Source organism: Salvelinus alpinus, chromosome 28 (genome assembly GCF_045679555.1).
Source record: "Salvelinus alpinus chromosome 28, SLU_Salpinus.1, whole genome shotgun sequence".
Classification (NCBI taxonomy): Eukaryota; Metazoa; Chordata; class Actinopteri; order Salmoniformes; family Salmonidae; genus Salvelinus; species Salvelinus alpinus.
In genome coordinates, this window is record NC_092113.1 from 21,290,186 (window position 1) to 21,578,543 (window position 288,358).

General features: G+C 42.5%; 7 protein-coding genes, 2 long non-coding RNA genes and 1 pseudogene across 14 annotated transcripts; 5 read left to right on the top strand and 5 right to left on the bottom strand.

Annotated features, from left to right (window-relative positions):
- Positions 1-12,906: 12,906 nt before the first annotated feature.
- Positions 12,907-17,956, bottom strand: LOC139557401 (myb/SANT-like DNA-binding domain-containing protein 4). Of its 2 annotated transcripts, XM_071372172.1 has the most exons (12): positions 16,529-17,956; positions 16,157-16,227; positions 15,893-16,069; positions 15,741-15,802; positions 15,572-15,658; positions 15,443-15,484; positions 15,201-15,374; positions 15,086-15,121; positions 14,433-14,987; positions 14,248-14,363; positions 14,040-14,151; positions 12,907-13,945 (listed from the first exon to the last, which is right to left on the bottom strand). In XM_071372172.1, exons 1-8 carry the CDS (start codon positions 16,684-16,686, stop codon positions 15,086-15,088), a joined length of 807 nt encoding a protein of 268 aa, XP_071228273.1. In that variant the 5' UTR covers positions 16,687-17,956; the 3' UTR covers positions 12,907-13,945; positions 14,040-14,151; positions 14,248-14,363; positions 14,433-14,987. The 2 variants fall into 2 exon arrangements, with proteins under 2 accessions (XP_071228273.1, XP_071228272.1); XM_071372171.1 differs by lacking the exon at positions 14,248-14,363.
- Positions 17,957-24,221: 6,265 nt separating this feature from the next.
- On the bottom strand, positions 24,222-83,249 carry LOC139557402 (uncharacterized). Its single transcript, XR_011671387.1, has 5 exons — positions 83,024-83,249; positions 37,214-37,364; positions 31,629-31,693; positions 25,518-25,596; positions 24,222-25,169 (listed from the first exon to the last, which is right to left on the bottom strand). It is a non-coding gene; the product is annotated as an uncharacterized lncRNA (long non-coding RNA).
- Positions 64,719-76,490, top strand: LOC139557404 (uncharacterized). The gene is made up of 3 exons (XR_011671389.1): positions 64,719-65,215; positions 75,368-75,427; positions 75,542-76,490. It is a non-coding gene; the product is annotated as an uncharacterized lncRNA (long non-coding RNA).
- Positions 83,250-89,505: 6,256 nt separating the features above from the next.
- On the top strand, positions 89,506-93,384 carry LOC139557400 (DNA fragmentation factor subunit beta-like). Of its 2 annotated transcripts, none has more exons than XM_071372170.1 (7): positions 89,506-89,682; positions 89,831-89,957; positions 90,969-91,154; positions 91,309-91,388; positions 91,569-91,742; positions 91,944-92,044; positions 92,202-93,384. In XM_071372170.1, the coding sequence occupies exons 1-7, from the start codon at positions 89,521-89,523 to the stop codon at positions 92,404-92,406; spliced, it is 1,035 nt and encodes a 344-aa protein (XP_071228271.1). In that variant the 5' UTR covers positions 89,506-89,520; the 3' UTR covers positions 92,407-93,384. The 2 variants fall into 2 exon arrangements, with proteins under 2 accessions (XP_071228271.1, XP_071228270.1); XM_071372169.1 differs by having other exon boundaries at positions 89,516-89,682; positions 92,187-93,384.
- Positions 93,385-96,177: 2,793 nt separating this feature from the next.
- Positions 96,178-97,773, bottom strand: LOC139557408 (UPF0688 protein C1orf174-like). The gene is made up of 3 exons (XM_071372179.1): positions 97,558-97,773; positions 97,096-97,467; positions 96,178-96,978 (listed from the first exon to the last, which is right to left on the bottom strand). The coding sequence occupies exons 1-3, from the start codon at positions 97,588-97,590 to the stop codon at positions 96,838-96,840; spliced, it is 546 nt and encodes a 181-aa protein (XP_071228280.1). The 5' UTR covers positions 97,591-97,773; the 3' UTR covers positions 96,178-96,837.
- A 257-nt stretch (positions 97,774-98,030) lies between these two features.
- On the top strand, positions 98,031-102,322 carry LOC139557407 (UDP-GlcNAc:betaGal beta-1,3-N-acetylglucosaminyltransferase 7-like). The gene has a single exon (XM_071372178.1). It carries the CDS (start codon positions 100,572-100,574, stop codon positions 101,817-101,819), a length of 1,248 nt encoding a protein of 415 aa, XP_071228279.1. The 5' UTR covers positions 98,031-100,571; the 3' UTR covers positions 101,820-102,322.
- Positions 102,323-102,475: 153 nt separating this feature from the next.
- On the bottom strand, positions 102,476-140,225 carry cep104 (centrosomal protein 104). 4 transcript variants are annotated; one of them, XM_071372173.1, is made up of 22 exons: positions 140,116-140,225; positions 139,386-139,512; positions 138,621-138,794; positions 138,075-138,213; positions 137,877-137,939; positions 136,444-136,520; positions 132,861-133,029; positions 131,414-131,569; positions 129,379-129,615; positions 128,260-128,472; positions 127,951-128,118; positions 125,604-125,777; positions 123,496-123,672; positions 119,742-119,942; positions 119,202-119,297; positions 118,827-118,905; positions 118,530-118,605; positions 118,152-118,260; positions 117,801-117,939; positions 115,159-115,226; positions 106,663-106,750; positions 102,476-104,255 (listed from the first exon to the last, which is right to left on the bottom strand). In XM_071372173.1, exons 2-22 carry the CDS (start codon positions 139,496-139,498, stop codon positions 104,110-104,112), a joined length of 2,862 nt encoding a protein of 953 aa, XP_071228274.1. In that variant the 5' UTR covers positions 139,499-139,512; positions 140,116-140,225; the 3' UTR covers positions 102,476-104,109. The 4 variants fall into 4 exon arrangements, with proteins under 4 accessions (XP_071228274.1, XP_071228275.1, XP_071228276.1 ...); XM_071372174.1 differs by lacking the exon at positions 137,877-137,939; XM_071372175.1 differs by lacking the exons at positions 102,476-104,255; positions 106,663-106,750 and adding an exon at positions 107,088-110,698.
- A 68-nt stretch (positions 140,226-140,293) lies between these two features.
- Positions 140,294-151,524, top strand: LOC139557406 (leucine-rich repeat-containing protein 47-like). The gene is made up of 7 exons (XM_071372177.1): positions 140,294-141,031; positions 141,316-141,798; positions 142,583-142,699; positions 143,678-143,793; positions 148,623-148,725; positions 149,464-149,553; positions 150,790-151,524. The coding sequence occupies exons 1-7, from the start codon at positions 140,468-140,470 to the stop codon at positions 151,009-151,011; spliced, it is 1,695 nt and encodes a 564-aa protein (XP_071228278.1). The 5' UTR covers positions 140,294-140,467; the 3' UTR covers positions 151,012-151,524.
- A 2,292-nt stretch (positions 151,525-153,816) lies between these two features.
- Positions 153,817-155,369, bottom strand: smim1 (small integral membrane protein 1). Its single transcript, XM_071372180.1, has 3 exons — positions 155,284-155,369; positions 154,802-154,948; positions 153,817-154,470 (listed from the first exon to the last, which is right to left on the bottom strand). Exons 2-3 carry the CDS (start codon positions 154,897-154,899, stop codon positions 154,347-154,349), a joined length of 222 nt encoding a protein of 73 aa, XP_071228281.1. The 5' UTR covers positions 154,900-154,948; positions 155,284-155,369; the 3' UTR covers positions 153,817-154,346.
- A 10,709-nt stretch (positions 155,370-166,078) lies between these two features.
- LOC139556854 (mitotic spindle assembly checkpoint protein MAD2B-like) lies at positions 166,079-177,684 on the top strand (annotated as a pseudogene).
- Positions 177,685-288,358: the final 110,674 nt, after the last annotated feature.

The window sequence follows — 288,358 nt, forward strand, 5'->3', positions numbered from 1 at the left end:
ACCCATTTGCGACCAAGCTTTAACTTCCTGACTGATGTCTTCAGTTGCTTCAATATATCCACATAATTTTCCTGCCTCATGATGCCATCCATTTTGTGAAGTGCACCAGTCCCTCCTGCAGCAAAGCACCCCCACAACATGATGCTGCCACCCCCGTGCTTCACGGTTGGGATGGTGTTCTTCGGCTTGCAAGCCTCCCCCTTTTTCCTCCAAACATAACGATGGTCATTATGGCCAAACAGTTCTATTTTTGTTGCATCAGACCAGAGGACATTTCTCAAAAAAGCATGACCTTTGTCCCCTTGTGCAGTTGCAAACCTTAGTCTGGCGTTTCTAAAGCCATGATATCATTTTCTGGAATTTTACAAGCTGTTTAAAAGCACAGTCAACTTACTGTATGTAAACTTCTGACCCACTGGAATTGTGATACAGTGAATTATAAGTGAAATAATCTGCCTGTAAACAATTGTTGGAAAATTGACTTGTGTCATGCATACAGTAGATGTATTAACCAACTTACCAAAACTATAGTTTGTTAACAAGGAATTTGTGGAGTGGTTAAAAAACAAGTTTTAATGACTCCAACCTAAGTGTATGTCAACTTCCGACTTCAACTGTACATGCCCTTATATCAGCCATCAGTCAAAAAGAGGGTGTTTTGTCCGGGTCCTGATATCTACTCCAGCATAAATCCTAGTCATTAGCATCAGATCATTGGGGTAGGTGCATGTCAGACCCCTTCCCTTCCTCCACATTTTGTTACATTAAAGCCTTATTCTAAAATTGATCAAATAAAGGTTTTCCTAATCAATCTACCCATAAGGACAAAGCGAATGCAGGATTTTAGACATTTTTGCAAATGTATAAAAAATAAATAAGTAAAACAGAGATACCTAATTTACATAAGTATTCAGACCCGTTGCTATTGAGCACAGGTGCGCATCCTGTTTTCATTGATCATCCTTGAGATGTTTCTACAACTTGATTGGAGTCCACCTGTGGTAAATTCAATTGATTGGACATGATTTGGAAAGCCACACCTGCCTTTAAAAGGTCCCACAGTTGTCAGATCAAAATCCAAGCCGTGAGGTCGGAGGAATTGTCTTTAGAGCTCCGAGACAGGATTATGCAGATTGAAGATCCCCAAGAACAAAGTGGCCTCCATTCTTAAATGGAAGTTTGAAACCACCAAGATTCTTCCTATCTCATTTCATTACTGTCTGAATAAAATGTCAAACAAACTAAAAAATGTTTTAAAAAACGTTTCATCCCCCAAAAATAGCAAAGTAACAAAGTTATTTTTTTTTTGAGTGTTCATTTAATGTCCAAACAATTCTGAATACACCTGACCTGTGGTTCAAATGATTAAAATTCACCCTGGTCATAGGCCTAAGCTGCGGGAAATTGTGCTTGTTCTACGAGGCAGTGAAATTCACACAGAAAATCTCACTCCAAGCTTTCTATTGAAATCCCGAAAAATGTCAAATCTATTATCTTCACAAAAAAGTTTAAAAAAAAAAAGTTTTTAAAAAGCTAGCCGACAAGCTAGCATTAGCCAGCTGGCTATACATTTACAGTGGCTAGCGAAAGTATTCACCCCCTTGGCATTTTTCCTATTTTGCTTCCTTACAACCTGGAATTAAAATAGATTTTTGGGGGGTTGTATCATTTGATTTACACAACATGCCTACCACTTTGAAGATGCAAAATATTTTTGGGGTGAAACAAACAAGATAAAAAAAATTGAGAACTTGAGCGTGCATAACTATTCACCCTCCCAAAGATAATACTTTGTAGAGCCATCGTTTGCAGCAACTACAGCTGCAAGTCTCTTGGGTATGTCTCTATAGGCTTGGCACATCTAGCCACTGGGATTTTTGCCCATTCTTCAAGGCAAAACTGCTCCAGCTCCTTCAAGTTGGATGGGTTCCGCTGGTGTACCGCAATCTTAAAGTCATACAACAGATTCTCAATTGGATTGAGGTCTGGGCTTTGACTAGGCCATTCCAAGACATAAATGTTTCCCCTTAAAACACTCAAGTGTTGCTTTAACAGTATGCTTAGGGTCATTGTCCTGCTGGAAGGTGAACCTCCGTCCCAGTCTCAAATCTCTGGAAGACTGAAACAGGTTTCCCTCATGAATTTCCCTGTATTTAGCGCCATCCATCATTCCTTCAATTCTGACCAGTTTTCCAGTCCCTGCCGATGAAAAACATCCCCAAGCATGATGCTGCCACCACCATGCTTCATTGTGGGGATGGTGTTCTCGTGATGATGAGAGGTGTTGGGTTTGCAACAGACATAGCGTTTTCCTTTATGGCCAAAAAGCTCAATTTTTGTCTCATCTGACCAGAGTACATTCTTCCATATGTTTGGGGAGTCTCCCACATGCCTTTTGGCGAACACCAAACGTGTTTGCTTATTATTTTCTTTAAGCAATGGTTTTTTTCTGGCCACTCTTCCATAAAGCTTAGCTCTGTAGAGTGTACGGCTTAAAGTGGTCCTATGGACAGATACTCCAATCTCCGCTGTGGAGTTTTGCAGCTACTTCAGGGTTATCTTTGTTCTCTTGCTGACTAATGCTCTCCTTGCCTGGTCTGTGAGTTTTGGTGGTGGTCCTCTCTTGTCAGGTTTGTTGTGGTGCCATATTCTTTCAATTTTTTAATAATGGATTTAAATGGTGCTCAGTGGGATGTTCAAAGTTTTTGATATTTTTTATAACCCAACCCTGATCTGTACTTCTCCACAACTTTGTCCCTGACCTGTTAGGAGAGCTCCTTGATCTTCATGGTGCTGCTTGCTTGGTGGTGCCCCTTGCTTAGTGGTGTTGCAGACTCTGGGGCCTTTCAGAACAGGTGTTTATATACTGAGATCATGTAACAGATCATGTGACACTTAAATAAAGTCCACCTGTTTGCAATCTAACTAATTATGTGACTTCTGAAGGTAATTGGTTGCACCAGATCTTATTTAGGGGCTTCATAGCAAAGGGGGTGAATACATATGCACAAACCACTTTTCCGTTTTTCATTTTTTATAATTTTTTGAAACGAGTTATTGTTTTCCATTTCACTTCATCAATTTGGACTATTTTGTGTATGTTCAATACATGAAATAAAAATAAAAATCTATTTAAATTACAGGTTGTAATGCACCAAAAAAGGAAAAATGTCAAGGGGGATGAACACTTTTGCAAGGCACTGTAGCTTGCTATAGCTATGGGCATTTGACATTTGTAATTTGGGTTGTTTAATCTTTTAACGACTCCTGAGCAAACCAGCAAACTAGGCTGTCATCTTGTGAAACCCAGTGAATGTAAAAAATCTTGTTCTTTATTGTAGTAAGGGTAACGTTAGCGACTGAAGATATTTGTCATGCAATGGAGCTGAAGTAACTTAGCTAACTCTTTTCTATATTAAAGACTGGTTAGCTGACAACGGTTAATCATTAATCCACAAGAAATTGCAGAAAATTACTGAGTTTAGGAAATGCGATGAGTGAATATCAAACTACTATTATGGAATGAAAGTCCTGTTTCAGTATTACTCCACATTGAACCACATCCAGAGGATTTGTAGATGATGGGCACATTGTAGTTTTCCTGTTTTCATATGGTAAGTACGTATTTGTTGCAGGAGATATACGGTAGCAGTCAAAAGTTTGGACACACCAACTCATTACACGGTTTTTCTTTATTTTTACTATTTTCTACATTGTAGAATAATAGTGAAGACATCAAAACTATGAAATAACACATATGGAATCACATAGTAACCAAAAAAGTGTTAAACAAATCAAAATATATTTTATATTTCAAATCAAACTGTATTTGTCACATGCGCCGAATACATGTGTAGACCGTACTGTGAAATGCTTCCTTACAAGCCCTTAACCAACAGTGCAGTTCAAGAAAGAGTTAAGAAAATATTTACCAAATAAACTAATAAATTAAAGTAAAAAATAATAAATAATAATATTTGAGATTCTTTAAAGTAGCCACCCTGTGCCTTGATGCCGGCTTTTCACACTCTTGGCATTCAACCAGCTTCATGAGGTAGTCACCTGGAATGCATTTCAATTAACAGGTGTGTCTTGTTAAAAGTACATTTGTGGAATTTCCCTCCTTCTTAATGTGTTTGAGCCAATCACTTGTGTTGTGACAAGGTAGGGGTGGTATACAGAATATAGCCCTATTTGGTAAAAGACCATGTCCATATTATCGCAAGAACAGGTCAAATAAGCAAAGAGAAATGACAGTCCATCATTACTTAAAGGCATGAAGGTTAGTCAATACGGAAAATGTTAAGAACTTTGAAAGTTTCTTCAAATGCAGTCGCAAAAACCATCAAGCGCTAAGATGAAACTGGCTTTCATGAGGACCGCCACAGGAAAGGAAGACCCAGAGTTACCTCTGCTGCAGAGGATAAGTTCATTGGAGTTACCAGCCTCAGAAATTGCAGCCCAAATAAATGCTTCACAGAGTTTAAGTAACAGACACATCTCAACATCAACTGTTCAGGGGAGACTGCGTGAATCAGGCCTTCAAGGTCGAACTGTTGCAAAGAAACCACTACCAAAGGTCACCAATAATAAGAAGAGACTTGCTTCGGCCAAGAAACACGAGCAATAGACATTATACCGGTGGAAATCTGTCCTTTAGTCTGATGAGTCCAAATTTTAGATTTTTGGTTCCAACCGCTCAAGTTTTTTTGTGAGACGCAGCGTAGGTGAACGGATTATCTCTGCATGTGTAGTTCCCACCATGAAGCATAGTGGAGGTGGTGTGATGGTGCTTTGCTGGTGACACTGTCAGTGATTTATTTAGAATTCAAGGCACACATAACCAGCATGGCTACCACAGCATTCTGCAGCGATACGCCATCCCATCTGGTTTGCGCTTAGTGGGACTGTCATTTGTTTTCAACAGGACAATGACCCAACACACCTCCAGGCTGTGTAAAGGCTATTTGACCAAGGAGAGTGATAGAGTGCTGCATCAGATGACCTGGCCTCCACAATCACCCAACCTCAACCCAATTGAGATGGTTTGGGATGAGTTGGATTGCAGAGTGAAGGAAAAGCAGCCAAAAAGTGCTCAGCATATGTGGGAACTCCTTCAAGACTGTTGGAAAAGCATTCCAGGTGAAGCTGGTTGAGAGAATGCCAAGAGTGTGCAAAGCTGTCATCAAGGCAAAGGGTGGCTACTTTGAAGAATCCAAAATCTATTTTGATTCGTTTAACACTTTTTTGGTTACTACATGATTCCATATGTTACTACATGATTCCATATTATTTTTGAAAGATTATCTTTCAGTACTAATCTTGGAGATATAGCTCCCTCACACCGAGGTGACTCATTCTTCCCATCATTAGCATGCCGTTGTCATACGCCCACTCCTCTGCTCCTTAACACATTTTAACTGGCACATCGCTTCCGCTGATGAATCACATTGCCCTGCTGGTGAAAACGCAGCCCACGATTCACTACCAGAAAATATCACAAGTCGAACCAATATAGACGGCTTATAAAATTCCCCAATTTTTTGTTGTTGCCCCCTTCTCATTTTTGTTCCACAGGAGAGGATACTGCTTTGGTTAGGGTGGTTGAGGTTTCAGAGGAGACCAGGGCTGCATCTAAAATGGCACCCTATTCCCTAATATAGTGCACTACTTTTGACCAAGGCCCATAGGGTTACAGGTCACTTGAGATTGAAATGTCAGGGAAGGCTGTCTAACAAAAGACTCCAACTCGACCAGACACTAAATCACTGCCAGGAGGACATTAACATAAGGAAATATTTCAGGAGGAGGTAATGTCTATTGATCACACTCCTGGACAGGAGGGTTCTGTCGATGGCGCCCACCCACGCCAATTCCCTGATGCCCATTTGTTTTGACAGTTAAAGTTAGACAACACGCGCTAGAAGATGATTAAAAGATCACCATTATTGATTTGAGTATTCTTGCATTATAGTTGTTGATACAGCATGTTGAGTCTGGACACCTCCAGTGCTAACCCCAGCTCATTATTAGAAGGTTATTGGAAGGTTCAGATGTTTCCTGGAACACTCAGGTCTTTCTTTTTGTATCTTTTAAATAAATCATTGCTCATGTTGAGCAAAACAAATTTCCTTTTGGGGCAAATAAAGGTTTCAATCATCATCGTAGAACCACAATCAAATCATAAGCTGTAGATAGGCTAGGTACAGAGACTCTGTATGGGGGCAGCAGGTAGCCTAGCAGTAAGAGAAGCGGGCCAACAATGGGATAGTTTCCAGTTCAAAACCGAGCTCCGACTGGAAAAATCTGGTGCGGAGTGAGCCGGAAAACGGACGGTTGCTGGTATCATTCCCTGCCGTTGAGCCCTTGAGCAAGGCACTTAACCCTTATAATTGCTCTGGGGACGCTGCACTCCGGCAGACCACATGCTTCAAACCCCTAGGGTGTGTGTGTGTCTAGGGGGGTTGGGTTTTAAGCATTAAGATATAGTACGTTTCCAGTCTCTCCAAGTTAATGAAGAATAAAGTAATCTTCTTATTCGAGAGAGGGAGAGAGGCTTTAAAAATGCGGTAGGCCTACTTTATCCAATCACACTGCTCGTTCTATGATCTGCTTTGGTGGTTGTAATTATTATGGATAGCAAGAGTCGGTTGGCGTATGTAGAGACATACCCTAACCCGCCCAAGCATTCTCAGTGCGATTTTTCAGAGTAATGTTTTCCTTTTGGGGTTTTTCTTTGGCACATAAACGGCAGGGGCAGTCCTATATTGATTGCGTTTGCTTTTTTGTGTGTGGGGGGGGGGGGGGGGTGAAAACTGCTTTGCTTCTCTCAATTGATGAGATTTGCCTTAGGGCATGCTGTTTTGCCTGCGGCACAGTGTTTGTCCTCTAGCTCCTTTTTCTCCCTCTCCCCTTTGGTCCTTTGATCCCTCACCAAGACATATGATACAAGCATAATGGGTCCTGACTGAAAGTGAGTCTGATTCATTGCTCTAGGTTTAGGAGTTCTGCTGGATGTGAGAGCATCCAGGGGGAGATTGGGCAAATAATGTTTCAGTGTCCCCAAGCCTGGGGTCTTTGTTTAGAAGTACCAAATAAAGATAGCACTTTGACCGACTCTCTACCCTACCTTATTAAAAAGGGTTGTAAGAGCCACAAAGTTATAGCTCAAGCTTCAGAAGGCACAAAATAAAATAGCTTGTCAAAATAGCAGTTAGGTAAGTGTTGGCATTCTCATTGCACTACAATAAAGCCATGACATCTAGCTACAGAAGACCTTCTAAAAAACAGATCCACAAGGCCTTTATACTGTATGTTGCATTCTCAATATTGTGTTGGTCTCGATACAATGTGTTTTGGAACTGTAAAGTGAGACATTTTGGAAAGAGAAAACAAAGAGAATCTCTTCCTTCACATCCACCGTTCTCTTTATCTCCTTTGTCTGTCTTTCACCCCTCTACCCCTCCCTCTTCCAACTGCAACTGAGCACTTGAGGCTGATGCAGCACGTAAGGTGTCAGCATCACATCCCAGCTTGATGATAACAATCTAGCACTAGCAGGAGTCACACACTCATACTTACGTACGTATGCAACTTTCAGTAATTAAAGTCTGCCGTCACCTTCAATACTGCATAGTAGCAACATTCCTTAAGACGACACACCGCGAAGAGCGAAAAGCCCCACAACAGAACACACACAGAAGAAGTCAATCTGGCTGTTTGAACAAAATCCACATTACCCAGTTGTGAAGACCCGCAAAGAGACAAAAAAGTGTAATGCTGAGGGAAGAGAAAAAAATATATATAAATAAAAAGGGATTCATTTCATCACAACACTGGTGTTGACTCACAAAAGCCAAAGGAAGTATTTTCCACTGGCAGTCTTCCATTTGAGTACTTCAGCCTCTTCTACTCTACCAGAGATGTGTTTCTCATAGTTTTGTTTCAAAGTGAGCTAGGCCCAGTGTGTGTAGCTTGTTAGACGCCGGAGGATTTTTAATGAAGACATTGTTCTGTTGGTAATCATGTTAAAGGCCACCCGGATCGCAATTGATTGTCCAATCAATCTATAAATGATGCACGCTCCCCTGTCCAATGACATCCTTATTAAAATCCTTCGAGCGACAACCATCGTTAGCGTGCTTCCTAGGAGATGTCAATGAGAAATCCATGTACCGGTGGGTCTTTTGTTTGGCTTGTTCTGTACAGTGCTTTTCGATGACAGATTGATGCAGAGACTTTTTAAATACCTGAGGGAAATGTTTGAGCTGATCAATTTAAGAGTACATGCTTTGACTCTTCATTTCCCTCATTGTATTCACGTTCACAGGTTGAAACCGTACTGACTGGACACTTCAGAGGCATTTATGAAGTGGAAAAGCTCGACCTAAAATTCTACTTTAATGGCTCGGCATAATTATCTCTAATTTCTAAAGGATTCACACGTCTATGTCCTAGCTTTTGTAGTCCATAAATGTGACTTGATTCAGGAAACTAGGCGTATGTTGCGTGTCACTACTTCACAGGAGAGGCATTTGAACATAAGCATAAATGTTTTATCAAAATGTGTTTTTGTTTTGTAGAATGCCTTCTGGAACATGTTAACTTTCATGGGCCTTAATAACAAACTTGTATGCCATCTGTAAATATGAATACAATTATTAAATTACGAGCCTAGTTGGTTTAGCCACGGAAAAAGACGCAAACCTTCCCGCTACCGTGATTGGCTGAGTTAATGGATGGGCTGGACATGCAGAGAGATGAGTTTGGATTGGTCTGCAGCATGGGTCGGTTTATAACATGAGCTGCTCAACTATGTGTAGATAATCCTTTCTAATGCGCCGTTTTTGAAAGATATCACAAAGAACTGCAGAAGTGTTGCTAATGCTCTCCACTTTCTGGAGGACGATCGTACCATGCTGACTCTCTCGGACTCTGAAAATTGAGGAAATCCCTGAACCAGACTTTGTAGACTCTTCTGAAACGGCGATCAACAGTGTTGTCATCACAGAAGAAGTTGACTGAGTTTTGAAATCTGTGGAAAACCTGTTGGAAGCAGAGTATGACAGCTAAGGAGATGGAGAAAATTCTGGCGTTTGATTGCAAATATGCGGAGGGAGTTGAAAAGAGAACATACAGAAGGCTGTTGTATAAAACACTTGTCTCTGGATTACATCATCAAACTAAGAGAAACCATGGCATCCGTGACAGAGGGGGAGAAGCGTTCATCCATGTATACGGGTAAGAGAGTCTAGCTAGCTACACTTTGAGATATTATGTTTCAAATTTGGTCAGAAAGTTGTTTCATTGCAAGTTAAAGCGTACTGTTAGCTAGCTAGCTGACTCTAGCTGTATGGCTCGCTAGCTAACGCTACGTGTGTGTAGTAATATTATTTGCCTAATGTTAGCTAGCTATCTAACATTTAACCTAACTGGTTAGCTTTACCAACCTGCAGATTCATGCATGGTAGTAATGTTATGAGTTGGGATTATAGTTCATTGTTTAGCTGGCTAGCTAGCTACATCTAAACAAAAGACTCCACAATACAAGTAACCATTTCACTGTACCGTTTACCTTCTGTATCCTGTGCATGTGACAAATAAACTTTGATTTTATATGAATAGTGTGTGTTAACCAGAGATGGTAATGTGAATAAGAACATGACATGCACCAAAGACAAATTAGTATGTCCAGTAAAGTTAGGGCAACAGAGAGTGTCCAAGTTCTAAAAATCTCCAGTAGAATGCCCTGCTTTAATTTCATCACACTCACAACCGTAAGCTATTTTATGCAATTAGCTCTCCATTAACTTGTAAATAATGATCTTGTTGTGAGTTTATTTTCCTGTAATAATTAACACAAATGTCCTAGTTAAGACATTGTCAGCTGTGATATGTTCATTATTTGAACTGGCTAGCGAAATCACAGCCATCATTTTTTTTGCTTATAGTTTTTCATAATAAGAACAACAAGTTTGATGTCGGACGACAATAGAATGTTCATGATGTCACTGTGACAACTGTCTACAGGCATGTCAATAGACGTAGTATGAACCAGCCTTTAGTCTTGAAATCTTTGGTTGTTCAGTACACTACTATACTCACTCTGTTTAGCACATGGCCTCACATGTGAATCCTTAAAAATATGGGTGGGGCTAAGGCTTAAGAGGGTGTGAACGATGCTGAATGGGTGTAGACAAAGAAGAGCGCTCCAGTAGGTGTACCAAAACATTCAAGGGCCATTTTCTCTAAAGTAGGGTTACAAGTTTATCAACTTTCAAAGCAAAATTACTTTCCCATTGTTCCTCCGGGGAGGCAGCGTAGCCTAGTGGTTAGAGCGTTGGACTAGTAACCGAAAGGTTGCAAGATCAAATCCCTGAGCTGACAAGGTACAAATCTGTCATTCTGCCCCTGAACAAGGCAGTTAACCCACTGTTCCTAGGCCATCATTGAAAATAAGAATTTGTTCTTAACTGACTTGCCTAGTTAAATAAAGGTAAAATAAAAAAATGTAGCGTATGATAACATTTTCTGAGTCTCTAATTTATCCAATGTAAAAAAAAACACAGTTTCTAATTTTGCCACATAAGACCGAATCGAGCGGATCATAAATTCCCCTAAACTGTAATTTCAATGTTCACACCAATGACAATGTCTGTGTCAAAGTTAAGTATGAGAAAGCTCAGATGAAAGAGTAAATGACCACCTATCAAACACATACTGTACCTTTATGCCAATGAATCCCAATTATCAACAAATGCCTTTGGTGTTACAATACCAAAAGGCATCTGACACTGTTCTCAAAATACAAAAAAATTCACAACGCTATATTGCTTCGAGGGCGTACCACAAAGCCTGTTAACCACAAGCACAAAAGTCAATGGCCAAGACCCTACGGTGAACCCTTTGACAAAACATAATGGCTAGACATGCGATATCTGTCACACCCTGATCTGTTTCACCTGTCTTGTGATTGTCTCCACCCCCTCCAGGTGTCTCTTATTTTCCCTAGTGTGTATATATATCCCTGTGTTTCCTGTCTCTCTGTGCCAGTTCGTCTCATATGCTTTTCAAGTCAACCAGCATTTTTCCCGTACTCCTGCTTCTATTCTCTTTTGCTAGTCCTCCTGGTTTTTGACCCTTGTCTGTTTCTGGACTCCGTACCCACCTGCCTGACCATTCTGCCTACCCTGACCTCGAGCCTGCCTGCCACTCTGTACCTCCTGGACTCTGAACTGGTTTTGACCTTTTGCCTGTCCACGACCATTCTCTTGCCTACCCCTTTTGGATTGTTTAATAAATATCAAGACTCAAACCACATGCCTCCCATGTCTGCATCTGGGTCTCGCCTTGTGCCCTTATAACATCAGAACTGCATGTGGCTCAATAGGCTCCATCAGGGTTTCAGTGGCGGGGTAAGCGGCAGTACTGAACACTGGGACAGAGATAAAGGGACTGACAGCATGATATCAGTTCTCATCCCCATCCACTGGCACATGTCAGTCAGAACAGATAGATAGGACCTGCACAACTGCACTGGGCAAATAATTCAGAGCGCTTGAGCGTTTGTACCAAGTCTTAAAGGGCGGAAATTTAAGGTATTGTCAAACTGTGCAGTTATTAACTGATATATCTTGATATAGTGATTCCTATGTTGAATATGTAAAGATATTTTGCTGGTCTGTTGTTCGTAACCAGACGCCACACTTGACGCATTTATAAAATATGAAAGTTACTAATAAGCATGCACCCATTAAGAAAATTACTATAAAACTGCTAAATCCCTGTGGATTGATGAGGAATTTAAACATTTTATGGTTGAGAGGGAAGAAGCAAAAGGAATGGCAAATACGTCTAGCTGCACAGCCGATTGGCAAACGTACTGTAAATTGCGAAATCATGTGACTAAACAAAAAACGGTACTATGAAACAAAGATAGATGATACTAAAAATCCTTTGAGCACCCTAAATTATATTTTGGGCAGAAAGGCGAACTCGGCTCCATCTTTAATTTAATCAGATAGAAAATCACACAACATGAATCAACTGTTCATTACCAAGATTAGCAAATATAGGCATAACATGCCAGCAACAAACGCAAACCCTACACATCAAAGTATAGCTGCCCAAATTATGAAAGACAACCATTGTAATTTTGAATTGTGTAAAGTGAGTGTGGAAGAGGTGAACAAATTATTGTTGACTATCAATAATGACAAACCACCTGGTACTGACAACTTGGAACATTTCTGAGGATGGTAGCAGACTATATTTGCCATCTCTTCAATCTAGGTCTACAGGAAAGTGTGAGCACTCAGACCTGGAGGGAAGCAAAAGTAATTATGCTCCCCAAGAATAGCAAAGCACCCATTACTGGTTCAAACAGTGGACCAATCAGCCTGCTACAGACCCATAGTAAACTTTTGGAAAAAATTGTGTTTGACCAGGGGCCTGTTGCACAAAACTAGGATAAGGGATTAAGCCAGGATATCTTGGTGATCCTGGCTCAATTGATCCGTAATCCGGTTGCACTAAAGATGGATAGGGGGCAGGAGGATATGTTATGGTATAAATTACCATGGAGATTTATTCTGTGGAGCTAGCCTGCTCCAGACCAGGCTAAATTCCAGGATCTATTTAATCTCATCCCTAATGTCAGTCAGCAGTCACCACAAATGGAAACCAATAGTTATTTCACTGCTCACTATACATTGTTATCACATATAACTAGACCCACTGTTATTATTTAAACGTTTGTGATCATTAATTTCAATGATTTGGGATAAAAAATGATTTTTAGATGATGTTGCTATCATTAGATAATTTACAGTTTCCCATAGACTATAAGGCTATATATAAAATGATAGAATATTAGGGCCACAGAGGGGAAAAAAACACAAGTCATAATATTGTAACCAGTTGTTTTAAAGGAGGACAGTTGTTAAAATGACAGATGTGGGGCATTTCGTGAAATTGTACTTCAGTATGGTTTCATAAACAAAGACATGCTGATGTGCCAGAATATTAAGTATCACATTGTCATAAGTATCAAAACTGTAAAAACAATATGTAGCTTTTCTGCAGAAAGAACCAGCCTCATAAATTTATGACTTTATCCTTTTTCTTCAGTGTGGCCCTAGTACTCTGTCATATAAACAAATACACATTCCATATGAATATAAAAACACAATGTGTAACATTATGTTCCTTTATTGAATAAGGACAAAACAAAGCAGGTAAACCATCAGCTCCTTTCGAAACTGAAGTCACAGTGACTCTACAAGATGGAAAGCACAGAATCCAAGCATATTATACAAAATGATACATACACATTCAAAGGTCTGTATATAACACACCCTGCATGTCTGCACACTAAAATAAATGCAGGACAAATCCATACACATCAACTGAACAGACAAATGAATGGATGCAGTAGCCTCCCTGCAGCCTTGTATTACACACAGTATACCGCACAAACATCATAAGAGGCCAAATTCGTCAAAAAACGAACCCAAAAAAAACCAAATTCCTCTGCCACCGCAGGACATATTTAACCAAAATTGAAAGCACACATACTAACTAAAATAATTCAACACATATTGGTCCCTCAGCAGCCGACCACTGTCGTCATCAGGGAAGATTGCCGGATTGTCCCAGTCCATGGCTGGTGGCACTCTGGGGGCCCTCTCCTTCCTCAGGCAGGCCACATTGTGGAGGACAGCACAAGCCACAGTAATATCACATGCCCTAACAGGGCTGACCCTTAATTTGTGAAGGCAGTGAAAGCGTGCCTTCAGGAGGCCAAAGGTCATTTCAACTCTGGCCCTGGTCCTGGCATGGGCATGGTTGTAGGCCTGCTGTGCTTCCTGGGGGTCTGTGAAAGGTGTCAGGAGAAAAGGCTGGCAGCCATACCCCCTGTCTCCCAGCAACACACCAGAGAATTCACCTGTCAACACAAAATCTCATCATTACTACCTCATAAACACAGTGATATTCTTGACACAGCCATGATGGTTATAAATAGGGGTTGTGTGGCTTACCTTGTGATAGGCACTGATAGATTTCAGAGGCCCGAAAGATTCTGGAGTCATGGACTGAGCCAGGCCATTTTGCCACAACATTGCTGATCACACAGTCAGCATTGCAGACCATCTGAAATCATAAGATGAGGAATATTACACCAATCAATGCACATCACTGGCAATGCAGAGTGTTCGTCAATGGACAATATCAAAAAGTTATGTTCACCTGAACATTAATGCTGTGAAAGGATTTCCTATTCACAAAATCGGCCTCATGGGCACCTGAGGGGGCTTTTATCCTTATGTGTGTGCAGTCCACTGCACCAATGACATTGGGGAAACCTGTCACACAAAGTAATGAGTATCCTACTATGTGTTAACAGTTGTCCTGTAATTTGTAGATCCTCTTACCTGCAATCCTATAGAACTCCTCTTTGATGTCACAGAGTCTTCTGTGGCCAGGGAAGGAGATGAAGACATCTGCTAATGCTTTGATAGCCAGACACACACTCCTTATTGTGCGGCAAATTGTGGCCTTGTTCAGCTGTTCTGCATCCCCCACTGAGTACAGGAAGGCTCCACTAGCAAAAAAGCGCTAGGCCACACAAACCATTTGCTCCACACTCAGTGCATGGCTCCGTGCAGTGCGGTGCTTAATCCTGGGACCCAGTAGTCTGCATAGATACCTGATGCCATCTGCAGAAAACCTGTATCTTTCATATAGATGGTCATCAGGGAAGGCCAGTGGGTCCAACCGGTCCCTGAAGACCCTTTCTCGCCTGAAGGCTCTCCTCAGCACAAGTGCTTCTTCATCCACCACATCTCGCACGAATGGGCATGCCATTGTCAGAGCAGAAAGGAACACACAATTTTGGGCCTTCATATAGGCTAGTGGCCACACCTGGTGCTGGGGGGGTGGGCAAAAGAGGGCGATGCCTTATAACGATGACTTGGTTGTACTGATTGCTGGGAAAATAAAAAAAACCTTAGAAAGATGCCACCGTCCTGTGTGCTCACAATAAGAGCTCATATGTCATGGCTCACTTGACTTTACGAGAATATACCTAATTTTTATTTTGAGCTGTGTCATCTTCTTGGAGCTGGGGGAGGAAAGAAAAATAATGATTAATACATTTGTGTTACAGTTAGCATACAGTGTACATTGAAGGCATATCTCACCTCCCTCTCAAGTTTTTTTATTTCAAGGTCCAGTTTCCTAATTGTCCTCTTTTTTATTTCGGACTCCAGTGCAAGATTTTCCATCTTTTTCTTCTTGTACTGAATGTCTATGTCTGCCAGTTCTATTTGGCGCCGGAGGTGGTTGCCATACAACTTTCTGATAGCTTGTGAGCTCTGTGAACACAATACAATTAGCGCAGCTGGAATTTGGCAGGATGTGGTGTCCTTTTATTAATACGCACTATGTTGCCAGGCTGGTTTTCCCACTGTATAGCATCTGGGTCCTGTAAAAGAAATTAGATTTTTTGATTTTGATGAGGACTCCTCACCATTGTAGAGTAAATAGTACTTTCACAGTCTTAACATGATACCTCATGCCTTCTGGAATTCAGAGAGATGGTCTCCTCCTCATCATCGTCTCCATCATGTGCTGTTGCTGCTGCACTGGGGCCTTCACCCTATCACATTTAATCGGATTCATATTGAAGCTAGTAGACAAGACATGCCAGGCCTACAGTATGCCTTTGATGGAGTACTCACTGGATCAGCATCGTCTGGTGCTTGTGCTGGTGGCTCTAACAGGAACACAGTGCTGCCAGACACTGCAAGGCAATAGGTAAACCAAAGTCAGACAGTCCAAATTGATTCAATATGAATGCGGTTGTATCCCATGTAGAGATGGAAGGACATACCTTGAATGAAGCGGGTGGCATCTTGGGAGGAACCTATGCTCGTCTCTTTCCCCCCAGGGATCCCCTCTAAGACGGGCCTGCCTTTATTTAGCTCCAAGGCCATGTCCTCTGCTGGGGTAAGGTCAGCCTTTGGTGACCCACCACCCGTGCCTTGTCTGTGGGTATTCTTTTTCACTGCTAAAACAGTACAGACAATGTGTGAGCAGGCACCTTCTGGGTACAATATATGCTTGTGCTTTGTTAAATATTAGTCAGGGACCATACCATTCTGCAGAATGTTCTTGTATTTGATTTTGACCTGCTGCCATGTCCGTTTTGGCCCGTTCATGTTTAATCTACACACACACACACACACACACACACACACACACACATTTAATGGAGTCACACTGCAAAAAATTACTTGGTATTTTTGTCTTGTTTTCAGTAAAAATATCAAAAAATGTATCATAGCTTTATACAGTGTGATGGAGTTACTTTACACAATTTCACTCATATCTGCAGTGCATTTCAATTAAAAATTTAACCGTTTCATAATTACAGTACAACTGCATTTTTGGAGATGTGAATTAAATATTTGAATTGTAATTGTGATGTTTCAGCGGAGCGGTGAGTGTGTAATTGTGCACTACTTACGCATTCAGGCGGTCTGCAATACTTTGCCACGCTTTTTCTCTTTGCTTTATCACTGTGGCGGTGTTGCCTTTCTTCTTAATTATATCTTTTACCTCCTCGTATGCCTCCATGAGGATTTGTGCTTCCGACGGGGAAAAGTACGCGGCTCTAGTTGCCATGGTAAATCAGTTAATCTGTGATCTGTGGCGGGGTCTATTTGAGTGAGCCGTGAGCGCGCACCTATCCAGGATTGGTTTCACCTGGCTTAATGAATCCGTGTCTGCTCATCCTGGCTTGGTCTTTGTGCAACCAATTAAGCCTGGACGCACATGTTTTGGCTTCATTGAGCTCAGCTGAGTCATTTATCCCGGATGTCTTAATTCTACTTTTGTGCAACAGGCCCCAGATATAATGCTATTTCACAGTAAACAAATTAACAACTGACTTTTAGCATGCTTATAGGGAAGGGCACTCAACATGGTTTATCACACCTGGGCTACTGCCAGGTTATAATGATCAAGTGCCACAAAGAAGGACAACATTTTCAGTTGACCCTTAAATGTACACTACCGTTCAAAAGTTTGGGATCACTTATAAATGTCCTTGTTTTCGAAAGAAAAGCAAAAAAAAATGTCCATTAAAATAACATCAAACTGATCAGAAATACAGTGTAGACGTTAATGTTGTAAATGACTATTGCAGCTGGAAACAGATTATTTTTTACGGAATATCTACATAGGCGTACAGAGGCCCATTATCAGCAACCATCACTCCTGTGTTCCAATGGCACGTTATGTTAGCTAATCCAAGTTTGTTATTTTAAAAGGCTAATTGATCATTAGAAAACCCTTTTGCAATTATGTTAGCACAGCTGAAAACTGTTGTGCTAATTAAAGAAGCAATAAAACTGGCCTTTAGACAACAGTACCATTTAAACAAAATGGACATCAAAAACAATACGAAAAATAAATGAAAATGGAAAGAAAAGGAAAAACCAGTAACACGGTGTAATGCAATAGTGAAAATGCATGTTTCTTTTGCGTCTTATAGCCTATGCATGAAGTTGTCAATACGAAAATGTGACAATCCTCGCCAATCTGAAATTTTGTATACTAGACTAATAGGTAGAGGTAATAACTTGAATAATAATTATGAAATGCTACTGATATTAAGTGGTAATAGTGAAGTTCCGGAGAAAATACATGTTTCTTTTGAGACTGATATGTGTCAACCCGATAATATGAATGCCTGATCATCCATCAAAATCACAAACTAAAGCTGAGTGGGAACTCATTTTGTTTGTAATTACATTTGACAGAGAGTGGAATTGCCACGAAGTAGCTTTTATTGGTCATGTGACCTGACAACAAAAAACTGGGCCTTGACCAGATCAGGTCATTAGCATTAAGCAGATAATTTAGTTACAAGTCAGAAAAACTAAATTCTCTGAAACAATCATTACCTACAAATGGTGCCTGTGTGAGTGAGCAGCATTATTTCTGCTAGGATCACGTGGTGTGTTCTTATCGTGTTGGCAATCCGTGTTGATGAGCTACAGCAGCTGGCTCACAAACTTCACCAGGGAGTGATGCAGAGAGATGGACAGCCTGTCCAGGAAGCATGTGAGGCTCTTCAACACATGGGGCTTCAACAGAGAATCTCCTAGAGGTAAGTACACTATTTATACAAAAGTATGTGGACACCCCTTCAAATTAGTGGATTCAGCCATTTCAGCCACACCCGTGGCTGACAGGTGTATAACATCGAGCACACCGCCATGTGATCTCCATAGACAAACATTGGCAGTAGAATGGCCTTACTGAAGAGCTCAGTGACTTTCAAGGTGACACCATCATAGGATGCCACGTTTCCAACAAGTCAGTTCATCCCATTTCTGCCCTGCTAGAGCTGCCCCGGTCAACTGTAAGTGCTGTTATTGTGAAATGGAAACATCTAGGAGCAACAACGTCTCAATCGCAAAGTGGTAGGTCACACAAGCTCACAGAACGGGACCGCCGAGTGCTGAAGCGCAATAACTGTTGGTCGGGTGGTGTACACGAAATGGGTTTCCATGGCCGAGCAACCACACAAGATCACCTTGCGCAATGCCAAGCGTCGGCTGGAGTGGTTTAAAGCTCGCCACCATTGAACTCTGGAGCAGTGAAAACGTGTTCTCTGGAGTGATAAATCCCGCTTCACCATCTGGCAGTCCGACTGACGAATCTGGGTTTGGCGGATGCCAGGAGAACTCTACCTACCCCAATGCATAGTGCCAATTGTAAAGTTGCCCGACCTCACTAACGCTCTTGTGGCTGAATGGAAGCAAGTCCCCCCAGCAATGTTCCAACATCTAGTGGAAGAAGAGTGGAGGCTGTTATATCAGCATAGGGGGGACCAACTCCATATTAATGCCCATGATTTTGTAAAGAGATGTTCGACGAGCAGGTGTCCACATTCTTTTGGTCATATAGTGTAGCGTTGGTGAATCAAGAATAACACTCAGTCTCTATTTGAATCTGTTTTAATCATGTTTAATCATGTTCTATTAGCCAGAGCTGACTTTCTGTTAAATTAAGTCAGTGTCGGTCCTCATACTCATGTTCACAAAATTGATGTTTGGGGTTTATATGATACTTGGTTTATTCTCGGTTTGAAGGACTCCAGTGCTAGGATATCTGCACCGTTTAACAGGTGCACATACAGTACAACTTGATAAGACAGAGCATGCCCTGGTGTCCTATGTGTAAAAGATAGTGTGGACCCACAACTCCATTCTTTGTAATGTGTTTCTAAAGAGTTTACTTTAATACAGGTAGCTGTGTATGCATCACAGCCACAGCTGAATCGCTTGCCCATCGATTGAGTCAAGCCAACAGTTGCTTCTGAACTATTTATGAAGTAGGCACTGGTCCTCAGGCCAAAGATCCCACAACATAGGTTCTGCCTGAAATGTGGATCCATATTGGGTGTAAAACACTAGCTATTTCAAAAGGTATGCCGGACAATGGATGAGCTGTGATTGTCAGGGAAGCTGCCTGCCGCCGTGTAATACAGCAATCACCTCTTTCAATCACTGACAATCACCTCTTTCTGACTCTGTCAGATACCAAATCACGGGTGATTATACTCGTCTCCAGTACAAAGCGGGATATTGCAGGGGGATGGGGGATTCTAAACTACCCAAAACCTTCCACTGACTCGGCCCCACACTGTCAAGTGTCATTACTGTACATGCTTTCATAAACGCAGTTTTAAGCAACATTTCAACTTGAGGATGAGTCCCAAAACTGCGTGTTGACAGGGAGAGCCTCCTTGAGAATGCCACTGAAGACAAATCACTACCTAAATTACAAAAGATGAAGTGAGAAATGCTGTCGCTAAATCATCACGCTGCAAAATATAGTGGAGCATACATTACATGACCAAAAGTATGTGGACACCTGCTCATCGAAAATCGCATTACAAAATCATGGGCATTAATATGGAGTTGGTCCCTCCTTTGCTGCTATAACAGCCTCCATTCTTCTGGGAAGGTTTTCCACTAAATGTTGGAACATTCCTACGGGGACTTGTTTGCATACAGCCTTTAGAGCATTAGTGAGGTCGGGCACTGATGTTGGGCGATTAGCCCTGGCTCCCCGTCGGCGTTCCAATTCATCCCAAAGGTGTTCGATGGGGTTGAAGTCAGGACTCTGAAGGCCAGTCAAGTTCTTCCACACCGATCTCGACAAACCATTTCTATATGGACTTAGCTTTGTGCACAGGGGCATTGTCATGCTGAAACAGGAAAGGGACTTCCCAAAATTGTTGCCACAAAGTTGGAATCCCAGAATCATCTTGAATATCATTGTATGCTGTAGCGTTAAGACTTACCTTCACTGGAACTAAGGGGCCTAGCCCAAACCATGTACAACAGCCCAATACCCTTATTCAGCCTCCAACAAACTTTACAGTTGGCACTATGCATTGGGGCAGGTAGCATTCTCCTGGTATCTGCCAAACCCAGATTTGTCTGTTGGACTGCCAGTTGGTGAAGTGTGATTCATCACTCCAGAAAACGCATTTCCACTGCTCCAGAGTCCAATGGTGGCGAACTTTACACCACTCCAGCATTGCGCATGTTGATTTTAGGCTGTGTGCGGCAGCTCGGCAATGGAAACCCATTTCATTTTTATTTATTTAATACATGTTTTATTTCACCTTTATTTAACCAGGTAGGCTACTTGAGAACAAGTTCTCATTTACAACTGCGACCTGGCCAAGATAAAGCAAAGCAGTGCAACACAAACAACAAAGCAGTGCAACATAAACAAGCCCTTAACCAACAGTGCAGTTCAAGAAGAGTTAAGAAAATGTTTACCAAATAAACGAGAACATTTTTTATTAAAAGTAACACAATAACGAGGCTATATACAGGGGGTACCCGTACCGGGTCAGTGTGCAGGGGTACAGGTTAGAGGTAATTTGTACATGTATTTTTTTAATTTCACCAGGTAGGCTAGTTGAGAACAAGTTCTCATTTACAACTGCGACCTGGCCAATATAAAGCAAAGCAGTGCGACACAAACAACACAGAGTTACACATGGAATAAACAAACATACAGTCAATAATAAAATAGAAAAAGTCTATATACAGTGTATGCAAATGAGGTAGGATAAGGCAGGTAAGGCAATAAATAGGCCATATTGGTGAAATAATTACAATATAGCAATTAAACACTGGAGTGATAGATGTGCAGAAGATGAGTGTGCAAGTAGAGATACTGGGGTGCAAAGGAGCAAAATAAATAACAGTATGAGGATGAGGTAGTTGGATGGGCTATTTACAGATGGGCTACGTACAGGTGCAGTGATCTGTGAGCTGCTCTGACAGCTGGTGCTTAAAGCTAGTGAGGGAGATATGAGTCTCCAGCTTCAGGGATTTATGCAGTTCATTCCAGTCATTGGCAGCATAAAACTGGAAGGAAAGGCAGCCAAAGGAGGAATTGGCTTTGGGGGTGACCAGTGAAATAAACCTGCTGGAGCGCGTGCTAGGGGTGGGTGCTGTTATGGTGACCAGCGAGCTGCGATAAGCCGGGGCTTTACCTAGCAAAGACTTATAGATGACCTGGAGCCAGTGGGTTTGGCGACGAATATGAAGCAAGGGCCAGCCAACGAGAGCATACAGGTCGCGTATATATGGGGCTTTGGTGACAAAACGGATGCCACTGTGATAGACTGCATCCAATTTGCTGAGTATAGTGTTGATGCTATTTTGTAAATGACATTGCCGAAGTCAAGGATCAGTTGGATAGTCAGTTTTACGAGGGTATGTTTGGCAGCATGAGTGAAGAATGCTTTGTTGCAAAATAGTAAGCTGATTCTAGATTTCATTTTGGATTGGAGATGCTTAATGTGAGTCTGGAAGGAGAGTTTACAGTCTAACCAGACACCTAGACATTTGTCAACATATTCTAAGTCAGAACCGTCCAGAGTAGTGATGCTGGGTGTGGGCAGCAATTGGTTGAAGAGAATGCATTTAGTTTTACTTGCATTCAAGAGCAGTTGGAGGCCACGGAAGGAGAGTTGTATGGCATTGAAGCTCGTCTGGAGGTTAGTTAACACAGTGTCCAAAGAAGGGCCAGAAGTAAGTATACAGAATGGTGTCGTCTGCGTAAAGGTGGATCAGAGAATCACCAGCAGCAAGAGCGACATCCTTGATGTATACAGAGAAAAGAGTCGGCCCGAGGATTGAACCCTGTGGCACCCCCATAGAGACTGCACAGAGGTCCGGACAATAGGCCCTCCAATTTGACACACTGAACTCTGTCTGAGAAGTAGTTGGTGAACCAGGCGAGGCAGTCATTTGAGAAACCAAGGCTGTTGAGTCTGCCGATAAGAATGTGGTGATTGACAGTCGAAAGCCTTGGCCAGGTCGATGAATACAGCTGCACAGTATTGTCTCTTACGATGACGGTTATGATATCTTTTAGGACCTTGAGCATGGCTGAAGTGCACCCATGACCAGCTCGGAAACCAGATTGCATTGTGGAGAGGTACAATATGAAAGTGACAGAGAACGGGACATACAGTAGTTGGACAAAGGGCCGCCTTGTACAAATAACATCAATGTTAACTCTAAGAGGGAAACACTGGCCTGCGGTTTCCACTGTAGTCCCACCTGTAGGGGAGGGCGTAACCCCGGGGATGTTCTCTTCCCCAGACACCTTGTTCTGGGGGAAGAGGTGCATGGCAGGTTCCAGAGCAGGGTGAAGATTCAAACTGCACACCAAATGAGTTTCATTGATTGCGGGCAACAGCTGTCTCTCTGCACAACATAACACACAACACAGTGTTTCAATGAATATTTTTATCGCAAACACTTTCATATTACAGGCAATGTCACAGGAGGAACTAATGTTCCGCCACTCTAGAGGTGAATATATGATTCCTATCATCTTTATGGGGGACATAGAGTATTGCCTGTCACTCCTCACAAACAACTGTCACCCGTCCTGCAGGTGTTAAATAGGCTGCCGTTCCAGCCAGCAACAAGGAGCACGGCGCTTCGAAAAAGCGACACCGACACTTCCATTTCTCAATATTCTATTTGGTTGCTGAGGTGCATGCTCCATTACGTTGGGGGGCTGTTTGCAGGAGAACTTGGGCGTGCGAAATGACAGTTCGTTGCCATGGACAAGGGCTCCCTCATCACCGGAGTGGAGGAGAGAGGAGCGCTGAGCGGCAGACGAGGAAACGGCTCTGTGATGCGAGGGACAGGTTGACACGTGTATCCTTCAAACCCACCTTCCAATGAAAAACACAGCCCCATGATGCTTTTCATCAACACGCAGTCTAAGGTGTTGAGCAACAACCTGAGAAAGGCAGCACAGTGAATTTGATGGGTTCTATGTGTTCAGTAGTACATCCCAGGCTTGTGCCGTGGCGTGCATGGTGATCGCTCACTCTGACAGCTCTGATAATTACATCTTCAACGGAGACAGTGACGATCATTAATAGAAGCTCCATTCACACACAGTGTCTGCCTCTTTATCAGGTTGACAGTGAAGATGTTTTTGGGGAGTGTCTTCCAGTACTACATTTGGAGAAGTTGAGAGGGTTAACTGATGGTTGGTTTTTATTCAGTTCAATAATCAAATGGGGGGGGGGGGGGGTGACCTCCATGGCATCGTACATTTAAAATGATCACCATGTCACGTCACTCCCCTGAGTGGTATGTTTGATTAGGCCAAATCAAACCTGCTATTCAGTTGTTTCTGCAGTGTCATTGTTGTGCATTGTGCATGTACGTTCCATTGAAGCCGCAGCTAAACTTGCGGCACACCCCTTTCAGAGCACAGCACCGCTTTCTTGGAAAACTGACTCTTGCTGTAGTAGTTTAAAAAATGTGGAGGGGTAAAAATGTAACATTCAAAGCAACTAGCTAGCTGAACACAGATGTGCGCCTAGGTGGTGAGATCTGGGTAATGTTTTTTTGATATTTTTCATAATACATCACGCTTGCCTCTCTGATGCAGCACACGGATTAGGGAATCCAGAAATTCTTCAAGCAGACATCTTGGTACCTTAGTGTCAGGTGCGCAAACTTGGCAGGAGATGAAGCGGAGGTACAAATTTAAAAGGTAGCTCAGCAGCATCAGAGGGCTGGTGAATTTCCAACGGTGACGGGGAAGAGACCGATGGAGATGAATAACAAATGGACTGCATGTGAAAAGAGGGGCAAAGTCAGTTTTATGGGCAAAGTCAGAAACAGGTTGGTATCTGAAAAGCAAAGGTGCATTGATTCAGGCTATTCAAAATGAAAAATTCAATAGCAGATTCCAGTAGAGTAGCAATAACGTCTCAACTAAATACTTTCAGTACAGTCATTAAAGCTAGATAAATAAAAGCTAGATAAATATTTGAAATTTCAAACCTTTAAATGGCACATTGAACTCTGAATCAATTGAGTTTCCTTAAAGATGACAACAAGCTAAAACACAAGGCACTTTCAAATTTTAACTTGAAAGTGGATTTCAACACAGTAATGTGAACATAATGTAGTCTCACAGCACCAAGAAGCACTGTGCCATCTGGTTGTTTCCCCATCTCTCCGAGTAGGCCCAAGAGCAGCCCATTCTCCCCTCTCTCTCTCTCTCTTTCCGTCTCTGCCTCCCTCCTCCACACACTCTAGTACCCTCATGGTCAATCCGGAAGTGGTTAGGTGAGCCAAGAAGTAACCCCATCTCCCCCTCTCTTTCCTTATCTCTCTGCCTCCCTCCATGATTCCCCCACCCCCAGAGGTCAGTCAAGGAGAGGAGCTTCAGCAGGCTCCAAAACGACCAAATATCATCCCGCCCCCCTTGTCCCCTCTCTTGTTTCCCCCAGGTGGCTCCAGCAAAGGGGCTTAGGTGGCGGTACGCAGTGGCGGCTGGCCGGGGCTGGGCAGGAGAACATAGACAGAAGAGGCTGGCAAACAGGGCAGCACAGAGGCTCCCTTTCCTACCACAGTCGCCGTACTCCTTCCTTCTGGCACCAAGTAACCCCCACCCACCGGCACTCTCCCTGGCATGCTGGGCACACACACGTGCATGCACGCAGACGCACACACGATTTGATAGAATGACTGGAAAGGCCCCAGGTGTAGAATGTGCACTCCTGACCCCTGTGTGTCCGTCTGTCTCTATGGGGTGAGAAGATGATTAGAGAGGAGTGAGGCTAGAGTGAGGAGTACACACTAGAGGAGGAGGGAGAGGTATACTGAGGTCATTGGACTCAAAATCCTGGCTCCGTGAAAAATAAATACCACATATTATGCCACAAGAAACAAATGTTGCTGCAAATCCTCTTTTGAGCGCTCTTTTTCAGCATATCGAAGTTAACAATACTTTGCTTTAATTGTGCTCTTCCAATGAACAGCAGATGAAGCTCTGCCTCAAGAGAACAGGACAATACACATTTTTTTGGCCTTCGGCTCAAGAAAAAAGGCTGTATTGTTAAAATGAATAGGGCAGTGGTATTCAACTCTTACCCTACGAGGTCCGAAGTCTGCTGGTTTGCTGTTCTAGCTGATAATGAATTGCACCCATCTGGTATCCCAAAATCACTCCCTGATTAGAGGGAAAGAATGAAAAAAAAGCAGTGGAACTGGCTTTGAGGTCCAAAGTTGAGTTCAGCAAGCCATAATATCTACCATCTCAGATTGTTCTGCAATAATTTCTGTATTTAGAAACCGATAAGATAAGCGTTCCGGAAACTCTGAGAACTTAAGCTAATTGATTACACCCTATCCCTTTAAAAATGAATCACTGAATAGCAGGAACAGCACAATCTAGTGGTCAGAACCTGGTAATATCAGGATGTAGGATGGGACATATACCCAACGTCTTCTCTGAATGGGGGGGGGGAAACTAAGAATACATTACATAGGATGAAGAAACAATACTCAGAGCCGCAGCTCCATACTACTTGTCAAACAGAACAGATACAATATACTTGTTGGGGTGGGATGGCATGGAGTGTAGGGGGTCTGTGGATGACTTTTCACCACTTCTTTGGATTCCTCATGTCTTATTCATTGTTAGAAAAAGTTTAGTCCTAATCAGATGTTAGGTTATATAAATTAAAATGGCCAAATTGGGTGCAATCAATTAGCTTCATTTCTCAGAGATCAAATTATATTCCAACAAAATAATGTTGCAGGAATGCTAATGTTAGCTGTTTCTAACAACATAACCGATTTCAGAACAATCTGAGATGGTGGGTGTTGAAATCCTCTTTCTTGTGCTTTTTGAGGTGGAACGACCTTAAGGCTTGCTTTGTTTGGTCTTGTTATCCCATACAGCAAGGTAAACAGCAGTCTTAATTCGCAGCACACAGAATGTGTGTGTGTTGTCACCGTGTGTGTGTGAGGACAACATTGACGGTAAGAAGAGAGCAGCTTGAACATGGAAGTACTAGTCGTTGACATGAAAACAAAAAAAGGCATCCTACAGACACTCTTAATAATACAATGTACATAGGAGTCCATTTGAGAGAGAGGCCTTTCCAATATTCATGTTACAAAATAGCCAACACGGCTACTTGGACTATTATGTTGTAATTCAAACATTAGCAATTCTACTGTGCAACTCTTTGCATACATACAGTTGAAGTCGGAAGTTTACATACACCTTAGCCAAATACATTTCAAATCAGTTTTTCACAATTCCTGAAATTTAATCCTAGTACAAATTCCCTGTCTTACGTCAGTTAGGATCACCACTTTATTTTAAGAATGAGAAATGTCAGAAAATTAGTAGAGAATGATTTATTTCAGCTTTTATTTCTTTCATCACAATCCCAGTGGGTCAGAAGTTTATATACACTCAATTAGTATTTGGTAGCATTGCCTTTAAATTGTTTAACTTGGGTCAAACATTTCGGGTAGCCTTCCACAATAAGTTGGGTGAATTTTGGCCCATTCCTCCTGACAAAGTTGGTGTAACTGAAACAGGTTTGTAGGCCTCCTTGCTCGTACACAGTTTTCAGTTCTGCCCACAAATGTTCTATAGGATTGAGGTCAGGGCTTTGTGATGGCCTATGCTTCCCTCCAGTCCCTCGACTTCTTGGCACTGACGGAAACATGGATTACCACAGATAACACTGCTACTCCTACCGCTCTCTCCTCGTCTGCCCACGTGTTCTCGCACACCCCGAGAGCTTCTGGTCAGCGGGGTGGTGGCACTGGGATCCTCATCTCCCCCAAGTGGACATTCTCTCTTTCTCCCCTGACCCATCTGTCTATCGCCTCCTTTGAATTCCATGCTGTCACAGTTACCAGCCCTTTCAAGCTTAACATCCTTATCATTTATCGCCCCCCAGGTTCCCTTGGAGAGTTCATCAATGAGCTTGACGCCTTGATAAGCTCCTTTCCTGAGGATGGCTCACCTCTCACAGTTCTGGGTGACTTTAACCTCCCCACGTCTACCTTTGACTCATTCCTCTCTGCCTCCTTCTTTCCACTCCTCTCCTCTTTTGACCTCACCCTCTCACCTTCCCCCCCTACTCACAAGGCAGGCAATACGCTTGACCTCATCTTTACTAGATGCTGTTCTTCCACTAATCTCATTGCAACTCCCCTCCAAGTCTCCGACCACTACCTTGTATCCTTTTCCCTCTCGCTCTCATCTAACACTTCCCACACTGCCCCTACTCGGATGGTATCGCGCCGTCCCAACCTTCGCTCTCTCTCCCCCGCTACTCTCTCCTCTTCCATCCTATCATCTCTTCCCTCTGCTCAAACCTTCTCCAACCTATCTCCTGATTCTGCCTCCTCAACCCTCCTCTCCTCCCTTTCTGCATCCTTTGACTCTCTATGTCCCCTATCCTCCAGGCCGGCTCGGTCCTCCCCTCCTGCTCCGTGGCTCGACGACTCATTGCGAGCTCACAGAACAGGGCTCCGGGCAGCCGAGCGGAAATGGAGGAAAACTCGCCTCCCTGCGGACCTGGCATCCTTTCACTCCCTCCTCTCTACATTCTCCTCTTCTGTCTCTGCTGCTAAAGCCACTTTCTACCACTCTAAATTCCAAGCATCTGCCTCTAACCCTAGGAAGCTCTTTGCCACCTTCTCCTCCCTCCTGAATCCTCCTCCCCCTCCCCCCCTCCTCCCTCTCTGCGGATGACTTCATCAACCATTTCGAAAAGAAGGTCGACGACATCCGATCCTCGTTTGCTAAGTCAAACGACACCGCTGGTTCTGCTCACACTGCCCTACCCTGTGCTTTGACCTCTTTCTCCCCTCTCTCTCCAGATGAAATCTCGCGTCTTGTGACGGCCGGCCGCCCAACAACCTGCCCGCTTGACCCTATCCCCTCCTCTCTTCTCCAGACCATTTCCGGAGACCTTCTCCCCTACCTCACCTCGCTCATCAACTCATCCTTGACCGCTGGCTACGTCCCTTCCGCCTTCAAGAGAGCGAGAGTTGCACCCCTTCTGAAAAAACCTACACTCGATCCCTCTGATGTCAACAACTACAGACCAGTATCCCTTCTTTCTTTTCTCTCCAAAACTCTTGAACGTGCCGTCCTTGGCCAGCTCTCCTGCTATCTCTCTCAGAATGACCTTCTTGATCCAAATCAGTCAGGTTTCAAGACTAGTCATTCAACTGAGACTGCTCTTCTCTGTGTCACGGAGGCGCTCCGCACTGCTAAAGCTAACTCTCTCTCCTCTGCTCTCATCCTTCTAGACCTATCGGCTGCCTTTGATACTGTGAACCATCAGATCCTCCTCTCCACCCTCTCCGAGTTGGGCATCTCCGGCGCGGCCCACGCTTGGATTGCGTCCTACCTGACAGGTCGCTCCTACCAGGTGGCGTGGCGAGAATCTGTCTCCGCACCACGTGCTCTCACCACTGGTGTCCCCCAGGGCTCTGTTCTAGGCCCTCTCCTATTCTCGCTATACACCAAGTCACTTGGCTCTGTCATATCCTCACATGGCCTCTCCTATCATTGCTATGCAGACGACACACAATTAATCTTCTCCTTTCCCTCTTCTGATAACCAGGTGGCGAATCGCATCTCTGCATGTCTGGCAGACATATCAGTGTGGATGACGGATCACCACCTCAAGCTGAACCTCGGCAAGACGGAGCTGCTCTTCCTCCCGGGGAAGGACTGCCCGTTCCATGATCTTGCCATCACGCTTGACAACTCCGTTGTGTCCTCCTCCCAGAGCGCTAAGAACCTTGGCGTGATCCTGGACAACACCCTGTCGTTCTCAACCAACATCAAGGCGGTGACCCGTTCCTGTAGGTTCATGCTCTACAACATTCGCAGAGTACGACCCTGCCTCACACAGGAAGCGGCGCAGGTCCTAATCCAGGCACTTGTCATCTCCCGTCTGGATTACTGCAACTCGCTGTTGGCTGGGCTCCCTGCCTGTGCAATTAAACCCCTACAACTCATCCAGAACGCCGCAGCCCGTCTGGTGTTCAACCTTCCCAAGTTCTCTCACGTCACCCCGCTCCTCCGCTCTCTCCACTGGCTTCCAGTTGAAGCTCGCATCCGCTACAAGACTATGGTGCTTGCCTACGGAGCTGTGAGGGGAACGGCACCTCCGTACCTTCAGGCTCTGATCAGGCCCTACACCCAAACAAGGGCACTGCGTTCATCCACCTCTGGCCTACTCGCCTCCCTACCTCTGAGGAAGTACAGCTCCCGCTCAGCCCAGTCAAAACTGTTCGCTGCTCTGGCACCCCAATGGTGGAACAAACTCCCCCACGACGCCAGGTCAGCGGAATCAATCACCACCTTCCGGAGACACCTGAAACCCCACCTCTTTAAGGAATACCTAGGATAGGATAAAGTAATCCTTCTAACCCCCCCCCCCTTAGAGTTAGATGCACTATTGTAAAGTGGTTGTTCCACTGGACATCATAAGGTGAATGCACCAACTTGTAAGTCGCTCTTGATAAGAGCGTCTGCTAAATGACTTAAATGTAAATGTAATGGCCACTCCATGCCTTGACTTTGTTGTCCTTAAGCCATTTTGCCACAACTTTGGGTCATTGTCCATTTGGAAGACCCATTTGCGACCAAGCTTTAACTTCCTGACTGATGTCTTCAGTTGCTTCAATATATCCACATAATTTTCCTCCCGCATGATGCCATCTATTTTGTGAAGTGCACTAGTCCCTCCTGCAGCAAAGCACCCCCACAACATGATGCTGCCACCCCCGTCTTTCACGGTTGAGATGGTGTTCTTCGGCTTGCAAGCGTCCCCCTTTTTTCTCCAAACATAACGATGGTCATTATGGCCAAACAGTTCTATTTTTGATTCATCAGACCAGAAGACATTTCTCCAAAAAGTACGATCTTTGTCCCCATGTGCGGTTGCAAACAGTAGTCTGGCGTTTTATGGCGGTTTTGGAGCAGTGGCTTCTTCCTTGCTGAGTGGCCTTTCAGGATATGTCGATATAGGACTAATTTTACTGTGGATATAGATACTTTTGTACTTGTTTTTTGTATTTTTTTTCTTTAGGTCTTGGCTGATTTCTTTAGATTTTCCCATGATGTCAAGCAAAGAGGCACTGAGTTTGAAGGTAGGCCTTGAAATACATCCACAGGTACACCTCCAATTGACTCAAATTATGTCAATTAGCCTATCAGAAGCTTCTAAAGCCATGACATCATTTTCAGGATTTTTTCAAGCTGTTTAAAGGCACAGTCAACTTACTGTATGTAAACTTCTGACCCACTGGAAATGTCATACAGTGAATTATAAGTGAAATAATCTGTCTGTAAACAATTGTTGGAAAAATTACTTATGTCATGCTCAAAGTAGATATCCTAACCGACTTGCCAAAACTATAGTCTGTTAACAAGAAAATTGTGGAGAGTTTTAATGACTCCAACCTAAGTGTATTTAAACCAAATAGCCTATTTCATGCCACAGGCTGCTGTAAGTATATTGTATAACGTGGAAGATCAGCATCTTCTTTTTTGATACGGTCTACTCCACCCAGTGGAATGAAATGTTAACACAATTACATACCTCAAATCTGAATGTGGTAGGCCTATTCTAACATGGTTCCTATGTAATTTGGTTAAAACACACACTAAAGTAGTATTCACTCTATTCAAATTGGCTGAGATGGTTGTGGCACACTAGACTTAATAAATATGATACATGTAATCAGACAGTGGCACCACCTCTCCCAATTAAAATATCCCTGGGATTTAGCATGCTTTGTCATTGGCACTCGGGTGTTGATACTGTATCTCTTTATTAAACACTCAAAACAAAACACGTCGTAATTAGATTCAACAAAAGGGCGGCCCACTCCACTTGGATTAGTGTGTCTACAAGGGTTCCTTAGAGACTCAATGTTGACATCTGCCAGTTGAATTGAATTTCAAAGCGGACTGCAGCGTTTATGAGGTTTATGAGTAAGATCTTGCCTAGTTGTTCGCCTGTCTGTGTATCTAAGTTAGGATGTGTCTCAAATGGCACCCTACTCCCTTCATAGTGCACTATAGAGCCCATCAAATGTAGTGCACTATGAAGGGAATGGGGTGCCATTTGGGGTTCAGACTTAATGGTTGTTAAAGCTGAATATTGACAGTGGTGTACTGGTGTAAGAGGGCATATGAAAGACACTTACGCTTGCTAGGATCCTTCGGCAGTAGATGGAGCAGGGTCCTGGGTGTTCCATGGTACAAACTTAGCCTAGGAACAAAGGAAACGACGGTGAGAATCAATCAAGACAAGTTGTTTAGGGAGTGACTCATAATAGACACAAATGCACATGAAACATTTGTGAAATACTGTATTAGAACTACTAATAATTTCAAATTTTCTGAGAAAAGTTTGTGTCTAACTTTTTTCATCAATTGAGAGCTGTCAGCTTTATCTGTGTTCTGTGGCCGTTTGGTGACTATGACTGTCTCACATTAAAAGGTGCTTTTCTTGCTGTAAGTTCAAGGTAGGTGCAGGAGGCAAGAGCATTGGAAAGTTCAAATCATTTGAACTTGGAGCCCCCAAAGACTCTTGCCATGTGCCACTGTTATAAATGGAACTCTTCAGAGCCTCTACGCGCCTCCTCCTCCATGGGAAAAACAATGGCTGGCCCAATGCAGTTTTTGCAAATGTAATGTGAAACCCCCTACTAGGCTAATAGAGGTACACATTCACAATAATAATAGGTTTTAAAGTATTATACATGTTGGTTTTAAGTGTTACACAACATTCAATAGACCTATTTCTGAAAAGAGAAATAACACCGGGTTTTCTCTATTCCAAAACAGTTATATTATTCCTTCCCTCAACGAGTTGGGGTCTTGATTCAGTATCAATTCATGAAGCAAAGATTTTTCTATTGTTGAATTGAAATTTCAATTTATCCTCCTTTGTGTGCTAAATTGATGGTGAATTGACCTCAACCCCTAGATGTATTCCACATTTTGTTGTGTTAAAAAATCTCACCCATCTACACACAATACTAAGGATGAGTATTAGGGCCAAGTGGTACTTGGATAACATTTTTTTGCAGGATGGTACTTTAAAAAAGTGGCAATATTTCAAGAATAAAGAGGCAATATTTTGAGAATAAGAGGCAGGATTTTGAGAATAAAGAGGCAATATTTTGAGAATAAACTAAAAATGTTGAGAATAAAGTCGCCATTTTGAGAATAAAGTCAGTTATATTTCAAGATTAAGGTATGGGATTTGGTTAATTGCATGTCTCCCTGGCTGCCTGTTGCTATGCGAGCCACCGATGAAATACCTGAGTTAGATGACTGGTGAAACTATAGTTAGTAACAAGGAAATCCTTGCTCTTTTAGCACATAATAATCATATTATTATAATTATTAGGACCTGGAAGAGGTTGTGCCACATATTATTTTCAGAAGGAACTGTGCATTCAGTGCAGTGCATTCAGACCCCTCGACTTTTCCACATTTAGTTACGTTACAGCCTTATTCTAAAATGTATAAAATACTTTTTCCCCCTCATCCAACTACACACAATACCCCATAATGACAAAGCAAAACAGGTTTGCAAATGTAATTAAAATAAAAAACAGAAATGTACATAAGAATTCAGGCCATTTTCTTTAAGACTCGAAATTGAGCTCAGGTGCGCTTCCTGTTTCCATTGATCATCCTTGAGATGTTTCTACAACTTGATTGGAGTCCACCTCTGGTAAATTCAATTGATTGGACATGATTTGGAAAGGAACACACCTGTTTATATAAGGTCCCACAGTTGACAGTACATGTCAGAGCAAAAACCAAGCCATGAGGTCGAAGGAATTGTCCGTAGAGCTCAGAGACAGGATTGTGTCGAGGCACAGATCTGGGGAACTGTACCAGCATTGAAGGTCCCCAAAGAACACAGCGGCCTCCATCATTCTTAAATGGAAGAAGTTTAGAACCACCAAGACTCTTCCTAAAGCTGGCTGCCTGGCCAAACTGAGCAATTGGGGGAGAAGGGCCTTGGTCAGAAGAGGTGACCAAGAACCCGAAACAATATTCTCTGGTCTGATGAAACCAATATTGAACTCTCTGGCCTGAATGCAAGTAGTCACGTTTGAAGGAAACCTGGCCCCATTCCTATGGTGAAGAACGGTGGTGGCAGCATCATGCTGTGGGGTGGTTTTTCAGCGGCAGAAACTAGGAGACTAGTCAGGATCGAGGGAAAGATTAACCGACCAGGGTGAAGGTTCACCTTCCAACAGGACAACGACCCTAAGCCCACAGCCAAGACAATGCAGGAATGGCTTCAGGACAAGTCTCTGAATATTCTTTAGTGGCCCAGCCAGAGCCCAGACATGAACCCGATTGAACATCTCTGTAGAGACCTGAAAATAGCTGTGCAGCGATGCTCCCCATTCTACCTGACAGAGCTTGAGAAGATCTGCAGAGAAGAATGGGAGAAACTGCCCAAATGCAGTTGTGCCAAGCTTGTAGCGTCATACCCAAGAAGACTCGAGGCTATAAGGCTGCCATAGGTGCTTCAACAAAGTACTGAGTAAAGGGTCGGGATACTTATGTAAATGTAGAATTTCATGTTTATTTTTATAAATGTGCAAACAATTCTAAAAACCTGTTTTTGCTTTGTCATTTGAGGGGGAAAAAACAAATTAATCAATTTTAGAATAAGGCTGTAACGTATCAAAATGTGGAAAAAGTCAAGGGGTCTAAATACTTTCCGAATGCACTGTAGGTAGAGATAAGAGGGTTGTGTGTGTGGGGGGGCAGGGGTAAAAACAAATGACCATCAATCTAATACATTCGTTCAAACAGGCGTCACTGCGCACTCATGCTTATCAATCGAATGATCTAATTACTCGCACACAGTTTCCCCTTAGTAATTTCAGGACTATAGACATACAGTCTTCTAACGGCCATGGTGCATTATGAGCACAAACCAAAAAACGTTATTGTCACTGAATGAGAAGAGAACTGGGGCTGAGTCCCCGTCAGTCTGCCCTCCAAATTCGCTACAACGTTCTGCTGCATAGCCTAGGTGAACATCTCGCAAAAGATCTGTGCATAATGGCAACTTTTAATTACCTTATCCGTGGTGCTTTAGTAAGGGTAGTATTTCCCCCATATGACAACTATCCTTCTAACAACTATAAGCTCTGCGACCAGCTTTCACGTCAGTCTCACGTCAGAATTAGACCTTCAAAATGTGATGTTTGAGAAACATGGATGAACTTGTTCCAATCGATGGACGTCGAATACTGACTTGTATCACAGGTGACATGGCTGGGCTAGTAGGCTACTCAATAAAACTAATTATCTTGGGATGCTGGAGGCTATGCATGTGCATGTCCCATGTCAAGCTGCTCTCCAAATACACTACAACACCGCTATGTTGCAGCCCATTATAAACCTATAGCTGCCCACTAGATTGAGTAACCTAACCTGTAGGCTAATCATACGTTACAGTGGGCAAGCTAAAGTAAATTATAAGCCTATCCAATGGCTGCGGGAGGACTGAATAATGAAGCAGGGGTTTTACGCAAACATGTCTGTGGGAGGAGAGGCAACTCAAGGACCACTCCTGCATGCGCAAAGCAGCTCATCTGAGGCGCTGTTTGAATATATCCATGGATGGAATCGCCCTTTCTTTAAATAATCATTAATCTAAAGATACAGTAGGCCTATTAGATAAATGATAGGCTATAAAAAAAAAAAAACGCTGATCTGACATGACTTGGTTGGTAGCCTAGTGTAATATCTCCTTTCACTATCCATCTATCAGTGATGGCTTCAAGGATGGGAGGAATGAAGGATGCATAGGTTATCCCAAAACAGTCAGGGGCATCGTCTCTGTTATTGTAAAGTCTGCTTCCAACTCACACTCTCAAACACATAGATCCCCTCAACGGAGCTCATCTCTAGATCCCAATCACCTGAATTCTGATCACCTGTTCACACACCTGCATGTCATTATCACACACTATTTACTTCAGTTCCTTGCACCCCATCATTGTGAGGTATTGTTTGTTTTGTGACACACTTCTATTCGGAGCTCTGTTTTTCCCGTAATTTAATCCTCCCATGTATGATAATTTTTGCCTGCCTCACTAACGACACCTTTTGCCTATTCCCTGCTTGTACTTTAGCCTATTGGATTTCCTGTTATCAACCTATTGCCTGATCTCCCGGATGACATTACTAGCCTTTTCCCTGTCTGTACTGTTGCCTTTTTGGACCCCAGGTGTATGACCTTCTGCCTGCCCCTGGACCCAGCTACCTGCCTCCTCCTGTGGTCCTTTACAAATAAACACCTGCTGCGCCCTGCGCTTGAAACCAGCTCTCTGTCTCCCATCGTGTTCATTACAGGTATGCGTCTCAGCTATACGGCTAACTCAGGTTACCACTTGTTCACCATAGAGTCTAGTGGCTAGACCTGTTAGGTTATAATAATGGACCGTAAATTGCTGTCTCAGACAGGACTTTAACCAAACCCCTGCCCCCTGGCTTTACAAGGTCCATGACAGGGGTTTGGGTGCAGCCCAAGAGCCCGACAGGGACTCGCTATCCGTCTCCATGCAATCCGTGATTTGCATTCACAAGATAATAAGCGTAGGCCTATGAAGTTACTTCATTGGAATAAAACACCATGCCATTACGCACAAATTTGTAAGTTAACCTTTCGTTTTGACATATAGGCTGCTGGACTAGTGGTTACAATCTAAGATACAATGCAAGGTGTTGGCATATGCAGGGGATTGAGGATAACATTGTAGCAAATTCGAAAGGCACCATAACACGCACCATGGTTTGTTCATTCTCTAAATATTGCTACTATTCTCGACATTGCCACTATTTTAAAGTACTATCCATGAAAATCCAAGTACCACCACCCATCGCTGTTTTTTTTAATTTTTCTATTCACTTGGCTCTAATACTCTTCTGTACAATACCCTATAAAGACAAAGTGAAAACATGTTTTTAGAAAAATGTTAATGAATACTGGAAATGAAATTCAGAAGTATTCACACCCCAGAGTCAATACTTTGAAGAAGCACCTTTGGCAGCGCTTACAGCTGTGAGTCTTTCTGGGTAAGTCTCTAAGAGCTTTCACACTTGGATTGTGCAAATTTGCCAGTTATTCCTTACAAAATTCTTCAAGCTCCATCAAATTGGTTGTTGATCATTGCTAGACAACAATTTTCAGGTCATGCCGTAGATTTTCAAGTACATTTAAGTCAAAACTGGTCTTTGCGGTTGAATCTGTGTTTCGACATTCACTGCTAGACTGAGGGATCTTACATATAATTAATTGTATATGTGTACGGTATCATGCTAAACACTATTATTGCAAAAAGACCATACAATTTGTGACTTGTTACGCAAAGTTTTACTCCTGAATTTATTTAGGCTTGCTATAACAAAGGGGTTGAATACTTATTAACTCAAGACATTTAATCGCTCCATTTGTAATTAATTTGTAAAAATATAATTCCCCTTTTTTGATTATGGAGTACTGTGTGTAGGCCAGTGACCAAAAATATAAATGTAATTAAATTCAGGCTGTAACACAACAAAATGTGGAAAAAGTCAAGGGGTCTGAATACTTTTAAGTAATAATCTATGAAAAGTTAATAATTAATAATCTATGAAAATTAATAATCTATGAAAATCCATCACATGGCTCTTGATGGGAAAACTGTAATTAAGGTGTGTGTTGTGTATCAGGACAGGGCCAATCACCTTCTGTCCCCCTCACCTGCCTGAGGTTCTGTCCTGCTGAGAAGAGGTGCAGGATGGCTTAGCAGCACCCCAGTGCATGCTGGGAGCCATCTGCCCTGGGCTGTAACTCCACCAGCTCCACCACAGCCACCACGATGGGCAGAAAGAGAGTTGTGGAAGTACACCACCTGCAATTGAACACACACACACACACACACACAGGACAATGAGTGAGTGAGAAGACTAAATGTGTGTGTGCCAAGATCATTAGTATTAGTAGGAGTAGGGTGTGAAAAGAAAACAGATTGGGTTTTAAACAATTGATCATGAACTACTACACCACCTGCAAAGGACACAAGATACTAAGACAGAGTAACAGTGAGCAGAGTGAGTGTTCATCTCAAAGCCAATTGAATGACTTTGACACAATAAGATACAGTTGCACCTTCATACCACATTAGACAAGCAGTATACAAATATACAGGTAATATTCACCATTTGCAAAGCCACACATGGTAGCCTATGTGCATTTCTTTAGATGTTGAACGTGAGAAACTAGCCCACACATTTATGATATATTGGTCCTGTAAGCACAGCCAAGCCATTTGTTGGTAACGTCCCCTCCCTCCCAACATTTTTTTTATTTTTATTGAGCGAAAGTTAACAAGAAGCACTTTGAAATACAGAGGCAATTTCTGATGGCACCCGTGTCTCTGCCTGTTCATTTTTACTCTGTTGGCTGTTCCGAGTAGGAGAAGGTGTTTTCAAATTCAAAACCACAGGGGCATCGCATTTTAGCCACAATCTTTTATCATCTGCATTTCGTGCACGACATGTTTTAACTCTAAATCACATCCTGGAAGTTTCTCAAATACCGCTACATGTAAATGGAGAGAAATGGGAGACAGAGCCTCTGCTGTCCCTTTTCTGAGTGCCATGTGTGTGTGTACTGTATGTGTGTGTGTACTGTATGTGTGTGTGTACTGTATGTGTGTGTGTACTGTATGTGTGTGCGAGGCTGCCTTGGCCATTCAAAGACGATAGCATCAAGTTCATTGAGCCTCGCAGTTTGAAAATCCCCACTTGGTACATGATTCATCATTACCACATTATGCACTCGACCTTGTCAAGAACAATTCAATGAGACAGAAAGTGATGGGTGACAATGTCTTAGAATTCTGCATGGCTGACTGAATTACTATGGAGAAATCCAATACTGAACACCATGGAAGAGTCTGATTAGAAATGATAATGGACAGAAAATTAGTTTTGGGGGTACATTAATTGATATTTTTCAAATAGTAATCTTGGCTTGTTTTAGAATGGCCATCGTGCATATGCATATGTGCATTGAAAGCACAGGGAAATGTGTTGGCAAACACAAATAACGGCTTGGCTTAGGAAATGAAATACCTCCTCCAAAAATGCATTTCATTCAATATTCACAGATTGAAAACTTTCCTTCCAATTGTTTTTATTAAAAAAACATATTACCTTAACTCCCAAATCAAAGGCTTATTTTAAAGTGAACTTAATTTGAACCGCTCGGCATTGAATAAAGAGTTATAGGAATCAATTTTTTCTATCATGGTTCACCCACATTTACTCCCCTGCGATATTGATTTGCATTGTTTAGAGACGCTGACCCTTGTCTCCAGGCTATCCGCAATGGACGTTGTTCAGAACATGTATTTCTAATTCAAAGACAGAGTCCTCCTTTGAATAGAGCTTCTCTTTGATTCTCCTCCAAATTGATTCCCTTCCAATTCCTCTAAAATCAACTGCTCTTATCCAAATATCCTTTCTCAATTTGCAGGGATTCCAAATCCTGGAGGACTGAGTGTTTAACAAGAACATGCAAACTCTGAACATGATTAAGGTCTTAAAACAAAGGTATGAAGCCAACTCAAAACCAAAGACTTTGACTGTCCCCTTCAAACAAAAAGGCACAGTTTCCTGTTCTGACTAGGTGGAATACAGCTACAACCGGGACTTATTCGTAGCAGGTTAGGACAACTTACGCAGCAGGTTAGGATAATTAATGTAGCAGGTTAGGAGAATTAGGTTAAGGTTAGGAAAGGGGTTAGGGTTAGCTAAAATGCTTTCCTAACATGCTACGAAAAGTATCTTCCAGTCATAGCTTTACTCCATCTAGTCACAACCACAGTTTCCCAATCCCAACGTCATCAGTCATTTGTTGGAATCTTCTTCACTCCCTCACTGATATCTGCAGGCTCTTCTTGTCAGGGGCACGCCACACGCCCACCCTCAAATAGCAGATGCTGACACTTGAATGACATTCTAATTCACTTCAGCGACACTTAAAATCACGATCATTGTCTACGCAACAAACAGGGGCAGCGCATTGCAAATAGGCCTACTAGTACAGCGCAGTCACGTACTGAGAACCTTGCAGAAAAGCTGTTTGACATCTTGCTCTTTCCTGTCGCCACGGGAGTGTAAGGATGTCAATGAGAAAACAGCTTGCGCGCCGGCAATGCCAGGGATAACACATGCTTTACCTAATGAGAGGGTATTCTCAAGCAACTTAGTCAACAAACCATTAATCGTGTGTCAAAGGGGTAAATATTCCTGTGAATTTGACAAAGGCAAAAAGAGCTGTAATGGGGCTACATTAAAACATCATCCAGGATATAGCTCTATAGCCCAGACAGCACCAGCAGTAGCACCAGCAGCACCCTGTCAGTGTCAGCAGATAGGGGATTATAGTCAGCCGCTGTGCTGAGGGTGACAGATAAATTAACAAGGCCCTATGTGCGAGAGGGGGTCTGTTATACAACAATGAGCACACATCATTGAGGCTCGCCACGTTAAAACAACCCGGTGCTTTTTACTGTTGTGTGGGACAATTTTATATGATGTCTGCCATCATTGTTAATGTGCAGTGTTTGGAGAGAATAAATTCCAGAACAACATGGCTGGGTAGGATTAGACTCATCGTGTCTCCGGGTGAGCCCTAAACTACAGCTTCTACTGTACGTGAGCCTAACTCAAAATCATCACCTGCACATTTCCAGTAGGACTTTGGGGTATTTACTCATTCAATTGGTATATATGTCTTATCCCCTTGGTATTATTGTTCAGAATGTTATTGGTATTATAATACCTTATATTCCCCAATGCTTTCCTAAGCTGTCCAACTCATACTAAATAGGGCTGGGAATTGCCAGGGACCTCACAGTACGATATTAAATCACGATACTTAGGTGCTGATATGATATATATTTCGCCATTCTCATGATTCTATATGTATTGCGGTTCAATACTGTGATTTTATTGCAATTCAATGTTCCAAACATATTGCTCACCATATGTCTGCTGCAGAGAGACAAGAGAGAGCCGTGAGAAAGTTTTCAGTCATGAAAATAAAAGTGATGAAAACAAAATTGGCTCCCTATTTAAAAAGATGGAGAAAAAACACAAGTTTGTGCAGGTATAACAAATTAGAGCAAAAATAATATTGCGATATTGTCAAAACAATATTATAAAAAATAATATCCCGATATGTAACTATCAATTTCCCGTTACTAATACCAAACACACATATCGTAGGCTAACTGGCTAATTTGGTGATGGGCTCGGAAAAGATTTTGTCAAGATGAACCACTGAACTCACAAGTTCACCAGGGTCATATTCATTAGGGTAAGCAACGGCAAAACAAAAAAAAATTATTGGACAAGTTCAGGTAGTCCCTCCCTGTTTCAGTCTATTCTGTTTGGTGCCTGAATAAATACCTCCCAGGCTGAACACTTGGAGGACTAAAGTCATAGTAAAAATACAATAAACTGTCTTTTAGCATGGAGGGCTCTTTATAAGGAAACTCTAACTGACAGAGGCTTGTCATCAAACCCAAGAGATTCCGAGAGAGAGTGAGAGACAGGTAGTGAGCTCATGGGCTCCTGAGTTGTTCTGCAAAAAGATAGAATTAGAGTTGGATAAATGTATACACTTCCATTTTTTCGCAAGGACTTAAGCAGGATACTAATCTCAACATCAAAACCTTCAATCCAAATCAAAATTCCATACCTAACACGTTGATTTTTGACAAAATTACCAGAATGGACTATTACTACCAAGTACTATCAAGAAAAAACTTCTAACAAACCAAAACCTACAGAGGAAACACAGCGGAACCTGGAAATACCATCCAACACAAAACTGAGTGAGTAATGTTCAGTCTAAACCTACTTCTGAAGCCAAAAAGTAAAATACAATAATCTCTAGGTAATTTTGTTATATAAAGGTTAATAAATACGGCTACTAAGCTACCTAGCTGCTAGGACAGAACTGACCTGGCTGCAACTTCAATTACCACTGAAGTGTGAAGTGAGAGGTGTGAAAACTCTTGAGCCTAACAATGGCAGGAGAGTTTCAGACCCCCCACCCAAATGCAGAGGCCTTTGAAGCCCCCATGGCTTATCCCTGTGCAGAGGACATTACAATACAGTACCCCATGGATAAAAAACAACAATAACACTGCACTGAAGTAGTACCAAAAAAAGCTCCTCATGGACAATCTAGAGACACTATTTGCTGACTGCTACAAAGAGGGGAACGTAAGCAAATTAATTTTCCACACAGACCATCCCCTGGCATGGCACAGTGCTATAAGAGCACACTACCCCTGTGTCAAGAGAGAGGCTATTGGCACAGGGTGGAAACTCAGAACACTAGACATTGAGGTAACTGAAACAACCTCTGTCAATGTCTGAGGTGCAGGGCATCCTCATGCAGTTCCAGCAGGACTTTGACGGGATCAAAGAGAGCACAGCAGGACTCACTCATCCTGAGTGAGTCTGACCACACCTCTTCAAACTGTCCTGCAGACGAGGATGGTCACCACCCCCAGCACTGAACACACCCAGGTCCCATAACTGCACTGCTTCTCCATCATTGAGAGTGATAAATTCACAGAGCTGGAGAGAGACATGGTGGAGCTCAGAGAATTAGTCCACACAATCCAGACAGAACAAACCCACAAAACAGACCAGCACAACACCCCCCCCCCCCCACAACAAGACACGGAGGGTAGAAGGTGGTGATGGACGTCTGTCAGAGAGAGCTGGCTGCTCTACGGACTGAGGTGAGAGAACTTATAGAGGCACACATGGCACTGAAGGAGGAGGTGAGAAAGCTGACATGTAACAAAGAGCAGAACACTCCCCCAGAGAAGCCAGCAGAACAGCCCACCTCAGACTCGGACCACAACCTCAACACCACAATGGGACAGACAACACTACCAACCCAACAGACCCCAACCCCTCCTAACAGACCCCTGTCAGCTCCCGTGATAGCCCTCTTGACAACCCCCACACATCCACTGTGTCACGATCGTCGTATGGAATGGACCAAGGCGCAGCGTGGTATGCGTACATTCTCTTTTAATGAATGAACACTGAACAAAAAACAACAAAATCAACGAACGAAACGTGAACCTATACAAATAGTGCTGACACGCAACTAAACATAGACAAGATCCCACACAAATGAGGAAAATGGCTACCTAAATATGATCCCCAATCAGAGACAACGATAAACAGCTGCCTCTGATTGGGAACCATATCAGGCCACCATAGAAATACAAAACACCTAGATGACCCACCCAAGTCACTATCACGCCCCAACCAACACAGAATAAACAGCTTACTATGGTCAGTGCGTGACAGTACCCCTCCCCCAAAGGTGCGGACTCTGACCGCAAAACCTGACTCAATAGGGGAGGGTTCGGGTGGGCATCTATGATGGATGACACAGGGCGTCGGGGGCGGCCGGACCGTGGATCGTCGCCGGAGGGTCCGGACCGTGGATCGTCGCCGGAGGCTCCGGACCGTGGATCGTCGCCGGAGGCTCTGGATTGAGAACCCCTGCTGTAGGCTCCGGACCGCCGACCGTCGCCGGAGGCTCCGAACCGCCGACCGTCTCCGGAGACTCCGGACCGCCGACCGTCGCCGGAGACTCCGGACCGGGAACCACTAATGGAGGCTCCGGACTGCGGCCCGTCTCGGCCCGTCTCAGGAGGCTCCGGACTGCGACCCGTCTCAGGAGGCTCCGGACTGCGGCCCGTCTCAGGAGGCTCCGGACTGCGGCCCGTCTCAGGAGGCTCCGGACTGCGGCCCGTCTCAGGAGGCTCCGGACTGCGGCCCGTCTCAGGAGGCTCCGGACTGCGGCCCGTCTCAGGAGGCTCCGGACTGCGGCCCGTCTCAGGAGGCTCCGGACTGCGGCCCGTCTCAGGAGGCTCCGGACCAGACTTTTGCAAGGACCCTGAAGGATGTCACCTTCAACCGTAGCTCCTGCACCTCACACAGGAGCAACAGACACCAGCGAGACACCCTCCCAGACCTGCAAGACCCCCTCCTGAAGGACCTGCACCGAGAAAACCCACGCCAAGAGGACCGACACCCAGACCACAGCATCACCAGCCACACCCCAACCAGCTCAGACCACCACAAGCAAACCCTGGCCACACCCTATATAGGCCTCCCCATATTAGATCTCTGCTCCTTCTGCCCACACCATGCCCCCCGCCCCTGCTGCAAGGACCTCAACATGACAGCAGGACATATACCCAGGCCATGAGCAGAGCAACAGGCCCAATCCCCACTATTACACCCATCAAGCCCCATCCTGCAACCTAAGAGGTGTGTAACAGATGCTCAACATGCTCTGCTCAAACCTACTGTGGTGGTCCAGGCCTAAACCACACTAGACACTATGGAACACAAAGCTTTTACTATCTCATCCTGGAATATACAAGGTCTGAGGTCATCTAACTTTGACCTAAAGAGAAGGAACCCAGAATTCATCAAAGAGACTCCAGGGGTATGCTAATTTGGAATAGAGCAGACCTATCCCATTATTAAATTAGTCAAAACAGGAACATTTTACATCTGGCTGGAGATTAATAAGGAAATTATCTCAACAGAGAAAAATGTCCTGATGTGTGCTACCTTTATCCCCCCAATAGAATCCCCATACTTTAACGATGACAGCTTCTCCATCCTAGAGGAGGAGATCAACAATGTCCAGGCCCAGGGACTGTGACGACCTAAATGCCAGAACTGAACAAGAACCTGACATCTCCTGTAGACTACTTTATCGCTGACCTCAACCCAGAGTCGCTTAGAGCATTCACAGTCAGTCCACTGACACCCCTATCAGATCACAGCCAAATGACACTACTTGAACAGAGCTATGCATCAAAGCCAAAGGAACTGAATAATATTAAGAAATGCTATTGATGGAAGGAAAGTAGTGTGGAAATCTGCCAAAAAACAATTAGGCAACAAATTCAATCCCTTCTAGACTATTTTCTGGACAAAAGGTTTCATTGTAATAGTGAAGGTGTAAACTTGGCAGTAGAAAACCTAAACAGTATATTTGACCTCTCAGCTTCCCTATCAATTCAAAAATGTCAAGCAGACAACCTAAGAAAATTAACAATGACAAGTGGTTTGATGAAGAATGCAAAAACCTAAGAAATAAATTGAAAAACCTGTCCAACCAAAAACATAGAAACCCAGAAAACCTGAGCCTACGCCTTCACTATGGTGAATCACTAAAATACAGAAATACACTACGGAGAAAGAAGGAACAGCACGTCAGAAATCAGCTCAATGTAATGAATCCATAGAGTCTAACCAATAAACAAACAACAACACTAAGAGTTATCTATCCAAAACGGAGATGTATGGATAAACCACTTCTCCAATCTTTCTGGCTCTATAACAAAGAACAAAACAGCAAAAACATATACATGATCAAATACAAATCTTATAGTCAATTATTAAAGACCCACTGGATTCTGAAATTACATTGAATGAACTACAGGACAAAATTCAAACCCTCCAACCCAAAAAAGTGGGGTTGATGCTATCCTAAATTAAAATGTAAAATATAGACCACAAATTCCAATTGGCTATAGTTAAACTCTTCAACATCATCCTCATCTCTGGCATATTCTCCAATATTTGGAACCAAGGACTGATGACCGCAATCCACAAAAGTGGAGACAAATGTTACCCCAATAACTACAGTGGGATATGTGTCAACAGCAACCTTGGCAAAATCCTCTGCATTATCATTAACAGCAGACTCATACATTTCCTCAGCCGGGAAACAATGTACTGAGCAAATGTCAAATTGGCCTTTCACCAAATTACCGCACGACAGACCACGTATTCACCCTGCACACCCCAATTGACAAACAAACCAAAACAAAGGCAAAGTCTTCTCATGCTTTGATTTCAATTTAACTCAATTTGGCACGGGGGCCTGCTATACAAATTGATGGAAAGTGGTGTTGGGGGGAAAACATACGACATTATAAAATCCATGTACACAAACAAAAAGTGTGCGGTTAAAATTGGCAAAAAACACATCTTTCCACAGGGCTGGGGAGTGAGACAGGGATGCAGCTTAAGCCCCACCTTCTTCAACATAGATATCAGCGAAATGGCGAGGGCACTAGAACAGTGTGCAGCACGGAGCCTCACCCTACTAGAATCTGAAGTCAAATATCTACTGTTTGCTTATGATCTGGTGCTTCTGTCCACAACCAAGGGGGTGCAACAGCAGCACCGAGATCTTCTGCACAGATTCTGTCAGACCTGGGCCTTGATAGTAAATCTCAGTAAAACCAAAATAATGATGTTCCAAAAAAGGTCCAGTTGTCAGGTCTATGAATACAAATTCCAGCTAGACACCATTGCCCTAGAGCATACAAAAAAATACATACCTCGGCCTAAACATCAGCACCACAGGTAGCTTCCACAAAGCTGTGAACGATCTGCGTGACAAGGCAAGAAGAGCCTTCTATGCCAACAAAAGGAACATGAAATTCAACATACTAATTAGGATCTGTCAAAAAATACTTGAATCAGTTATAGAACTCATTGCCCTTTATGTTTGTGAGGTCTGGGGTCCGCTCACCAACCAATAATTCACAAAATGGGACAAACACCAAATTGAGACTACACTCAAAGCACTAAATAATGCATGCAGAGCAGAATTAGGCCGATACCCGTTAATTATAAAAATCCAGAAAAGAACAATTCATTTTTTTGTGTGCTCTAGGGCAATGGTGTCTAGGTGGACCGTTGTTGTAAGAATCGGACCAAAATGCAGCGTGGTTTTGGGATTCATCATCTATATTACGTGAACCGGCAAAAAACAGTAAAGAACAAAACGAACGTGAAGCTATGCAGTGCTCAAGGCAACTATACACAAACAAGATCCCAAAACCAACAGGTGGGAAAAAGCTGCCTAAGTATGATCCCCAATCAGAGACAACGATAGACAGCTGCCTCTGATTGGGAACCGTACCAGGGCAACCTAGAAATAAAGAAACTAGAATGCCCACCCTAGTCACACCCCGACCTAACCCAAAATAGAGAATAAAGGATCTCTAAGGTCAGGACGTGACAACCTGGCTCTCAAGAGAAGACAGGCTATGTGAACACTGCCCACAAAATGAGGTGGAAACTGAGCTGCACTTCCTAACCTCCTGCCAAATGTATGACCATATTAGAGACAAAAATTTCCCTCAGGTTACACAGACCCACAAAGATTTTTTGGTTGAAAAAAACAGATTTTGATAAACTCCCATATCTATTGGATGAAATACCACAGTGTGCAATCACAGTAGCAAGATGTATGACATGTTGCCACAAGGGCAACCAGTGAAGAACAAACACCATTGTAAATACAACTTATATTTATGTTTATTTTCTCTTTTGTACTTTAACTATTTGCACATTGTTACAACACTGTATATAGACATACTATGACATTTGAAATGTCTTTATTCTTTCGGAACTTTGGTGAGTGTAATGTTTACTCTTAATTTTTTGTTCATTTCACTTTTGTTTATTATCTATTTCACTTGCTTTGTTATGTTTACCATGCCAATAAAGCCCCGTATATTGAAATTTTATTCAAATCAAACTTAATTTGTGACATGCGCCGAAAACAACAAGTGTAGACCTTACCGTGAAATGCTTAATTACAAGCCCTTAACCAACTTAAGAAAATATTTACCAAATAAAGTAAAGTAAAAAATTATTAAAAGTAACACATAAGCATAACAATAAGAGGCTATATACAGGGGGTACCCGTACTGAGTTAGTGTGCGGGGGTACAGTTTAGAGGTTATTTGTACATGTATTTTTTTTATATCACCTTTATTTAACCAGGTAGGCTAGTTGAGAACAAGTTCTCATTTACAACTGCGACCTGGCCAAGATAAAGCAAAGCAGTGTGTCACGCCCTGACCATAGAGAGCCCTCCGTTCTCTAAGGTGTTTAGGTCAGAGAGTGACTAGGGGGTGTTCTAGTCATTTATTTTCTATGTGGCTGGTTTGTATGGTTCCCAATTAGAGGCAGCTGGTAATCATTGCCTCTAATTGGGGATCATATTTAGGAAGCCATTTTTCCCACCTGTGTTTGTGGGATATTGCTTTGTGTTGTGCATGTTGCACCACTTATGTCATTGGTTCGTTGCGTGTTTATTGTTTTTGTAGAAGTTTCACTCTAATAAAATATGTGGAACCCAACTCACGCTGCGCCTTGGTCTGACCTTTTTCACGAGCGTGACAGAATATCCCACCAAGAAAGGACCAAGCAGTGTGCGGTGGAGGATAAATTGAGTTGGACCTGGGAGGAGATAATCGGAGGGCACGAGACCCTTCCTTGGCGGGAGTCGCCAAGGAGCATAGGGGGACAACGACAACGCCGGGGACCGCGGCCACAGAAACCCAAAGATTTTTTTTGGGGGGGGGGGGCATGAGGGGTGGTCGGTCGGGCCGAGGGGAGTGCCAGAGCCCGCCTGGGAGTCGATGGAACAATGTGAGGAAGGATACCGGAGAGAGGGGTTAGCTAGGAGTAAGCTGCAGGCGGGCTGAAGAGTCATCAGTCCGGGGCCATCTGTGCCGGCTCCACGCACCAGGCCTCCAGTCCCGCTACATGACAGGAGCCTTCCTCTGCGCCAGTGCCCAGTCCAGGCACGACGTCCAGTCCCACTCCAAGGCAGGAGCCTTCCTCTGCGCCAATGCCCAATCCAGGCACGGTGTCCAGTCCCGCTCCATGGCAGGAGCCTTCCTCTGCACCGGGGCCCAGTCTGGGCACAGCGTTCAACCCAGCTCCAAGGCCGGAACCTTCCCCTGAACCGGTGCCCAGTCCGGGCACGGCGTCCAACCCAGCTCCATGGCCGGAGTTCTCCTCAGCGCCGGTGCCCAGTCCAGGCGCGGCGTCCAACCCAGCTCCATGGCTGGAGCCTTCCGCTGCGCCGGTGCCAGCTCCAGGGCCGGATCCGTGGGCGGGGGCTACGACCCGCACCGGAGCCGACACCGACACTAGTCACTAGTCACAACAAACATACAGTCAATAATACAGTAGAAAGTCTATATACAGTGTGTGCAAATGAGGTAGGATAAGGGAGGTAAGGCAATAAATAAACCATAGTGACGAAATAATTGTAACGATTGTCTGTGGTGGAAGAAGGATCGGACCAAAGCGCAGCGTGGTACGTTTCCATATTTATTGGAATACTTTTTCAATACGAACAAAAACAATAAACAGACGAAAACCAACGAAGCTACAGTCCTGAACTAGTGAACATAAAACACATGAACGCACGAACAGGAACAATCACCCACAAACCAATAGTGAAAACAGGCAACCTAAATATGGTTCCAAATCAGAGACAACGTAAAACACCTGCCTCTGATTGAGAACCATATCAGGCCAATAAGACAAACCTAACATAGAACATAGACTATACCCACCCAGCTCACGTCCTGACCAACTAAATAAAGACAAAACAAAGGAAATAAGGTCAGGAACGTGACAATAATTACAATATAGCAATTAAACACTGGAGTGATAGATGTGCAGAAGATGAGTGTTCAAGTAGAGATACTGTGGTGCAAAGGAGCAAAATAAATAACAGTATGAGGATGAGGTAGTTGGATGGGCTATTTACAGATGGGCTATGTGCAGGCGCAGTGATCTGTGAGCTGCTGTGACAGCTGGTGCTTAAAGCTAGTGAGGGAGATATGAGTCTCCAGCTTCAGTGATTTTTGCAGTTCATTCCAGTCATTGGCAGCAGAGCACTGGAAGGAAAGGCGGCCAAAGGAGGAATTGGCTTTGGGGGTGACCGGTGAAATATACCTGCTGGACCGTGTGCTACGGGTGGGTGCTGCTACGGTGACCAGTGAGCTGAGATAAGGCGGGCTTTACCTAGCAAAGACTTATAGATAACCTGGAGCCAGTGGGTTTGGCGACAAATTTGAAGCGAGGGCCAGCCAACGAGAGCATATACAGTGGGGAGAACAAGTATTTGATACACTGACAATTTTGCAGGTTTTCCTACTTACAAAGCATGTAGAGGTCTGTCATTTTTATCATAGGTACACTTCAACTGTGAGAGACGGAATCTAAAACAAAAATCCTGAAAATCACATTGTATGATTTTTAAGTAATTAATTTGCATTTTATTGCATGACATAAGTATTTGATACATCAGAAAAGCAGAACTTAAAATTTGGCACAGAAACCTTTGTTTGCAATTACAGAGATCATACGTTTCCTGTAGTTCTTGACCAGGTTTGCACACACTGCAACAGGGATTTTGGCCCACTCCTCCATACAGACCTTCTCCGGATCCTTCAGGTTTCGGGGCTGTCGCTGGGCAATACGGACTTTCAGCTCCCTCCAAAGATTTTCTATTGGGTTCAGGTCTGGAGACTGGCTAGGCCACTCCAGGACCTTGAGATGCTTCTTACGGAGCCACTCCTTAGTTGCCCTGGCTGTGTGTTTCGGGTCGTTGTCATGCTGGAAGACCCAGCCACGACCCATCTTCAATGCTCTTACTGAGGGAAGGAGGTTGTTGGCCAAGATCTCGCGATACATGGCCCCATCCATCCTCCCCTCAATACGGTGCAGTTGTCCTGTCCCCTTTGCAGAAAAGCATCCCCAAAGAATGATGTTTCCACCTCCATGCTTCACGGTTGGGATGGTGTTCTTGGGGTTGTACTCATCCTTCTTCTTCCTCCAAACACGGCGAGTGGAGTTTAGACCAAAAAGCTCTATTTTTGTCTCATCAGACCACATGACCTTCTCCCATTCCTCCTCTGGATCATCCAGATGGTCATTGGCAAACTTCAGACGGGCCTGGACATGCGCTGGCTTGAGCAGGGGTACCTTGCGTGCGCTGCAGGATTTTAATCCATGACGGCGTAGTGTGTTACTAATGGTTTTCTTTGAGACTGTGGTCCCAGTTCTCTTCAGGTCATTGACCAGGTCCTGCCGTGTAGTTCTGGGCTGATCCCTCACCTTCCTCATGATCATTGATGCCCCACGAGGTGAGATCTTGCATGGAGCCCCAGACCGAGGGTGATTGACCGTCATCTTGAACTTCTTCCATTTTCTAATAATTGCGCCAACAGTTGTTGCCTTTTCACCAAGCTGCTTGCCTATTGTCCTGTAGCCCATCCCAGCCTTGTGCAGGTCTACACTTTTATCTCTGATGTCCTTATACAGCTCTCTGGTCTTGGCCATTGTGGAGAGGTTGGAGTCTGTTTGATTGAGTGTGTGGACAGGTGTCTTTTATACAGGTAACGAGTTCAAACAGGTGCAGTTAATACAGGTAATGAGTGGAGAACAGGAGGGCTTCTTAAAGAAAAACTAACAGGTCTGTGAGAGCCGGAATTCTTACTGGTTGGTAGGTGATCAAATACTTATGTCATGCAATAAAATGCAAATTAATTACTTAAAAATCATACAATGTGATTTTCTGGATTTTTGTTTTAGATTCCGTCTTCCACAGTTGAAGTGTACCTATGATAAGAATTACAGACCTCTACATGCTTTGTAAGTAGGAAAACCTGCAAAATTGGCAGTGTATCAAATACTTGTTCTCCCCACTGTAGGTCGCAGTGGTGGGTAGTATATGGGGCTTTGGTGACAAAACGGATGGCACAGTGATGGACTGCATCCAATTTGCTGAGTAGAGTGTTGGAGGATATTTTGTAAATTATATCACCGAAGTCAAGGATTGGTAGGATAGTCCGTTTTACGAGGGTATGTTTGGCAGCATGAGTGAAGGATGCTTTGTTGCGAAATAGGAAGCCGATTCTAGATTTGGTGGTCTTCTTGAAACATGTAGGTATTACAGACTCAGTCAGGGAGAGGTTGAAAATGTCAGTGAAGACACTTGCCAGTTGGTCCGCGCATGCTTTGAGTAAACGTCCTGGTAATCTGTCTGGCCCAGCGGCTTTGTGAATGTTGACCTGTTTAAAGGTCTTGCTCACATCGGCTACCGAGATCATTATCACACAGTACTCCAGAACAGCTGGTGCTCTCGTGCATGCTTCAGTGTTGCTTTCCTCGAAGCGAGCATAAAAAGGCATTTAGCTCGTCTGGTAGGGTCGCGTCACTGGGCAGGTCGCGTCTGAGTTTTTCTTCGTAGCCCGTAATAGTTTTCAAGCCCTGCCACATCCGACGAGCATCAGAGCCAGTGTGGTAGGATTCAATCTTAATCCTGTATTGACAGGATGTAGCGTAGCATCCGCGCCATCTGACTACTTCCGTATTGAGTGAGTCACTGGGACTTCCTGCTTTAGTTTCTGCTTGTAAGCAGGAACCAGGAGGATATAATTATGGTCAGCTTTGCCAAATGGAGGGCAGGGGAGATCTTTATATGCATCTCTGTGTGTGGAGCAAAGGTGGTCTAGACTTTTTTTCCCTCTGGTTGCACATGTGACGTGCTGGTAAAAATTATGTTAACTGATTTAAGTTTGCCTGCATTAAAGTCCCCGGCCACTAGGAGTGTCGCTTCTGGATGAGCATTTTCTTGTTTGCTTATGGCCTTAGAGTTATTTGAGTGCACTCGGTGCCAGCATTGGTCTGTGGTGGTAAATAGATTGCTACGAATAATATAGATGAGAACTCTCTTGGTAGATAGTATGGTCTACAGTTTATCATAAGGTACAGGCGAGCAATACCTCGAGATGTTTTTAATATTAGACATCGCACACCAGCTGTTATTGACAAAAAGACACACACCCCCACCCATCGTCTTAACAGACGTAGCTTCTCTGTTCTGCCGGTGCATTGAAAATCCCTCCAGCTCTATATTGTCCGTGTCGTCATTCAGCCACGACTCGGTGAAACATAGGATATTACAGTTGTTAATGGTAGGATAATCATAAGTCATCCATTTTATTTTCCAATGAGTGCATGTTAGCAAGTAGAATTGATGGCAATGGAGCTTACTCGCTCGCCTACGGATTCTCAAAAGGCAGCCTGATCTGCGTCCTCTTTTCTTCACACAAATGACGTGGATCTGGGCCTATTCCCGGGAGAGCAGTATATCTTTCTCGTCGGACTCGTTAAAGGAAAAAGCTTCTTCCAGTCCGTGGTGAGTAATCCCAGTTCTGATGTCCAGAAGTTATTTTATCATAAGAGACGGTAGCACAATTGATTACGGGAATGTAAAATGTCAGCCATCCTCTTCGGCACCATTTTTTCAACAAAAAAGAGAGAGAGAGAAAGAGAACGAGAGAGAGAAAGGCGAGCAGAGGGCATTTACATATGCAGGACACGGAGAGACAGGCACTGGCAACACGAGAGTCAGCTACCTGAGCGTTATACAATAGCGGAGCCGGCTCAATGAGCAGGGCAGGAATCATCTGTTCATCTGGACCTAACATGTACACATGCTGCCCTTTGAACACACAGCACTAAAACACGTCTATGTAACCTGAATGAGCAAGTGAGCTACGAGAGAATGGTTGAATATGCGAGAGCTGGGTCGTATTCATTAGGCAATAAACGGAAGCAAATGGACTGAAACATGGAGGGACTACCTGAATCTGTCTAATAAGAAATGCTTGTTTTTTTCTGTTGCGAAAAGTTTTGCTACGATGCACCCTAATGAATACAACTGAAACGGCATACTGTTCTATAATATTCACTTGCTCCTTAAGTCAACCTCCTGCCACGTGACTGAGCCAATGACTTCTTGTTAAAAGGGAATAACTTAAAACAACAAACACGTCGCTTGGTGCATGACATTTTGTGAAGCTAAGCGCATGCTTTCAGGCAGATGCTCAGTTGTACTGTTTTAATACTGTTTTTTGGCAGCACAGAGGATGCGTTTGGGGGGGGGGAGATAAATCATTTGACAGGCATATAACCAGTGGGTATGTCAGAGCGCCAAATCCTCTTCATGTGAAATTCTCAGACTGTCTTTATCACACAATACATTTCAAATCAAATTATATTTGGCACATGCTTTGTAAACAACAGGTGTAGACTAACAGTGAAATGCTTACTTACGGGTCCTTCCCAACAATGCAGAGTGAAATAAAATAGAGAAATAATATTAAAGTAAAACATGTAACAATAAAATGTATAATAAATACAGTATGTATGTACAGTACCAGTCAAAAGTTTGGACAAACCTTTAGTTTCACTATTTTCTACATTGTAGAATAATAATAAAGATATCAAAACTATGAAATAACTCATATGGAATCATTTAAAAAATAGTTTATATTTGAGTTCTTCAAAGTAGCCACCCTTTGCCTTGATGATGCACACGCTTGGCATTCTCTCAACCAGCTTCACCTGGAATGCTTATCCAACAATCTTGAAGGAGTTCCCACATATGCTGAGCACTTGTTGACTGCTTTACTTTCAGTCTTAGGTTCAACTCATCCCAAACCGTCTCAATTGGGTTGAGGTCGGGTGATTGTAGAGGCCAAGTCATCTGATGCAGCACTCCATCACTCTCCTTGGTCAAATAGCCTTTACACAGCCTGAAGTGTGTTTTTGGGTCATTGTCCTGTTGAAAAACAAATCATAGTCCCACTAAGTGCAAACTAGATGGGATGGCGTATCGCTGCAGAATGCTGTGGTAGCCATGCTGGTTAAGTGTGCCTTGAACTCTAAATAAATCACTGACAGTGTCACCAGCAAAGCACCCCCACAACATCACACCTCCTCTTCCATGCTTCACAGTAAGAACCACACATGCAGAGATAATCCGTTCACCTACTCTGCTTCTCACAAAGACACAGCGGTTGGAACCAAAAATCTAAAATTTGGACTCATCAGACCAAAGGACAGATTTCCATTGCTTGTGTTTAGTGTCCATTGCTTGTGTTTCTTGGCCGAAGCAAGTCCCTTCTTCTCATTGGTGTCCTTTACTAGTGGTTTCTTTGCAGCAATTCAACCATGAAGGCCCGATTCATGGCGTTTCCTCTGAACAGTTGATGTTGAGATGTGTCTGTTACTTGAACTCTGCGAAGTATTTATTTGGGCTGCAATTTCTGAGGCTGGTAACTCTAATGAACGTATCCTCTGCAGCAGAGGTAACTCTGGGTTTTCCTTTCCTGTGGCGGTCCTCATGAGAACCAGTTTCATCATAGCGCTTGATGGTTTTAGCAACTGCACTTGAAGAAACTTACAAAGTTCTTGAAATGTTCCGGATTGACTGACCTTCATGTCTTAAAGTAATGGTGGACTGCCGTTTCTCTTCCCTTATTCGAGCTGTTCTTTCCATAATATGGACTTGGTCTTTTACCAAATTGGGCTATCTTCTGAACACCACCCTTACCTTGTCACAACACAAGCGATTGGCTCAAACTCAAACTCAAAGAAATTCCAAAAATGTACTTTAAACAAGGCACACCTGTTAATTGAAATGCATTCCAGGTGACTACCTCATAAAGCTGGTTGAGAGAATGCCAAGAGTGTGCAAAGCTGTCATCAAGGCAAAGGGTGGCTACTTTGAAGAATCTCAAATATATTTTGATTTGTTTAACACTTTTGGTTACTACATGATTCCATGTGTTATTTCATAGATTTGATGTCTTCACTATTATTCCACAATTATTCTACAATGTATATATACACTAAAGTTCAAAAGTTTGGGGTCACTTAGAAATGTCCTTGTTTTCCATGAAAACATACATGAAATGAGTTTCAAAATGAATAGGAAATATAGTTAAGACGTTGACAAAGGTCATAAATAATGATTTTTAATTGAAATAATAATTGTGTCCTTCAAACTTTGCTTCGTCAAAGAATCCTCCATTTGCAGCAATTACAGCCTTGCAGACCTTTGGCATTCTAGTTGTCAATTTGTTGAGGTAATCTGACGACATTTCACCCCATGCTTCCCGAAGCACCTCCCACAAGTTGGATTGGCTCCCACAACAGCTCAATAGGGTTGAGATCCAGTGACAGTGCTGGCCACTCCGTTATAGACAGAATACCAGCTGACTGCTTCATCACTAAATAGTTCTTGCATAGCTTGGAGCTGTTCTTTGGGTCATTGTCCTGTTGTAGGAGGAAATTGGCTCCAATTAAGCACCGTCCACAGGGTATGAAATGGTGTTGCAAAATGGAGTGAAAGCCTTCCTTCTTCAAGATCTATTTTACCCTGTACAAATCTCCCACTTTACCACCACCAAAGCACCCCAAGACCATCACATTGCCTCCACCATGCTTGACAGACGGTGTCAAGCACTCCTCTAGCATTTTTTCATTTTTTCTGCATCTCACGAATGTTCTTCTTTGTGATCCAAACACCTCAAACTTAGATCCGTCTGTCCATAACACCTTTTTCAATCTTCCTCTGTCCAGTGTCTGTGTTCTTTTGCCCATCTTAATCTTTTATTTTTATTGGCCAGTCTGAGATATGGCTTTTTCTTTGCAACTCTGTCTACAAGGCCAGCATCCCAGAGTCGCCTCTTCACTGTTGACGTTGGGACTAGTGTTTTGCGGGTACTATTTAATGAAGCTGCCAGTTGAGGACTTGTGAGGCGTCTGTTTCTCAAATTAGACACTAATGTACCTGTCCTCTTGCTCAGTTGTGCACCCGGGCCTCCCACTCCTCTTTCTATTCCGGTTAGAGCCAGTTTGCGCTGTTCTGTGAAGGGAGTAGTACACAGCGTTGTACGAGATCTTCAGTTTCTTGGCAAAAGATCTTGGCAATGTCTCGCATGGAATAGCCTTCATTTCTCAGAACAAGAATAGACTGACAAGTTTCAGAAGAAAGTTATTTGTTTCTGGCCATTTTGAGCCTGTAATCGAACCCACAAATGCTCCAGATACTCAACTAGTCTAAAGGCCAGTTTTATTGCTTCTTTAACCTTTTCACAGGTGAGTTCCAAATATCTCTAAAGGTCGCCCCTGCGTGAGTTGTTTGATGCATGCATGTGATGTCAAAATGCACTCACTTTTCAAAATTGTGATTATTATGCAACAGGACAGTTAACGCTGCCTGCTAATTATCTATAGGCTGTTTCAACTTGTCAATTTTAAATTATTTGTGTAGAGTTTAGAAGAGTGAGGTGGAAAGGTGAAGAGAAGGAAAGGAAGACGAGTGAAGAAAAGAGGAGGAGAAAGATTTGAGGAGAAGAAAAAGTTAAGCGAGTAAGAAGAGTGACACAAGGAGAGTGAAGAACAGACAGAGGAGATAAAGACTCTTTCCAAGAAACGGAAATGCACTTTTTATGAAAAACATGAGAGAATTTACATTTATACGCTCAGGTCAAGACGATTGAATTGTTCACTGCACCCTTTGTAATTCCTCTCTTTCAATTGGCAGCCGGAGAAGAATGGCAGTGGTAGAACATCAGCAGACGAAAAAGCATAAAGCCTCTCTGATTGCCCATGTTGGTGTGCCCTCTGTCACCACATTCTTCAAGAAGGTAGAGCCTTCCCAAGAAGAATATGGTTTAGCTCTGCAGGAGGGTGTCTTTGCATACGTGTGACACAATCATAGTTACAGATCTATGGACTGCACAGTACAACTGACACGGAAGCTTTGTGAGCCAAAGTTTACATGTGCTAGAACAAAATGTGAAGCCATAGTGAGTAACGTGTTAGCAACATGGGCAACTACTGGTAATACAGGACCTAGACCAGGTTGAATGTGTGTCCCTGTCCATTGATGCGTCCAATCATGGACATGTAAAGCTGCTGCCAATAGTAGTCAGATATGTAAGATATATGATGGCAGCACATCTGTGGAAACAAAACTGCTTGATTTTGTTGAAATGAATGGAGAAACAGCAGAGGAAATTGCAGCTGAGGTCCTGGTGGTCATCTAAAAATGTAACCTGGAAAACATTCTCTGCCGACAACAAATACCAACTTTGGAGGACTGAATAGGCTGGGGAGGGTCAATGTCCATACCAAAGTTAAAAATGCTCTGCAGCGGGAGTTGATTGGCTTAGGTTGTCCTGCCCACATCATTCATAACACGGCCAGAACAGCTTTTGATATGATGTTGAGTACCTGCTCACATCATTCATAACACGGCCAGAACAGCGTTGGATATGATGTTGAGTACCTGCTCACATCATTCATAACACGGCCAGAACAGCGTTGGATATGATGTTGAGTACCTGCTCACATCATTCATAACACGGCCAGAACAGCGTTGGATATGATGTTGAGTACCTGCTCACATCATTCATAACACGGCCAGAACAGCGTTGGATATGATGTTGAGTACCTGCTCACATCATTCATAACACGGCCAGAACAGCGTTGGATATGATGTTGAGTACCTGCTCACATCATTCATAACACGACCAGAACAGCGTTGGATATGATGTTGAGTACCTGCCCACATCATTCATAACACGGCCAGAACAGCGTTGGATATGATGTTGAGTACCTGCTCACATCATTCATAACACGGCCAGAACAGCGTTGGATATGATGTTGAGTACCTGCCCACAAAGATATTTGGATATGTTCATATTTTCACCATCAGAGTAGAAAGACTGAAGGGCTTTTGTGAAAATCATTCTTCACTATGGCTGTGAACTACTTGCAAGCATGGGGAAAGCACACAGATAATTTAAAAGATTTACATGGTCTCCTTTTAAAAAGGCAACCTCTGCGTGAAGAGATCCAGAAGGCAGCAGGCACACTGCAGGAAAAATGCCCCAATGTGACCATCAATGAGGATGCATTGTGTGACAAGGTTACTGGCCTGCAAGAGTTCCTAAAGGGGGATCGCTTGAAGAATGGAAAACATCTGAGACACCGCTTAGTCAGAGATGGAGCACGGTGGTTACCCACTTCAAAGAGAATGACATCCCACACACTAACCTGGCTAGATTAGCATCTGTTGTCATGTGCTTACCTGGAAGTAATGCACCAGTCGAGAGTGTTCTCCCAAATTAATGATCTATGGACAGCAGCAAGAAATAGGTTCACTGTTCCTACCATCAAGGCCATGCTTATTGTGAAGATAAACTTCAACCTCCCCTGCCAGGAGTTCATGGAGAAGCTGGCCAAAGACAGAGCAATCCTGAAGAAGATACATTCTTCTGAGAAATATACAGATTAGGTTGGTATAAGTCTATTATGTAGTTACCAATCTCATCAGCATCTTATTTCTTTATTATGTTAAGTATTTCACATATACTATTGTCTGTTTTTTTCAATTTTGCTCATGTTCTCTTCTGCTCTTATTTTACCAGGACCACTGAATGGCTGTTCAGATCGGACAGTTCTGTCTTGTCTGTATTGTTTCTGTAATATAGTTGTTTTCTCTGTATCACAGTGTGCCTGTTAGACTAAATACATGACAACTGGAATTGTCCCCCTTTTTTATTTCATAGATAATATAACATTGGCTATTTTAATTATATATTGACCACCGAACTGGAAAAGTCCCCGGTTTTCATTTCAGAAATCTGGTCACCTTAGTATACATGTATGTATGGAGCATCATCTATTTACAGTTTTATTCATGTTTTCAATTACTGGTGACAAAAAATGCATTCCGAGTATTGCATATATTGTAATGGACACCTATGATGTGTGTAAAATACTTTTTGGAAAGTTGCACTAATTATAATTAGCTAAGCTATCTGCCAGCTATGTGTGGCGCCATGTTTGTTGACATTATACAATGCATTCTGGGTGTCATGTAATCTGCCAGACCAAATATGTTATAATGAGATGAAGGAATGGTTCACTCATCTTTCGGGTAAACTTCCGGGAAGTGGATGATCGTAGACGACACACCCCCTTCAACATGCATACTATAAACAGACCAAACTCATCTTGTCTCTTATTATCTTTGGTTGATGCGGAAAAAAGAAGCATGGCGGCGCGCACAAACTGATTACTTTCGATTGTTTTACTCAATGATTTTGATCAATGGCGAGCGCACCAGTGATGTGATTAATTATAAATAGTAATTGCTATTAGCTAATTCATATTGTAGTTTGTCAGCCTAGGACAAATGTAGCCTACATCTTTCCGGATTGGATGATTGTGTTATACTGTAGCTGTAGCTACTCTAAAAATAAACTGCTCACATTCTGGACATAACTTTGTAAGGACTTTGTTTGTGCAAAATGTTTCTTAAAAAAAAAAACTGTGGCCAGCTCAAATGCTGATTGTTGCATCATGAGTCGAAACTGGACATTCTAAATACGCATTCTAATCACACCGGTTTGATCATACACCACAGGCACCACTGTAGAATGATCACACCCTTGTATTGGTATGTGTGAAAAGGTTAATCAGCACAACAGTTTTCAACTGTGCTAACAACCGCAAAAGGGTTTCCTAATGATCAATTAGCCATTTAAAATTATAAACTTGGATTAGCTAACATAACGTGCCATTGGAACACAGGAGTGATGGTTGCTGATAATGGGCCTCTGTACGCCTATGTAGATATTCCGTAAAACATATCATCCATTTCAGCTACAATAGTCATTTACAAAATTAACAATGTCTACACTGTATTTGATCAACTAGATGTTATTTTAGAAATGGACAAAAAAATAGCTTTTCTTTCAAAAACAAGGACATTTCTAAGTGACCCCAAAGTTTGAACGGTAGTGTGTGTGTATATATCTCCTTGTTTTTTTATTAGGGGGTAACGATAACTTTGCTATATACAAAATGGGTACCAGTACCGAGTTGATGTGCAGGGTTACGAGGTAATTGATGTAGATATGTACATGTAACTAGGAATAAAGTGAGAGATAGTAGAGTATGCGATTAGTCAAAAAAGTGTTGGTTTCATGTTTTATGAGCTGAAATAAAAGTTCCCAAAAATGTTCCGTACACAAAAACAAGCTTATATCTAAAATGTTGTGCAGAAATGTGTTAACTTCCCTGTTAGTGCGCATTTCTCCTTTGCCAAGATAATCAATAAAATCGATTAAACAGCATGATCATTACACAGGTGCACCTGTTGTGCTGGGAACAATAAAAGGCCACTCTAAAATGTGCAGTTTTGTCACACAACACAATGCAACAGATGTCTCAAGTTGATGCAATTGGCATGCCAACTGCAGGAATATCCACCAGAGCTGTTGCCAGATGATTTAATGTTAATTTCCCTACCAACGTTGTTTATGAGAATTTGGCTGCACGCCAAAGTATACAATTCCTGGAAGCTGAAAATGTTCTTCCATGGCCTGCATACTCACCAGACATGTCACCCATTTGAGCATGTTTGGGATGCTCTGGATCGACGTGTACGACACCGTGTTCCAGTTCCCGCCAATATCCAGCAACTTTGCACAGCCATTGAAGAGGAGTGGGACAGTATTCCACAGGACACAATCAACAGCCTGATCAACTTTATGCGAAGGAGATGTGTTGCGCTGCATGAGGCAAATGGTGGTCACACCAGATATTGACTGGTTCTCTTATCCACGCCCATACCTTTTTTAAGGTATCTGTGACCAACAGATACTTTAAATTCCCAGTCATGTGAAATACAGAGTTGGGCCTAATTCATTTATTTAAATTGACTGATTTCCTTACTGTAACTCAGTAGAATTTTTGAAAGTATTGTATGTTGCGTTTATAATTTTGTTCAGTATATTTTGCAGTCTTATGGCTTGGGTGTAGAAGCTGTTCAGGGTCCTTTTGGTTCCAAACTTGGTGCATTGGTACCGCTTGCTGTGCGGTAGCATAGAGAAGTCTATTGCTTGAATGGGTGGAGTCTTTGACAATTTTTAGGCCTTACATCTGACACCGCCTGATATAGAGGTCCTGGCTGGCGGGGAGCTTGGCCCCATTGATGTGCTGGGTCGTAGAGGTCAGATACCAAGCAGTTACCATACCAAGCAGTGATGCAGTCAGTCATGATGCTGTCAATGGTTCAGCTATATAACTTTGAGGATTTGAGGGCTCATACCAAATCTTTTCAGCCTCCTGATGGGGAAGAGGTGTTGTCGTACCCTCTTCACGACTGTGTTGGTGTGTTTGGATCATGATAGATCCTTAGTGGACAACAGGGAACTTGAATCTCTCGACTCGCTCCACTACACCCAATGGATGTGAAATGTGGGCATGCTCCATTTCCTATAGTCCACGATTAGCTCCTTTGTCTTGCTGACATTGAGGGAGAGGTTGTTGTCCTGGCACCACCCTACCCGGTCTCTGACCTCTTCCCTATAGGTTGTCTCATTGTCATTGGTGATCAGGCATACCCCCATCGTGTTGTTGGCAAACTTAATGATGATGTTGGAGTCTTGCACGGCCACGCAGTCATAGGTGAACAGGGAGTACAGGAGGGGACTAAGCACTCATCCCCAGGGGCCCCCAGTGTTGAGGGTCAGCGTGGCAGATGGGTTGCTGCCTACCCTCACCACCTGGGGGCGTCCCATCAGAAAGTCCAGGATCCAGTTGAATCTGTTTAAAGGTCTTTCTCACATCGGCTATGGAGAGCGTAATCACATCCGGAACAGCTGATGCTCTCATGCATGGTTGAGTGTTGCTTGCCTCCAAGCGAGCATAGCAGGCATTTAGCTTGTCTGGTAGGCTTGCGTCACTGGGTAGCTCGCAAATGGGTTTCCCTCTGTAATCCCTGATAATTTGCAAGCACTGCCACATCCAACGAGCATCAGAGCCGGTATAATAGGATTTGATCTTAGTCCTGTATTGATACTTTGCCTGTTTAACCCTAGAGAGGTATGTGGGATGCTAACGTCCCACTTGGCCAAAAGCCAGTAAAAATGCAGCGCGCCAAATTCAAATAAATTACTATAAAAATCTATCTTTCATGAAATCACACATGAAAGACACCAAATTAAAGCTACACATGTTGTGAATCCAGCCAACATGTCTGATTTCAAAAAGGATTTACGGCGAAAGCACACCAAACGATTATGTTAGGTCGGTACATAGCCACAGAAAAACACAGCCATTTTCCCAGTCAAAGATAGGAGTCACAAAAGCAGAAAGAGATAAAATTAATCACTAACCTTTGATGATCTTCATCAGATGACACTTATAGGACATCATGTTACACAATACATGTATGTTTTGTTCGATAATGTGCATATTTATATCCACAAATCTCGGTTTACATTGGCGCCATGTTCAGAAATGCCTCCAAAATACCTGTAGAAATTGCAGAGAGCCAATATTTCTGTCAAATAACAGAAATACTCATCATAAACTTTGATGAAAGATACATGTTTTACATAGAATTAAAGATACACTTGTTCTTAATGCAACCGCTGTGTCAGATCTAAAAAAAACTTTACGGAAAAAGCAAACCATGCAATAATCTGAGACGGCGCTCAGATATAAAAAACATTTCTCCGCCATGTTGGAGTCAACAGAAATACGAAATTACATAATAAATATTCCCTTACCTTTGATGATCTTCATCAGAATGCACTCCCAGGAATCCTAGTTCCACAATAAATTGTTTTGTTCGATAATGTCCATTAATTATGTCCAAGTAGCTACTTTTGCTAGCACGTTTAGTACACATGTCCAAACGCTCGCGCAGGTCCAAGCAGGTCCAAGCGAACGTCAGACAAACTTCAAAAAGTTATATTACAGGTCAAATAAACTGGTCAAACTAAGTAGAGAATCAATCTTCAGGATGTTGTTATCATAAATATTCAATAACGTTCCAACCGGAGAATTCCTTTGTGTCTACAGAAGTAATGGAACGCAAGGCGATATCATGTGGAATGCGCGTGACCAGTAACTGGCTCTCTGCCAGACCACTGACTGAAACACCTCCCATCCGGCCCCACATCACAGTAGAGGCTTCATTCAACGTTCTACAGACTGTTGACATCTAGTGGAAGGAGTAGGAAGTGCAAACAGATCCATATCTTACTGGGATTTGAATAGGCGATGATTTGAAAATCGACCAGCCTCAGAATTTGGATTTTTTCTCAGGTTGCCTGCCTGCCATATGAGTTCTGTTATACTCATAGACATCTTTCAAACAGTTTTAGAAACTTCAGAGTGTTTTCTATCAAATAGTAATAATAAAATGCATATATTAGCATCTGGGAGAGTAGGAGGCAGTTCACTCTGAGTACGCTATTCATCCAAAGTGAAAATGCTGCCCCCTATCCTAGAGAAGTTAATGGTTCGTCAGAGGGTGTAGTGGGATTTCTTATAATTGTCTGGGTTAGTGTCCCGCTACTTGAAAGCGACAGCTCTAGCCTTTAGCTCAATGCGGATGTTGCCTGTAATCCATGGCTTCTGGTTGGGATATTACGTACGGTCACTGTGGGGACGTCGTCGTCGATGCACTTATTAATGAAAACAATGACTGATGTGGTAAACTCCTTATGCCATCGGATGAGTTCCGGGAACATATTACAGTCTGTGCTAGCAAAACTGTAGCTTAGCATTCTCTTCATTGGACCACTTCTGTATTGAGCGTGTGACTGGTACTTCCTGTTTGAGTTTTTGTTGTAAGCAGGAATCAATGGCATAGAGTTATGGTCAGATTTGCCAAATGGAGGGAGAGCTTTGTATGAGTCTGTGTGTGGAACAAAGGTGATCTAGTTTTTTTCATCTCTTGTTGCACAGGTGACATGCTGATAGACATTAGGTAACACGGATTTCAGTTTTCTTTATTACAATCACCAGCCACTAGGAGTGCCGCCTCTGGATGAGCATTTTCTTGTTTGCTTATGGCTCTATACAGCTCATTGAGTGCGGTCTTAGTGCCAGCATCAGTTTGTGGTGTTAAATAGACAGCTACTAAAAATAAACAGGGAAAACTCTAATTGGTAAATAGTATGTTCTACAGCTTATCATGAGGTATTCTAACTCAGTCAAGGAATTTAGTTTTAATTTCTCAAATATTTTTTCTTTTGCTCTTCAATTTCTTTGTGCTCGCGGTAAAAAAGCTCAGCGTAGAGCCCTGTGCTGTAAAATTTGCTTATTTTAGTTTGGGAGAGCGTGAGGGTTCTTCAAAGGAAACACATAGATGCATGCAAAACACAAACCACGCACACACTTCCTCATCTTTGAGATGCCACAATATGAGAAAAATGGGGGAAAAGTGACTTTAATCTTTGTTTCATGCTTTGCTTGAGGAGACATCCTAGCTGTCCACACAGTCTGACAAATGAATGACATTACATAAGAAAATCATGACCAAAAATGCATCCACAGTGTTCTGTCCAACAAAACAATGAGGTATTCATGAATTTTCGGTTTGAATGAAGACTACACATTGGACAAGCATTCATGTGCCAAACTCCCAGTCCATTGCATATACAGTATCAGCAATTAACTCTAAACCTGTCTTATAAACATACCACTATGGAGAAAAACATGCCTGCGTATATGGTAGGCCTAGGCCTATATGTTGTTATACCAACTGAAGTAACCTAGTAAAGTACTCCCAAACAGCAGAGTTCTCTTCACCTGTGCCTCTGATATCGTCTCTGTCCGTCATTCCCTGACAAGAACCAGGCCTTTAAACGCCTGCAGCTCTGTCACAATGAAACAGGATCTCATGCCTTATTCACGTTACATCCGAGCAGTTCATTGTGTTGCGCCGGATGTCATTCATTTCAATAGGGACTGTACGGAAAGTTCAAGGCTCCTTTGCGAAATGGGTGGCGCAAACTTTGCGTTGTCTTCAGTGCGCTTCAGTGCAGACCGTCTGTCAATAGAACAGAAAGTTAGCAAACTACTGAACATGATTAAAAACGTGGTTTTCACCTATGGCTTTATGGGATTCCTATAAGTGAGTAGTATTTTAATAGTAATGTTAAATAATACACATTGACTGTTAAGCCAATTGTATTATGACTGTTGCCTCTCGTTTTAGTTTGTGATGGTAATGATTTTGTTTTTTTATTTTTTATGTTAATTATTAGGTGGAGGTTACTAGCTACAGTATCTTCAACCTAGCCTAGCTTTTAGCAAGCTAGCTGCTCTGTAAGCTATTTTGATATGCTAGAATTTAGAGAAACAAGTTGAGGAAAAAATAACTAAGCATGTTTCATTATCACCTGAAACAATATGTTTCTCCTATCTTGAATGAAAACGTCATATTTTGCAATCTCCCAAAATAAAAAAAACTGACGAGAGACTAGGCTCTCCTCCATCTTGTCTTGCGTTGTGAAACCCTATGCTCGTTCTCCCTCAATTTTCAGTCTTTTTTTTTATCCCCACACACAGAGCAGACCCCTGGGAGAGCTAATAGCAGAGTTATGGGTCAAGCACATAGCAGCGTGTGTGTGTGTGCGCACGCACGTACTGTATGTGTCAGTGAGAGTGGGGGAGTGAAAGAGACACCTCATCTCTGTCCTAGCTGCTCTGGTCTGGTGGTGGTGGCAGAGTCTGAAATGCTCTCAATGGTCACACAGCGGTAGATTACCGAGAACACAGCTGGAGTGTGTAAAGCCTTTAAGGAGCAGCTGCTCCACAAGATGTTTACTCCCACAGGAGCTGAAATATTGATCGCTCCCAGCCAGACAAAGCACAGGACTGAGCCAGCTCCATGTATAATTGAAGTAGGATTTCCAAGCATGGCTGTCAAAAAGGGAGTTACCCGGCGAAACCCAAAGCCCCACCAGTTCCCTTTTTCTATGTATAATTGTGTATGCAATTGAAGTTGACGAGAAGTTGGGAAGTGAGGAATTTGGATTGTTTTCGACCACTGGTTGCATTAGTTTTTTTTATCTACACTGAAGAAGAATATAAACTCAACATGTAAAGATGTTGGTTCCATGTTTCATGAGCTGAAATAAAAGATCCCAGAAACGTTCCATTTGCACAAAATGCTTATTTCTCTCAAATTTCATGCACACATTTGTTTACATCCCTGTTAGTGAGCATGTCTCCTTTACCAAGTTAATCCATCCACCGGACAGGTTTGGCAAAACGAGAAACTGATTAAAGAGGATGATCGTTACACAGGTGCACCTTGTGCTGGGGACAATAAAAGGCCACTCTAAAATGTGATATTTTGGCACACAACACAATGCCACTTTTATTTCAGCTCATGAAACATGGAACCAACATCTTTACATGTTGAGTTTATATTCTTCTTCAGTGTAGATTAAAAAAAACTAATGCAACCAGTGGTCGAAAACAATCCAAATTCCTTTTTGATGCAAGTTTTGAAGATTTTGATGCAATTATGCTGAATGCAGGAATGTCCACCAGAGCTGTTGCCAGATAATGTAATGTTAATTTCTCTACCATAAGCCGCCACATCCGGCTTCTTCACCTGCGGGATCGTCTGAGACCAGCAACCCGTACAGCTGATGAAACTCTGGGTTTGCACAACCGAAGAATTTCTGCACAAACTGTCAAAAAACGTCTCAGGGAAGCTCATCTGTGTGCTCGTCATCCTCACCAGGGTCTTGACCTGACTGCAGTTTGGAGTCGTAACAGACTTCAGTGTGCAAATGCTCACCTTCGATGGCCACTGGAATGCTGGAGAAGTGTGCTCTTCACGGATGAATCCCGGTTTTAACTGTACAGGGCAGATGGCGGTGTATGGCAATGTGTGGCCGAGCAGTTTGCTGATGTTAACGTTGTGAATAGTGTCCCATGGTGGTGCTGGGGTTGGGCAGGCATAAACTACGGACAACGAACACAATTGCATTTTATCGATGGCAATTTGAATGCACAGCGATACCGTGACAAGATCCTGAGGCCCATTGTCGTGCCATTCATCTGCCGCCATCACTTCATGTTTCACCATGATAATGCATGGCCCCATGTCGCAAGGATCTGTACACCATTCCTGTAAGCTGAAAATGTTCTTCCATGGCCTGCATACTCACCAGACATGTCACCCATTGAGCATTTGGGATGCCCTGGATCGATGTGTACGATAGCATGTTCCAGTTCCTGCCAATCCAGCAACTTCGCACAGCCATCGAAGATGAGTGGGACAACATTCCACAGGCCACAATCAAAAGCCCGATCAACTCTATTCTAAGGAGATGTGTCGCGCTGCATGAGGCAAATGGTGGTCACACCAGATACTGACTGGTTTTCTGATACCTTAAAAAAAAAAGTAGGGGTGTATCTGTGACCAACTGATGCATATTTGTATTCCCAGTTATGAGAAATCCATAGGGCCTAATGAATTTATTTCAATTGACTGATTTCCTTATATGAACTGTAACTCAGTAAAATCTTTGAAATTGTTGCATGTTACGTTTATATTTTTGTTCAGTGTATTTTGGTCTTGGGGAAAAGTTTAGTCACTGTTGAAAACAGGACAAAAATGTGATGTCTAACATTGCCACACATTTGCTATTCTAGGCTAAGCGCAGGGAGGATTTCTCCTTTTGAAACCACTGTGCTCTTTAGAGAGCGCATATGCAAAAACAAAATTGCTCTACTCACGGATGTTCAAATGTTTTCCCAGTAGTGACTTACTGCCTTTCAATAAGTTCCATTTAGAAGCTACGTAATGGTGTGCGTGTTCAGAACAAAAATGCCTTACCTGTATCACTCACACATAAAGTACCAAGTGCATCAACAAACCTGGGCATGCTTTTGGAAAGAGATGGCACCATAGGTTCTTATTAACGGTGTAACAAAATGGAGTGATCAGAATGAGAGCATGAACTACAGAGCAGAGCTACATACTTCCACCTCCATGAGGCTAGCTCTCTCCTCAGGCCACCTATGGCACAACAGAGCCATCTACTGACCAAAACTGGCATTGCCTCAAACTCACAGCGAGGGTGGAGAATGAGAGAACTATTACTATCACCAACACAACTTAAAATGTCAAGTTTGACCAATAAGCTCAACAGGTACTATTAATGAGGCCTACTGACAGAGAATGAGTGGAGCTGGTTGACATTATTGGAACACTTGAGGAACCAGGTGACATCCCGTATTGCTGAGAAAGTAGAAGTAGTGAAGGGGACAACTTCCAGCTTCATTCCAAAACTATTCCAATTTCCAAAATTCCTTAATTTTGCTAAACAAAACTTTAAGAGACTAAAAGAGGTGCTATATTTATCATTTTTATAATTCCGACTAACAAAATACACAGAACCAAAGCCTCATGGTTAAAACATTAACCTGCAATCTGTTGTATTCTTCTATTTGATTTGTTTTTATAAGGACAATGTTTCGAACCACAATAGGTCTTTGTCAGCAACTGGAAAATGTCACTGGATGTGGACATACTATGCCTAAAGAACACAGCAAGGTTTTGAATTTGAAATATAGCTTATTGAAAAAATATACACCAAGGATACAAAACATTAAGAACACCTGCTCTTTCCATGACACAGCTTTCACCTGGATTCACCTGGTCATTCTATGATCCTTTATTGATGTCACTTGTTAAATCCACTTCAAATCAGTGTAGATGAAAGGAAGGACACGGGTTAAAGAATGATTTTTAAGCCTTGAGATAATTGAGACATGGATTGTGTATGTGTGCCATTCAGAGGGTGAATGGGCAAGGCAAAATATTGAATTGTCTTTGAACGAGGTATGGTAGTAAGAGCCAGGTGCACTAGTTTGTCAAGAACTGCAACGCTGTTGGGTTTTTCATGCAGAACAGTTTTCCATGTGTATCAAGAATGGTCCACCACCCAAAGGACATCTAGCCAACTTGACACAACTATGGGAAGCATTGGAGTCAACAAGGGCCAGCATCCCTGTGGAACGCATTCGACACCTTGTAGAGTCCATGCCCCAATGAATTTAGGCTGTTGCAAATTCAATTGTAGGCCTGCCGAACAATATAGTATTTTATGATAGCATTCAACACAACATTATTTCTGTTTTCTCTGCTCATGAATGGGCAATAGCCTACATTTCAAATCTAAACAAAATATAGCTGCGTGAAGCAATGAAAAGGGCTCACAGGTTGACAGAAAGGAAAACATTTGTTGGATAACAAAGCAAGTACTCTATCATGTAGGAACTACGTTCCTTTATGTGCAATCAGTGAAAGCACTACCATGTTGATTTAAATATCAGTTGGTACACTTAGGGCTGTGGCAGGCATTCAACTTTGTCAGCCTGATTGTCAAGCATATAACTGTCGGTCTCACGGTAATTGAGCGTTAATTAACATAAACACATTTAGTATCTCCTTGCTTCCATGCATAGCCTACAAGCCACTGATAAAGACCTTTTGAACATCTACATTAAAAAGTGTAATAAATCCATGTAACATAGCCTACACCATCACAATAAATCCATTATTTATTTTAGACCGGTCTAAAGAAACATGATATGATGAAAATGTAGTCCATTTCAGAAGAACAGAATAGCTGTTATGCCCTGATCTGGCTATGCCATATGGCTGTGGGCTACACTAGTTCATCTAGCAGACAAGATTTGCTTAGACTTCCGTGGCATTATTTTTTAGTATGAAGAATATAATTGAACATAGCTGGATAAAATACAAAGGATATTTTCTCCAAACGATTTGACGGAGTGTGCACATGCGGCTATTACATTTACATTTAAGTCATTTAGCAGACGCTCTTATCCAGAGCGACTTACAAATTGGAAAGTTCATACATATACATATACATATTCTGTGTTGAGTGGCTAATAAAGAAACAAGTACTTCTATATGCTTAATCTGGAGTTACATACAAGTTTTGGGCTATATGTTTAGATTTTTTTATACCTTCTAAGGCTGCATGATACAACTAATGATGATTTTTTTTTTTTAAGTCGCATGAAAGGCATGAGCTCTGCTTTGTTTTTTTTACGCAGGCTGTACACACTTCATGAGTCTCTCATTCACAATTTGACAAGCACTTGATAATACCTCGAATTTCCCAGCTGCATCCCCTTTGTGTGGCCGTAATTCCCCCTAAAACAAATCCATGCCTTTTGCGGCCAGTGCCCTTGGGCTGAATATAATCATTATAATTCCCTTCTCCCGGCTGCGTGCCAAAGCACCCTTCACTCACATGGCTCTCCGTCACGTGATCAGGTCTTTCTCACAGGCTACAGATGAAGACATACACATTGGGGACGCAACTGTGTACGTCCTTATCCAATTCCGAGGTGCATATTGAAGATATTGGAAGAACTGTCCACATTTACTTTTCGTCAGCCAACAAGATGGGTAGGCCTAACGAACAGCAAAAGCACTAGCCTTTGCCAATCTACTATCCCCCATAGTACAAACGTTGACCTATTCTATTTTGTACCAGAAATAAATATTCCAAACATAGTCTGGGACAGTTGTGGGATGCGATAGATCCCAAATTAATACAACCACTAGCATAAAAAACGTGTTTTAAGCAATTAGCCTGACGCAGCAGATGAGAACGTTTAGCTTAAAATGTTCAATCTTCACATTATAAGCTCAGCAATGTGCACACGGCAGTAGGCTGGCTATAAGCGCAAATGTTACATTAGCAGGAAAACACCATTCTCAAAAGTGCCCACAAATGTGATTATGTATACAATGCTTTAATTATAAAAGGTGCATTTTTTATGGTGAAAATTATTTTCACAAACTTGGAACTCACGCGCGCTGCGTATATATACCACTTAGACTCTACACCCGTTGTAAAGTGAATTAATGTGCTTCACTTTAAGAAGTTATTTGGCCACTTTAGTTGTGATACAAACCTTATCAAAACATATAGGCCTATGGGCTAGGCTACATGAAGTGTGCGACTATGATTTGAAAACAAATGGAGAAAAACATTTTGCACTAAAAAAGCATGCGCCTTTCTTTCCTTAAACTGGGCATCATTCACAAGTGATAATATATAATTCACAAGCTAATATTGTCACCCATCACACGATTCTTGATTTAATCTTGTCTTTACATATACTAAATATTATTTGTGTGAAATTTGTTTTGATTTAGAATGGACCATTATCATACACCTGTATCGAAACGGGCAGCGGAAAAAATACATGTTATCAATGTACTTAAATTGCGAATGGACACTTTTCCCATGGTTCATTTTCATGCCAGCCTGGTAGGGTATACTCCTCTTGTAACAATGTGCTCTTTGGGCTAGATGTGCCTCAAGTGACCCACCTTGACAACATCCGGTGAAATTACAGAAATTGTAATAGTAAACATTCATGAAAATACAAGTGTCATACATCATTTTAAAGCGTAATTGTTTGTTAATCCAGCCGCGTTGTCAGATTTCAAAAAGGCTTTACGGCGAAAGCACACCATGCGATTATCTGAGGACAGCGCCCCGCATACAAAAGCATAAAAACCTTTTCCAACCAAGCAGATGCATCGCAAAAGTCAGAAATAGCGATAAAATAAATCCCTTACCTTTGAAGATCTGGTTGCAATCACAAGGGTCCCAGTTACATAACAAATAGTCATTTTGTTTGATAAAGTCCTTCTTTATATCCCAAAAAAGTATGTTTTTATTTGGCGCGCTTCATTCAATAATCCAAGTTTCCTCTCATTCAAAATGCATACAAAGTTAATCCCAAATATTACCAATAAACTTGGTCCAAACATGTCAAACAATGTTCCTAATCAATCCCCAGGTACCCTAATATGTAAATAAACCATACAATTTAAGATGGAAAATAGTATATTCAATACCGGAGATAAATAACCAAGTGCGCGCCCTCACCCGAGCGCGTCAAACATTTTCTGACCAAGCAGATGCATCACGAAAGTCAGAAATAGCGCTAAAATAAATCACTTACCTTTGAAGATCTTCATCTTTTTGCAATCCCAAGGCTCCCAGTTACACAATGAATGGTCGTTTTGTTTGATAAAGTCCTTCTTTATATCCCAAAAATGTCTGTTTTATTTGGCGCGTTTGATTCAGAAATACACCTGTTCAATACACCTAGATTCCTACAAAGGAATCTAAAAAGTTACCTTTAAACTTGGTCCAAACATTTCAAACAATGTTTCTAATCCAACCTCAGGTACCCTAATATGTAAATAATCGATCAAATTTAAGACAGAATAAACTGTATTCAATACCGGAGAAAAACAACAAGGAGCACTCATTCACGCACACCAAAAGACTAGAGTGCTTCTGAGTGACACTTTGAAAGAATACGAATACTTCTTCACATCTTCATACTTCTCCACAGCCCCCACCTCCGGGTTAGATTTTCTCAGGTTTTCGCCTGCAGAATCAGTTTTGTTATACTCACAGACAATATTTTGACAGTTTTGGAAACTTTGGAGTGTTTTCTATCCTAATCTGTAAATTATATGCATATTCTACGATCTGGACCTGAGAAATAATCCGTTTACCTTGGGAACGTTATTAAAAAAATATTTTTACAAATCTGACCCCTAGCGTCAAGAGGTTAAAGTTGGTGGTTACTACTGGTTTCAGATTGTGAGGGAAACTGTCTGCCATGTTTGGTGTTTTGTTAAGGGTTCGGAGTGACGTCACGCATCCAAGAAGCCTCGCCCAATCATTTTGCGACATGATATGCGATAACCATACATCCCTAAGAAATATAAAAAAGAGAGAGAGAGGACTGAAAAGGCAGGCACATGGATTTTATGTTTTGGTGCAGTGGGGAAGCCTTGGGGTTCTCTCTGAGCCCCAGGAAGAGTAGCTAAAGAGTAGCTGCTGCTTTTTCAACAGTGAATGGGGATCCTAATAAAATACAAAAAAGCTTTGCTGTGAACCCCTAATAAAAGTAAATACAGCAATAAAAGCCGTTTAAAAGTTGGGTTTTTCTGTCATTAAAAGTTCTACCTGTGAAGGAGTAAATTATGTGTCCATAAACATGAACATCCTCATTGTCATGATGTCAATGCCTCAATTCTACGGAGAGAGAAAGAGAGAGACAGGGAGAGTGTGAGTGAGTGAGTGAGAGAGAAGACTTAATAGGAGCCTTTTCTTTCTGCCTTAATCACTTTGATTGTTTGTGAGTCATTCTCTTTGCCCGATATTAAAACCAATCCATCGGGACCTATGCAATTTCACTGAGCTCCCCCGCTGCTCGGCTAGAATCCCTGAGACTTTATTTGGAGATCAAACAGCAACTTGCCACTCATAAACACCAACATGAATGCAATGCATCGGCCCAAATCAAATCAAAAATGGATATGCCTCTTGCAGCCTGACAGAAACCAGACCGTAGTCACTTAATAATCCTGATAAGATATATGATGTGTTACGACCGCCTGGGGCTGATGGGATCTGAAATATGGAATTAATGAAGGCCTACAGTATGCGTCTGTGAATGCAGTATTTCTGCTGCTCAATGGTGTTTGTGAACAACAGCCGTGGCAGGTAGCTTAGCGGTTAAGAGCGTTGGACCAGTAAGCATAAGGTCGCTGGTTCAAATCCCGGAGCTGACTAGGTGAGAAATAGGTCGATGTGCCCTTGAGCAAGGCACTTAACCCAAGTTGCTCTGGATAAGAGCGTCTGCTAAGTGACTAAAATATAACAGGCATGGGGTTAATTAAATTGTATTCAGTCAATTCAGGATTATTTGAAAAATACCTTAACTGAAAATGGCCATTTAATTTGAGCACAAATCCTAAATTGACTGCGTTACTGGAATTGACCCCAACCTTTGAAGAAATCTATTTACTCACTTTTATTTTTATTAAGCAGCTGACAAATTCTTAGTGCTCAAACAACATTCTTAATAGCTTGTCCTCGGAGGGGTCTAATGTGAAATGCATAATGGCATATTGCATCAAAACAATATTGGCCAATAGCTACTTAGCGACTGAGCCCATTTAACAGCTAATTGAGTGTCAGCTCTCCCTTGAACAAATTCCTTATAACTAGTCTAAAGACTGCTGACCAATGGAAGCCTTCTTAAGAATGGACTTCCATTTCCTCCATTTCCAAATATTATTGGCCTAGCCCGTGCCCCTATAGATCTCTATTTTCGGCTGGCGTTAAGGCGCGGGTGTCAATGCACATTCGTTGGGAATTTTGATCTGATAAAGGGGAATGTACACTTTATGAAGTAAATCTAAGCAAAGAGATGTATTCAATCCACTAATACTAAAAACATGTGCATTTAACGTAAAAACATCTCTATATTTAGTATTTTGATCGCCGACAAGGTTTATTTGAGCTACGGTCAGCGCCATTTTAAATTGCCATAGTAACGACTGACGCCAGTGCGTCACTGGCAGGCATCAGCAAATTGTCTGTGGTATTGAGTTTTGCGCGGAGAGTGAATGAAGAGAGTGAGGTTAGGGGCGGACAACGAAGATGGTAACAGCAAGTTGTAATTCAAACATGAACTGTATAGCGCCAGGCTGTATGAATTGGCTCCAAAAAAATCCCTCTGTAAACTACCATCGGCTTCCCAAGGACCTACAACTTTAGAAGAAGTGGCTCCATGTCCTGAAGAGGAAGGACGTGCCAGCTTGACCTAGCAGGATCTGCAGACAGCACTTCGCGGAGGTAGACTTCGCAATGAAGGGCACTTTCGATGCGGAAACCGGGAGTTTCCGAATGGAAAGGAGTCATAGGCCTACGTTGAAGCCCTCTGCTTGCGCCTCCATTTGAAATTTAGGGTTATGGTGTAGGGGTTACCGACCGACCATCATGAACATCACTGATTTGAGTCAAGCAAAAGCAACTGAATGGAGGAGGCGACACGAGTAAATGCAATGGAGCCTGAGGTAACGTTAAACGGTCATGACTGAGCCTCTTAAAGAAGAAGTTACAGATCTGTGAGCCAGAAATCTTGCTTGTTTGTAGGTGACCAAATACTTATTTTCCACCATAATTTGCAAATAAATTCATTAAAAATCCTACAATGTGATTTTCTGGATTTCTTTTTCTCATTTTGTCTGTCATAGTTGAAGTGTACCTATGATGAAAATTACAGGCCTCTCTCATCTTTTTAAGTGGGAGAACTTGCACAATTGGTGGCTGACTAAATACTTTTTTGCCCCACTGTATTTGGGTTGAGTTGTCTTAACAAAACATTTTTTTGTTTTCAGGATGTTATCTTCATCCCTGAAAACGTTTTCATCCTGGAGGAGACTGTGCTGGAGGCAGAGGTGGTACATGCAAATCCATGTTATTTCTAAGGCTATTGTTTATTTCAAGTATATGCAGTGATTCTTGAATATTACTACAGCCTAATAGATGCCTTAATTGTTTTCTACCAACAGGAAAGAACAGTTAGTACAGCATGCCAAACTGACTCCTGGGTGCCAGTGTTCCCATGCTGCGGTGGAGAAGACGTCCACCAGGACCATCACTAAATAGCTCAGGGCCCAGCTAGATTGCGCTCACAACCATCAGTATACAACCGGGTCCTGCCCCTATACGCCACAGATGGAGCTGACGGAGAGCGAGATCAGTGAAGACCATAACTCGCTGTATGAACCTGAGAGCTCAGAATCACAATCATCCTAGAGCGAGCCAAGATATACTATCGATCACTTTGGGGGAGCAGGATGGTGTTCTGAAAATGGAGAAAGAGCAGGCCATTCAACAGCGAATTCAAAGATACACCCATCCATAAAGGGAATCGGAGTGGAATTGTTTTAACGCAGATTTTTTTTAACCCGTTTCAATAGATGTGCTACCTTGTCCCGGTTCTGCTGTTTCGATTTTCTCTCTCTCAACCTATGAATGCTCAGCTACGAAAAGACAACTGACATTTGCTCCTGAGGTGTTGAACTGTTGCACCCTCTATAACCACTGTGGTTATTATTTTGATGTAAAAGGGGCTTTTGTAAAATACATTTGATTGATTGTTTGCTGTGCTGGATGTTGTGTATTCACTAACTCTCTGAGTGATGGGCCATTTTTATAGTGTCTAACATATGTGTGTATTTAATCTCCATCTTAACTTTTAAAGTGGCAATCAGCAGTAGAAACAAAGTGTCTCCCTGCTCCTCTTTCAGTAAAAAGCTGAGGGATGGGGCTGGAGAAATGTAACCACTCTCAAATTCATAGACGGAGCGATAGATGCAATGACTGACCATCCATGAAATCAAAATTGTAATCATGTTTATATGATCTATTTCCACTACCATCTACCCAGTTCACTTTGGATAAAGGCGTCTGCTAAATGGCATATATTATTAAAGTCTACTTTGACTCTGCCAACTAGCTACCCAGTGGAGTTACCATTCCTTTCCAATAGATGGCAGCCAAAGCTAGTTCAAGTCACTACTCTAGCACAGGGACATGGGATTAGTGCTCACAGAAAGTAGTTTCATTTTTTATTGAACCTTTATTTAACTGGGCAAGTCAGTTAAGAACAAATGCTTATTTACAGTGACGGCCTACACCGGCCAAACCCGGACGACGCTGGGCCAATTGTGCGCTGCCCTATGGGACTCCCAATCACGGCCATCTGGTTACGCTTGAACCTGTTGTTATACTGGACAAGCTAACTAATACTTTTTTTTACATAAGGCTCAGGCATTATGTCTATGTCTTAGGCTAGATTTACTAAATTAACTGGTTTTATTCAAACTTTTATTCAATGCCTTTGCTTCTGGCTATGCGCGCCTTGGAATAAACGACACACGCAGAGGATGAGACGCCGTACACCTCGTCCAATTCTCCCTTGTACCCATAGGGTGAACTGGTGATAAACTGCCAGCCTGAATGCTCTGCAAACAAAATCATGAGAAAAGTTAGTCTGATACCTAAACCAAATCACAATGTATTTATAATGACCACGTTTGAATGAGATTTCATGAATCATGATGCTGTCTGCGATTCCAACTCTGGTCGTCTAATCTAAAAGGTGAATGTGTTACCAACGCGCCAAACAGCGCTGATGATAAACATCGTTATAGGACATATATATATAAAATTACAGGATACATAGAGATAATATATATATATAAATAAACATAGCAAAAAAAGAAACTCATCCTCTCATTGTCAACTGCATTATTTTCAACAAACTTAACATGTGTAAATATTTGTATGAACATACAAAACAAGATTCAACAACAGACATAAACTGAACAAGTTCCACTGACATGTTACTAACAGAAATAGAATAATGTGTCCTTGAACAAAGAGGGGGTCAAAATCAAAAGTAACAGTCAGTATCTGATGTGGCCACCAGCTGACTTAAGTACTGCAGTGCGTCTCCTCCTCATGGACTGCACCAGATTTGCCAGTTCTTGCTGTGAGATGTTACCCCACTCTTCCACCAAGGCACCTGCAAGTTCCCGGACATTTCTGGGGGGTGGCCCTAGCCCTCACCCTCCGATCCAACAGGTCCCAGACGTGCTCAATGGAATTGAGATCCGGGCTCTTCGCTGGCCATGGCAGAACACTGACATTCCTGTCTTGCAGGAAATCACACACAGAACGAGCAGTATGGCTGGTGGCATTGTCATGCTGGAGGGTCATGTCAGGATGAGCCTGCAGGAAGGGTACCACATGAGGGAGGAGGATGTCTTCCCTGTAATGCACAGCGTTGAGATTGCCTGCAATGACAACAAGCTCAGTCCGATGATGCTGTGACACACCGCCCCAGACAATGACTGACCCTCCACCTCCAAATCGATCCCGCTCCAGAGTACAGGCCTCGGTGTAACACTCATTCCTTCGACGATAAACATGAATCCGACCATCACCCCTGGTGAGACAAAACCGTGACTCGTCAGTGAAGAGCACTTTTGCCAATCCTGTCTCGTCCAGCGACGGTGGGTTTGTGCCCATAGGCGACGTTGTTGCCGGTGATGTCTGGTGAGGACCTGCCTTACAACAGGACTACAAGCCCTCAGTCCAGCCTCTCTCAGCCAGTCTGAGCACTGATGGAGGGATTGTGTGTTCCTGGTGTAACTTGGGCAGTTGTTGTTGCCATCCTGTACCTGCCCCACAGGTGTGATGTTCAGATGTACCGATCCTGTGCAGGTGTTGTTACACGTGGTCTGCCACTGCGAGGACGATCAGCTGTCCGTCCTGTCTACCTGTAGCGCTGTCTTAGGCTTCTCACAGTACGGACATTGCAATTTATTGCCCTTGCCACATCTGCGGTCCTCATGCCTCCTGGCAGCATGCCTAAGGCACGTTCATGCAGATGAGCAGGGACCCTGAGCATCTTTCTTTTTATGTTTTTCAGAGTCAGTAGAAAGGCCTCTTTAGTGTCCTAAGTTTTCATAACTGTGACCTTAATTGCCTACCGTCTGTAAGCGTCTTAACAACCTTTCCACAGGTGCATGTTCATTATTTGTTTATGGTTCATAGAAAAAGCATGGGAAACAATGAAGATCCGTGAAGTTATTTGTATTTTTACTAATTATCTTTGAAAGACAGGGTCCTGAAAAAGGGACATTTCTTTTTTTGCTGAGTTTATATAGAGCACCTACCCACTACTGATATTAACAAACAATTTATAATCAAGCTAAATTTCACAAATGATTTAACTGGAATATCAGCTGCTGACTGGTCGAGTAACCACTTCTGCCAGGAAATCCTTCATAAGGATTAGTGACACTAAATACATCGCCATCCAGACAGACTGACAGGAACCTCTGACTGGATATAATACAGCCATCATTCGCTGGGATTTTGTGCTGTATCGCCACCATCTCTCTACAACATACTCATACTCTAGCTAGCCATTACTTGGCAGCATCCCCACTCACACCAGTTTGTGGTTGCAGTCCAAAAACTTAAAACACACACCCTACATCCTCTGCCCTCAAATTAAGTGGACACTTCTGATGACGTGTCATGACGTCTGACGAGTATACACTTGAAGGGCAAGGGAGGGAATGATTTTTAAAATGGACCGCCCTTGCCCGGAAATTCATCATTCATTCATCCCGCGATGATTGTGTTTTCAGCCACCAGCACCTCGTGGGTGCTTTATATGCGCTACAGTCAATTATGATTGCATGTCTACTTATATTAACTATATAATTGAGGAGAGGCCAAGATGGCGGCTTGAACAGACGCTTTTTTACAGAGTTCCGCACCAAACTTCAGAAAGATTGTGAGAAAAAAAACAAGTTTACAGTCATTACTATTACTGTCTTTATTTGTTCAAGATATAAGAACTTTCCTGTGACTGGAATAATAATTGGATAATTTATTTTGACATGTCCATGCGAAGTCGTGACAAATAAAGGAAGAAGCTAGCTGTTCTATTGCTAATCAACAAGAGAGAAACGTGCTTACAGACAACTGCCATAACAACGCTTGCCCTATGGATAATATCATGCTTTCGAATGCTGTTGAAGATGACGAGATCCCCTCTTTACCGGTTACTCTGTGCAAACCTCCACCCTCCAAAAAACCCAACATGAACTCTGACATCGTGGCTACCTTCTCCTTAATCATCAACTCCAGGTCTGACGCCATTGAGAAAATGGTAGGCATGAACACCATGGTTATCGAAGGCTTGAAAAAGACTGGACTTTGCATGTGGTGAAATCAAGGATGTGAAAACGAGAGTGGCAAAAGTTGAAAAAAGTGTGGAAAAGGTGGAAAAGAATAACAATGTCTACCATAGACGTCTCACTGATCTGGAACAATACACAAGAAGAACCTGAGACTGTACGGCGTGCCAGAGGTGGAGAATGAAGATGTGCGACGAGAGGCTATCCGCATCTGCCAAGAAGTTATGCCTGCAGAGATGAACAAAGTTGGTGATACCATTAACGTTGCGCATCGCCTCAGCAAGAAGCAACAGCAAAACGATTCAAAACCAAGAGGTATCATCATCCTCTTCACTGCCAGATTCTACAGGGATGCTGTCTGGAAAGCTGCTAGGAAGAACGCCTTCCTTCAGAGCCATGGTATACGTTTCGCCGAGCATCTCAGCCCGGAGGACATAGAAAGAAGGAACAAGTTGTGGCCAACGATCAAGAAAGCACGAAATAAGGGAAAGGCTGCTTACTTCGTCGGAGGACGAGGCTTCATCAACATTTCAGAAATCCATATTCCTCCCTTGTATCTCACCCGAAGGAACAGATTGATGGTTTCAGCCATGGTATTCTCATTTTCCTTGTACTGATTAACGTTACCTAACAAGCATCAGGTGACTATTTTTCAGAATACTCAGGTACCTCAATGTATTAGTTTGTTCTTGTATGACCAGACCAGAAGGCCTATTATGTTTACAAACTTACGAAGAAGACTGGAAGTTGTATTTACTGTTTTAAAGGGCATACAGGTCTGCTCTGACTTTACACGGTTATTGTTCCATTTAGTTATTAATACTTATTTCCAAGTGAAAAAGGTCTTAGGAACCTGTATATGTAAAACATTTTTTATTCTATTTTTTTTATGATCACTTAAAATAGTAGGTACCCTTTTATTTAAATTATTATTTTGTATTTTATTTCTCAGAATAGTTCTTACACTAGTCTCTCTTACTACAGAAAACCCTTGGTTTAGTCTTAACATAATTTTCTGTTCAGTTGAATTTCAAAAGCCGGATAACAACTAGCTCAGAGTTTATGGTATAAGCTATTTTAACTTTAAGTTGACTTAAATGGTGCAGATCTCGGTTCCTTATCGTTTACGTTCACTGCTCCTACGTCTTTGACTCATCCTACAGTTTATACTTTCATGTAATCTTTGTGGTTTTGTCTTTGTAGTTTATCTTAATGCTAGGGGGTTACAAAACAATGTGAAGCGCAAGGCCTTGTTTTTATTTGCTAAACAACTTCGAAAAGATTTTTGCTTTTTTCAAAAGTCTCACTCAATTTCTGCTAATGCCAACTTCTGGAGGTCACGGTGGGGCAACGATATTTGGCTTTCCCATGGATCTGAATGCTCCGCTGGTATCACTACAATGAAAAATACCTTTGGTGGTAATATTCTACACTCGGAAGGTGACCCTTTTGGTCACTTTATTTGTCTTGTGATCAGTTACAATGACATTACGCTCATTACTGTAAACTTCTACGGGTACAACACCAAACATGAGAATGATGAGTTGCTTGAATCTATAGAGAAACATATACTTCATTGGTTATCTAAATTTCCCAATTCGTTATTATTGATAGGAGGGGACTTTAACATTACTATAGATAATTCAACTGATAGATGCCCCCCAGGTAGACCAACCAATCAGAATTTGGGTTTAATACTTTTTATGGAAAAGTTTGATCTTACTGATATATGGAGAGAGCGTTTTCTGGCCGACAGATCATTCACTTGGAGTAACAAAACAGGTTCCAGACAGTCCAGAATAGATTTTTGGCTAATATCCAAATGTATTGATAGTGTGTTACTACAAATATCTGTACTACTCCCCTCACAGACCATAGGGCCATTTACATTGATATCAAAATATTTACCCCTGATACCAACCTTGGTAGAGCATCCTACTGGAAGCTAAATAGCTCGTTATTAAATAATGATATAGTTAAGATTGAGGTTAAAGATCAGCTTTCACACTTTTGGGATGGCTTGTGAAGAAAAATCTTATTGCAAGAATAGGGAGCTCTTTAAATTTGAGGTGTCTAAATACCTTAGAAAATATGGTAGTAATCTTGCTAAGACCAGAAGAGCTGAGGAGGAAAGGGTGATCATTAAGATAACTTTCTGGATAATATATATATATAGAGATTCAATAAACTGGATAATATATATAGATTAAAAGCAGAAAGAGCCTTTATTAGATCTAGGAAAAAAAGGATTGAGGAGGGAGAACAGAATTCATCCTATTTCTTTAGACTTGAGAAATTTCACTCTACAAATAACACTATCCATAAATTAAACGTTGATGGTGTTATTACAGATGACCAGAAATGAATCGCTAAATACTGTAGCAATTTTTACAGGAAATGGTATAGCTCTACGTACTGTCAGGAATCCACAGATATGTTTTTTGACTCACTGAATAATGTTCACTCTGTCAGTGATACAGAATCTAAACAGTGTGATGAACCCATCAAAGTTGAAGAGTTGCATCTTTTTTTGGCATTGTATTAATGTAAGGAAACTGTACCTACGATAGAAATAAGATGACACAATTGTATGTAATTAACATTAATTTCATTCACAAATGTAAATTTACAAACAAAACACCACATTTTCTTACATCACAAAAATACATTTTACTATATTTGAAGACAATTAAATACTCCACTAACAAAAAAGCTGTTAGAATTATAATTGTATGTATGTCCCTTAAGGTTATTGTGTAATGTGATATTGTACCCCCTAGCCCAATTGTCCTTTGTATATTATTTATATATTCCTGTGTTCCCACATGTGTACTTCCTGTATTGATTTGTTGATGATAAAAAATAAATACAAAAAACTACATATATATTTTTTTACCTTTATTTAACTAGGCAAGTCAGAGCAAAATATTATTTTCAATGACAGCCTAGGAATAGCCTTGCTCAGGGACAGAAAGGCAGATTTTTACCTTGTCAGCTCAGGGATTTGATCTTGCAACCTTTTGGTTACTAGTCCAACGCTCTAACTAGGCTACCTGCCACCCATATAGTTATTAATATACGCCTACTGTATGATAGCTAGCAAATGAATTAGCTAACTAACTTTAGCCTGCCTAGCTGCAACTTCTGAAGAAGGAACATTTTTAATTTCTACAATTTCCAAAAGTTAACCAGACAAAAAACATCATTACTTTACGAGACGTTTGTACCGCCATGTGCATCAGTAGCAACCTTTTTAACCTTTTTACTTACACTTGTATGTTGACTTCTCCATTGGTGTTGTTTGTAAGTTTTGGCTGACTTTTCTTAGCGGATGTACAATCGTCGTGAATTGAACTGTGGGGAGTTTCAGGCCCCGGAGTGAACATAATTCTACACTCACAAACTCGACTAAAAACGAGGGCTGAGGGGCTTATGTTGTAAACTTCCCTTGCTTGGTTAATCATTTGGACCGCCCGCCAAGATGGTGACGGGGATTCCCCCAAGGGCATAACGCGAGGGTGTGTCTTTTGAGTTGAACTGAACGAAGTTATTCTTCTATGATATCATGGTCCGCAAACAAATGTTTAAAGTGCATGCCGCCACCTACTGTGTTGGAATGTACTATCAACCATGATCTGCCAAATTCTGTACTACCATGAAAATAAAATTCAAAACCAAATAAATCCTTAATTTCTACCACACCAAAGAAACTCCCTAACCTCATTAAGCTTTATGTACATCATGCTGAAACACTCCACCCTTGAGTCGTATTGATAACCTTACCAATAAAAGCTATGAAGTCAACTTAATTAATTATCAAAGTGTCCATTGACACCACACATTCATGAACACAATATTTCTTAAGGCCTCGAAACCATGCCAGACCCGACAGTAGGTCCACTTACTACAGGTACATCCATGTAAGTTTAATCAGTCGGCACTGTAGATCAACCAATCTGTTTTACTGCCTCAGAAAATGACTGTGTTCGTGCTAACGTTTTCTTCTTTAAGGTTTTATGGCAGATTACATCTAGTGGTGTATTGCCACCACCTACGGGGTTGTTCATGCAAAAAAAAATATGTTTCGAATTTAAGTGTTTTTAAATATGATGTAGTTTGTTGATTAAAAATGACCAACCAAACATATAAAAAATGTTGATATAATTATTTAAAAATAATAATAATACAGCCGTTGTCGGGTTATGCATAAAGTAGGCAATTTGAGTAACGGGAGTACCCTACGGCTGTACCAAAGATGTTTTATATCTAACTCAAGATAGACCAGAGCCTGTCATTTCCAAAGGGAGCAAATTAATCATAGTGGGCAGAAAAAGCAAGGAGGTGGACAGAGCCAAGCACACGCTAGTGAGATCCTATTGGCGCGTTCATACTCTGTGAGTGCGCGTGTGCAATAACTCAATTTGCCCTTGCGCTTCTTCTAAATAACGCTTCTTTTTTTTTACTTTGGCAAAGGGTAAAGTCTATAAAACGTAGTCCACTCTGTTTGCTACAGATTTTAGTTTTGGAAACAGAAAAACTGTATGGATATCAAATGTTTAATCGATAAGAAAATTAGCAGTGTGTCGACCAAATATCATCTCACTCCATCTTCTCACACTGCCGGCCACCTGACTTCCTCTCATCACCATATTTGATAGTGAGTGGAAACGCAAACCGGATGCTTCAAATTTATACATCCGGTAAAATATCTGGCTCATTGTTCAATCTGTGGCTGTACCCTACTCGGTGGCGTGGTCACGTTAAACCTTGTAACACCATTATTGATATAATGTTAATATTTGAAGATTGCCAAAAGAACAGTCTCTTTGGAAAATGAAAGGAGTGACAGAGAGTGGAATGTAATAGCTGAACAGAGACGGCAACCAGGCTACTTTTTATCTGCATCTGCCTCAGGATATTTTAAGCAGCCGTGACAGTTTATAATTTAGAAGTCAACTGTGTGCACGTGCTGTTCTGAAACACTAGATGGCAGTATATTGCACACTGCCCACAAAACGAGGTGGAAACTGAGCTGCACTTCCTAACCTCCTGCCAAATGTATGGCCATATTAGAGACACATATTTCCTTCAGATTACACCAGACCCACAAAGATTTCGAAAACAAATCCAATGTTGAGAAATTCCCGTATCTATAAGGTGAAATACCACAGTGTGCCATATTTGTGACTTGTTGCCACAGGACAAGGGCAACCAGTGAAGAACAAACACCAATGTAAATACAACCCATATTTAGTTTTTAAACTTTGTTTCCATTGAACATGCCATACAAATAAAGGCATTTCAATTAATTATATGAAGAGTGCCTTGGTCCTCCTTTCGTTTTGATGACCAATTTAACCCTTTAACCAAAGAGCACCTTCTGTCTACCAAAATGTACTATCGTACAGTCGTGGCAAAAAGTTTTGAGAATGACACAAATATTAATTTCCACAAAGTTTGCTGCTTCAGTGTCTTTAGATATTTTTGTCAGATGTTACTATGGAATACTGAAGTATAATTACAAACATTTCATAAGTGTCACAGGCTTTTATTGACAATTACATGAAGTTGATGCAAAGAGTCAATATTTGCAGTGTTGACCCTTCTTTTTCAAGACCTCTGCAATCCGCCCTGGCATGCTGTCAATTAACTTCTGGGCCACAACCTGACTGATGGCAGCCCATTCTTGCATAATCAATACTTGGAGTTTGTCAGAATTTGTGGGCTTTTGTTTGTCCGCCCGCCTCTTGAGGATTGACCACAAGTTCTCAATGGGATTAAGGTCTGGGGAGTTTCCTGGCCATGGACCCAAAATATCGATGTTTTGTTCCCCGATCCACATAGTTATCACTTTTGCCTTATGGCAAGGTGCTCCATCATGCTGGAAAAGGCATTGTTTGTCACCAAACTGTTCCTGGATGGTTGGGAGAAGTTGCTTTCGGAGGATGTGTTGGTACCATTCTTTATTCATGGCTGTGTTCTTAGGCAAAATTGTGAGTGAGCCCACTCCCCTGGCTGAGAAGCAACACCACACATGAATGGTCTCAGGATGCTTTACTGTTGGCATGACACAGGACTGATGGTAGCGCTCACCTTGTCTTCTCCGGACAAGCTTTTTTCCGGATGCCCCAAACAATCGGAAAGGGGATTCATCAGAGAAAATTACTTTACCCCAGTCCTCAACAGTCCAATCCCTGTACCTTTTGCAGAATATCAGTCTGTCCCTGATGTTTTTCCTGGCGAGAAGGGGCTTCTTTGCTGCCCTTCTTGAGACCAGGCCATCCTCCAAAAGTCTTCGCCTCACTGTGCGTGCAGATGCACTCACACCTGCCTGCTGCCATTCCTGAGCAAGCTCTGTACTGGTGGTGTCCCAATCCCGCAGCTGAATCAACTTTAGGAGACGGTCCTGGCGCTTGCTGGACTTTCTTGGGCGCCCTGAAGCCTTCTTCACAACAATTGAACAGCTCTCCTTGAAGTTCTGGATGATCCGATAAATGGTTGATTTAGGTGCAATCTTACTGGCAGCAATATCCTTGCCTGTGAAGCCCTTTTTGTGCAAAGCAATGATGACGGCACGTGTTTCCTTGCAGGTAACCATGGTTGACAGAGAAAGAACACGGATTCCAAGCACCACCCTCCTTTTGAAGCTTCCAGTCTGTTATTCGAACTCAATCAGCATGACAGAGTGATCTCCAGCCTTGTCCTTGTCAACACTCACACCTGTGTTAACGAGAGAATCACTGACATGGTGTCAGCTGGTCCTTTTGTGGCAGGGCTGAAATGCAGTGGAAATGTTTTTTGGGGATTCAGTTCATTTGCATGGCAAAGAGGGACTTTGCAATTAATTGCAATTCATCTGATCACTCTTCATAACATTCTGGAGTATATGCAAATTGCCATCATACAAACTGAGGCAGCAGACTTTGTGAAAATAATATTTTTGTCATTCTCAAAACTTTTGGCCACGACTGTATACCTTAGCAGCGCTTCCCTTCCTTCTTTTTTCTACAACCATATTTGTTTTTTTATTTTCCCTTTTGTACTTTAGCTATTTGTACATCGTTATAGCACTGTACGTAGCCATAATATGACATTTCAAATGTCTCTATTCCTTTGAAACTTTTGTGAGTGTAATGTTGACTGATCATTTTTGATTGTTTGTTTATTTCACTTTTGTTTATTATCTATTTAACTTACTTTGGCAATGTAAACATACACTACATGAACAAATGTAAGTGGACACCTGCTCGTTGAACATTTCATTCCAAATTCATGGGCATTAAAATTTAGTTTGTCCCCCCCTTTGCTGCTATAAAAGCCACCACTCTTTTGGGAAGGCTTTCCACAAGATGTTGGAATTGCTGTGGGTACTTGCTTCCATTCAGCCACAAAAGCAATTGTGAGGTCGGCCACTAATGTTGGGCGATTAGGCCTGGCTCGCAGTCGGCATTCCAATTCATCCCAAAGGTGTTCGATGGGGTTGAGGTCAGGGCTCTGTGCAGGCCAGTCATGTTCTTCCACACCGATCTCGACAAACCATTTCTATATGGACTTCGCTTTGTGCACAGGAGCATTGTCATTCTGAAACAAGAAAGGGCCTTCCCCAAACTGGTGCCACAAAGTTGGAAGCACAGAATCGTCTAGAATGTTATTGTACTCTATGCTGTAGTGTGTCCTTTCTTTGCATGTTTGGACAATGGTCTTCATAGAAGAAAAGGCACAATACACAAGCATTTTGCTACACCCGAAATAACATCTGCTAAACACGTGTATGTGACCAATACAATTTGATTTGATTTGCCTTGACTGGAACTACGAGGTCTAGCCCGAACCATGAAAAATAGCCACAAACCATTATTCCTCCTCCACCAAACTTTACAGTTGGCACTATTCATTGGGCAGGTAGCGTTCTCCTGGCATCCGCCAAACAGATTTGTCTGTCGGACTGCCAGATGGTAAACCTTGATTCATAAATCCAGAGAATGTGTTTCCACTTTTCAGAGTCCAATGGCGACAAGCTTTACACCACTCCAGCCGGCGATTGGCAATGGTGATTTTAGGCTTGTGTGCAGCTGCTCGGCAATGGAAACACATTTCATGAAGCTCCCGACGAACAGTTATTGTGCTGATGTTGCTTCCAGAGGCAGTTTGTGCTACGCACTCAGCGGTCCCGTTCTATGAGCTTGTGTGGCCTATCACTTTGCAGCTGAGCTGTTGTTGCTCCTAGATGTTTACACTTCACAATAAAAGCACTTACAGTTGACCATGGCAGCTCTAGCAGGGCAGAAATTTGACGAACTGACTTGTTGGAAAGGTGGCATGCTATGACGGTGCCACATTGAAAGTCACTGAGTTCTTCAGTAAGGCCATTCTACTGCCAATGTTTGTCTATGGAGATTGCATGGCTGTGTGCTCAATTTTATACACCTGTCAGCAATGGGTGTTGCTGAAATAGCCGAATCCACTCATTTGAAGGGGTATCCCCATACTTTTGTATAAATGGTGTATGTTTCTAATGCTAATAAAGCTTTTGAATTGAAAATTGCATAAGAGACGAATGTTCTGAATGGACAACAGTAGTATCAAAAACTGGAACAAAAAGGAAATTGTCTAAAATTAGAGTGGAATATATGTGTGTGAATCATAATGAATCGCATCTTGTTGAGATGCGTTTGTTGAGTAAGGATGCATATGTGGGAAATCCATTTGAGGTGTCGAAAATGGTGAAGAATGCGCTTGGAAAAGTGGAGTCTGTCAGAGTGACCAGGAGTGGTGTTATTGTGATTAAATGTATTTCTGAAGAGAAGAGGAAGATTGCAGTGGGGCTCAGAAGAATCCGGACAACAGAAGTTTTGTGTTTTGAACTTCGGAGTAGAGCACCGGTCAACGGAGTCATCTCAGAGGTGACAACAGATGTTCAGGTTGAATACATGAAGAGAATTCCTGGTGTGATTGGTGCCTGGCGTCTGACCGCTGGGTGAATGGGGGAAAATAAGTAAGTCTGTTGGTCCTGTTGTTTTTTGATAAAGATTAAATACCTACGCATGTGAAGCTTGGTTATGTAAGATAAGCCGTAAGAGCTTTCGTCCCCAAACCACTGTAGTGTAAGACTTGTAAACGATTTGGCCATCTTTCAAGTGTGTGCAGACGAACAAAGTATACTGAAGAACGGTGTGTAGAAGGACGACGGTGTTGCAATTGTGGTGGGGATCAGGATCCTGAGTTCCTGAAGTGCCCTTTAAGGGTGAAGGAGATTGAGATGGCAAAAGTTAGAGCTGTCAATCGAATATCCTATGCAGAGGCGATTAAAAGAATTGAGAAAACATGTGATGCTAGTGAAGAAATGGTAGTGGATACACCACAGCCTGTAGTAAATGTTTTCTGCCAGACAAAAGATACCCTGCGTGTTAAAAGGGTGGATTTTGTTGCGTTCATTGCCACAGTTATAAACTATACACCACAAGTCTCAAAGAAGAAACTGGACATTATTGTGGCTGCGGCAGAAAAGTTTTCAGGACTTAAGGATTTTTCATCTGAAGACTTGCAACGGGTACTGGTGCCGGAAGACCCACCCTCCCAGGCTCCTCTGTGTAGTGACCAGATCGGTATAATTTTTTAAATGATGGTAATTTGTTACGTTTTTTGGGGAATCCTGTTTCCATCCGGAAATCACATTAAATTGTGTGATCGCCAATATACCATAGAAGAAGATTATTGGATAATTTTACATCCTGTCCAGTAGTTGGCAGTATGAGTCCTTTCTTTGCATGTTTTTGCACAATGGTCTTCATAGAAGAAAAGGCGCGATGTTTGGACTTTTCAGAAAAAACAAACTTGTCAAAATAAGAAGTCTGAATGAAACTACAAAATATGGGGTGGCTGCAACAAGTCTGAAAGAGCTTCTCAAAAAGGGGAGTAAACTTCTACAGGTACGATTTCGCCCAGTAGTTTAGCAATATTTAGCACATTCTACTGCTACCAGACCGAAACAGCAGGTCTAGATCTGCAATAAGGAAATGGCGATAGTGACAGTTACATTGTTCTTTTGTTGAAATTATGTGAATCCTTTTCTTATAGGTTCCACTCGTCGGTTCGCATATTTGCTTGTATGAAGATGGAACAGAATTGTCAGAGGACTATTTCCGAAGTCTTCCAGACAATGCTGAACTTGTCCTTCTTGCCATGGATGAGAGATGGAGCGGATGTGAGTTAAACATTGTAACTGACTGTAAAAAAAAAACTGTTAAAACAAACAGTTGTTTGTTAGTTGTTTCCAACTAACCACCTCAGACTTGGTTGCATGCACATTAATATAATGATGAGACCTACTTTATGTAGCTGTGCATGGTAAATATATGATAACAATACTAATTTAAATATGCACTTTTTCAAATACTTTATGTAGGCAAATAATTTAGTTAATTGATTTGAAAAGGATGGATTAGCCATGCTTTCACTTGTAGGAAGAGCAGTTAACCACACTCACTAATGTGTAGCTTAACTTTACCTGCCAGTGATGCCTGGTCTCATAGACTAGACGTAACATAGTAAATGTAAATCCGGGGTACCCAAATAAGTATGATATGTTTGGTATGGTTGCATAAGACAGAAGGTTACTTAAGCAAAAAGTAGGGTGGATAACGCGAACATCTAGCAACCTAAAGGTTGCGTGTTTGAACCTCATCATGGACAGCTTTAGCAACTTTGCGACTACCTTCTACTTTACAATTATTTAGCATGTTAGCTAACCCTTCCCCAAACCCAGTGTTTCCCAGACTTGGTCCTGGGAAACACTGCCCTAACCTTAACCCTTTAACCTAACTACTCATCTTGATTCTAACCCCTAACCTAGCTAACGTTAGCCACTTAGCCAATGTTAGCAACAACAAATTGGAATTAGAAACATATTGTACGAATTGCAATTTGTTACATACAGTATTAATATGAATTTTAATTCGTAACGTATCATACGAAATGGATGATGGACATCCACAAATTAATACATACCATAAGAAACGCAACATATCATACTAATTGGAGTGTTCCAGATTTACATTTACTATGTTACGTCTACCTCAGAGTCCAGGTTGGCCAGTTAGGCTGTCTGGGCTTCAAACCCAGTTGGTCACATTGGTGCCATGGCTTAGATGTGTAGCTAACAAAAGTTGTTCTGTGAATCAATTTAAATAACAGGTATGATTTGTTATTATTCCAGTTGTCTGTGACATAGGCCGGTTGCTGGACACCGACAGGAACTCAGATCTTCTGATTGATGCGGCTAAGGGGCTTCTCTCTGACGAGCGGTCTCCAAAGAGACGCAAACTCCTGGGGGAACTGCTGCTGCATTTGAAGGACAGCTCTGAGACTGAAAACAGAGAAGACGATGAAGACTGGTTCCAAGGTAAAAAGTCCTCTATCTTGAGATGGAAATAAATCCTGCAGGAAACAATGTGATAGCCTAAAGCAAGATGGAGCAAAGTATAAGACACTTTTTATATTTAGCTGAAACAAACTGTGCCTTTTAAAGTTGCACTCTTCCATTTCTGTGCTTTCAGGAATTGATGTCAGATTTAAGACCAAATCGGCCTACATGAAGTACAACTGTGAGAGCAGGATTCGTGGATACATGAAGGAGGTAAAACTGTATTACTGATGCTTTGGTTTGACACTAAAATTGGTTGGGACTGTCAAGAAGTGATCCTCAAGGAGTACCTCATTATAACAAATCTACTCCAAATTGTTATCTGCCCTTCTATTTCCTGAGGGGAAATAATATACTTACTCATGACTGATTTTATAGTTTGCTTATTCACAGGTGGATAGTTATGCTCAAACAATCCAAAAGCCTAAACTCAAGGCTGAATACAAGAAGAGTGCAGAGTCCTTGGTGATGCAGCTGAAGTCTGACAAGTACAATGGCTGCTACTTCAACAGGACAGAGAAGGAACTCAATCGACTATGCACCAAGGATGGATGGTTCTCCTGTCAGGTAACATTTATGAACCTGAAAGTGGCTAGTAATGCAGGATTTGACTAATAAAGCATAAACACAACATAATTAATTATGTGATGTACAATAGTAAGTCATGATGGAGATGTGAATGGTTACCAACAGTACCAGATCATGTTTGGCTCCATAGCATCCTGTCTTATAGCCTGTGTCCTTCCCCCATCCCTCTCCCTTCCTCAGGGTGCATTTGACCAGGATGAATGCATTTCCCTCCACTCCATCAACCCCTATGGCAACCGAGAGAGCAGGATTCTCTTTAGCACCTGGAACTTGGACCACAGGTGGGTTTAGTGAATAACGGTTATTAATATCATTCAGAATGTCAGGCTCACAATCGTGTTTGAAACAGTATTACAAAAAAGCTTGCTTAATTATCAATTGGAATGTTATGTATGTCCTGTCGGTTATGGATCAAATCTGTAGAAATCTCTGTCCCAGGATTGAGAAGAAGAGGACGGTCATTCCTGCCCTGGTGGAAGCACTGCAGAACCGCAAGAGCAGCAACATAAACCTGGACTATTTTTATAAACTGCTGTTCACTCGGGAGAATCTAAAGCTGGTGCATATTGTATGCCACAAGAAAAGTGCCCATGACTTGCTGTGTGATAAAAGAAACATGTACAAATGGGGCAAACGAAAATGATTATAAAGGGAAAACGCTTTTTACATTTCAGGGCAGATGCTTTTTGTAGTGTTTGTTGGTTATTCTTAAGCGGATAAAGTACAAGACTTATGACTACTGGTAAATTGAACTAAATGTAATTCTGGGCAGGGAACATTGTTTTCTGCTGCTCTCAGAACAGCTGATTTGTTGATCATTTTGTGCTAGTGATATTAAAAAGCACTCAATTATGAGCCACTGATTGGGTAGTAGTCAATGGGCCAATCCCAAATCGTCCCCTTATCCCTGTGCATTCAGTGCGATTCAATGCTTGCTACATTGTGTGACGGTTTGTACTGAAAGACACGTGTCCCCAAAATGGTGCTCACCATGCTTCAACAGCCTTTGAGGTAAATGTGTGCCCGTTTGGTGGTTGTGGCCTGATCAATATGGATGTGACTATTTAAAATTTGAAACACGTGAAGCACACACCGTACAATCTTCTTCTGGACCGCCATAATCGCACTGTTCTTCAACTGGTCGTTCACTACCTTTTTCCGTTGAATTTAAAATGCAAAACACTGTTTTGTTGTACTGAAGGCCCCCCCTCTCCTATCAGATGTCAAGGTGGAGCTATTACCAGATTGATTACCCCTGTCAAATCCATTTTTTATTTTACCTTTATTTAACAAGGCAAGTCAGTTAAGAACAAATTATTATTTTCAATGACGGCCTAGGAACAGTGGGTTAACTGCCTTGTTCAGGGGCAGAATGACAGATTTGTACCTTGTCAGCTCAGGGATCTTGCAACCTTTCGGTTACTAGTCCAACACTCTAACCACTAGGCTACCCTGCCACCCCAATGCATAGAGAATGATTTGTTTGGACATTTTCATATATATATATATAATACTTTTAATGTGTTCTCAGATTATATTTGGATGTATAACGTGTATTCTAATTTCATTACTGTTTCCACGATATTTGTGTGGGGGGAAACCAATAAAGTATTGAAAGAGAGTTGTCTCAGGTTTGACTATATTGTTTTGGAGTCACGCAGATTTTATTACAGCAGAGCTGTTTACGGCCATAAGCAAACAGGAAGACGCTCATCCAGAGGCGGCGCTCCTAGAGGCCGGGGACTTTAATGCAGGGAAATTTAAATCGATTTTGCAAATCTGACCGTAATTATATCCTCCTGATTCCTGCTTACAATCAAAAACTAAAGCAGGAAGCACCAGTGACTCGGTCAATAAGAAAGTGGTCAGATGAAGCGGATGCTAAACTACAGGACTGTTTTCCTAGCACAGACTGGAATATGTTCCGGGATTCTTTCGATAGCATTGAGTACACCACATTAGTCACTGGCTTCATCAGTAAGTGCATCGATGACTTCGTCCCCACAGTGACCGTACGTACATACCCCAACCAGAAGCCATGGATTACAGGCATCATCCGCACTGAGCTAAAGGACTCTGACCCGGAAGCTTGTAAGAGCAAAGCTTCAATACAGGACAAAGATTGAATCGTACTACACCGGCTCCGACACTCGTCGGATGTGGCAGGACTTGCAAACTATTACAGAGTACAAAGGGAAGCACAGCCGCGAGCTGCCCAGTGACACGAGCATACCAGGCGAGCTAAATTACTTCTATGCCCACTTCGAGGTAAGTAACACTGAAACATGCATGAGAGCATCAGCTGTTCCGGACGACTGTGTGATCACGCTCTCTGTAAGAACACTAAAATATCATGCCTAATTGAATACCAACCCATAGCACTCACGTCTGTAGCCATAAAGTGCTTTGAAAGGCTGGCCATGGCTCACATCAACACCATTATCCCAGAAACCCTAGACCCACTCCAATTTGCATACCACCCCAACAGATCCACAGATGATGCAATCTCTGTTGCACTCAACACTGCCCTTTCCCATCTGGACAAAAGGAACACCTATTTGAGAATGCTATTCATTGACTGCAGCTCAGCATTCAACACCATAGTGCCCTCAAAGCTCATCACTAAGCTAAGGACCCTGGGACTAAACACCTCCCTCTGCAACTGGATCCTGGACTACCTGACGGGCCGCCCCCAGGTGGTAAAGGTAGGTAACAACACATCCGCCTCGCTGATCCTCAACACGGGTTGCCCCTCAGGGGTGCATGCTCAGTCCCCTCCTGTACTCCCTGTTCACCCATGACTGCATGGCCAGGCAAAACTCCAACACCATCATCAAGTTTGCAGATGACAACAGTGGTAGGCTTGATCACCGACAACGATGACACAGCCTAAGGGAGGAGGTCAGAGACCTGGCCGTGTGGTGCCAGGACAACCTCTCCCTCATCATGATGAAGACAAAGGAGATGATGGTGGACTACAGGAAAAGGAAGACCGAGCACACCCCCATTCTCATTGACAGGGGCTGTAGTGGAGCAGGTTGATATCCACATCACCAACAAACTATCATGGTCCAAACACACTAAGACAGTCATGAAGAGGGCACAACAAAACCCATTCCCCATCAGGAGATTGAAAAGATTCGGCATGGGTCATCAGATCAATAGGTTCTGCAGCTGCACCATCGAGAGCGTCTTGACTGGTTGCATCACTGCCTGGTATGGCAACTGCTCGGCCTCCGACTGGAAGGCACTACAGAGGGTAGTGGATATGGCCCAGTACATCACTGGGGCCAAGCTTTCTGCCATCCAGGACCTCTATACCAGGCGGTGTCATTGGAAGGCCCTAAAAATTGTCCGACTCCAGCCACCCTAGTCATACTGTTCTCTCTGCCACTGCACGGAAAGCTGTAACAGAGCGCCAAGTCTAGGCCCAAAAGGCTTCTACACCCAAGCCATAAGACTCCTGAACAGCTAATCAAAGGGCTACCCAGACCCCTCTTTTACCTCGACTAACTGTTGCCCTCGCACATTGACTCTGTACCGGTACCCCCTGTATATAGCCTCGCTATTGTTATTTTACTGCTGCTGTTTAATTATTTGTAACTTATATTTTCTATTTAACACTTATTTTTCTTAAAACTTCTCAAAGCATTGTTGGTAAGTAAGCGTTTCACTAAGGTCTACATCTGTTTTATTTGGCGCATTTGACAAATAAAATTTTATTTGAGATCTGATTGCAGCTCCATCAGATAATTATGTGATAAAGTTATGCTTTCATTTGGGCAAGTGTAAATGTGTTGGTACAGACACGGGTCATTGAAAATTCTAAAAAGTTTACTTGCTCCTTGTATTGGCATTGTAACATTACCTATGTTTAACTTCTACAGTGATTTTTATTGTCGACATTTACAAAGTTGCCATTGAAAATATACTTAACAAAAATATAAAAAACATGCAAAAATTTCAAAGATTTTACTGAGTAACAGTTCATATAAGGAAATCAGTCAATTGAAATAAATTCATGTCTAGTCACATGACTGGGCAGGTGTGCAGCCATGCCTACCCACTGGGGAGCCAGGCCCAGCCAATCAGAATGAGTTTCCATTACCCGTTTAGGCAAATTGCACTCATAAACAGGCAACAAGCCTTTATTCTCTCCCACCTATCGGTTTCATGTCTCAGGTAGTCCGAGAACGCCAGAATGGATATAATGCAATAATTGACTAATATTGTGCCAACGTTTCACCACAGTCCGTGCCACTGAAACTTCGCTCCTGCAGATCAGAAATAATTAAATGGTGAAACTTGCCAGCCAACCAATTGAAGAAATTGATTTTGCAAGCAGTAGGCATTTAGAATTAAATGTAGCTTATAGTTACATGATGACATCACTTTCCCCATGAACCTTCCAAAGTATTCTGCAATCATTTATTCGAAAAACACAATTTCCATCATCATTTGTCACAAAGAAAGTTTGAAGGAAAATCACACCTGTCGAACAGATAGAAATGTTGTAATTTATATGACTTATAAATGTATATCATATATAGAATTTATAAATGTCTTCAGAAAGTGTTTCCTATTTCTGCCGTTTCCATTACACATCCCCATTTTTTGTCGCTACATTGCTTTTGTCTAATAAACCCAGGTCAATGGAAACCTGCCTAAAGACTACAAGATTTATATGTTTCATTCATTCAGTCGTGCTACTACATAGCAATATAAAAACGCCAAATAAAAAGATATTACTGTGCATACATACTGACAAGGCAACCAGTAACTTACTAAAAGACACATTCAATAAAAATATAACGAGTGCTTACCCTGTACCAATTAAACAATATATACACACTATAGGTCCTGATAATTGAAAAGCAAGAAGTTACTTTGTTAGTGCAAATAGCTTTTAAAATATCAATACAAATTAAAAAACTTTGGGGTACATGCTGGCAAAAAGTTAACTTGATACCCTCGTTCCATTGAACAAATCCACTTTCCCAGGCTCGTCTGCCATTAGGCTAGTAAAAGGAGATTTTAATCCATCCCATTGATAGGATTTAGTTACTTCTATAAACTAAGTGCCACCTATGTCCTCTTGCTGCATGTCTGTGTATCCCTCTTCTTCTTCTTCACTGTCCTCTTTGGCGTAGTACTGTTGTCTCCGGTGCTCCCTCCTGCTGAAGTTCGAGGAGGCTGCAGATCTCTGTGGACAATCCTACAAGGCAAATGGAAATAACACTATTTGAAATTAGGCCACATACTCCAAACATCAGACCAGTATTTCACCCATCACACCAAGCACATTGGACTTCTTATAAAAATCTCCTCTCACCTGTACAACTTCCATGTTTCCAAAGAACTTTTCCACAGGAAGAACCTGGTTACTGTCATCATCAAGGAAGATACTCTTGTCAATCACAACACCCTCTTCAGTTTCGTCACCCTCCATATTCTCTGGTAACACATTTGTTCTGCGGTAATTCAACTCAAATCTCAGACCGTTCTCTTTACCCTCCCACAATTCATCCATGTCTGGTGGTGCGCCACACCGTGTCTTTTCATCCCATTTATAACCGTCACAGATGAGCCTCTCAGAAGTAGTTGTTGACTCCCTACAACCGCCAACCATACAGTCATTCAGGGGAATTTCGGTTTTTGAGTCTTCCATTTTCGTTTTTTTAACATCCATCTTCTTCACTGAACTCTATGAAGGCAAAACAGATTATTACAAATACTAAAAGGCTTCTATAACACTGATGGACCAGCCATAATTTAACATGTAACGTAAACTCACCCCATTCTGTACAAATGTGCATAACCGCGACATTCAAACGAGGCTGCAATGAAAACGAATGGGACTGTAGTGACTGTGTTGGCATCAAAATCCGGGGTGTGAACTACGTTTCGATTCAGCGTTGATTGACATGGTAATGGCCTAACAGTATTGGAGAAAAAATGAAAAAAACTGACCCCTCTGATGCTGTACGTTACATCGTGACGTGTGACTACGTAACGTCCAGCGCGCATTTGCAACTCATTTTGTGCCTTACAGGCTCTTTCCACCAGGGGTAGCCCTTCTCTCGAAGATAAAAATCATGCTGAACCATATACACTTGTAAGAAAACGTCATTATTTTTGTCTAAATTAATATAATTATTGCTAATATTAAACTAATATTTCATGACTATGGTGCCAATTGCATTTTATTGCACGTCATTACTGCGAGCCATCATGACTCAAAACCCGGAACAGCTGCAGTTCACTTGTGAGGCTAACGATAGCGCAGCCCTAAACCCCTCTTCAAATAGGTATGTGATAAGACATTACATAAACTCTTTACGTTTTATTTACATTTTAAAGTTGATTAGTTGGACAAATCGGGTGAAAAAAAACTTTTCACACAACATATTACCCCCTTTCAAGATCACTTCGTGGCATTGGCTCCCCACCCGCCATTTGTAAAAAGACGCGACGGAGCTCATTGCCTTGTTGATTTATGCAGAGATGGGCATCATGAAGGTCTCGTCATTAATTTAGTTGGAAAGGGGAGAACTTGTGCTTTACAATGGTATTTATATTACAGTTGATCTGGAAGTATTACGTTTAATGGGCGCAAAAATAAGGTCAATAAGGTCAATTGTACGGACCAAGGCGATGTACAAAAGTGAGTGAGTTTACGTTATCTAAACCGAGAACTAAAAACAACATTCACCTTATCTGAACTCTTCACCTTGAGGTTTAGGTCGCTTGAGGCAACAGCGCACTTCTCCTTTCACAGCTTCAAGTTGCTAACTCGACATCTGAAATGAGTTTACACATTTTGTTAATCAACATGGTTGCAGACATTAACTAGCTAAGTAACTAACACTTCTTAGCTGGCTACCGTAACCAACAGATAGTTAGCTAGCTAACTACTGCCCCGCTAGCTAACAGACTACCATTAGTTAGTCGATGAAAGAAGGACTAAACAGGATTCCCAAAGACAAACAATTAAATCGCTTGCTAGGTAGAATTTTGTTTTGTTAGGTAGGACAATTTAATCGCTAGCTAAATACTGTTAAATAGTATATATTGTGGGAGGCTAACTAGCTAACGTTTGCTAGCTACTAACTCGGACAAACTCACCTGTTTCATCCTCATTTTCGGAAGTTAGCTACATGTCAGTCACTGGATTGCAATCTTGTTAACAGTCGCTTTTGCACAAATTTCTGTGGACGTAGCTAGCCAATTCAACCAAAAGAAATGTCGTTCTAAATACAGGTCGTCAGCAAACGGTAAAATCGTCGTGATAAAAAGACACCGTGTTGTTTTCTAATCCGAGTGGTGAATCGAGACAGCGTTCGAATTCTGAAAAATATAGCTACGTCTAGAAGTCACGTGCAGTTCAATCAGAGGTCGAGTTCTCTTTGATGTTGATTGATCAAGAAACAATTGATTCCTTGTGCCAGTCAATGGTGCCTACTAGCTACTGTTGGCCTTTGTTATTTCGACTAAAACTTGAGTGTCGTGTCTTACTGCACTAAATACATGTTTATACAGGGCATAAATAAGGTCGTTGTTTGAGGTGGAAAAACACGACACATTTGACAATTTCCAAAACCGACACACGGGGGTGGTAAAAGCTTGTAATGTATTTCCTCACACAGCCCCAAGGCACCGGTTTCCCCTTTAATCTGTGCTTGGGCGTCTAGAGTTACGCTGATTTTGTCCCTGTGGATCTCTCTTTGTGTGTATGTGTGTGATAAATATATTTTTGTGTTAATGGGTGATTGCTGCAAAACAAATGTACCCTATAATTTATAATTACGTTTTCTGAAGCTACGTTGATGGTAGCTAAGGGACTTAAGTTTAGTTCCTTAGCTACGTTGATGGGCAATTGTATGTAGGCTGTGATATTATAATGCATATAATAATGCACAATAACCTATTATATAATACAGTATTATTATCATTATAATACGACAATACACTGTATTGCTTGATGGCTGATAAATAAATAGCAGGTGCAATCAAATGGACAATATAGCCTCAGCCTTAGTTTTTCAAGTAGTTTATGCCATTAGATATCTAATTTAAAGCCTAAAAGATGAGTGAGCCAACCGGAGACGCAGTCTAGTGAGCCACCTGTGATGTGAAATAAGAAAACTGCATATTGTCACAGATAGGTGAATTGGGGAGAGGAGAAAAAACCCAGTAAGCAAAATAATGTTGAAAATACGTATTTTTCTGACGTCGAAGTTAGGTTAATTTTAGGTTATGAATGAAAGTTCAAAATACATATTTTCTGGAACGGACGAAATCTGAACCAAATATAGACATCTATGATTGGTTCGGACCGGATCAAAAATCAACAACCCGTGGCTGGTCCAGGCCACACCAAAAACATACCAAACAAAGAAGGCCGGTCTGGGCAGGACCCCCCAAAAATATGTACAAAAGAAGTCGGTCCATGCTTAGTGGGAACTGAGTAAGGGGAGAAGCTTGTAGGCAACAGTCACTTTTCAAGACCAGTCCACAATCTCATCGAACAAGTTTTTTTAGTATGATATAGCAGAGATGACTTTCCAAGAAATATAGATTCGTCTTTTTGTACGCTAAAGGAATAGCATGGTGGCGTCCAGCTACCTACTTTCAAGGTAGCTGGTCACGGGACAGTGAATAGACTCACTAAGATGTAGCCAAACTGTAATTTATGCGCAGCTTTCAATTTTTCAAAATTGACACTAATGAATGATGAGATGCTTTAACAATAGGGGTACCTATTCAATTTAAGGATTTCTTATTCATTACACGTTTTGCGCCATAGATATGGATCTTTTTTTCAGGAGAAAGAGGGCATTGAAAACTCTCCTGAGCTTGTCTCTAGTTTTTGCGTCTTTATTGATGATCCAAAAGTTCAAGCTTGTGGATAACAGCATCAAGGATGATATGGAGGTTAAACGCATGGAAGACGCTGGTTGGTGTGGACCTGAGTGTGATTTCTACAAAGGAAAAGGCCTATTGAAAAGCAGTTTGGGAAACTACTCGCCGCCTGTTCTTGGTGATGATTTGGATGCGCCACGGGTGAAGGTGTCCAACGCTACTCTGGCTACTTGGGATGTACACGTTATGAACTGCAGTGAAGATTCAGCCGTGAGGAAAAATGATTGGTTTCGACGTTTGGATCCGAGGTTCCACCAATTTGTGTTACACAGACATTGTCGGTATTTCCCAATGTTAATAAATCACCCGGATAAATGCAGGAATGGAGACGTGCACTTGCTCATGGTTGTAAAATCCGTTATAGAGCAGCATGATAGGCGAGAGGCCGTGCGGAATACATGGGGTAGGGAACAGGCAATTGATGGTAAGAGAATAAAAACGCTGTTTCTTCTAGGAAGCCCTACAAATGGTAAAGACACGAAAAACCTTCAAAAGTTGATTGAGTATGAGGACATTATATATGGAGACATTCTTCAATGGGATTTTATGGACACATTTTTCAACCTCACCTTGAAAGAGGTGAATTTTCTGAAATGGTTTGATATTCACTGCTCCAGTGCCAAGTTTATATTCAAAGGGGATGACGACGTTTTCGTGAATACAAAGAACTTACTGGAACTTATTAGTTTCAAGACTGAGGACCGCAAAGTGCTGAACTTATTTGTTGGGGACACCATATCCAAAGCCATCCCCATCAGAAACCATCAAAGTAAATACTACATCCCCAAAGAGCTGTTTGACAAACCGTACCCACCTTATGTTGGTGGTGGTGGGTTTTTAATGTCCTCACAATTAGCTCAGAGACTGTTTGTGGTTTCGGAGGACTTGGAGCTCTATCCCATTGATGATGTGTTTTTGGGAATGTGCCTCCAGAAGCTACACTTGACTCCAGAGATGCACATAGGTTTCAGGACATTTGGCATCATGAAACGCAGAGTGAGTCCAATGAACAGAGAACCTTGCTTTTTCAAAAACCTCATCGTAGTCCATAAATTGAGTACTCAGGAGCTATTCAGGATGTGGAGTGTAGTGGAAAATAAGGAGCTGGTTTGTGCCAAAAACACTGCACCATGATTGTCAAGCTAAAGTCCAGTGTGACAAAGGTTATGCAACAAATATTGTTAAATTGTTAATTGTAATATGTGTATGTAGGCCTAGTAGGACACACTGATGTCACTAAAATATCCAACTAAGAAAGACAATGTGAAAAGAATGATATTCTTTCATTCTCACTGACCTGTTTAATGTTTCACTTTTGTAATGTTTATTGTAATGTCAATAGGTAGGAAAACAAAATTAGTAAGTGTACATGACTTATGTCTATACAAAATTAACCACTTTTTCAGCAAACTGTAAATATATGGCAGCATTTAACACTGAAAAGCTTTTTTCATGCCAGTTTAGTGCCTTTGATTTTTGAGATTAGGGATGTTTTAGTAACTAAAAAGGACACATAAAAATATAATTTAGTAAATGTTTGCCATAGATTCTAGAACAAATATTTAATGATATTTTAAGTCACAACTAGTTTTTGTGTTGATGTTTAACAGATTCATTAAATATGTATTGTTATATCAGTGTTTTAATGTGGCTGAGTGCTGGGTAAGAGTTGAGGGCTTCTGGGTGGATAACAGATACTGTAATTGTTGGTGTAAAATATTGCAACAGGTGTCTTTGAAATACATATTTGGCATCTCAAACTCACCAGAGTAAGAGACAACAGCACTGTATAGATTCATTTAACTTTATTTAATCAAACATAGATGTTTCAATCTCTGCACAAAATGTTTGTAAATCAAATATGTACAGTCAATACTGATTGATATGTACTGAAAATCCACAAGGAAAATATACATCAGTGGAGGCTGCTGAGAGGAGGACGGCTCGTAATAATGACTGCAACGGGGCAAATGGAATGGCATCAAATACATGTAAAACATGTGTTTGATGTATTTGATATCATTCCACTGATTCCGCTCCATCCATTACCACGAGCCTGTCCTCCCAAATTAAGCTTCCACCAGCCTCCTGTGATATACACCTATGTCATTTCCTAAATATGAAAAAGCTGAAAGAGACAAAAATATTGGGATGTAAGAAAATGTCAAATTGTCCTATAATTTGATCAAGATTGGTAACTCAAGGCAAAGGACCAGCAGATAACAATGAAACACACCATATAACATATGAAGCAGTAAAATAGTATTGTCTGCTAAGTGGACACTTTATATTAGTTCCAGTCCACATTGTACTGGTGTAGGGTGTACCTTGGAGATAATTATAACTTGTAGATTTAGGTCAAGATTCACACATTTGGTATAAAATCCCGCTGATTTAGGCTACCTATACAAAATACAATAGCACGTTAACTAACATATGGGAAAAAAATGCAACCCTATAAAAGGGTGCATCTTACCCTATCTAGAAAGTATTACAGTGAACTAAGTGCCTAAGATGTTTCATCAAGTGGGACCATTCTCAAATCTTAGATATTTGGGAAAATTACCACTAACGTACATTACTCCTAAAGAAAAAAGAGAAGGTTTGCTCTCATTTATTTTCTATTTCAATTAGCAATTAAGAATTCCTATTTTACCTGAAATGACTTTTTGGCTAGGCCAAATATCTGTGCTTAGTGTTGATTGTCTAAACACTCAAAATATAAAAACACAGATTGAGACAATAAATAGTGTGACAATGTGAAAAGCATGATAAATTCCATTGGCAAGCAAAAGGTGCTATATAATAACTATGTAGGGAAATTAATTACAGTAAGAAACAAATACACACATTTACACAACTACTGTATCAATGTAAAACATATTTGATTCGATTACAAGCCACACAGAGAGACATAAAGAGAAATGTAAACAGATGCCTTGCATAAAGCTTGTTGTAAAGCTACACTCAGGCTGTTATTGGATTTGGAGTAATCAATAAACAGCTTAGTATTATTACTATATTATAATAACTTAGTATGTAGTATACTAATATATAATATATTGCAATATCATTCAGTATCCCTCCCTTTTGATTTTAGCCAGATTTTGGTCCCTGTTCTGACGGACTCAGTTGCAAGGGAAATTAATCCAGTCCTCCCTAGTCAGGGTGTCAACATGAAACTGTAGCCCAAAACGGACAAATTTTCTTCCCTCATTTCCTCTCCCATTGGTGTAAGGCGACTACATAGGTTGGGATAAAGCCATATGATTGAAACCTATCATGTCATTTTAGATCAGTGATTGTAAAGGAAGGTATTTTATACTGTTGGGACGGTACCATGGTTCTTCCTCATTCCAAGCATTTGGACAATCTAGGGTGCTCTTGTGTGAGAAGACTGGGGCAGGGACGGTTGGGTGTGGGTTCACCGTTTGACTGGGGTGAGGCGGCTGGTGTGGGTTCGGCTGGCTCTGGGTGCCAAGGCCGGAATCCTGCTCCCTTTGCCCATTGCCCTGCCCCTACTTCCCACTGACCACACCTGCTTAAGCTTAGCCACACTGCCAGGCTTCCCTGAACACAGGAGAAAAAGAAGAGAATGACTTCCTCCACCATTAGGAAGTACTGAGTGTTATTCTAAAATACTTTTTTCCCCCCTCAACCACACGCACACATGGGCACATGCACACACACACAAAATACCCCATAATGACAAATTGAAAACAGGTTTGTAGAAATGTTTGTAAATTTTATAAAAATAAAACAGAAATATCTTATTTAATGTAGTATTCAGACCCCTTGCTATGAAACTCGAAATTGAGCTCAGGTGCATCCTGTTTTAATTGATCATCCTTGAGATGTTTCTACAACTTAGAGTCCACCTGTGGTAAATACAATTGATTGGACGTGATTTGGAAAGAAAACACCTGTCTAATTAAGGTTCCACAGTTGACAGTGCATGTCAGAGCAAAAACCAAGCCATGAGTTCGAAGGAATTATCCGTAGAGCGCCGAGACAGGATTGTGTCGAGGCACAGATCTGGGGAAGGGTACCAAAAAGATTCTGCAGCATTGAAGGTCCCCAAGAATACAGTGGCCTACATCATTCTTAAATGGAAGAAGTTTGGAACCACCAAGACTCTTCCTCGAGTTGGCCGCTTGGCCAAACTGAGCAATCGGGGTGAGAAGGGATGGTCACTGACAGAGTTCCTCTGTTGAAATGGTTGTCCTTCTGGAAGGTTCTCCCATCTCTGCAGCACTCCACCAATCAGGCCTTTATGGTAGAGTGGTCAGACAGAAGCCACTCCTCAGTAAAAGGCACATGACAGCCCGCTTGGAGTTTGCAAAAAGGCACCTAAAGGACTCTCAGACTATGAGAAACATGATTCTCTGGTCTGATGAAACCAAGATTGAACTCTTTGTCCTGAATGCCAAGTGTCTCATCTGGAGGAAACTTGGCATCATCCTTACGGTGAAGCATGGTGGTGGCAGCATCATGCTGTGGGGATGTTTTTCAGCGGCAGGGACTGGGAGAATAGTCAGGATCGAGGAAAAGATGAACAGAGCAAAGTACAGAGAGATCCTTGATGAAAACCTACTCCAGAGAGCTCAGGACCTCATACTGGGGCAAAGGTTCACCTTCCAACAGGACAACGGCCCTAAGCACACCCCCAAGACAACGCCGGAGTGGCTTCGGGACAAGTCTCTGAATGTCCTTGAGTGGCCCAGCCAGAGCCCGGACTTGAACTCGATCAAACATCTCTGGAGAGACCTGAAAATAGCTGTGCAGCGATGCTCCCCGTCCAACCTGACAGAGCTTGAGGATCTGCAGAGAAGAATGGGAGAAACTCCCCAAATACAGGTTTGCCAAGGTTGTAGCGTCATACCCAAGAAGACTTGAGGTTGTAATTGCTGCCAAAAGGTGCTACAACAAAGTACTGAGTAAAGGGTCTGAATACATTGTTTTATACATTTGCAAACATTTCTGAAAACCTGTTTTTGTTTTTGTCATTATGGGGTATTGTGTGTAGATTGAGGGGAAAAAATTAACCAATTTTAGAATAAGGCTGTAACGTAACAAAATGTGGAAAAAGTCAAGGGGTCTGAACACTTTCCGAATGCACTGTAGGTCTAAAAAGGGCCTAAAATGGCCAATTGTCATCATGATTTAAAAAATAAAAAGTGATACAAAATGTAAAAGCATGCCAAACATCTTTCCTCCCAATGAAGTTTCTATGTGATAATTGCCAGAACAATCTGATAGCCAAATTATTTTCAGTCTGGAATTGCCTTGTGTGTACTGTATACAGGTAAACTGCAAGGCAAGAAGGTTGTACAGTGTTTGAATGCTGTGTGTGTGTGTGTGTGTGTACACGTTTGCAGAATGTGCATCACAGGAGATTGGTGGCACCTTAAATGGGTAGGACAGGCTCCTGGTAATGGCTGGAGTGTAATAGTATAAAATACAGCAAACGTTTGATGCCATTCCATTTACTCCATTCCAGTCATTATTATGAACCGTCCTCCCCTCAGCAGCCTCCACTGACGGGCATGCATGTATGCGCACACAAAGGACAGAGGAAAAAACATGAAAGTTCCTGTGATGGCAAAGGTCAGGAAAGGACAAATTCAAACAAAAAATAAACTTTCAGTGAAAGGATATAAACAGACAATTCGTAACCAATGACCTATCACTTGAGCACATACTGTACTGATCATTCACATGCACTCATTGGTTTTGCATTTTGAAAGCATTACTGCCTTTTTCAGTTTTTTATGAATTCACAAGAATGCAAAACACATTATTTACTATACAACAAATTGACATTTCAATGCACCTCTCGGCATGAGACTGGAACACAGCTCTATATTTGACCAATATGCAGCATGGGCCCTTTCCATGGGTCTAACACTACCCCCCCAGGCTTGGGTGGAAGAGCGGGGGGGGAGAGAGGTGTTAAGTGGGTGTATGAATGACTTACCTTGTGCCAGCTGGGCTCTCTGCAATACCGCAGTCCTCCGTGAGTTCTGTTTACAGCCCTCTCGGCCCATGAGGTGAGCCTTCCAGGCCTGGAGGACAAAGAGCAAGTCAGTCTGCTGCTGCCCTATAAAATTGACTCTCTCCCTCTTACTCCATGCATGCCTTTGCTCTGCAGCAGCACTGTGGGCCGGTGTCAGAGCCTGGCTAATGGCCGACTTGGCTCCAACACAGGGGCTTTTCATCTGGCACACCAGGCAAGGGTTTGGGCCGCTACTGAGAGTTTTTCTTGTCGAAGGTAAGAAGGAGAAGTGTGAGGGAGAATGAATGCGGCAGCGCTGCTTGAGGGCTTCCTGAAAATGTGCATCCTCAGTTCATCTTAAGAAGGACACTGCATGTGTTTTTATGAATTTAAAAAAGGCAAGGCAGTTAAGAACACATTTTTATTTACAATGACGGCCTACCAAAAGGCAAAAGGCCTCCTGCGGGGATGGGGGATTAAAAATAAAAATGTAGGACAAAACATACATCACAACAAGAGAGACCCCACAACACTACATAAAGAGAGACCTATGGCAGCAACACATGACAACAATACAGTAGCAACACAGCATGGCAGCAGCACAAAGCATGATACAAACATTATTTGGCACAGACAACAGCTCCAAAGTCGCTGAAAGACATTTTCAATCTTTGCCTGACTGTCAGACACACAAACAGGTTCCGGATGTTATATACAGAAGAGTCACACACTGTCAAATTTCCCCAAAAAGGAGGCTTAGTGTCGACATGCATTGACAATGCAGCTCAAGTAGAGCATTTACATTCTATTGTAATATTTCTATTTACAGTGGCAAGAAAAAGTATGTGAACTCTGCATAATTCGGTCATGAAATTTGATCTGATCTTCCTCTAGGTCACAACAATAGACAAACAAAGTCTGCTTAAACTAATAACACAAGAAAACGTATAATTTTATGTCTTTATTGAACACACAGTGTAAACATTTACAGTGCAGAGTGGGAAAAATGTGAACCCTTGGATTTAATAACTGGTTGACCCTCCTTTGGCAGCAATAACCTCAACAAAACGTTTTCTGTATATGCAGATCAGACCTGCACAACAGTCAGGAGGAATTTTGGACCATTCCTCTTTACAAAACTGTTTCAGTTCAGCAATATTCTTGGGATGTCTGGTGTGAACTGTTCTCTTGAGTTCATGCCACAACATCTCAAATCGGGTTGAGGTCAGGACTTCTGTTGAAGCCATTCTGTTGTTGATTTACTTCTGTGTTTTGGGTCGTTGTCCTGTTGCATCACCCAACTTCTGTTGAGCTTAAATAGGCGGACAGATAGTCTTACATTCTCCTGCAAAATGTCTTGATAAACTTGGGAATTCATTTTTCCGTCGATGATAGCAAGCTGTCCAGGCCCTTAGAGAGCAAAGCAGCCCCAAACCATGATGCTCCCTCCACCATAATTTACAGTTAGAATGAGGTTTTGATGTTGGTGTGCTGTGCCTTCTTTTCTCCACACATAGTGTTGTGTGTTCCTTCTAAACAACTAAACTTTAGTTTCATCTGTCCACAAAATATTTTGCCAGTAGTGCTGAGTAACATCCAGGTGCACTTTTGCAAATTTCAGACGTGCAGCAATGTTTTTTTTGGACTGCAGTGCCTTCTTCCATGGTGTCCTATGAACACCATTCTCGTTTAGTGTTTTATGTATCGTAGACTCGTCAACAGAGATGTTAGCATGTTCCAGAGATTTCTGTAAGTCTTTAGTTGTCACTCTAGGATTCTTCTTAACCTCATTGAGCATACTGCGAGGTGCTCTTGCAGTCATCTTTGCAGGACGGCCACTCCTAGGAAGAGTAGCAACAGTGCTGAACTTTCTCCATTTATAGACAATTTGGCTTACCATGGACTGATGAACATCAAGGCTTTTAGAGATACTTTTGTAACCCTTTCCAGCTTTATGCAAGTCAGCAATTCTTAGTCTTAGGTCTTCTGAGATCTCTTTTGTTCGAGGCATGGTTCACATCAGGCAATGCCTCAGATCAAATTTGATGACCAATTTATACAGAAATCCAGGTAATTCCAAAGGGTTCACATACTTTTTCTTGCCACTGTATAATACTCATCATCCTTAAAAGAGCAGGGCTGTTCAATTCCGGTCCTGGAGGTTTTTGTTTCTACCTGGTAGTTAATTGCACTTACCTGGTATCCCAGTTTTGAATTAGTCCCTTATTAGAAGGAGAGGATGAAAACCAGAAGTGTTTCGGCCCTCCAGGATTGATACTTAACAGCCCTGATAAAGAACATATTTCTTACTATTTAAAAGGGGCAATCTGCCATTGCTATATACATTTTGTAACTTTTAATATCATGATATATACTCAGGCCCATAATTATTTGCACCCTTGATAAAGATGAGCAAAAACGACCAAAATAAATAATACAAATACTGAGCTATATTGTATGCTCCAAATGTTGGAAATTACATTATTTTATACTAAGACGGCCATTGCAAAATGTTGATTTTGTGGTAAATTAATTTATTTGTGGCTTTTGATTAGTGCATAGGGTTATTGTCTTTCTGGAAGATCCACTTGCGGCCAAGTGTCAGCCTCCTGGCAGAGGCAACCAGGTTTTTGGCTAAAATGTCCTGGTCCTCGGTAAAGTCCAGTGGAAGCAAAATAGCCCCATAACATCATAACAACACCATATTTTACCATAGGTATGAGGTACCTTTCTGCATATGCTTCAGTTCTTCAAACCCTCCACTGGTGTGGTGGCCAAATATCTCTATTTGCATGTCATCTGACCATACCACCTCCTAGAGTTTGATAAACATTTACATTTTAGTCATTTAGCAGACACTCTTATCCAGAATGATTTACAGTTCGTGCATTCATATAGCTAGGTGGAACAACTACATAACACAGTCATAGCAAGTACATTTTTCCTCAATAGGGGGCTATCAGAAAAGTCAAGTGTGAGTGAGAAAAAAGTCAAGTGTGAATGTTAGTTCACCAAAGACAATTGGGGGATAATTTGAATAAGAGGTAGGGTTTCAAATGTTCAAATGAGAAGCTTGGACTGGGCTGAGCGGGAGCGGCCTTCCCGTAGGGGTGGGAGAGCCAAGAGACCAGAGGTGGCAGAACGGAGTGCTCAGGTTGGGGTGTAGGGTTTGAGCATAGCTTGAAAGTAGGGAAGGGCAGTTCCTCTTGCTACTCCGTAGGCAAGTACCATGGTCTTGTAGTGGCTGCGAGCTTCGACTGGAAGCCAGTGGAGTGTTCGGGGAGCAGGGTGACATGGGAGAAATTGGGAAGGTTGAACACCATGCGGGCTGCAATGTTCTGGATAAGATGTAGGTGTTTGATGACACAAGCGTGAAGCCCAGCCAACAGAGTTGCAGTAGTCCAGATGGGAGATGACAAGTGCCTGGAATAGGACCTGCGCCGCTTCCTGTGTGAGGTGGGGTTGTACTCTACAGATGTTGTAGCATGAACCTGCAGGACAGAGTCACTGCTTTGATGTTTGCAGAGAACGACAGGGTGTCCAGAGTCACGCCAAGGGTCACCAGGAGGGAGAAACCATGGAGTTGTCAACCGTGATGGAGAGGTCTTGGAGCGGGCCGACCTTCCCCGGGAGGAAGAGCAGCGCCATCCTGTTGAGTTTGAGCTGGTGGACCGACATCCAAGCTGAGATATCTGCCAGGCAGGCAGAGATGCGTGTCGCCACCTGGGTGTCAGAAGGGGGGAAAGGAGAAAAGTAGTTGAGTGTCATCCGCATAGCAATTATAGGAGACCATGTGAGGATGTGACGGAGCTGAACGACTTGGTGTATAGAGAGAAGAGGGCGTAGAACTGAGCCCCGGGGGACACCAGTAGTGAGAGTAAGTGGTGCTGACACAGATCCTCTCCACGTCGCCAGGTAGGATGCAATCCAAGAGTGTGCAGACCCTGAGACGATCACAGCCCAAAGAGGGTGGAGAGGAGGGTCTGATGGTTCACGGTGTTGATGACAGCGGATAGATCTAGGAGGATGAGAACAGAGGAGAGAGTGTCAGCTTTGGCAGTGTGGAGAGCCTCCGTGACACAGAGAAGAGCAGTCTCGGTTAAGTGACCCGTCTTGAAGCCTGACTGGTTAGGGTTAAGAAGATCATTCTGAGAGAGATAGCAAGAGAGTTGGTCAGAAACAGCACGCTCAAATGTCTAATTTTTGACGTGAGAGGAGTCGAGTGAGGGAGGAGGGGAGTGAAGAATGGGAGAAGGTCTTCAGAGCTGGTCTGGAGAAGGGGATGGGGTTAGGCAGGCAGGTTGTCGAGTGGCCTGACCACACTAGTCGCTGGATTTCATCTGGAGAGAGGGGAGAAAGAGGTCAAGGCGGAGGGTAGTTCTGTGTGAGTGGGACCAGTGGACTCAATAAGCTGAGTGAATGAGGAGTGGATGTCGTTAACCTTTTTTTCTCCAAAGTGGTTGACAAAGTCTTCCGCAGAGAGGGAGAATGTGGAAAAACAGTTTCATAGGGTTAGAGGCCGAAGCTTGACATTTAGAGTGACAGAAAATGGCTTTAGCAGCAGATACAGAGGAAGAGAAAGTAGAGAGGTGGGAGTGCTACCCGCAGACCTAAACAGCATTGGCACTTGGATTGGAACCGGTGCTATGGTCAGATGACATGAAAATAGACCTCTTTGGCCACGCACACTAGTGGTGGGTAAGGCATTGAAAAACAGAAGCATAAGCAGAAAAGTTATCATTGAGTACAGAGCAGAAGACGAATTTACAATGTTCGCTGTAACATATGGACAATAAAGTTGAATAGTATTGTATTGTAACGTGTCAGCCTTGTTTTGAGCCATTTCATCAGAAGGATGAAAGGTTTGAGGTGGTTAGAGGTTTGAGGTGCTGCCAGTGTTTATTTTGCCCCGTGGACACAAGAGCATTTCATTACTTTAGTCAGGGATGGGCAACTCCAGTCCTCGGGGGCCTGGATTGGTGACACACTTTTGCCCCAGCCCCAGTTAACACACCGGACTCCAATAATCAACTAATCATGGTTTTCAGTTTAATCAAGTGTGTTAGCTTTAAGGCTGGGGGAAAGGTGCGACAAAAATCAGGCCCCAGAGTACTGGAGTTGCCCCTCCCTGACTTAAGTGGCCAGGCAACATGGAAAGCCCAAGTATCAAACGATGGAATTAAGTAAAGGAAGAAGATGCTTTGCCGTGAGCTAAGCTGTATGATTGATTAGGGAAAAAAAGACAAATGAACATCGGAGAAAGAAACTGAAAGGCGATTACATTTTTAACCGCTAATTTTTTTCCCCAAAATGTCATGCCCAAAAGAAATCATAATGCAAGAAAAGTTGTCACATTTTATTTTCCTTTGGATTAACAACATTTATCTTTTGAAGTGAGGGCTTTGGAGTCCACTGTGACATCTACTTTGTGCATGACACAAGTAACTTTTCCAACAATTGTTTACAGACAGAGTATTTCACTTATAATTCACTGTATCACAATTCCAGTGGGTCAGAAGTTTACATACACTAAATTGACTGTGCCTTTAATTAACTTCTTATGGCTGCAATCTCGTTACCGGGATCGATATGACAACAGCCAGTGAAAGTGCAGGGCGTCAAATTCAAACAACAGAAATCTCATAATTAAAATTCCTCAAATATACATGTATCTTATACCATTTTAAAGGTAATCTTGTTGTTAATCCCACCAAAGTGTCCGATTTCAAATAGGCTTTTCAGCGAAAGCACCACAAACGATTATGTTAGGTCACCACCAACTCACAGAAAAATTCAGCCATTTTTCCAGCCAAAGAGAGGAGTCACAAAAAGCACAAATAGAGATAAAATGAACTAGCCTTTGATGATCTTCATCAGATGACACTCATAGGACTTCATGTTACACAATACATATATGTCTTGTTCGATTAAGTTCATATTTATATCCAAAAACATCCGTTTACATTGGCGCCATGTTCAGAAATGCCTCCAAAATATCCGGAGAAATTGTAGAGAGCCACGTCAAATAACAGAAATACTCATCATAAACTTTGATGAAAGATACATGTTTTACATAGAATTAAAGATACACTTGTTCTAAATGCAACCGCTGTGTCAGATTTCAAAAAGCTTTACGGCAAAACGCAATATTCAATAATCTGAAAACAGCGTTCAGCCACAAAAGCAAGCCATACAGATACCCGCCAAATTGTGCAGTCAACAAAACTCATAAAAAACATTATAAATCTCTCCTTACCTTTGCTGATCTTCGTGGGAATGCACTCCCAGGACTCCCACAAGAAATGTTCATTTTTTTCCCGGTAATGTCCATCATTTATGTCCAAATAGCTATTTTTGTAGCGTGTTTGGTAAACAAATCCAACGTCAGGGAAGCGCGTTCACTAAAACCTGACGAAATGTCAAAAAGTTCCGTAACAGTCCGTAGAAACATGTCAAACGATGTATTGAATCAATCTTTAGAATGTTTTTAACATAAATCTTGAATAACGTTCCAACCGGAGAATTGCATTGACTTCAGATGAGCGATGGAACAGAGCTCCCTCTCATGTGAACGCGCATGGTCAAAGAATGGTCAGGTCATGGCAGACCTGACTAATTCCCCTCTCATTCGGCCCCCCTTCACAGTAGAGGCATCAGACAAGGTTCTACAGACTGTTGACATCTAGTGGAAGCAAACTCATCCATATCTCGCTGTGATTTCAATGGGATCTTGGTTGAAAATCGACCAGCCTCAGAATTTCCACTTCCTGTTTGGATTTCTTCTCAGGTTTTTGCCTACCATATGAGTTCTGTTATACTCACAGACATAATTCAAACAGTTTTAGAAACTTCAGAGTGTTTTCTAACCAATACTAATAATAATATGCATATATTATCAACTATGACTGAGGAGCAGGCCGTTTACTCTGGGCACCTCTGTGCACCTTTCATCCAAGCTACTCAATACTGCCCCTGCAGCCATAAGAAGTTAAACAGCTTTGAAAATTCCCGAACATTATGTCATGGCTTTAGAAGCTTCTGATAGGCTAATTGACATCATTTGAGTCAATTGGAGGTGTACCTGTGGATGTATTTCAAGGCCTACCTTCAAACTCAGTGCTTCTTTGCTTGACATTTTGGGAAAATCAAAAGAAATCAGCCAAGGCCTAAGAAAGAAAAATTGTAGACCTCCACAAGTCTGGTTCATCCTTGGGAGCAATTTCCAAATGCCTGAAGGTACCACGTTCATCTGTACAAACAATAATACGCAAGTATAAACACCATAGGACCACGCAGCCGTCATACCGCTCAGGAAGGAGACGCATTCTGTCTCCTAGAGATGAACGTACTTTGGTGCGATAAGTGCAAATCAATCCCAGAACAACAGCAAAGGACCTTGTGAAGATGCTGGAGGAAACAGGTACAAAATGATCTATAGTTCCACAGTAAAGCGAGTCCTATATTGACATAACCTGAAAGGCCACTCAGCAAGGAAGAAGCCACTGCTCCAAAACTGCCATTAAAAACGCCAGACTACGGTTTGCAACTGCACATGGGGACAAAGATCGTACTTTTTGGAGAAATGTCCTCTGGTCTGATGGAACAAAAATAGAACTGTTTGGCCATAATGACCATCGTTATGTTTGGAGGAAAAAGGGGGCGGCTTGCAAGCCGAAGAACACCATCCCAACCGTGGAGCACGGGGTGGCAGCATCATGTTGGGGGGTGCTTTGCTGCAAGAGGGACTGGTGCACTTCACAAAATAGATGGTTTCATGAGAAAGGAAAATGATGTGGATATATTGAAGCAACATTGCGCCAACAGTTGTCGCCTTCTCACCAAGCTGCTTGCCTATTGTCCTGTAGCCCATCCCAGCCTTGTGCAGGTCTACAATTTTATCCCTGATGTCCTTACACAGCTCTCTGGTCTTGGCCATTGTGGAGAGGTTGGAGTCTGTTTGATTGAGTGTGTGGACAGGTGTCTTTTATACAGGTAACGAGTTCAAACAGGTGCAGTTAATACAGGTAATGAGTGGAGAACAAGAGGGCTTCTTAAAGAAAAACTAACAGGTCTGTGAGAGCCGGAATTCTTACTGGTTGGTAGGTGATCAAATACTTATGGCATGCAATAAAATGCAAATGAATTACTTAAAAATCATACAATGTGATTTTCTGGATTTTTGTTTTAGATTCCGTCTCTCACAGTTGAAGTGTACCTATGATAAAAATTACAGACCTCTAGATGCTTTGTAAGTAGGAAAACCTGCAAAATCGGCAGTGTATCAAATACTTGTTCTCCCCACTGTATACATATATTTTTTTACTGTTTGAACTTAGTCATCCCCAAAAAATGCATAGGTGGCCCTTCCAAATGCTTAGGTGGCCCGAGTCTGACAGTGACTGGCTACAGTGAGAAGGACCAAGGCCAGTATTTGCGGTCCTTTATTATATAATCTGTGGGAGTGCAACAGAAGCTCACCTCTTCTCCGGACATGAAGTTGTTGTGACACAAAGGACAGTGGTTGGAGCCTTTGACTGAGCCAGGAGCTGAAAACAAAGAGAAACATGAGTAGCACAGCCCTGCACAGAACCCCAAAATGCCCACAGAAAATGACATCACCAGTGGCATGTATTCATGAATGCCAAGAGAAGCCAGGCTTCCCCCCAAAAATGGACCAATAATTTAGTTTAAAACTATTTCTCTTTCATCTCTGTGTTTTTATAATTTCCCTTCAATTCGCAATTGACTGTACCTATCTCACCGGAGAAATCTTCAGAGCGAGGGAAACAGCGCCCCTCGCATGTATCTAATGCTGTCTGAACAAAAAGAGTATGACATGTTGCTGCTGTAGCATTTGATTGATTGTTCCCAGTGAGCATAAAAAGTATAAAATAATTACCCAATCAGTGTTGAGCTGAGCGCAACTGTGGGTGGTCCTTGCACACCAAAACACCCCCCAAAGGGAGGCCAGTTTGGATTTGGCATCACACCAAATCCAAATCACATCAAAAGTGAAATTGTCCAACATTATTTCCTTTCTGCATCTGCTTGTGATGTGTTGATGTTCTGAATTAGTTATCTGTGTCATTCCTACAATGCGGTGCCTTTTCTGTCCCCAGGAAATATAATTTTGTAGGGTAAAATGTGGATTGCAAAAGGCTTTAAATATAAAAGGTCATGTGTTATTTACCTTAAAAACACAAAAATATGGATCTTGAAAGAGAATTTTATGCATTTTGAAAACTTTTTTTTTCAGTGGACATAGGCATTTTTGACATGTCCTCGGGTGTTATTCATCAACTTCTACGAGAAATAGAAGCCATAAAATAATAATACATTTAATATCTTTCTTCATTACTTTATAACTTTTTTTCATGATTGTATTTATTATTATTGTATTTAACATTGTGTGTCCCTGATATCACTTTCCACCCTGTTAGTTTGCAGTAATAGTCCTTTAAGAAAACAGCCCCTTCCCACAATGACATCATGTTCATGAAGTGTCATCATTTGTTTGGTGGGAAACCAATGGTGCAAAGCTAAATAAATATAAACACTTGGTTTTATCTATTTTTCCATATTTCATTATGTTAGTCTGTCTCACTCCTACATTGCCACAATGATAACATTTCTAAATGTTAAAATCTTCAAGTGTTTACCATTATTCTAACCTTAACTCACAGAGCTATGGCTAAATTAGGCTCCAAATGTTCACCCTGTTAGGTTCCACCCTGTTAGGATTATTCTCTCTAGCTTGTGCTTGGCTCTGCCCACCTCCTTGCTTCTTCTGCCCACTATGACTCATTTGTTCCCATTGTAAAAGACAGGCTGTGGTCTTGGGTTAGTTATACAAATCTTTGTTTGCAGTTTGCAATGTTTGCTTTGTCTCGGATTTATATTCACTTATAGATGGGTTAGCTGCCAATGTCACGAAAACAATGCACACGCTTCAATGAGGCAGAAGTCTGTGTGTTGTTGTGATTCTGGATGGCCAGATAGCTAGCAACAATGACAAGAAGCTACCATGTGGGGAATCATAGATGGCTTGTTTCAGCTCACTGTATCTTGTTATTGATACCACGTCTTGTTTTGAGGTGTTTTGACTGATGTCACGTTTATGCTAATATGGATCAAATCTCAAAACTGTAACAATGTATTTGGGATACAACAAGTGCTCATTGTGCAAATGTATTTATGTTTTCAATAAACAGACACGAAATATAGTTTACATGTTGTCAACAATCTAAGCCAACCCAGTCTGTTTTGCCCCATAGTTGCACATACGCGGCGGTTTTGTTGCTAAACAACCAACCAGTCTATACATTTCCATACTCACCAAGAATTACATTTGGTAGTTCATTTCAGCAGAGACGGTGGCTTTTAGTATAGTTTTTAATCTTTACAAACCGGACAAAACGTATAGACGGGTTGGTTGTTTAGCTAAAACAAGCCACCTACGATTCCCCACATGGCAGCTTCGTGTCATTGTTGGTAGCTGTCTGACCATTCAGAGTCATTACACCACACGGACCTCTGCTTAAAAATACAATAAAATGAAAGTATTAGAACAGTTACGACGATTATTTTATTCATGATCCTTATCCATAATCATTGGTTACACGGTTATACATTTACCATGCTAGCCCTAATAATAACACTGCCATGGTATTGTTTTACAAAAATGTTTTGTAAAACATTTTATTCAGCACTATTCAAGCTATAGATTAAACTGATTGGCCACATTTTGGTTGAGCGCCAATGTATATACTCCATGCAGTGATGTTACCGCTCAGTGATAATGTTTCCTTTCTATCAGTCATTTACACAAGTACTGTTTTAATGAGCTTACTTGACAACCCAACTGTTAAGAGCCCCTGAGGGTTAATGGACAGACATGAATGAAAGAGTAGATGAGTGTATATAGTAACAAGCACAAAATACTCAATATCTTTGGCTGTGTTGGATTCTTGTAAGGATATACTTGCTTACAAAGACTAAAAGAAGGGATCAAGTGTTTGGCAAGGTTAGCAGAGTTAGCAGTTAGCAGGGTAAGAAGTTAGCACATTTAGCTATTAGCAAAGTTAGCAGTTTGCTAGTGCTAGAGGAACGTTGAGACTTACGGTTGCAGGCAGGGCTCTGGGTGTGGTGGGTGAGCTCGTCAGTGGACACGGCCTCTGAGCAGCGAGGGCACTGACTGAACCTGGCCCTGTTCTCACACTCCCCCAACAGGTGCTCTGTGAGGCTGGCTATCTCAACCACCTGAGAGAGACAGCGTAAGTCACAAAAACACACTGGTCTCCAACACAAGGACACACAAAACCACACTTCAATGTGTCTATGCACTACACGGTCATATCCTTACTCCACCCAAAGCTCCTGCTGGTTCCCCACCCTATGGTCCTTCCGCAATGGGTCATTTAGATTTTTTTTTATAGGAGTTACTTGAAGTGGCTCTACTGGCCTTTGGGTACCTGTCTACATTGGTCACAGCAATGCAACATAGGACAGTGCTTCCAGTAGTGCAGGTCCAATCCATCCTCAGTGAAGGACTCATCTTTTTCACCGCAGAATATACAGAGGCTGAAACACATTGAGAATATACACACCGACCGAAACACATTGAGAATATACACAGGCTGAAACCAATTCAGAATATACATACGCTATAACATTAAGAATACACAGACTGAAACACATTATGAATAAATACAGGCTGGAAAATCAAATTCAAAGGCATTCCATGTTGCCAATTAAGTGTTTTCCACTCTTTTATGTGTTAGACAATTTTTCACAGCATTTCAGTCAGCTTCGTAGATTCCTTTCTGATTTTGCTGGGCATCAACACTCACTTGTCCAAGTTGTTGACAATTGAAGACTGGTTATCTCCTGCATCTTCCGGGTTGCTTTGGGGTGCAGTTTTGACACCTGGAAAGCAACAGGGATTTTTCACCTGTCACTACAAACTAGAGGGACAGTGTATTGTAGTCCCTAAAATAATGCCTCAAAGTGGTGCAACCAGCATTCCACCGTAAAAACAAAAACGTGAACCACAATGGGTTTGGCCAAAACCTTTTGTGGCATTTGAGGTGGGTTTATCAAAATCAGTATACGTGTGAACAGTGGTTGAGGATAGGGTTCATACAGACCTGTTTTTACAACTTTAACAGCCTCTTTCTTCTGTCCTTTGGTATTTCCCTTCTCGTTTTCCACTTTGGAATTGCCCTTCTAAAAAAACAAACAGCAAATCAACATCTTGCAGAGATATAGTACATACAGTCTAAAAAGTGTTGTAAAACCATATACCTGTGCTTATATCCATACCAATGGTACATATGATTAAGTGTCTTTTGGAAATAATCAATACCATAGAGACTATTACGTGTGTGTTCTATTTACTTCAGTGGTCTATACTGTGGACATACAGTACAGTGGAATGAGTGCACAACAAGGAGGAGTGACACAGACACGCTGGCCTGTTGAATGAAATTAGGTAATAGTGCAGTGATGACAGCTCCACCTACACTGATCTCATTCAAGGCAGCCAGCTGCTCCCGAAGACTACGGATCTCCTCCTTCTCCTTCTCCCCCTCCTGCTGTGCGCCTCCCTTCTTTGACGTCTGAAACAAAATTAAAGGAGTCTAGTGACACACTTAATGCCATGGTACTGTATAAGTCTCTCTCTCACAAACTCATTCCTTTTCTCCTCTCCCTCTGTCGTTCTTCTTCTCCTCTATCGCTCTTCCTCTCCCTCTCTCTGTGTTTGCCCATGCTTCTCTAACAACCCAGTCATGTCTGGAAGCCTTCCAGACAGACTCTACTGCAATGATGACGATGTGTCCTTAACTTACCCAAGGAGACACTGCCAGAATTTTAGCAGTGGAACATTACTCAATAGTAGCACGGTCATTACTTAATGGGACTAATGGGGTGAGAGAACACAAGTGACAAAAAAGAAGCAGCTCGTCACCCATCCCAAACAACTGTGAGAACTTGTTCAGAATCACAGCGTGTCCAACGTTAAGTCATGACTCATTCAAACACACAGATGGGCCGAGCCTTGCCTGGGACTCCACCGGCCGCCCATCGATCCTGGCGAAGCCGTCAAATATGTTTTTATAGAGGACGTTCTTGCGAGTGGCGGGATCGTTGGCCGGGAGGTAGCTGAGGATGGCGGTTTTGTGCAGGCGGTACATAGCCAGGATGATGAGCACGACCATCTCTCTCACCTCTGACGCGCTGTGCTGCAGCGCACCTGTACAGAACTGACACAGAGGCACAGAGGTGATGAACAAGAGAGAACAAGAGCTTTTAGAAAGCTGAAACGGAAACAAAAAGACTGGTTTACCAGAGACAGATTAAGTCTAATCCTGGACAAAAAAACTCCTGCTTAATGGAGAATCTCCATTGAAAGTGCTTTTTAGTCCAGAACAAGGCTTCATTTGTAGTCTGGGAAACCATCTATAAGAGCCTTAACAGAAATTAAACAAAAACAAAGAGGATACAGTGGAAGACTAAAAAAGCTACAACATACTGAGTTTAGCATGATGTACCTGTACAGAGGATGAAATACAAAAGGAGGTTGCATGTCCAAAAAGAAGCAAGCATGCTAGCACCACTCAGATAGTGAATGAAACTACAATGTATAAATTACAGTTATTTTGACTGAATGAAAAAGCCTGCATATGTAATTGATATGTAGAAATTCTACAGATTTCATTGAAACATGATACTAATCAATGCTTGTTTAAACCAACAGTCATTCTATTACGATAGTCTGGTGAGAATGATAGCTCAATAGCCGTCATAGCATATCGGATAGAGAACATTCAGAGAGAGCATTTACCTCAAAAGGTAAACTGTGTACAAAGGGCACCTATACTCTCCCTGAGTCAATGGGCTGGGGACAGGCAGCCATTATTCTATGTTGTCTCTCTCTGCTTCTCATTTTAATTACAGGAAATTCAATCACCTCTTTGCTCCGGCTCCCGGCCTATCTCCCAGGTAACCGGAGGGGAAAGGGAGAAATGTATCAGTCCTCGGACCAGGGGGAAATAACCCGGCTGACCCTGCACTGAGCAAAGAGCAACCTAGCAGGGTTCTCCAAAGGATTTTTTTAACAAGGTGGTGCTACTGACTACTGCCGGGAGGGAGGCCTCAGAGATTTTTGCGTTTTTTAACACCTGTAACTGCCATTTCATGCAATCTAGATAAAAAAAATTGCCTTATTTGATAACTAATCTCTTACATTCTTTGGAGAAACCTGCCTAGGTGCAGGCTCGTTATACTCACTAAAGAGAATGGGGAAATGGTGGGCTCAATTACCATCAAATTCAGGGTTCGTACCAATCTGGTCAATGTGGCAAGCATTACACTAGGAAGTTATGCTATAGGCTACTATCTTAAAACAAATATATTTGAGCCAGACACAACAACAGGTGCACAATCCAGACCTCTTCAGGTTTGTTCCTACGTGTTATAGACTCTATTTTTATAGATTCTACAGTAGTCCCAAGCGGCCCTGCCGTGCCCATCAGTCTGTCCGCTGTAAGAGGGGAGAGGGAGCCCGAGGAGGAAGGTGTGAAACTCAAGCAGTACGACTCAGTTGCATAAACCCCCATTGTTCAGTGAGACGACACAGGCCTGAGGATGGACATGAAGCCATCATCTCACAACAGCAATCAGGTGTGTTGACAAAACTGGAAAACAGGGTCTGGGAATTCACGTTTATGACCGTGAGACCGATTTTCATATAACACCTCACTGACTGACCCCACAGGGTTTACATATGATGTGTTTTTAGGCCAAGTGGTGCGCCAAGACTCCTGAAGGGCTGTCAATGAACACCAACAGTTTTCAACTGAAACCAATTCCAGTCTTAGGCAGTGAGCAAGCATTATAGGGAAATGCCCTCCCACTATTGCCTCCGAATGCAACGCTTACCCCAAAAGTTTTCAGCAAACATTGAAAGGAGCTGACATAAAGCAGTTGGTGCATGTGCTAGCTGTCTGCAAGCACGCACAAACAAACATGCAAACACAGGCCACCGAGGAGTGTACCGTCTTGGGCTCTTCAACTTGAGGGACTCCGGTGCAGAATTTAACAATTTGCTCTCGCCTACCATAAAGCCAGCAGTGAAGCATAGGCCGGCCAAAAGAAGTCTGACGTCAACTAGAGAGGACAGACAATCACACTGCCCACTTTGTCAACACTTGGATAGTTGACACATAGATACTAGGTCACTGTTGGAAGTGAAGAGACAGAGACACAGAGAGAGAGAAAGAGAGAGACAGACACAGAGAGAGAGATGCAGAGAGAGAGAAAGACAGAGACACAGAGAGAGAGAGAGAGAGACACAGAGACAGAGAGAGAGAATACATCAAAGACTTTGCTAATCGTTTTCCCCAGGAAACGAGGTGACAGGCCGCTGACCCAACTGCAGAATCTCGATAGTGGGGAGAAATCTCAAAGACCAGATTACCTGCTGAACTTTGCCACACAGACAAATGCGTGGGACAATGTTGACCATCCTAGCAGCCGGGTCTGTCTTCTTCCCAGGCCTGTTATTGGTCTCTAAACAATGCATCAAGTATTGTACATCCCTGCACTGAGGTGGAACGAAGGGAATAAGGCCTACTCACTCAGAAGACCTGGCTCCTGGATTCCTACCAAACATAGCTATACTAAATATGAAAAAAGAGAGGGAAAATAAAATGTGATACAGTAACCTTTGATGCATGCAAGAAAGAAGATAATGAACATGTTGTCTCATTAACATTTGTCTATATCATGGCTCTCCAACCATTTTCCTGGAGAGCTACCCTCCTGTAGGTTTTCGCTCCCACCACAGTTCTAACTAACCTGATTTAGCTTATCAACGAGCTAATTATTAGAACCAGGTCCACTAGATTAGGGTTGGAGTGAAAATCTACAGGACAGTAGCTCTCCAAAAACAGGATTGGAGAGCCCTGGTCTATATGGAGAAAACATAAACTATTCCCTATGTTCATTGGGTACTGCTTCTTGCATTTCAAGCAATGTATGCCGCAATATGCTTGTTATTTATTTATTGTTTATTTATTTGGTGGTTTAATTTGTGGAACACATATTTATGCATATGTGCGTATGCTTCTGAGCCTTATGTGAAGGCTATATTGTATATCATAGCTAAAATATGATCTTCTGTTCTGAGAGAGAGAGAGAGTTGGGGTGTGCTGTGGCATTCACCAATGACAGCATGCCCCCAGCTGACCAGAGGTGACTAACGCCTATTTGAGTTGAGTGAATTAGGATGACTGATTCAAAACACGGACATCATCTATCTGGCCATCCTCTCTCATCCTTCAATTCCACTGATCAACTTATGATATAGAACTGCATAGAAATGGACAACAGTCAAGATAAGTGGAGGCCTAAAGTCTATCTTTACTCTAGAGTGTGTTGATTGACTTCTGGGCGTCTTCATTCACTGCTTCTCAAGAGCCTGGATAGTGGAACTACAGATTCTTCTTCCCATCTATGCCTGAGCCCAGAAACGTGTGACAGCAAGTGGCACTAGGGTGACGACAATGCTCAAAAGCCTGCAGAAATGTGCCAGAGTCTGGTGTAGTGGTAGTGTTGCTGACTCTAGACCACACATGGGTTCAAAACCCGCCCTGCAACTTTCTATTCTGTCTCTCCATGTAATTCTGAATGATACAATAAATAAACAAATATGACAGGGGAGTGGACATCCACTGTTCTTAAAAAAAAGCCTGCACACACTGCAACCCTCCAGGAGTGGGAGTAAAAAAAATCATGGTTGCCTTAAGTGTTTACCTTCATGACGTTGTCCAGAGTGAAGCCTGAGTTGTCTGTACCCAGTTCTCCCAGCAGCTTCTCCAGTAGCTCAGCCCTGCTCAGGGCCTGCCGTGTGGGGATGTTGGATTTAATGGGCTTCACCAGCTCCCCAGGGACCAACTGCAGGGCCTGCACCTCTTTAAACAGGGCCATATCCTGCACAGGAGCGAGAGGAAGAGGCAAGGCAGCCATTTTGAAACCAGGAGGTAGTAGTGGAGAAGCAGTAATGCTGGAGAGGGAGCTACGACCAGGAATTTCAAGATTTAATAAAGCCCAGAATGGGTGCTCAGTCCTTGGAGATGACAGAAGTGAATATAAAAAGGTTCAGGATGACCCTTCAAATCATGTTTCATGCTGAAAAACATCCCCCAAAAATTCTCTATACAAACATGATATTGATACATTAACATTTTCTAGAATGCAGACCTTAGGCACAACAATTGCACCATAGAAAAGTACTGGAGTTAATTAAAATAACCTAACTCATCAATATACTTTTTAAAAAGACAGCTTATCGTCTATCCAGATATGTAGGAACACCATCAATTTGTGCACCATCTAAAGTGCATATGCTTAAATCATAAGTGTAATTTTTATGTTGGCAAAGCCCATTCATGAAAAGCTACAGTACAAGCTTGTTCTCTATTTGCTAATATCTTTAAAAGGTGCATAGTCAAGAGCCTTTAAAGAAACATTGTGCTAAAGTTCTATAATGTGTAAAGGGCCTTTAAAGGTCATTGCATGCTAACCTACAGTACCCTACCAATGTTTTGCTCACAAGAATGTTCTGGGAAAGTGAGATGAATGCATAATGAATAAGGACGTATTATTGCTCCTAGAATGGACCAGAAGACCCTTTCATGCTATGTGTATTTTTATGGTACTACTAAAAATGTAAAGTTTAATTTGTGTGTCCATTGTTGTTTATATAGACCAAGGCCAATAATGTTTTGCGCGCACACACACACACACACACACACACACACACACACACACACACACACACACACACACACACACACACACACACACACACACACACACACACACACACACACACACACACACACACACACACACACACACACACACACACACACACACACACACACACACACAGTCCCTCGGTTTCTCTGTAGGGCCCCAACATTTCTAGTACAACATGGGGCTTGTTGGAGAGTTTGAAATCAGCTGCAACAACTCTAGCTCTTCATCCAAACAGAGCTACAGTAAATGTTAGCTACATGTCTAAACGTCGGGCGCGGGCCTCGATGGCATGCAGTCAATGAGACGTTTGTAATGGAATGGTGATGTATTGTACAGCAATATTCTCTAATTAATCTCATCCACAACTACCAACATGTAGTTCCCACCTGTGTGATCGGCAGCAGACATTTTGTGGCCAAACGCCTGCCACACAATGGCCTGCTATCACAGTGTAGGTTAGGAACGTACTACAATAGCAATATAGGCCTAGCAAGAAATCAGGTCTGCAAATGAAGGGGACCAGGTTGGGAATTTGGACAGAGCACGATAAGTGCATCCATGGAGCAGCAACCCACCTGGCTGAAGTCCTCAATGATGCTGCCCATGCTAAAATAGGCTTTGTGGCAAAGGTGGGCATGCGGCCCGCAGCTCCCCTTTTGGATGCCCTCGGATCAATCACCCCCTCCGGGGTCTCAACTTACTGTTGCGAGTTAGTACAGTAAAATGTTCTTGTGCATCAGCAGTTTTTCTATTTGTATGTTAGTCACTGATAGTCAGTCAATTACCCCATGTCAGCTAACATTTTTTAGATTGCTAAGTTAGTTTAGCAGCCAGCTCATTGATTTTGTTAGTCAGTCTCACTCAGATATAATTTTAAAAACTGCAAACATTCCTGTGTAGTATTGCATGAAATTTACTATAAAACTTTAAAAATGTATCTCCGTTGTCAAGAGGGGGGCCGCTAAAATGTTTTGCTAGAGGGGGGGGGGTGTATGTGGGTACACAGACCCGCGAGCAACTGTGGCCCCTCATGAGGAGTTCAGATTTTTCTGGCCCCCACCCCCATTAAAGTTGCCCATCCCTGATCTAACTCTACCCACCTGGATGAAAGCTGTGGCCATGGCCCGTAGTCTGGTGGCCGAGTCCCCGGTCCTGGAGAGTAGGTTGGGCCAGGTCTGCTCCACGCAGTGGACCACCTCGGCTCTACCCAGGGCCTGGCCTGGGATCAGCTGGGTCAGCAGCAGCCGCAGCAGCTTCAGAGATGCCTGGAACACCTACAACACACACATACATTAGAAGTAACCAAAAAGTAATCTCATTACAACATTCTGTAATGTCCTATTAAACATGGTTACTTACTCTAGTTTTATTTTTGTTTGTATAACATTAGTCAACTCAGCAGCTGAGTGTCCTCCCTGAGATTAGAAGTTTTGGGGGTTGGAAACCCGGTGGACACAATGCCTCAGGACCATCTTTCTCATTGCAGGACAAGTCAGGGAAAGTGGTTGCAACTTACAAGGCCAGCATTGTCACCAATTCTCTCTAATATTTTTTTAAGGAGAGACCTCTAGCAGCGAGCAGTGGGAATGTGAGTGGGACTGGGACAGCATTGTTGAGGGGGTAGAATGTGTGTGTATATAGCACTCAGAGAGCCTGTGACAGGAATAAACATATCTGGCCTTCATGTGTGTCTGTGTGTGTCACTGCTAACAAATTATCCATTTTCAATTCAATTTACACAGCCTAAAGCTTTCCAATTAACAACAAAACCTTACACATTCCAGTGGTGTCTATTCATGGGTGCCAAGATAAGCCAGGCGTCCCACCCAAAAAAAGACATAAAATAATGCATCTTCTTTTGATTTTCCCATGATGTCAAGCAAAGAGGCACTGAGTTTGAAGGTAGGCCTTGAGATACATCCACAGGTACACCTCCAAGTGACTCAAATTATGTCAATTAGCCTAACAGAAGCTTCTAAAGCCATGACATCGTTTTCTGGAATTTTCCAAGCTGTTTAAAGGCACAGTCAACTTAGTGTATGTAAACTTCTGACCCACTGGAATTGTGATACAGTGAATTATAAGTGAAATAATCTGTCTGTAAACAATTGTTGGAAAAATGACTTGTGTCATGCACAAAGTAGATGTCCTAACCGACTTGCCAAAACTATAGTTTGTTAACAAGAAAATTGTGGAGTGGTTGAAAAACTGGTTTTAATGACTCCAACCTAAGTGTATGTAAACTTCCGACTTCAACTGTATATATATATATATGTTTTAATTTAACCTTTATTTAACTAGGCAAGTCAGTTAAAAACGAATTCTTATTTTACAATGATGTCATACCCCGGCCAAACCCTTCCCTAACACGGATGATGCTGGGCCAAGTGTGCACCGCCCTATGGGACTCCCGATCACGGCCGGTTGTGATACAGCCCGGGATCGAACCAGAGTCTGTAGTGTGCACTGAGATGCAGTGCCTTAGACCACTGCGCCACTCGGGAGCCTCCAAAAATATCACAGTGTCAACGCATATGAACTAACAGGTTAGAGCAAACAACGCAATTATTACAACTCATAGGTTGTAGTATACCTTTCTTTTCTGGCTTGGCTTACCCAGTGATTTTACCCACGCACCGCTACTGCCTTCAAAACATGGACAATGCCTTTCACTTAATCAGTCTATATTACGCTGATCGTATAGACTTAAGGGAAAAACCCTGTGAACTTGTTCATCAAACACAGGGAGAAAAGTGTCACAAATAACATCATCCCATGTTAATTAAATAATGCCTAAACAAGGAAGTCCACAAATAAGAGCATGGTTCGAACACAAAAATAGACAAACATTTATAAAAAATGTCCCCGCTGCCTGCTGTGTAGGCTAAGCCCAAAAATGTATATATTTATTTCTGAAGTTGTCTATTTTTGTGTGCAAACCACCCTCTAAAACTGCATGACCAATATTTACTCTGTTCACAAACTTCTCAGTGCACATAGACTTCTCTGTTCATTACAACACACTACTGTGAAACGGTACCATATCACTTCCCCCAGTGCAGGTTTCCCAAGCGTGGGTTAGATTGAATGTTGGCCTACTTAAATCAGCCCCAGGCAACAAGAGTGGTTAGTCATTGTGGCATAAGGCATGTAGCTAGCTCTTTTTATGTTCTACATGTTGTTTGTAACTTCAATCTGGGACAAGTGTGGTTAAAGGCACTAAAAGGTAAACATGTTAACCTACTGTTCTGAGTAATAAAGAACACAACCCCCAAAAGATCCCCTGGCATCACAAATAGGGAGTGCATGTGTCCAAAATGACACCCTATTCCCTATATAGTGCACTACTTTTGACTAGGTTCCATTGGGATCTGGTCAAAAGTAGTGCACTATATAGGGAATACGATACCATTTGGGACACACAATGCGATTCCATTTAAAACTCACAGATGATACTTTATCCTTGAGGGCCTTCTTGACCAGAAACACTGCTGCCCTCATCATGTTCCTCAATTTCTCCTTGGGCGTCCCGGACGATACTTCCGTCAGCTTCTTGTAGACAGCCAGCAGGGCTTCTTCCCGGTAGGACCAAGTTTTTGAATAAGCTCCAGCCACCTAGGGTGGATGAGAGGATTAGAAAGTCAAACTGTCCAGAGGATGACTGACTGACTATGAGAGATACATCATGTAAAGTCTGGGTTTTTCCTGTGTATGTGTGTGTGTGTATGCATACATGCTTGTGTGTATTTATCTCACCAGTCCGTCTCCGTACACCTCGATAGGGAAACTGGCCTCTCTCTGGGCACTCTCTGTCAGGGGCTCAGGCTCCCCAGTCACACCAGGGCTACAGGGGATGATGGTGGCCAGGGGAGAGGGGGGGAGACTGGACTCCTCAGGGTGGCTCTGAGGCATCTCCCCCTTTCTCTGCAAGGCAGGTAGGGGTCTCTCGTCATAAGGCAGGGCGGTGACCTGTGCATACAGTCATTCAATGGGAGATCAATGGGACATCAAACTATTGTTTAATTATTGTGGTTAGATCATGTTTCTATATAGATCAATTCACTTCTTTAAGATAACCTCACATGACGCTAATATTACTTTGCTTGCAGCAACACTAATTGAGGATTGAAATAAACAAAAGTTACCTGTTGGGGTGGTTAAGAGTTTGGACTTGATGAGTGAAGATTTAAGCAGGTTTACATTTCTTACACCCAGATATCGCAAGTGTTGAGATACACTGAAATGTTCAGTGTTCAAGAGAAAAATACCATGTAACCAACCAAACAGACCGAGCTAGACAGACTGGTGAAAAGATTGATTGATCAGATTATCTACTAAAACAAATGTTGCTTTCATTGACTTTGCTATCGTTGTATGTATAATGAGTTTTAGAACCCAGGTATAATATCTAATCCAAGTTTAACTGCCAGCCAACTGGCACAATACTCCTGTAAAAGGCCAAAAGCAGGGCCTTCCAGCCAGGTTGGCTCGTGCTAAAGTCACTCAACTGTTTCACACTTTTAAACTGAACCTGTCTGCAGTCACACTGGTGAGTAAACCATATAACATCTTGGTCATAATCTCACATTGAGTGTTTCAAACACCCCTGCAGATTATAAGGAGGGGCTCAGTGTGTTTCTTGTCGCGACATTGTGGCTATAACTCTTCTTCAATAACTTTTGGGGTTTGGTATAACATGGGAAAAAGGAAAAAGTTGTGAATAGCATAAGAAAACTTCAACTATAACTGGGCATCAATCAGAGCTTTTTAACTTGTCAGGTTAGTCTTTGCTAGCCTTGAAATCCAAACAGAATCATGCTTCGTTTCACAAGTGAAACAATAATGCTACATTCAGTGATTCAGTGTGGGACTCACGTCTATCCTGGGCACTGCTGGGTAGGAGCGTGGTGTCGGAGGGAGGGAGCGCAGCAGGGTTTGGGGGGGACTGACAGGTTTGGGGGGTAAAGGATCCACAGTCTCCGTGATCACAGGTTCCTGGTTTCTCCTCCTCCTCGTTTCCGTGACAACCCTCATCTTGTGTCCTACTTGGTGGCGGCGTGGGGAAGGCACATCGGGAGAGTCCTCGGATGGTGACTCTGTCATCTCCCTTATCTAAAGTCAACATGAGGAGAGAAGAGGGAGGGCTTTCCTCGTCAAACTGCTTGGCTTTGCAAAGTTGGTGGGTGTCAAGGTTGAAAGATGACCAAATGTCATTTAATGCAAGATGATGGAAGATGGGATATATGGGGAACCTAGCGTTTAAGCACAATGGGCCAGTAATCGAAAGGTCACTGGTTCAAATCCCCGAGTAGACTAGGTGAAAAATCTGTCGATGTGCCCTTCAGCAAGGCAGTTAACCGTAATTGCTCTTGTAAGATGCTCTGGATAAGAGTGTCTGCTAAAATGACAAAAAATATGAATATTTGTAGACATGCTAGTTAATTTGGTTACAAAATAATAAAAAGACCATTAATTACCATAGTGCAGTGGTTTACAACCTGTTTCTTTTTTTTGTGAAAAATAATAACAGTTGGGACTATAATGATGTTGTAAGCAATTTTACATTACTTTTCACAATGCAAATTGTATAACAAACATAATAGGCCTTTAAGCTGTTACATTCACTGATAAAATAGACAAAAATTGACCGCTAAGATAGATATTTTATGTTAAAAAAATATGTGACTCTGCGAATGGTGGACCTCAATAGCCTTTGACTGGTGGTCCCCGGATAGGAAAAGTTTGGGTACCGCTGCCATAGTGAACGAACTTGTAATGTATTTTTCCATTATAAGGTCATGTTTTCAGTTGATATGTTGTCACATCACTGTTTTTATGCTGTTTTAAAAAACCCAATGAATATTGTTAAATGAGGGCATTAAGATACACTACATGACGAAAAGTATTTGGACACCTGCTTGTCAAATATCTCAATCCGAAATCATGGGCATGAATATGGAGTTGGTCCCACCTTTGCTGCTATAACAGACTCCACTCTACTGGAGGCTTTCCACTAGATGTTGGAACATTGCTGCGGGGACCTGCTTCTACAAGAGCTTTAGTGAGGTCGGACATTGATGTTGGATGATTAGGCCTGGCTCGCAGTCGGTGTTTCAATTTATCCCAAAGGTGTTCGATGGGGTTGAGGTCAGGGCTCTGTGCAGGCCAGTCAAGTTCTTCCACACCGATCTCAACAAACCATTTCTGTATGGACCTCACTTTGTGCACAGGGGCATTGTTATGCTGAAACAGGAAAGGGTCTTCCCCAAACTATTCCCACAAAGTTGGAAGCACAGAATCGTCTAAAATGTCATTGTATGCTGTAGCATTAAGATTTCCCTTCACTAAAACTAAGGGGCCTAGCCCAAACCATAAAAAACAGTCCTAGACCCTTATTCCTCCTCCACCAAACTTTACAGTTGGCACCAGGAATTCAGACAGGTAGTGTTCTCCTGGCATCCGCCAAAACCAGATTCATCCATCGGACTGCCAGATGATGAAGCGTGATTCATCACTCCAGAGAACGCGTTTCCACTGCTCCAGAGTCCAATGACAGCGAGCATTACACCACGCCAGCCGACGCTTGGCATTGCGCATGGTGATCTTAAGCTTGTGGAAGAGGCAGTTTGGAACTCGGTAGTGCGTGTTGCAACCGAGGACAGACTATTTTTAACGAACTGACTTGTTGGAAAGGTGGCATCCTATGACGGTGCCACGTTGAAAATCACTGAGCTCTTCAGTAAGGCCATTCTACTGCCAATGTTTGTCTATGGAGATTGCATGTCTGTGTGCTCAATTTTATATACCTGTCAGCAACGGGTATGGGGTGTCCACATACTTTTGTATTTATAGTGTACATTTCCAGTCACAACAATTCAAATGACTGAAGAAGCCACATTGAGCCACTCACCATGCCCATGTCCAGTAGGTTGTGGACCTCTAGTTGATGGTACACCGTCATCCTGTACTCCTCCATTTGCTCCTTCTTCTTCTTGGCTGTGTCATAGTCCTCCTTTTCTATGGCACAGCATTTCTCCACGTCATATCGGCCCAGACGTTCTCCTACCTAGCCCACAGTCACACAGGGGGATAGAAGGAAGAAAGAGGAGATAGGATGGAGAAAGAGAAACAGTATGTTTTTTTGAATGGACAACTAAAAAGCCTAGATGTTGGAAGGAAGTGGCAAACTATCTATTATTGTTCAACATGACTGCATAAAAGAAATGTTGAGCAAATTCTCCTTAAATTGTGGTTAGTATGCAACGGGGCATTGCCATGCCCACATGGCATCATGGTATTCCATGGACGGAATCGTTAACATTTACGAACTGGATATTTTACCGTTGTCAATATCCAAAATGGTACCCTAATCACTTTATAGTGCACTACTTATGACCAGGGCCCATGGGGAAGTAGTGCAGTACATAGGGAATAGGGTGCCACTTAGGACGGAGACCAGAGGTTCCAGTTCAATGCATCATTTTACAGGGAAATTCCATAGAACTGAGCAAGCTTGCTAGTCCGGTGCCAGGTAACACAGATATATAAGTCTATGGGTAACACAGCATTAGCTACTGATGTAAAATACAATTAGTAGTTGATATATTTGAAGTATGTGACAATATTCAACCTTTATTTAACTAGGCAAGCCAGTTAAGAACAAATTCTTATTTACAATGACGGCCTACCCCGGCCAAACCCGGACAACGCTGGGCCAATTGTGTGCCGCCCTATGGGACTCCCAATCACAGCCGGATGTGATTCAGCCTGGATTCGAACCAGGGACTCTAGTGACGCCTCTTGCATTGAGATGCAGTGTCTTAGACCGCTGCGCCACTCGGGAGCACAATATGAAGTAATTGCCTTTTCTATCAATCCTACATTGGTGTGAGTTATGTCCTCAAGAGGCTATGGTGGAAGAGTTTCGGTTTGACCACCTTGGCAACAGCAGCGCATGCAATTCTAATTGGCCAAGGGGAGAAGGGGATTGGAATTGGGTTTGGGAAGTTCTTTGGCTGAATTCACTCACAAGATGTGATATGGAGTATACCTTATGTGTCCACTTGTAATGCAAAGATAACATATCTGTGTACTGTTTCAATGTCAAACTTCTTGCTTGTGATTCTAACAACACTTTTTCCCCTACCCCTAAGCACTTCATGTAGATGGATAGGTAGGTACTGTATAAGCAATATGGCACTCCACCTTATCCTCTGATAGGCTAGGTAGAATTTCCGTCATATTACTTATATCTAACTATGCAATACATCTTTTCAGATCTACACAAGGGCCAAGGGGGGGGGGGGCAGGCTATTGAGTATTTTGTTCAATTTTCACACAGAAGACCCTAGAAGTACCTTCTGCAGGTCAGCGACAGCCTGCTTGAGTGTTTTGGCAAACTCGTATCTCTCCTGACGGACCATTTCCTGCTTCTTGTCATCCAGCAGGCGGATGATGTGGGCTACCTCGGGGTCCTGGTACATGTCAAAAGCCAGGTCATCCAGAGGAGAGATGGACTCACACTTACTGAAAAAAACAATGGGATAGAGCCACTTTTAATGCAGAGACCAGAGCTTAATTTCACACTTTTAGATAACAATGTACCCCAATTAGGTATTCAAAATGTTATCTGAAAGTGAGTGATTAGTTAAACACATTCTTTACATTTGTTGAGTCACAACACGACTCCCAAATATCATCAGTATTGTTAAAAAAATATGATTTTTAACATCTATGGCAGGAAGCCGTTTTTCTTTTGCTTTTGCCAGAGGAACTCTGCCTAGAAGGCCAGCATCCCGGAGTCGCTTCTTCACTGATGACGTTGAGACTGGTGTTTTGCGGGTACTATTTAATGAAGCTGCCAGTTGAGGACTTGTGAGGCGTCAGTTTCTCAAACCAGACACTCTAATGTACTTGTCCTCTCGCTCAGTTGTGCACCGGGGCCTCCCACTCCTCTTTCTATTCTTGTTAGAGCCAGTTTGCGCTGTTCTCTGAAGGGAGTAGTACACAGCTTTGTACCAGATCTTCAGTTTCTTGGTCATTTCTCACATGGAATAGCCTTCATTTCTCAGAACAAGAATAGAGTGACGTCTAATGTTCTTTGTTTCTGGCCATTTTGAGCCTGTAATCGAACCCACAAATGCTGATGCTCCAGATACTCAACTAGTCTAAAGAAGGCCAGTTTTATTGCTTCTTTAATCAGCGCCACAGTTTTCAGCTGTGCTAACATAATTGCAAAATTGTTTTCTAATGCCATTGGTTGCTGATAATGGGCCTCTGTACGCCTATGTAGATATTCCATAAAAAATATGCCGTTTCCAGCTACAATAGTAATTTACAACATTAACAATATCTACACTGTATTTCTGATCAATTTGATGTTATTTTAATGGACAAAAAAATGTGCTTTTCTTTCAAAAACAAAGTCACCCCAAACTTTTGAACGGTAGTGTACATACACACACTACTGCTCAAAAGTTTTAGAACACCTTCTCATTAAAGGATTTTTCTTAATTTTTACTATTTTCTACATTGTAGAATAATAGTGAAGACATCAAAACTATGATATAACACAAATGGAATCATGTAGTAACCAAAAAAACGAATCAAAATATATTTGAGATTTTTCAAATAGCCACCCTTTGCCTTGATGACAGCTTTACACACTCTTGGCATTATCTGAATGAGTTCCCACATATGCTGAGCACTTGTTGGCTGGTTTTCCTTCACCTACACCGCGTATCACAAAGAAACGGCGGTTGGAACCAAATTTCCACCGGTCTAATGTCCATTGCTCGGGTTTCATGACCCAAGCAAGTCTCTTCTTCTTATCGGTGTCCTTTAGTATTGGTTTCTTTGCATCCCAAAATAAACTCAAGCCCACTACTAAAGGACACCAATAAGAAGAAGAGACTTGCTTGGGCCAAGAAACATGAGAAATTTACATTAGACCGGTGGAAATCTGTCCATTGGTCTGATGAGTCCAAATTTGCAATTTTTGGTTGCAACCACTGTGTATTTGTGAGACGCAGAGTAGGTGAACGGATGATCTCGGCATGTGTGGTTCTCACCGTGAAGCATAGAGGAGGAGGTGTGATGGTGCTTTGCTGGTGACACTGTCTGTGATTTATTTAGAATTCAAGGCACACTTAACCAGCATGGCTACCACAGCATTCTGCAGTGATACACCATCCCATCTGGTTTGCGCTTAGTGGGACTATCATTCGTTTTTCAACAGGACAATGACCCAACACACCTCCAGGCTGTATAAGGGCTATTTGACCAAGAAGGATAGTGATGGAGTGCTGCATCAGATGACCTGGCCTCCAAAATCACCCGACCTCAACCTAATTGAGATGGTTTGGGGGAGGATGAGTTGGACCGCAGAGTGAAGGAAAAGCAGCCAACAAGTGCTCAGCATATGTGCGAACACCTTCAAGACTGTTGGAAAAGCATTCCTCATGAAGCTTGTTGAGAGAATGCCAAGATTGTGCAAAGCTTTCATCAAGGCAAAGGGTGGCTACTTTTTTGGTTACTATATGATTCCATATGTGTTATTTTATAGTTATTCTACAATGTAGAAAATAGTCAAAATAAAGAAAAACCCTTGAATGAGTATGTGTGTCCAAACTCTTGACTGGTACTGTATATATATAGACCAAAGAGATGTGCATAGACTTCAGGAAGTGTACAACACCTACCTCTGCAACATCTATCAGAGGTCAGAATATAGAGATTGTAGAGGAATAAAAATACCTGGGTGTCCTCTTGGACAATAAGCTTCAGTGGAGTAAATGTACAGACCTGATCTACAAAGAGCCAACAGAGACTGTACTTTCTCAAAAAGCTGGGATCTTTTAATGTAGACTGTACTATACGGACTCTGTTTTACAAATCTTTCATTGAGAGTATTTGAACTTTTTGTATTGTTTGTTGGTTTGGCAATGCCACTGTCAGCCAGAGAAATATGCTGAGAAGGATTATCACCACAGCAAGCAAGGTACTTGGAGTCAAACAGACAGGCCTGGATGAGATCTTTAAGGTCAGGGCCCTCCGCAAGGCTCACAAAATCATTTTAGACCCAAGCCACCCCCTGTACCTGTACTTTGAACTACTCCCCTCTGGGTGCAGGTATAGGGCACCCCTCAGCAGGAAAAACAGAACTAGACAATAATTTGTGCCAGGTGTGATATCCCTCCTAAATAGCTCGGGCTAATGTTCCTATCGACTCAGTAAGGCCAGCAGGCTAGTCTTTAAAAAAAATATATATATATTGGTATGTAACTGTTATTAAAGTTGTATTGTCAATTTTGTTTTGTATTTAAACGCCACTTTAAATGTGTACATGACACTGCAACAAAATTTCCCCATGGGGACAATAAAGTCAGTGGGTATATTTAGGATTTTCGTTTTTGTTCATAAACTAAAATCACTAGGAATTCAGCAAAAAAAAAAAATAATTTAGGAAATCTGTTCACCAAGTATTCCCACGAATAAAAAAAAAGATTGTCTCAATGTATTCAAGGTATGAAATTCTCTCTTTTTGGGCTTACAGTAGTTGTGGTCAATTTACAGTGTACAAAATAGTATAATTATGTTCCGGCCCCCCAACCATCTGCTCCAAGAAAAAAATTGTCCCGAGGCTGAATCTAGATGCTTACCTCTGATCTATGGGATATTGTTTTGTTTTTCTAAAAATGTGAATGACATCTTGGAGTCTCAGAGTGACAAATTGACAACTATTCCAATTGACGCATCAGTTCCTGGGTTCTACATTAGCCAGATCTACTGTTAACAGACTATAGTCCAAGCTAAAGAGAAAAAATGGAAATGGCAAATTGAGTGGTGATCATACGTCAACTTCAAGGCTAATGTTTTGTTTAAACAGCATTGTCACAGAGCACTTCACAGTACAATGCGCCTTGAGCCTTCAACCCTTACCCCATGTATGTTCCATCCAAGGCGGTCTCGTGCTGACTACTGTTGAGGTAGTGCTCAATCAGTTGCTCTCTGCTAGGCTGAGGGCAAACAGAGGTACAATTAACCTCCCTCAATGACAGGCTGCAAAACACACAGCCATAAGGCCCAGACAGGTCATCTGCTCAGTAAAACACACAACCACTGTTAACGGAGTCATTATTATGGATACAGGAATGGAGTATAGTCTAGTGGTAAACAAGAGAGTGAACAGTAACATGGACTTGATAAGAGGACTACTCAACTCTGTATAATACTTGATGAGGCAAGTCATCAGTGCCACAACACCACAGAGTTAGGTGATCTACCACAAGTAGTATGTCAATGATACGACCAGCTCTCACTCCACATACTTCAAAGTCACTCTATAGGCTTTACCTGTACAATCACAACATACATGCAGCAGTAAGAACACTAAAATCCCTGAGAGATAACCAGGCAAGCTAAGACTGTGGCCGGGTGGAGGTGCCTAAGAGTGGGATTAGAGAGTGACAATGTGAAGCTTGTACCGTGGAATCTGCCTATCTGTGTGTTGGAGAGGTAAGGCTGGGCCACTTGGTGTAGGGGAAAGTTGCACCTAGACGCTGATCTTTGGTCAGCTTTGCATTTTCCACATGAATGGTTAAGGTTAGGACTGGGAGGGGAAGCTGATCTTATATCTGCAGCTAGGGGAAACTTCCCCCCGGAGCTGGGCCACTCTCTTCCAGGGGCTGTCCGTCCGCAGGTCTATCTGATTACAGTGGCTAAGGCCTCCTCTGTGATTACTCTGCCCTCGGAGTCGGATTACCACATTCCTGCCCCACGCCTGTCAGGGCAAGCAGCGCACACACCAATACAGATGCCAATACAGGCACACACAGTGACCACCATGCAACCACGCAACAACAGAAACACTGTGTGTGTGTGCAAACTGTAGTCTGTGTGCATTTTGTAAACATACAGTGACACACAGTTTGCATACATAAACAGTGGAAAAGGTTTTTTTCTATTTTCTCTATACACAAATACATATTATGGAAACACATAACACCAATAAAATATATATATGCCATTTAGCAGACGGTTTAATCCATTATTTTACCTTTATTTAACTAGGCAAGTCCACAATATTCAGAAATATCGACCATGATTATCTGCAGAACAATGTAGGTATATAATGGGTATATGGTTCTACAGTAGCCATACTCACCGTTGTGGGTTAAATGCTTATGGACAAGTAATGAAATCAAATAGATGTTTTTATTAGCGCAGCCTATCATGAAATTTACTTCAGGTTGGCAGGCTCACACAAATACTAACACAGCAGCGCATTCTAGTGTTTCACAGTAGTACTGCACCTTAAATATACAGTAACATAAAACATGTCAGAACACACACATTAAAGAGCGACCACTTACAATTGTGTCAACAGCAGTGCCATCCACAGAATCTCCCAAAACATTAATGGCAACCAATGCAACCTGAAATGATAAACAAAAGTCGATGAAAAAATAAATCAAATAAACTATAAAATGATATGAATGTGGTAGTATGTAAGTCAAATAAACAGGTTAAGGGGAACGACTTTATGTCTTTATGACTTTATAGTGGAGTACCTGGTTGTAAAGGTTGTAGCGGTTGACATGGTTTCTGTGAAAGGTTATACGGAGGTATGTTCCAATGGCATCCACGTGAACAGACTTCAGCTCCCGGGCTTTGAAGCCTGTTTTCTCATTGTCCGATAAAGAAACATACCTATGGCAAAAGTTGCATATCAATTTCTATTACTGTGCACCTTTCTTGTAACGACAAAGCAGTAAATATGATGAAAATGTAGGCCTATATATCATAATAGTAATATAGTTACTTAGAAATAACAGATGTTGAAGTTCAGCATGTATATTCATTACTGCGTGTGTCAGGTAGAAATTGAACCAACAACCTTTCTGTTCACAGCACCATGCTCCATAGAAACATGACAACCAACTAAGCCAGACTCATATACATTAGGGTACACCATAGCAAAATGTTTTGCAACAGAAAAAACTGATTTTCTATCAGACGAGTTCAGATACTCCCTCCCTGTTTCAGCTCAGTTTCTTGCTTTGGGTGCCTTGTCTGTGTCGGTCAGACATCTCTTTTCGCTGGTTCTACTGACTCACCCTAGCCTGCGGAGGTGCCCAGAGAGACCAGGTGAGTCGGCCTCTAGTAGTCGGTCCCCGATGTGGAACTCTATTTTGCCTGAGATCAGGTACTGGTGGGCAAGCAGCTGCAGCTTACGGACCCGACTCTGCTCTGGCAACTGCAAAGTGACCTGCTGAGGGTATGGACAGAACCTGTGGAAAGAAACAGTGAGGTTGGTACTTCTAGTACTGGACTTCCAGTACATTACTGAAAAACAGATCTAAAAGCAGTGTGTGTGTGTGAATCTCAAACCAGCCCCTCGCCCCAACAAACTCGTTTGGAGGGCCCTCCGTTGTCACGTGTTGGTGACGAAACTCAGAAGGTGACTTCAATAGAGTGGCGAGGGGATCAATAAACCCATCAACTTCAGGACACACTCTTGACTTGAATGACGCAATTCATGTTCAACATTTAAATAATAAAACAAGCATGAAATTCCCCCTGTTGTTTAACAAAATATAAAGGTCAGTAACAGTTAAACATTTAATTTGGGAGGTATTTCATTTGTTTCATGTGTCAAGCCTCGAAATCAGACAAACAAACGCACGTGTCATATAATTTGTCACCCCTTGCAATTTTTTGTATGAAATTGCACAAACTCCAAACATATTGCAGTGTGTATTGGGATAGTACTTCGCTCTGGAGCTTGCTGGCTTGGTCGAAGTGGCTTTCGGGGGCTTTGGGACACTTGCATATGGCGGAGGCGCACATGAGAGAGTGTGTGTGTGAGAGAGAGTGTCTACCTGGCAGATCTCCAGCCATTGACCGTTGGTGCATGGACCATCAGCTCCTTGGCACTGAAGTTATCTTCGTGACCAGAGGAACTGACCAGGGTGAATCCTATCTTCTGGGGCATCCTGCTGCTGCACACTATCAAATATGGAGAAACATAACATAATCTACAACTGAATATCATCTGAAGCACCTTTCACTATCAAATAGATTGGCACAGTAATTAGCTAGCTAAGTTACCTATACTCATAAACCATGGAAGAGTGACAGCAATATTCACCCTGGGATTGAGATAAACCTTGACAGCTAGCGTTACACTACTCTACAATGGACACAAGATTAGACGTGTAGGTGAACTTGGGATATCATTCTGCCATTTAATTTTCATATCATTCTGCCATTTAATATCAAATGTATGCCCCTAAACAAATTAGTTCAATAGCATACATTTCAATACTCCGTGTTAGCTATACGGTATTGTATTGCTTGCTTGCTTCTGACGTCCCTGGGGTGGGAAGGAATGAACTTGGAGCTGATGACAGCGCGAGTTAAAGACAGCCTAGCTAGCGTGTTGTAGCTAGCTAACGTTAGCTAACTCGTTCCTACTTAGAATGGTAACGTAAAACACCTTGAATTCATATAAATATAGTGACACCGGATGCACAATAAAACCTCCGTTTGAATACAACGTATTTCCTATTGAAGTATAGTGTTACTACAAATATATCAAAGATATCTTACCATGAACATTACAAAAATGTTGACAGCTCGCCCAAGTCCCATTTCATCTCCATAACCACCGCTGACAACAACTAGTAAGCTAAGGTGCGCATGCGCCGGACCATCGTCTCACCGCGAAGGACTGTGGTCCATGAAGTTTTTAATAAATTCAAAAATATTTTTGAGTATCCAGTCTGCACGTGTACTGCGCATATCATCTCCACTGCTCGATGCATATTTCACTGCGCCTTCCATTCCGCAGATAAACATTTTAAAGTGTATGTGCTCAAGTGTTACCGGGTGGCTAAAGGCGTCTGTGCTCAAGTGTTACCGGGTGGCATGAGTTTTCCTTTTCCGGGTCTGGTGTAGCAGCATGGATGGTCAAGAGAGTTGGCCAGAAATTGAGAAAGCCTCAAAAGAGAAAAGACGCGAACTGGTCCTGCAAGGTGCAGTTATCGATGAAAAGATATCCTCGAATGGAGGTCTGTGTTCCGCAATCTATTCTCTCAAGCTCCTAAATTACCTAGAAATCATCCAATGTCCGAGTTTGACAGAGATTCATGGAGACATACAAAATCTGACCACCCTTACGAGCTTGATTCTTTGTAGGAATAAGCTCTCCTCTATTCCAAAAACCATTGGAAATCTGAAGTCCCTGAAAGTCCTCGACATTTCAGTCAACAACCTGAAAGCTTTGCCTGAAGAGATAACCCAGCTAAGCGATCTCAATACACTCAACGTGAGCTGCAACAACATCGAGTCACTACCAGATGGACTGTCTCATTGCACGAAACTCTCTACCATCAACATCTCCAAAAATGACATCACTCGGTTCCCTGATGACTTCTATCGCCTGGATCTCCTCAGCACCGTCATCGCCTCTGAGAATTACATAGAAGAGCTGAGTGGCGATGTTCACAAGCTCTCTGCTCTGAAGGTTTGTAGCTGAAATAATCCATAATTCCACTGCTACCAAAAATGTGCATGACATCATAAATACCTCTTGTCTATTCCTACTGAATTATGGTCATGATTGACAGGGTAGCTCTCAGTTAATCTTATCAACATTGTATTAAACCTGAGACTGTCTTAACATTTTCCTGGCACAAGGCCTCGCCGATGGTGAGACACCTGAGACCAGGATAAAGCCCTGTTTTGGTTATTAATCTTAATTCATGTTATTACATTCAACTATGATAACAAATATAAAATTTTCCTCAGGTTTTGGACCTATCCAACAACAAGCTCAGTGACATCCCCTACGAGCTGAGTGACTGCTCCAAACTGAAGGAGATCAACTTCAAAGGAAACAAACTCAAAGACAAGCGACTGGAGAAGATGGTCAACGGTTGCCAGACCAAGTCCATCCTGGACTACCTTCGGGCCGGTGGCCGAGGGAAAGGCAAAGGCAGTAAGCAGGCCGACGGGGACGGGGATAAGGCCGACGGGGGCCGGAACGCAGAGAAGACCCAGACCAAAAAGCAGCGCAAGCAGAAAAAGAAGAAGACCGAGGAGGAGGAGGATGAGGTGGATGAGTTGAACCGGCTGGTGGTGAAAGTGCTTCATGTGTCTGACAACCCAGGGGCATTCACTGTAAAGGTGGCAAATGAACTGAAGGACGTGAGGCCGTACTTGGTGTGCTGTGTGGTCAGAGGCATGAACTTCAGGTCCGGGAATGCGCTCAAGAGGTTCCTGGTTGTGCAGGTAATGCTGTTCAGAGATGAGAACACGTTAGCCTTGGTACCAGTCTGTTTCTGCGTTAGTCAACGTCATATTTGCCAAGGAAACTATGTAGGCTAGTAGTTTGTGAATGCAGAAACAGACTAAGAACACGCTTCAAAATAAACTGAAGTTCAGTGGTGGGAAAAGTACTCAATTGTCATACTTGAGTAAAAGTAAAGATGCCTTAATAGAAAATGACTCAAGTGAAAGTTACTTTTAAACTTTTACTGGGTATTTGGTTTTAAATTGACTTAAGTACCAAGAGTAAAAATAAAAGTATAAATCATTTCAAATTCCTTATATTAAGCAAACCAGATGGCACAATGTTTAAATGTTTTATTCACATATAGCCAGAGGCACACTCCAACATCATTTACAAACTAAGCATTTGTGTTTACTGAGTCTGCCAGATCAGAGGCAGTAGGGATGTTCTCTTGATAAGTGCATGAATTGGTCCTTTTTCCTGTCAAAATTTAACGAGTACTTTTCGGTGTAAGGGAAAATGTATGGATTAAAAACTACATTATTTTCTTTAGGAATGTAATGAAGTAAAAGTTGGCAAAAAATATAAAAAGTGAAGTACAGATACCCCCCAAAACTACTTAATTAGTACTTTAAAGTATTTTTACTTAAGTACTTTACACCACTGTGCAAGCTCATAAATTGACACCATCCTCGATAGGCTATGTAACATAATATATGATCGTTAAGTCTCTTTTGCATTATTCCGTTTTCACCACTCTTTCTCTTACCTGTTGTATTTTAGACCAAACTTCACGATGACCTATGTGGTAAAAGGACAACTGCGACCATCGCAACACACGACATGCAGCTACTCAAGGGACCTCTCATGTATGATGCCAGAACACCTCCTATGTTAAAGGTATGACACATTGCCTGACATTTTGCTCATACAATGTTAGACAGCCACAAATTCTCAAATGTAAGTCGCTCTGAGATGGAATTAAAAAACACATTTACATCTGACACATTTACTATGACTAACTTCTTGAGCTTATATTAGGGCTGGGAATTGTCAGGGACCTCACGATACTTAGGTGCCGACACAATATGTATTGCGATTCGATATATAATTCAAATGTATTGCTCACTACAGTATGTCTGCTGAAGAGGGACAAGAGAGCCATGAGAATTTTGAGATAAAAGCGGCCAAAACATGTTGGCTCACCATTTTAAAAAGAAGATGGAGAACAAGCAATAGGATGAGAAATGCCTGAGTTTTGCCGCAGGTACAGCCTACTATAGCGCTAGTTAACGTTAACTACCCAGGTACCCCCGCCCCCATTCCTAGCTTCTATGTGTTTTCCAAGCTATTTTAAACTCTTCTCAATTGATTGGTTTATGATGACATTTCTCAGGACCTTGTTCCATGTCTTTGTTCAAGTAGTTTATGCAGGCAGTCTCAAATGTTTCTGGAGAATATAACAAAGCTCTTTTTCTATTGAACATAATACCTCTGTTTTCTTGAGTAGAATCCAGTATTTTGAAGGACAGTTTTAATCAGTAGTTGTGAGCCATAACATTATTCCTTTCTTAATAATTCATGATCCTTTTAAATATATTTTACGCCAAAGCCAGGCAACAAGCCTTTTATAGTGACATCAGTCTGTTATTGAAAGACCTTCATGCGGATTCACCTCAACAGTTTGAACACAAAATAATTGTTGCTGGTTGTTGCCTGTCGCTCTTGGCATATAAACAAATCATTATATTCATAAATTGCATTCAGGTTTGTGTCAATGCATTTCGGTCCCATTCACGGTTATTTAAACAAGCAAAATATATTTTGAAAGGAGCATAAATCTCTCATAAACTCCCAACATAAAATGTTGTTTACTAGATAGTCCCCCTGGGCCGTAAGGAGATGACTGCGGTGGAGCTGATGAGGCAGCTGCAGCTAGAGGCAGAGGACCAGAGGAAACAGAGGAAGAGGCAGAATGTGTCTGGCCTCCACAAGTGAGTATTAACACCTGTCTTTAAGGCAGAGCTGAAAGTATAGGTGAGTCCAGATTCTGTACTCTTCTCCCAAAGTGTATATTTGCAGACTTCCCTTCATGGATTTAACAATGATGGAAACTCTACACAGCAAATGATTACACAAATTCAATGCTTATAAATCCATGACAGGAAGTATAAAAGTGCACACTTCTGGAGGATGTAGAATCGGAAACGCAGCCCAAAGCTGCAGTCGGCCTGATGCCCATTCTTTTTTGTTTTCTTATTAAAAGGAGGGGGAAAAAAAATAATCACAAAGTGGCCTCTGGGTTGATGTCAGCATTCTTAAAGGTAGAGTCAGCGATATGACGTAGATGCACAAATAAACAGCATAGTGAGTCAATTTCCGCAACAACAGATTGCGAGGCTAAACTTCACCACTGTTTTGGTCCCGTGACTACTAGGAGTGTAATATTCGTATTCGTACCAAACCGTTTTGTATGGGGACCTCGGTTCGGTCCGCACTGTGAATCCGAATGAAAACAAAACAAACACAATTAAAGCTAGGCCTATAGGCTAAGCCTACGCTGCTTTGTAGACCTATGCCTCTTGAGTAAATCTGAGCAACAAAAAAATAATTTCAGGCTATTGCGTTAAGACAACTAGAGCCTATGCGCACATTGTAATAAAATTATAATCTTAATTGGCGCATTTCAAACTGTCCTTCATGAGACGTAGCCAGGAACTAGTTCTGTACGATGGTGAGTGGTGGGGTCAATAAACCAGAATTGAAGGATCCTCCATCATCGTTTAAATTTCCAGTTTGGGAACATTTTGGCTTCCCAGTAGATAACAATGGCGATGAACAGAGAGTTGTGGATAAAACGCTGACAGTATGTCGTCACACTCAACGAGAATAGCCTATGCAGCTGCCAACACCTCAAATATGTTGACACATTTAAGCCGACATCACCCCAGTATACCGGCGCAAGACGGAAACGCAAAGAAACAACAACACAACACGTCTCCCCTCTGCATTCAAGCGGCCTTTGGCAGCTGATTCTGACTGGAGAGCGATAAGTAGGCTCTTACAGTTTTTGGTTTATAGCTGTGGGTGTGCTCCCATTCTGTGGTTAAAAATGGGGAGCTTCAGGGCGCACCTCGTGAAACTGCTCAAACCACGTTACGAACTTCCCTCTTGCATCCATTTCAGCATACCGATACCCCCTCTAAAAAAGCCAAGCCAAAGTTTTCAATGAATAGGCCAATGCACCCTGTTTTGCGCTTACTTAACAGTGACAGCCCATCACATTTCCCCGGAGGGGGATGTATCGTGCTGCAGACACGCCCCCTTTACGAGAGTCACAAGTACTCATATGGCACTGAAGGAAACAGTGTCATGTGTTTGTAACCAAGATGGAAGTGGGAATTTATCACATACGACTAGGAAAAATCCACTTGAACGGCCATCCAACTGACAATTACTAGTGGGAAACTCGTCTATCATCGAGAGCACCCACTTCTCCCACATGGTGACATCTGACATCACCTACTAAAGAAATGTCCTCTATAACAGCACTTTCGGCAATTGAATGCAACAACACATTATTTATAAAAAGCAGTCTATTAATGTGGTTTCTGAACTGTCATTTGTTTACAAGCATGATAGATGTACTTTTAGTTTATGGTGTATGCATCTTGTTGGCCATTAGCCAATCTGCGATAATCAACCAGTTCAAATCACATTAATGTATCCAACTGGTATTTATGACTTCATAACTGGTCAATTCACACCTCCCACATGGTTACAAACGCAGCATCAGAGTGAAAACTTGAGGCCCAACATAACAATCCGGTCACAACAGACAATTCCAGGAACATTGTGAATGGCATTTAATTTTCCCGAACGGTGACCCCAAACCATAATACTACTGAACCGTGGGTTTGTCAAACCTTTACACCCCTAGTGGCTACTACGTTGTATGACCGTGTGAGAGCGAAGTCTTGCATCATGTTCATCACAATATATGCGCGGCTGCTCGTGAAATGTCATTTTAAAGGGCCAATCAGCAGTTGAAACAATAACAGTGATTTTTGTGTAAAAAACTAAGGGATGGCAATTGTAAAATGTAATCCCTCTCAAGTTCATAGACAGAGCTGTGGATGCAAGGACTGACTATCCATGATATCAAAATGATATACTGAACAAAAATATAAATGCAACATGTAAAGTGTTGGATTCATGAGCTGAAATTAAAAGATCCCTGATATTGTCTATATGCACAAAAAGCTTATTTCTCTCAGAATGTTAATCCATCAGGTGTGGCATATCAAGAAGCTGATTAAACAGCATGATCATTACACAGGTGCACCTTGTGCTGGGGGCAATAAAAGGCCACTCTAAAATGTGCAGTCTTGTCACACAACACAATGCCATAGATGTCTCAAGTTTTGAGGGAGTGTGCAATTGGCATGCTGACTGCAGGAATGTCCACCAGAGCTGTTGCCAGGGATTTTTATATTAATTTCTCTACCATAAGCCGCCTCCAAGGTCATTTTAGAGAATTTGGCAGTACGTCCAACCGGCCTCAACCACAGATTACCTGTAACCACGCCAGCACAGGACCTCCACATCCGGCTTCTTCACCTGCGGAATCGTCTGAGACCAGCCACCTGGACAGCTGGTGAAACCTTGGGTTTAAACAACCAGAGATTTCTGCACAAACTAGCAGAAACTGTCTCAGGGAAGCTGCCTGCTTGTCATCCTCACCAGGGTCTTGACCTGACTGCAATCTGACTTCAGTGGGCAAATGCTCACCTTCAATGGCCACTGGCATGGATAAGTCCCGGTTTTTAACTGTACCGGGCAGAAGGCAGACAGCGTGTATAGTGTCAACATTGTGAACGGTGGGGTTATGGTATGGGCAGGTATAAGCTACGGACAACGAACACAATAGCATTTTATTGATGTCAGTTTGAATGCACAGATACCGTGAAGAGATCCTGAAGCCCATTGTTCTGCCATAAATCCACTGCTATAACCTCATGTTTCAGCACTTTAATGCATGGTCGCAAGGATCTGTGTACAATTCCTGGAAGCTGTCCCAGTTCTTTCATGGCCTGCATACGCAGCATAAACGTCACCCATTGAGCATGTTTGGGATGCTCTGGATTGATGTGTACGTCAGCACGTTCCTGCCAACATCCTGCAACTTCACACAGCAATTGAAGAGTGGGGCAACATTCCACATGCCACAATCAACAGCCTGATCAACTCTATGTGAAGGAAATGTGTTGCGCTGCATGAGGCGAATGGTGGTCACACCAGATACTGACTGGTTTTCTGATCCACGTCCCTACCTCTTTTTTTTTTTAAGGTATCTTTGACCAACAGATGCATATTTGTATTCCCAATCATGTGAAATCCATAGATTAGAGCCTAAAGAGTTTATTTAAATTGACTGATTTCCTTATGAACTGTAACTCAGTAAAATCTTTGAAATTGTTGCATTTATATTTTTGTTCGGTGTAGTTAACCATGTTTTGATGCTATACAGTGTTTGTTTACATTAACTTTGTTTACAAACATTGGACTAAAACAAGTTTATATTTTGGGTTCTAATGGGGTACGACAAGCAAACTAAGCACCTTATCTCAGCTCACTGATCACCATAGCAACACCCACCCGTAGTACACGCTCCAGCAGGTATATTTCACTGGTCATCCCATAAGCCAACTCCTACTTTGGTCGCCTTTCCTTCCAGTTCTCTGCTGCCAATGACTGGAATGAATTGCAAAAATCACTGAAGCTGGAGACTTATATCTTTAAGCATCAGCTGTCAGAGCAGCTTACCGATCATTGCACCTGTACACAGCCCATCTGTAAATAGCCCACCCAACTACCTCATCCCCATATTATAATTTTTTTTTGCTCCTTTGCACCCCAGTATCTCTACTTGCATATCATCTTCTGCACATCTATCACTCCAATTTTTCTATTGTGTTATTGACTGTATGTTTGTTTATTCCATGTGTAACAGTGTTGTTTATGTCGTACTGCTTTGCTTTGTCTTGGCCAGGTCGCAGTTGTAAATGAGAACTTGTTCTCAACTGGCCTACCTGGTTAAATAAAGGTGAAATAAAATAAAAATGAGGCATTTATAAGTTATATTCTTTATGTATCAATAGGTACATATCGGTCTAAAATGTATGTCGCAACTGCTGATTGCCCCTTTAAATGTTATGGTGTAGTAATAAATGAATTCATATTTCATTTTCTATTTACAGTATGTTGGTGTGGTGTCCTATGCAATAATGCATTGTTTTTATCAAGCACTTCAGTAGCTCAAAACAAAGGCAAAATGATCAGGTTTCTCATTCAACACATGAGGGCGCCATACGGCTTTTTGATCCAGAAACCATGTTGCCACCACGTTGAAGTAAATAGACCTACTCCTTTATTTATGTGGATGAGAATTTGTGGACTGTTGTTTTTAGGACGTGCCATGGTTGAGCCCAGCTGAGTTTTGTTCACCCATTTTCTGTAAAGATATTGCCATGATATAGGCAAGTGATAAAGATTACATTATTTACAAGATTAGGTTAGATAACTTGCCTAATTTTAATTTACTTTAAGGTAGATGACACAGTATACCATGACACAGTATTTTGGGGAGTTTTCAAAGAGCTCAAATGTCACTTCAATCTGCACCATTAGTATGGGTGTAGACCTTTCAATGGGCTCTTATGAAAGGGTTCTGTTGGCTATTGTAGCCATAGTTGGCATGAGGGAAATATTACACTTTAGCCATTGTTTCTCAGCTAAAGTTATTTTACTTTATTTTACTCAGATACCTGCAGCTTCTTGATGGAAAAGAACTCTACCCATGTCTGGTGGATGCAGAGGATCATGTGATCTCATTTCCACCAATCACCAACAGCGAGAGAACCAAGGTGTGTGTGTGTGATCTTTATCAGACCAAAGACGGGTGCCTTTCTTACAGGTCACACTCATACACTTATCACTTGCTGATCCAGCAGTGCATTCACAATACAGCTACACATAGAAATGTCATAATGTTATGATTTAGAATAAGTCTTTGTTCTCCAAATCTACATTTAGCCAACCTATAGAGGCCCAGCAGTGTAGAATGCAGTCTAAAACCTTGCTGAGTTGTACTTTCCCTTAGACTTTGCACACCTTCAGCACTTTGACTTTGGAAGCTTTAAATTTCAGCCGCACCAGATAAAGAAACAAATCTGTATCTTTATTGCTTGCTTAATTGCAGACATGCTTGTATCCGGGTTGCAATAAATTCATCTTGAGTATAGTACTTAGCCTTGAAATCAAACGCTGGCTTTTTAAGACTTAGTTGATGACTCAACCAGGTGTTGTCCTACCTGACATTTTCTGATTCTAAAATGTAGTTCTGATCCCTTATTCTGAATTTCGAGATAGTAGCTTGTAAATTCAAGGGAATATGACGTGGAATAGGCTTACAGGCAATGCACTGCATTTTTTCAATGTATTTATTTTCTAATGCCGGATGGATATGATATCGTACTGTCAACTCTATCCTGTCATCCCTCTTTACAGATTGAATTAATTCGATAATAAAAAATAGTAGTCTGCTTTAGCTGGGGACAATATTACATGCAAGTGATGTACTGTGTCTTTGTCCCGTATTATAGATCAGGAAGACGACTAAGGAGCTTTTCTTAGAAGTGACCAGTTCTACCAGCCTGCAGATCTGTAAAGACGTGATGGATGCTCTCATAGTGGTAAGCTCAGCTCTCTCCCTGTATACAAAGAGACATGCAGTAGGACTGAATCCTACATTGCAATGCACATGCATAACACATACAGCCGTTGATTGCATGAATTAAACATTTACACATGCATGCATCAGTCAGACACACACGGTGGCTGGCGAGAGCAGAAAAGTGTCATGACACCTGGTGTCATGCTCAGTCTCAGGGTGTTGTGCTGGTTTGACGTCTGGATCCTGGCCTCTCTGGCACTCAGTGGAATAAGTGAGCTCATCTGCCCGGGGTGACTGGCCCGGCGGTGTACAGTGTCACCGTCTAAACATACAGCTCACAATACGACTGCAACCCTAGAGCTGCATACACCCACCAGTACACACAGCAGCAGACACGTTTCAATAACAGCCTTGTCGAAACATAGCAGCCGATAAGGGTTTAATCCACACTGATTCCTGCCCCAAAATAGGCATTATTGAGAGAGGGTACGGTTTTGATTGGGTGTGGTGATTGAAGGAGTGATTTGAGGTCAGGTCATGAGAGTTTGGGGTTGATTTAATTCCTGCTCGAATTGGCACACCTCAACAATCCGTCTCAATTGTCTCACTCTCAAGGCTTAAAAATCCTTCTTTAACCTGTCTCCTCCCCTTCACCTACACTGATTTGAAATGGATTTAACAGGTGATATCAATAAGGGATCATATCTTTCACCTGGTCAGTCTATGTCATAGAAATAGCACTCTTAATGTTTTGTACACAGTGTAGGTTGCACTGTTGATGAGACTTCCTGTTCTGGAAGTGCTTGTCCTATATTTCCACAATCTCATTGACAGATTGTATACCTCCCCCTATATATTTTACTGTGTCAACAAACGTGAGTTGAGTGGGGCAAGTTAGTGAGAAGTTTACAATACCTTCAACAAAATTTGCCGCCATTGCTTAAGAAATAAAATTAGGAGAATGTAAAGATTGATGCTATAATAACAATTTCATACCTTGATTACATTGAGACAATTTTTTGGGGGGGAGGGGGGAGATACTTGGTGAACAGATTTCCTATTTAGATTTTATTTTTGTGGAATTCCTGGTGATTTTAGTCTCATTTTTTGGACCAAACACTAAAATCCCCCCAAATATATTTTTAAAAATGACTCATTTGTGGCCGACCCCTGCTCTAGTTTACTTTCTCAAATAGACTTCATCCATATGGCCCCAATGGTCAGCAATTAACACATCTCTCTGTTTCCTGCTCAGAAAATGGCGGAGCTGAACAAGTTCACGTATGAGCACAGAGAGGAGGCTGGGTCAGAGGGAGAGTCGGATTCACCCCCAGTCCCTGCCTCGGATGGTACCACCTCAGGAGAGCTGGTCATCCAGCAGGTTCGCACTGTGGACCCTGACGGGAACCTCAAGGTCGTCTACCCGTCCAAAACGGACCTCTGCACCGACGTCGGCGACCTGAACGTCATTTGGTAGTTGCGCAACAACCAGCCTTTCGATTTATACATTTACGGTCTCACACAGTTAATCACAATACTGTATATGAGTTGCCACTGTTCAATGTATTTGGTTTGCCGGGTTCCCTTGGTAAGCAAAGCCGATTACATCCACTAATTTCTCAAACATAGAAATAGTGTAATTATAGCCTTGCTTAAGTTCTTGATTACTATTTGGCACGTACAAACAGATTCTGCTGTATTAAGGTATAGAATATATCAACTACCTACCCAACCTAAAATATTGCAGTTTTTGTATACTTATTTTTATATTGCTACACACTAAAGGCAACTCACAATAACTGTAAAGTCTGTAGCAAGCCTGTGTGGTCTGTAGAGTGTAGACATAGTTAATGACAACATTTTAGCATTTGTGAACTGAAACAAGTATAAAACCTTTTTCCATTACTCGCTTTAATAAATTAATAGCAGGGAATGTGTATAATGTCTAATATTTTAAAAGATCTCTAAAATAAATTGAACCTTGAGGGCAGCAGTGGTTATGCATTTCTTTATTGCACATGTTGAAAGCCAATGCTTTGTTCTGGGTAGAAACATTTCTCCTATTTTCTTGATAATTTCAGGAATGCTTGGCCTCAATGACACAGGAAACCCCAAAGTGATTGGTCAATTAATGTGCATGCATGGTGAACGGCCCTTTGACTGAATTGTAAAACTGCTTGGGTATTAACAGGTTAACTAAAAAGTGCGGGGTACTGTTACATATCAAGTGTCCATTAAGGGTTGGGGGGAGTGTGTAAATGGATGTGTCTCAGACACACACACACACACAGTATAAAAGAATAGCCAGAGAGTTGCAGTTAGGTGTCCTATACGTCAAGGACTGAGTTGGACTACTCGACACAAGATGCAAGCTTCCATTTAAGGCAACCCATTCATTGGAACTATGAAAAGTACTTACAGAGTACAGAAGAAGCAAGCCTGGTCGGATACAAACAGGGAGAAAAAGTCACGGTGGAGAAGCATTAGTGAAAAGGATATGCGGTTCTTGGAGATTAATGTGCAACGGATTGACAGGGCGAATGCTCCACGAGGAGACCCTGCTCAAGCGGATGCTAACCTGAGACCAGCTCCAAAGATAACAAACCCAATTAACTATCTTACTTGTCCTAGGCATTTAATGATTCAAAATAAACTAGGACGTGCAAGCACAACCGCTATCACCCAGAGTATCCTTCTGCCACCCATCACTGGATCAAGAATCATTGCTGGTAAAGCGGAGGGCGCAAATGTGCCGTTTCTCTCTGCAAGACCAGCCGGGTCACTACAAGACAACGGAGATACACACTTGTCAACGTCTGGTGTAAGGAGTGTAAATACAGTGTTTCGGGTACTGGTTGCTCAACATGCGCAGGATTGTCAAATGTCTAACAAAGCTGGGTTAGTTAGTGGTAGTCTAACCATGTTGAATAGGTCTAAAAAAGATTCCATCCAGAACCCAGACACTCGCTCCAGACTAGATTGCACCAAGGGGACCTTTGGGGCCCAGCCAGCTGTGGCATCAAGTTTCTCACCAACAGACCCGTTAGTAAGGCAACGGAGAAATTATGTGAGTAACCCTAGTGCCAACTACAGCGGGGTGAAGACGGAGAGACTTAAACATGATGCCAGTCTATGTGAAACAAAACAGCAGAGAGATTTCTCCTCTGATGACTCGGCTATTAAAACAGAATCCCAGTACTCTGAAGACAAAGATACCATCAAGACTGGCATAGACTCTCTTTGTCCCAATGATGCAGATTATTATACAGACCAGAGAATTGCAGAATGGGTCTTGAAAGTCAACTCCACCCTATTTTCCTCATCAGATGATGAAATGCATTGCGTAAATTCTGTTGAGGAGCAAGATATTGCCACCATAAAAATGATCTATGAGGGAGAGTAATAAAAGCTGATTTGATGAGGTAGAGCAACGAGGTGAGATTTTCTTTTTCACTGTCATTTATACTGAACAGAAATATAAATACAACATGCAACAATTTCAAACATTTTACTGAGTTATAGTTCATATATGGAAATCAGTCAATTGAGATTCATTAGGCCCTAATTTATGGATTTCACATGACTGGGAAGGGGTACAGCCAAAAGGGCTTTATTACAGACGGAAATACTCTTCAGTTTCATCAGCTGTCCGGGTGGCTGGTCTCAGACGATCCTGCAGGTCAAGAAGCCGGATGTGGAGGCCCTGGGCTGGCGTGGTTACACATGGTCTGCGGTTGTGAGGTGGCTTATGGTAGAGAAATTAACATTCAATTCTCTGACAACAGCTCTGGTGGACATTCCAGCAGTCAGCATGCCAATTGCATGCTCCCTCAACTTGAGACATCTGTGGCATTGTGCTGTGACAAAACTGCACATTTTAAAGTGGCCTTTTGTACCCAGTACAAGGTGCTCACTAACAGGGATATAAACAAATTTGTGCACAAAATATGAAATAAGCGTTTTGTGCATATGGTACATTTCTGGGCTCTTTTATTTCAGCTCGTGAAACATGGGACCAACGCTTATGTTCCGTTTTTATATTTTTGTTCAGTATACATTGTGGACATTACATCCTATATGGGCAGTGGGCATAGGTTTGACTTCAACATTGGGGAGGGGAACATTGCAGAGGACAACATTTGCCTCTAATATTGGGAGCGGGGGCCATGTCCCCCCTTTCCCGCTATAAATTACACCCCGGTCCAGGGCTCAAATGTACAGACTTTTTTAATCTCTATGACAGTTTGATTATAAAGCTATTTCTCGTTACAGACTAGATGGATTTGAGGTGAGAAAATAAATATTAAAGTGTATTTTTGTAATGATGATTAGGTTTAATATATTTGCAGATGACACCTAAATAAATAAAAAAGCAGTTCTGGTCAAGAGAGGCAAACCTCTTGTTTGAAAGCATATTTACCACACCATGTTTGTTGAATAACACAGGTAATTAACATATTTTCAACAGCTTTTTTATTACTATTAGTATTGCCTTTGTCCTTTCATTAAAATATTGAATCCACATGGCCTTGATATACAGTTGAATAGGCTAACATAACAAGCCCTGTAGTACAATCTTGAAAAAACAATTGAAATAGATGATATCACTTAGTGACAAGAACATATTGAATACCAAGCACTGTAAGTCAAACATTATGTTCATGTTTTTGGACTTAATTGCAATGACTTTTCACATATAAAACAAAGCTGTGGGAAGCTGTAAAATTACTTTACAACAAGCAAACTGCAATCCCAACACAATCCCTACATAACATAATTCCATCTGTTGAGGGTCCTTCGGTCAGTGTCCGGTCAGCATTTGTGGACGTAATATCCAGTGACGTATCCTATGATGTAAACAGTCACCAGTGCAGCCAAAGCTCCGGCCACCTTGATAGCTATGCCCAAGGTGCCAGTGCAGACTCTGTTGTAGAGCCTTTGGGGAACAGAACATGTCATGTCATAATATGACCACTGATTACAGTTGGGGTCAGTCCATACACAATCAGTAAACTCAAGGGGTCATCATTTGGGAAAGTTAATAAACTAGGATTAAAGGTAGGAAACACTGCACTGAATACAATTTTCAACTTCATATACCTTAATTGAAAGTAAAGTAAGTGTTTCTTGAACTGCCTAGAACATTGTCCTTCACTATAATTTATATTGCCTGTCCCCTGTGATTAATAAACAACGGGTACCCTATAATAGTAAGAACACTGATTGTATCTTCTGTCACCCAGTCATGAGTCTTCCTCAGAGCTTACCCCGTTACACCTGTTCCAGCCACATTCAGATTGATGTTGTCTTCATTCCAGCGGTTGTATTGCACACCAGCAGTATTGGAGTCCATGTCAGAAGCCATTCTTCCCTGAATTTTATTTACTGCAAATACCACTTACTCCTTCAACAACCTGTAAAGATGAGATAGAGATGGAGTTGCACAATATGGATATAGAATAGGTAATATCGTGAAAAGACATTTGGTCTTTCTTACCACAATCAATTTAGACCTATTCAGTCCCCCATTTAGGCTAACTTAAATTTCAATAAATGATTGAATTTGTTTTATTTGATTATATCTCATTGTATCATTCAATGAGTCTTTGTATGACACATTAAAACTCAAAACAGGTGGCTAGAGCTGTAGGACATTGATCAGCTTGCCCAAACCCACTGGCTCAAACTATAAACAAATCCTATTGCTAATCACCCAACTTAACCAGAAAATAACTGTCAGTCTACTCACCACTGCTCTTTTGAGGACTGAAGGCAGATTGTGTTGAAGAAGGCATGCCTCTTTCTCTTTATATATGTTCATCACATCACAGTCAGCACCTGGTCATAAATTGAGAAGGCCATAGGAGTTTTATGGCTCTTTCCAATGATTAAAGCAATTAAAATTATGTGCTCTGTGTTTGCCTCCGGTTACAGATACAGTAACTGCAGATCTTTCTTGATAACTGCATGCAGATTATTCACATCACAAAGGTAAAGGTCAATATTTCAACAGGCAATTACATGTTTACTCATAGCCATGTGGTAAAATGAAGAAAAAAAAGAATAATATGTTTACATACATTTCCCTACTTAGCTATTTTGGTTGTTTTGAAATAGCCTATAGTGCTAACTGAAATTGACAAAGGCTATGCGTCATACATTCATCAACACCATTCCATGCAATGTTTGCTGAATATTTTGTGTTTTTTTAACTTTTGTTGTAGACTTTTACTGTTCAACTCTTATGTAGCAGGCTACAGTCGAAAAGAGGATGCATTTATCCTTTTTGACAGATTACATTTTGTATGCTTGTATTGGACACCTATCGATGTCATCGACGGATTGATTACTTGACCTGTGACCAGGCCTGCGACGGGATCCTAGGGACGTTCCAACTCTGACATTACCCCATTGAAGTTGAATTTTAAAATGGTTAAGGTAAGGGTTAGGTAAGGTTAGTGTTATGGGTAGGGACGTCCCAAGGAATCCGGATAGCACCAACCAGCCTGCGACCATAGTTGTAACTAGATTGAGTACAGCTACGGCTGGAAGTGACTTTTCGTAGCAGGTTAGGGGAGCATTTTAGCTAACACTAACCCTTTTCCTAATTATCTTAACCTGCTGCAAAAATTCTCCTAACCTGCTGCTTAAATGAATCTAACCTGCTACGAAAAAGTAACTTCCGGTCGTAGCTGTACGTATATACCACTAGTCAAAACCTGCGACGATATTCCCTAAAAACACGCCACTTCAATACAGCTACGACCGGAAGTGACTTTTTTGTTACAGGGTAAGAGCAATTCCGCAGCAGGTTAGAGGAATTAGGTAAGGTTAGGAAACGAGTTAGGGTTAGCAAAAATGCTCTCCTAACCTGCTACGAAAAGTTACTTCCGGTTGTAGCTGTATCGAAGTGTCTTGTTTTGACTAGGTGGTATACAGCTACGACCGGAAGTCACTTTTTAGTAGCAGGTTAGATTAATTTACACAGAAGGGATCTAGCTTTTGTCAAATGAATGTCCAAATTTGAACATTTTTGCATTTTAGCTAACCTTAACCCAGGGATGGACAACCTTGATTGGGGTGGGGACCACAACAAATCTGAACTCATCATGAGGCTGCAGTGGCTCGCGGCTGTGAATACCCAAATCCATATTGACACATGCAGTCAGAGCCGGCCCTAGTTTTTTAGGGGCCATAAGTGAAATTTTGTTGCGAGCAAATCATTTTAATGACCACCCTCTTGACAGAGGAGAGAAAACAAATTATACATTTTGCCATGGGGCGGAGAGAAGATTTTGCAATTTGTTAACTAATTTCATGCAATTCTACAAATTCTGCCATGGGACAGAGATAAATATTTGCAGTGCAACAGCTACTTTTCTGCAATTCTACTAATTTTGCCATAGGGTGGAGAGAAATGTTTGCAGTTTTAAATATGATATCTGAGTGGGAGTGAGAGTGACTAACAAAATCAATGGCTAGACTATATTACCGAAGTAAAACAAATGTTGCTGACATCGGCTAATTGAGTGGATGTAATTGAGTGGATGTCAGTGACTGACGTAACAAGAGAAAAACTGCTGCTGCACAACTACTATTCTAACTCAATATTAAGATGAGACCCCTATATATATGTATATATAAATATATATTAACATTTTAAAACAGAAATACCTTATTCACATAAGTATTCAGATCCTTTGCTATAAGACTCGAAATTGAGCTCAGGTTCATCCTGTTTACATTGATCATCCTTGAGATGTTTTTACAACTTGGTTGGAGTCCACCTGTGGTAAATTCAATTGATTGGACATCATTTGGAAAGGCATACACCTGTCTATATAAGGTCCCACAGTTGACAGTGCATGTCAGAGCAAAAACCAAGCCATGAGGTTGAAGGAATTGTCTGTAGATATATATACAGGACCAGTCAAAAGTTTGAACACCTACTCATTCAAGGGTTTTTCATTATTTGTAATATTTTCTACATTGTAGAATAATAGAGAAGACATCAAAACTATGGAATAACACATTTGGAATCATGTAGTAAGCAAAAAAAGTGTTTAACAAATCGAAATATATTTTAGATACTTCAAAGTAGCCACCCTTTGCCTTGACAGCTTTGCACACTCTTTGCACACTCTGACTCTCATCCAGCTTCACGAGGAATGCTTTTCCAACAGTCTTGAAGGAGTTCCAACATATCCTGAGCACTTGTTGGCTGCTTTTCCTTCACTCTGCGCTCCAACTCATCGCAAACCATCTGAATTGGGTTGAGGTCAGGTGATTGTGGAGGCCAGGTCATCTGATGCAGCACTCCATCACTCTCCTTCTTGTTCTTGGTCAAAAAGCCCATAGAGCCTGGAGGTGTGCTGGCTCATTGTCCTGTTGAAAAACTAATGATAGTCCCACTAAGCGCAAACCAGATAGGATGGTATATCCCTGCAGAATGCTGTGGTAGCCATGCTGGTTAAGTGTGCCTTGAATTATAAAAAAAAAATCCCTAACAGTGTCACCAGCAAAGCACCATTTGTATTTTACCTTTATTTAACTAGGCAAGTCAGTTAAGAACAAATTCTTATTTTCAATGACGGCCTAGGAACAGTGGGTTAACTGCCTTGTTCAGGGGCAGAACAACATATTTTTACTTTGTCAGCTCGGGGATTCAATCTCGCAACCTTTCAGTTACTAGTCCAACGCTCTAACCAGTAGGCTACCCTGCCACCTCATCACACCTCCTCCTCCATGCTTCACAGTGGGAACCACACATGCAGAGATCATCTGCTCACCTACTCTACATCTCACAAAGACACGGCAGTTAGAACCAAAAATCTCACATTTGGACTCATCAGACCAAAGGTCAGATTTCCACTGGACTAATTTCCATTGCTTGTGTTTCTTGGCCCAATCAAGTCTCTTCTTATTATTGGTGTCCTTTAGTAGTGGTTTCTTAGTAGCAATTCAGCCATGGAAGCCTGATTCACTCTTAACAGCTGATGTTGAGATGTGTCTGTTACTTGAACTCTGTGAAGCATTTATTTGGGCTGTACTTTCTGAGGCTGGTAAATGTAATTAACTTATCCTCTGCAGCAGAGGTAACTTTGGGTCTTCCTTTCCTGTGTAGGCCCTCATGAGAGCCAGTTCATCATAGCGATTGATGGTTTTTGCAACTGCACTTGAAGAAACTTTCAAAGTTCTTGAAATGTTCCCGATTGATTGACCTTCATGTCTTAGTAATGATGGACTGTCGTTTCTCTTTGTGTGCAAATTTGTCATCAAGGGCAATGGCTTCTTTGAAGAATCTCAAATATAAAATATATTTTGATTTGTTTAACACTTGTGGTTACTACATGATTCCATATGTGTTATTTCATAGTTTGATGTCTTCACTATTATTCTACAATGTAGAAAATAGTAAAACCCTTGAATGAGTAGGTGTGTCCAAACGTTTGACTGGTACTGTATATGCGTATACTAAACATTAAGGACACCTGTACTTTCCATGACATAGATTAGGTGAATCCAGGTGAAAACTAAGATCCCTTATGGATGTCACTCGTTAAATTCACTTCAATCAGTGTACTGTAGATGAAGGGGAGTAGACTGATTAAAGATGGATTTTAAAGTCTTGACAATTGAGACACGTGTATGTGTGCGATTCAGAGGATGAATAGGCAAGACACTATATTTAAGTGCCTTTGAACGGGGTATGGTAGTAGGTGCCAGGTGCACCGTTTTTTTCAACCTCAACAGTTTCGCGGGGGTATCAAGAATGATCCACCACCCAAAGGGAAATCTTACCCTGCAGCATACGAAGACATTCTAGACGATTACAGTGGCTTGCGAAAGTATTCACCCCCTTGGCATTTTTCCTACTTTGCTGCCTTACAACCTGGAATTAAAATAGATTTTTAGGGGGGTTTGTATCATTTCATTTAAACAACATGTCTACCACTTTGAAGATGCAAAATAGTTTTTATTGTGAAACAAACAAGAAATAACAGAAGAAAGCAGAACTTGAGCATGCATAACTATCCAACCCCCCAAATTTTTGCCCATTCTTCAAGGCAAAACTGCTCCAGCTCCTTCAAGTTGGATGGGTTCCACTGGTGTACAGCAATCTTTAAGTCATACCACAGATTCTCAATTGGATTGAAGTTTGGGCTTTGACTAGGCCATTCCAAGACATTTAAATGTTTCCCCTTAAACCACTCGAGTGTTGCTTTAGAAGTATAATTAGGGTCATTGTCCAGCTGGAAGGTGAACCTCCATCCCAGTCTCAAATCTCTGGAAGACTGAAACAGGTTTCCCTCAAGATTTTCCTTGTATTTGGCGCCATCCACAATTCCTTCAATTCTGACCAGTTTCCCAGTCCCTGCCGATGAAAAACATCCCCAAGCATGATGCTGCCACCACCATGCTTCACTGTGGGGATGATGTTCTCGGGGTGATGAGAGGTGTTGGGTTTGCACCAGACATAGTGTTTTCCTTGATGGCCAAAAAGCTCAATTTTAGTCTCATCTGGCCAGAGTACCTTTTTCCATTTGTTTGGGGAGTCTCCCACATGCCTTTTGGCAAACACCAAACGTGTTTGCTTATTTCTTTCTTTAAGCAATGGCTTCTTTTCCGGACACTCTTCTGTAAAGCCCAGCTCTGTGGAGTGTATGGCTTAAAGTGGTCCTATGAACAGATACTCCAATCTCCGCTGTGGAGCTTTGCAGCTCCTTCAGAGTTATCTTTGGTCTCTTTGTTTCCTCTCTGATTAATGCCCTCCTTGCCTGGTCTGTGAGTTTTGGTGGGCGGCTCTCTCTTGGCAGGTTTGTTGTGGTGCCATATTCTTTCTATTTTTTAATAATGGATTTAATGGTGCTCCATGGGATTGTCACAATTCCAATAGTGGTGATGAAGGAGTCAGGCGCAGAGAGCAGGGTAGTGAGAATACAAGAGAATACAATTATCCTCCTCAGGACTTTAAATGGCCCCACACACTGCAGCCCCAGCTTCCGGCAGGGCAGGCGGAGGGGCAGGTTTCGGGCCGAGAGCCAGACCCTGTCCCCTGGTGCGAACACAGGGGCCCCACTGCGGTGGCGGTCAGCGCCCTTCTTCTGCTGTCCACTGGCCTGCTGAGAGAGTCCTGGACTGCCCGCCAGGTCTCCCTAGAGCGCTGTACCCACTCCTCCACCACAGGAGCTTCGGTCTGACTCTGATGCCACGGAGCCAGGACCAGCTGGTAGCCCAGCACGCATTGAAATGGCGATATGTTCGTGGAGGAGTGACGGAGTGAGTTCTGCGCCAACTCCGCCCATGGGACGTACCTCGCCCATTCTCCTGGCCGGTCCTGGCAATATGACCTCAGAAACCTACCCACTTCCTGGTTGACTCTTTCCACCTGCCCATTACTTTCGGGGTGATAACCAGAGGTCAGGCTGACCGAGACCCCCAGACGCTCCATAAACGCCCTCCAAACACGGGAAGTGAACTGGGGACCTCGATCAGATACGATATCCTCCGGCACCCCGTAGTGCCGGAAGACGTGGGTAAATAGAGCCTCCGCAGTCTGTAGGGCCGTAGGGAGACCAGGCAATGGGAGGAGACGGCAGTACTTAGAGAACCGATCCACAACGACCAGAATGGTGGTGTTCCCCTGAGATGGGGGAAGATCAGTCAGAAAGTCCACCGATAGATGAGACCAGGGCCGTTGTGGAACAGGGAGGGGCTGTAACTTCCCTCTAGGCAGGTGCCTAGGAGCCTTACTCTGCGCGCACACCGAACAGGAGGAGACATAAAGCCTCACGTCCTTAGCTAAGGTGGGCCACCAGTATTTACCCCTAAGACCACGCACCGTCCTCGCAATCCCCGGATGACCTGAAGAAGGTAGTGTGTGAGCCCACCGAATCAATTGATCACGAACACCAAGCGGCACGTACCTGAGGCCGGTCGGACACTGTGAGGGCGCAGGTTCCAACCGCAACGCCCGCTCGATGTCCGCGTCCACCTCCCATACCACCGGAGCCACCAGCCTAGAAGCTGGAAGGATGGGAGTTGGATCGATGGACCGGTCCTCAGTGTCATAGAGACGGGACAGCGCGTCGGCCTTAGTGTTAAGAGACCCTGGTCGATAAGAGATGGTAAATCTAAATCGGGTAAAGAACATGGCCCACCTAGCCTGACGCGGATTCAGTCTCCTCGCCGCCCGGATATACTCCAGATTGCGGTGGTCAGTCCAGATGAGGAAAGGGTGTTTAGCCCCCTCAAGCCAGTGTCTCCACACCTTCAGGGCTTTTACCATAGCTAGCAACTCCCGGTCCCCCACATCATAGTTCCACTCCGCCGGATCCAGCTTCTTAGAAAAGAAAGCGCAGGGGCGGAGCTTCGGTGGCGTGCCCGAGCGCTGTGACAGCACGGCTCCAACCCCAGCCTCGGACGCATCCACCTCCACTATGAATGCTAACGAAGGGTCCGGATGCGCCAACACGGGCGCGTCAGTAAACAGAGCCCTCAGCTGGCTGAAAGCTCTATCTGCCTCGGCCGACCAACGTAAACGCACCGGCCCCCCCTTCAGCAGTGAGGTAATAGGCGCCGCCACTTGGCTAAAACCCCGAATAAACCTCCGGTAGTAATTGGCAAACCCTAAAAACCGCTGCACCTCCTTTACTGTGGTCGGAGTCGGCCAATTACGCACGGCGTTAACGCGGTCACACTCCATCACCACCCCCAAGGTGGAAATGCGATAACCCAGGAAGGAAACGGCTCGTTTGGAGAACACACATTTCTCAGCCTTGACGTATAGGTCATGCTCCAGCAGTCGCCCAAGTACCTTGCGCACCAGGGAGACATGCGCGGCGCGTGTGGCAGAATAGATCAAGATGTCATCAATGTATACCACCACACCCTGCCCGTGCAGGTCCCTGATAATCTCATCGACAAAGGATTGAAAAACGGCTGGAGCATTCTTTAACCCATACGGCATGACGAGGTACTCATAGTGGCCTGATGTGGTACTAAACGCTGTTTTCCACTCGTCTCCCTCCCGAATACGCACCAGATTATACGCGCTCCTGAGATCCAATTTTGTGAAAAAACGCGCTCCGTGGAATGATTCCACCGCCGTAGCGATGAGAGGTAGCAGATAACTAAATCCCACTGTGATCGAATTTAGACCTCGATAATCAATGCACGGACGCAGTCCTCCCTCCTTTTTCTTCACAAAAAAGAAACTCGAGGAGACAGGTGACATGGAGGGCCGAATGAACCCCTGTCTCAGAGTTTCCGTGATATATGTCTCCATAGCCAACGTCTCCTCCTGAGACAGTGGGTACACGTGACTCCTGGGAAGTGCAGCGTTCTCCTGGAGGTTTATCACGCAATCCCCCCGTCGATGGGGTGGTAATTTGGTCGCCTTTTTTTTTTTACAAAAAGCGATCGCCAAATCGGCATATTCTGGGGGGATACGCACAGTGGAAACCTGGTCTGGACTCTCCACCGACGTGGCACCGATGGAAACTCCTATACACCTACCTGAACACTCCTCTGACCACCCCTGAAGAGCCCCCTGTCTCCAGGAAATGAGGGGATTGTGACTAGCCAACCAGGGAATCCCCAACACCACTGGAAACGCAGGTGAATCAATAAGGTAGAAACTGATCCGCTCCCTATGATTCCCCTGCGTTACCATGTCCAGCGGTATTGTGGCCTCCCTGACCAGCCCTGACCCTAACGGTCGGCTATCTAAGGAGTGCACGGGAAAGGTGGGTCTATCTGCACTAACGGACTACCCAACTTACGGGCGAGTCCGCGATCCATAAAACTCCCAGCTGCGCCTGAATCGACTAGCGCCTTATGCTGGAGAGAGGGGAAAAACGCAGGGAAGAAAATAAACAAAAACATGTGACCGACAGGGAGCTCTGGGTGAGTTTGGTGCCTACTCACCTGGGGTGGCCGAGAAGTGTTCCGCCTGCCATCTCGACTCCCTGACTGACTCCTCCAGCACCGGTCCAAAGTGTGTCCTCTCCGGCCGCAGTAGCTGCAGGAGGAGCCTCCTCCGCAGGTCCCCCTAGATGCAGCTCCTCCCAACTCCATCGGAGTTGGAGCGGGAGGGCTGGGAGGTGGAACTGACAGGACCCCCTCTGAACGCCCGCGGGCAGCTAGCAGGTTGTCCAGTCGTATCGACATGTCAATGAGCTCGTCGAGGGAGAGTGTAGTGTCCCGACAAGCTAGCTCCCGACGGACGTCCTCCCGAAGGCTACATCTGTAGTGGTCCATCAGGGCCCTGTCATTCCACCCCGCACCAGCAGCCAAGGTCCGGAACTCCAAGGCGAAGTCTTGCGCACTCCTCGTCTCCTGTCTGAGGTGGAAAAGTCGTTCACCCACCGCTCGGCCCTCCTGAGGGTGGTCAAATACGTCCCGAAAGCGGCGGGTGAACTCTGGGTAGTGGTCCCGAGCCGAGTCTGGGCCGTTCCATACAGCGTTGGCCCATTCCAGGGCTCTACCCGTCAGACAGGAGATGAGGAGGCTAACACTCTCCTCTCCCGAGGGAGTCGGACGAACGGTAGCCAGGTAGAGCTCCAGCTGGAGCAAAAACCCCTGGCACCCAGCCGCCGCTCCATCGTATTCCCTCGGGGGCGCGAGACGCAACGCGCCGGAACCAGACGACGAAGTGGAAGGAGTGGGTTGCGTCGTCTGTGGAGGAGTTGGGATAGATGTCGGGAGACCACTCCTCTCCCATCGCTCCATCCTCTCCATCATCAGGTCCATCGCCGAACCGATCCTATGGAGGACAGCGGTGTGATGGAGGACACGCTCCTCCATCGATGGAAGAGGGGTGGTCGCTGCTCCTGCTGACTCCATGTTTTGGTGCGGGCTTCTGTCACAATTCCAATAGTGGTGATGAAGGAGTCAGGCGCAGAGAGCAGGGTAGTGAGAATACAAGTGGATTTAATATTCCAAAAGAATATAACGAGACGGCTACGCCACACATATAAGGGTGCGTCAAGTACAGTCCAAAACAAACAGGACAAAATCCACATGGAACAGACACCACAAGAAAATACGACACCACAAACAGAAAAACAAGCCCGCACAAAAGTCGGCGTGCCAACTGGGTTTAAATAGCCCACAATAAACCTAAACACAAAACAGGTGTAACAAATCAGACAAAACTAAATGAAACAGAAAAGGGGATCGGTGGCAGCTAGTAGGCCGGAGACGACGACCGCCGAGCGCCGCCCGAACGGGAAGAGGCACCATCTTCGGCGGGATTCGTAGCAGGGATGTTCAAAGTTTCAGATATTTTTTTATAACCCAACTCTGATCTGTACTACTCCACAACTTTGTCCCTGACCTGTTTGGAGAGCTCCTTGGTCTTCATAGGGCCGCTTGCTTGGTGGTGCCCCTTGCTTAGTGGTGTTGCAGAATCTGGGGCCTTTCAGAACAGGTGTATATATACTGAGATCATGTGACAGATCATGTGACACTTAGATTGCACACAGGTGGACTTTATTTAACTAAATATGTGACTTCTGAAGGTAATTGGTTGCACCACATCTTATTTAGGGGCTTCATAGCAAAGGGGGGTGAATACATATGCACGCACCACTTTTCCATTTACATTTTTTTTCATTTCACTTCACCAATTTGGACTATTTTGTGTATGTCCGTTACATGCAATCCAAATTGCAACAAAATAGGAAAAACGCCATGTCATGTAGTTAATATACTTTTTGGGAGGAAATTGATCGAACGGTCAAATCTGACGTTTAATCTTCTAGCCATGACCGTCCCGCTCAGCGGCTTGTGTTCGCATTAGCGAACTGTAAAGGTCATATCCAAGCGACAAAAACAACAGTGGATGTAAACAAATATACAGACAGGGGAGGTATAATTAGCATGTTACTGTGTATTATGATTAAATCCAGAACAGATTTAGAAACAACAGTGTTTCGTTTTTCAGAGGTTGGAAGTATTGCATATGCGCAATTCTTTCTAATTGTCTTATCAACTTGTTTTTTTACTTTTGGAACTAAAGAGGTGGTCTCACATCATTCGGCTTAGATCAGTGGTTCCCAACTCCGGTCCTGGAGTACCTCCAACAGTGCACCGTTTTATTGTAGCCCCGGACAAGCCAACCTGATTCAACTAGTCAACTAATCATCAGGCCCTCAATGAGTTGAATCAGATATGTTTGTGCAGAGCTGCAACAAAAATGTGTGCTGTTGGAAGTACTTTGTCAGAAGGTGAGTGTAGCTGGTGCATGAAGTCAGGCGCAGGAGAGCAAAATGAGTGAGCAACGTACTTTACTCAAAAATAAAGGCACAAGGTAAACAAATACACTTGACCAGAAAACCAACGGTAAATATTACGCACGGGTGAACACAGCACCCGTCGAAAAACCAGCCATCATGAACCGAACTGAACATAGAAATAATCACGCACAACAAACATGGGGGAAACAGAGGGTTAAATACATGAACATGTAATTAGATAATGAAAACCAGGTGTGTAGAAAATAAAGACAAAACCAATGGAAAATGAAAGATGGATCAGCGATGGGTAGAAGACCGGTGACGTCGACGGCCGTACGCCGCCCGTACAAGGAGAGGGACCGACCTCGGCGGAAGTCGTGACATACTTAAGGACTGGAGTTGGGAACCACTGGCTTAGGCTTGTGTTCTCATCCCCGAGCGACCACAAAATGACAACCCAAACAAAACCTAAAAAGTATCAATAATTTTAAATCGACCTGTAAAATGTGCATTTCAATTGAACAATTGAATTGTCATATAAACAGTAGTTACAGCCTGTGTTCTTTTGCAGTGGTGGCTGACATCTGAGTTTTTGGAAGTGGCAATTCATCTCATCCTCTATGTATGAGAGGTGTACCATAAAGGTGTACCCATCTAGGATATTCCAGAAGAGAAAGAAATACAAAGTACCTGTTTAGGTAAGGTTATCTCCACAAGTGTAATAACCATGGCAGCTACAATTAACTGTTATGTGCAAAATCTCATATGTTGCATTACTGTCTAGACTCTAGATGCTCTTCACTGTGTGAAACCCCTCATTGAGAAGGTGAGAGAATAGATTAGCCTATATATGATTGACATAGTCTTGCAAAGCCAATGGCTGATCATGCTAAATATGTTATTGCACGAGGGCACACCTTGGCTGAGTACACTATTACTCACATGAAGTTCTACATTGCTCCCTCAGAATGATGCAGAAAAAGTGGTGGTGATCATCATAGACAAAGAGCATCATCCAGTGGAGAGATTTGTCTTTGAGATTTCTCAGCCTCCTCTTCTATCCATCAAGTCAGTATTATGGAATTCCTGCTGTCTCTGTTCGCTTTAACACAAAAAACATAAGGATGAAATTAAATGGGGTGTTTCAAGGAAAATACACAAGGTATGATCTTTACCATAATAATTATTTGGGCAAGTTGTGTCATTGTGTTAAATCTTCACCAGCAACTAGAGCACAAGCAGAATATTGGGAAACACCCACCTTGGTAGTGACTTTGCAGGGATATAGACCTTATGGTTTGTTGGAATGCCCTTTTCATTACCTTGAGCTTTAATGATACCTTGAGATCAGTCTTCTGGTTCTACAGCTCTGATACATTGCAGTCACACGTGGAGCAGTTACTGAGGGTGGTTATCCTGAAGATCAGTGTATGTGATGCAGTTCTGGATAACCCACCAGGTAAGATAGAAAAAGCTATATTGTAGAATGGAGAGACACTCCGTGAGATACAGTGCATTTGGAAAGTATTCAGACACCTTCCCTTTTCTACATTGTGTTTCGTTACAACCTTATTCAAAAATGTATGAAATATATTTTTATTTCTCATCAATCTACACACAATACACCATAATGACAAAGCGAAAACAGGTTTTTAGAATGTTTTGCAAATGTATTACAAATATAAAACAGAAATAACTTATTTACATAAGTATTCAGACCCTTTACTATGAAACTCGAAATTGAGCTCAGGTGCATCCTGTTTTCATTGATCATCCTTGAGATGTTTCTACAACTTGACTGGAGTCCACCTGTGGTAAATTCAATTGATTGGACATGATTTGGAAAGGCACACACCTGTCCATATAAGGTCCCACAGTTGACAATGCATTTCAGAGCAAAAACCAAGTCGAAGGAATTGTCCGTAGAGCTCCGAGACAGGATTGTGTCGAGGCACAGATCGAGGGAAGGGTAACAAAACAATTATGCAGCAAACAGGGGAGAAGGGCCTTGGTCAGGGAGGTGACTATGGCCACTCTGACAGAGCTCCAGAGTTCCTCTGTGGATATGGGAGAACCTTCCAGAAGGACAACCATCTCTGCAGCACTCCACCGATCAAGCCTTTATGGTAGAGTGGCCAGATGCAAGCCACTCCTCAATAAATGGCCCATGACAACCAGCTTGGAGTTTGCCAAAAGGAACCTAAAGGACAAGATTCTCTGGTCTGATGAAACCAAATTTGAACTCTTTGGCATGAATGCCAAACGTCATGTCTGGAGGAAACCTGGCATGGTGGTGGCAGCATCATACTGTGGGGATGTCTTTCAGTGGCAGGGACTGGGAGACTAGTTAGGATCGAGGGAAAGATGAACAGAGCCAAGTACAGAGAGATCCTTGATGAAAACCTGCTCGAGAGCACACCTCAGACTGAGGCGAAGATTCACCTTCCAAAAGGACAACGACCCTGCACACAGCCAAGACAATGCAGGAGTGGCTTCGGGACAAGTCTCTGAATGTCCTTTAGTGGCCCAGCCAGTGCCCGGATTTGAACCTGATACTGAAAAGTATTCACCCCCTTGGCATTTTTCCTTTTTTGTTGCATTACACCCTGTAATTTAAATTGATTTTTATTTGGATATCATGTAATAGACATACACAAAATAGTCCAAATTGGTGAAGTGAAATTAAAAATATAACCTTTTTTTTAATGTAAAAAATAAAATAAAAAAACAGAAAACTGGTGCTTGCATATATATTCACCCCCTTTGCTATGAAGCCCCTAAATAAGATCTGGTGCAACCAATTACCTTCAGAAGTCACATAATTAGTTAAATAAAGTCCACCTGTGTGCAATCTAAGTGTCACATGATCTGTCAAATGATCTCAGTATATATACACCTGTTCTGAAAGGCCCCAGAGTCTGCAACACCACTAAGCAAGGGGCACCACCAAGCAAGCGGCACTATGAAGACCAAGGAGCTCTACAAACAGGTCAGGGACAAAGTTGTGGAGAAGTACAGATCAGGGTTGGGTTATAAAAAAATATCTGAAACTTTGAACATCCCACTGAGCACCATTAAATCCATTATTAAAAAATGGAAAGAATATGGAACCACAACAAACCTATCAAGAGAGGGCCGCCCACCAAACCTCACGGACCAGGCAAGGAGGGCATTAATCAGAGAGGCAACAAAGAGACCAAAGATAACCCTGAAGGAGCTGCAAAGCTCCACAGCAGCGATTGGAGTATCTGTCCATAGGACCACACTCCACAGAGCTGAGCTTTGCAGAAGAGTGGCCAGAAAAAAAGCCCATGTTTAAAGAAAAAAATAAGCAAACACGTTTGGTGTTCGCCAAAAGGCATGTGGGAGACTCCCCAAACATATGGAAGAAGGTACTCTGGCCAGATGAGACAAAAATTTAGCTTTTGGCCATCAAGTAAAATGCTATGTCTGGTGCAAACCCAACACCTCTCATCACCCCGAGAACGCCATCCCCACAGTGAAGCATGGTGGTGGCAGCATCATGCCGGGGGGGGTGGTCGGCAGGGACTGGGAAACTGGTCAGAATTGAAGGAATGATGGATGGCACTAAATACAGGGTAATTATTGAGGGAAACCTGTTTCAGTCTTCCAGAGATTTGAGACTGGGATGGAGGTTCACCTTCCAGCAGGACAATGACCCTAAGCATACTGCTAAAGCAACACAAGGGGAAACATTTAAATGTCTTGGAATGGCCTAGTCAAAGCCCAGACTTCAATCCAATTGAGAATCTGTGGTATGACTTAAAGATTGCTGTACATCAGTGGAACCCATCCAACTTGAAGGAGCTGGGGCAGTTTTGCCTTGAAGAATGGGCAAAAACCTCAGTGGCTAGATGTGCCAAGCTTATAGAGATATACCCCAAGAGACGTGCAGCTGTAATTGCTGCAAACGGTAGCTCTACAAAGTATTGACTTTGGGGGGGTGAATAGTTATGCACGCTCAAGTTCTGTTTTCTTCTCTTATTACTTGTTTGTTTCACAATAAAAAAATATTTTGCATCTTCAAAGTGGTAGGCATGTTGTGTAAATCAAATGATACAACCCCCCAAAAATATATTTTAATTCCAGGTTGTAAGGCAACAAAATATGAAAAATGCCAAGTGGGTTGAATTCTTTCGCAAGCCAATGTACCTATGCAGCGACACTCCCCATCCAACCTGACAGAGCTTGAGAGGATCTGCAGAGAAGAATTGGAGAAACTCCCTAAATACAGGTGTGCCAAGCTTGTAGTGTTATACCCAAGAAGACTCGAGGCTGTAATCACTGCCAAAGGTGCTTCAACAAAGTACTGACTAAAGGGTCTGAATACTTGTGATATTTCCTTTTTTTTATTTTATAAATTTGCTAAAATTTCAAAAAAACAGTTTTTGCTTTGTTATAATGGTGTATTGTGTGTAGATTGATGAGGGAAAAAAATATTTTAATTCATTTTAGAATAAGGCTGTAATGTAACAAAATGTGGAAAACGTCAATGGGTCTGAATACGAGTTAACTTAATGTTTAAATGAAATCCAATTTTATTTGTCACATGCAAATGTTAATGTGAGTGTAGCGAAATGCTTGTGCTTCTAGTTCCGACAATGCAGTAATAACCAACGAGTAATCTAACCTATCAATTTCACAACAACTACCTTATACACACAAGTGTAAAGGAATGAAGAATATGTACATAAAAATATATGAATGAGTGATGGTACAGACGGCATAGGCAAGATGCAGTAGATGGTATCGAGTACAGTATATACATATGAGATGAGTAATGTAGGGTATGTAAACATATAAAAGTTGCATTGTTTAAAGTGGCTAGTGATACATGTATTACCTCAAGATGGCAAGATGCAGTAGATGGTATAGAGTACAGTATATACATATGAAATGAGTAATGTAGGGTATGTAAACATTATATGAAGTGGCATTGTTTAAAGTGACTCGTGATACATTTTTCCATATATTTTTACATTGTTAAAGTGGCTGGATTTGAGTCAGTATGTTGGCAGCAGCCACTCAATGTTAGTGGTGGCTGTTTAACAGTCTGATGGCCTTGAGATAGAAGCTGTTTTTCAGTCTCTCGGTCCTCGCTTTGATGCACTTGTACTGACCTCGCCTTCTGGATGATAGCGGGGTGAACAGGCAGTGGCTCGGGTGGTTGTTGTCCTTGATGTTCTTTATGGCCTTCCTGTGACATCGGGTGGTGTAGGTGTCCTGGAGGACAGATAGTTTGCCCCCGGTGATGCGTTGTGCAGACCTCACTACCCTCTGGAGAGCCTTATGGTTGTGGGTGGAGAAGGTTGCCGTACCAGGCGGTGATACAGCCCGACAGGATGCTCTCGATTGTGCGTCTGTAAAAGTTTGTGAGTGCTTTTGGTGACAAGCCAAATTTCTTCAGCCTCCTGAGGTTGAAGAGGCGCTGCTGTGCCTTCTTCACCACGCTGTCTGTGTGGGTGGACCAATTCAGTTTGTCCGTAATGTGTACGCCGAGGAACTTAAAACTTAATACCCTCTCCACTGCTGTCCCGTCGATGTGGATAGGGGGGTGCTCCCTCTGCTGTTTCCTGAAGTCCACAATCATCTCCTTTGTTTTGTTGACGTTGAGTGTGAGGTTATTTTCCTGACACCACACTCCGAGGGCCCTCACCTCCTCCCTGTAGGCCGTCTCGTCGTTGTTGGTTATCAAGCCTACCACTGTAGTGTCGTCTGCAAACTTGATGATTGAGTTGGAGGCGTGCATGGCCACGCAGTCGTGGGTGAACAGGGAATACAGGAGAGGGCTCAGAACGCACCCTTGTGGGGCCCCTGTGTTGAGGATCAGCGGAGTGGAGATGTTGTTACCTACCCTCACCACGTGGGGGCAGCCCTTCAGGAAGTCCAGTACCCAGTTGCACAGGGCGGGGTCGAGACCCAATGTCTCGAGCTTGATGACGAGTTGGGAGGGTACTATGGTGTTAAATGCTGAGCTGTAGTTGATGAACAGCATTCTCACATAGGTATTCCTCTTGTCCAGATGGGATAGGGCAGTGTGCAGTGTGGTTGCGATTGCGTCGTCTGTGGACCTATTGGAGCGTTAAGCAAATTGGAGTGGGTCTAGGGTGTCAGGTAGGGTGGAGGTAATATGGTCCTTGACTAGTCTCACAAAGCACTTCATGATGATGGAAGTGAGTGCTACGGGGCGGTAGTCGTTTAGCTCAGTTACCTTAGCTTTCTTGGGAACAGGAACAATGGTGGCCCTCTTGAAGCATGTGGGGACAGCAGACTGGGATAAGGATTGGTTGAATATGTCCGTAAACACACCAGCCAGCTGGTCTGCGCATGCTCTGAGGACACGGCTGGGGATGCCGTCTGGGCCTGCAGCCTTGCGAGGGTTAACACGTTTAAATGTTTTACTCACGTCGGCTGCAGTGAAGGAGAGTCCACAGGTTTTGGTAGCGGGCCGTGTCAGTGGCACTGTATTGTCCTCAAAGCGGGCAAAGAAGTGGTTTAGTCTGTCTGGGAGCAAGACATCCTGGTCCGCGACGGGGCTGGTTTTCTCTTTGTAATCCGTGATTGACTGTAGACCCTGCCACATACCTCTTGTGTCTGAGTCGTTGAATTGCGACTCTACTTTGTCTCTATACTGACGCTTAGCTTGTTTGATTGCCTTGCAGAGGGAATAGCTACACTGTTTGTATTCGGTCATGTTTCCGGTCACCTTGCCCTGATTAAAAGCAGTGGTTCGCACTTTCAGTTTCACGCGAATGCTGCCATCAATCCACGGTTTCTGGTTTGGGAATGTTTTAATAGTTGCTGTGGGTACGACATTCCCGATGCACTTGCTAATAAACTCGCTTACCGAATCAGCGTATTTGTCAATGTTGTTGTTTGACGCAATGCGGAACATATCCCAGTCCACGTGATCGAAGCAATCTTGAAGCGTGGAATCAGATTGGTCGGACCAGCGTTGAACAGACCTGAGCGCGGGAGCTTCCTGTTTTAGTTTCTGTCTATAGGCTGGAAGCAACAAAATGGAGTCATGGTCAGCTTTTCCGAAGGGAGGGCGGGGGAGGGCCTTATATGCGTCGCGGAAGTTCGAATAACAATGATCCAGGGTTTTACCAGCCCTGGTTGCACACGTTATGCTGATAGAATTGAGGGAGTCTTGTTTTCAGATTGGCCTTGTTAAAATCCCCAGCTACAATGAATGCAGCCTCAGGATATATGTGGTTTCCAGTTTACATAGAGTCAAATGAAGTTCGTTCAGGGCCATCGATGTGCCTGTTTGGGGGGAATATATGCGGCTGTGATTATAATCGAAGAGAATTATCTTGGTAGATAATGCGGTCGACATTTGATTGTGAGGAATTCTAAGTCAGGTGAACAGAAGGACTTGAGTTCCTGTATGTTGTTATGATCACACCACGTCTCGTTAATCATAAGGCATACCCCCCCACCCTTCTTCTTACCAGATAGATGCTTGTTTCTGTCGGTGCGATGCGTGAAGAAACCAGCTGGCTGTACCGACTCCGATAGCGTGTCTCGAGTGAGCCATGTTTCCGTGAAGCAAAGAACTTTACAGTCTCTTATGTCTCTCTGGAATGCTACCCTTGCTCGGATTTCATCTACCTTGTTGTCAAGAGACTGGACATTGGCGAGTAGTATGCTCCGGAGCGGTGCGCGATGTGCCCGTCTCCGGAGCCTGACCAGAAGACCGCTTCGTCTGCCTCTTTTACGGCGTCGTTGTTTTGGTTCGCTGGCTGGGATCCGATCCATTGTCCTGGGTGGTGGGCAAAACAGAGGATCCGCTTCGGGAAAGTCGTATTCCTGGTCGTAATGATGGTGAGTTGATGTTGCTCTTATATCCAATAGTTCCTCCCGACTGTATGTAATAAAACCTAAGTTTACCTGGGGTACCAATGTAAGAAATAACATGTAAAAAAACAGAATACTGCATAGTTTCCTAGGAACGCGAAGCGAGGCGGCCATCTCTGTCAGCACCGGAAGTTTCTCACTAAGTAATGGGCAAGTTATCTATCAAACTAAAGAAACAGCACGATTCTGGATTAATGTCACGCCCTGACCCTAGAGAGCTGTTTATTCTCTATGGTGGTTGGGGTGTGACAATGACTAGGGTGGGTTATCTAGGGGAATTATAATACTATGTTTGCCTGATATGGTTCCCAATCAGAGGCAGCTGTTTATCGTTGTCTCTGATTGGGATCATATTTAGGTAGCCATTTTCCCCATTGTGTTTGTGGGATCTTGTGTTTGTGTTGCTGCCTGTGAGCAGTCCAGAACATCACGTTTCGTTTGTGCTTATTTGTTTTGTTTGGTGAGTTTCGATTTATTAAAATATGTGGAACTCTACGCACGCTGCGCCTTATGACGAGCATGACAGAAGATCCCACCACCAAAGGACCAAGCAGCATGGCCAGGAGGAGCAGGGATCCTGGGCCCGGGAGAAAAGGGAGTGGAGGACATCATAGACATGGGAGGAGGTTATGGCAGGGGACAAGACCCTGCCATGGAAGCAGATGGAAGCAGCGAAGGAGGGACAGCGACGAAGTCGGGAAGGAAGGCCACAGAAACCCCAATACATTTTTGGGGGAGGCACATGGAGCAGTCAGTGGAGCCGAGGAGTGAACCAGAGCCAGTCTGTGAGAAGAAGGAGAATTTAGAGGAGAGAGAAATGGGAGAGTTGCTGATTTGGTGGAGGATGCACGGATTTGGAATAAAGGAACGTGTTGTCAGTTTGGTGCCACCTGAGTCAGCTCCCCGTACTCGTCCTGAGAAGTGTGTTAAAGTTCCGGAACAATTGATGCCGGCTATACACACCAGGTCTCCAGTGCACCTTCACAACCCAGTACGTCCTGTTCCTGCTCCTCGCACTTGCCGTGTGAAGTGTGTTAAAGTTCCGGTACCATTGATGCCGGCTATACGCACCAGGTCTCCAGTACGTCTCCACAGCCCGGTATGTCCTGTGCCTGCTCCTCGCACTCTCCCTCAAGTGTGTGTTCCCAGTCAGGTGCGTCCTGTTCCTGCTCCTCGCACTCTCCTTGGAGTGCATGTCCACAGTCCAGTACGTCCTGTGCCTCCTCCCCGAACTCGCCCTGAGGTGCGTGTCATCAGCCCGGTGACACCTGTACCGGTCCCACGCATCAGGCCTCCAGCGCGCCTCCACAGTCCAGTAAGTCCTGTGCCTCCTCCCCGCACTCGCCCTGAGGTGCGTGTCATCAGCCCGGTACCAACAGTGCCGGCCCCATGCACCTAGCTTCCGGCGACAGTTCCCAGTCCAGAGCTTCCGGCGACAGTTCCCAGTCCAGAACTTCCGGCGACAGTTCCCAGTCCAGAGCTTCCGGCGACGTTTCACAGTCCGGAACCTCCAACGACGGTTCACAGTCCGGAACCTCCTACGACGGTCCACAGTCCGGAACCTCCTGAGACGGTCCACGGTCCGGAACCTCCTGAGACGGTCCACGGTCCGGAACCTCCTGAGACGGTCCACGGTCCGGAACCTCCTGAGACGGTCCACGGTCCGGAACCTCCTGAGACGGTCCACGGTCCGGAACCTCCAGCGACGGTCGGCAGTCCGGAGCCTCCAGCGACGGTCGGCGGTCCAGAGCCTCCAGCGACGATCCACGGTCCGGAGCATCTGGCGACGATCCACGATCCGGTGCCTCCGGCGACGACCCACGGTCCGGTTCCTACGGCGACGACCCACGGTCCGGAGCTTCCGGCGACGATCCCCGCACCAGAACCGCCATGGAAGACGACGTATCTGGGAGCGGAGTGGGTACTTCGTCCCGCACCGGAGCCGCCCCCGACGGTACATGCCCACCCGGACCCTCCCCTATTGAGTCAGGTTTTGCAGTCGGAGTCCGCACCTTTGGGGGGGAGTACTGTCACGCCCTTTACCATGGAGAGCTGTTTATTCTCTATGGTGGTTGGGGTGTGACAATGACTAGGGTGGGTTATCTAGGGGAATTATAATACTATGTTTGCCTGATATGGTTCCCAATCAGAGGCAGCTGTTTATCGTTGTCTCTGATTGGGGATCATATTTAGGTAGCCATTTTCCCCATTGTGTTTGTGGGATCTTGTGTTTGTGTAGCTGCCTGTGAGCAGTCCAGAACATCACGTTTCGTTTGTGCTTATTTGTTTTGTTTGGTGAGTTTCGATTTATTAAAATATGTGGAACTCTACGCACGCTGCGCCTTGGTCCATTCCTTATGACGAGCGTGACAATTAATCCCATCTACTCATGTTATTTGATGCTGGAAATGAATTAATCTGGGCCAAAACACAAGGTGAGACGTAATGTACAATAGTGGTTATTAACTTGTTGTCCAGCAGGGGTCATAGTATATTCACACGTCTATGTAGTCTCCATTTTCCCAGGATGTACGTTTACAGTGCTGGTCCACACCAGGGAGGCTGCCACGCGCAACATGGAGAAGGTTCAGGTCATCAAGGTCAGTGTTGTCACAAACCTGACATTTCAATACTGTATATACTGTATATCTGTATATCTACACTGACTTGTTTGTGTACCTACATTCAATCACATCTGTTGTATTCTAGTGTGTGGGTTCATAGAAATAGAGTGAATCTATTAATTAATTAATATATTTCTATGAGTGGGCTACATGTGATGTTGTCATTTTCTATCCAGGATTTTCCATGATAGTTGCAGATGAGTAGGAAGGACACATGCAGGAGCCCAAACTCATACCCCTGAAGACCATGACATCAGTCATTGTAAAAGTAAGCCAGAGGTCTGTCACGCCCTGACCGTAGATTGCTTTGTATGTTTCTATTTTTTGATTGGTCAGGGTGTGATGTGGGTGGGCATTCTATGTTTGTATGTCTATGTTTTGTATTTCTATATTTTGGCCGGGTATGGTTCTTAATCAGGGACAGCTGTCTTTCGTTGTCTCTGATTGAGAACCATACTTAGGTAGCCTGTTTTCCCACTGTGAGTTGTGGGTGGTTATTTTCTGTTTAGTGTTGGTTGCACCTTGCAGAACTGTTTCGGCTATTCTTTTTGTTATTTTGTATTCAGTGTTCAGTCAGTTAAGCGAATAAAGATGAACACGTACCCCGCTGCATTTTGGTCTGACGATTCCTCTTCTTCTTCCGATGAATGCCGTGACAAGGTCAACAATTCCATGGTGCTTTGTGAAGATTACAACATTTGTATGAAAGCCCATAGTAATAGACAGTGATATTGTTTAAATGTGAATAATTTGATGTTGTGTATATTATAACATGTATGTAACAACATATTGTCTTTGTTTAGATGCAGCTGTATGTGGAGGAGAGGCCACTGGAGGCTTCATAGACCAAGCTTGATGGCAATCCTCTGCACTGCAGCTGCCACAGGAATCCATAGCAAAGGAATTGATTTGGAAAATGCTTTTTGTAAATGCCTTATTAATGTAAATTTATTATTTTTGCCTTTCGTGAACTAACACTCGTACTTGACTCTTTTCCCCCTTTCTAGCTCTGACTTTGCTGATAGCTACTTTATTGCAGAAAAATGTACTTACTACAACTGTGATATGTGGTTGTCTCACCTAGCTATCTTAAGATGAATGCATTAACTGTAAGTCACTCTGGATAAGAGTGTCTGCTAAATGACTAAAATGTAGATGGTTTATTATTATAAAGTGTTAACCATGTTTGGGTTAAAGCATCCAATGTATATTTTGGGGGCATATAATGTAGGTGAGGTAGGTTTGGCTGATAGTGTGCAGAGTCTTCACATTAGGAGTGTGAGGGAAATAGATTTGGCCAATAGAGCACGGTAATGTTTAGGGAAGAGGTCCCTCAGTAGCCTTTCTTCAAGTTGTGAGTTGGGATGCTTGACAAGTATAGGGATGCCTTGCTCATGATGTACTGTCTGCAGGGAAGATGGAACACACAAAAAGGCAACACACATAAATGCCATCACTGTAACAAAAAGTGTTTACTAATTGTCAATTTCTTTTGCCCTCACCCTTTGCTGGGGATGGAAGTGCCAGAGTTGGGTCTCTGGAGCAGGATAATGCCTGCCTTTCTGTCCACCTCACATAGCTCCTCCCTAGTCACAGGCTTGGGCTCCATGGTCCGTGGCAGAGAGAAATGAGACATCGGAAGCCTAAGGTGGACCACAGCAGATTTCAGCACACACATACAGGACACACCAACACTGATGTGACATTATTGTACTCACATACTGTACATTACTTAATAAAATAACAGTGAGCAAAAGAGACGTTGGCCACAAGGCCTATGATACACATTGCATCACCTACTGAGCTAAACACATGCCCATATGGAAGGAAATGTGTTTCATAGTCACAGCTCTTACCTGTAAGGCTGATCTTCCTCTGAGTCCCAGTCCTCAGGTACCTACCCTGCTCACATTGCCTAGATTCTAGAGCGTCAAATATATGCCTCTCTGACAAAACATGGTAGAGGACAGGACACCCAAACGATACATATGTTAGAAGAATGAATGTGAGAGTGTTTATAATAGTGTTAGAATAACTATATTGCATGATAATCATAGAGGGCAGTGTTGGGCCACTGTGTAAATGTGAGCCATACTGTAAGTGGGAGTGCTGTAAAGGCACCATGGTTCAGCAGCATGTTGTCTCACCGTGGCCCCCAGGGTGGGCACTCCAACAGCGGGTGTGGTGGGGCTGGTTGATCCACTGCTGGAGGCGCTGGAGCTCCAGGTCCCCTCTCCTCTCATGGGCCCGCCGGGTTCTCTCTCTCCGCACCTTCTGCAGGTACTCATGTCTAGGATTGACCAAGCAGGGGAACAAGTTAGAGGGAAATATAGTATATATTTGTAAATGATTATTACATGTATCTGATTAAATTGTTGTGAGATATGTACTGTACAAACACAATACTGTAATACATGCATCAGCCTCCTCACCTCAGGAGCTCCTTTTCCACCTGGCTCTCAACACTGTCCTCCAGCTGACGTAGAGCAGAGTTCCTCCGTGTCCTCCTGCCTTTCTTGGCTGGGTCTTTGGCAGAACTCCGAGGGTGAGAAATAGTATGTATTACATATAGAATAGACATCTATGATATAATTATAGTGGTAAAAGATATTGTTTTTGTCACCAACCTTATCTGTGTTGACTTTCACCAAAGTAGAGGACAACTGATGTTGTGTGATTGATGGGTGTAAAGACTAATCCGCTATGGTCATATCTGGGCCTTCAGAGGGACTTGGGAACAGGATACTCCTGCCTAATACCAAATACATACTTTAGTGTTAAAGATGCACTCTAACTGATGTATAATTTCAGCCGTTAGTTTTGAAAGTGGTGCTCACAAGCCAGAAGTGGTCCCTGTTTTTTGTGTACTACATCATCCAATTGTGTACTATGTCATCCATTTCGTGTGATATGTTACGATTCTTGCAATTTGTATGATATCATACGAATTGTGCATTTCTTGTTATATGGTACGAATCCAATGTGTGCAATATGTTACAAATTTGATGTGTTTAATATCCCAATATTCAAAGGGAAACTTTGGGACTTTGGCAATTAGGTCCTTTATCTACTTCCCCAAAGTCAGATGAACTTGTGGATACCATGTATATGTCTGTGCAGTATGAAAGTTTGAGGTAGATTAGCGAGCCAATGCTAATTAGCGTTAGCGCAATTACTTCTGGTCTATGGGAAACTACCTCTAACTTCCTTCATACTGGACACAGAGACATACAAATGGTATCCACAGGTTCATCTGACTCTGGTGAAGTAGATAAAGGGCCCAAATTCTGAAGTATCTCTTTAAGTAAATGATGGACAGAGGTAGTATGTTTATGGATCATGTTATGAAGCTTACTGTAACTGTCCTGAGCTTTGACATCCTCTGACTCTTGGACTGAGGAAACTTCAGCAAGCTGGAGGAAAACAGAAAACACATCTCATATATAATCCAGCATAATAAAGATCATGATAAATAGTTAATTTCTATGATAGCCTTTTCGAATATTTACACAAAGTTTTGTCATTTGTTTCAACGTTACAGCTGAGGCACTTGTTTAGCGTGTGTGTGTCCAAAAGCAAAAGTAATTCCACTACCTAAAAATAGTAAAGCACCCTTTGCTGGCTCTAAGAGCCGATCAATCAGTTTGCTGCTTGTTCTTAGTAAACTAATGCCCAAAATTGTGTTTGAACAAATACCATGCTATTTTTCAAAGAACAAGCTAACTACTGACTTTCAGCATGCATATAGTGAAGGGCACTCAACTTGTACTGCACTGACTCAGATGTCTGATTGGCTAAAATACATTGATAATAAGATGATAGTTGGAGCTGTATTGTTAGATTTCAGTGCAGCTTTTGATGTTGTTAATCATAATTTGTTATTGAAAAAACGAACTTGTTATGGCATTACATCACATGCCATCAAATGGTTGGAGAGTTACTTACCCAATAGAACTCAGAGTATTCTTCAATGGAAGCTTCTCTAACATCAGATACTGTATGTACAGTTCGGTCTCAGTTGCCTTGGGGCTGTTACTCTTCTCTATTTTTACAAATGATTTGCCACTTGTCTTACAACAAGAAACTAAAATGACCACGTATGTACACTCTACACATCAGCACATCAGCACCTACAGCTAGTGAGCTCACTGAGACTCTTAGCCAGGAGTTACAGTCAGTATCAGAATGGGTAATTAATAAACTGGTCTTAAATACATCTAAAACCAAAAGCATTGTATTTGGTTCAAAGCCTTCTCTTAGACCTAAACCTCAACTGGAGTTGTGCATAAAGGGTGTGACCACTGAACAAGTCGAAGAAGTTGAACTTCTAGGGGTAATATTGGATAGTCATCATGGTCAAGTCATATCCTATGTTAAATATAATGAACGGCTCCCTATCCATCGGATGTGTACCAAATTCACTAAAAGTGGCAGTAATAAAACACTAACGGCTTATATCGAATCTCCCATTCCTCTCAAAAATGTTAGAAAAATATGTTGCGCAGCAACTCATTGCCTTCCTGAAGACAAACAATGTATACGAAACGCACATCATAGCACTGAGACTGCACTTGTGAAGGTGGTAAAATACATTTTAATGGCATCAGACCAAGGCTCTGCGTTTGATACCATCGATCACCACATTCTTTTGGAGAGATTGGAAACCCAAATTGGTCTACACGGACAAATTCTGGCCTGGTTTAGATCTTATCTGTCGGAAAAATATCAGTTTGTCTGTGGATGGTTTTTCTTCTGACAAATCAACTGTCAATTTCAGTGTTCCTCGAGGTTCCGTTTTAGGTCCACTATTGTTTTCACTATATATTTTACCTCATGGTGATGTCATTCGGAAACATAGGTGTATGGACAGGGCCACAGTGTCTCCCAACCACTCCTGTCTCAGTCTCCAGTATTTATGCTGCAATAGTTTGTGTCGGGGGGCTAGGGTCAGTCTGTTATATCTGGAGTATTTCTCCTGTCTCATCCAGTATACTGTGTGAAATTAAATATGCTCCTTCTAATTCTCTCTCTCTTTCTCTGTTCTCTTGGAGGACCTGAGCCCTAGGACCATGCCTCAGGACTACCTGACCTGATGACTCCTTGCTGTCCCCAGTCCACCTGATCATGCTGCTGCTCCAATTTCAACTGTTCTGCCTGCGGCTATGGAACCCTGGCCTGTTCACTGGACGTGCTACCTTGTCCCGGACTTGCTGTTTTGGACTCTCTCTCTACCGCACCTGCTGTCTCTAACTCTGAATGATCGGCTATGAAAAGCCAACTGACATTTACTCTAAAGGTGCTGTCCTGTTGCGCCCTCTACAACCACTGTGATTATTATTATCTGACCCTGCTGGTCATCTATGAACGTTTGAACATCTTGGCCATGTTCTGTTATAATCTCCACCCAGCACAGCCAGATGAGGACTGGCCACCCCTCAGAGCCTGGTTCCTCTATAGGTTTCTTCCTAGGTTCTGGGCTTTCTAGAGAGTGTTTCCTAGCCACCATGCTTCTACATCTGCATTGCTTGCTGTTTGGGGTTTTAGGCTGGGTTTCTGTACAGCATTTTGTGACATCGGCTGATGTAAAAAGGGCTTTATAAATACATTTGCTTGATTGATATAGAGGTATGTTTGTTATAGAAGTTCTTCTGCGTTTTTGACACAAAGATCAACTGTACTAGTTGTTCAGGCTCTGATCTTGTCCCATCTTGATTACTGTCCGGTAACATCGTCAGGTGCAGCAAAGAAAGATCTAGCTGCACAAATAGAACTAACATCAACAACATGCATGATAGTCTTTCATGGTCGAGGTTTGAGGAGAAATTCCAGGACAACTACACCACCCGATGTCACAGGAAGGCCATAAAGATCATCAAGGACAACAACCGCCCGAGCCACTGCCTGTTCACCCCGCTATCATCCAGAAGGCGAGGTCAGTACAGGTGCATCAAAGCAGGGACCGAGAGACTGAAAAACAGCTTCTATCTCAAGGCCATCAGACTGTTAAACAGCCACCACTAACATTTAGTGGCCGCTGCCAACATACTGACTCAACTTCAGCCACATTAATAATAGGAATTGATGGAAATTATGTAAAAATGTATCACTAGCCACTTTAAACAATGCCACTTAATATAATGTTTACATACCCTACATTACTCATCTCATATGTATATGTATATACTGTACTGTATATCATCCACTGCATCTTGCCATCTTTATGTAATACATGTATCACTAGCCACTTTAAACTATGCCACTTTATGTTTACATACCCTACATTACTCATCTCATATGTATAGACTGTACACTATACCATCTACTGCATCTTGCCTATGCCGTTCTGTACCATCACTCATTCATATATCTTTATGTACATATTCTTTATCCCTTTACACTTGTGTGTATAAGGTAGTAGTTGTGGAATTGTTAGGTTAGATTACTTGTTGGTTATTACTGCATTGTCGGAACTAGAAGCACAAGCATTTCGCTACACTCGCATTAACATCTGCTAACCATGTGTATGTGACAAATAAAAATTTGATTTGATTTGATTTGAATTGACTGTTTCTCTTCTAGTCTTTTTTTAAGAAACATTTGTGTGTTGAAAATGCCTAACCACTTGTATAATATATTTGCATACACTTCAAACACACATACATAACCCACCAGACACGTCACTATGGGTTTCTTCACTGTACCCAAACCAAAAACCGATTTAATGTGTCGCTCAGGTATGTATAGAGCCATGTCATGGTGGAATGCTCAGGTTACTAAAAATAAAGTTTTGCTTTGAAAAACAGATTTAAAAAACATGTATTGTATTACAGAGCCTCTCCTCTTTCTAAAGCTCTAATTCAACTGTATATAAGAATATGAATATGTATAGTGTGTAAATATTATTTTTGTTGTCTCTTGGTGTCTTTCCAATATATAACTATTTTATTTTGTATTATTATTATGTTGTATGTTTTTATATAAAGTCAATGACTGTTCTGTACTTTGTCATGTATTTGTACGTTTTATGTGGACCCCAGGAAGAGTAGCTTCTGCATGTGCAGTAGCTAATGGAGATCTAATAAACTAAACAACAATACATGACACAAATATTTTGGCCACCTGCTCGTTGAACATCTCATTCCAAAATCATGGGCATTAATATGGAGTTGGTCTCCCCTTTGCGACTATACCAGCCTCCACTCTTCTGCGAAGGCTTTCCACTAGATGTTGGAACATTGCTGCAGGGACTTGCTTCCATTCAGCCACAACAGCATTAGTGAGGTTGGGCACTGATGTTGTGCAATTAGGCCTGGCTCGCAGTCGGCGTTCCAATTCATCCCAAAAGTGTTTGATGGGGTTGAGGTCAGGGCTCTGTGCAGGCCAGTCAAGTTCTTCCACAACGATCTTGACAACCCATTTCTGTATGGACCTCGCTTTGTGCACAGGGGCATTGTCATGCTGAAACAGGAAAGGGCCTTCCCCAAACTGTTTCCACAAAGTTGGAAGCACAGAATCGTCTAGAATGTCATTGTATGCTGTAGTGTTAAGATTTCCCTACCCTGGAACTAATGGGCATAGCCGAACCATGAAAAACAGCCCCAGACCATTTTTCCTCCTCCACCAAACAGTTGGCACTATGCATTGGGGCAGGTAGCATTTTTCTGGCATCCGCCAAACCCAGATTCTTCCGTCAGACTGCCAGATGGTGAAGCTTGATTCATCACTACACAGAACACGTTTCCACTGCTCCAGAGTCCAATGGCGGCAAGCTTTACACCACTCCAGCCGACGCTTAGCATTGTGCATGGTGATCTTAGGCTTGTGTGCGGCTGCTCAGCCATGGAAACCCATTTCATGAAGCTCCCGACAAACAGTTCTTGTGCTGACGTTGCTTCCAGAGGCCGTTTGGAATTCGGTAGTGACTGTTGCAACCGAGGACAGACGATTTTTACACGCTACGTGCTTCAGCACTCAGCGGTCTTGTTCTGTGAGCTTGTGTGGCCTACCACTTTGCGGCTGAGCCGTTGTTGCTCTTAGACGTTTCCACTTCACAATAACAGCACTTACCTGGGCAGCTCTAGCAGGGCAGAAATTTGATGAACTGACTTGTTGGAAAGGTGGCGTCCTATGACGGTCCCATGTTGAAAGTCACCGAGCTCTTCAATAAGCCCATTCTACTGCCAATGTTTGTCTATGGAGATTGCGGTGCGCTCGATTTTATACACCTGTCAACAACGGGTGTGGCTGAAATAGCCGAATCCACTAATTTGAAGGGGTGTCTACATACTTTTGTATATATAAAGTGTATGTTATCTGAGTCACTGTGAGCTTTAATGGGTGCTTTACCTGAGGTAAGGGTGTGGCTTGGGGGTGGGTCAGTCACAGGGCTGGGTAATCTATTGGTCACAGTGCTGGGTCTTCTGTCAGGTACAGAGCTGGGGGTGTGGCTGGACTCCCTTCTAGATGCAGAGGTTGTCTTTTTGGGAGTCCTATCCTCACTCTCATTCTGCTGCTCACAAAACAACATTTACATCAAGGTAACAGGCACATACAGTACATCTAAGCATTTTTTGCAGCACAAGAAGAATGATGGTGTGGCTTATCCTGGAAAATAAATGTATTTTTACAGTTGATAAGGTACACCCTGTAAGCGTAACTATTACTGTTAAGTCATCACAACAATTAACTAATGTAATGTAAGCATTATTACAGGTTGTGCTATATTATCTACCTTGACCTTTTGACTTTTGACTGCAGGTGGCCTATGAGAGTTTGCTCTCCTCTGAGGCCCCTGAGAGGGCTGTCTCAGGTCAGATGTGCGCTCTCCGGGCCTGCTCTTAGAGACAACAGCAGCCTGCCTCCCTCTGCCAGTCCCTGGTGAGGAACGTGGGCAGGACACCACAGGCTGCCAAGCTTTCTGAGGAACCTGACCAGATGATAGTGATTTCAAAACCAATTTGAAAATCTTAATACCTGCCTTAAGCCTTAAACCTTAAACACAATGTCAGTGATAAGGTATACACTGAATGACTGTAGTAGAGTGTAATAGCCATAACAAAGAACCAGGGTATGGAGTGGATATGACCTGTGTAGGGGAAGCTTTTGTGGCCTCTGAGGGGAGGGGGAGCCTGTGACTCAGGGTTCTGCTGCTGTCTGGCCTCTGCAGCTGGGGGAGCTGGAGCTGGAAGAGGCGGTGGTCTGGGAACAGCTGTGGGACCAAACAAAGTATTGTTCCGATTTCAGTTTTGCAATTAAAACAGGACATAATATTGATGAACAACGTTGAACTGAAGAAGGCAGACAGCAACCTATCTTCACAGTGGGTCTGTGGATGTCGGGGATGGTGATGCAAATGTTGGTGAAGTGCGAGGCAGGCAGCTCCTTCACGATGCTGGTCAGCACAAAGATTGACACAATGTTCTCCACTGCAACTGGTGGTGGGGATATCTGTCAAATGTTGTGACAAGTTAGGCCTAACATTACCTCAATTCTGCATCTCACACACACACAGGCCAATGCCCTTGAGGCTAGGATCTAACAATCTAACAGTGCCAAAGAAATGTAACATGGAGTACAAGAAATCTGACACATCTGATTACACAACACTCCTTCATTAAGAAATACTGTAGTTTTGGTAAAGACTATTATCCTGAGTAAAAAGGAAATAGTGTTAGTACTGTGACTGGTGGTTGAAGGAATGTGGGAGGGTGTTCCTCTTTCGGAGAGTCTGGACACTCTATTGTAATGCGATCTCTAGTATGTCTGATTGGACCTCCCAGGATTCGTTTTCCTCTGATTGGACCAACTCTGGGGTGGACTCAGCAGGTTGGGGAGACTGCTGCCTCAATAACTGATCTTGTGCTGCATCGGGGATAAACACTGCAAAGTTATAGTAAATAACAATTAATCATTCTCATCAATATCTTACACAACATCAACGTGTCTGACAACAGAGTGAAATGACTGCTGCTGTCTTCCACAGCTCGAATGAGGGATTGGTGTGCTCAACTCAAAAGTTTGTAGCTCCACAGTCGTGCATACTGTACACAGCTGAGCCTGCTCAAACACCCATCTTTGACTATCTAATTGGTGTGTTGCAGATGGAGAGATGGTTGTGCTGTCAGTGAGTAGTTCGACATGCTGGAGGTCTGGGAAGCCTTCCTGAGGTTTACTGTAATGACAACATTGGACTGGCGCTCATGTTTTGGACCATAGCGCCTGAAGATGAAACACGGCATTAAAGCGTACCTTTAAATAAACTACTGAAAGAGATTTGAAGCTAATTGTAATACAAGATACACATGTAAAACACTATCTATGTCACCCCGCTCCTCCGCACACTCCACTGGCTTCCAGTTGAAGCTCGACTCCACTACAATACCATGGTACTTGCCTACGGAACAGCAAGAGGAACTGCCCCTCCCTACCTTCAGGCAATGCTCAAACCCTACACCCCAACCCGAGCACTCCGTTCTGTCACCTCTGGTCTCTTGGCCTTCCCACCCCTATGGAAGGACAGCTCCCGCTCAGCCAGGCCCAAGCTGTTCTCTGTCCTTGCACCCCAATGGTGGAACCAGCTTCTCCCTGAAGGTAGGAGAGCAGAGTCCCTGCCCATCTTCCAAAAACATCTGAAACCCTCCCTCTTTGAACCCACCCTTTTGTGAACTAACACTCACACTTCTTTTTATTTTCTTTCTTCTTCTTTTTTCTTACCAACTCTGACTTTATTGAGAAGTGTACTTACTACGACTGTGATATGTTGTTGTCCCACCTAGCTATCTTAAGATAAATGCAATAACTGTAAGTCGCTCTGGATAAGAGCGTCTGCTAAATGACTAAAATGTAAAAATAATATTTTGAACGATCTCTTTGGCTTATGTCTCACCCAGGTTCTGTATGAGGTCAGTGGTGGACTGTCCAGGTGTGAGGAGCAGGGTTCTGAAGGACAGGGCAGACAGAGAGGAGATGGGACTGGGCAGGGACTGGTAGGTAAGGGAGGGAGCTGGTATCATCTCATCCACACTGGACTTTGAGTCCTAGAGAGAAAAACAAAAATAAATGTGTACACACACAGATACAGTGGGGAGAACAAGTATTTGATACACTGCCGATTTTGCCGATTTTCCTACTTACAAAGCATGTAGAGGTCTGTAATTTTTATCATAGGTACACTTCAACTGTGAGAGACGGAATCTAAAACAAAAATCCCAAAAATCACATTGTATGATTTTTAAGTAATTAATTAGCATTTTATTGCATGACATAAGTATTTGATACATCAGAAAAGCAGAACTTAATATTTGGTACAGAAACCTTTGTTTGCAATTACAGAGATCATACGTTTCCTGTAGTTCTTGACTAGGTTTGCACACACTGCAGCAGGGATTTTGGCCCACTCCTCCATACAGACCTTCTCCAGATCCTTCAGGTTTCGGGGCTGTCGCTGGGCAATACGGACTTTCAGCTCCCTCCAAAGATTTTCTATTGGGTTCAGGTCTGGAGACTGGCTAGGCCACTCCAGGACCTTGAGATGCTTCTTACGGAGCCACTCCTTAGTTGCCATGGCTTTGTGCTTCGTGTCGTTGTCATGCTGGAAGACCCAGCCACGACCCATCATCAATGCTCTTACTGAGGGAAGGAGGTTGTTGGCTAAGATCTCGCAATACATGGCCCCATCCATCCTCCCCTCAATACGGTGCAGTCGTCCTGTCCCCTTTGCAGAAAAGCATCCCCAAAGAATGATGTTTCCACCTCCATGCTTCACGGTTGGGATGGTGTTCTTGGGGTTGTACTCATCCTTCTTCTTCCTCCAAACACGGCGAGTGGAGTTAGACCAAAAAGCTCTATTTTTGTCTCATCAGACCACATGACCTTCTCCCATTCCTCCTCTGGATCATCCAGATGGTCATTGGCAAACTTCAGACGGGCCTGGACATGCACTGGCTTAAGCAGGGGGACCTTGCGTGCGCTGCAGGATTTTAATCCATGACGGCGTAGTGTGTTACTAATGGTTTTCTTTGAGACTGTGGTCCCAGCTCTCTTCAGGTCATTGACCAGGTCCTGCCGTGTAGTTCTGGGCTGATCCCTCACCTTCCTCATGATCATTGATGCCCCACGAGGTGAAATCTTGCATGGAGCCCCAGACCGAGGGTGATTGACCGTCATCTTGAACTTCTTCCATTTTCTAATAATTGCGCCAACAGTTGTTTCCTTCTCACCAAGCTGCTTGCCTATTGTCCTGTAGCCCATCCCAGCCTTGTGCAGGTCTACAATTTTATCCCTGATGTCCTTACACAGCTCTCTGGTCTTGGCCATTGTGGAGAGGTTGGAATCTGTTTGATTGAGTGTGTGGACAGGTGTCTTTTATACAGGTAACGAGTTCAAACAGGTGCAGTTAATACAGGTAATGAGTGGAGAACAGGAGGGCTTCTTAAAGAAAAACTAACAGGTCTGTGAGAGCCGGAATTCTTACTGGTTGGTAGGTGATCAAATACTTATGTCATGCAATAAAATGCAAATTAATTATTTAAAAATCATACAATGTGATTTTCTGGATTTTTGTTTTAGATTCCGTCTCTCACAGTTGAAGTGTACCTATGATAAAAATGACAGACCTCTACATGCTTTGTAAGTAGGAAAACCTGCAAAATCGGCAGTGTATCAAATACTTGTTCTCCCCACTGTAGCTTTGAGAGAGAGAGAGAGAGAGAGAGAGACTTATTTGCACATCATTACAACACTGTAAATAGACATAATATGACATTTGAAATATCTTTATTATTTTTGAACTTTTGTGAGTGTAATGTTTACTTTTCATTTTTTATTGTTTATTTCACTTTTGTTTATTATCTATTTCAATTGCTTTGGCAATGTAAACATATGTTTCCCATGCCAATAAAGCCCCTTAAATTGAAATTGAATTGAGAGAGAGAGAGAGCGAGTTCCCCCACCTCCTGCCCATCCTCCTCAGAGAAATATAGGCCCTTTAGTGGCTGAAGAGTGAACTAACCTGCTAGTGAAGTCAACCCCCTGGTAAAGCTCCTGAAAAGGCTAAATATCATGAATAAAGACATGGAAACATAATAAATATAATACTTTTTGTAAAATAATTCAGTCATACTGAGATTCATTAATACAATGTTATTTTCCATGTCAATGGGATCCATCTCCTTCCTGAACTTCTTATTATCAAAGGTCAAGCAGGGATTCTCATAGATGTATGATTCTGCAATAGGAAAACAACGAGTTGATGTAGAAAACAATGGTCGTATTCAAATAGAAAATAATAATTTGATGAACCAAACAAAGATGGTGGATGTTGCCATCAGTGAGTAGGCATATAGAAGCCAAAACCAAAGCAGAAGACTGTTCCCTTGGTCTTTCCCCCTCTTCACCTGTGAGCGAGGCCTGTGAGGCGGAGGACTTGTTGAGGGCGGAGGGCAGCAGGTGGTGGTGGGACAGTCTGAAGACGTTGAGTCTGAAGCCCACCAGCAGGTCTCCCAGGGGGTTGAGGAAACAGGCACAGCTCAAAGAGGAGTCCAGCTGTACCTCAGCCAGCAGGAAGCGCTGTTCATCCCACAGCTTGATCAGGGAGTCAGCTCTGAAACAGACAGGGAGGAGTAGGATGGGATAGTGACAGCAGTAGTGTCATAAAAAGGAATATGCCACAGTCCTGTGTGTGTGTGTGTGTGTGGGAAATGTCATGCACCACAGAGAGTACAGTAGGAAAATAACATGGAAACATAATAAATAAATATCATATACAGTATATGTTACCATATACTGTATATGCCTTTCTGACTTTTTGCCTTCTTAATCTCCTTTATTTCCTGTCTCTTACCATCCTTGTGAAGACGGTGACATCACTGTGGACGGTCACCTGGTGTAGTGGCTCCAGTATGGGGAGGCTCCAGATCTGCAGTAGCTTGCTGGAGGACTAGACACACATGTTGAGCAGCTGGCCATGGTCCACATCATAGGACTTCCACACCACCTGGCCCAGTACAGGGAGCGGAACCATGGTGCAGGAGAATTATGATCATACATCAGCCCATGCTGTAGGAAGCCATTCAGTTCAGTGGAAAATATATATGTAACTGAAGGGAAGTTTGTAGTGGAATGCTTACAGGATCTTTGTGGACTTTAATCTCACAGAATTTCAGATTTCGAATGATGACATCCATGAATAGTATTCTTCCGTCCTGAAAAGACAATTATCAAAAGATATGGATACACGAATGATGGTGAGAAATGACACACTGATACAGTAGACATAAAAAAGGCAGGCAGACAAATGGAAATTGGGGTGTAGATAACTTCATGCCACACAGTATGAAGGTAATGGCATCTGCACAGACCATTCCCTCATCAGTCCAGTAGCAGACAGGAGAGCTGAGAAATCCCAGGCTACAACACTCCCAGATTTGGCTCTTCTCACAGGAGACGTCTAATGAAGGTGCACAGACCCCTTGACCACTGGACAATAACACCAAACTGGATGCTGTAGTCACAAGGTGCACCTCCGGTGTCAATGCAAATGCCTTTTCCCTTTTTGTGTATAAACATTATATAAACAACATGCATGCATTTACTACACATTTCCACTGAAAACCTGACCATGCTTCAGCGGAGCCCCTCATCATTCCCTCACCTCTTTACACATGCCCTGTCCTTTGGCGTGATGTAAGCATTGAGCTGCTGCATCACCCTGATTTCCAACATAGCCACACGGAACACTGGGTCAGTCCTGCAGAGATTACAGGAAAAAATACTTTTATCAAACCCTTTGATCACATCTGATCTCATAGTGTCATATAAACAACTACAATGACTCAACCCACTCCCAGCAGCACCTGTTCTGACCTACTTACCTGGCTATGTAGACCCAGATCTCCCAGGATATGAGCAGGAGGGCGATGACCCCACTGGCCCGGCCATAGGCAAAGTTAGGCAGGACTTTCAGCAGTGAGTGTGTGGGGCATCATGCACAGCTTCTTACCATCTGTACAGGAGAAGATGTGGATGCTGTATAATAGACAGAGGCAGATCTATGGAAGGCTTCAATAAAATATATTGCACTATTATGTTCTATTATGTTCTATAAAATGCTGCAATTGTGACTTTGAGGCAATTTCCTTGCCAATCAAAAGACCATAGTTGCCATTTGAACAGAAAGCCTGACATCTAAAAATGAAATACAGGAATGGAACACTTTACAAGGAAACAGATGTCATTTCAATACACTCTGTATGAAGAAGATTGAAGATGATGATAAAACCTGGTGAACATAGCGAACCTGTTGCCCTCCTCCAGGGTGAGAAGGCGTGTGGTCTTGTCCAGGGCCTTGCACAGTGTGAAGGAGAGGGCTGGCTGGGTAGCGCAGGTGGCTCCAGAAGTCCAAGAAGTGGTTAGGTTGGTAGAGCTGCATGTTCCTCAGAGACCAGGCATTCAGCAGCCCCTCCTCTGTTAGCCCCAGTCCCAGAACCCCCTTCACACATGTTACACTGCAGATGGATGGGTGATAACATGAAGTAAAGGAAGTAAGATGAGGGATATGGAAAATAGAAAGTTATCTGAAAAAAATGTGGGGGAGAGTGGAGGGAAAGAGAAGAGAAAGTGAAGGCTGAAGGGACTTCACTAATCAGACTGTGTCCATTTATGAATGTCCGCCCTCAAGTGTTCACAAAATATACTGCATGCCAACCTTTCAATGAACTACAATTCAGAGTCTAGATGAGTGAGAGGATCAGGGTAGAGGGAGCAGGGGGTCACCTGCAGAGCTGGGTCAGGGTGTCCAGGCACCAGAGGCAGATGGTACCATCCAGAGAGCCAGAGATGAAGATAGAGGGGGTGTCAGGGTGCAGGACCAGGTTGGTGACAGGTCGGTTATGGCCCTCAAACACATGGAGGAGATGGGCTGCCTCGCTCCACGCTTTGACTCCAGAGAGAACAGGATGGGAGAGTGATGGATTACAAACCACAGATCACTGACTACGGTGTTATAATTTCACTACACCCGCAATAACATCTGCTAAATATGTGTATGTGACCAATAAAATCTGATTTGATGTTGGAACGTTACTCCACTCTCATTTGAGAACAGTAGACCTGGTTGGTGGGCTGATGCTATAGCCTGGTCCCAAATGTGTTTGTGCTGTCTTTTCAACTCCTATGTTAATTGTCATCTGACAATGGCAATAAGAGATGACAAGACAGCACAAACAGATCTGGGATGAGGCTACTGATGCTGCTGGTCACTCACTCTCAAAGCCAACGGATGCCGTGAGCAGCATCTTGGAATAAGGGGCGAAGATGGAGGCCAGCACCATGCCCTGCTGGGTGTTCTTCAGCTGGGACACCAGGGTGCCCTCCATGTCTTAGCACAGCAGACCGAGGTCTGGGAAGCAGTAGAAGTGCTGGTGGGCCATGTCCAGGTCCATACGGGTACACCAGCACCCCTGGGCCAGCAGAAACTCCTGCCTGCAGGAATCAGAGGTCAGAAAGGGATGGGAGGGCCTCCCGAATGGCGCAGCGATCTAAGGCACTGTTTTGCAGTGCTTGAGGTGTCACTACAGACCCGGGTTTGATCCCGGGCTGTGTCGCAGCCGGCCACGACCAGAAGACCCATGAGGCGGCACACAATTGTCCAGGTCAGGGGAGGGTTGCCCTCTAGCGACTCCTTGGCGGGCCGGGCGCATGCACACTGACACTGTCGCCAGTTGTACTGTGTTTCCTCTGACACATTGGTGCGGCTGGCTTCCCGGGTTAAGCGAGCAGTGTGTCAAGAAGCAGTGCGGCTTGGCAGGGTCGTGTTTCGGAGGACACATGGCTCTCGACCTTTGCCTCTCCCGAGTCCGTGCGGGAGTTGCAGCGATGGGACAAGACTGTAACTACCAATTGGATATCACGAAAAAGTGGTAAAAAAGTTTTTACAAAATTGTTTAAAAGGGATGGGAGGGGATTCCTTAGGTTACACTAACATTGGTCCTCAAAACCAAATCATTTAATTCATCTTATAGAGGTAATACAGTAAGAGGTTTAGAATATGGCATTCCATTTACATGAGATAATAATACAACTCAACATATTTCCTTTCACCTGAGAACGAGGCCATAATTTGCCATTGATACATGTTGATTGAACATATCAGTCTCCATTTGCTGGTAACTCCAAAACTAGAATGAAAAATACAGGTGGGAAAATGGTATTCACGTTATCTGTGGTTATGAATGCAGCCCCTGGTGCTATCTATACAATAATTCAGTGATTCTGGCCAAGTCTCTGTACTCAACCCTAACTGAACACAGAGAAAGCTGATTGGTTTACCCTGACACAGTCACCACATGTGATGAGCTCATTCTTGACCGGGTTGAAGAGCAGGTGAGTGACCAGACTGCAGCTCTCCATGGTCGCCCTCTCCGTCTCCTCAAAGTCCTTGTTGTACACCTGTCATTGTTGTACACCTGCCATGAATGAGGAAAATGCACTGTAGTAAATCTCTGTCAGGTAGTTTCACTACTGTCAGGTAGTTTCAATACCACATTCCTACTCTAGCTGAAGATGTAAAATCTACCCTGAGTGCATAATCCTTTCCCAGTCCAAAATAGACATTCATTTTCTTACAGTAGAGGATTATGATGATAATGTTGAAGTGGTACTTGGGGAAGGCTAACTCTCTCTTCACTGAAAAAGTTAGTAAGAAAATGTTATACAGTGGAGAATAACAGTAAAGGGCAGATACTGGTCACCTCTGGCACATTTCTAAATGATGATGATTATGATGACATTGCATAAGCCACTTACATGAATGACAACTGCAAGACACAGACCAGCTAAAGCATCCACGTGAGTCCAGGATGATAACCCTTTGGCTTCTGCCATTGTAAGTCACTGTACTTAATCAATCATATCAGATACGTTAGGAATGTGAAACTGGACAGTCACAACGAAAACCACCACATTGCTCAATGCGCATTATGCAAAAAGCAAGCTCCAGCAACACAAGTTTGAATTTCAGATGTCTGTAGTGATGGGCATTCCAATTCTTTCCAGTGAGCCGGCTCATTTTACTTCATTCACTTAAAAAAGCCGGCTTATTTGGCTCCCAAATAGTTGTTCGACCTAGAACCATTAAAAAAATGCTAATCTACAACGTAAAGCCCTAAATGTAGGCTACCATTACATCAGATCGTGAAATGTGAGTTCAAATAATTTTTTACCTGGCCAAATTATTAGATGGCCTGCACTGAAAATATCAGCATGGACCAGATTGACACGCTCTCCCCACTAGGCCTATTTATTGTTTCTACAGTGAGGACCATCTTAAAATGATTATGTTGTAACTTATCTGTAGAAAAACGTAGCTTTTAGCAACAACAACAAAAATGTAGTAGCAGTAGGCTATGCAAATCAGGGAGAAAAATGAACAGCTCTTTCACCGATGCGATTCGGTTCCGGACGTTCACCAAAAAGATCTGTTCAAAAAAGCAGACCCATCACTAGTGATCTGTTTGTGGTGCATGCTCTCGCAAGGTCGTAGGCAACAAACTCACCTCCTCTGATCTCTGTCCGGTGCTTAGGCTGATTGAAACTTGTTGGTGTAACTGTTGTGAAATGACTAGCTAGTTAGCGGGGTGCGCGCTAATAGCGTTTCAATCGGTGACGTCACTCGCTCTGAGACCTTGAAGCAGTTGTTTCCCTTGCTCTGCTAGGGCCGCGGCTATTGTGGAGCAATGGGTAATGATGCTTTGTTGGTGTCAGTTGTTGATGTGTGCAGAGGGTCCCTGGTTTGAGCCCAGGTAGGGATGAGGAGAGGGACAGAAGCTATACTGTTCCATTGGTGCCGTGACCCGGATCACTGGTTGCTGTGGAAAAGGACGAGTTCAAAAGGGGAGTGAGTGTAACTGGTGTGAAATGGTTAGCGGGGTGCGCGCTAATAGCGTTTCAATCGGTGACGTCACTCGCTCTGAGACCTTGAAGCAGTTGTTTCCCTTGCTCTGCAAGGGCCGCGGCTTTTGTGGTGCGATGGGTAACGATGCTTCGAGGGTGGCTGTTGTCAATGTGTGCAGAGGGTCCCTGGTTCGAGGCGAGGGACGGAAGCTATACTGTTACATTGGCGCAGTCTTGAGACCTAGTGTTGGAATGAGGCCCCTCGATTCCAGGACTGTATACATCTCCGACATCCATAGCAAACCCAGACACAAAGCTGGATCTAGGCTACTAGCTAAACTTGCTGGACTGGTTAAACAAAATATTTGTGTTATTTACACACCTTACAGTCGACAAAATTAATGTGAGCGAGGGGTGGGTTGGCTTCAAAGCCGGGGTCTAGTTTCTCAACCAGATATGTGGTCAAATATGTGGCCCTCTCTGAAGAACGGACTGGTGGTTGCTTAGCAACAGGTGTTCCATCATTTGCCTCCAGCTGTTGGTTCAATGATGCACATGTCAGGATGTTCAAATTAACGGCTACTCAGTTATTAGGCTACAGAAATACTTAACGGGACTGTAATTGGTTGGTTCAAACCATTTTGTATCCCTAGTATAAACCTAATTTAGTCTAGTCGGTTTTGAATGTGTGTCAAAGTTAGCCTAGAGGAGTTGAGGTGAGTTTCCCTCCACTATCTGTTCACCTCGTTTTAGAACGTTGCTATGGCCACAGCCAAACAATGGAGGTGATGGGTTCGAATTCCGCTTTACTTCCCTATTGCAGCACGCCGGTGTCAAACTTATAGAGTATAAAAGTATAAGACACCGACTTCGAAGCCATTATCAATTTAAACAACGGGTTACCAATATATTCAAATAATGGTTGACATATTTTCATTAACAACGTTATTTTGATTTATTTATTCATACTATTTTATCCTTCCACAAGATATAGTCCCTACACAAATCTAGGGTCGCTACCCAAGCCGGCTGGTCGTTCGTTCTATCCTTTCAGTTGCCAGAGACACCCAGTCCTAGTCTTTCTGTTCTATATTGTTCTAAATGTTCAATTTCCATGCTAGCTGGCAACGTTCTTATCCCTTGCTTGCTAGCTAGCCAACTACGGCTAACTTACAATCACGTCAAACAGTGCAGGCAGAATAACAGCAAAGTAGCTGCATTTGTTTAAACATTTATTTGGATACATCCATAACAATGAGCTAATGATACACGATTCTTCCTGGCATAGAAAATATGCTCTCTCGTCAGGACACTGTTGTTCAGAGGTGCTAGGCAACAACACAACCTACACAATCACTTCAAACTGAAGCTGGAAAGACAGCAAACTAGCTGCTCTTCGTTTTCTATTGCTAGTTCTTTGTATATATCCATAGAAATTATGCTGATTCATGATTTTGACTGGCTGAGAAAAGCTGCCTGCCTGTCTGCCTCATCCCGACACGTTAATTACTATGGGACAGCTGGAGGAATATTGAAACAATGTTGCAAATGTCAGAGAAAGAGACAGCAAGGTTTATACAAATTTCCGTTGTTTAAAACTAAATGGTAGTCTAAAAGAAATGTGAGATAATGTCTAGATGCTTTTTATAGTTTAAATCAAGTTAATAAATTGCCTGGCTGGGCTGATGAGACAGTGGATTGCTCCGTCAGATGGAACAGAGTAAATAGGCAGTTTAAGGTCATAGATTTAGCCAGTGGTAACGTGGAATAGACACCGGCTTTAACCAATCCACATTCAGGATTATACCCACCCGTTGTATAATGACAATTGCAAATAATACTTAAATGTTTTTATTTAACCTTTATTTAACTAGGCAAGTCGGTTAAGAATAAATTCTTATTTACAATGACAGCCTAGAAACACTGCCTTGTTCAGGGACAGGATGACAGATTTTTACCTTGTCAGCTCTGGGATTCGATCTAGCAAACTTTCGATACTGGCCCAACGCTCTAACCACATTAGGCTACCTGCCACCCCAATGTACGGTCCATTAGGAAGTATTCAGACCCCTTGACTTTTGACACATTTTGTTACATTACAGCCTTTTTCTGAAATGGATTAAATATTTTTTTTTCTCTCATCAATCTACAGACAATACCCCATAATGACAAACCAAAAACAGGTTTTTAGACATTTTTGCAAATGTAAAAAATTAGATATTACATTTACATAAATATTCACACCCTTTACTCAGTACTTTGTCGAAGCACCTTTGGCAGTGATTACAGCCTCGAGTCTTCTTGGGTATGACGCTACAAGCTTGGTACACCTGTATTTGGGGAGTTTCTCCAATTCTTCTCGGCAGATCCTCTCAAGCTCTGTCAGGTTGGATGGGGAGAGTCGCTGCACAGCTATTTTCAGGTCTCTCCAGAAATGTTTGATCGGGTTCAAGTCTGGGCTCTGGCTACGCCACTCAAGGACATTCAGAGACTTGTCCCTAAGCCACTCCTGCGTTGTCTTGGTTGAGTGCTTAGGGTTGTTGTCCTTTTAAAAGCCCCCTGGAGTAGGTTTTCATCAAGGATCTCTCTGTACTTTGCTCCGTTCATCTTTCCCTCGATCCTGACTAGTCTCCCAGTCCCTGCCGCTGAAAAACAGCCCCACAGCATGATGCTGCCACCACCATGCTTCATCTTAGGGATGGTGCCAGATTTCCTCCAGACATGAAGCTTGGCCAAAGAGAATCTTAGTTTCATCAGACCAGAGAATCTTGTTTCTCATGGTCGAAGAGGCCTTTAGGTGCCTTTTGGCAAACTCCAAGCGTGCTGTCATGTGCCTTTTACTAGGAGTGGCTTCTGTCTGGCCACTCTACCATAAAGGCCTGATTGGTGGAGTGCTGCAGAGATGTTTGTCCTTTTGGAAGGTTCTTCCATCTCCACAGAGGAACTCTGGAGCTCTGTCAGAGTAACCATCTGGTTCTTGGTCACCTCCCTGACCAAGTCCCTTCTCCCCTGATTGCTCAGTTTGGCCAGCGGCCAGCTCTATTGTCATGTCTACTCCCGCTCTGGTGCTCAACTTTGCCGGTTTACTAACCACCCGTCCTGGAACCCCATCATTGCGCACAACTGGAACTCTCATTACGCACACCTACACTCCATCATGAGCCACACCTGGACTTCATTACTACCCTGATTTCTCCCCCTTTAACTAGCACTCCCTAGCATCACTCAGTATTGGTTCTGTTTTTATGCCCAGACGCTTCACTTGATTTGTAGCTCTCCATGTTCGTTATTATTAAACTCACCATCTGCACCTGCTGCTTGACTCCCTGCGTCTTTGTTACATCCAGGAAGTGCCTTGGTGGTTCCAAACTTCTTCTATTTGAGAAAAATGGAGGCCCCTGTGTTCTTGGGGACCTTCAATGCTGCAGACATTTTTTGGTACCCTTCCCTAGATCTGTGCCTCGACATAATCCTGTCTCGGAGCTCTACGGACAATTCCTTCAACCTCATGGCTTGGTTTTTGCTCTGACATGCACTCTCAACTGTGGAACCTTATATAGACAAGCGTGTGCCTTTCCAAATCATGTCCAATCAATTACTTGTTCCACTGGTGGACTCCAATCAAGTTGTAGAAACATCTCAAGGATGAACAATGGAAATATGATGCATCTGAGCTCAATTTTGAGTCTCATAGCAAGGGTCTGAATAGTTATATAAATAAGGTATTTCTGGGTTTTTTAAATTAATTTGCAAGCATTTCTAAAAACCTGTTTTCCCTTTGTCATTGTGGGGTATAGTGTGTAAATTGATGAGGAATTTGTTTTATTTAATCAATTTTAGAATAAGGTTGTAATGTAGGAAAAAGGAAGGAATGCTTTTTGAATGCGCTGTATGTGTATGTGATCAATAACATTTTATTTTATTTTAATAGTCTGCGACAAATATCACAGCTAAACATGGCTGGACTTGGTTAAAACCCAGGATGGGAGACCAAAGGATAGCTATGGATTCTCCAGTACGAGGTGCTACACAGTCTATTGTTTTTTTTATGATAGCGGAAATAACGTTGAAGACTGACGTTGTTTTAAAGGTACAAATTCATAATATTTTATACAAAGTTTGTTTATGTTGAAATTTGGTTACCATGATGACATACAGTGCCTTGCAAAAGTATTTATCCCCCTTGTTGTTTTTCCTATTTTGTTGCATTACAACCTGTAATTTAAATTGATTTTTATTTGGATTTCATGTAACAGACATACACAAAATAGTCCAAATTGGTGCAGTGAAATGAAAAAAATTACATGTTTAATAAAATTCAAAAAAATGAAAAACGGAAAAGTGGTGCGTGCATATATGGCACCATTAAATCAATTATTAAAAAATGGAAAGAATATGGCACAACAACAAACCTGCCAAGAGAGGGCCGCCACCAAAAATCATGGACCAGGCAAGGAGGGCATTAATCAGAGAGGCAACAAAGAGACCAAAGATAACCCTGAAGGAGCTGCAAAGCTCCACAGCGCAGATTGGAGTATCTGTCCATAGGACCACTTTAAGCCGTACACTCCACAGAGCTAGGCTTTAAACAAGAATGTCCAGAAAAAAAGCCATTGCTTAAAGAAAAACAATAAGCAAACACGTTTGGTGTTCACCAAAAGGCAATTGGGAGACTCCCCAAACATATGGAAGAAGGTACTCTGGTCAGATAAGACAAAAATTAAGCTTTTTGGCCATCAAGGAAAACGATAAGTCTGGCGCAAACAAAACACCTCTCATCACCCTGAGAACACCATCCCCAAAGTGAAGCATGGTGGTGGCAGCATCATTTTGTGAGGATGTTTTTCATCGGCAGGGACTGGGAAACTGGTCAGAATTCAAGGAATGATGGATGATGCTAAATTCAGGGAAATTCTTGAGGGAAACCTGTTTCAGTCTTCTAAAGATTTAAGACTGGGCGGGAGGTTCACCTTCCAGCAGGACAATGCCCATAAGCATACTGCTAAAACAACACACGAGTGGTTTAAGGGGAAACAACTAAATGTTGTCAAAGCCCAGACCTCAATCCATTTGAGAATCTGTTGTATGACTTAAAGATTGCTGTACACCAGCGGAACCCATCCAACTTGAAGGAGCTGGAGCAGTTTTGCCTTGAAGAATGGGCAAAAATCCCATTGGCTAGATGTACCAAGCTTATAGAGACATACCCCAAGAGATTTGCAGCTGTAATTGCTGCAAACGGTGACTCTACAAAGTATTGACTTTGGGGGGTTGAATAGTTATGCACGCTCAAGTTCTGTTTTCTTCTCTTATTTCTTGTTTGTTTCACAATAAAAAATATTTTGCATCTTCAAAGTGGTAGGCATGTTCTGTAAATGAAATGATACAAACCCCCCCAAAATCTATTTTAATTCCAGATTGTAAGGCAGCAAAATAGGAAAAATGTCAAGGGGGTGAAGATTTTCACAAGCCACTGTAATCCTGTGGTTGAAATTTCACCAAATGTACTTCTTTCAAATCCAATGTATTTTCGAAGTATATTCCATGTCACAGTACAGTTTCAAATTACGTTGAAACCGCGTTGATTGAACCAGTTTGTGCCCAGTGGGTAGCGCCAAGCCGCCAACAAACATGTTCTCAGTGCATGTTGTAAAGTCCATATTTTAGTAGTGAACGGCCGAGTGTTTTTAGCAGCGAGAGAGTTTATATCTAAACTCAGCAAAAAAATAAATGTCCTCTCACTGTCAACTGCGTTTATTTTCAGCAAACTTAACATGTGTAAATATTTGTATGAACATAACAAGATTCAACAACTGAGACATAAACTGAACAAGTTCCACAGACATGTGACTAACAGAATTGGAATAATGTGTCCCTGAACAAAAGGGGGGTCAAAATCACAAGTAACAGTAAGTAACTGGTGTGGCCACCAGCTGCATTAAGTACTGCAGTGCATCTCCTCCTCATGGACTGCACCAGATTTGCCACTTCTTGCTGTGAGATGTTACGCCACTCTTTCACCAAGGCACCAAGGTTCCCGGACATTTCTGGGGGGAATGGCCCTAGCCCTCACCCTCCGATCCAATAGGTCCCAGTTGTGGTCAATGGGATTGAGATCTGGGCTCTTTGCTGGCATGGCAGAGCACTGACGTTCCTGTCTTGCAGGAAATCATGCAGAGAACAAGCAGTATGGCTGGTGGCATTGTCATGCTGGAGGGTCATGTCAGGATGAGCCTGCAGGAAGGGTACCACATGAGGGAGGAGGATGTCTTCCCTGTAACGCACAGGTTTGAGATTGCCTGCAATGACAACAAGCTCATTCCGATGATGTTGTGACACACAGCCCCAGACCATGACTGACCCTCCACCTCCAAATCGATCCCGCTCCAGAGTACAGGCCTCGGTGTAACGCTCATTCCTTCATCGATAAACGCGAATCCGACTATCACCCCTGGTGAGACAAAATCACGACTCGTCAGTGAAGAGCACTTTTTGCCAGTCCTGTCTGGTCTAGCGACGGTGGGTTTGTGCCAATAGTCGATGTTGTTGCCGGTGATGTCTGGTGAGGACCTGCCTTACAACAGGCCTACACGCCCTCAGTCCAGCCTCTCTCAGCCTATTGTGGACAGTCTGAGCACTGATGGAGGGATTGTGCATTCCTGGTGTAACTCGGGGCAGTTGTTGTTGCCATCCTGTACCTGTCCCACAGGTGTGATGTTCCGATGTACTGATCCTGTGCAGGTGTTGTTACACGTGGTATGCCACTGTGAGGACGATCAGCCCTCTGTCCTATCTCCCTGTAGCTCTGTCTTAGGCGTCTCACAGTACGGACATTGCAATTTATTGCCCTGGCCACATCTGCAGTCCTCATGCCTCCTTGTAACATGCCTAAGGCACGTTCATGCAGATGAGCAGGGACCCTGGGCATCTTTCTTTTGGTGTTTTTCAGAGTCAGTAGAAAGGCCTCTTTAGTGTCCTAAGTTTTCAGAACTGTGACCTTAATAGCCAAACCGTCTGTAAGCTGTTAGTGTCTTAACGAACGTTCCACAGGTGCATGTTCATTAATTGTTTATGGTTCATTGAACAAGCATGGGAACAGTGTTTAAATCCTTTACAGTGAAGATCTGTGAAGTTATTTGGAATTATCTTTGAAAGACAGGGTCCTGAAAAAGGGACGTTTCTTTTTTTGCTGAGTTTAGGTGAGATGGGCCGCTACAGTCAAGTGCGCTCTTGATGAAGCTCAAGTAATTAGACTACATTTGTCATAAAGTTGGGAGGATGTCTATGTCTGTCTTTTACCCACTTTAATTCATTTATTGCCTGGAGAAGCTCCCATGGGCCTATTCTGAAGATGTGGTTTCATCAATACTACTCATGTCCACATGGCTGTGACATTGCTCCATGAAATATATTTTCTCAGTGGTGTTGCTTGCTTCGAATCAGACCTTTTCAGAATAACTTCCCCTGTACACTGAAATGACTAGGGGCAATCATGTTAATGTATTGAAGTCATTCCAACTAAGTCTCATAAATGTGTGTTATATGATTTGTTTATTATTCTAAAAAAAGAAGAAGAAAAAGAAGTATTGCAGCAGTTAAAGAAGTAAAAAGGTTGGTGTAGGCTAGAGTGTAGTCAGCTCGGACCCGGGTCGGGTCTCGGGTATATTGGTTCCCCCTGGACCCATGAAGACCTCTAGTGTAGGCTAATCATAGAAATGTAATTAAATTCCATTCAGTAATGCTAAGTTGTCTACATTATAACATTTGGGATGTTGTGTTGACAGATTATTCCAATATAGTCCATTACCTTATTTGTCCCAAAATGCTCAATACAGTAGTGACATACCATAATAATGAAACACCAAAATGTACAAACTTTTGGGCTTTTAAACTATGAGCTTTTCTATTTCGGCAGGAACATTGAGTTTATAAATCAATACTGTGTCCCCAACACTCGTTCGCTCCTAGAACTCTGAGGAAGACAATAAAGCACTTGGCAAGATCCTCTACCTCCATCATCTCTTTCAGAGGATGAGCAAAGAAAATGGTTGTTGTGGTATTTGGAATGGTATTTGAAGACAATATGAAATGGCTTTTGAGTGTTTGCATGGTGATAACCTTACATGTAATTGATTCACTAAATTGAGCTTTGAGTTACACCACCTGGGTGGATTTCAAACCCAGAGCCATGAGCTTAGATAGCTCTTAACCCGAACAATTGCTTTACGTGAGTGGCAAAGGACATTGCATTATAGGGATCCATTACAAAATCTTTTATGCCTCAAGTCAAACAGTTCATATCCAAAAGCCAAGAATATGTCAAACCAAACTACATCCTACTGTACCACGTTTAAATAACGACGTGTAAAGAAAAATGTGTCAAAAACATGAAAAACAGGGTCTACAGAAAAAGATGAAAGGGTGAAAAAGAGAGAGAAAAGAGTAGTGTAAAATGAGGCTGATGTATGCTAAGTCAAACCTAGACGAAATCATTCTGAGGCAGAATCACACCTAAAACTAAGCTCTTAGGTGGAGGGGCTGGATTACGCCTGTGGGTTGACAAGTGAGAACAGAGAGGCCTATGGCTGTGTCACAATCTGAAGAGCTTTCAGGCTTAAAGCGGTGACGCTCGCTCATTAATATTATTTATTTACACTTTAATTTCACTATAAAACAAACCTAGAAGCGCTGGCGCAGATGCTTTATGTACTCTCATTCCAGCAGGTTTAGAAATTAACATAAAGAGATTAGGAAAGTTGTGTGATGAAAGACACCGACCGCTAGTCTATCAAATTCCTTTCATCTTCTCTTGAAGTCACAGGTAAAGCTCTGTGCCTTTGACAGGGATTTGATGCAACCTAGGAACATACATACACACACGACACGGTAGAATCCTACTACAATAAAAAGTCCTTATTGCAGATTAGAAAAGATGTTCACTTTACGCTCCTCATTTTTTAAACATTTGACCTTGAGACTACTGCTGTTCTATAAAGTGTTGATTATGTGTAGGATCTAAGAGGTGCCTTTCACTCAGTATCAGTACTTTTACATTCGAGGAGAGCTGATGAAACAAAACCTATTTGATGTACTGTATGTTATGGCACCTTTTCATAATTTCCCTTCCCTTCAATCTAAAAGCTTAAAGGGATAATTCACCAAAATTATAAAACGATACATTGGTTTCCTTATCCAAATCGAATTGTATTGGTCACATAGCAGATGTTATTGCGGGTGTAGCGAAATGCTTGTAAGCAGTCTATGGACAATGTATGACAGCAATACCACTGCAATTCATGAGCGATCCGATACCGATACTAGCATTTTTTGCGCATTATGTTCAAATCCCCTATAAGTGACATTGTTGATCTTCACAATCAATTTTAGATACATTCGGAGGATTTGGACATGATGTGTGAAAAATGCTAATATCGGTACCAGGACTTGGATGGGATTTGTTCCACAAATGCAAAAACTTTATCATTTGGAAACAGTGCCTGGGAAACTAAACCAATGCATGGATTGCTGCATGGATTGCTGTAATGTCTAACCTTCTCCATAGACTGCTTCCAGGGTAAGGAAACCAATACCCCATTATGTAATTTGGGTGAACTATCTCTTTAACTTTCTTCTGTATTCAGCAAAGCAGTGCGTTAGATGGAGCAGGAAACATCTCTCATGTCAACTGGGGGTCCAGCCTCAGAGCTGGCAGCCTAAGGTGAGAATAATAACATGTTAAATGACAATAATGCCTTTTCCTGGACACAAAGTACATATCTGACACAGTTTGGCTCACCAACTTCAATTACATTCCTAAATCAGCTAATCTGATCGGTGGAGTGAAGAGTGCACTCATCGGGGTTTGGTAACAAAAGGCTTTGCCAAGCTAACCGGATTAGCCTCCTCAAAGGAGCCCTCAACATGGAGAGACCCATCTCTCAGTGTGGACCAACAATAAACTGTACAGTAGGAAGAAGGAGATTGAGAAGTTTACATTCACAGCTTTACAGTGACTAGGGATGGTGGGATAGCCCAATTTAGAACAAACTGTGCCACACACACAAACGTACGCACAAAGACGTGTCCCCCCCCCCACACACACAAACATACAGCCACAAACCCAGCAAGGAAAATCAAGCAAAAAGAAAATCCCTAATGTGAATATAAACAAAGTAAATGGTCCATTAGCTTTTTGATACAGTCTCTAATGAGTTGAGCTTTGTTGTATTTGTTTAGTTGAGCGGGCCCCGGGTCCTTGTGAAGGAGGAATAACAGCAGGATCTTCATCTTTCTCCATCCCCTGCAGGTAGAGGTATGAGTAATAGAAAACAATGCCAAGTACCATTCCAGATTTTATCAGATTCACATTCACATAGTGAAAAACTCATTCATAGAACAGACTTTACTTGACATATGTTTATAAAATGTTTTAAATAGCTTTCATTATTCACAGATAATAAAAGACAAGGGTTGTATATCGTTTTTTCTCTCTTTTGCAAAACTGCATTGTAGATCTTGTCTTTGATTGTATACTCCAGTAAGCAATATTGAATTCCATACAGCAGTTACAAAAGGTATGAAATAATGCAGTGGATCAATAAGTGTCTTGATTACCAAATTCTGTTGAGTTGGTCAATATATGTTTTTTGATTGATCATTAACATTGCCGGAGCTGTGCTTATGCCAGGACTAGAAAATGAAAGAATAACAGTCAAGTAAAGTGGCTCAATGTAATGATAATTAATTGGAAGAGAAGCGATGACATGGCAGGAAGCCGATCGATATCATAGCAGTGCAGGGGGCGGAGCGACACGTCCACATCCTCGTGTGTCAGGGGAGATGGTTAATGGAAGAGGACGAGGACATGGCACTGAGCTCTGCTCAGGCATATATTTCTATCAGAGGAGAAGGGGAAGGCAAGTCCAAGGGAGAATCTATAGGCAAGACAGAGAGATTAGTGGAGAGGGAGAGAGAGTGGGTGTGTGGGGGGCAAAAACAGTTGAATGGTGAGAAGGCTTTTGTATAGGTAAGGAGAGGACAGATAGCCTACTGTCCCAAATGTGATGTTGTCTGAGAGGTTAAAATGAGGGAAAAGGGCAAAATATATGTTTCTTGACATGGTTCAGTGGGTAAAAAAAGCCACTATTTTGGAAAATTACATTTGAAACACAATTGCTTAATTGCTCAGTTATTTTATCCTCATTACTAACATAAGCAATTCATTGGAAGTAGTGATAGCATAGCATAACATTGTAATTTGTGTCAGCAGGAATTAACAACTAAGGTTAAAACTGACATTTTAAGCTTTTCTCTAATTATGATCCGTTTCAGCATACACTTCCTCAAAAGTGAATTTTGTGACAAGAATTAGTAGGGGAGAGTGGGGTAAGTTGAGCCATTTTTTACATTCAGCATAATTCTGTCAAAGGAAATACAGTATTCTTTCTAACAAAGATGCTTACATATATTTCAGGATGTTGTGTATCCCTGGAAATAATCTGAATTCATGTTAACATTACAGTTTTGAAAACATAGCTTGTCCCAAAAAAGTGGTCTCTTGGCATAACTTACCCAGGGTATGGGGTAAGCTGAGCCACGGGACAGGGTAAGTTAAGCCGCCTACAAATGTCTGTACTGAATTAAATATTATCACTACCTTTTTAAAACCATGTCTATCTTTATTTCTCAAACACAATTCAACACAATCGTTTTTTGTCTTTCAATAATTTTAAATATATTTTAACACAGGCTTATAACACTTAACAAACACTTTGTACTTTTTTAAACACTTTTAACATAGGCCAGCCCCTGATGTTACCTCATATCCCAGGAATAATACCTTGCATTACGCCTGAGAAGAAAATACTTAAATTTGCTCATTGGCTCAAACATTGGCTCTGCTTACCCCATGGCCATGGCTCAAGTTACCCCAAGGCAAACATTTTGACTATATTAGCCCACACAGCTACAAATATGCACTTTCATGCTAGGTTTAGGACCTCATATTGCAGCTAATAGAGACCCCAACTGATGTATAATAATCTTAAAATTATCTACTTTGGTTCAAATACAAGTATCATGAAACCTCTAACACATTAAATGAATTTGACTTGGTGAAAATCCGTTTTTTGGCCCTAACTTCCTTTCGACTTTTTCCATGTGGTTTCTTCCTTCACAGACTCCATAGAAATGATGACCTCTTCCTAAATATTTGGTCAAGTGATTCATTTGGTGTATGGTTTCCTAGAAACAAGGGTTCAAATTACCCCTTTGGCTCAACTTACCCCAATCTCCCCTAATGGAAAAATAATTATTGATGTTATTCTAAACTTATTGGCAACTTGACCATGACATGGTCTGGTTGAATAAATATTACATGGGGGCGGTCATCAACTATTACTTTCACATTTGACTTTCAATTGACTTTTAGAGTCTGCATACTAAAATTAACTAGCTTGCTAATTAGCTTGAAGTAATTAAGAGTTCACTAGGGCATTATGACGGATAAAAGGGGCCATTTTACATTTTAGCAAGTGACATCGTTATGTCATCTGTTATAACGACTAGCATGACCCTCACTGCCAAATTAACCTCGCATCAGTTGTCATGACTCCTGACATTAGTTGTGTACATGTGTACAGTCTTATGATGAAAGAGGGCAAAAAAAAAAAAAATTCAAGCTATTTATTTTCATAAGTAATAATTAGACTACCAGTAAGACACACGTATTGAAGACTTATGAGACCCCAGTCATCTTATTTCAAAGGAACATATGTAGTCTTGAACATTGAATTTTAAGACACTTGTTCTCAAACAAATGTTTTCTATCCTGATTTGCTATCTCTTTTTTGCTATCCCTCTTTCTTCATCATCCATCCAGCTCAAAACAATGAATAAAACGTTTAAACGAGATCCTTGCACCATGTAATCTTGCCAAACAACTGCAGAGCACCTGCTGCTTTTGTGTGGGAAATGAAAATGGGTCCTGTGGTCCACGAAGGCAGTTTGTGCGCAAGATTAAATGGATCACGCTGATGCAGGGAAAAGCATGGCACTGCCTTGTTGGGATATTTGCATTAATTTCCCTGCTCCACATTGTTTGCTGACACCAGAGACGTCCATATTAATGGAAAATAGAAGGCAATGTAACGGTAAAGAAGAAAAATTATGTTTTCCCCCTATCTGTTTCTGTCTCTCTTCACAATCTGTAAATATACATTACCACACATATCTGCCAAGTTCATTCCAACTCATTAGAAAGATAAAGTTCCATGAAAATGTATCTGCTGAGGTAAATCTTATATATATATATATATATTGTTTTTTAATGCAATTTCTTTCTCTATTCAGCACTTCTTCGTATACATTGTTGTGAATCTGCGGCCATATTTTTTCTATCATTCTATTCAGGTTCTGTTTAACCTTGAATGGAATTGTAACCTCTCCCCATCCAACACATAATATACTGTAGCTCACTTCAGCTTTACAGTAGGTAAAAATTCCACAATGAGCACTAATTTCCAAGTAATTCCAACTCAAGGTAAAATAGTTTTACAATACAATCATGACTACAACATGTCCAATATCCTATTCAAACACAATTTTCGCTTCATATCCTCTCCCCTGCCACAACTTTTCAAACAAGAAGACAAATAGAGAGGTCAGGGCAGCAGCGGACCCAGGCCAGAATGGACGGCTTGATCACACACGTACACCCAAAACCCTAATGAAGTTAATGTGACATTCAAGGAAAAAAAACAAGTGGCAAAAGTTGGCAAGAGCAAAAAGAGTGCTTTGGTGATTGATAAATAGCTGTGCCCCAGCAATGAAGTGTTAAGCTCTTAATGCTTGATAAATCTTCTGCTCCATTAAATACTCACAGGAAGAAGGGTTATTAATTGCCGGGTTATGACACATGGCTGCTTTAATTTGACTCGTAGTTTTCGTAGGGATAATTCCATCCCTGCTCAGAATACTAGCCAGTTTGACTTTCACCTTCACTTCCATCCCCCAACCAGTCTAAAAATGAAAAGACTCAACTGGTGGGTTATTTTATTGGTGCTATCACTATGGTAAAATGTAAAAAAATAAGTCTAATTGTTTTTACAGTTCATTTTTCAAGGTCACATTTAATATTGGTATGGTACGGTCACTTATAGTGGATATGGTGGTAGGATGTCATCAAAGACAACAGTACATACTCATGCATACTCATGCAAATAAAATTGTATTTGTCACATGCGCCGAATACAACAGGTGTAGACCTTTCAGTGAAATGCTTACTTACAAGCCCTTAACCAACGATGCAGTTTTAAGAAAAATACCTAAAAAAATAAGAAATAAAAGTAACAAATAATTAAAGAGCAGCAGTAAAATAACAATAGCGAGGCAGAGTACCAGTACAGAGTCAATGTGCGGGGGCACCGGTTAGTCAAGGTAATTTAGGGAATATGTACATGTAGGTAGAGTTATTAAAGTGACTATGCATAGATAATAAACAGAGAGTATCAGCAGCGTAAAAGACGAGGGTGGGGGGAAATGCAAATAGTCTGGGTAGCCATTTATTATATGTTCAGGAGTCTTATGGCTTGGGGGTAGAAGCTGTTTAGAAGCCTCTTGGACCTAGACTTGACGCTCCGGTAGCGCTTGCCGTGCGGTAGCCGAGAGAACAGTCAAGGACTAGGGTGGCTAGAGTCTTTGACAATTTTTAGGGCCTTCCTCTGACACCGCCTGGTATAGAGGTCCTGGATGGCAGGAAGGTGGGCCCCAGTGATGTACTGGGCCGTATGCACTACCCTCTGTAGTGCCTCGCGGTCAGAGGCCGAGCAGTTGCCATACCAGGCACTGATGCAACCAGTCAGGATGCCCTCGATGGTGCAGCTGTAGAACCTTTTGGGGATCTGAGGACCCATGCCAAATATTTTCAGTCTCCTGATGGGGAATAGGTTTTGTTGTGCCCTCTTCATGACTGTCTTGGTGTGCTTGGACCATGTTAGTTTGTTGGTGATGTGGACACCAAAGAACTTTAAGCTCTCAACCTGCTCCACTACAGCCCCGTCGATGAGAATTGGGGTGTGCTCGTTCCTCCTTTTCCTGTAGTCCACAATCATCTCCTTTTTCAGTGATATGTGAGTATTGTATACAGTACATTATTTTAGAACATAAATTAGCATCTGATAACCACTCCCAGTTTGTTTTCTAGAGCATTCAGTCTCATTAGGATGCTGGTCTCACTCTCTTCTCTGTATCACTGAGAGTACCGTTACTCTCTAAAACTCTTGGATTACTCTCCTTTAAGGGAAAACTCTGAAAAGAGCCCTTTAAGGATTTCCATACCCTAACAGCTTTCCTGGGACGATTTGGATAAGTTCACATTTAACATATGGGTTTAGATCAGTGGAGATTGTGACCGCAATTGCTTAGTAATCAAAACAAAGAACATGACAGCCACTAGCTCTATAATAAAGACCTACATATCTAGAGATCCTAGATATCCTCTTGAGATTTTTCTGACCCAAATTGTTCGGTAAAATAGAGCAATGCATTTTTTACAAAGGTGTTTGCAGCAACATCCTGGTAACACGTGTATACCTATTTTCTTTCTTGTCAGTTATTTTTTCCTTTAAAGGGACACTTTGTCTTCTATTATAAATCATAATTTATTTACATAATCATGTGCTCACTTTAGAATGGAAGAGAGCACAATACAACTGACGGAATTGGCCTTTTTAAATTGGATTGCCGCTGAGTGTTGAGACAGTTTGTTGTCTGACACTCGGCTGAACTAGCGCCTTCCTAAATGTTAAATGATCAAGCGTATAGTTCACAGAGTCTTGTCACTGGAAATGAACAATTGTCAGCATGCACTGTGCCAATGTTGTATTGTACTTTCCATCCTGCACCAAAAAAAGAAAAAGAAAAAAAAATGGCATTCATTTCTAATAAGGGAGACGTACACTTGTCTATTATTAGAGAATTTGTTTTGATATTTTAATACTTAGATAGTGGCAAATTCAAAATTAATTATGCATGAATTTGATGAATATATTACGGAGTGTGGAATGTTGCAAAATGAGAAATGTAAATCAGAAGCTATGAAAGGACAATGTCAAAAAACCTTGCCGTGTGCAGAAGATGGGGATAAATAAATGTTTATTATCGGGTCAGTGGGGATGTTAATTAGAATGGGGTTTCTCCTTGCATGAATGGTGAAGCTGAATGAAATTGCCATCATCTTCTTGTCTCTGATGCATTGTAAATGACAGCTCATCAAAAGAAAGGACATTTTCAATGACAGGTTGCCTGTACCACTATGTGGATGTATCCCCCACACACTTGCACCATATGGAAAACACTACATCTCTGCTATAGGATGAAGGTGGATGTGCTCATGTAGGGTTATGTCTGAATCTGAAGAGGTTCTGGAGGATGTTGTGGTCTAATGCTAGACCCTGAGGTACTGAGCTAAGGGCTATAGGCCTATGCTGTTTCTGTTTTGTTCTCTTCATTTTGTTAGCACTGTGCCACTGATGCTGTCAATGGCATTCTGTGGAACGGTGAATAACGCAGATTCTTTAGGCTGTATGCAAACAACAGTAGCTGAGTGATACGTGGAGAGATGTGATTGTTTTGGTGGGAGGGAATGATTGTGGCTATAGCACAGTGTGACAGGAGGATTTTGTGTTTCAGAGGGTGTGGGTTAATAACTGCATCCCACCAGGACCCACAGCTTTAAAACACTGTTCACTGTGGGGGTCTGATCTGAGTTTGCAGAAGGCACTGGAGTGAGCCAGTCATCTACAAACAGTGGGAGCTTCAAAATGCATTGTGACGCTCCATTGGACATACGACTCGTCCTCCACCACCAAGAGGGAAACGGATTCTCCTGCATTATCATACTCCTGGGATCCTCACTCTAGTCTCTATTATTTTTCTTCTCAAGCATTCTTTCTCTCTGACATTTTTTTCTTCCTCTCTTTCTCTCTGAAAAGATGACATATGAAAAAATTTTATTTGTTAGTTTGAGAAATACTCTGCTAACACACACTTTTCCAGACCATCGTTCTGTGGAACACATTTGAATTAGAGTAGAAACATCAGGGATATCACTTGGGAATATATCCCACTTCTAGAAAGGTATCATCCCCAAATTACAATTGGCTCATTCATCCCCCCTCCTCTCCCCTGTAACTATTCCCCAGGTCGTTGCTGTACATGAGAATGTGTTCTCAGTCAACTTACCTGGTACAATAAGGGTAAAATAAAATAAAATTAAAAAAAAAGTAGAGCCCCCTATATTATATGTCTCACAACTGGCCAATGTATTTTCTATATGTTATCTCACACAAGACTGGAGGTGAATCTCTATGCAAGAAGGTTATATACCAAAAAACAGTCCCAATCTAGTCCCAAATCTTAATACTATAAGGTTGTGTTTAAAATGTGAATACAGATCTATCATGTGTTTTCTGGCTTCCACTTTGCTACAACTGAATGAAGGCATTAAAAAGCTTATTATGATGCATTATCTGTAAGTGCCACCCATTGTTTCAATGATTCAATAATGCTTCACTGCCTCGATGTTACAACCCTTCTGAAATTCACTTATATTCTCACACTTCTGAGGAATTATGAAATCGGCTATGTCTAAAATAAAAACCTGTCTGGATTTAACCAGGGCCATTATAGTGTTTAAACAGTCCAGATGTTTCTCTAGATGTAAAAACCAAGGAGTCTTATTTACCTATTTGTAGCCTAACAATAGCTTAACATTTATTTTAAATACACCTGTTTTTTAAAAATGTATTCAGCTACCGACCCCTAACAAGTACAATCCTCTAATTAGCTATCAAGAAACATGAGAAATATACAGAGAATTAACTCACCGATGTGTTCCTATGGCATTTAACATAATCCACCTCATATTGTTAGGCATTGACTAAATGCCATTCTAGTGTGTGTTACATGTATTGATCTTTTCTAACCATTAGGCTTCCTGTGATTTTCCTCTTGCTCATACCTTTGGATATTTTATGTTTACTTTCTAAGTGTTCCACTCTGCTCCTTGTTTGAATATAGATGTGATGATAATGTGTTAGTGTAGTGGAATAAGCAGTCTCCTACTTCTCCAAGGATAATGTATCACTTCTATCAAGGCACAAGGCGAGACCCAGATGCAGACACAGGAGGCAGATGGTTGGAGTCTTACAATGTTTAATAATCCAAAGGGGTAGGCAAGAGAATGGTCGTGGTGTCATGTTTTGTCATTGATTATCATGTCTTGTCCCTGTGCTTCCCTTCTATTCGTTTCCCTCTGCTGGTCTTATTAGGTTCTTTCCCTCTTTCTATCCCTCTCTCTCCCCCTCCCTCTCTCCCTCTCTCGCTCTCTCTCTCTATCGTTCCGTTCCTGCTCCCAGCTGTTCCTCATTCTCCTAACTACCTCATTTACTCTTTCACACCTGTCCCCTATTTTGCCCTCTGATTAGAGTCCCTATTTCTCCCTCTGTTTTCCGCTTCTGTCCTTGTCGGATCCTTGTTTGATGTTTGCTGTTCTGTGTCCTTGTTCCGCCCTGTCGTGTTTTTGCCTTCTTCAGATGCTGCGTGTGAGCAGGTGTCTATGTCAGCTACGGCCTATGCCTTCCCGAAGCAACCTGCAGTCTGTGGCCGCGTCTCCAGTCGTTCCTCTCTACTGACGAGAGGATTTCAGTTTTCCTGTTTTGGATTTACCTAAGATAATATCCAGGAGTATCGGTTTTTGTTTAAGACTGGAATAAAGACTCTGTTTCTATTAAGTCGCTTTTGGGTCCTCATTCATCAGCATAACAGAAGGATCCGACCAAGAATGGACCCAGCGACTACGGATTCTCGCAACACTGCCGTCGAGTTCCAGGGAGCAATGCTCGGCAGACACGAGCAGGAATTGTCTGCTGCTCGTCATGCCGTTGAGACCCTGGCCGCTCAGGTCTCCGACCTCTCAGGACAGTTTCAGAGTCTTCGTCTCGTGCCACCAGCTACTTCCTGGTCTTCCGAGTCTCCGGAACCTAGGGTTAATAACCCACCATGTTACTCTGGGCAGCCCACTGAGTGTCGCTCCTTTCTCACCCAGTGTGATATTGTGTTCTCTCTCCAGCCCAACACATACTCAAGAGAGAGAGCTCGGATCGCTTACGTCATATCACTCCTTACTGGTCGGGCTCGGGAGTGGGGCACAGCTATCTGGGAGGCAAGGGCTGAGTGTTCTAACGATTATCAGAACTTTAAAGAGGAGATGATACGGGTTTTTGATCGTTCAGTTTTTGGGAAGGAGGCTTCCAGGGCCCTGGCTTCCCTATGTCAAGGTGATCGATCCATAACGGATTACTCTATAGAGTTTCGCACTCTTGCTGCCTCCAGTGACTGGAACGAGCCGGCGTTGCTCGCTCGTTTTCTGGAGGGACTCCACGCTGAGGTTAAGGATGAGATTCTCTCCCGGGAGGTTCCTTCCAGCGTGGACTCTTTGATTGCACTCGCCATCCGCATAGAACGACGGGTAGATCTTCGTCACCGAGCTCGTGGAAGAGAGCTCGCGTTAACGGTGTTCCCCCTCTCCGCATCTCAACCATCTCCTCTCACCGGCTCAGAGACTGAGCCCATGCAGCTGGGAGGTATTCGCATCTCGACTAAGGAGAGGGAACGGAGAATCACCAACCGCCTTTGCCTCTATTGCGGTTCTGCTGGACATTTTGTCATGTCATGTCCAGTAAAAGCCAGAGCTCATCAGTAAGCGGAGGGCTACTGGTGAGCGCTACTACTCAGGTCTCTCCATCAAGATCCTGTACTACCTTGTCGGTCCATCTACGCTGGACCGGTTCGGCTGCTTCCTGCAGTGCCTTGATAGACTCTGGGGCTGAGGGTTGTTTTATGGACGAAGCATGGGCTCGGAAACATGACATTCCTCTCAGACAGTTAGGGAAGCCCACGCCCATGTTCGCCTTAGATGGTAGTCTTCTCCCCAGTATCAGATGTGAGACACTACCTTTAACCCTCACAGTATCTGGTAACCACAGTGAGACCATTTCCTTTTTGATTTTTCGTTCACCTTTTACACCTGTTGTTTTGGGTCATCCCTGGCTAGTATGTCATAATCCTTCTATTAATTGGTCTAGTAATTCTATCCTATCCTGGAACGTTTCTTGTCATGTGAAGTGTTTAATGTCTGCTATCCCTCCTGTTTCTTCTGTCCCCTCTTCTCAGGAGGAACCTGGTGATTTGACAGGAGTGCCGGAGGAATATCATGATCTGCGCACGGTCTTCAGTCGGTCCAGAGCCAACTCTCTTCCTCCTCACCGGTCGTATGATTGTTGTATTGATCTCCTTCCGGGGACCACTCCCCCTCGGGGTAGACTATACTCTCTGTCGGCTCCCGAACGTAAGGCTCTCGAGGATTATCTGTCTGTTTCTCTCGACGCCGGTACCGTGGTGCCTTCTTCCTCTCCCGCCGGAGCGGGGTTTTTTTTTGTTAAGAAGAGGGACGGTACTCTGCGCCCCTGCGTGGATTATCGAGGGCTGAATGACATAACGGTTAAGAATCGTTATCCGCTTCCCCTTATGTCGTCAGCCTTCGAGATTCTGCAGGGAGCCAGGTTCTTTACTAAGTTGGACCTTCGTAACGCTTACCATCTCGTGCGCATCAGAGAGGGGGACGAGTGGAAAACGGCGTTTAACACTCCGTTAGGGCATTTTGAATACCGGGTTCTGCCGTTCGGTCTCGCTAATGCTCCAGCTGTCTTTCAGGCATTAGTTAATGATGTACTGAGAGACATGCTGAACATCTTTGTTTTCGTTTACCTTGACGATATCCTGATTTTTTTCACCGTCACTCGAGATTCATGTTCAGCACGTTCGACGTGTACTCCAGCGCCTTTTAGAGAATTGTCTCTACGTGAAGGCTGAGAAGTGCGCCTTTCATGTCTCCTCTGTCACATTTCTCGGTTCTGTTATTTCCGCTGAGGGCATTCAGATGGATCCCGCTAAGGTCCAGGCTGTCAGCGATTGGCCCGTTCCTAAGTCACGTGTCGAGTTGCAGCGCTTTCTCGGTTTCGCTAATTTCTATCGGCGTTTCATTCGTAATTTCGGTCAAGTGGCTGCCCCTCTCACAGCTCTGACTTCTGTCAAGACGTGCTTTAAGTGGTCCGGTTCCGCCCAGGGAGCTTTTGATCTCCTCAAGAAGCGTTTTACATCCGCTCCTATCCTTGTTACTCCTGACGTCACTAAACAATTCATTGTCGAGGTTGACGCTTCAGAGGTGGGCGTGGGAGCCATTCTGTCCCAGCGCTTCCATTCTGACGATAAGGTCCATCCTTGCGCTTATTTTTCTCATCGCCTGTCGCCATCGGAACGCAACTATGATGTGGGTAACCGCGAACTGCTCGCCATCCGCTTAGCCATAGGCGAATGGCGACAGTGGTTGGAGGGGGCGACCGTTCCTTTTGTCGTTTGGACTGACCATAAGAACCTTGAGTACATCCGTTCTGCCAAACGACTTAATGCACGTCAAGCTCGTTGGGCGTTGTTTTTCGCTCGTTTCGAGTTCGTGATTTCTTATCGCCCGGGAAATAAGAACACCAAGCCTGATGCCTTATCCCGTCTCTTTAGTTCTTCTGTGGCTTCTACCGACCCCGAGGGGATTCTCCCTGAAGGGCGTGTTGTCGGGTTGACTGTCTGGGGAATTGAGAGACAGGTAAAGCAAGCACTCACTCACACTGCGTCGCCGCGCGCTTGTCCTAGTAACCTTCTGTTCGTTCCTGTCTCTACTCGTCTGGCTGTTCTTCAGTGGGCTCACTCTGCCAAGTTAGCTGGCCACCCCGGCGTTCGGGGTACGCTTGCTTCTATTCGCCAGCGGTTTTGGTGGCCTACTCAGGAGCGTGACACGCGCCGTTTCGTGGCTGCTTGTTCGGACTGCGCGCAGACTAAGTCAGGTAACTCTCCTCCTGCCGGTCGTCTCAGACCGCTTCCCATTCCTTCTCGACCATGGTCTCACATCGCCTTAGATTTTATTACCGGTCTGCCTTCGTCTGCGGGGAAGACTGTGATTCTTACGGTTGTCGATAGGTTCTCTAAGGCGGCACATTTCATTCCCCTCGCTAAGCTTCCTTCCGCTAAGGAGACGGCACAAATCATCATTGAGAATGTGTTCAGAATTCATGGCCTCCCGTTAGACGCCGTTTCAGACAGAGGCCCGCAATTCACGTCACAGTTTTGGAGGGAGTTCTGTCGTTTGATTGGTGCTTCCGTCAGTCTCTCTTCCGGGTTTCATCCCCAGTCTAACGGTCAAGCAGAAAGGGCCAATCAGTCGATTGGTCGCATATTACGCAGCCTTTCTTTTCGAAACCCTGCGTCTTGGGCAGAACAGCTCCCCTGGGCAGAATACGCTCACAACTCGCTTCCTTCGTCTGCTACCGGGCTATCTCCGTTTCAGAGTAGTCTTGGGTACCAGCCTCCTCTGTTCTCGTCCCAGCTCGCCGAGTCCAGCGTTCCCTCCGCTCAGGCTTTTGTCCAACGTTGTGAGCGCACCTGGAGGAGGGTCAGGTCTGCACTTTGCCGTTACAGGGCGCAGACTGTGAGAGCCGCCAATAAACGTAGGATTAAGAGTCCTAGGTATTGTCGCGGTCAGAGAGTGTGGCTTTCCACTCGTAACCTTCCCCTTACGACAGCTTCTCGCAAGTTGACTCCGCGGTTCATTGGTCCGTTCCGTGTCTCTCAGGTCGTCAATCCTGTCGCTGTGCGACTGCTTCTTCCGCGACATCTTCGTCGCGTCCACCCTGTCTTCCATGTCTCCTGTGTCAAACCTTTTCTTCGCGCCCTCGTTCGTCTTCCCTCCCCCCCCCCCGTCCTTGTCGAGGGCGCACCTATTTACAAGGTACGGAAGATCATGGACATGCGTTCTCGGGGACGTGGTCACCAGTACTTAGTGGATTGGGAGGGTTACGGTCCTGAGGAGAGGAGTTGGGTTCCATCTCGGGACGTGCTGGACCGTTCGTTGATTGATGATTTCCTCCGTTGCCGCCAGGGTTCCTCCTCGAGTGCGCCAGGAGGCGCTCGGTGAGTGGGGGGGTACTGTCATGTTTTGTCATTGATTATCATGTCTTGTCCCTGTGCTTCCCTTCTATTCGTTTCCCTCTGCTGGTCTTATTAGGTTCTTTCCCTCTTTCTATCCCTCTCTCTCCCCCTCCCTCTCTCCCTCTCTCGCTCTCTCTCTCTATCGTTCCGTTCCTGCTCCCAGCTGTTCCTCATTCTCCTAACTACCTCATTTACTCTTTCACACCTGTCCCCTATTTTGCCCTCTGATTAGAGTCCCTATTTCTCCCTCTGTTTTCCGCTTCTGTCCTTGTCGGATCCTTGTTTGATGTTTGCTGTTCTGTGTCCTTGTTCCGCCCTGTCGTGTTTTTGCCTTCTTCAGATGCTGCGTGTGAGCAGGTGTCTATGTCAGCTACGGCCTATGCCTTCCCGAAGCAACCTGCAGTCTGTGGCCGCGTCTCCAGTCGTTCCTCTCTACTGACGAGAGGATTTCAGTTTTCCTGTTTTGGATTTACCTAAGATAATATCCAGGAGTATCGGTTTTTGTTTAAGACTGGAATAAAGACTCTGTTTCTATTAAGTCGCTTTTGGGTCCTCATTCACCAGCATAACACGTGGACAGGCAAAAGGTCAAAACCAGATCAGAGTCCAGGAGGTACAGAGTGGCAGACATGCCCGTAGTCGACAGGCTCGTGGTTAAGGCAGGCATAATGGTCAGGCAGGCGGGTACAGAGTCCAGAAACAGGCAAGGGTCAAAACCAGGAGGACTAGAAAAAGGAGGATAGCAAAAGGAGTACGGGGAAAAACATGCTGGTTGACTTGACTAAACATACAAGAGAAACTGGCACAGAGAGACAGGAAACACAGGGATAAATACACTGGGGAAAAATAAGCGACACCTGGAGGGGGTGGAGACAATCACAGGAACAGGTGAAACAGATCAGGAAGTGACAACTTCCTTCCCTAAAGTAAAAACAAGCCACTACAAAGCTCATTAGCTCTGATGATACAGTATGTTTTGCTGTGCATCTGCTGCAATTACCAGATATTATCAGAGAGAGATAAAGAGATATACTGCACGTTATTAGTCCACACGAGAGAGCTTCGATATTTACCATTTCTCCCATAATTCATACACCGAAAGTATTTCAATCTTTCAAAAAACACTGTTAGATTCTCTCAAAATAACATACAAATCTCTCATGTCTTCCATCCCATGATCCATTAATTGCCCTACACATTCCATCAGACAGCAGGCCAGTATCAATAGGCAACATTCCTCCTGCAGTGAGCATGAGACCAGGAGTTCTCAACATTTTTGAGGCCGGGGATGCCTTTTGTGATAGCAAATTCATCAAGGACCCCCTCAGAATCAGAACACAACTCGAGTGGGAAGGAACATTTTAAAGGCGCACTTTTTGGCATCGACGAGACAATTTTGCAGTTTTCAAGTACATTTCCTGCAATTCTAAACATTTTGCCATGAGGCAGAGAGAAAACGTATTAGTTTTAAAAATTACAGTGCATTTATGTAAAAATCTAACATTTTGGGGTAATGCAAGAAGTATTGAGTTTTTACCACTGTGTACTTACCACTGTGTACTGTGGATGTCAATATCCTGTGAGCCTCCCAGGCCCATGTTGCCCAGGGTTAAAGGGATACTTTGGGATCTAGGCAATACCAGAGAGGAAGAGGCAAAGCAAAAGGCGAGGTTTTACTCCGCTCAAAATCTGTCTACAAAAATAAGCCTATGAAGTGAGGAATTTTTCTATGGAAGTCAATGAAGAAGAGTTGGATTTGGTCCCCAATTTTTTTTCTTCTAATTTGCTACCTTTTTTGATCGACTAGAAGTTTCAGAATGGTTAGGTTGTTATGAATGCACTGATATAAGTAGAAGCATCATCACATTTGCATACTTATGTAAGATAGCCTACTATTCCTAATGTGATGAGTATATTGGATAGTCATAATTTAGGATAGTAATAAAACTCGATTACTGTTTGTAAAAAAGACAGTTCAATGCATGGCTGGGCGTAGTGCGTTGAGTAGACCTATGCGATAGGCTATATCAGACGTCTTTTCATTTCTTTGCACAGGAAAAATGTGGCCTTTTATAAACACGTCATGCAATTCTACTACACTTTATATGACTTGAGACATTAGCAGAATATTTTTAAATACAACAAAAATGATAGGGTAGCCTACTCTGCTGGCACTGACAAACAGATCAATAAAAACGACATTGTCTGATCCATATAATAGGCCAACGAGAAATACAATGGAGGAGAAAATACTTGTCCAAAACAAACTTTCAAGCGGCACTAACCCAACAATGATAAACAGTCAATATGCGCACTCACAGCACGCTCAATATGCACACTCTTTACAGCAATAGCCATTTTTTCCCCAAACTATGTTTTCCCGCGATTGTATTTTGAAATATTGCATTATGCCTGGCTGGCCCTATCTACTTCTCACCGACAGTTGCAATTCAACAATCATCTACCAGTTTTGGCATTTGCCGTGTGCAATGCATCAACTTTCGGGCCTTTCCGACAGTAGGTGTTGTGATTTAAAACAATCCACAGTTTATACTAATGATATACAGCAGTCATGTAATGTATAACAATGATAATAATAATGATAATATAGTAATGATAATGATCCTCTGTGGCCAAATCCTGCTTTCTGGTGTAGTAGCCTATTTTAAATTATTGTATTTATTTCTGTAATCTGTATAGACAGGAGTAGGCTAATTAAGCTATATCATTTTGGCAATTGAAATCAATTTACTTTAGTTATGGACGTGCCGCGTATGGTGCTGCCCATGGCGCTGCCCATGCCGCCACGGATACTATAATGCCACAGATACAAAGCGGTGTCCTCTATCTATCTCTATGGCCTGTTGTTCACACTCGTAACGGCCCTCTCATTGGCTAGATTGGTCCCAGTTGATCTTGCCTCCTCCCGCCTGCCTTCCATCTTTGAGGACATGTTTTTTCATTGTTAGAGCGGTAACTTTACTATCTTGTCAAAATAATAGACAATCTTAGGCAATACTTACCCAGAGTCAGACAAACTCATGGATACCATTTTTATGTCTCTGCGTGCAGTTTGAAGGAAGTTGAAGATATCATATCGTTAGCTCAGTGCAATTGCTGGAAGTCTCCAGGAACTATTAGCCAGCTCCTCTCAAAAGCAGGGAAATAGACCTGCTAACTACACCAAAGCTGGTTGGATGGTCATTTATTGTCTTACAAAGCTATACATATTAATCAATATTTTATACATTTGTTAATTTTACCGATAATCATGAAAAAACCGATTGCGTAGAGATGCATAGAGATCGCAACGTTGTATCTGTTCCATTATGGTGTCTGTGAGCACACTTTTCTTACAATTAGTTGTAAAATTACCGGATGTATAAAATATTGATATATGTAGCTATCTATGTAAGAAAAACAAAAAACTATCCCTTTAAGAACAAAAATTGTAGATTAATAATATTACATTGTATTGCATTGTATTACACCCTCTAAACTTATTCCACAGATTTGTCTAATCTGTTATTAGTAATATTCATACTCATATACAATACTGTTCAAAAGTTTGGGGTCACTTAGAAATGTCCTTGTTTTTGAAAGACAAGCACATTTTTTGTCCATTAAAATAACATCAAATTTATCAGAAATACAGTGTAGACATTGTAAATGTTGTAAATGACTATTGTAGCTGGAAACGGCTGATCTTGAAGAAGGAAGGCTATCTCTCCATTTTGCAACGCTATGCCATACCCTGTGGACGGCGTTTCATTGGAGCCAATTTCCTCCTACGACAATGACCCCAAGCACAGCTCCAAACTATGCAATCAACCCTATTGAGCTGTTGTGGGAGCAGCTTGACAGTATGGTACGTAAGAAGTGCCCATCAAGCCAATCCAATTTGTGGGAGGTGCTTCAGGAAGCATGGAAAACAAGGACATTTCTAAGTGACCCCAAACTTTGAACGGTTGTATATATATATACAATATATATACAATACCAGTCAAAAGTTTGGACACAACTACTCATTCAAGGGTTTTTCTTTCTTTTTTTACTATTTTCTACATTGTAGAATAGTAGTGAAGACATCAAAACTATGAAATAACACATGAAATCATGTAGTAACCAAAACAAGTCAAAATATATTTCATATTTGAGATTCTTCAAAGTAGCCACCCTTGGCTTTGATGACAGCTTTGCACACTCTTGGCATTTTCTCAACCAGCTTCACGTGGAATGCTTTTCCAACAGTCTTGAAGGATTTCCTAAATATGCTGAGTGCTTGTTGGCTGCTTTTCCTTCAGTCTGCAGTCCAACTCATCCCACACCATCTCAATTGGGTTGAGGTTGGGTGATTGTGGAGGCCAGGTCATCTGATGCAGCACTCCATCACTCTCCTTCTTGGTCAAATAGCCCTTACACAGCCTGGAGGTGTGTTGGGTAATTGTCCTGTTGAAAAACAAATGATAGTCCTGCCAAGCGCAAGCCAGATGGGATGACACATCGCTGCAGAATGCTGTGGTAGCCATGCACTTTTTTGGTTACTTCATGATTCCATATGTGTTATTTCATAGTTTTGACGTCTTCACTATTATTCTACAATGTTGAAAATTGTACAAATGAATAAAAACGCTTCAATGAGTAGGTGTGTCCAAACCTTTGACTGGTACTGTTTATACTGTATATGTTTTTTTTAGGGGGGGTATTTTGATTTCTGTCAGTACCTCGCACTTTAAGAAGCACTGCATTAGACAAACAACTCCAGCCAATTATTATTTTTTAATCATTTATGCAGTGCCCTTTATGGCCATTACCGTGACCTTTTCTCTTAGAGCTACACTTTAATTCTTCTCTTTTCTCCATTCCAGGGCTTTTAGCTGGCTGCATCTCTGCATTCTCCTCCCTCCCTCCCTGGAATCCAGTAATCAACAGAGCGTAAGGCTGAGACCAATTAAACAATGTTACAAAGCACTTAAGGCTGACAGGGCCTTAGGCACAGCTCAGCAATTGCCATTTTAAGAGCAAATTCATGAATTTATTATTTTTTTGCAAATGAACCTGAAGATTTGATCCCCTCTGTATGCATTCTGTTGGAAGGTCACCTATTTAACACATTCATTCTCTCCTGAGGATATTCCTAGAGGGCCTTGTGCTGTTATAGTGGTCTTGCCACATGGTTTGACAGTCACATTACAGTAAGGATGTTAAGTCGGGAGATCAAGAAGCAGGAGACATTTCCGAAGTGGAATTCCAAAGAACAAGTGTAAGGATGTTGTTATATATAGATCAAACTTTGAAATGTTTGAATTAGTGAGAGTGTTCGGAAGACTTATTATTTCTGCTGCTAAGCCAAACTGGTCCCATTGTTCCTGGTTATAACCAGGGCTTGCATGGATCATTGTTTGCCAGTCCAGAGATCTCCAGTGGGACCTAATTGGTTTCATTATCAGATGGCATAATTTAATTTGAGCCACTGCTGTCAAATATGAGGACCCCGATACAGAGGATGCAAGAGAAAATAAAATACTTAGTAATTACTCTACAGAGGCGGTGTGGGGGACGGGGAGACACTGTTATGATGATACAGGGGTTATGAAAGGAATCAATAGCCGGTGCCATCGTCAGGTTATGAGATTTGAGTTGGGATTTGTTCCTCACTGTGAGCTGGCTTGGGTTTGACTCTTTATCGGGGGCCCTGCTAGACTGGTTGGTAAACAAAGGAAAGACACTGGAATGCATTTCAGTATTTGAACGGAGACAGGGACGAGCCAAGATTAGTCGTGTCTGATTAGGAATCAATTCATTCGTGGAATTGCTGCCATCCACCTATTGACAGAACCCAACAGATAACTCGAATTTGACTGGAGTTAATATGGAATGAGAAAATGACAACAGAGAAATTCTTGTGTGTAAAAATATGCATTGCATATAAATTCTCTGCACATTGAGGTCCTACCACTCGTCTGTTTAATTCAATCAAGATGTATGAGTTTACTAATGTAGACGTAAGCCTACAGCTTACTGGGCACAGACGTCAGTTCAACATCTATTTTTAATTGTTGAGTTGTCAACTAACGTGAATTCAACGTGAAATCAACAAAGAATGTCACCATGTAATAGGATTTAAGTTAAAAGACTAAATTCCCTTACGTTGATGACTTATTTAAAATCCAATCAGTTTTCCACCTTGATTCAACGTCATCACATTTATTTTAATTTTTTTTATTCATTGCATGAATAGACAGCTACGAAATATATAGATGAACACTCTCTTGGTAAATAGTGTGGTCTACAGCTTACCGTGAGATATTCTACCTCAGGCGAACAAAACCTAGAGACTTCCTTAATAATAGCTTTTGTGCACCAGCTGTTGTTTACAAATATACACAGACCGCCACCCCTTGTCTTACTTGTCTTCTATCTTGCAGATGCAGCGTAAACCCCACCGTAAACCCCATGTCGTTGTTCAGCCACGACTCGGTGAAACATAAGATATTACAGTTTTTAATGTCCCGTTGGTAGGATATTCGTGATCGTAGTTTGTCTATTTTGTTATCCAATGATTGTACGTTGGCTAATATGACTGATGGTAGAGGCAGATTACCCACTCGCCGTTGGATCCACCAAAGGCACCCCGACCTATGTCCCCAATTTCTCTGTCTCTTTCTCACGTGAATCACAGGGATTTGGGCCTTGTTGGGTGTCCGACTTGTTAAAAAAAAAATCTTTGTCCAGTGCGAGGTGAGTAATCGCTGTCCTGATATCTAGAATTTCTTTTTTTCATAAGAGACGGTGGCAGAAGCATTATGTACAAAATAAGTTACAAATAACCCCCCAAAAATACCCACAATAGCACAATTGGTTAGGAGACCGTAAAACTTCAGCCATCTCCTCCGGCGCCATTATACAAGCAGAGAGAAAGAATTCGGCAGACAGAGTGGGAGGGTCATCACACTTACAGAAACATTTTACTTGCTATGACTGTGACATGCTGTTGTTTATCTATCTTAGTTGAATGCACTGACTGTAAAGCCTGATGCATGGTTCCAGGTCGAAACAGTTTGCACATATATTCTGATGACATTTTGTGACATTTTTGTTCATTTTGATGTTTGGCCGTTTTTTAGGGGTCTGTTCCATCAGAATTTTTTCACTTGTTGGTAAGTTGAAGATTGGTAGCCAAAGTTTATGCCCTTTCGTCGGCGATTGGTCAACAGTACTACTCCTAGTAGCAGTGGGAACTGTGGAAGGGATTCTTCAATGTTGTTATTCAACGAGAGACAACTAATACTCCATCAAACATCTAAGTTATGTGTAAAATTGTGCGACTAACACCTCCTCGGCAAAACGTAAAAATGAATTTATTGATTTATCTTAGAATAGTTCTGACTATTTTGATGAAGTGTATACTGGTTATGTTGTTGCTACAGCATCTCAAGAGGGAAGGTCTTTTAAGGGAGTATGCAAGGCACAGACGTTCGCTTCGCCCAGTCGAGTTCTGCTAGGAGCCAACCGAACCTAGTATCCGGGTGCCGTTAGTCACTCTGGATAAGAGTGTCTGCTGCAGTAAATGACCAACATTTTAATGTACTGTATATGTGAAAATGAACATAGAAAAATGTACTGCAAAGCACACTGGGTATTATTATTGGCCTTGTTTCGGGGCGAAGCTCATTAGAATAATACTCAGCATGCTTTGTAATTTTAGATTTGTACATATTCAATTATATTTAGTTTATTTAGCAGACTCTCTTATCACACAATAGTGCCATCAGACTTCTGATACCAATGCAGGGTGAAAGGGGCCATAAAATTGTGAACCGCTATTAAAAATGGTATAGAAAAGTATTTTGTATTTTGAAAATACAAGTTACAGCTCTCGAAAGTATCTTCTTACTAAATACACTGGAGTGTAGTTCAGGCCAGTGTAATACAAATGACAAAATACTCAGACGTAATTTAAATAACTATTTCAAATACATGTAACAGAAATACTGCCCATCTGTGGTTCAATGTATATCTTTCAGTTTAGCACAACGTTGTGACTCCAGGTATGTCCACATACAGTGGGGCAAAAAAGTATTTAGTCAGCCACCAATTGTGCAAGTTCTCCCACTTAAAAAGATGAGAGAGGCCTGTAATTGGAAAATAAGTATTTGGTCTTCTACAAACAAGCAAGATTTCTGGCTCTCACAGACCTGTAACTTCTTCTTTAAGAGGCTCCTCTGTCCTCCACTCGTTACCTGTATTAATGGCACCTGTTTGAACTTGTTATCAGTATAAAAGACACCTGTCCACAACCTCAAACAGTCACACTCCAAACTCCACTATGGCCAAGACCAAAGAGCTGTCAAAGGATACCAGAAACAAAATTGTAGACCTGCACCAGGCTGGGAAGACTGAATCTAGAATAGGTAAGCAGCTTGGTTTGAAGAAATCAACTGTGGGAGCAATTATTAGGAAATGGAAGACATACAAGACCACTGATAATCTCCCTCGATCTGGGGCTCCACGCAAGATCTCACCCCGTGGGGTCAAAATGATCACAAGAACGGTGAGCAAAAATCCCAGAACCACACGGGGGGACCTAGTGAATGACCTGCAGAGAGCTGGGACCAAAGTAACAAAGCCTACCATCAGTAACACACTACGCCGCCAGGGACTCAAATCCTGCAGTGCTAGACGTGTCCCCCTGCTTAAGCCAGTACATGTCCAGGCCCGTCTGAAGTTTGCTAGAGAGCATTTGGATGATCCAGAAGAAGATTGGGAGAATGTCATATGGTCAGATGAAACCAAAATAGAACTTTTTGGTAAAAACTCAACTCGTCGTGTTTGGAGGACAAAGAATGCTGAGTTGCATCCAAAGAACACCATACCTACTGTGAAGCATGGGGGTGGAAACATCATGCTTTGGGGCTGTTCTTCTGCAAAGGGACCAGGACGACTGATCCGTGTAAAGGACAGAATGAATGGGGCCATGTATCGTGAGATTTTGAGTGAAAACCTCCTTCCATCAGCAAGGGCATTGAAGATGAAACGTGGCTGGGTCTTTCAGCATGACAATGATCCCAAACACACCACCCGGGCAACGAAGGAGTGGCTTCGTAAGAAGCATTTCAAGGTCCTGGAGTGGCCTAGCCAGTCTCCAGATCTCAACCCCATAGAAAATCTTTGGAGGGAGTTGAAAGTCCGTGTTGCCCAGCAACAGCCCCAAAACATCACTGCTCTAGAGGAGATCTGCATGGAGGAATAGGCCAAAATACCAGCAACAGTGTGTGAAAACCTTGTGAAGACTTACAGAAAACATTTGACCTCTGTCATTGCCAACAAAGGGTATATAACAAAGTATTGAGATAAACTTTTGTTATTGACCAAATACTTATTTTCCACCATAATTTGCAAATAAATTCATAAAAAATCCTACAATGTGATTTTCTGGATTTTTCTTTTCTCATTTTGTCTGTCATAGTTAAAGTGTACCTATGATGAAAATTACAGGCCTCTCTCATCTTTTTAAGTGGGAGAACTTGCACAATTGGTGGCTGACTAAATACTTTTTTGCCCCACTGTACCTGGTTTTGGGAAAAGACTGCATCCTACTTCTACTAAGTTATGTTCCAATCCTAAACTCCAATGATATCAATATGTGATTGAGACGTCAGGATGGAGCCTTTACGTAGTGCGCTACGTTTTTTCTTACTAGTAGGCTTACTCTCTTTCACTCTTGAAATAACAAACATGTACTTGATAAAGTATTTTTAGATTTACATGTAGATTCAACAGCAGGGGGCAGTATTGCCTCAGTTCACCACAACCCTCTAGTCGCCATTCAGTCTACACATTTCACCCAAGACATGTTGGAAAATAACAGCCGTTATGTTAATGTGTTAATTTTTGGTTATTGCAATAACCAGTTTTTCCACCAGTTGTGTTGATGGCTAGTTATAGAATCACTTAATAAATGCCTTGAGGTAAGTGTGCCAAAATGGGCCAAACATTTAGCAGAAATGTAGACATTTTTGGAATTATATTCCAGCTGTCAGCTTTAACTCGATTCTCCCTCTACTTCTATCTGCTTCACCTGCAGATAAATATTGAATGTGGGTTGGAACATTCTGATTTAATACATGGACTCAGATGGACTGGTACTGGGATTTCTGGCTGCTGTTACTATGACTGTCCTTATACAATGCAGAGACAGGACTGGTTCACAATGCATGATCTTATTATCCTCCCCACTGTCATAAAAATCCCACTCAGATAACGTGGACACACCCAATATGTGAGGCGTAGGCACCCAGTTTTCAGTTCAGCTTCATTCTTGATAATGCATGTTCTCTGAGAGTATATTACTCCTGCTCCACAGTAGAAGTATGTTGAGGATAAATATGGTCTAGGTGGGGATAGACGTGGAAGCTGTGTGTAGTAGATAATATACCTATTACTATCTGGAAAACTGTGGGGCAATCCACTCTGTAGCCTATAACAACAGCATGTCAAGAATGTATCTTCTGAATGTAATGGGCCTTACCCACACCATCGCCCAAACACTTGCTCAAGCTCGTGCCATATTAAGGATTTAAAGTCACGTCAAAGATATAAATAGGGACTGCTTATTGTAATTGTCCTTTGAATTATTGTTTGACAGGTTTTAATATGTTTTGAGACATGGAGCTTCTGTAGCAGAGGAGGACACCCTGAGGCTATGTGATTGCTTGTTCAATGAAGACATTCTTTCAAATTATATATCAGCGGTATTATTATTCCTAATTTCCTACATTTATTTCAATGTAAATCTCTATATATGCTCCAGTGTCAGTCACATGGAAAATGTTCAATGTGTTTCATTATCAGTGTGTCATAGCCTGAAGTAAATTATCCTCCTCACCTTCACATCTTTTAATTAGCACATCATCTCTTTTTTACCTCTTTGGATGATACATTGATGTGAGAGATCTCTGAGCAGAATGCACGCTGAACGGTTTCTTTAGACAAGTAGCACAAGCACCATATGGCAAAAAGTAATAACCACCACACCAAAATTATTCTGATGTCATAGCTTGACCTGTCGATAATGGCACTTCAGAGTGTGTATCCGGTGTCAGTTGAAAATTATGAAGAGATCCAAATTTGATGTAATCTCACCTGTCTTGATTGGCAGGCTATGTAAATACATGATCCACTTTTGGTTTCTAGAGTATTACACGTCAGCCAGTAGTGTTGATCAGATCTCTGTCTAACAATCCCAGAGCCAACAACAGCTTGACTAGAGTTATTCACTCAGAACAACATGTTTCAGTCAGTGGGGCCATAGCCACTGTGCATTTTATGATATTTATTTATTTTTTAAATCATTTTTTGGTGAATTACAACTAAATGGCTACAGCTGTAATCACCAGATAAGTAGGAACCAACATGACAGGTGTTTCTGGAGAGATAAGGAGGAACCATTGTGAAGGAGGACGATGTTTCCAGGAGGGAATGTTTTGGGGCCTGGATTCTTGTTTGGTTCGTTACCTACAGCCTTTACTTGAGGCCAGAGAAGAGATAGGGAGAGCGCTCCTTAATGTAGTTTCAGCAAAGAATGTTTATGCAGCTGTCCTTCAGATGTTTGAGCGAATAGATCATATGTTTTGACATGGTACCAATGCAGCAATCCCATGTCAATGGAAGACTCCATTAGATTACACAGAATACTCAATTCAATCACATCATATGCCCTCTCAACAGTGGTGTAAAGTACTTAAGTAAAAATACTTAAGTCGTTTTTTGGGGTGTCTGTACTTTACTATTTATATTTTTGGCAACTTTAACTTTTATTTCACTACATTCCTAAAGAAAATAATGTACTTTTTACTCCATACATTTTCCCTGACACCCAAAAAAGTACTCGTTACATTTTGACAGGAAAATGGTCCAATTCATGCACTTATCAAGAGAACATCCCTGGTCATCCCAACTGCCTCTGCTCTGGCGGATTCACTAAACAAATCAAATCAAATCACAAAACACAAATGCTTTATTTGTAAATTAGTGGTGGAGTGTGCCCCTGACTATCTGTCAATAAAAAAAAAAAATTGTGCCGTTTGGTTTGCTTAATATAAAGACTTTGAAACGGTTTATACTTTTTTTTTTCTCTTTTGATTCTTAAGTATATTTACAGTTTTTTTGGATTGCTTACACACTAAAATTAAAAGTAGTACACTATTAGCAAAACCTTACACTCAAGAAGCAAAACATCAGCCCATATTTGCACAACTATAAGCACATTGTCAACCTCACACTTGTTGCAAAACTCTACACACAGTGATTTGCAAAACACTAAACACACTTAACATACATTACACACAAAAATCTATCATGAAGTCACGTCCTTGCAATACCAAAGCACTGACTGTCAAATTACCACACCGTCCAACCAATTGGTTCAACACAGTCATCAGGTGTGCAAACACTTGTTTGCTTAATTGTAGACACACCAATCAGGTGTATAAGCACTATAAAAAGCAGCAGGTGAGTTCATCGGTCTTCAAGGACAATGGAAAGAGTCAGAGAAAGAGTAAGACGAGGAGGAGGAGGAGGACGAGGAGGAGGACGACGAGGAGGACGAGGAGGACGAGGAGGAGGACGAGGAGGAGGAGGAAGGGGAGGAAGAGGAAGAGGAAGACAAGAAGGTGCTCAAAGAGGACCGAATCTGACAAATGAGATCCGCGCAACACTGGTTGACCACGTTGTCAACCACGGCCTGACGCTGAGGGAGGCTGGACTGCGAGTACAGCCAAATCTAAGCCGATATACAGTGGCAAGTGTGATGAGAACATTTCGACTGGAAAATAGGTATTGTAAAAATATCATCATATCAAAAACATCTGCACGGTTTCAGTAACTGCTTACAGTACTGTATTCTATGCACTATCAGCACTTCTGTTACCTTTTCCTGTGAAATTACTGTACTATTGTATACTGGGTTTTTTTCTACATAGGATTGAGGGTCAGGGACGACAAGGGGGAAGGCCTCCTATGTTCACAGAACAGCAAGAGAGGGAGATAGTAAACATGGTTTTGGCCAACAATGCTATAACACTCAAGCAGCTCCAAGCTAACATTGTCAATAACCACGCCATTTTCAACGATATCCATCAGGTCTCAACATCAACACTGGCACGCATCCTAAAAAAAAAACATATTCAAATGAAGCAAATTTATTGAGTGCCTTTCGAGCGCAATTCCGAAAGGGTGAAACGACTGCGGCATGATTATGCAGAGGTATGTATTCACTTTAGCAGTGTGATCTTGCATACTGTCTCATAATCTTTTACTGTACTGTAATATGTATACTAGATCTACACTGAACTACACAATTTTGCCTGACACTGTTTTTCAGAGAGTTTTACGAATGGATGGAAAGGAGATCCAGCATGAGTTCATTTACGTAGATGAGGCTGGGTTCAACCTGATGAGAACACGAAGGAGGGGAAGAAACATCATTGGCCACAGGGCTATAGTCAATGTCCCAGGGCAACGTGGGGGTAATATAACACTCTGTGCAGCCATTACACAGAATGGGGTCCTCCACCGCCATGCCCATATGGGCCCTTACAACACAGGACTCATACTTACATTCTTGGACCAATTGCACAACATAACAGCAGCAAATCAAATCGATCATATGCAATACATTGTTGTCTGGGACAATGTGTCTTTCCACCGCTCTGCTCTGGTTCAGAACTGGTTTCAGCAACATCCACATTTCACCGTTCTATATCTTCCACCATACTCTCCATTCCTCAACCCCATAGAAGAGTTTTTCTCTGCATGGAGGTGGAAGGTATATGATCTCCGTCTCCAGGCTGAGGTACCCCTCATCCAAGCCATGGAGGAGGCCTGTGACCAGATGGAGGTAGCAGCAATGCAAGGATGGATTCGTCATTCAAGACGTTTCTTTCCAAGGTGTCTTGCTAATGACAACTTTGCCTGCGTGGTTTGATGAAATTCTCTGGCCAGATCCAGCTAGGCGAAGAGACATTGTCTAGTTATTTTTTATTTTATTTTTTTGAACTTACAATACGTAAAGTGACGTTTGGTCAACTTTGTTGATAGTAGCCTACTCTAATCATAGGGAAGTAGAAGTGCTAAAAGTGTTTTAGGTTTATCACAGCAGTGTAACTCGTGCAAACAGAGTATAGTAATGTGAAACGTGTGTGTTTCATATGGTAACAAAGTGTGGTTTTTAAAAAGAAGTGTATAGTTTTTACAAGAGTGTTTAATTTTGCAAAGGATCTGTAGTGTTTTGCTAATTGGGTGTGTGGTTGTGCTAATTGTGTGTAGTGTTTTGAAAACACGGGCCCTGTTTTGAAAATCGTGCAATCAAAAAAAACTGTAAAAAAATAACTAGACATTGTCTCTTCGCCTAGCTGGATCTGGCGAGAGAATTTCATCAACATCGCAGGCAATGTTGTCATTAGCAAGACACCTTGGAAAGAAACGTCTTGAATGACGAATCCATCCTTGCATTGCTGCTACCTTCATCTGGTCACAGGCCTCCTCCATGGCTTGGATGAGGGGTACCTCAGCCTGGAGACGGAGATCATATACCTTCCACCGCCATGCTGAGAAAATCTCTTCTATAGGGTTGAGGAATGGAGAGTATGGTGGAAGATATAGGACGGTGAAATGTGGATGTTGCTGAAACCAGTTCTGAACCAGAGCAGAGCGGTGGAAAGACACATTGTCCCAGACAACAATGTATTGCATATGATCGATTTGATTTGCTGCTGTTATGTTGTGCAATTGGTCCAAGAATGTAAGTATGAGTGCTGTGTTGTAAGGGCCCATATGGGCATGGCGGTGGAGGACCCCATTCTGTGTAATGGCTGCACAGAGTGTTATATTACCCCCACGTTGCCCTGGGACATTGACTATAGCCCTGTGGCCAAAAATGTTTCTTCCCCTCCTTCGTGTTCTCGTCAGGTTGAACCTAGCCTCATCTACATAAATTAACTCATGCTGGATCTCCTCTCCATCCATTCGTAAAACTCTCTGAAAAACAGTGTCAGGCAAAATTGTGTAGTTCAGTGTAGATCTAGTATACATATTACATACCTCTGCATAATCATGCCGCAGTCGTTTCACTCTTTCGGAATTGCGCTCGAAAGGCACTCGATAAATTTGCTTCATTTGAATATGTTTTTTTTTTAGGATGCGTGCCAGTGTTGATGTTGAGACCTGATGGATATCGTTGAAAATGGCGTGGTTATTGACAATGTTAGCTTGGAGCTGCTTGAGTGTTATAGCATTGTTGGCCAAAACCATGTTTACTATCTCCCTCTCTTGCTGTTCTGTGAACATAGGAGGCTTTCCTCCTTGTCGTCCCTGACCCTCAATCCTATGTAGAAAAAAAACAGTATACAATAGTACAGTAATTTCACAGGAAAAGGTAACAGAAGTGCTGATAGTGCATAGAATACAGTACTGTAAGCAGTTACTGAAACCGTGCAGATGTTTTTGATATGATGATATTTTTACAATACCTATTTTCCAGTCAAAATGTTCTCATCACACTTGCCACTGTATATCGGCTTAGATTTGGCTGTACTCGCAGTCCAGCCTCCCTCAGCGTCAGGCCGTGGTTGACAACGTGGTCAACCAGTGTTGCGCGGATCTCATTTGTCAGATTCGGTCCTCTTTGAGCACCTTCTTGTCTTCCTCTTCCTCTTCCTCCCCTTCCTCCTCCTCCTCGTCCTCCTCCTCGTCCTCCTCATTCTCCTCCTCGTTCTCCTCGTTCTCCTCGTTCTCCTCGTTCTCCTCGTCCTCCTCGTCCTCCTCGTTCTCCTCGTCCTCCTCGTCCCTCCTCGTGACAGATTTTTGTGTGTAATGTATGTTAAGTGTGTTTAGTGTTTTGCAAATCACTGTGTGTAGAGTTTTGCAACAAGTGTGAGGTTGACAATGTGCTTATAGTTGTGCAAATATGGGCTGATGTTTTGCTTCTTGAGTGTAAGGTTTTGCTAATAGTGTACTACTTTTAATTTTAGTGTGTAAGCAATCCAAAAAAACTGTAATATATTTTTTGAACTTACAATACGTAAAGTGACGTTTGGTTACAGTATTATGAATCTCCATGTCAACATTTTGGGCGTTTTGAGAAATAAATGAGTTTCTTCAGTCTGCAACATTGGTCTTGTGTAGTGTTTGGTGAATGTACATTATATTTGTACTTTGTTGATAGTAGCCTACTCTAATCATAGGGAAGTAGAAGTGCTAAAAGTGTTTTAGGTTTATCACAGCAGAGTGTAACTCGTGCAAACAGAGTATAGTAATGTGAAACGTGTGTGTTTCATATGGCAACAAAGTGTGGTTTTTAAAAAGAAAGTTTTTACAAGAGTGTTTAATTTTGCAAAGGATCTGTAGTGTTTTGCTAATTGGGTGTGTGGTTGTGCTAATTGTGTGTAGTGTTTTGAAAACACGGGCCCTGTTTTGAAAATCGTGCTTAAGCAATCAAAAAAAACTGTAAAACCAAATGCTTTTAGACTTTTACTCAAGTAGCATTTTACTGAGTGACTTTCGCTTCCACTTGAGTCATTTTCTATTAGGGTAACTTTACTTTTGCTCAAGTATGACAATTGAGTACTTTTTCCACCACTGCCTTTCAACTTCAAAGCAGAGGAATTAAAAAACCTTCCATAAGCACCTTGAGCCATTAAGCACCTAGTCGTACCAGCCATAGATACAAAGACAGAACTTTTCAATTTCCTATGGCATATGGGATAAGAAGTAACAGAGCAAATAATAATAAATAATGCAGAAAACATATCTGAACGCATATAGCAAACAATAAGAAATTCCCCCACCCTAATGTGTGTGTGTGTGTGTGTGTGTGCGTTTGTGTGTGCATGCGTGAGTGTACATGCTTGTTTGTTTGTGCATGCGTATGTGCATGCGTGTGTGTGTATTTGTGACTGTTGGCTCCTTCCAGGGGTCTCTCCGTAATTATTTCTCTGTGCCTGTTCTGTTCTCAGGACTTGTTCATATTTGCCATGGCATGAGTTCAGAGGGAGGATACAGTATTTTTTTACAATGCCCAAAGTTGTTATATTATCAAACCAATAAAGAAGAAGGAGAGGATATTAGCCTGATTCTGGGCAGTGTTGTAGCAGTGCCTGCCTTCCGGAGCTTTATTGTATCCCCAGATGACAGAGAGAAACTAACAGAAACAAGCCAACTATGTCTTTTGTCCTTTTTCAAAATTAAAGCAATACAGTAGCTCACTAGACTGTAGCTACAACACATCACTTAGCTATTAAAATAGATAGAACAGTTGATTTGGGCTGGGTGATGATGTTCCACTGCTTCAGACAGCCTCTCTACTCCCCGACTAGGATCAGCTAATTAACATTCACTCTCATGCACTGTAAGTGAGAGGGAAAAAAGATCTGAAAACCTTCACAATCAAAAGATGTGAGCGTTGCTCTTTGAGAGTTTAATGTGAATAACTTAGTTTGGTGTATGCCATTTTTTAACAGAATGTGCGAGTCGGGAAAATCAGGCCTCGTGGCTTTGCTAACCATGTCGTGAGGCTGTTAAGCAGGTACACTGGTGTGTGTTTGCAGTGCATTGCTTTAATCTGGTGTCTCTCTGTGATGTTTATCTCCAGGCTAACTTCTCTTAGGTGTCGTGCACAGGAGGGTCCCTGCTGCACCAACCCCAAAAAGTCAGTTTCACTGAGGCTCCCACTGATGATGAAGTGGGATCCAGACTCTACAGAACACCCCCCTTCCTGTCCTGTCTCCTGTGTCTTTCCCCCCTCAGCCTCTCTCTCTCTCCCCGTCTCTCTCTCCCCCCCATCTGCAAACTCTTTCATTTATTTGCCGTTGAAGCAGGGATTTATCTGCATGTACACAGAAAGTCAATCCCTTTTCTGAGGGGCTTACGATATACATCTTTACATCAGTCTTTCTTTCTCAGAAAGTTATTGCAGAGGAGTACTTTCTCAGAATATTATGCTGGACTACGATCAAACTAACAGTATAAGTACACAACGAAAAATGCTGGGTTTAAAAATAACCCAATTTGGGTTATTTGGTAACCCAGCGCTCTGTAAATATTTTTTGAGTGTAGAAGTGTATGTTCCTGGGTGAAGGGGATGATGAGGTTCATCATGCCGGCATCATTAGTAGTTTTTGAAGACTAGAAAGATCCCAGTCTAAAAACATGGATTTATAAAGGCATTGATGAAGACCATCCTATGACCTGGGTACAGATATGTAGATCACAGTGGGAGATCATCAGAAACACACCATTTTTCATTTTCATCAAACACATTCCTGAACTCCCAACAGTGATGTAAGTAGCCTGCTTAATCATGCTTTTAATTGTGCCCCCACTCCACCAAAAGCCCCTGGTGCACCGCGGCAGCATGCCAGGCAGACAGGAGTTGAGCGCACTTGCCTCATCCACCAAGATGAAGAAATCCATTATCAGGCCTTTTATCTGCTAGCGCTAAAGGTTGGGATGAAGCTGTTACTCTAGTTGTGTTTGATCACCCTGGTCTTCCCCACTTTGATATTTCCTCAACATCCTTCCTCCAGACTGGAACCTAGCTTGGTAACACCACAAAGGCACATGTGTGGAGTCAACCTGTCAGGGCCCAGGCACAGAATATCACACTAATTGGGAAGTCTGTGTTTGGAATGCTAATGGATTCTCCTACTTTTCAACAGTTGAGTTAATATTCATAATGCCTCGCTGGTGTTATGCAAGCTCAATGACAATCCCTTTTTTCTTTTAGAAGGTGCATGCCAAAATGCAGACGGGTGATCTCCTTACCAAATACAAAACGTACAAGTTAAAACATCCTCAACAGGTTTGCTGCATTTTAAATGTGGACTGGCCTCCAATACAACATGTAATCGGCTTGCTTGTGTTGACCACACTGCAACAGACTGTAATGTTGGGAACACATAAACAGCCTTCTGAAAATAAGACCTCATGGAGAAATGTAGAGAATCACTAGTCAGAAAGGTTTTGTTAGGGACTATGTTTCAGAGCCCAGTGTGTGGGCTTGTTTTTCTGGTGTCTGGATGGAGCTGGCATTCAGACAGTCATAAGATACAGATGGCCTGAGAGGCCGTGGGGATGCACATGCAAACATACGCACACGCACACGCACGCACGCAACCACGCACGCAACCACACACGCAACCACACACACAACCACACACACACACACAACCACACACACACACAACCACACACACACACAACCACAACCACACACACAACCACACACACAACCACAACCACAACCACAACCACACACACACACACACACATACACACACACACACACACACACACACACACACACACACACACACACACACACACACACACACACACACACACACACACACACACACACACACACACACACACACACACACACACACACACACACACACACACACACACACACACACAGCCAGCCATGAATGAGACAGATATATACATGTTAAATATGTGTACCGCCACATAGACATCAATACATCTCTTTAGTGCTGGGAGCCTTTGTCTTGAGTAGGCCTAATTAGCATTTCTTTGTTTCTTTCTGCTTCTATAATCTACAGATGAAATACAAGCTTGATGAACTCTGTTTGCATCCAAGATACTGCTTCTTATAGCCTTGTGCCAACTGAAGCTTTGCCTGGAGGATTGCAAATGTTTGCTGCTCTGCCACCCGTGTCTCCCCCAATAGCCACACATGAACCAACAGATTGCTTTAGCTGGTTTAGTTTCAATTGTACCAATCCACAGTAATAGAAAGACACGTGCTCATTATGTTACTGCCTCTCCGTGTGCAGCATAATTAAACCCAAATGAAGAGAAATTACAGTATTATTGAAAGAACAGGTTTCTGTTTTATTGTGCCTCAATTTGATATTTTTTAAAAAGTAATTAAGAATAATTGCTCCATCAATTGGGGTACAGTCTGAGAATTCTGCTTGGGAGTTGAATGTTTTAAAAAAAAACTGTATGAGTCCCACCTCCCATAAGAAGGTCAACCTTTTCTTCTTTCTCTCCCACATACTCCTTGAGGATGAAAGGAGGAGGACTGTCTTTCACCATGCTCTGTCTTTCATTCAGCATGTCCTCTTTTCTCATAAACCTGCACGCTTCCAGCATTCAACCGCTCACATTCACGGCGCAAACACACACTCGCCTAAGTGTTTAATTAGTTGCTTTTGTATCACTTTAAGAAGCATCTGGATCCACAGAATGTGGGCGGATGATAATTGGCACATGGCACTTAGCAGAGCCTGACCCTTTGGCTCTAGAGGAGGAGAGAGGAGGGAAGAGAGAGCAAGGAGGGATAGCCAATAGAGGAGAAAATTATTTTCCAAAAATTACACTGACAGAGAGGGAGAGAGAAAGGGAGGCAGCTCACACAAGGCTCATTTGTTCGCATTCTAGTACACCTGTCAAGCATTTATAATTAACTGTCAATTAACTGTCAATTACCAGTTCTCGCTTGACCATCTGTCTATAAACGCAGCACTTCCCCCTTCCTTAAGGACTGTTTGAGAGCAGGCACGTCAGTGTGACTACTACATTAGCAACCTTCCACACTGGAGAAGTGAGAAAGTAATCGTTGCATACTTTGTGACATGCAAGAGTTTACAAACACAAGCTGTTCTATGAATAGCACACCTACAGTAATAATGATACCTTTTCATCTGGCTTGCCTAGAAACAGCATCAACCCATTCTACCTTTGCTTCAAAATTCCTGTGTTCTTTGTTAGACCTGTGCATTGAGCACCTGAGATAGAAAATGTTACCAAGAGAAATTCCCACAAAATAGCAAACTCATCTGGCCATTATCCTCACGTTTGAACAGGGAATCTTTTTTTCTTTCTTTAAACAAGCCATTTAGTCCTAGAAATGGGTAGATTTGAGGAGCTATAAAAGAAGGCACCTTTTCTGTCTCTGGGAATGTCTCCAGACCTCAAAGCTCATAATCTTTTGAACGGTTGTCTTGTGTTGCCATTGAGCGCCCATTGTCCATAGTGGGAAAGGAAGCCCCTCTAAACTGGCTCTTTTCTCTTAATTGGACCTCTGTTCCAGTTGTTCCTCAGCGGGCGTGATGGCTTAGATGGTGGGACGGCTTTAACACGCACCAGGGATGTTTCCACGGAGAAGGAAGTAAAGTGGAACGGCCGGGGTCAAGGCTGCCTCTTCTCCAGCTAATTGGCCAAGTTTGTAGCTTGTGCTTGACAGATTGAATTATCAAGCTCCGACTGCAATCCCCAACGGTCTCCCCTAGTTGACTTTTAATGACCGCTCAACCTCAGCCCGCTACAGGGTGGGAAGCAGCCCAGAGAGTACAACCTCAGCCTGCTACGGAGTGGGAAGCAGCCCAGAGAGTACTACCAAGCATTGCAATATAGGGGTTAGAGGAGATTTCCAGTTTGCACTTTTCCCATATATCTCTCTCTCTATACAGTGGGAAGAAAAAGTATGTGAACCCTTTAGAATGACCTGGATTTCTGCATAAATTGGTCATAAAATGTTATCTGATCTTCATCTAAGTCACAACAATAGACAAACACAGTCTTCTTAAACTAATAACACACAAACAATTATATTTTTTTGTCTTTTTTGAACACACCGTGTAAACATTCACAGTGCAGGTTGGAAAAAGTATGTGAACCCTTGGATTTAATAACTGGCTAACCCTCCTTTGGCAGCAATAACTTCAAACAAACCTTTTCTGTAGTTCTGGATCAGACCTGCACAACGGTCAGGAGGAATTCTGGACCATTCCTCTTTACAAAACTGTTTCAGTTCCACAATATTCTTGGGATGTCTGGTGTGAACCGCTCTCTTGAGGTCATGCCACAGCATCTCAATCGGGTTGAGGTCAGGACTCTGACTTGGCCACTCCAGAAGGCGGATTTTCTTCTGACCAAGCCATTCTGTTGTTGATTTACTTCTGTCTTTTGGGTTGTTGTCCTGTTGCATCACCTAACTTCTGTTGAGCTTCAATTGGTGGACAGATAGCCTTACATTCTCCTGCAAAATGTCTTGATAAACTTGGGAATTAAATTTTCCGTTTTCCGCAAACGGTCCTGTCCCTGAGGCAGCATAGCTGACCCAAACCATGATGCTCCCTTCACCATACTTTACAGTTGGAATGAGGTTTTGATGTTGGTGTGCTGTGCCTTTTTTTCTCCACACATAGTGTTGTGTGTTCCTTTCAAACAACACAACTTTAGTTTAATCTGTCCACAGAATATTTTGCTAGTAGTTCTGAGGAACATCCAGGTACTCGTTTGGCGAACTTCAGACGTGCAGCAATATTTTTGGGGGACAGCAGTGGCTTCTTTCATGGTGTCCTCCCATAAACACGATTCTTGTTTAGTGTTTTACGTATTGTAGACTCGTCAACAGAGATGTTAGCATCTTCCAGAGATTTCTGTAAGTCTTTAGCTAACACTCTAGGATTCTTCTCTGGGATAGGCGTCCCGCCAGCAGGACACCTGTCGACAACTTCCGGTGAAATTGGAGGGCGCGCAATTCAAATAAATAATCATAAAAATGATGGATATTAAACATCTAGGTATATACAAGTGTCTTATATCGGTTAAAAGCTTAAATTCGTGTTAATCTAACTGCATTGTCCGATTTACAATAGGACTGCGCCCCACATAAAAATATTTTTCAACCAGCACAGGCTTCGTAAAATCACAAATAGCGATTAAATATTGGCTTACTTTTTGAAAATATTCCTCTGATTTGCAATCCCAAGGGTTCCAGCTACAACATGCATGGTCGTTTTGTTAGATAAAAAGTATGCTCAATAGAAAATAAAAATGAGCAAGTGCTCATCCTATTCGTCGCGCGCGCACAGACTGATTTCTAACTCTGACTCCCAGTACCAAAACTCAAACTTTGTTTGAGTTGTGACTTAGATGAAGATCAGATAACATTTTATGACCAATTTATGCAGACCTCAAGAGAGCAGGTCATACCAGACATCCCAAGAATATTGTGGAACTGAAACAGTTTTGTAAAGAGGAATGGTCCAGAATATATATATGATCAGCCTGGAATGTTCATGAAGTGTGGTGTTCCGTGAGGAAGACCTTGTGATAGCTGAAGTGCTGAAATACACGTGCTTCTACACCTGCATTGCTTGCTGTTTGGGGTTTTAGGCTGGGTTTCTGTACAGCACTTTGAGATATCAGCTGATGTAAGAAGGGCTATATAAATACATTTGATTTGATTTGATTTGAAATAGACAGTCACACTAACTACATACTCTCGTGTTGCTGCATTGGAAAATTTTGAGTATGGGAAGGAGCACACACCTCACCATTTGAAGCTATGTTCCAGCTCAATAACACATCTCAGTTACAGCTAATTAGAGTTAGTAGCTGTCTTAGTTGATGTAAATCAACCATCAATAATGGATAAAAATGGCCTGTTCCATTGATTCTCACACACTTTCAGCACTGGTGGTGGAATTCAAACCCTTCGGGATCTACTGTGCAGCACAATGTGTGCCTCTGCCTCTGTCCATGGTGCTGAAAGCTGCGTCAGTATATTCAGGTAGCTAGAAACATATACCGGTGCTCTCTATTTGTGAGAAAACTGGACAATTTAATTGCCTAGATGTTGCTGACCCTAAAAATGGTGTTCTCCAACCGCCATACAAAACGAAAAGACAGTCTGCATTGAAGCAGAAAATGACAAACACAGGAACACAACTCAGTTCCATCCTATTCATCTGGTAGTTTTTTGTTCAGCATTATAATAAAGAATCACTTGTGTGAAATAGAGTTGATAGAATTTTATCTCCCAGAGAGATTATTAGCTTTAAGGCCCTGCAAACGTAATGTGCCGTTTCACTGATTGCATAGGTTTTACTACCATTGACTCCAGTAAATTCATTATCTGACGTGATAACATTGACGCGTTGCTGGAGGAACGTTTTGCGTGTAGGACTTAACATAGGTTTAGTTCACTTTGTATTCCTCAGTGCAAGTTGATTTCACCATCAATCTATCTGCTCAAGGGAGGTCTCATTATCTTGCTTTCTAGCGATCCTCAGATTGTTAGATGTGTGAGCATTTCCATTGTGCCGCAATTACTGCTTCACCAACTGCAATCAGTATAATTAAGTTTCCAATTGAAAAGTGTGTATACGGAGTATAATTGTGAAATCATAATGCATGAAAGCATGGAGACAACAACACTATGATGCTCTAGAAATAGAATAAGGGATCAGTCAAATTACCATGATCTGAGTAGCTACGCCCTTTCTAGGAATTATATTTCTGTGCTGCTATCCTCTCTGCTTTACATGTTCACATGTATGTACTTTAGCAGTCATCCAGGCCATGTAGTGTTCTTGGGAGTGACTGGTCCTGGCAGTGCCATTGCAGCTGAGTGGTTGGTGCCACCAGGCTTCCTTCAGGGCCCTCCTCCCTACTGACCGCATTACAGCACAATCCCTATTCATTCACCATCTGAGCCCCAGACACTACGTGGGCGCACACATGCTCTCACACACTCAATCACACAGGCAATACTTCCTCATTGGGTATCAGAGACATGACTGTCATCACAACAGAAGGCAAATACAAAACAACACTTACAAATGTAGGATCTTAATTTGAGCCAGTTTGCTACAGCAGGAAAATCATCCTGCAGCAACAGGAAATGTGAATTATTATGTGTATTATAAATAAGGTACATTTTTGTAGGTGTTGAAACATTTTTCGTAAGGGAAAGTCAAATCTGAAATTTCAGTGGAAGTTACAAACTTGAGAAGCCTTTTACACTCTAAGTTTTACATTTCCTGCACTGAAAGTTCTCCTGGAACAGGGCGGTCGAATTAAGATCCTACATCTGTAGTATTGAGAGTTATTTCTGTCTAGATCCATACAGTATGCATTCTGTTTGTGCGTAGATGTACACTTGTGTGGGTGCACTGAGTTTGTTGTGTATGTCCTCTTAAAATGCCAAACCTGGTTGACACACTTTCAGATAAGATAACAAAAAAAAGATGTAAGAGCTCACACACCAAAGTCAGTAAGCATTAAGTGCCCTCCAGATAAATGTGTAGAAGAAGGGAGAAAAAATCTCATTCCAATTATCTATCGGGCATGGCTTTGTGTGGGGACAAATGTCAGATAAGACCATCCTCCTGATAAAGGCGCCCAACCCACTGGAGATCTGACCCTTTGGGCCTCCATAAGACGTACGCTGGTCTGCCAGATCCTCTGCCCAGATACAGACACTCCACCCCGGACCTCTTCTCTTCTCATCCCCCTCTCCAGTCCTACTCTCTTCTCCTGTCCCCAGCCCCACAGGCTGACCCAGAGATGACAAGGAATCCTTGTCTAGTAAGTGATCAATAAAACAAGGCTTAACTCATTTCACTCTCAGCCTTTGTGCCTCATTGAAACACCCACGAGATCATGATGGAAACACCACTGTGAAAACTCTCTAGGAGACACACTGATACCAACTCAGTGTTTCCCCTAGATTAATATTAATAAAGCATAGGTGCGACACCGCTGCTGAATTTATGCTATCGCTGCAAAAAAATATGATATCATTTAAAAAAAATATATCTACATATTTTTAGGGAAGAGATGCACTTTTTTTGTTTTTTGCCCCCTTTTTCTCCGCAATTTCGATCTTGTCTCATTGCTGCAACTCCCCAACGGGCTCGGGAGATGAAGGTCGAGTCATGCGTCCTCCGACACATGACTCGCCAAGCCGTGCTTCTTAGCACCCGCCAGCTTATCCCGGAAGCCAGCTGCACCAATGTGTCGGAGGAAACACAGTTCAACTGATGACCAAGGTCAGCCTGCAGGTGCACAGCCCACCACAAGGAGTCGATAGAGCGCGATGAGCCAAGTAAAGCCCCCCCGGCCAAACTCTCCCCTAACCCGTACAATGCTGGACCAATGTTGCGCCGCCCTATGGGACTCCCAATCACAGCTGTTTGTGATACAGCACAGGATCGAACCCTTGTCTGTAGTGACATCTCTAGCACTGTGATGCAGTGCCTTAGACTGCTGCGCCACCCGGGAGGCCCTGAGAAGTGCTTAAATGGATAGTCGTTGGCTCAATGACTTGAAGTCCATGGGAACAGCTAGCATGTAATTTCGCACCCCCATCCGCTACCCTTGCCACCACTGCTGAAACACTGCAATTGTGATGCAAAGGTCTGCATTATTAGGAATGCAGAATCTAAAGTCTCAGACTGTATGCGAACCAGGGCGGCCACACTGTACAGGGGGCCTAACACCAAGTTAAATGTCTCAGAAGTTTAATCCTCTATACTCTGTCACCTTGAACTTGAATGTTGATTGGGTTTCATGTCACTGAATTTTATCTTCTTCATTCTAATTCCCCACCCTATCCCCTAAACCCCCCTCCCCCCAATAGTCTTTCAAAAGTGGGACACGAGCTCGAGTCCTTTTCATATGCAGACAGTTCCCAGACCTCACTACTGTACTTGGTCCCAAAGGGGCTTATTACCGGTGACACCAGGCTCCACAGCTCAGCACAAGCCTCTGCACAAAGGATCTGCAGAGCTGGGGAAAAGAGAGAGCGAGAAGCCTCGTGTTAGCTAGGAGATTAATTCTGTTCTCATCCCAACGCAGGACCATGCAAAGTGCACATGCCATGTCATAGAAGGTTACAGAACCTTCACTTGTTGAGAAAAGTTTTATTTTTGCAAGGATGGTTCTCAAAACATGGACAGCAGAGGACAATAATTGAGGCCAAAAATATTCTGACACCTTACTTTTGCTTGACATTCTCCTTTCATTAAATTGATGATACCGAGGATGTTTGAAACATTTTCTACATTTAATTAATGATGTTGAAATTGACTCTAATTTCCACACTTTTTCGATTGCTGTAATTACATTGCTTCTTACCCTCTTGCCATATAATTATCTTTGGAATCACAAAAGGAATCACCATGTTAGACAGCTATCATTTACTTTAGATAATCGTGTACAGTTGTTGAGATACCATCATTAGTTTGACAGATTAGTATTTTCTCAACAGGCAGATGTTGACTCCTGATCTCCATCTGTTGCATTGTCTGAAAGTGAAAACATTTCAAAAGAAACTCAAGATCTGCAAGTCAATTAACTGACATAAATATAATGACAATTAAGATAATCATGATTATGATGATAGTAATTAGCTCGGGAGACGAAACAAATGACTTTGGAGGTCAGCTCTGGGGTGTTGGAGCATGTAATGGAAACATTACACATGGTTCAAGATAATACATACGGGTAGCCTATGAGAACATAATGAGAAATATGTTTGGTATGTGTAAATAATTCACAGTAAAAATGCAATTTTATATCATAACAAAATTAGATATTTGAAAACACAGTATACGCAATACTAATTCAAGAAATACAAACTACAAGACTAGATGACAAAAAAACTTTGACAACAATAGTTCCATATTTACATGTGAACAGGAGCACCATGGTATGACTGTGGTAACAGCCAGTGAAGTGATGGTGGCTCTAGAATTCCCAGGAGAGGTCAAGGCCATAGGGTCAGCAGTAGAGGTAATGGGATAGTACATATTTCTTACCTCATGGAAGCTGGAGAGCACCACCCCTGAGCTGAACACAAACAGTTTATTCATGTTGAAAATAAGACAGCTCATGTACTACAGCTTACATGAGTCATCTTGAGTGAGATATCACGGAGCAGACCAACAAGAAAGACTTAATAAAGAGACATGTTTGTTGTCCCTATGGCTAGAAATGTTCAAATTACTGGTTACTTGGTAAACCAAACCAAACATTTTACCCAATTGTGGCAAATAGCATACTTGAGTGCAATAATCTGTTTGAAATAACAAATGCGCCCAAGAAAATGGGTGTGTGTGCTGCAAAGAGAGTACTTTTTCAATAAAGAAAGTTGTTGGGGAAAAAATGACAGCTCAACAAAAAATTACAAATACAGTACATGCACAGGCTGGCTAATTATAGTGGTATCCATGGCAACTTTCTTGGCTTTTCTTTGCAAAAATAGAAGGTTAGAGACAGCAAAATGTAACTTTTCTCAGCATGTTCAATATATTATTTTTTGTATTAACATTTTCTTGATGTTGAGGATTGGTGATATAACTTGCGGAAAATAACTCTAAATAATATTATATTCAGTGCGGAAAAAGGGAATCCACAAGGGGTGGGGCGGAATTTAGTTTTGGGTTTGGCTCAATTTGTTAAATTTACATGCAGATCAATAATATGAATACTCACTTAATGAAACTTCTACTCATCTTACTTTATCTGACTTAATGTGGGACATAGTCAATGTGGTTGGAAAGGTAAATCAGAAAGAACAAAAAGTAAGCCAAGACATTTCATTTTAATTTTAATTAGATGTATTTCATTTTTTAACATTTTAATTAGATGTATAAAAGCATTTAAATAGCATAGTTTCATTTTAAAACACTATCCACCCACATATCACAGTCAAATATACAGGATACAAACATTCCATTCCAGCTAAACAATGGATATTTAGAATTTTGCACAACAACAACACATTTTTTGTACACTTCTAAAATCTTGAAATTAACACATTCTGAGAATAGTAATATCTTGCACACACATGAAGGTACCAATAAGCAATCATTTCTGATGTGAAAAATATAGTGTTTTGGAAATAAACTTTTCAGTTGCATCCCTACTCTTTGCTACAAAAAAAGGTTCTATCTAGAACCTAAAAGGGTTATTCGGTTGTCCCTATAGGAGAACCCTTTAAAGAACCCTTTTTGGCTCCAGAGAGAACCCTTTTGGTTCCAGGTAGAACCATTTTGGGTTACATGTAAAACTCTTTACACAGAGTGTTCCACATATAACCAAAAAGGGTTCTACCTGGAACCAAAAACGATTATCCTATGGGGACAGCCGAAGAACCCTTTTGGAACCCTTTTTTCTAAGAGTGTAGATAAATAAGTTAGGGTGATGAGCTCCAGATGATGATATGTTCTGAAATGGCAGTTTGCATGGAGGAAAGGATGGAATCTAGATAGAGACAGGCCATAGACATGACACACTGAGCACAGATGAGAAAAGTAAAGTTCAAACACTTCAGGTGTCATTTCTCCACAGCGATTATCACCCGCTGCACATGCTGATGGTGGAGCCAGATAGACCAGGAGCCAGATAGTCTAGCAGCCATTCTCATGTGTTTACTGCCAATATTGCTTTTAAAGACTGACTGTCCTTCAAAGCCTTTGAGGATGGCCGTGACATTTGGAGGGAAATCTTCTGAAAGGTGTAGTCTTTATTGTGATGTCAATTGAAAGTGACAACAACAGCATATTCAATGGAGCCTGCGGGAAAGGCAGTCAGCATTTTACCTTGAAGTATTTCACCAGGTTCACTGTGCACAGACATCAATTCAACGTCTATTCCACGTTGGTTCAATGTAATTTTATTGAAATTAAAACGTTTTAATTCTACAACCTCTTACAAAAGCCCTACTAGAAATTGTAGAATTTTGACTACTGCAGGGAAAATCCAGATGGATTCCTGAAGTAATGGTTTTTAAGGACCTCTGTCTGATTTGTCACCTTTCACAGGTTTGCTTTCACACTTTCCTCCCAGGTCCTTTAATGTATCCTGTGTCACTTTATCACTTCTAGTCATCTCTCATACAACCCTTTTATAAGACACAGTGATTGCACTGTTTGTTGTGTGGACTCTTCTGGCAAAATACCAGTGATTGTATAGGGCCAAACCAGTATTTGGGACCTCATATTCTCAGATTGGAAGATGGTTATAGCCATGTGCTGTCTATAGCTCCTTGAGACCTTACCAGGGAAGTTGAAAGTTCATAAAGGTGAGTGCTTTTTTTTCTAAAGCTGAGATGCAATCCTAATACTGATAAGCATGTGTACACTGTGTGCAGAACTAGGTATACCTGAGATTTCAGATCTCTCGGATGAACCTGAGCTAAGAATAACAAGCAGTCCTTCATTCTAACAGAGGCATATTCTAACCACTCTGATGCAACCCTTCTCGACTTCAACCCTGACACCCCTGTCTTTTCTACTCCGTAGTGGGGGTTAAACAAATCTCACCTAGGGCTTTACAGCAGGGCAGGCAGGGTAAGGCCTGACTGGTCAAGCCCCACTGAATGTTTCTTTCTTCTGGCCGCCTGGGCTAATTTCACCCTCCAGCGAGCAGAGGAGCCAGCCCCTTCTACCTGGCCCAGGATTGACACGGCTCCCCCAGGGTGATGGTGAAGGAGCAGGAACCTCTGTGCTGATAACATGGACAGCTTGGTGAGAGTCTGGCCCATGGAAGACGATGGGAATTTCTGCCATGCAGCGCTCCCTATCTTTTCCATTGGTTGTAAAGGGAGGGAGCTGTAGTTATGAGCACAGGGATGTATACTGATTGAATTTCTAATCTGCTGATGTGTGTAGGTGTGTGTGAACTTGCAAGTGTGTGTGTGTGTGTGTGTGTGTGTGTGTGTGTGTGTGTGTGTGTGTGTGTGTGTGTGTGTGTGTGTGTGTGTGTGTGTGTGTGTGTGTGTGTGTGTGTGTGTGTGTGTGTGTGTGTGTGTGTGTGTGTGTGTGTGTGTGTGGCATGTGACCATGTATTATTGAATCTGACATTCTGCCATATAGCCAGGCAGTGTAAGTGGTGTCACAGCCATAGCAAATCATTTTCTCTGTGCTGATGGGCAGCTTGGATGGCTTGGGGAGATAAAATAACCAATACTATGCCAACTGCTTTATCTTTCATTCTCTACCTCTGTCTGCCTCCCAAGCAATGTGCATTACATTACCCCTCGTATAATTCTATGATTCTGTGATCGCACAAATCTGTTTCCACTGAATCTGAAGAATTGAATGCGGGTAAATGGGTTCTTTTCAGTTCTCTGCAAAACATGATACATGAGTCATGACATGATGTATGATATTCCGTCTGTGAATGGATACTGAAGACCAGATAAAGGTTGGCTTTAGAGCTAGTGTACATCTAGGGGGAGCATCCTGCTGTCATATTAACAATCTAACACATAACAAATCCATGCTCCTCCTCAGTGTACCAAATGGAAACTGATGTAAGAGCTGCTCTGCTGTATTTTCCTCGGATCGACTAATATGCCCACAAAGTTTTATTAAGCAAAGTCACAAAAGCTTTTAGTGCATCGACCTGTCCGTAGTTTTCAGAGTAAATTGGAAATATATCATGTTCATCACCCGGCTATTGTAATTCATTGTGGCAGAGGCTTTACAACCATTTCATATTTATAAATAACACAATTAAAGATAACCTTGGGAGAGCTTGGCGTGTTATTTATAACACTGCTCTGAGGTAATTACGAATTGATTGAGGCTGCTGACAGACAACAGGGAGAGGAGAGGCCAGCCCTACTCTCATACAACACCATTACAATGAGTGATAAGTGTTATGTGGTGCTGCTAACCTCCGAGTGGTGGATAATGACACCTGCCAAGTGTGGAGGGAAAGTTGGAAATGTGTAGGGGACGGCCATTGAAGATTATATAAGGAAAGGGATATTTCATGTTGAATAATGGCTGTGTCATGACAAGACAATGATACTGACAAATATAGTAATGAGCTGACATCAGGATGAAATGGGAACCTGACGGTGAATAAATAGCTCTTGGCTTGGCCAAGCTCGTGTCCATCACAGACAGGTGCACAGCTAAAACAGGGCCTGCTCTATATTTCCTATCACTACCTATTTACAGCAACTGACCAAGTTGACCTGTCAAGTGCGTATTGACCTGTTCAATTTATGATGGTCAGTAACCTTAGTTTCGTAATGACAAACCAATGTCCAAATATAAAACATGAAGTCACAGTAAACCAAACATTTTACAGCTGATCTATTCCAATGACATTTTAATCTGAAGTGATTGGGTTCCATTTTGCCCTGAGATTAAGTCATCTTTAGGCATCCAAATAATGACCATGATGCAATGAGGCAGTTCAGGGTGGAGAGTCATCTCCCTGCGTCGAGGGACGTCACGTTGATTCTCCATGCACAAACACTTTTCAATGTCGCAAAAGGACATTGTTGCTGATGGCTGAATGGCCCACTGTCCCTCATCTGCACTTCTCTCCCTCCAGCTTGGGAAGAGAGGGGGGAAAATGCCTGGGACTGCAAATCCTTTACAAGGCAAGTCATCGATTCCGAAAGGGAATTAATGAACGTCAACCTTAAGATGACAGTACAGTGGCAGCTGGTGAAGAATTATGTCGGACATTTGGTACTTGTGGCCATTAGGTTATAGATAGTGTGTGTCTCTCCATGACAAAAGAAGAATATGGGCAGTTAAAAAGGCCTTCATTAAAAAGCTATTTTTCACCAGACACACTATCTTAAGGGATCATGCCCACATTTAATGTGACTTTTCACTCAAACATTTATTGTTGTGGAAATGCACTTCTGCCTCTCATTTGAATGATTTTGGTGTCATCTTTTTTTGATGAGTCACAGCTGTAATAAATCAAATCCAGTGTATTTAATCCTAGGTGCATAACCATGTTTAACCATATTTATGAATAAAAAATGATCAGATGTCATTGGTAATATTTTTCCTTGAACTCTCTCTAATACTTCATCTTCACACAGTGGTCACTAGTGTATGTGTGAGTATATGTCAAATTCATTTGACAGACAGAGACAAATAATGTTCGTAAACCCAGAGGCTGCACCAGTACACTAGCCACTAAATTCAACTTGACAGGTATTGTGGGCAAATAAGTCTCTAAATCCTTTTACAGAGTAAGGGAAGTTGCGTGACAATCATTGACAGCACAGAAACAGAATATGAAGAAAAAGGAAAAAGAATATGAAGTTGAGGAAAACCGTTCACAAGAGGACTGCTGTTTTGGAAAACGCTCCAATTCAGACACGAAATCAACATATTATCAAATCTGTTGACAACCATTACTAACTCGTAAATGTAACCACGTTTCTTGGGATGTGATGCTTTAGAAGTTAAACCGACGTCCACTCCAATACAGGCAGAGAGACAAGAACTGAATTAGTCATTGCCTGTCTTGAATTGAACATAGAGGCTAGAGTAGAGTCAAATTCTACACTCAACCTCTTACCCAAAACAACTCCTGTAACTTCACTCAATTCATAGCTGTTTGAATCTCAGAACATTTCCACAATGCTCAAGAACAATTAGAGCAAGCTTTCACTGTCCACTCTGACTTTAAACAGGAGTCAATATTAATGTCTGTCAAAGATGGACCTTTTGACTTCCTGTCTTGTCAGACCCCCTATACCTACCTTGCAGTATCACTCAGAAATCTTTTAGCATAATACCGACTCTGAGAGAAAGTGCCAGTACTGATTATCAAGAAGTATCCCATTTTGACCTGGATTAAAGGGTTATTAGGTGGAGTGGGCAGGGTGGCGAAAACCATCTCCCTTCATCGGCACCATTAATGCAGAGGCATAGCTGCACTAGCATCTAAATGTTTCATTATGACCAGAGCGGAGATACCAATTTCTCTCCCCATCCCTCTCCGCTCCTTGCTCCTTCTCTCAAAGGGGAAGAGCAAAGCATGACAAATTGAAATAAATGAGAGTGAAGAAAAGGGAGCTGTGGACGCCACTGCTCCTCTGGTCAGGAAGAAGAGAGGGAGGGGCGGTGAGGGACTGTTTGGATTCAACACTAGTTTATTCTTCTTCCTAAGCCTCATGTCTCTCCTCTTCTCCTCCTTTCTGATGTGGAGTAATGACTGGCAGTAATTGTTAGAGCTGACAACCTTCGTATGACACTGACTGTGATGAGGACAAAAACATCTCTCTGGACGTATATTGTCCCAAAAAATGTGACCGAAAGTCACTTACTATACAATAGTCTTTAGAGTGCTGTCAAACTTAAATAACAATAGTTATACTTCTTGGCATATGACAAATTGTACTGACAGAAACAACAGCACAGTCAAACAAAACTACTGGTGTAATTTACATTTTAGTCATTTAGCAGATGCTCTTGTCCAGAGTAACTTACCGGAGCAATTACGGTTAAGGGCTCAAGGGCACAGACAGATTTTTCACCTAGTCGGCTTAGGGATTTGAACCAGCAACCTCGGTTACTGCCTCAACACTCTTAACTGCTAGACTACCTCCAGAATTGATTGTGTCCTTGGTGCTGGCTGGCAAATGAACCCATGGACTACCAAGGGAGCTGCAGTAATGAGAATAGCTGATCAATACTACACACATCAGTAACACAGAAGGGGGGTAATAAAGTTACACATGTGTAAGGAGGATACGTGCTTGTTTGAGATTTGTGCCTTTTACATTTCATTGGATAATATGCAGTATGAGATGACGGATACCTTTACTGAACATTGTGCTGATGAGTTGGTGCAATTAAATGTAATTGCATGTATGGAGATTCAGTCAAATTCAATCAAAGTGTTTTTTTTTGCTGATATACATCACATATATCCAAATTGCATATAGGAGACTTTACAATATTCCCTCCTACAGTACATTAAATTGGTGGCAGCAGTGGGATACTCCTAGGAGACATCTAAAAAAAATAAAAGAACTCAAAATATTACCAGCATTTAACACTTTAGAGGATCAGGGTAATATTCCTTATATCATGTTACTCTGTATCCACTTCATATGATTTACCTTAACTTAGCCTTTTACTGCAGTGGCTAAATCAGGGTAACACAGAGTGTTTCTTGGTAGTCTTTATCAAGTATGAAGGTAAGACCCAGATGCAGACAACGTCGAATAGTTTGGTTTAATAGTCCAACAGGGGCAGGCAATAGACAGGTCAAGGCAGGCAGGGGTCAGTAAACCAGAGATGGAGCAACGGTACCGGACAGCAGACAGCCTCAGGGTCACGGTAGGCAGAGGTCAATAATCCAAAGGTGGGGCAAAGGTACAGTACAGGTTGGCAGGCTCAGGGTCAGGGGCAGGCAGAGTGGTCAGACAGACGGGCTCAGAGTCAGGACAGGCAAGGGTCAAAACCAGGAGGGCGAGAAAAAGAGAGACTGGGAAAAGCAGGAGCTGAGACAGAAAAACGCTGGTTGACTTGACAAACAAGATGAACTGGCAACAGACCAACAGAGAACACAGGTATAAATACACAGGGGATAATGGGGAGATGAGTGACACCTGGAGGGGGTGGAGACACTCCCAACGACAGGTGAAACAGATCAGGGTGTGACAGTCTTAAACAAATCTACTTAAAAACAAAAGTATAGACCTCACACACATGGTTATGGGCTTACAAAAAATAAGATACCTGTACCATGTCAGATATAGAGTTGAAATGTATTATATTTTTAGTTTGCATCCCAATATTACACTTTATACAAAGGGTGGGTCTAATCCTGGATGGTAATTGGTTAAAACCGCATTCCAGACGGTGTCTATTCCACAAGTTACCACCGACTAAAGCTATGACGTTGAAATGCCTATTTACTCTGTTCCAACTGACTGCGCAACCCATTGTCTCATCAGCCCAGCCAGGCAATTTATAAACTTGATCTCCACAATCAAAAGCATCTTGACATTATCTCACATTTCTTTCAGACTAACATTTAGTTTTCAACAACGGAGATTTGTATAAACTTTGCTGTTTGTCTCTCCGACATTAGCAACATTGTTTCAATATTGAAATTGATCTCCAGCTGTCCATTAGTAATGAACGTGTTTGGAGTCTGGAGACAGACAGGCAGACAGCTTTTCTCAGCCAATCAAAATCAGGAATCAGCTGGAATAATTTTTATGGATATATACAAAGAAATGTCTATAGAAAACAGGTCAAACTAAATGAAGTGCAGCTAGTTTGCAGTCTTTCCAGCTTCAGTGCTTGAAGTGATTGTGTTAGCTGTGTTGTTGGCTAGCTCCTCTGAACAACAGTGTCCTGACGAGAGAGCATATTTTCTATGCCAGGCGAAATTGGGCATCATTAGTTCATTGTTATGGATGTATGCAAATAAAGGGCACTAAACAGCTTAAACAAACACAAATAAAGCTACTTTGCTGTTATTCTGGCTGCATTGTTTGAAGTAAGTTAGCCGTAGTTGGCTAGCTAGCAAGGGATAAGTACGTTGCCAGCCAGTATGGCAATGGAACATTTAGAACGAACGACTGGGTCACGTCTCTGGGAACTGAACCAATAGAATGAACAACCAGCCAGCTTGGGTAGCAACCCTGGATTTGTGTCGGGACTATATATTGTGGTAGGATGAAATAGTATGAATAAATTCATCAAAATAACGTAAATCATTATTTGAATATGTTGGTAACCAGTTGTATAAAAGTGATAATGCCCTCGAAGCCGGTATTTGGAGGATATATTGGTACATATCAACTTCGTCTCGGGCCTAACAACACCCATGCCAATATATCCTCCAAACACTGGCTTCTCGGGCATTATCACTTAATTATATACATCACAGAAGACTGAAATATAACAAAACTGTTTGACATAGAAAAAACTGATTTTCTGTGTTTGAAAAAAAAATCATGTTTATTAATTATGAAATTATGAAAAATATTAATAAAGTTCCACCCATGAGGCCACTAGGTCATTTGACTGCAGGAAAGGTCTACTAAGGTTATTAAGTGACCTATAGCAGAATACTGTAGTCCTATATATATATATATACTTTTTTTTTAACCCAGCTGTCAATCAAAGCACCCACTCATGGCTGTCAGATTTCAGTCTCAGTAAGGCCCGTCACTACAAATCTTCCTGGGTGAGATGTCTGGAGAGCTGTAATTAGGTGGTGGCTCTGGAAACCTGTCCATCAACTTTAATAAAGAGACTCCTTCCGTGGACCAATTTCACAGCCATTGCTACAGAGACACATAGAATTAGGAATTAGAATACTAGAACAGCGATGCACATTTTTATGACAGTATAAGTTCAGCCATTTTGGTAAGGGAGTTGGTAAGCCAGCGGTCAGCAAGTGCTGTGATAAGATATTGTGTCAAACAATTAATTTGAAGATTATCTGCACAGTATGTTTGTGAGCCAGCTAGCCAGCCAGTTTAAGTGGAATTATTCCAATATTTTTTGCCAAAATTCCATACAAACAATGCAGTCAATGCACAGCCATACACTGGCTGAAATCAGTTGATGACATGACTTTCTAAATGCAATAAGTACTGATATTGTATCATATTATAACACTCACAGTTTTCCTAGAAAACAAACATGGAGACCTTCATGGTCGGTTGACATATATTCTAGAGATGCTATTTATCAGAACATTTTTATAAAACCTGTGTAAACTGTTTTATAATTATGTGACTACATTTTAGGTTGAAAATAATTACATTACACATATATCACATGCCTTACTTTTATTTTCCTGCATAAGTAAACACAGGAAATGCATCACCGGTTCCTCTACTGCCAACCATCCAATTTAGTCCAGCCGCTAAAGGAAAAAATGGTGGACCCCCTCAAAAATGTTAAGCCATCATCGGGCTGTATGTACCTGTTATTTATGGAGATAAGGCCATGTGACATAGGGGTAATAAAAAAAAAATGTGATGGCACTATAGCTAAAAACACTTCTAAGGACTTGTCCTAGCTGTGTGTGAAATGTGGTGCCTTTATCACAAAGTCCACAATTACCATCACATTTTAGGTTTAGCCACTGGACTAAATAAGACTGGTTTGGATTCCTCCCTGACCACAATGGCTGCCATTTTCACCCCATTCTGGAACTTTGAGGGTTTATGACATAGCCACTACTAATTTAATAAGAACTCTATGGCCAGACATTGCAATGAAGACACGATATGATAGTGTTCAACTAAACCTCAAAGCCAGACTTAGTGGATATGTGCACAACATTTGCCAATGGACAAATATTTTGTGATGCAAAGAATAATCTTAAAAGACTTCAGAGTTTCTTTGATTCGTCTATTTGACTACTTTCTGAGGAGCGATGGTCTGACCATAAAGTGGATTCAAAAGGAACAAAGAGAAAATGGAGCGAAGGGTTTGATACATTGATTTATAGTTCAGAAAAGAAAGGATTCTGAATCAATTATCAGTTCTGATGCTGCGATACATGTTTGTTTGTAAGCCTAGCATAATGATCAGGTAGCTTATGTTTCACCATAGAAATCAGCCTCCCTTAGAAGTAACAGTTGAGTACATTTTTTGGTGAACTTGATGAAAATCTAGAGTGAGTCATAAATCGAGCTGTTAAAAGAAGTTCGTTTTTGATATTCCAATCATAGTAATGTATGGGGTCTGCAGTGGAGTTGTATTCTGAAGAGATTCTACATTTTATCCTTTATATATGAACACCATTAGCTACAACGGATATGTACAAAAATAATATTTAGGCTATCGTTTAAAGTTGATTAAATGTGGCCCTCTACTTTTGCATGTTTAAAAACAATTCCCAGTCCAACCCAGACAGTTCATATTTGGTATGTGAGACAGGTACAGTATTTCTCGATCGGTGCTGCCAGTAGTTGGTGTCAATAGGTTCCATCCCTCCTCCTCCTCCTTCTCTTCCTCCTGCCCCCTCCTCCTCCCCCTGCCCCTGGGGCCCACCTCTCTCCTCAGGCATTCTGCACCCAGCTCCAATCACCATGGCAACTCGGATTAACAATTTCCCAGCTCCCGGCCCCAATCTGCATTCCATTCACAGATCCAGCTCTCCAACTGCTTCAACAAGTCAATAAAATAGAGTTTATTTATGTAATGCTTCATTTAAACTTTTAAGATTTTTTTTTTTTCAAAGGCTCAGCTATCTTTTAATAGTAATTTGTTTAAATAAAGATGACTCGTTGAACCATTGATTAGGCCAAAAACATATAATTATCTTTATACTTTATTAATGACAGACATCAATGACACCCACTGACTGGGGTGTCTGACTAAAATATATCTTCTTTTTAATGTTATTATGTTCTGTCTTGTGTTTTCTTAACTAACTCCTCTGCATCTTCCTAACTGCTATGGCAGGCCAGGACATTTTCGGAGGGGGAATGGAATTAGCTAAGTCAACTGGAGAGTGTTGCATTTGACCATGAACAAAAGTACACCTTTTTAAATGCTTACACTGTTTTGACAAAGCTATCTCTCTCCCTTCACAGACAAGGCTGACATGATTCCGCCACTGTGTTTGCTACAGCCTTGAAGTAGAACAGCCTTGAAGTAGAACAGCCTTGAAGTAGAACAGCCTTGAAGTAGAACAGCCTTGAAGTAGAACAGCCTTGAAGTAGAACAGCCTTGAAATAGAACAGCCTTGAGCACTGAAAGTACAGCAGCAGAAAGTGTGTAAGAATCTTGGGCATTTTCAATAACCCTCTACAAGTTATGCATTAATTGTAGCTCTCAATAACAGCAAAAGCAGTTTGCTAATTATTTATGAAGTAGCATGCTGTAACAGTTTTTCTAACAATTATCTCAGTCTCAAGAGTATTTAAGCACTGGCGTGTACACATCTACATTGCTAATTATCGAAAGCTACATAACAAAAATAAATCCCATATGTTGATGTTTGTCTGTATCCTCATGGGGAAAGGACAATAGGTAAGGATGCCATTGACAATTTAATTTAACCTAATCTTATGCTAACAGGGACTTTCTCCCATTATTGAGGCACACAGTTTCAGCACCATGGACAGCAGCAACTCAGATCCAGTGTCTGCATTGCCTCTGTCTAAAAGACCCTTGTTTCGCTTTCACCAGAACCACTTTCCAAATGTTACAGACAGGTATTCTTACTCCAACACTCTTAAATACTTATTAAACATACGGAGCATCTTAGGGTTCATGGAAAGAAAAAAAGGCTAATCCATTCCCTCTGATTTGTTATTCCTTCTCTCAGTTTTTTTTATTAATTCTCTCAGATTTTTTCTTAATTCCCTCTTCTACTTATGTAGGCTACCATAATGGTCCTACTTGGACGATGACATTTTGCAGCCTAAATGTAATTCTATTTAGTTAATTACATGCTTGAAATGGTGACAATCACTGACCATTCAATAGCTAATTACCAGATTCAGTGTTTTCACATGCCTCCGAATCATAAGGGCAAATAATAGGTAACGGTCATGGAAAACCACTCGTCTGGCTCTGCTTCATGACCATAGCTGTTCTCTACATTCCGCAAGAGTTCTTTAGCTACCTACCCTAGCCTGGCAATTAACTCATTTCCAGTTGGACGTGTTATCATCGCAACAATGCAAATAGCTACCAGTTTTAGTTTTGAACATGAAGCCAGGGCCATTTAAAATAATCTATCTGTGCTTGGTTGGCTACGTCACATCCCACAAGATGTTCACCTACCTAGCGCAGGGATGAGAGCGCAAAACTGCACCTGTTAACACCGAAGCCTCTTGGAAATGATGCACAATAAATGTGCATGCCTTTCTTTTCTGCCCCTGATGAGTCACATGCACAATTGTAAACAACATGAACACATTCAGGCACTTGGCTGCACCATGTTTTACTGGACGTATAAGTCCCTAACATTATGCACGAGGGGTTAAACACTGGGTCGCTGGGTTGTGATCCTGAACCTGCGTCATTCAGTTCTGACTGCTGGTGAGGCTCCTGCCTTTTCGGGCTATTGAAATGAATTAGCCTAATTGACTAGAATTTCATTTAGGCTACAATATGTTATCCCCAAGTGGGACCGTCATGGTAGCCTGCATAAGGAGAAGAGGAGAAGAGGAAAGGAAATCTGATAGAACAAATCTGATAGAATGGATAAAAGGGATTCGGAAGGGATTCGCCTGGCTGTTTTTTCCCCTCCACCCTGACCCCTAAGGGGCTCCATATAAACATGTCCCTGATGTTATTGGAGAATAAACATTGACAGTACTTTCTCATTTTGAATGGTAAATGTTACTCTGTATGCAGTCTGTCAAAGCCTACACCCATTGAGTGAACCTTACTTTTCTGCGGTAATTTCAACAACAAAATTGTTTCCCAGAGATAATATATAGTTATTTCACTGGATTGTATTGTACGTTCCACTACATTTTTTGCTTCTCTTTGTACTTCAATTTTCAATTTCCTTTTGAGTGGGTAGAATCCTTGATCTTTGATTCTACCTATTCCTCCCTTGTGTGTGTAGGAGTAAAACCTGAGAGAGCAACGGTGCAGACAACACTGCATAAGATTACACTCACCTCTGTGATATAACTGTGCCTAGAAAAGTTCACCTAGGACATGTACACTGAGTGTACAAACACTTTCTATGACATAGACTGACCAGGTGAAAGCTATCATCTCTTATTGATGTCACCTGTTAAATCCACTTCAATTAGTGTAGATGAAGGGGAGGAGACAAGTTAAATAATGATTTTTAAGCCTTGAGACAATTGAGACATGGATTGTGTATGTATGCTATTCAGAGGGTAAATGGGCAAGACAAAAGATTGAAGTGCCTTTGAACAGGGTATGGTAGTAGGTGCCAGGCACACCGGTTTGTGTCAAGAACTGCAACGCTGCTGGGTTTCACCATTAACAGTTTCCCGTGTGTATCAAGAATGGTCCACCACCCAAAGGACATCCAGCCAAATTGGAACAACTGTGGGAAGCATTGTGGTGCGGTGGGGGGGGGGGGGGGGGGGGGGGTTCAACTCAATATTAGGAAGGTGTTCTTAATGTTTTGTACTTTGCAAGGACTTGGGAAATCTTTCACTCCTATGTCTCTCTCAATGGTCATTTTTAGAGATTGTTTGGATCAATTACTTGGCAAATCTGGCCAGCCTCCAGGGTGAGACAATGAGTCCTGCAACAAACGCCTTCACAACACCCAGAGCCCACCCTTCCTCTGTTAGGTCATACTCAAAATACGCATTCCCACCCAACAGACCTCAACTCCCTGCCCAATTATGAGGAAACATGTTATATTAACAGCGCTGATCGAAACAAGTTGTTTTCATTCTGTTGAGGCTGTCTCAACATGGCTGCCAATAATATCCTTCTAACTACAAGGCTGGAAACTTAGCCCTAAGGCCTTTAGTGTACCTACCATAATAAACTACACCTATGCTTTTGAGAACTTCATTTTAGTGCCATGTATTTCAGTGTACCCCTACGTGCCTTGGCTGTTGAATTATCTTGCTGATCAGTGCAATGCTGATTGATTTTGAAAGTAAAGGTAAGGTAAGGTAATCTCAAAACTTCTGAGAATAAGCAGATGAGTAACGGTGAGCAACTCTGTTGTTTCAATCATCACAATGTCCAACCAATAGTTACAATGATGTACATTTGTTTAAATAACATATTTCTTATCAGACTACTAAATCAAGTCAATCTCTCCAGTATATCATGATCCCCTCTATTCCTTTACACACTTCCCATGAGGAGCTCTCTATACTTTGTCAATCCCACCTTTGTGATGCTTAGTGCAATTCTGGTAAACAGGTTTGAGACTGCATCGTTTAAGACAACAAGTCAAACATATCATAGTGGATATTCATCCTTTGTTCTTAATTTCCCCCATTACAAAACAACTTGATCAAAGGTAATTCTCAAAGAAAAAATATTATGCATTTTATAAACATTGTTGCCTGAGAGGGAAACAATTAAAACAGAGATTTAGATACTTGACATGCGTCATTATTTTCTATGACTTCTTACACAAAGTCATTAGTTATCATCATAACCAACTCAATCACTGACTCATAGTCAGTCATTTGTAATCTTAAAAATGTTTCAGGTAACGCCAGTCAGTGATGCCACAAACCCATTTACCTTCATGTTTCAGCTTCCCTGTGACTAAATGCCCCTGGAGGTTTACACTGGAGAGAATATCTAATGACTTGCTAAAAGCAATGGAGACAGCTGGTTAACGGCCCACCTTGACAGGTTCAGAGGAACGCCATAGCTGGTCAGCCCAACTCAGTTTACCACAGTGGGAACAGGTCAATCAAACAGAGCTCAGACATTAAATAAGTAAGGGCAGCAGCAATCACACAGAGGGAGAAAAATTGTGTTTAATTATTAAACCTAAATGAAGTTTGTGACTTTAAAATGTTTTTAACGAGCTTGGATGGCTGAATTAATCAATACTTAGTCGGCGAGAGGAAAGATCTGTCCTGAACAGGGATAGGCATTCCCCCCATTTTTAAGGTAACATTAATCTACATTAAAGTGGGCTTCCTATGATCATTTATTAAAGTGTCTCTCAGTGGAAACTGACTGGGTAGTGTCATTTGATATTCCATTAATTCTTAGCTAAGACAAGTTTGGGTATCAACAGCAAAAGGATACTCCTTTGAATCCCTTTTAAAGTCCTGTTGTGTCTTAATGTCTTTTGATAGCAGAGTACGAATACTTGGGTTTAGGCTAGCACTTGCTCATTTAGACACAAACACAACACGATTAAAGCATGTCAACCATCTAAATCCCAGTTACAATCAATGGATTGAATGAAACAACGTTTATCATTTCCCTTACAAGACTATAAGGAACAGAAGAGTTGATCAAAGCCACACATTGTCATTGATTAATTTAGCAGACATACACCTGCATCCCTACTTCTTTTTCAACAGCTTTTAAAACAAGACAAAGCAGGATTTCCTACAGATTATAGTCTAATGAGCTCTATCCTGTGTCTCCTTGGATTTACTTCAGATATTCAGAGAGATGGGGATGAAATACATGTACATGTCTGTGAGGTCTTTTCTCTGACCCAAGCCCTTACTAAGCCAAGTGGAAACTGATGCTAATAATTGGACAGGTTCCCCCAATTACACAGAATATCAGAGATTTGGAGAATATTAGGGAGTGGGTTTGCCAAAACAAACTTGTTTTAAACACCAAGAAAACCAAAGTTATGTTGGTCTGTTCCACTAGGAAAAGGCCAAAACAGCATGGGATACAATTAAGTATGGGAGGAGTACAAATTGAAGAAGTGGCAGAAACTAAACTATTGGTAGTGCAGCTAGACAACTGTTTATCATGGTCGTCTCAAATAACTAATCTATGTAAAAAAAATATATATATATTAAAACAGCATGCATAATCAGAAGGATAGCTAAATATTTACCAGGAAAAATTCTTCAGCAAATAACACAAGCATTAATTGAGTCAGGTGAACTACTGTTCTGTGGTTTGGGGAAATGCATCATCAAGTGAAGTAAGGAGGCTGCAGAATGCACAGAACAAAGCAGCAAGGATTGTTTTAAGGTGGAGATATGGTTCTTCTGTTGCAGTCATGCGCAGTGTTCTTGGTTGGTCATCAATTGATAAGATAATTGAAAGGAACATGCTTATTTTATTTCATAATATACATAATTTAAAACGGCCAAGTTCTATTCACAAAGGTATTCAGTTGGTAAGAGACAGACATTCCGTAAATACTAGGAGTAGATTGTCCACCATCTATGCGTTGTCCAGACAGAAAAGAGAAATAGGTAAAAGAACATTTCGATTTAGAGCAATAAAGAAATTGAATAAATTAACTGAGCAAACCAGAAACCTTTCAATATATAAATTTAAATATGATTTTAAAACAATTTAAATATAATACATAGAAATGTTGTGGGACTATAGTAGATGAAGAATCAATATATTTTTAGATTGAGTATTTATTGGGTCATTGTGTTAGTATATTATGTATGTTTGTAATAGTGTGTTTTATGTGGAAATGTGTTCGTATTATAAATTGTATTTTAATGTTTAAGGACTCTTGGAAGATTAGTCCAAATGGGGACTAAAAGTTTGGATTAGTCCAAATGGGGACTAAAAATTTTATCCAAATAAAATAAAATAAAATAAAATGTCTTGAAGAGGGACTTGGAACTCACCTCCGTGCCTTCCCATTTAACGTAAAGATATCACACAGACTGACTGGAATTCAAGGAAATTCCAGCTAGATAATTCATGATTCAGAGATGCAGAGATGACAGGTTTTCCAGCATAAGTGTGTGCCTACTGTATATAAATAATGTAGAATAAACATCTCTCCTCTTCTCCTTCCCTCCCTGTGGTTAGGTAGCTTCTATTCAGTGGCCTTTCACCAATTTTCTCTTATAAAATAAAAGCAAACATTGGCTCTTAAATTTGGAGCTGGCTGCCTGTGGCCTTTCATGTCATTGAAATGGGAGACATCTTACATCTTACTTGGCACTGTGTTGTGTAGGCAAGCTGTGACTTTTGTCTGGTTTCTTTTTATTTTCTCCTTTGTTATCCTGCTAGACTAGGCTCGGCAGCACTGTTTATTTCCACATGTTATGAAAAGACAATCTGTGGAAATTTGTTTGGGAGAAGAAGATATTCAGCCATTTTTGTTTGGGGAACACTATGGATAAAAGATGGTCCTTTGAGAATGGGTAACTATCTCATATGAATCAACAATGAACAATGAACAAGGAAGGTTTTTTGAGTGAGACTCCTGAAAAGGATTTCAACAAAAATGGCAAAAGTTTATTTCGTTCCTAAAACAAACCTAATTGTTCATAAAATCAACATGCATATCCCCAAAGAATTTCTATACAAATCCCCATCATTGCATGATCGAATTCTGTGGTCAAATATGTGTTGGTATGCAAAGGAAGTTGAGGATAAGTGGAATAGTTTTGGCAACTTCATACTGACATCAAAGATAAACTTATGTTATACATTACCATACTGATTAACATGAAATAAATCAGTGGTAAAATATGTTTGGCCAGAAGGTGTTTGGCCAGAGGACAGCCTTCCAGGGTCTTTAAATCGTGTTTATTTCCAAACCTATCACTCCAAAACACAGACTGCGTCACCGACTCCTTCATCCATATTTCTCAGTAGGTATGAGAAGGAGCTTTGACTTTTCTCACAGCGAGTGCCATGGCAACCATTTACTTATGATTCAGAGTCCTTTTCGTTGAGCGGCAGGTACAGTAAATAGGAAATAGCAAATGGGATGCTTCGGAAAGGCCAGCGATGACATTAAAAGATGAATACCAATAACACAACCTTTTTCTGAATCCCTCAACCCTAAAAGCCGAGCCCTGTCTCTCTCTTAGCCACTGCAATCATCGTCCTCCACTGCAGTGCAGTCAGAAACAGAATGATGGTCAGTAAGTGGTTGGATTGTCCATGTGCATTGAGGCTGGGAGAAATGACGGCTGATGGCTGCAGAAAGCTGTAAAGTCCTCACTATAAATGGAGAAAAGCTTTCAGAGGATATGATGACCTTGGTCCACTGGTCTCCTGTGGGCTTAAGATGAACACAAGACTCCTTTTATTCAAAAAAAATACCCTTCTCAAAAGAACAGCCTTCTCACCATTTCAACCAGACATTAACTAGACATTGTATTGTATTTCTATATTTTTTTCTGAAGCAAATGTCATTGATGTGAATCAATGACAAATCAACCAAAAGAACAAGCCCCTTTGGCACAAGTAGGGCTGTGGCGGTCATGACATTTTGTCAGCTGGTGATTGTCAAGCAAATAACTGCTGGTCTCATGGTAATTGACCGTTAAATAACATAAACACATTTAGTATCTCCTGGCTTCATAGCCTACAAGCTACTGATACAGACCTTTTGAACATCTACATTTTCAAAATTCAAAAGGCACCCGGACATCTGAGCAATCTTTTTTGCAGGTGCATGGTAACAGTTGAACAAGATGAAGGAAAAAGGAAACCGCACACTGCTATTGATAGTATCACTGATCTTTAATACGCTTATGTATCGGCCTCACGGCCTTCGTCAGAACTTCTACATGTTAAAATATCTAATAAATCCATGTAATATAGCCTACACCATCACAATACATCCATTATTTATTTTAGACAGGTCTAAAGAAACATGATATGAATAAAATGTAGTCTATTTCAGAAGAACAGAATAGCATACTCTGAGTTGTCCTTATGTTAGGTCCTGATCAGGCTATACCAAATGGCTGTGGGCTACACTAGTTCATTTAGCAGACAAGATTTTCTTAGAATTCAGTGGCATTATTTTATAGTATGAAGAATACAATTGAACAAAGCTAAATAAAATAGAAAGGATGTTTTCTCCAAACGATTTCCGAGGGAGTGCGCACATGCGACTCTTCTCTGTTGAGCGTTAACAAAGAAAGATGTCCTCCTATATGCTTAATTTAGAGTTATTTATGCAACTTTAGTTGTGATACAAACATTGAGCTATATGTTTTGATTTTTAATACATTCTGCATGATTGATGATTTGAATAAGTCACATGAAAGGCATGAGCTCTGCTTGTTTCTTGCACAGACTGCACACACTTCATCAGTCTCTCATTCACAACTTGATAATGGCTAAAAATTCCCGGTGGCATACCCCTCCTATATAATAATTATAATTCCCTTCTTCTGTCTGCGTGTTCTGAAGCACCTCTCACTCACATGGCTCTCTCAGATATCTCAATTCTTATTAGCCAATGCCTGCCATGTGATCCCAACCGGCCGTGATTGGGAGTCCCATAGTGCGGCGCACAATTGGCCCAGCGTCGTCCGGGTTTGGCCGGTGTAGGCCGTCATTGTAAATAATAATTTGTTCTTAACTGACTTGCCTAGTTAAATAAAGGTTAAATAAAACATAGAAATAAAAATCCCATTCTTCTCACAGGCATCTATCTCAGCTCCGAAGTAGGCTACAAGTGAAGACAGACACATCGGGGACACAACTCTGCGTGTCCGTCTTATCAAATTCCGAGGAGCATATTGAAGATATTAGAAGAACTGTCCACATTTACTTCTCGTTAGCCAACAAGATGAGTGGGCCTAACAAACAGAAAAACCACTAGCCTATGTCAATCTACTATCCCACATAGTACAAAAGTTGACTTATTCTTTTGGCCAACTTGTCCTTCTGTGCGAGAAATAAATATTCCAAACATAGTCTGGGAAAGTTGTGGGATGCGATAGATCCCAAATTAATACAACCACTCACATCAAAAAAACGTTTAAAAGCAATGGGGCTGATGCAACAGATCAGAACGTTTAGATAAGCGCAGCAATGAACACACAGCAGTAGGTTATGAGCACAAATGTTCCCAATATGCAATCAGTTAGTGGGAAAACACCATTCTCAAAAGTGGCCACAAATGTGATTATGCATGTAATACTATATTATAAAAGTAAAAATGATCTTCCCCAAACTTGAAACTCAAGCGCAGCGTACAGTATGTGTGCCAGTCAGGCTCTACACCTGTTGTAAAGTGAATTCATGTGCTTCACTTTAAGAAGTTATTTGTCCACTTTAGTTGTGATACAAACCTTATCAAAACATACAGGCCTATGGGCTAGGCTACATGAGGTGTGCGACTATGATTTGAAAAAGTCACCAAAAAAAGGCATGCGCTGTTTCTTGCTGTACTGCACACAAGCTGGGCATCACTCACAAGTAATAATATATATTTCACCCATCAGACTATTCTTGATTTAATCTTGTCTTTACATATACTAAATAATATATATGTGAAATTAGTTTTGATTTAGAATGCACCTGTCTCGGAACAGGGGCAGGAAAAAAAATATATGTTACTTAAGCACTTAAATAGCGAATGGAGGACTCTTTTCCTGTGGTTCATTTTCATACCAGCCTGGTGGGCTATACTCGTGTTGTAAAGACAAGCAATGTGCTTAATGTTAGAAACATTTTAAAATAAATATACTGTAACAGGCCTAGCAAATAGAAAGCTGATGGGATTGTCCTATTTTTAATAAAGGCCATCAAAACTCTGTTTTATCACGCAATTGCATAGCCTATAGAATTGTTGTGCAACATGAGCTCATGGGCTCTCATGAAGTTTTTGATTAGATTTTTCGATTACGTTTGCATTGATATCAGAGTGATTAGAGGGACAATAGAGTGCTGAGTACCAGGCAGTTAGCAAGTTTGGTAGGCTACTAATGACCATCAGAGCTTGGAGGAACCTAGTTACCGTGACTAAACGGTCACGTGGAATTTGACTGCGGTCATGACACATGACTGCTGGTGTGGCGGTAATACGGTCACTGTAATTTCCCTACGCACAAGAAGAAAAAACCCCAGTAGAAATGCAGAGTACATCTAGGGATAATAGAGCCAGCCCAGGAGAGGCACTTGTCCCCATCAGGAGGACAGACAGACCACTCTCCTCAGGCCACTCTCTCAAAAGGGTCGGGAAGGTAATGAGATAAAACAAAAGGATTAGATATGTCTTGAGCTCACTGTACGCAACAGCGCTTCTCAGACTGTCAGTGCTCCAAGGCCAGGTCAGCGCAGGGTCAGTCCATTTCTGATTAGCTCAGATGATTGGCGTTGGCACGACTGGCCACGGGTGAGAGCTTGCCGTGACACCAGCTCTTATTGGGTAAGGCCGGGTTCAGGAGGGGAGTCAGAAGCGGCAGGAGGTGGGAGGAGGGTTGTTTGCATCCGATTGGCTTAAGACTATTGCCCCTGACAGCATGCAATGGCATGGTAAAGGGAAGATGCCAAGGATCACTGCACATCCTGCCTGTCAAATAGAGTAGGCTATAACATTGCTGCAACATTAAATGGTGGACTGAATACAAGCAATACATGTCATTACAGTATAGTCCTATAAATTGCACCCCAAGCTCATGCAATCATTCTTATTTTGTAAAATGTTAGCATTAAAAGTCACATATGGTACATGTAGATCCTGCTGCTACTACTTCAATCAATGCTGTAAAATACATAAAATAAGGTTTATTAAAGCAATAGAGACCAGTCGATTAGCTGAGAAGGTCCTCTACTGCATAGTATTCCCTACGTGTTATTATCCCCACAGCATGACAAAACAAGTGTTCAAGTACATTCAGAGTAAAGCCCTGAAAGCAGCTACCATCTTATTAGCTACGCCCCCCCCCCCCCCCCCCCCGCCATCACTCCATTCCTTCATCATCCTACCATCATCCCTTCTCTAACACAGGCTCTTAGATTTCCACCACCTCTGTCTCTCTTTTTCACCCTTTCACTCTTTCTCCTTTCTCATAATATCCCCAATCATTGTGCGTCGTCTGAAGCACTCGTTACTGCAGTTACAGCTCAAAGAGCCGGCAATGAAGAGTGAAGCAAAGACCAATCAGGCCCCCTCTAACCACTTGGATATATGCAAACGTAGTTAAAGAGGAGCTATTATTGAACAGTCACGGAGCATAGCGACCGGTGGAGTTGTGTTAGTGGTCTGAGTGGTGAGTGTCAGTCATCTGAAATCTGGGCTGATGTTTCCATCTTGCAAACTGCTCAGCCGCACAGTGAAAGGTCAGCGCTGAGGATGGTCAATAGCAACTGACCTTTTCAATGGATTTGGTTGTTTAACAGTCATTCTTTAGGTCAGTGATGCTTAAAGGCTTAAACTGCAGAAACAGAGACGGTGAAGACAAAGAAGATGCAGAAAGCATATAGCACTAATATATGTTTTGCAAAACAATTGTTTTTGATTAGATTATACACTATATATACAAACGTATGTGGACACCCCTTCAAATTAGTGGATTTGGCTATTTCAGCCACACCCGTTCCTGACAGGTGTATAAAATCGAGTACACAGCCATGCCGTTTCGAGTGCTGAAACGCGTAGCGTATAAAATGGTCTGTCCTCGGTTGCAACACTCACTACCTAGTTCCATACTGCCTCTGGAAGCAACATCAGCACAACAACTGTTTGTTGGGGGCTTCATGAAATGGGTTTCCAAGGCCGAACAACCACAAGCCTAAGACCACCATGTGCAATGCCAAGCATCGGCTGGAGTGGTGTAAAGCTCACCGCCATTGGACTCTGGAGCAGTGGAAACGTGTTCTCTGGAGTGATGAATCAAGCTTCACTACCTGGCAGTTCAACGGATGAATCTGGGACTGGCAGATGCCAGGAGAACACTACCTGCCCCAATGCATAGTGCCAACTGTACAGTTTGATGGAGGACGAATAATATTCTGGGGCTGTTTTTTATGGTTTGGGCTAAGCCCCTTAGTTCCAGTAAAGGGAAATCTTAATACTACAACATACAATGACATTCTAGACGATGATGTGCTTCCAACTTTGTGGCAACAGTTTTGGGAAGGCCCTTTCCTGTTTCAGTATGACAATGCCCCCGTGCACAAAGCGAGGTCCATACAGAAATGGTTTGTCGAGATCGGTGTGGAAGAACTTGACTGGCCTGCACAGAGCCCTGACCTCAACTCCAGTGAACACCTTTGGGATGAATTGGAACGCAGACTGCGAGCCAGGCCTAATTGCCCAACATCAGTGCCCGACCTCACTAATGCTCTTGTGGCTGAATGGAGCAAGTCTCCGCAGCAATTTTCCAACATTTAGTGGAAAGCCTTCCCAGAAGAGTGGAGGCTGATTTAGCAGCAAAGGGGGGACCAACTCATGATTTTAGAATGAGTGTTCGATGAGCACTTTTGGTCATGTAGTGTATATTGAAAAAGTATAGGAATTATACAGTAGTGTGGTAGTGTGTGGCTGCTTAGTTGGATCTGAGTTAGTGGTTACCAATTACACTGGTCTATGTGGCCCTCCTCTCTCTCTGTATCTCTCTCTCTCTCTCTCTCTCCATCTCAACACCCTTCCCGACCCCCCTGAATCATCCGAATTGAAATAGCAAGATGTGAAGATCAAGATACGATGAGGTAAGGGGGGTGGGGAGTCTGACTACCTGAGATCCACACTTACCTTCTCTTTCCTGTTCCATCGTTCCATCGATCCCCAATGCTAGTGAGTAGATAGGTACAGTGGCTGAGCGGATCTAAGAGGTGTAGGCATCGGGAGGAGAAAAGCACTTAATGGTGAGAAAGGCCTTTCACACACAGGAACTGTATCCTCCTCCCTCCCTTGTTTTCTCATTTTCTCACCCCTTCAGAACAGAGAGCATTAAAAAACATAATGAATGGGGAGTCACGATGGGATGGAGTGAGGGAGAGAGAGAGAGAGAGAGAGAGAGAGAGAGAGAGAGAGAGAGAGAGAGAGAGAGAGAGAGAGAGAGAGAGAGAGAGAGAGAGAGAGAGAGAGAGAGAGAGAGAGAGAGAGAGAGAGAGAGAGAGAGAGAGAGAGAGAGAGAGAGACTATGACTATGTACAGACTCAGTGAGCATAGCCTTGCTATTGAGAAAGGCCGCCGAAGCAGACCTGGCTCTCAAGAGAAGACATGCAAGGCTATGTGCACACTGCCCACAAAATGAGGTGGAAACTGAGCTGCACTTCCTAACCTCCTGCCAAATGTATGACCATATTAGAGACTCATATTTCCCTCAGATTACACAGACCCTCAAAGAATTTGAAAACAAATTTAATTTTGATAAACTCCCATATCTACTGGGTGAAATACCAAAGTGTGCAATAACAGCAGCAAGATTTGTGACCTGTTGTCACAAGAAAAGGGCAACCAGTGAAGAACAAACACCATTGTAAATACAACCTATATTTATGATTATTTATTTTAACTATTTGCACATCATTACAACCCTGTATATAGACATAATATGACATTTGAAATGTCTTTAATATTTTGGAACTTTTGTGCTTGTAATGTTTACTGTTCATTTTGTATTGTTTATTTCACTTTTGTTCATTATCTTTTTCACTTGCTTTGGCAAATGTAAACATATGTTTCCCATGCCAATAAAGCCCATTAGAGAGAGAGAGATAGGGATATAGAAAGAGAGACAGAGAGAGAGCAAGAGAGAGAGTGCAAGAGGGATATAGAAAGAGAGACATGGATAGAGATAGAGAGAGAGACATAGAGAGAAATAAAGAGGGCGAGGGGGGAGAGAGAGAGAGAGCAAGCGAGCGAGAGAGAGAGGGATATAGAAAGAGAGACCGGGTATAGAGAGATGGAAAGAGAGAGACACAGAGAAAGAGAGCGAGAGAGAGAGAGAAGGAGAGAGAAAGGGGGAAAGAGGGAGAGGGGTTTGAGAGATGGGAAAAGTGCAAACTAGAGAGAGAGAGAGAAAGAAAGAGAGAGGGATATAGAAAGAGAGTGATATAGAAAAAGAGACAGAGAGAGAGAGCAAGAGAGAGGTAGAAAGCAAGAGGGAAATAGAAAGAGAGACAGGGTTAGAGAGAGAGAGAGAGACACAGAGAGAGAGAGAGAGAGAGAGAGATAAAGGGGAGAGGGGGAGAGGGGGAGAGGGGGAGAGAGAGGGAGAAAAAGCAAGAGGGAAATAGAAAGAGAGACAGGGATAGAGAGAGAGGAAGAGAGAGAGAGACACAGAGAGAACGATAAAGAGAGAGAGAGGCAGGGAGGGGGTGGGCAGGCAGGCAGGCAGGCAGGCAGGCAGGCAAGAGAGATAGAGCAGCAGAGAAACCAGTTCTTTTCATTAGCTGACTGATTTTTGAAGCCTCAGTTCGTCTCCCCCCCTGGTTGAAGCCAGTCTGCTCAGGCTTGCTCTAAACAGCCGATGCATAATTCAGTGATTCTCCTACCCTTCAAAAGGAAGCTGCTTTGAAATACTAAACTTTGAACTGTTCCATATAAAAATGCTCTGCTTATACAGAGGAATAAGACAACAGACAGTCATATCGCAACGCACACAGGCAGTCACATTCACACCAAATGGTTGTGCAAAAGGCAACCAATTGTCAGACCATGTAGGTCATGACAGAACATCAACCTCAGAGGCAGAAGCTACGACATATGTTCTGTTTATTAAGAAGATAAACTGGGTTTGAATGAATTGCCAGTAATTGCTTTCCTTGACCCTGATTAAATAAAATGAATACAACCCTTCAGTAATGTACGCAGTAATTTACACCAGAGGTCTTGTTGGACTGAGATTTGTTGCTTGTAATAAATTCCATAAAAATCCTGATCAGTGATCGTATGCCAACAGAAAATATGACTAATGGACTCAAATCATTGTGATGTTGATAGCTAAACAACCAAAGCAAGCTGAACAATGTTTTATACACTATCTAGTATCAGTAGAAAATGAAACATTCCCCAACCAAGGTCAGACAACAGATCACTATCACTTATGTCTGACCAATGAGTGCTCTGTTGTGGTTTGATATTGAAGATGAGAAAGAAGAGAGAAAGACAGTGAGAGAGAGGAGAGGGAGAAGAGAGGAGTGAGAGAACATACAGATCAAAGCTTTTCTTGGTTTTGCACGCTCCTGATTGTGAACAGCAGGAGCTCTGTGATGCGGGTGGCTGGATTCGGGGTTGAAAATGTGACTTTGGTGTAATTCTCGGGGAATCACTCCCCATGGGCACTACACATGTCAGCCAACTCAACAAGGCCAGCATAAACTTTTTATACTCTCTGAGTGTTAGTAAAGAGATCTTTTGAAATCTACTGCTCTTGAAACAAGACTACCGCCTCTTAGTTTTCCATGGACAACATATTCCTGAAAATAACTTTACACAGACAAGACCAATAGACAGTTTAGACAGTTCAGAGCAGAGGTTATGCATTAGTTAAAGTTGAGCTGGGTTGATTAAAAAGTCAGGTTGCCTCCATGGTTGACATAGGGGCAGAGTGGGAATTATACCGTGACATTCGGGGTGGGCTTCTCTTTTTTTCACGGACCAACATTTTTTTATGTGCCTAGTAGTAAAGACATTTAATGGTAAAATTTTATTTTGATTTTTTATTTGGCATGAAGATAATCAATCATTATGTGTTAATCTTATTGCTAAACAAATCACTTCAAAAAGTAGGCTACCTGCGTTCGTCCACTCCAAATTCCAGCATCCAAACAGTGCATTGTGCACTCGCGCCATTTGATGTATGGAAAGAGACTGTTACAAAACACCAAAAACTAAAATATTGTCAATTGTCATTGGGACTACACTCTTGTTGCCTATATTCATTGATGCGTCTTGCTGACAAAAGGCCCTTTGTTGTAGAAAGAAAAGTTGGTACACCTGAAGAGGGGCTGAAATACAGAACTGTCCCGGATGCAGCCGGGATTTTCTTTTTTACCATGACACAGAGGTGAAGCTGGAATAAGATGGAATTTACTACAGAAGCACTACAGATTGCATTTTAAACAAATAGAGGAATGGTCAAACTAGCATTATTTAGAGGCCCTCCAAAGTTTGACTTTTGTTGCATTTAGGGGGGCTCATCTCTCATTCAGAGGGGTTTAGCACACCAGTAATTCGCACTCTGTAGAGGGGATTTTTTAATACTCTTGATGCCACAGTGGAGAACTGTATGACTGCAGCTTTTGTTCTACTAAAGAGCAATCGGGGGCATTCTACAAAGGACTCGTAATAAGATGCCTATATATTACATTTCAGTGTGAATCCCATGCGCCAGAGTAAAATGATTAAAAGTTACCTGCGATCACTGATTACTGCTGAGTGCCCTAGGTTCATTCCACAGAATACACGTGCCCTTTACTTAGCCGCTGTTTAATTAAAACAATTCTGTCAAATTAGATTTCTGTGCAATAAAAAATTATAATAGGTCACTTAACTAATAGACGCAGTTAGCCCTCCTCATAACAGTCCCTGGATACCATTCATGAAATGGAGGACTCAATCCTCTCATCTCATTTGGTAAAAGAGAATAAAAAAGAGTCCAAAGTTAATATGCAAAGAGAAATTGTCCACCCATGCCAACAGGACCATCATTGGATACAATGGTGTTAAGGTGGAAGGTGACATCTCTCATTGCAATTGTACATTTACTTTGACTCCTGCCCCAGACATTGATTGGCCCCAGACATTATTTGTCCAAATAGCACGTATTCATAACGCATTCTAGCCAGGGCTAATCGTTACATGGTACAATTATCCACAGAAACATGCCATTTTAATCAAATGTAAAAAGGGACACGATACTGGTCTGGAATGAAAGACTGAAAAGAGGCAGAGATTATAGATTTGTGGTGGTAGCCTACACTATATATACAAAAGTATGTGGACACCGGTTCAAATTAGTGGATTCGGCTAATTCAGCCACACCCGTTGCTGCCAGGTTTATAAAATCGAGGACACATTTATGCAATTTCCATAGACTAACATTGGCAGTTAAATGGACGGACTGAAAAGCTCAGTGACTTTCAACGTGGCACCGTCACCTTTCACTGCTAGAGCTGCCCCAGTCAACTGTAAGCGTTGTGAAGTGTGAAGTGGGAAGTGAAGTTGTGAAATGGGAACATCTAAGAGCAACAACAGCTCAGCAGTCGCGAAGTGGTAGGCCACACAAGCTGACAGAACGGGACCACCGTGTGCTGAAGAGTGTAGCGCGGAAAAAATTGTCAGTCCTCGGTTGAAACACTCACTAGCGAGTTCCAAACTGCCTCGGGAAGCAATGTCAGCACAATAACTGTTCATCGGGAGCTTCATGAAATGGGTTTCCATGGCTGAGCAGCCGCACACAAGCCTAAGACCATCATGCACTATGCCTAGTGTTGGCTGGAGTGGTGTAAAGCTTACCGCCATTGGACACTGGAGCAGTGGAAATGCGTTCTCTGGAGTGATGAATCACACTTCACCATCTGGCAGTCCAACGGACGAATCTGGATTTGGCAGACGCCAGGAGAACGCTGCCTGCTCCAATGCATAGTGCCAACTGTAAAGTTTGGTGGAGGAGGAATAATGTTCTGGGGCTGTTTTTTATGGTTTGGACTAGGCTCCTTAGTTCCAGTGAAGGGAAATCTTAATGCTATAGCATACAATGACATTCTAGACGATTATGTGCTTCCAACTTTGTGGCAACAGTTTTGGGAAGGCCCTTTTCTGTTTCAGTATGACAATGCCCCCGTGCACAAAGCGAGGTCCATACAGATTTTTTGGGGGGGAGATCGGTGTGGAAGAACTTGACTGGCCTGCATAGATCCCTGACCTCAACCTCATCAAACACCTTTGGGATGAATTGGAACGCCTACTGCGAGCCAGGCCTAATCGCCCAACATCAGTGCCTGACCTCACTAATGCTCTTGTGGCTGAATGGAAGCAATGTTCCACCATTTAGTGGAAAGCCTTCCCAGAAGAGTGGAGGCTGTTATATCAGCAAAAATGGGACCATCTCTATATTAATGCCCATGATTTTGGAATGAGATATTCGACAAGCAGATGTCCACATACTTTTGGTCATGTAGTGTATATTGGCAGTTTACAATGGGAACATTTTAAAAGGGAGGGCTGTGAGATCCATTTCTAAACTACATGACATGAATCAAGATGCTCTGCATAGATTCATCAGTGGGCTAGTGAAAACATTTGAATATTGAGCACAGGAACTGTGTTTAACCATACATTCCTTATCCAACATTTTCCAAAGGCAGCAATGTTACCATTCTCCATTAAGATTTGCAGGAAACTTCAACTGCATACGTTTCTGCTGCTGCTTGGTCAACCAAAGTGAAACTAAATACACTTTCACAAAAGAAACCTTAACATTGGCCCCTCTTACTCTATCAATTCATTGCACGTTTTTATTACTGTTGAAGTATCACTTATGTTGCTGTTGACCTTCAAGATGTAACAATATTAACATGTGAACGACCCTGAATTTGAACTTCCGGCGCCGAAAAGAGATGGCCGCCTCGCTTCGCGTTCCTTGGAAAATATGCAGTATTTTGTTCTTTTATGTGTTATTTCTTACATCGGTACCCCAGGTAATCTTAGGTTTCATTACATACAGTCGGGAGGAACTACTGAATATACGATTAACGTCAACTCATCATCGTTCCTACCAGGAATATGACTTTCCCGAAACGGATCCAGTGTTTTGCCTTCCACCCAATACAATGGATCTGATCCCAGCCGGCGACCCTGTGCGACGCCGAAAAAGGGGCAAACGAGGCGGTCTCGTGGTCAGGCTTCGGAGACGGGCACATCGCGCTCCACTCCCTAGCATACTACTCGCCAATGTCCAGTCTCTTGACAATAAGGTTGATGAAATCCGAGCACGGGTAGCATTCCAGAGAGACATCAGGGATTGCAACGTGCTCTGCTTCACGGAAACATGGCTAACTCAAGGGACGCTAACGGAGTCGGTGCAGCCAGCTGGTTTCTTCATGCATCGCGCCGACAGAAACAAACATCTTTCCGGTAAGAAGAGGGGCGGGGGGGTATGCCTTATGATTAACGAGAAGTGGTGTGATCATCATAACAACACACAGGAACTCAAGTCATTCTGTTCACCTGATCTAGAACTCCTCACAATCAAATGTCGACCGCATTATCTACCAAGGGAATTCTCTTCAATCATAATCACAGCCGTATATATTCCCCCCCAAGCAGACACATCGATGGCCCTGAACGAACTTTATCTGACTCTTTGTAAACTGGAAACCACACACCCTGAGGCTGCATTCATCGTAGCTGGGGATTTTAACAAGGCTAATCTAAAAACAAAACTCCCTAAATTCTATCAGCATATCGATTGTGCTACCAGGGCTGGAAAAACCCTAGATCATTGTTATACTAATTTCCGCGACGCATATAAGGCCCTCCCCCGCCCCCCTTTCGGAAAAGCTGACCACGACTCCATTTTGTTGATTCCAGCCTACAAACAGAAACTCAAACAACAAGCTCCCGCGCTCAGGTCTGTTCAACGCTGGTCCGACCAATCTGAATCCACGCTTCAAGACTGCTTCGATCACGCGGATTGGAATATGTTCCGCATCGCGTCCAACAACAATATTGACGAATATGCTGATTCGGTGAGCGAGTTCATTAGGAAGTGCATTGACGATGTCGTACCCACAGCAACGATTAAAACATTCCCAAACCAGAAACCGTGGATTGACGGCAGCATTCGCGTGAAACTGAAAGCGCGAACCACTGCTTTTAACCAGGGCAAGGTGACCGGAAGCATGACCGAATACAAACAGTGTAGCTATTCTCTCCGCAAGGCAATCAAACAGGCTAAGTCCCAGTACAGAGACAAAATCGAGTCGCAATTCAACAGCTCAGACACAAGAGGTATGTGGCAGGGTCTACAGTCAATCACGGATTACAAAAAGAAAACCAGCCCCGTCGCGGACCAGGATGTCTTGCTCCCAGACAGGCTAAACAACTTTTTTGCCCGCTTTGAAGACAATACACTGCCACTGACACGGCCCCCTACCAAAACCTGCGGGCTCTCCTTGACTGCAGCCGAGGTGAGTAAAACATTTAAACGTGTTAACCCTCGCAAGGCTGCAGGCCCAGACGGCATTCCCAGCCGCGTCCTCAGAGCATGCGCAGACCAGCTGGCTGGTGTGTTTACGGACATATTCAATCAATCCTTATCCCAGTCTGCTGTTCCCACATGCTTCAAGAGGGCCACCATTGTTCCTGTTCCCAAGAAAGCTAAGGTAACTGAGCTAAACGACTACCGCCCCGTAGCACTCACTTCCGTCATCATGAAGTGCTTTGAGAGACTAGTCAAGGACCATATCACCTCCACCCTACCGGACACCCTAGACCCACTCCAATTTGCTTACCGACCCAATAGGTCCACAGACGACGCAATCGCAACCACACTGCACACTGCCCTAACCCATCTGGACAAGAGGAATACCCATGTGAGAATGCTGTTCATCGATTACAGCACCTCAACACTGGGGCCCCACAAGGGTGCGTTCTGAGCCCTCTCCTGTACTCCCTGTTCACCCACGACTGCGTGGCCATGCACGCCTCCAACTCAATCATCAAGTTTGCGGATGACACTACAGTGGTAGGCTTGATTACCAACAACGACGAGACGGCCTACAGGGAGGAGGTGAGGGCCCTCGGAGTGTGGTGTCAGGAAAATAACCTCACACTCAACGTCAACAAAACAAAGGAGATGATTGTGGACTTCAGGAAACAGCAGAGGGAGCACCCCCCTATCCACATCGACGGGTCAGTAGTGGAGAAGGTGGAAAGTTTTAAGTTCCTCGGTGTACACATCACGGACAAACTGAATTGGTCCACCCACACAGACAGCGTTGTGAAGAAGGCGCAGCAGCGCCTCTTCAACCTCAGGAGGCTGAAGAAATTCGGCTTGTCACCAAAAGCACTCACAAACTTCTACAGATGCACAATCGAGAGCATCCTGTCGGGCTGTATCACCGCCTGGTACGGCAACTGCTCCGCCCACAACCGTAAGGCTCTCCAGAGGGTAGTGAGGTCTGCAGAACGCATCACCGGGGGCAAACTACCTGCCCTCCAGGACACCTACACCACCCGATGTCACAGGAAGGCCATAAAGATCATCAAGGACAACAACCACCCAAGCCACTGCCTGTTCACCCCGCTATCATCCAGAAGGCGAGGTCAGTACAGGTGCATCAAAGCAGGGACCGAGAGACTGAAAAACAGCTTCTATCTCAAGGCCATCAGACTGTTAAACAGCCACCACTAACATTTAGCGGCCGCTGCCAACATACTGACTCAACTCCAGCCACTTTAAAAATGGGAATTGATGGAAATTATGTAAAAATGTACCACTAGCCACTTTAAACAATGCCACTTAATATAATGTTTACATACCCTACATTACCCATCTCATATGTATATACTGTACTCTATATCATCTACTGCATCTTGCCATCTTTATGTAATACATGTACCACTAGCCACTTTAAACTATGCCACTTTATGTTTACATACCCTACAGTACTCATCTCATATGTATATACCGTACTCTATACCATCTACTGCATCTGCCATGCCGTTCTGTACCACCACTCATTCATATATCTTTATGTACATATTCTTTATCCCTTTACACTTGTGTGTGTGTGTAAGGTAGTAGTTGTGGAATTGTTAGGTTAGATTACTTGTTGGTTATTACTGCATTGTCGGAACTAGAAGCACAAGCATTTCGCTACACTCGCATTAACATCTGCTAACCATGTGTATGTGACTAATAAAATTTGATTTGATTTGAATTGTTATTTTCACATATTTTCTGTTGTACACCTCACTCTTTACTCTCTTTGAGTTTTAGAGACCATTAATTCAACTAATGACTGACTGTACAAAACATTATGAACACCGGCTCTTCCAATGACATAGATTGACCAGGTGAACCCAGGTGAACACTACGATCCATTATTGACGTAGATAAAGGGGAGGAGACAGGTTAAAAAAGGATTTGTGCCATTCAAAGGGTGAATTAACAAGACAAAAAATGTAAGTGCCTTTGAACAGGGTATGGTAGTACGTGCCAGGCGCACCGGTTTGAGTGTGTCAAGTACTGCATTGCTATTGGTTTCCCGTGTGTATCAAGAATGGTCCACCACCCAAAGGACATCCAGCCAACTTGACACAACTGGAGTCAACATGGGCCAGCATCCCCGTGGAAGTTTTTTGACACTTTGTAGAGTCCATGCCCCGATGAATTGAGGCTGTTCTGAGTGCAAAAGGATGTGCAACTCAATATTAGGAAGGTGTTCCTAATGTTTTGTACACTTAGTGTATATATGAATGGACAAAGCCATCGATCACACGACACCATTCATTCCTATGTGATGACTCAACAGCACATTGAAGCCAAATGAAGTGAGTTAGATGGTGTTTCATGGAGACATAACATGCACAGTTTGACCTACTCCAGGAAGTGACATTGTAGGCTAGCTCATCCTGCCTGCTGAGTGTGTGTGTGTATACGCGGGCGCATGCGTACGTGCGTGTGTCTGTGTTGTTGAGATTAACACAGTCATTATGCTGAACGCCTCAAGGCTGAGGAGGTGTGTAAGGTTAGCAGTACGAGTTCTCAAAGTATAAGAAAGTAGCCTAGCGGTTGAGAGAGTTGGGCCAGTAACAGAAGGTCCCCTGGTTTGAATCCCTGAGACGACTAGGTGACAAATCTGTAGGCGTGACCCTAAGAGTGTCTGCTGAATGACTCAAATGTAAAAAGGCACATACTAATATTCTGCACTGGACTGTACCTAGCTCTCCTTCATTCCCTATCCTCTCGTTTATTTATTTAACTAGGCAAGTCAGTTAAGAAAAGTTCTTATTTACAATGACGGCCTACCCCCCCTGCCAAACCCTCCTCTAACCCAGACGAAGCTGGGCCAATTGTGCGCCGTCGTTAGGGGACTCCCGATCACGGCCGTTTGTGACACAGCCTGGGAACAAACCAGTGTCTGTAGTGACGCCTCTTCCGAGAGGTGCCTTAGACCACTGCGCCACTCTGGAGACCTAGAGACAAAGACAGTATCTGATGAATACCGGACAGACTTATTATTCAGCTGTTCATGTTCTGATTTATTGGCTGTAGTACGTGTAGTCCAGTTGAGGACCTCTGTAGGTTTGTCAAACAGAACACTATAATACTACTGAGAGAAAGTTATATGCAAACTATTGAGCTATTGTAGAGTATGCCCACAAGTCCCCTTACCATCTCTGCTGGGAATAGACACTCTAAAGAGGACACATATGGTACAGAACAGTCCAAAAAGCTCCTCTCCTTCTCCCTGTTTGCAACATTCGTTCTTTGACAGTACAAGGATGTATACGTAGGTCCTTTAACATCGAGCCATGTAAATGTGTTGACCCTTTAACGTGGAATAATGTAGAAATAGAAGCAATTTCATCAGCAATATTGTTGAAAGGTAAGTACTAAACAAACTTCCTAGTGACGGAATGCACAATGCCATGTGTCCAACTGTTTGACGAGAGAAGCAATTATCTATCAGACATAGGTCAACACAAAGAAACATTGTTGCCATAGCAGTAACACTCTATTGTACCAAGCTAATTGGAGATGCTTTACCAGCACGTAAAGCTATGCGATAGTGGAATATTTGAAAAATACTCACAATTGTGATATGGGACTTTTATTTTGATATCCATTATTCTGGCTCTGGGGAGAAGAGCAAGGGTTCATGGGTAATGCGTTGAGCTTGGGGAGGAAGAAGAAGCCACACTCTTGGTTCACTTTTATTAAGTTGTGTAGCACTTTGATATTAAATCTTGAGTCTAACACTGAAGTTGTCGTGTCCCTGGTTTCCATTCTTATCATCACCCTTACACAATGATCCATTAACAATACGTTTCAAAAGTTTTAGTGTTACAGGGGCTAATCCAAAAAGACAAGGTTAGAGGTGTTAGCTTGATGATTTGTATTATATGACAATACCGCACCCAGTATACACAATCCTTCTTTAATTATCTATCAGAGAAGTTCCTCCAGTGGAGCATGCTCCGGGGGTCACTGCCCTGAGCTCCTGCTGTTTATTATAAGCCATTGATTGAGAGGAGCTGGCATTAAAATTAAGGAAATTGAAACCCACATGCCAATGAATGGTCTAGTGAGCTCATCTGTTAGTGGGTAGGGAGTGTGAATATAGCAGGGCCTCCTGCCTCTCACACAATTATCCAACTCTGGAATTCTGCCCTAACTGGTTGTTTCTTTCATTTTCTCTGCTGTCCTCTTGTCACGTTCCTGACCTGTTTTCTCTTGTTTTGTATGTCTTTATTGGTCAGGGCGTGAGTGTTGGGTGGGCAGTCTATGTTTTCTATTTCTATGTTGGGTTTTGTTTTCTCAATTAGAGACAGGTGTGTATAGTTTGTCTCTGATTGAGAGTCATACTAAGGCAGCCAGGGTTTCACTGGTGTTTTGTGGGTGTTTGTTTCCTGTGTTAGCGTTTGGGCCACACAGGACTGTTGCAGGTTAGTCACGTTTGTTGTTTTGTTTATTTTGTAGTGTTTGTTGGTTTGCCATTAAAATCATGAATACCTCCTACTCCGCATCTTGGTCCGATCCATGCTCCTCCTCGTCTGAGGAGGAGAACGACATTGACAGCCGTTACACCTCTTTTCACCTCTGTATTTTTCCTTGAGTTTAAATGTTTGTCTTTGTTGCATTTAGCCAGGAGATGTTCACCATAACACCAAAGGAGCTATGAGATTGAGTTCATGAGAACGCTCCAGACATCAGTACAGCCCACATAAGCAAATATGAACATCTATATGGTCCTGTCCCCTAAGTAACATCCTCTACCCACAGAACTAGCCACAATGACAGCCTTTCATCATGAAACATTGCTGCGTGACTTGAACTCACACTAACCCACTCTGAGAGATGTACGTTCACACGTGTCATGATTTACAGGGATATTGTTGTAGTTGTGTTAACTCTGGGTACAGTGGCTTTGCTGAGCAGAGTAAGCATGTCCATGCAGCCCACCCCTGCTAGGATGTGTCAGTAACAAGTAGCTTGGTGTTGTCAGATCAGGACCCATAGACCTCCTGGATTCTGCTGGATGTCTATTCTGCACTGTACATGTACCTAGCTCTCCTTCATTCCCTAGCCTCTCATGTCCTTGAAACCTCCATCTGTAAACTTAGGAACAATAGATATCAGAGGAAGATACAGTGAGGGAAAAAAGTATTTGATCCCCTGCTGATTTTGTACATTTGCCCACTGACAAAGAAATTATCAGTATCATTTTAATGGTAGGTTTATTTGAACAGTGAGAGACAGATTAACAACAAAATCCAGAAAAACGCATGTCAAAAATGTTATAAAATTATTTGCTTTTTAATGAGGGAAATAAGTATTTGACCCCTCTGCAAAACATGACTTAGTACTTGGTGGTAAAACCCTTGTTGGCAATCACAGAGGTCAGACGTTTCTTGTAGTTGGCCACCAGGTTTGCACACATCTCAGAAGGGATTTTGTCCCACTCCTCTTTGCAGATCTTCTCCAAGTCATTAAGGTTTCGAGGCTGACGTTTGGCGACTCGAACGTTCAGCTCCCTCCACAGATTTTCTATGGGATTAAGGTCTGGAGACTGGCTAGGCCACTCCAGGACCTTAATGTGCTTCTTCTTGAGCCACTCCTTTGTTGCCTTGGCCGTGTGTTTTGGGTCATTGTCATGCTGGAATACCCATCCACGACCCATTTTCAATGCCCTGGCTGAGGGAAGGGCCAGTCCATGGCCCCGTCCATCGTCCCTTTGATGCGGTGAAGTTGTCCTGTCCCCTTAGCAGAAAAACACCCCCAAAGCATAATGTTTCCACCTCCATGTTTGACGGTGGGGATGGTGTTCTTGGGGTCATAGGCAGCATTCCTCCTCCAAATACGGCAAGGTGAGTTGATGCTAAAGAGCTCCATTTTGGTCTCATCTGACCACAACACTTTCACCCAGTTGTCCTCTGAATCATTCAGATGTTCATTGGCAAACTTCAGACGGGCATGTATATGTGCTTTCTTGAGCAGGGGGACCTTGCGGGCGCTGCAGGATTTCAGTCCTTCACGGTGTAGGGTGTTACCAATTGTTTTCTTGGTGACTATGGTCCCAGCTGCCTTGAGATCATTGACAAGATCCTCCCGTGTAGAACGGTGATTCCTCACCGTTCTCATGATCATTGCAATTCCACGAGGTGAGATCTTGCATGGAGCCCCAGGCCGAGGGAGATTGACAGTTCTTTTGTGTTTCTCCGTTTGCGAATAATCGCACCAACTGTTGTCACCTTCTCACCAAGCTGCTTGGCGATGGTCTTGTAGCCCATTCCAGCCTTGTGTAGGTCTACAATCTTGTCCCTGACATCCTTGTAGAGCTCTTTGGTCTTGGCCATGGTGGAGAGTTTGGAATCTGATTGATTGATTGCTTCTGTGGACAGGTGTCTTTTATACAGGTAACAAACTGAGATTAGGAGCACTCCCTTTAAGAGTGTGCTCCTAATCTCAGCTCGTTACCTGTATAAAAGACACCTGAGAGCCAGAAATCTTTCTGATTGAGACGGGGTCAAATACTTATATCCCTCATTAAAATGCAAATCAATTTATAACATTTTTGGATTTTTTGGTTGTTATTCTGTCTCTCACTGTTCAAATAAACCTACCATTACAATTATAGACTGATCAATTCTTTGTCAGTGGGCAAACGTACAAAATCAGCAGGGGATCAAATACTGTTTTCCCTTACTGTAGCTCACCACCGTTAGCTACTTCAGTTTCAGTGTCAAACTAAGCAACACATCATAGTGCGTCTGTTGTTAAGAAAACAGGGCTCTGGTAAGAAGAAATCAAGTATGCTAATTTGACAGTTCTTTACATAAATAGAAACACCAAATATTCACCAGAAACCGAGTCAGTGCACTTGTCAATAAGTAGTTTCCCCAGGAGTCTTCTCCCCTGCACTCTTGGAGAAGCCAGCCCAGACACAGTAGTCAGTACATGGGTAAATCAGTAAACATGTTATTAGAACAGACTCGTTAGTGATGACCGACCCCCCCTCCTTGGATGCCATCTAATTAGCTCAATTAGCACTGTGGGCTCAGGCCTCTCCTCTGCAGTGAGGTGCCCACTGTAGGTCTCCGCAGGGAACGCACTCTACGTATGCACCCACACACTCACTGTGGCTCCCATGAGATCTAACAGAACCCAATCACCAAGGGAGCACCCTGCAGACTTCATGCCTGCCACGCACACAGATGGTACCCACAAAACAAAGAGTTTCTCTCCTTCTTCCTTCCCTTCAACAAAGACATCTTTACATTAGTTATACAAGCCTACAGAGAAAGACGCCTTGTGTCATTGAATGTAGAATTAACTCATTTGTGGTTGTAGTTATGCTTGGAGAGAATAGGCTACATGTATGCATATGCTTCAGGGAACACTGGAGCAGCGCTTTTGAGAGCTTGTACACAAAACATAAAGGCATGTATACCCATACCGATGAATAGGAGTCTGCCATATATGAGTAGTACGACATACTGTATGTTGTAAGCGAACCATAAAGGCAACATACAACACCCTTATGCATAACTCATACTGCCCAGTACAAATACATTATACAAATAACCTACACCTTCAAAAATATTTAAGTTCATTAGTAGTCTTTAAATGTCTCAGAGAGTCATGTGTTTCTTGTTGAGAACAGCATGGTAGAAGCTGAGGCAGCAGTGTGGAAGCAGCAGAAGTGCACTATTGAACCTTGTCTTTTGTCAGTCAAAGGAAATGCGATCTCAGTTATTCTACAAACATGTGTGAGATCTTCAAAGAAATTAGACAGGCAATGTTTTGCACATGGTGCAAAGCGGAAGCTATCTGGGGGAAGGGGAAGGACAGGCAGGCGTTCCACAACTGCAGGAGGAGAAAAATCTGACAACTGACTGACTTTGAGACAACACTGTTATCAGATTCTCCTTAATAATTGGAAGTTTAATTAAAAGTTTTGAATGTGTTTTACCACTGGCTGGCAGAATTACATTAAGTCTTTACAATGGGCACACAACCTGGCTGTATTACACTGTCAGCATTTCTCTTTATGGGCCTTGCATATAGCAGCCTTCTAACCGCGACAGTGCTACGGTTGTTTCATTAAAGACACCAGATATCCAATTACAGGAGTATGGCAGGAGCTATTTTGTTACACGATGCTCAGTTCCCATCTTGATCAGAGGTGTATGGACAGCTTCTCTGGGATGGTTTCATTAGGAGGCCTCTGAGGCTTCCAGTAGGTGGAAACCTGCCACAAACCAACACTCTAAACACTTACATTCATCTCTGGAATGAGGAAAAAGAAAATCCTTATCTACTTAGGTATATTTGTTGTTCAACAAACCATGTTGAAGAGAACTGCTGAATTGTAATGAACAGACTTTATTTTAGAACTATTCAGGATCAGGCTTTTTGCAGTTACATACAGTACAAGTGGCTTCTGTTAGGGAGTGAACATTATTTATAATGAGGGTTACAAGGAGAAAATTGGACCTCTCTGAAATGAAATGGATGGCCCTCCCTACAGCAACATATATGACCCTCCCCTATACGCCAAATAATAATTAAAACAAAGTGGATAGCAGAGAACATGTCTACCGTTTACCCTCACTTGGACAGACCAGAGCCTTAGATGCAATTTTAGAAAAAGTTCTTCGTCCCATAAGCATTGTATGGCAACACAGAGAATCTGACAGCACACAGGGCTGCTTGCCAGAAGGTTGTGGGTTCGCAGACCACCGTGGAGAACAGTAGGGGTGGAAAGATTCCCTTTATAGTAAAAGCATTGAGTTAATCTATGATCGTATTTGCAGGTCCGATAATTTTTTTTCATGCAATTCTACATCATTTTACATATTAGCAGATCATTTTTTACCACCACACATATGAACAAAATTACAGGCTAAGAATGAACAGAGAGATAGGCCTATGTGTTCATCTTATCATATTTCCCCAATGCCAAATCAGTGTCTTGTTGACAAAGAAACTGTCCCTGTTTAAAAATAATTAATTGTGAGATATTATTAGGAATCTGAGCATGGTACTTTCAAAAGTTATGCCTACCTTTCCACCCGAGACAAAGTAGTCCTACCTACTTTGAACTTGACGTGAGGAAGACTGATCTAACAATACAATGCTTATCTTTATACAAAATATTCTAGAAGAAAATGTACGGATTCGCCTCCTTCTGTATGTCTATATCTGTTTGGCAGACGCAGTAACCATCTGACATAAAGAAACGCATGTCGGTGTCGTAGCATCCACCGGCATGTCTCTATTTCTCTGGAGTTAGGCCTAAACTTCTCTTCCTTTATATAGGCTCTATATATGTATTGAAATGTTAATATCATACATTGGACACCTAAGCCTATAGGCCTATGCATGCCATGCCCTGATACATGTAGTGCTTATATCTTTGCCAGCTGAACCGTGAGGTGGACAATTATTGTTTTAGGAAAGTAGCCTAAAAAACAATTTAAAAAAGGCTATAAAGTTTCCATATGCTACACATCAAAACAAAAGGAATAGTGTTTTTGTAATTTGTTATAGGCTGTTTTTAAGGACATGTAAATGGGGCTCATTTGGCCAACATCCCTCATTTATTGATGGCGCTGTCTGCACCAGGTTGGATCTGAATGCATATGGATGTATGGCCTAGAAGGCCAGCATCACAGAGTCGCCTCTTCACTGTTGACGTTGAGACTGGTGTTTTGTGGGTACTATTTCATGAAGCTGTCAGTTGATGACTTATGAGGCGTCTGTTTTTCAAACTAGACACTAATGTACTTGTCCTCTTGCTCAGTTGTGCACCGGGGCCTCCCACTCCTCTTTCTATTCTGGTTTTCAGCTGTGCTAACATAATTGCAAAAGGGTTTTCTAATGATCAATTAGCCTTTTAAAATGATAAACATCAAGTTTCAGCATCACAATCAATGTAAGTATAACGATGTACGCTGAGAGTTGGGAAGCAAGTTCAGGAAGTGAATAGATTTATTAAATAAATTAACAAAACAAGAACCACAAACAGCGCACCGACATGAAACAGGAACAATGACGACTGGGGAAGAAACCAAAGGGAGTGACATATAAAGGGCAGGTAATCAAGGAGGTGATGGAGTCCAGGTGAGTGTCATTATGCGCGTAACGCTGGTGACAGGTGTTCGCCCTAACGAGCAGCCTGGTGACCTAGAGGCCGGAGAGGGAGCACACGTGACAGTAAGTCACTCGAATCTGGCTTATTGTGAGGTCAATAACTCTGATAAATACATCATGGGCAAGAAACATATTGTTTTTAATCAAATAAATGATAGTAGTAGCAAGCTATCAATGTGGACGTGTTCAAACTGAACAGTTCATACTGTAGGCTATAGGCTAGTCTGTGCCAAAGATAGTGAATGTTTTGCACTAGGCCTAATCAACAACAAAAAATTCGAAGAAGCCTTTGACTCTCCTGAACTGCCACCGGAAGGCCTACACAGCACAGTCATTGGTTAGGCAGCACTTAAAAAACGTGTTTGATCAGCAAGAGCAGAGCAGGGCTCAGGGTTGGAATATGCATTGCAGTGTGTAATGCAGCCTAGTTGTATTTACACCATCCCCAGCAGTTATCTTAGAAATATAACTTTGCTCTGTGCTTCTCCGAGCATGTACTTCATAGCCTATAGCCTATAGGCTATGGATCATTTGATTGAGACCACACTAAATTGCCTATAGGCACACTTGATATTGGGCGCCCAGTGGAGAATCAGAGATGAGTGGCGGCATCCGGCACACATCAATATATAGCCTTATAAGCAACACCTTCTAAAACACAGAGAAATATAGACATTTGATCAATTACAAATTACATGAAACTGCCTTATTTCCCTCCAGGTAACATTCTGTAAATGTAGATCAATCCCTTACTACTAAATAACACCTGTAGTATTTGGCAGGATGTTTGCTGAATGTGATGAGTGGGTGAGAAAACTGATGGTGGCATGCAGG

Excerpts from the sequence above, each read along its gene's own strand:
- LOC139557401 (XM_071372171.1), bottom strand. The coding sequence starts at position 16,686 with ATGGCAACTAGAGCCGCGTACTTTTCCCCGTCGGAAGCACAAATCCTC. Across the intron at positions 15,803-15,892 it reads TGCCACCCGCTTCATTCAAG|TGTCTGGCAGCACTGTGTTC; the intron begins GTATGTCCTTCC and ends ATTGCCTTGCAG. Across the intron at positions 15,375-15,442 it reads AAAACCAGCCTGGCAACATA|AGCTCACAAGCTATCAGAAA; the intron begins GTGCGTATTAAT and ends TTGTGTTCACAG.
- smim1 (XM_071372180.1), bottom strand. The coding sequence starts at position 154,899 with ATGGCTTCTGACATGGACTCCAATACTGCTGGTGTGCAATACAACCGC. Across the intron at positions 154,471-154,801 it reads GCTGGAACAGGTGTAACGGG|GCTCTACAACAGAGTCTGCA; the intron begins GTAAGCTCTGAG and ends TGTTCCCCAAAG.
- LOC139557400 (XM_071372169.1), top strand. The coding sequence starts at position 89,521 with ATGTTTTTGCACAATGGTCTTCATAGAAGAAAAGGCGCGATGTTTGGA. Across the intron at positions 89,958-90,968 it reads GGATGAGAGATGGAGCGGAT|TTGTCTGTGACATAGGCCGG; the intron begins GTGAGTTAAACA and ends TTATTATTCCAG. Across the intron at positions 91,389-91,568 it reads TTCGTGGATACATGAAGGAG|GTGGATAGTTATGCTCAAAC; the intron begins GTAAAACTGTAT and ends GCTTATTCACAG.
- cep104 (XM_071372173.1), bottom strand. The coding sequence starts at position 139,498 with ATGCCCCAGAAGATAGGATTCACCCTGGTCAGTTCCTCTGGTCACGAA. Across the intron at positions 115,227-117,800 it reads CCAGAGCCCTGCCTGCAACC|CTCCTGGCTCAGTCAAAGGC; the intron begins GTAAGTCTCAAC and ends CTTTGTTTTCAG. Across the intron at positions 104,256-106,662 it reads GAGAGCCCAGCTGGCACAAG|GGAAGCCTGGCAGTGTGGCT; the intron begins GTAAGTCATTCA and ends TCCTGTGTTCAG.
- LOC139557406 (XM_071372177.1), top strand. The coding sequence starts at position 140,468 with ATGGATGGTCAAGAGAGTTGGCCAGAAATTGAGAAAGCCTCAAAAGAG. Across the intron at positions 141,799-142,582 it reads AGAGGTTCCTGGTTGTGCAG|ACCAAACTTCACGATGACCT; the intron begins GTAATGCTGTTC and ends GTTGTATTTTAG. Across the intron at positions 142,700-143,677 it reads GAACACCTCCTATGTTAAAG|ATAGTCCCCCTGGGCCGTAA; the intron begins GTATGACACATT and ends GTTGTTTACTAG.
- LOC139557408 (XM_071372179.1), bottom strand. The coding sequence starts at position 97,590 with ATGTCGCGGTTATGCACATTTGTACAGAATGGG. Across the intron at positions 97,468-97,557 it reads GCACATTTGTACAGAATGGG|AGTTCAGTGAAGAAGATGGA; the intron begins GTGAGTTTACGT and ends TTGCCTTCATAG. Across the intron at positions 96,979-97,095 it reads GAAACATGGAAGTTGTACAG|GATTGTCCACAGAGATCTGC; the intron begins GTGAGAGGAGAT and ends TTTGCCTTGTAG.
- LOC139557407 (XM_071372178.1), top strand. The coding sequence starts at position 100,572 with ATGGATCTTTTTTTCAGGAGAAAGAGGGCATTGAAAACTCTCCTGAGC.